At 45.8% G+C, this 288,358-nt stretch overlaps 2 protein-coding genes across 9 annotated transcripts; both read right to left on the bottom strand.

Annotated features, from left to right (window-relative positions):
- Positions 1-60,585: 60,585 nt before the first annotated feature.
- LOC119974380 (CTD small phosphatase-like protein 2) lies at positions 60,586-166,382 on the bottom strand. 6 transcript variants are annotated; one of them, XM_038813180.1, is made up of 14 exons: positions 166,282-166,382; positions 114,930-115,034; positions 112,908-113,114; positions 104,594-104,735; positions 97,753-97,887; positions 93,550-93,771; positions 90,527-90,647; positions 77,467-77,578; positions 76,578-76,664; positions 73,871-73,933; positions 72,815-72,894; positions 70,158-70,284; positions 66,186-66,281; positions 60,586-65,483 (listed from the first exon to the last, which is right to left on the bottom strand). In XM_038813180.1, exons 3-14 carry the CDS (start codon positions 113,088-113,090, stop codon positions 65,418-65,420), a joined length of 1,434 nt encoding a protein of 477 aa, XP_038669108.1. In that variant the 5' UTR covers positions 113,091-113,114; positions 114,930-115,034; positions 166,282-166,382; the 3' UTR covers positions 60,586-65,417. The 6 variants fall into 6 exon arrangements, with proteins under 6 accessions (XP_038669108.1, XP_038669107.1, XP_038669109.1 ...); XM_038813179.1 differs by lacking the exon at positions 166,282-166,382 and adding an exon at positions 154,157-154,304; XM_038813181.1 differs by lacking the exon at positions 166,282-166,382 and adding an exon at positions 116,489-116,510.
- A 4,380-nt stretch (positions 166,383-170,762) lies between these two features.
- Positions 170,763-284,432, bottom strand: golm2 (golgi membrane protein 2). Of its 3 annotated transcripts, none has more exons than XM_038813175.1 (11): positions 283,908-284,432; positions 265,644-265,814; positions 257,132-257,186; positions 251,057-251,159; positions 235,811-235,931; positions 229,953-230,127; positions 227,561-227,641; positions 222,902-223,207; positions 219,128-219,313; positions 198,516-198,683; positions 170,763-174,328 (listed from the first exon to the last, which is right to left on the bottom strand). In XM_038813175.1, the coding sequence occupies exons 1-11, from the start codon at positions 284,058-284,060 to the stop codon at positions 174,246-174,248; spliced, it is 1,602 nt and encodes a 533-aa protein (XP_038669103.1). In that variant the 5' UTR covers positions 284,061-284,432; the 3' UTR covers positions 170,763-174,245. The 3 variants fall into 3 exon arrangements, with proteins under 3 accessions (XP_038669103.1, XP_038669104.1, XP_038669106.1); XM_038813176.1 differs by having other exon boundaries at positions 283,914-284,432; XM_038813178.1 differs by lacking the exon at positions 198,516-198,683 and having other exon boundaries at positions 283,908-284,431.
- Between the last annotated feature and the right edge of the window lie 3,926 nt (positions 284,433-288,358).

Here is a 288,358-nt window from a genome sequence, read left to right as displayed (position 1 = left end):
ATGCCCCTGCCGGCTAGCTCCGCCCACAGGGAGCTTATGTATAAATATGCGTGTGAGTCACTCAGACCCTAATCTACAGTTGCAGATGGAGGAATAGCATCGCACAGCAATAAAGCCTCTATTGTACTAGTCTCTCGTCTTTGAGTATAATTGTTAGCGCCACAAAATGTGAGGTTTTAAGATTCCTTTGTGTGATTTTAATAGGCCTCTTGACTCGCTGGGGATTACCCTGCCTTTAAGCAATGTTTGCTGGGCCTCCTTTGCTGGATAACATAAGATGTTTTCTCAGTCAACACCCGAGACAAGCAGTCCATAAGAGAGTTGCCACAATACAAGGAGCAACAAGGATGCCAAGGGGTCACATGCACTGAAAAGTCAGGTCATCAATCGTGCTAAGTTTACCATTGCTTCAGAACATTCAGGACTAAACAACTACACAAATAACTTGGTTTCCCTTTAATGGGAGAAGGTTTCCATGGTTAATGAGATGGCTCAGACCAGATGGATGCACGTCAGTCAGAGTGGACATGATACCTCAAGCGGATCTGCTTATTTAATTGTATCACCCGGTTTATGTATCACCCAATGCCAATCAAAACATGTGTGTGCAGGTTTCATTCTCAATTAGCTGGGCAGTATTTAGTAATGTGTAGGGGTCCTTCGACTGAACCTTTGCACAAGGACCTGATCTCAGTGAAGCTGTTAGGCAAGAAGACAACAAGGGATTGTGCACAAGCCAGGGAAAGAAGGAAAGTGAGTGGGGGAATCATCTCAAAAGCACTCCGGGGTAAACTCTGGCTCAGTGGGTAACCCTCCCGCCTCTGAATCAGACTACAGAGACTTGACACTCCGAGTGCAATGCTGAGGAGCTGCTGTGTTGCAGGTGCCATCTTTCTGATTACATATTAAACCCTCAGGTGGAGGTGAAAGATCCCATGGCACTATTTTGAAGAAGAGGAAAGGAGTTATCCCGAGTGCCATGGCCAATATTTATCCTTCTCCCAACATCACTAAAACAGATTAGCCAGTCATTATCACATTGCTGTCTCTGGGAGCTGTTCATATATTGGCTACATAGAAACATAGAAAATAGGAGCAGGAAGAGGCCATTCAGCCCTTCGAACCTGCTCCACCATTCATTATGATCATAACTGATCATCCAACTCAATAGCCTAATCCCCCCCCACCACCCATATACTTTAAATCCCCTTCGCCCTAAGTGTTATATCTAAATGCTTCTTTACAATATACAATGTTTTGGCCTCAACTACTTCCTGTGGTAATGAATTCCACAGGCCGACCACTCTCTGGGTGAAGACATTTCTCCTCATCTCTGTCCTCAATGGTCCACCCCGCATCCTCAGGCTGTGACCCCTGGTTCTGAACACCCCCATCATCGAGAACATCCTCCCTCCATCTACCCGGTCCAGTCCTGTCAGAATTATGTAGGTTTCTATGAGATTCCCCCTCATTTTTCTGAACTCCAGAGAATACGATCCTAACCGATTCAATCTTTCCTCATACATCAGTCCCACCATCAAAGGGATCAGTCTGGTAAAAGTTTGATGCACTCCCTCTATATCAAGAACATCCTTCCTCAGATAAGGAGACCAAAACTGCACACAATATTCCAGGTGAGGCTTCACTAAGGCCCTGTATAATTGCAGCAAGACATCCCTGCTCCTGTACTCGAACCCTCTCGCTATGAATGCCAACATACCACTTGCCATCTTTTCTACCTGCTGCACCTGCATGCTTACCTTCAGTGACTGGTGTTTGAGGACACCCAGGTCGCGTTACACATTCTCCTCTTTTAATTTATGGCCTTTCAGTCTGCCTTCTTCCTTTTGCTACCAAAGTGGATAACCTCGCATTTATCCAAATTATATTACATCTGCCATGCATCTGCCCACTCACTCAGCCTGTCCAAATCACACTGAAGGATCTCTGCATCCTCCTCACAGCTCACCCTCCCACCCAACTTCATGTCATCTGCAAATTTAGAGATATTACATTTTGTTCTTTCATCTGAATCATTAATTCCTACATTACAAGAGTGGCTCCACTTCAAACCTCCATTGGCTATTACACAATTCAGGATGTCCTGAGGTTGTGAAAAGCATTGCAGAAAGGCACATTTTCCCAGTTTAGGATTATATTGCAACTTTGGCTAGACACAATGCTGCAAAATGGAGCCTAGAAGTGGAAACCACTAACTATATAAGTATATAAAATGGATTTTAAAAATCACTTACTGTATGATTCTCTTTCGCTGTTAGATTGCAGTAGGAGAGTTTGTTAGTTAATGGAATTCCAAAGTGTGTTAAGAGTTTAATGCTAAATGATATGAGACAGTTTACCTCCAAACCATTCCAGTTTGTATTTAAGAGCTGAAGTAGTTGTTTTGCAGTTTCAATGTCAATTGCAAACAGCAATCCTCGAAGATCGACTGCAGAAAGTTTCAGGTACTCCTGTTTTGGGAAAAAGAGTGGAGAAAGAGCTTTCTTAGGGAAACGTTTACCAAACGTTATGTCTGGATGGAGTTACTAGCTGAAAAAGAACACACAATTGTATCTCCCCATTGATGTGTTGGGTAAGCTGGGTCTGCGAGGACTGTGTTTACTGCAGCAGTGAGAGAGACAGGCTTCCAACACTTGGAGAAATGCAACTCTATTTTATTAAACTCTTAACGATTAAACATACTTTAACTGTGGGTTGACACTATGCTGAGTTGACTGGAGACCTGAGGCTAACCTGACCAGACTATCTTACTACCACATGGTGGATGTTCTAGTTGTTGCTCACGGGCTCTGACTGTCTCAGAGGCTGCATCCCAAGAGAGTGGGAAAACTGGTGCCCTCTGGCTTTATAGTGGTCGTGTCCTGTCTGGTGATTGGCTGCTGTGTTCTGTGTGTTCATTGGTCATCCTGTGTGTCAATCAATGCCTGTCTGTGCACCATATATACTTGTATGTATATTATGACACCCATCAATAGTCTATGACGGTGGAATTCTGGGTTTTAGTTTCATTGGGCTGTACGAGTGTGCAGCATAGAGGCCTGAAAGCTACTTAAATCAATGCCCCACTGCTAAACTTCTATGTAACACAAGTTGCCCATGCAGACAGATCTTAGCTTCTGATTTAGAATGTGTCCACTATTGAGACAACAACCCTTCCCAAACCTCTGGGTGCTCAAAAATACTAACAGGACAAAGCCAAAACAATGAGCAACTAGAACAGGCTACAGGGTTGGACTGGCAAGGCCCAGGAGCCAGTTCAGGAGCTGCTCGAGGGTGTCCCTTGTACAGACATGGAGTGAGTTATCCAATACAGGCTGCGGGTTAAAAAGACTGACAGTGCACACCGGAAACCCATAGGTACACTGCCCACCAATGGAAGGTGAAGCTCCTTGGCCTCCCCTGGTCTTGGGGGATCCACTCTCTGACCTCGGGCTGTTCCTTTGGCTTCAGGACGTACCCTTTTCAAACCAGGACTGAAACAATCACCTATGTACTGCAAACACTTGAGAAAACTCAACAGTTCACATATTTGCATCAATGGTTCACCTTCAGTCTCTTCTGCAATTTAATAGAAGTCCGGGTTTGCCTGAAGCCTGAATGAGTAAACGTACTGCTTGGTGTGGGATATACATCAAACAAACAGCACAGAAGCAGGCCATTCGGCCCTACTGACCCACAATGTTGATTCTGTCCCACACAAACATTCTCTCAAACTACAACATCTCACCATATTAATACTTGATATTCCTTTCTCCCTCATGTGTGCATCTAACTTCCCCATAAATATATCTATGCCTCTAAATGCAGGAGTCCCTCTTTCATCTGTATAACAGTGCTATCCCCGTGATAGAAATTATGTTATGTTTGTTTGATTCTGATGCAATACCTTTACTATGTCCAGTCCAGATGATCCTCCTTCCTTCTGCGCCAGGTCCAATAGGACAGACTAAGGAAATACACAAGAAATAAATGTGTGGTAGATATCAGACTGTCTATCGATATCACTGTCAGTTAGAGGTGGAGCGAGGTGGGGCATCACGTCAGGACTCACAGTAAAGAATTAATTTTAGTGCAGGCAGCATCTGGTGAAACAGCGTGTCACAGCAGTCTATGGAATTTATTAAAAGTGCCTCTACGAACTACGCAACACATATCACCTAACAATAATAATAATCTTTATTAATGTCACAAGTAGGCTTACATTAACACTGCAATGAAGTTACTGTGAAAAGCCCCTAGTCGCCACATTCCGGTGCCTGTTTGGGTACACTGACGGAGAATTCAGAATGTCCAATTCACCCAACAAGCACGTCTTTCGGGACTTGTGGGAGGAAACCGGAGCACCCGGAGGAAACCCACGCAGACACGGGGAGAACGTGCAGACTCCGCACAGACAGTGACCCAAGCCGGGAATCGAACCCAGGTCCCTGGCCCTGTGAAGCAACAGTGCTAACCACTGTCTAGATGTAACTATTCCTGCTTTTTTCTGTATTTCTCCAACAAAATACAGTGAGTGGAGGATAGTTACTTACTTTGTATACATGATGGGAGTAAAATCAGCCCCAATCACTTACAGCAGTGCCATCCCCAGGCGAGATTGATGGTGTAATTACCAAATCATCCCCATTCTGGCTGCAATAACAAGGTCACTATATGCAGCTAATAAATATTGGCCAGAACACTGCAGGGAACTCTCAAAACTTTCTTCAAATGGTTCCCTGGGGCCATTTACATCCAACGCAGGCCAGGTGGAGCCTCAATTTATCATCTCGCCTGAAAGATAGCACCTTCAACAGTGCAGCATTCCCTCCGTACTGCACTGGGAGGGTCATGTAACCGGACAGCAGCTTAAACTGCAACTAACTCAAAGGCAAAAACACTAGCCACTGTCCAAATTCCTTCATTTATTGTTTTAAAAGAGGTTCTAACCTGACAGACCAACAAAATAATTACTTGCGACTGCATTAATGCACTTGTTTGAATTGGGTTTGGGGTGCTTACACTAATATTAGATGAGCCCAGTTTCATGGCATATGACAATTTACCACAAGATGATATAAAAAGGGAGTTATCAGACAATCTGACACATGTGGAACAGTATAACTGAGTTCCCATAAATACAATTAGTATTAGTTATCAAGCCTTACCCCAAAACACTGGAGCAACTCTTTCCTGATGTTGTAGCTGCTCTGGTATTGCAGGTAGTTTATAATAGTGCGCAGGATACTACGTTTAGCATTCTCAACAACTGGCAGGGATGAGATTCGGTCATCTTCCAAGGTCAATAAGACCATGATGATCTTATTCATTGCTTCAGTAAGAGCCATTGTTAGGTCCTCCATGACTGTGTTGTGCAGCATCAGACCCATGTTTTCCAAACCGCACATAATTAGAGGAGGAACATCTCCCAGTTGAAATTCTTCATGCAGGCATACGTCTGATGCACCCAGACTGCATGTCCACCGGAGTTGTGAGATGAGCTCTTGCACCGGGCAGATCTTGTTGACCTCCGCAGAATTGGTAGAGATACTGATTGACATGCAGTCTGCCTCAACCCAAGTGTTCTCTGGGTCAGTGCTCAATGCATGAAGCACCACAGGATCTTGGCAGACATATTTATTGAAATTGCTCTGATCGTAGTCGAAGCAGAGTGCCACAGTGGTCGAATCCACTCGTTGCTCTGTCCATAAGTTGTAAATACACATGGTAGCAGGGTTTAGCCCTTCAGCTTGAACAGAAGAGCAGTAGCCAGAGAGCCAGGTACTATTCTTACTTCTAAGTAACCCCCACAATCGTGTTGAATTGTCACATGCAGCTTGTACAAAATTGTCCAGGTCGTACTGACTACAGAATTTAGCAGCAGCAAGATCTATGGAGGAGGAAGCTATCCACTCTTCATACAGGCAGGTTTGATTCTGATCATTTGCATGAGAATTGCCCTGGCTCTTGCAGCGAGATTTTAACCAAGCATTTTCAGGATACAGCAACAGCTCACTGACCAGTGACTCCGTGTGACAAACGAATTGCGTGAAATTTACCTGGTCATTCCTCCAACAAAAATCTACGAGGTAAGGATCAACTGGGCCGTCTGCCCACTGGGCGTACTGACAGAATGTGGCCACGTCAGCATCATTATTGTCCAAGGTGGAAGGACTATCGCAATTATCAATCAGCCAAAGGTTGAACTCATTTTTCAGTAGCTCCTCAAGAATGGCTGGGTTCTGGCAGATGCTGATGTCGAACTGCTGACTGTCGATATTGAAACACATTGCTAACACAGTGCCATCCACTGTAGCAGGGGATGTCCAAGTTTCATAGCGGCAATGATTCCCCACAGCAATCATTACATCCTCTGTTGGGTTGGCAATTGAAGGCAATGTCATGCTATCGCTGCTCTCCTCTGGAATTACAGTGGAGGCCACAGCGGAATCGGAATTGTCCACACAGAAGTCAATCAGCCAAGAATTCTCTGGATCATTCAGCAGACCCTGCAAGAGTGATACAGTGGTGCAGACGGTCCGGTTAAAAGCAGCTTGATCAGCCTCTTTGCAGAACACAACCGTATCAGAGGTTACAGAAAGAGCATCCAGCCACTTTTCGTAGCGGCACCCATTCTGAGTATTGCAGGCAGATGGTAGCCAAGCATTGTTAGGATCCTGCTGCAATTTATTAAGGAGAATTCCATCTTTGCAAACAGATTTATTGAAGTTTGTTATGTCACTGCTCCAACACAGTGAAACTATTGATGGATCTACCGGATCCTCTTTCCACCTGCTGTACATGCAGAATTGACCATTGCCGTTTAAGATGGAATAATCATTGCAAAAGCCAGCCAGCCAGAAATTGCCCTTTACAAACTGCTCCAGTGCAGAGGGATTGTTACAAATCACACTGGTGAAACGGTCACGGTCATGATCAGCACAGAAGGTGATTACTCCATCATCTATCAAGGAGAAGTCTGCCCACTCTTCGTAACGACAGTAGATGTCCACGCCATTGGCTGTCGGCTCAAGGCTGGCTGAGCTGATAGTGAAGCTATCGCCGACCACATCAGTCGTGAGCGTTGGGGTGTACATGGTATTGGGGTTGCTGGCGCAGAAGATTTTCAGCCAGAAGTGAGACGGGTTTTTCAAGATGGTTTCCAGCAGTGAGGTATTAGTGCAGAAAGTCTTTCTAAAGCCAACCTCATCTGTGATAGCACAGTAACCAAAATCTGTAGAGTTGTACAATCCTGTGGCAAACCAGGTGTCATACTTACAAGTCAGATCTTCAATTTGTCGGGTGTCACCTGAAGGAGAAAACGCCTTCACTTTTGGGCTTCTTTTCCCACAGTAATTGGCATAGCGGTTTAATCCTTCAGCGAGATAAGTGTGTATGAAATCCATTTTACTGCAAATATGATCAACCAGGGGTCCTGTCCCATTTCCCGCCAGGCCGCCTACGATACTGCAAAATACAGGAAGCCATACCAGGTCGAATTGCTGCTGCGAGTCTTTGCTGCAAAAGGTTGTGTTAAGTAAAAGGAAAACCTGCTGGTTGCAGCGAGTGGGAAATTGGGGCAAGTCCGAAATGATCTGGAAAGCTTCAGCAGTCCTGTGGAATTCAGTGGGAGAAGTTTCACCGAAGATTTGCGTAGTCTCTATTGTTACAGCTTCAAAACTCCAGGTCAAGTTGTGAAGGAGGCCCCTGCGAGGCACAAATAATTATTTAAGTAAATTATTCTGAGTGTCATCTGATTGTTTAGGCAGCCTTGACGTCATACCCGCGCATGCGCAGGGGAGGGGGTCACTTCCGCGTCCACCATCGTGAAGGCTATGGCGAACGCGGAAGGAAAAGAGTGCCCCCACGGCACAGGCCCGCCTGCCGATCGGTGGGCCCCGATCGCAGGCCAGACCACCATGGGGGCACCCCCCCGTGGCCAGATCGGCCCCCCCCCCAGGTCCCCGGAGACCGCTCGCGCCACCTGGTCCCGCTGGCAAGGTAGGTGGTTTGATTGCCGCCGGCAGGACCGGCCTGACAGCAGCAGAACTTCGGCCCATCACGGGCCGGAGAATCTCCCGGGGAGGGGGGGGGGGAGGCCCGCCGACAGGCGCGGCGCAATTCCCACCCCCGCCGAATCACTGGTGCCGGAGACTTCGGGAGACGGCGGGGGCGGGATTGACGCTGGCCCCCGGCCATTCTCCGACCCGGCGGGGGGGTCAGAGAATCCCGCCCCTTGTTCCTACCATTTGGGTGCCCATAACCCAAGAAAGAATGAAAGACAACCTCAGGAGGTCACAACATAGAACGTTCAGGTGGCCATTCAGCCCATCGAGTCTGCACCGACCCACTTAAGTTCTCACTTCCACCCTATCCCCATAACCCAATAACCCCTCCCAATCTTTTTGGTCACTAAGTGCAATTTATCATGGCCAATCCACCTAACCTGCATATCTTTGGACTGTGGGCACCTGGAGGAAACCCTCACAGACATGGGGAGAATGTTCAGATTCCGCACAGACAGTGGCCCAGCGGGGAATCGAACCTGGGACCCTGGCGCTGTGAAGTCACAGTGCTATCCACTTGTGCTACCGTGCTGCCCAAAGCCAATAAGGTATTGTCTGAAGTATAGTCACTGTTGTAATGTGAGACAAGCAGTAGTTAATTTGCACAGCAAGCTCCACGAATAGCAATAAGATTATCTGTTTATAGGGATATGGTTGAGGAATAAGGTTTTTTTTGTAGTTCATGGGATGTGGGATGAGTCACATGTAGGCCAGACCAGGTAAGAAAGGCAGATTTCCTTCCCTAAAGGATATTAATAAACCAGATAGGTTTTTACGACAATGGCTTATTGTTGATCATTAGACTTTTAATTCCAGATTTTTATTGAATTCAAATGTAACCATCTGCCAGAGCGAGATTTGAACCCAGGTTCGATTCCCGGCTGGGTCACTGTCTGTGTGGAGTCTGCACGTCCTCCCCCTGTGTGCGTGGGTTTCCTCCGGGTGCTCCGGTTTCCTCCCACAGTCCAAAGATGTGCGGGTTAGGTGGATTGGCCATGCTAAATTGCCCGTAGTGTCCTAATAAAAAAGTAAGGTTAAGGGGGGTTTGTTGGGTTACGGGTATAGGGTGGATACGTGGGTTTGAGTAGGGTGATCATGGCTCGGCACAACATTGAGGGCCGAAGGGCCTGTTCTGTGCTGTACTGTTCTATGTTCTATGTTCTATGTCCTCAGAGCATGATGCTGGGTCTCTGGATTACTAGTCCAGCGAGAAGCCCACTACACCACTGCCTCCTTAATGCCAAGACACCAGAACGTCACTACTCTTCTTCAAAACAGTGCTATGGGATCTTTTACTTTTTTTAAATTCAGAGAGCCCAATTCTTTTTTTCCAATTAAGGGGCAATTTAGCGTGGCCGATCCACCTACCCTGCTCACCTTCTTGGATTGTGGGGGTGAGACCCACGCAGACACGGGGAGAATGTGCAAACTCCACGCAGACCGTGACCCGGGGCTGAGATTGAACCCGGGTCCTCGGCGGCGTGAGACAGCAGTGCTAACCACTGCGCCACTGTGCCGCCGCGGTGGCGTCAGTCTAACATCTCATCTGACGATCAGCACTCCCTCAGTACAATGCTGCCAGCTGGACTACAGCTGACATCTGAAGGATACAAGACTCAGCAGACTGGATAAATCCTTGGAGGGTGAATAGTTTCAGGTCTGTGGGGAATGATGTGTGTTGGGTGGGGGGGGGGGGGGGGGGGGGGGGTGGGGGGGGGGGGGGGGGGGTGTTAAACTAGATAGCTCTATTAAACGGCTGATCAATAAGGGGATCAGGGGTTATGGGGAAAAGGCAGGAGAATGGGGATGAGAAAAATATCAGCCATGATTGAATGGCGTAGCAGACTCGATGGGCCGAGTGGCCTAATTCTGCTCTTATGGTCTGATAAAGGTGTGATGGGCTGAATGGCCTCCTTCTCCGCTTTATACAATTCTATAAATGGAAAAGAGCATGGAATTGACCTGAGTTGCCGCCCTTGACAATGTTCCTGAAATATTCTTACCAAAAGCCAGACAAACACTTTATTCACCTCAATTCTAACTGAGGGATCTTACAATCCAGAAAATGGCTGCTGTGTTTACTTAGAGCAACAGTAGCTTCACAATGCCAAGTGCTTGGGGATGTCTCTGAAATGTGATCAAGGGCTTATAAGTGCAAGATTGTTTGTTCTTTATTTACTCAGAATCAAGCAGAGTGTAGTCTGTCACTGAACACCCTGATCCATGTTCAAACATAATAGCATGCCTGCATGCTTATTTCGATTACAACCACTCAGATCTTCCTCATTCATTTTTCTGCTTAATGCAATCTTGCAACACTACCTTTGGTAATTCACCCAGCTCACATCGTGCCTGGGGAATAATGGGACTGAGCTTCTGTAATTTGACCGACTGCTTTGATCAATATCACAACTTGTAAGAGTGAAACTTGAACAGTTACTGATCATTAGGATTGTAGCTTCAATCTCACGCCAATGTATTTTTAAATAACATAGGAACAGTTTACATTGTCACACATTTACTCACACAGGAAAAAAAAATCTTTCTCCCACTCCCCAAGAATCTCCTATCCTCTCGCCCATTATTACTAGCGGCAGGAGGACTAGGAAAGCAAAAAAGTATTTAATTAGGGAGACAGCAAAGATTCTCTGGTACAAAAGATAGCCATGATGTGGAGATGCCGGCGTTGGACTGGGGTGAGCACAGTAAGAAGTCTTACAACACCAGGTTAAAGTCCAACAGGTTTGTTTCAAACACGAGCTTTCGGAGCACGGCTCCTTCTTCAGGTGAATGGAAAGGCTTGTTCCAGAAATGTTTATATAGACACAGTCAGAGATGCCCCGGAATGCGAGCACCTGCAGGCAATCAAATCATCAAAGATGCAGAGAGAGAGGTAACTCCAGGTTAAAGAGGTGTGAATTGTCCCAAGCCAGTTCAGTCGGTAGGCCTCTGCAAGTCCAGGCTTGTTGGTGGGGGCCGAATGTAATGCGACATGAATCCCAGATCCCGGTTGAGTCCGCATTCATGCGTGCGGAACTTAGCTATAAGTTTTTGCTCAGCAATTTTGCGTTGTCGCGTCTCCTGAAGGCCTCCTTGTAGAATGCTGACCCGGAGATCAGAGGCTGAATGTCCTTGACTGCTGAAGTGTTCCCCAACTGGAAGGGAACAGTCCTGCCTGTTGATAGTCGCACGATGCCCGTTTATTCGTTCTCGCAGTGTCTGCATGGTCTCGCCAATGTACCACGCTTCGGGACATCCTTTCCTGCAGCGTATGAGGTAGACTACATTGGTCGAGTCGCACGAGTATGCGCCGCGTATCCTCCGTATACACAGGATCTGCTCAGACAAGGAGGAGCGCAACAGACACCTACAGATGCTGAAAGATGCCCTCGTACGAACGGGATATGGCGCTCGACTCATTGATCGACAGTTCCACCGCGCCACAGCAAAAAACCGCACCGACCTCCTCAGAAGACAAACACGGGACACCACTGACAGAGTACCCTTCGTCGTCCAGTACTTTCCTGGGGCGGAGAAACTACGACATCTTCTTCGCAGCCTCCAACACATCATCAGCGAGGATGGACATCTTGCCAAGGTCATCCCCACACCCCCACTACTGGCCTTCAAACAACCGCGCAACCTCAAACAAACCATTGTTTGCAGCAAATTACCCAGCCTTCAGAACAGCAACCACAACACCACAAAACCCTGCCAGGGTAATCTCTGCAAGACATGCCAGATCATCGACATGGACACCACCATTACACGTGGAAACACCACCCACCAGGTACGCGGCGCATACTCGTGCGACTCGACCAATGTAGTCTACCTCATACGCTGCAGGAAAGGATGTCCCGAAGCGTGGTACATTGGCGAGACCATGCAGACACTGCGACAACGAATAAATGGGCATCGTGCGACTATCAACAGGCAGGACTGTTCCCTTCCAGTTGGGGAACACTTCAGCAGTCAAGGACATTCAGCCTCTGATCTCCGGGTCAGCATTCTACAAGGAGGCCTTCAGGAGACGCGACAACGCAAAATTGCTGAGCAAAAACTTATAGCTAAGTTCCGCACGCATGAATGCGGACTCAACCGGGATCTGGGATTCATGTCGCATTACATTCGGCCCCCACCAACAAGCCTGGACTTGCAGAGGCCTACCGACTGAACTGGCTTGGGACAATTCACACCTCTTTAACCTGGAGTTACCTCTCTCTCTGCATCTTTGATGATTTGATTGCCTGCAGGTGCTCGCATTCCGGGGCATCTCTGACTGTGTCTATATAAACATTTCTGGAACAAGCCTTTCCATTCACCTGAAGAAGGAGCCGTGCTCCGAAAGCTCGTGTTTGAAACAAACCTGTTGGACTTTAACCTGGTGTTGTAAGACTTCTTACTGGTACAAAAGGGTCTGGATGTCCTGATGTACGAGTCACAGAAAGTCAGCTTAAAGGTACAGCAAGTAATTAGGAAGGCAAAATGAATGTTGGCCTTTATTGCAGGGGGCTAGTGTATAAAAATAGAGAGTAGTATACTCTCAGCATTCTACAAGGAGGCCTTCATTCTACAAGGAGGCCTTCAGGAGACGCGACAACGCAAAATTGCTGAGCAAAAACTTATAGCTAAGTTCCGCACGCATGAATGCGGACTCAACCGGGATCTGGGATTCATGTCGCATTACATTCGGCCCCCACCAACAAGCCTGGACTTGCAGAGGCCTACCGACTGAACTGGCTTGGGACAATTCACACCTCTTTAACCTGGAGTTACCTCTCTCTCTGCATCTTTGATGATTTGATTGCCTGCAGGTGCTCGCATTCCGGGGCATCTCTGACTGTGTCTATATAAACATTTCTGGAACAAGCCTTTCCATTCACCTGAAGAAGGAGCCGTGCTCCGAAAGCTCATGTTTGAAACAAACCTGTTGGACTTTAACCTGGTGTTGTAAGACTTCTTACTGTGCTCACCCCAGTCCAACGCCGGCATCTCCACATCATAAAAATAGAGAGGTCTTGCGAAATGGTAAATGGCATTGGTGAGAACGAATCTAGAGAAGTGTACAGTTTTGTTCTTCTTATTTAAGAAAGGATATACTTGTATTAAAATCAGTTCAGAGAAGGTTCATGAGATTGATCCCTGGGAAGAAGGGGTTGTCTTATTGCCAGGCATATTCCTTTCTTGCGTCTTTCGCCTGTGGCTGGGTTATGGCGAGCTTTTTACTCCAAAATTCTCGATAGATTGCCTGTGTTGGATTTGTTTGGGAGGAGAGCCACCTGGTGTGCACCCGCTCAGCACATCGCCACCACCGGAAGTCCGAAGTGGTTGTCTTATGAGGAAAGATTAAACAGGTTCAGCCTATACTCATTGGAGATTAGAAGAACAGGAGATGCTATTATTGGAACATAAAAGGAGACTTGACAGAGTAGATGCTGATGTGGGGCGGCACGGTAGCACAGTGGTTAGCACTGTGGCTTCACAGCGCCAGAATCCCAGGTTCGATTCCCGGCTTGGGTCACTGTGCGGAGTCTGCACGTTCTCCGGGTGCTCCGGTTTCCTCCCACAAGTCCTGAAAGACCTTCTGTTAGATGAATTGGACATTCTGAATTCTCTCTCTGTGTACCCAACAGGCGCCGGAATGTGGCGACTAGGGGCTTTTCACAGTAACTTCATTGCAGTGTTAATGTAAGCCTACTTGTGAGAATAAATATTATTATTATATAAAGGATGCTTCTCCTTGTGGAAGAATCTAGAACTGGGGGTGACACAGTTAAAGGTCTCCTATTTAAGATGAAGATGAATTTCTTCTAACAGAAGGTCATTAATCTTCTGACTTATCTTCCGCAGAGAGCAGTGGAGGATGGTCACTGAACATATATTCAAGGCAGAATTAGATGATTTTGAGCTACCAGTGAGTAAAGGGTTATGAGGAAGGGAAGCTAGGAAAGTGGAGTTGAGGTCACAATCAGATCAGATCTTATTTTATCGGCTCAATAGGCTAAATGGTCTGCTCCTGCTCCTAGTGATTGTTTAACATAGATTGTCAGCAACAGAGGCTTAAGAAAGGCTACCCCATGTGCAGATCAAAGATACTGCCTGCTATTGCACCAAGGAACCTTCCGGAAGATTCAGGTTCTACTCAAACCACGCATCAATTGGTCTAGCACAATTAACTTTGGCAACCCTGGGCAGTGAAGCAGGAGGTACGGGTGGCAGGAATGGCAAAGTTCCGATGGAACTGCAACCCAGTGTGGACCAATGTTCACGGTGATCTGCACCCAAAGAAAATTCAAAAGGAAGGCTTTGGTGCCAGTGAAAATTCTTCACAAGCTTTGAGGTTAGATATTGGGCCAAAGAATATGAGGGGACAGATAGGACATGGTAATATCTATATTTATGGATACACAATGTATGAGGATCTGAAATCACAGAATTCCTAATTGGAAACTCTTACACTACAAAGTTCAAATAATTAATAGACTGTTCTGTAACTCACCAAATGAGGAGCTGGTTCAGATTCCCTGTAAAAACAGTGAATCAAGTGTTAAACGGAACACATAAAGTCAGCATAAATATCAAACTGTAAGGGAACTTCCACTTGTATAGAATAATATAAAGGTGCAGATTGGGTACAGAGAAGGTTCAGACCAAGGACAGAAGGAGTTGATTAAAGAAGCAGCCAAAGTAATGTGGTAGCATGGTAGAACAGTGGTTAGCACTGTTGCTTCACAGCTCCAGGATCCCAGGTTTGATTCCCGGCTTGGGTCACTGTCTGTGCAGAGTCTGCACGTTCTCCCTGTGTCTGCGTGGGTTTCCTCCGGGTGCTCCGATTTCCTCCCACAGTTCAAAGACGTGCTGTTAGGTGAATTGGACATTCTGAATTCTCCCTCTGTGTACCCGAACAGGTGCCGGAATGTGTCGACTAGGGGATTTTCACAGGAACTTCATTGCATTGTTAATGTAAGCTGACTTGTGACAATAATAAAGAGTATTATTATTAAAGTTTAATAAAGACATGGGCCAGGATTCTCCCCTACCCAGCGGGGCGGGGGGTTCCGGCGTGTCGGAGTGGCGTGACCCACTCCGTCGTCGGGTCGCCCCAAAGTGCGGATTTCTCCGCACCTTTAGGGGCCAAGCCCTCACATTGAGGGGATAGGCCCGCGTCGGAATGGTTCCCACTCTGTCGGCTGGCGTGAACGGCCTTTGGCGCCACACCAGCCAAGGCCGAAAGGACTTCGCCGGCCAGCGTAGGTCCGTGCATGCGCCGGAGCGTCAGCGGCTGCTGATGTCATACCGGCGCATGCGCTGGGGAGGTGGTTACTTCCGCCTCCGCCATGGCGAAGACCATGGTGAAGGCGGAAGAAAAAGAGTGCCCCCATTGCACAGGCCCGCCTGCCGATCGGTGGGCCCCGATCAGGGGCCAGGCCACCATGGGGGCACCCCCCGGGGTCAGATCGCCCCACGCCCCCCCCCCCCCCCCCCAAGGACCCCGGAGCCCGCCTGCTCCGCCAATCCCGCCGATCAGGTAGGTGGTTTAATCCACGCCGGCGGGAGAGGCCTGTCAGCGGCGGGTCTTCGGCCCATCATGGGCCGGAGAACCGCCGCGGGGGGCCCGCCGACCAGCGCGGCGAGATTCCTGCCCCCGCCGAATCCCAGGGGGGTCGGAAAATCCCGCCCATGATTACAATGCCAGGGCATAATGGGGGGGAGGGGGGGGATGTAATGTTATAATGGGGGAAAGAGGGGAAAATTATTCTGTGCCTGCTGCTATACATGGGTCAGAAGACAATCAAGCAGATAAAATGGGAAGAGCTGGCATTTCTATAGATCCTTTCATTAAAAATTTAAAAAAAAAATTTAGAGTACGCAAGTATTTGTCTTTTCCAATTAAGAGCCAATTTAGTGTGACCAATCCACTTAACCTGCACATCTTTGGGTTGTGGGGGTGAAACCCACGCAGACACATGGAGAAAGTGCAAATTCCACACAGACAGTGACCCAGAGCCAGGATCGAACCCTGGTCCTCAGCGCCGTAGTCACAGTGCTAACCACTGCACCACATGGCGTCCTATATCTCCTTTCATCTCCTTTGGGGCAGCGCGGTAGCATGGTAGTTAGCACAATTGCTTCACAGCTCCAGGGTCCCAGGTTCGATTCCCGGCTTGATTCACTGTCTGTGCAGAGTCTGCACATTCTCCCCGTGTGTGCGTGGGTTTCCTCTGGGTGCTCCGGTTTCCACCCATGGTCCAAAGACGTGCAGGTTAGGTGGATTGGCCATGCTAAATTACCCTTAGTGTTCAAAATTGCCCTTAGTGTTGGGTGGGGTTACTGGGTTATGGGGATAGGGTGGAGGTGTGAGCTTGGGTAGGGTGCTCTTTCCAAGAGCCGGTGCAGATTCAATGGGCCAAATGGCCTCCTTCTGCACTGTAAATTCTATGATTCATGGCCTGAGAATGTCCAAAGCAGTTCAGAACCAATGAAATATTTTGAGGCGTGCTCACTGTTGTAATGGAGGAGACACAACAGCCAAATTGTACGCAGCCAATCCTACAAACACCATCGTGATAATGACGAGATAACTTAGTTTTAGTGGTCCTGGTTGCAGAATAAATATTAGCCCAGACATTGGGGAAAACTGCGCTCTGCTCTGTTTACAATAGCGGCCATGGGATTTTGTTTACATCCACCCGAGAGGTCAGATAGGCCTCGGTTTGACGTCTCGCCTGAAAGGTGGAACTCTCCTCTAGCACTCTCTCAGTCCAGTGCTGCACTCTGGAATGTCAGCCCAGGATCTGTCCTTTTTTAAAAATATAAGTTTAGAACACTCAATTATTTTTTTTCCAATAAGGGGCGATTTAGAGTGGCCAATCCACCTACTCTGCACATCTTTGGGTTGTGGGGGGTGAGACCCACGCAGACACGGGGAGAATGTGCAAACTCCACACGGACAGTGACCCAGGGCCGGTATCGAACCCGGATCCTCGACGGCGTGAGGCAGCAGTGCTAACCATTGTGCCACCGTGCCTTCCTAACTCTCAATTCCTGGCAGTATCTGTGGAGAGAGAAACGGAGTTACCGTTTCAGGTCGAATCTGAAAAAGAATGATATTCGACTGAAAACATCACCTTTGCTTCCCTGCTGAGTATGTCCTCAGAGGCAGGAGTTCCCACGGAATCACAGCTAACACCTGTTAATCAGTTAATGTTAATCTTTATTATTGTCACAAGTAGGCTTACGTTAACATTGCAATGACTTAACTGTGAAAAGCCCCTAGTCGCCACATTCCGGCGCCTGTTCGGGCACACAGAATGTCCAATTCACCTAACAGATACTGCTGTCTTTCGGGGCTTGTGGGAGGAAACCGGAGGAAATCCATGCAGATATGGAGAGAACCTGCAGACTTTGCGCAGACAGTGACCCAAGCCAGGAATCGAACCTGGGACCCTGGTGCTGTGAAACAACAGTGATAACCACTGTGTCGTCCGTTCATTTACCCAGAGGGACCCATTCGGATTTTAATCCCTTGACTCATTGGGCAAAATAAAGTACCAGGATCAGCAAGTGCTCCTCCTTGCAAGATTTACTCTTCGGAACTGGGCCTAGTTTATCCAAAACTGACATGTTTAATGATGAGTGGAGGATGTGCACTTGGGCATGGCCCAAGTCAACCAATCAGGGAATTAGATTTTCTTCAGACCAGGACAAGACCACTCAATCCCCACTCATATGGGCTTGTTGCAGCCAACAGGGAGGAAAGAACATCATTCCGAAATGAAAGAAAACACAGTGGGTGCTGGAAATATGAAATAAAAACACAAGTGCGCTGGACATACTCAGCAGGGAAGTAAAGGTGATGTTTTCAGTCAAAGATCATTCTTTTTCATATTGGACCTGAAACGGTAACTCTGTTTCTCTCTCCACAGGTACTGCCAGACCTGCAGAGTAGTCCCAAAACTTTGTTTTCGTTTTAAAAACACCATTCCATTCTATCCCTGTTCTCGGGAGTCGGGTTAGGGTAGTGGTCGAGGATCATTATCAGATTCATTGCCCCAGGGTTAGTAGGGAATGGAAGCTCATCTGAAGTCACAACCCCGGGTTAATCTTCAGTTGTTCTTCAGAGCGAGAGAGAGAGAGAAAGCAGGGTGGGAGAGGAGAGAGGGAGAAAGCGAGCGAGCTGGGAGGGTGGAGAGTGAGAGAGTGCGTGAGAGAGAGGGTACAGGAGTGAGTGAAAGCGTGGGAGTGGGACAGAATGTGTGTGTCTGTATGGATACTAAGGGTACAAATCTGGGCTGAGCTTGATTGGTGCCCGTCGTGAAATATAATTTATTTGTTTATGCGATACGGGCAAAACTGGCATTTATTGCCCACCCCTAATTGCCCTTGAGATAGTGGTGGTGAGCTGCCTTCTCGAACCGCTAGTCAATGTGGTGTAGGTGCACCCACAGTGCTGTTTTGGAGAAGCCTTCCAGGATTTTGACCCAGTGACAGTAAAGGGAACAGCAATACAGTTCCAAATCGGGACGGTGTGTGGCTTGGAGGGGGGCTGCAGGTGGTGGTGTTTCCATGCATCTGCTGCCCTTGTCCCCTTAGCTGGTAGGTTTGGGAGCTGAGGTCAAGAATCACCCACCATTCACTGTCTTGGTTCACACGAAGAATCCCGAGAGAAGTCAATTTCAGCAGGGGAGAAAATTAGTGGGGGGAGAGAAAATAGAGTGAAATAAGATGTTACTCCTTACCTTGGGAGCACTGTCCTTTTTCATCCAGCTTAACTATATTGTTCGCCAATAACATTTGTTCTGAGACTAAATCTGTTATCTTTAAAATGGTCTGTTTCGAAACACGGCCAATATAAGATTCAAATAATGGAAAAACATTCTGACCAAAGAAATGCCAAATGGGCTTTAATCCATAGGAAAGGACCTGATTCACCTTCCCAATTAAACTCAACAGCAGATTTGGAATATTGAAGCCATCAGTCCCCATTATTGACCTATTTGACGTCATTCTGAGTGCAAGAAACACACGGACATAATCAGTGAGGGATCTTCCATTCATAATTGAAGCAACGTAACAAGCTTCATCTTGCATAGACTTCAGGAGAACTTTCCAGTTGACTCCCAATGGAGTCAGCAACTCTTCAACAAGCCCGAAGAAAGGTACAGAGCCTTCCGCTGTCTGAAAAAGTTTGAAAAGCAGTTGGAGCAGCTGTTGCTGCAGCTCTGGACTTGCGCCTCCAAACTGACCACTGGCCAGAGCTTGCAAGATGGTGTAATAAAATTCCCACTTGTTCTCTGCGGTAACGCCGGTCATCATTGCCATTCGAATGATCTCTAGTATACCACGATCGCCTTGGGATGTCCTCGCATTCAGAGCAGGATCGGAAAGGCTCCACAGCGACCTGCTGAACCGATGGTAACTGGAGTGACTGACTTCAGGAGGTAGCTGAGGGTGGTTTGAGGTCTCCCTCTCTGTTTCTCGCTGTGCCGCCTGAGTTGAAGTGTCTGTCTTGGTGAGTTTGCCGAGTGGCGAGTTCACAGATCGTGGCTGGGTTTCAGGGTGTTGTGGTTTACCAGCTCCTGAACACAATGAAGGGAAACTATTAACACTATAAAAGTCACATTAGTTTCTGAAAACCTGAATTATTGGTTTTCCATACACTTTCTCTATACAGAGGTGAATTAAACAATTTCCATCAATTACTATGCTTCCTATGCTTGAATATGGACTACCAGAGGTGATGTGTTCCCCATTCCCCCAAGATAGAGGCTGTGGATGGGGTGGGGTTGGGTGTCAGCTGAACATATGAAAATTGGCATTCAAACATTTTGTTAGGCAAGGGTTTTAAGCATAATGGAACCATGGTGTGAGTTAAGATACTGATCAGTCATGACCTAACCAAATTGTGGAACAAATTTAAAGGACTCAATGACCTTCTTTTGTTCCCATCATCCCATTGACCTTTGTCCCATTGTATTACAATACTTTTTACATTTGAGTGGCTATTTTATCATGACTTTTGGAATTTTTTCTCATTTTCAGATAAAGGTGGGCTAGTTTTCTCAAATATCTCACCCTCGAGGTCAGTTATCATCATAATAATAATAATCGCTTAGGGCACAAGTAGGCTTCAATGAAGTTACTGTGAAAAGCCCCGAGTCGCCACATTCCAGCGCCTGTTCGGGGAGGCTGGTACAGGAATTGAACCGTGCTGCTGGCCTGCCTTGGTCTGCTTTCAAACCCAGCTGTTTAGTCCACTGTGCTAAACCAAGTTCGAGCCTGGACAGCAAGTGTCTGCAGGATGGTCAACCATGGAGGTCCATTCTGGTCCTTTCCTTATCAGATGAGTATAACGCAATAATCTTTATTGTCACAAGTAGGCTTACTGTAATGAAGTTATTGTGAAAATCCCCTAGTCACCACATTCCGGCGCCTGTTCGGGTACACTGAGGGAGAATTCAGAATGTCCAAATGACCTAACAGCACATCCTTCGGGACTTGTGGCAGGAATCTAGAGGAAACCCGCGCAGACACGGGGAGAACGTGCAGACTCCGAACAGACAGTGACCCAAGCCGGGAATCGAACCTGGGACCCTGGCGCTGTGAAGTCACTGTGCTAACCACTGTGCTACCGTGCCACCAGCAACCCCTCTAATTAATGACCATGGAAGGGGCACAACTACTATCCTCCTCATCCACCCACCCCGGCCCAAGGCAAGGAGGCTCAGCTGAGGCCAGGAAAGACAGCATAGATCAGGAATCAAGGAATCAAAACGGGTCCATGTGGTACAGCATCACAACAGTAGTTTCAATTTCTACATGCAAAAAAACAAAAGCCAACACTGATGACAACCAAAAACACAAGAGGTAACGAAAGACCTGTGCACAAAACCTCGGCTCACATTCCCAGTACAGTACTGAAAGAGCTGGAGATACTGTCTTTCAGATGTGATGTTAAATCAAGGATGTTAAAGTATTCCAAGACACTATTTTGAACACAGGCAGGGGAGTCCACCCCAGTGTCCTGGGGCAATGTGTATCCTTCACCCAACATCACTAAAACACAGAGTATCTGCTCATTATCATGTTGTGGTTTTTGGGAGCTTGCTGTGCACAAATTGGCTGCAGTATTTGCTACATTATGTCACTTCAAAAGTAGTTCACTGGTTGTAAAGCGCGTGGGTACATCCTGATCTTGCGAATGGTGCTACAGAACTGCAAGTCCTTTCTTTACCTGTCAATATGCACAAAAGAAGAGCAGGAATAACTGTCTTCATTTTAGTGAATGCTCCCACTGCTCTCCGACTTGTGACTTGTGCCTCCTTCTGCTGCTACTGTTGTAGCAAGATGATTGGGTTAATGGTTCACGGGCTTGAGAAAAGACAGGAAACAATCATGAAGCATTCTTTCAAACTCATTAAGAAACCGACAGCAGTAAAGCACACCCGAATGCTCAGGCAACATTTGGTTGACATTTTTTTGTAATTTTTTATTTACCAGAATTCCCTCAATGTGGAATTGAGGCACACAGGACAACAGGCCACAATTTGATCCCCAATCTGTGCAAAGTTACGCAGCAAAGCAGCGACTGGCCCCAGTATTGGCTTCGACCCTCAGGAGTAGAGAAGGGAAATGGTCAGCTAACGTTCCCGTCCTTCATTGTGATATGGTGACCCTGTGAAGCATGCGCGCATTCTTGGATGGCAACCAAATGTAGTTCAGACTCAGCTGTGATGGGCCACACAAGTAAAGAATCTGTTAAGAGGCAAAGCGCAGACTAACACATGAAGAATGGGTTCGCAAATAACTCCAGCCCAGTCAGAGCCACACCTTCAGAAGGGAAAAATGAAAAAAAGAAGTTTGTTCTACTGTACATCGACCATATAGTTACATGTCAAAAGGAAAATAAATTGCACAACGTAATTACTAGAACCCTCTCAGCTGGAGGTAAGATCCCCTGCAATATTTCAGCAGGGGAGTTCTCCTCCGTGCTGTTCCCTCTGCCAACATCACATCATCTGTTCAATATCACATTACTGTTTGTGGGAGCTTGCTGTACACAAATTGGCTGCTGTGTTTCCTTCATGTTAATGTGAGGGTGTCCCAAAACTGCAAAGTGTAATTGGAACCCCAGTTCAAAGTGGTGTGCGTGTTTTTTCTAGTATAATGTGAGGAACGGTGTACGGCCCAGTGAGGAACAATCCAGTCAGTAGGAACAGTTAATAAAGAATATTTATTAACTTAAAAGACACACACACACAGAACAAAAACATGTCAAGGACGTGGCCTGTTTCCATGCGGTAAACATTTATGACTCTATGACTATAATACACTATGACACTTGATGGAACCATCAATTCAGCAAGCACGTGTAGTTGGATCTGAACAGAGGCTTTAATACACTTACAACAGAGCCAGCCTATTCGTCGTTGAACTCCAGATGAACTGGCAGGCTGGCTCTAAGGCTCTGATCTTTATACATTGGTCCCAGGGGGAGGAGTCCTGGGCGGAGCCAAGGGAGGAGCCCTGTACAAACTCTCGCGTACTTCCAGAGCGACTCCCCCTGGTGGTCGGATAGTGCAACTGCACTTACAATGGTGGATAGTGAACATATATACACGGAGTTATATTGGCAACTATATACAGCATTGATCTTACAACGGGTAGATAACAAACATATATACATGGAGTGATATTGGCAACTATATATAGTGTGAATCACATTCACCACAACACTTAAGTAGATTGATGACTATACTCAGAGCTTTACATGTGATATATCCCTTGGTTCCCAAGCCTACGTTACCTTAACTCGGAGACACCCCTTTTCCCAAACAACATTGAATATTAAGCAATTTAATATTGCTAAATCCAGCAAATAATCACCACAAGCAGGCTAAGGTGGCCACATCTGGGAAATAGTCTTCAGGTTCAGCGAGGTTGGAAAATGGCTGCTTATTTCAGGAGGTTATATCTGCAGCTTGCTACAGTTCTGATGTTAGCTGTCTCTCTCTGCCTTGCCTTAGTGACGGCTCTAATTTTACTGTTTCGGTTTTGATGTTATTCACCCTGTGGAGTTGGCTTTTGGCAGGTAAGAGTCCATTTTCTTATCTCTCCACTTTGAAGTTGTCACCTCTGTAGCCCCGTTGACTTTGAAGAAGGTGCAGAAGAGGTTTCTTTGCCCCATTGTTTTCTCTAATCACATATGTAAAATACATGTTTTCCACTGATGGGCAAATTCTTATCATCATTTCTCCAGACATCTGTCTCTCTTTTTTAATCTTAATTTTCCTAATTCTTAACATACAACATTATTTGCACTTCAAAGGTACTTCATTGGTTTGAGTGCTTTGAAACATCCAAGGTCCTGGAAGGTGGTATATAAATGCAAGTCTCTCTCATTGTCAGATACCGAGTAGGCGACATAGCAATGCATGATAATTGTCATGCCACGCATGCTTATAAATAAGGGTGCGGGCGTGTTCCTGATATTAACGTTTGGCGTGATTAGTTTCCAGCATTGGAAGGAGTTGCAATGTACTATTAAACCTCTTCTGCACCTTCTTCAAAGCCTTCAGATCCTTCTTATAGCAAGGTGCCAGAATTACACACGATATTCCAGCTGGGGCTGAACTACTGCTTCTTGTGAATCATAGAATTTACAGTGCAGAAGGAGGCCATTCGGCCCATCGAGTCTGCACCGGCCCTTGGACAGAGCACCCCACTTAAGCCCACACCTCCTCCTCCCCCCATCCCCGTAACCCAGTCACCCCACCTAACCTTTTTGGACACTAAGGGCAATTTATCACAGCCAATCCACCTAACCTGCTCTTCTTTGGAGTTAGGACTTAGTGAAGCACAACTTCCTGGCTTCTTATTCTATGCCTCTATTTATAAAGCCCAGATTCCGTATACTGTATTAACTGCTTTCTTAACCAGTCCTTGCACCCACAATGAATTGTAGGTGGAAGGACCAGGAAATCTCCAGGTGTCTTTGTTTTGCACCCCCTTCAAAATTAGCAAATTCCTTTCTCATTTTAAATCTTTTGATTAGATTACCTCTTAACATTCCATCAAAATGTGAGCAAAGTCTACAAACCCCGCCTTCATAATTAACCCTTTTAAAGCCTTGGTCTGCACTAATCAATACAGAGGTTGCCCACTCTATTGGAACAAACGCCTCTTTCAGATTCACAAATTTGTGAATTTTACACAATCAAAGGCAAGGAAAAATTAACTCGACTCACCCAAAGATTTAGCAGGCTGTGGACATTCGGGGGTGCAAATGGTGATTATCCTGGATGGAAGGTGATTCTGTTCAGTGTTACTCCTGATCAGCTGATCTGCTCCTGTCTGTCCCCTCTGCTTCTGTCCAGTTCCCTTCACATTCTCAAACTCTTTCACCAATTGCCATTGTCTGAGAATTATTTCTGTGAGCAGGTGATCCAGCATTAAGGATCAAGTCTTGCGACAGGCAGAAAGACACTCACCCCATTTAACACAGATGTAAAGTGGAAATTGGAAAAGGAAAGAAACAATGACTTTACACAGAAGTAATTTTATACATGGCGTAATTCTAACCTCAGCTAATTAAACCCAGAGGTGAGCTGTAAAGATTCTTTGAATGGGCAAGGCAGTTACAAAACGCGACATGTGAATAATACATAGACTTGCTTCTGACCCTGTTCTCAATAGCCTCTCTTCCAGGGCTAATGGGAAGGATATCACGTTAAACTGTAACCCAGTCGGTTTGCAGGATGATTAAAACATAAAAGGAGCCAAACATCAAGTCCAAGCCAAAGAGTCCCACCTTTGTGTTAAAAGATACAACACAGTCTAAATGTGAAGCACCATGAAGCATGCAATAATTAGTCTGTGGCAGTTTGAGGGATGATTAAGATACAACATCCCAACAAATACTATCTGCAGATGTTCAGAACATACTATCTCCCCATCAGAGGTCAAGTTTCAATCGTATTTAAATGCCATTCATTGTTTGTGTATAGGTGAATGTATATGCACAAGTATAAGGAAATTTGGCATGTCAGCTGCGACTCTCACCAACTTTTACAGATGCACCATTGAAAGCATTCTTTCTGATTGTATCACAGCTTGGTATGGATCCTGCTCTGCCCAAGACCGCAGGAAACTACAAACGGTCATGAATGTAGCCCAGTCCATCACGCAAACCAGCCAAACATTGACTGTATAATTCCCGCTGCCTCGGAAAGGCAGCCAGCATAATTAAGGACCCCACGCACCCCGGACATACTGTCTTCCACCTTCTTCCATCAGGAAAAAGATACAAATGGGCAGCACGGTGGCGCAGTATGTTAGCCCTGCAGCCTCACGGCGCCGAGGTCCCAGGTTTGATCCCGGCTCTGGGTCACTGTCCGTGTGGAGTTTGCACATTCTCCCCGTGTCTCCGTGGGTTTCGTCCTCACAACCCAAAAAATGTGCAGGGTAGGTGGATCGGCTATGCTAAATTGCCCCTTAACTGGAAAAAAGGAATTGGCTACTCTAAATTTATTTTAAAAAGGAAAAAGATACAAAAGTGGCCGGTCACGTACCAACCAACTCAAGAACAGCTTCTTCCCTGCTGCCATCGGGCTTTTGAATGGACTGCCTGTATTAAGTTGATCTTTTCTCTAGATCCTAGCTACGGCTGTAGCTTTACATTCTGCAGTCCCTCCTTCCTTCTCTATGCACGGCATGCGTTGTTTATACAGCATGCAAGAAACAATACTTTTCACTGCATACTAATACATGTGACAATAATAAATCAAATCAAATCAAATGGGCAGTATTTTATATATTTTATATCAGCGATATATTTTATGGGATTTTTAAAATCATACTTTGTGCTTGAGAGGGAAATGTAGAAAACGAGGTAGGGAAATGATTTGATGGATGGGGAGGGAGAAGAGAACTAACTTAAGATGCGGTAATACAATTTTTAGCAATATCACTGGACATAATAGATCGAGCATTTCGTATATAACCTTGGTTCAAGCACATTTGGAGTACTGTAGAGTTTCCAGTTTCTTGACGATAAAAAGGAAATAGAGACAAAGGGAGAAGGTGCAAAAAATATTTACCAGCACAACACCGGAACTGGGAAAGAATGAAAGGGTTAGAGCACTTTTCTCAATAAAGATGACCCGTCAGAGGACTTCAATGTTTGGAATGGGCTTGAAGAGGTAAATGTTGAGACGATGTTTCTGTGATGTTCCTTGTACAGTTCTCCAAGATAGCTAAAAGTCGTAGTGTTGACAAAGAACATCAAGCTGTGTATTTAAAACAAAGCTAGTTTTTTTGACACTACTTTAAATGGTTTGCACAGTCTACTAAATAATAGGTAATAAAACAGTATTAAATCTATGCTACAGTAATCTGTAATGTATTTCCAATACAACCAACACTCAATCTCAAACGCTCACTATCCTTTTCTTTAACCTTCTCCCAGAGGGGTGGCACGTGGTGCAGTGGTTAGCACTGGGACTACAGCGCTGAGAACCTGGATTCAAATCTCAGCCCCGGTCACTGTCCATGTGGAGTTTGCACATTCGCCCCGTGTCTGCGTGGGTCTCACCCCCACAACCCAAAGATGTGCAGGGTAGGTGGATTGGCCATGCTAAATTGCCCCTTAATTGGAAAAGAAAATAATTGGGTACTCTAAATATTTTTTTAAAATAATTTTTTTAACTTCTCCCAGAATGCTTGGAGACGCAGCCTTTTATAAGACTACTCAGTGATGCCATCTAGTGTTGAGATACATGAAATCATCTTGTTAACCCTTTACACTATTTACATTATACATATTGTTACAGTTTTTACTTGGGAGAGTGAGACAAGAATTAGGGGCTATAAATATACAAGAAAATTACCAATAAATTCAAAACGGAATTCAAGAGAAATGTCTTGACCCAAAGAGTGTTTATGATGTGGGACTTGTTACCACAGGGAATAGAACAGATGCATTTTTGGAACTGGCTAATTACGAGGGAGAAAGCAGTACAAGGATATGTGGATAGGTGGCGATGAAGAAACGTGGGTGATGGGTAGAACATAAAACAGATATAGACTAACTGGACCAAATATCTAGTTTATGTGTTGCAAATGCTTTTAAATATTTATTTGTAGCTAAATTATTAGGAAAATGCAATAAAATGGTCAGTGGCAGCTTCTAAACCTCTAAGAAATGGTTTTTCAAAGAGCGGGCTGCGACTCGCGGGCAGGTTTCGGAAGGGTCGGGGAAGAAGCGCTCCAGGCTGCAGCCAGCTTTAAATTGAGAATGTCAGGCCACAGCCAGCTTTTAAATGGAACAATGCAGTCTTCCGGCCAGAAGCGGCAGCAGAGAGCAGGCCATGCCCGCGCCACGTACACTGACGTCACATGACTTGTCCATCCATGCTTTCCCTTGACCTGTAAATCCTTTCGGCGCAAAATCAGGGAGGAGAGATTCCTCCATTTTGTAGCTGTGAGCAAGCAAGGCAAGGAAATGTGAAGAACTGAAGATGGATCGTTTTGTTCTAAGGAAGAGAGGGCCAGAGACACAAACAGGCAGTGTATCTCCTGGCCAGTAACTCACAACTGAATATGATGGAGTGAGCTGCTCAGTAGAATCCAAGGCAGGACAAAGCAGTGCTGGTGTTGGCTTTGTACAAAGCTTCAGGGCCTCTGGTGAACAGCCAACAAAAAAACTGAAATCGGGAACAGAACAGTATTAAGATGATTTCCTGATGTATGGCTTTGTTAATTGTGCAAATGCAAATCAAGATGCAACGCCCATGTGTGTTATATGCAGGGAAGTACTGACAAATGAGTGTTTAAAACCCTCAAAACATCAAAGGCATTTGAAGACTAAGCAGGACAAACCTCTTGATGTTTTGTAGCAAGGAGGCAGCGAGAACTTAAATCATCAGCTGAAGTCCTTAACAGGAATGTAACATTGAATGACAAAGCAAGTGCGATTGTGAGGACCAGGCAGGCTCACCTATCTCATTAAAGGTAAGCAAAAATGGTGTGTCATGAAGGTCGGCCAGCGTGGGTCGTTAAGTTTGGCTGGTTGGTAAAAGTGGGTCCAAGGAAAAAAATATTTGAAAAACACTGCTCTAAGGAATAGCAAGCATTGCGGTGAACATTGGGTTTTTGGACTGAAGGGGAGTATTTAGTGCAGTGCTCCAACTGTGAGGTGTGGCAGATCTGTGATGCTACCAGCGTTCTGGTCGACTACACCTGCAGCAAGTGTAACCAATGGCAGCTCCTCACAGACCGCGTGGTTTGGTTGGAGCAGCAATTCAATGCACTGAGGAGCATGCAGGTGGCGGAAAGTGCCATAGATAGCAGTTATAGAGATGTGGTCACACCCAAGGTTCAGGCAGAGAGATGGGTGACCACCAGAAGGGGCAGGCAGTCAGTGCAGGAATCCCCTGTGGTTGTCCCCCTCTTGAACAGGTCTACCACTTTGGATACTGTCGGGGGGGGAATAGTCTATCAGGGGAAAACAGCAGCAGCCAGAGCAGTGGCACCACGGCTGGCTCTGATGTTCAGCAGGAAGGGTCAAAGCGCAGAATAGCAATAGTCATAGGGGACTCTATAGTCAGGGGCACAGATAGGCGCTTCTGTGGACGTGAAAGAGACTCCAGGATGGTATGTTACCTCCCTGGTGCCAGGGTCCAGAATGTCTCAGAACGGGTAGCGGGCATCCTGAAGGGGGAGGGCAATCAGGCAGAGATTGTGGTACATATTGGTACTACCGACATAGGCAGGAAGGGGGATGAGGAGTTCAGGGAGCTAGGCAGAAAGTTAAAAGACAGGACCTCTAGGGTCGTCATCTCGAGATTACTCTCTGTGCCACGTGCCAGTGAGGCTAGAAATAGGAAGATAGAGCAGCTAAACACGTGGCTAAACAGCTGCTGTAGGAGGGAGGGTTTCCGTTATCTGGACCACTGGGAGCTCTTCCGAGGCAGGTGTGACCTGTATAAGAAGGACGGGTTGCATCTAAACTGGAGAGGCATAAATATCCTGGCCGCGAGGTTTGATAGTGTCACATGGGAGGGTTTAAACTAGTATGGCAGGGGGGGTGGGTACCGGAGCAATAGGTCAGAAGGTGAAAGCATTGAGGGACAACTAGGGAATAGGGCCAGTATGGCTCAGAAGAAGAGCAGACAGGGTGATGTTGCTGAATACAGCGGGACTGGGGCTGCAGTGCATATGTTTTAATGCAAGACGTATAACAGGTAAGGCAGATGAACTTCAAGCTTGGATTAGTACTTGGAACTATGATGTTGTTGCCATTACAGAGACCTGGTTGAGGGAAGGACAGGATTGGCAGCTAAACGTTCCAGGATTTAGATGTTTCAGGCGGGATAGAGGGGGATGTAAAAGGGGTGGAGGAGTTGCGCTCCTGGTTAGGGAGAATATCACAGCTGTACTATGGGAAGACACCTCAGAGGGCAGCGAGGCTATATGGGTAGAGATCAGGAATAAGAAGGGTGCAGTTACAATGTTGGGGGTTTACTACAAGCCTCCCAACAGCCAGCGGGAGATAGAGGAGCAGATAAGTAGACAGATTTTGGAAAGGAGTAAAAGCAACAGGGTTGTTGTGATGGGAGATTTTAACTTCCCCAATGTTGACTGGGACTCATTTAGTGCTGGGGGCTTGGACAGGGCAGAGTTTGTAAGGAGCATCCAGGAGGGCTTCTTAAAACAATATGTAGATAGTCCAACTAGGGAAGGGGCTGTACTGGAACTGGTGTGGGGGAATGAGCCCGGCCAGGTGGTAGAAGTTTCAGTAGGGGAGCATTTCGGGAATAGTGACCACAATTCAGTAGATTTTGAAGTGCTGGTGGACAAGGATAAGAGTGGTCCGAGGATGAATGTGCTAAACTGGGGGACGGCTAATTATAACAATATTAGGTGAGAACTGAAGAACCTAGATTGGGGGCGGATGTTTGAGGGTAAATCAACATCTGACATGTGGGAGGCTTTCAAATATCAGTTGAAAGGAATTCAGGACCGGCATGTTTCTGTGAGGAAGAAGGATAAATACGGCAAATTTCGGGAACCTTGGATAACGAAAGATATTGTAGGCCTCGTCAAAAAGAAAAAGGAGGCATTTGTCAGGGCTAGAAGGCAGGGAACAGACGAAGCCTGTGTGGAATATAAGGACAGTAGGATATAACTTAAGCAAGGAGTTAGGAGGGCTAGAAGGGGTCACAAAAAGTAATTGGCAAATAGGGTTAAGGAAAATCCCAAGGCTTTTTACACGTACGTAAAAAGCAAGAGGGTAGCCAAGGAAAGGGTTGGCCCACTGAAGGATAGGCAAGGGAATCTATGTGTGGAGCCAGAGGAAATGGGCGAGATACTAAATGGATACTTTACATCAGTATTCACCAAAAAGAAGGAATTGGTGGATGTTGAGTCTGGAGAAGGGTGTGTAGATAGCCTGGATCACATTGAGATCCAAAAGGACGAGGTGTTCGGCGTCTTGAAAAATATTAAGGTGGATAAGTCCCCAGGGCCTGATGGGATCCACCCCAGAATACGGAAGGAGGCAAGAGAGGAAATTGCTGAGGCCTTGACAGAAATCTTAGGATCCTCACTGTCTTCAGGTGATGTCACGGAGGACTGGAGAAGAGCCAATGTTATTCCTTTTTTTAAGAAGGGTCGCAAGGATAATCCAGTGAACTACAGGCCGGTGCGCCTTACGTCAATGGTAGGGAAGTTACTGGAGAGAATTCTTCGAGACAGGATCTACTCCCATTTGGAAGCAAATGGACGTATTAGCGAGAGGCAGCACGGTTTTGTGAAGGGGGGTCGTGTCTCACTAACTTGATAGAGTTTTCCGAGGAGATCACAAAGATGATTGATGGAGGTAGGGCATTGGATGTTGTCTATATGGACTTCAGTAAGGCCTTTGACAAGGTCCCTCATGGCAGACTGGTACAAAAGGTGAAGTCACACGAGATCAGAGGTGAGCTGGCAAGATGGATACAGAACTGGCTAGGTCATAGAAGGCAGACAGTAGCAATGGAAGGATGCTTTCTGATTGGAGGGCTGTGACTAGTGGTGTTCCGCAGGGATCAGTGCTGGGACCTTTTCTGTTCGTAGTATGTATCAATGATTTGGAGGAAAATGTAACTGGTCTGATTAGTAAGTTTGCGGATGACACAAAGGTTGGTGGAATTGCGGATAGCGATGAAGACTCCCAGAGGATACAGCAGGACTTAGATCGTTTGGAGACTTGGGTGGAGAGATGGCAGATGGAGTTTAATCCGGACAAATGTGAGGTAATGCATTTTGGAAGGTCTAATGCAGGTAGGGAATACACAGTGAATGGTAGAACCCTCAAGAGTATTGACAGTCAGAGAGAGATCTAGGTGTACAGGACCACAGGTCACTGAAAGGGGCAACACAGGTGGAGAAGGTAGTCAAGAAGGCATACGGCATGCTTGCCTTCATTGGCTGGTGCACTGAGTATAAAAATTGGCAAGTCATGTTGCAGCTGTATAGAACCTTAGTTAGGCCACACTTGGAGTATAGTGTTCAATTCTGGTCGCCACATTACCAGAAGGATGTGGAGGCTTTGGAGAGGGTGCAGAAGAGATTTACCAGGATGTTGCCTGGTATGGAGGGCATTAGCTATGAGGAGAGGTTGAATAAACTCGGTTTGTTCTCATTGGAACGATGGAGGTTGAGGGGCGACCTGATAGAGGTCTACAAAATTATGAGGGGCATAGACAGAGTGGATAGTCAGAGGCTTTTTTCCAGGGTAGAGGGGTCAATTACCCCGAAAAACATGCTCATCCTCGCCGCCGTCATATGTGAAATGCCAGGAAGTTATGCTGAGCCTGTATAAAACACTGGTTAGGTCTCAGTTGGAGTTTCGTGCTCAATTGTGGGCACCACATTTTATGAAGTAAACCCAGACCTTGAAGACAGAACAGAGAAGATTTACTGTAATGCTGCCAGGAATAAGAGCCATTGGCTATGTGGGGTCGGGAAAACCTGCGCCTGTTCTCTTTACAGCACAACAGTTAAGAGGAGGTTTCACCGAGGTGTTCAAAATAATGAATGGGTTTGGTAGAGTAAATAAGGAGAAACTGTTTCAATTAGCAGAAGGGCCAGAGGATACCAATTTAAGGTGGTTGGCAAAAAACAGGGGACACAAGAAACCATATTTTCATATGCGGTAAGTTGTGGTCTGCAATGTGCTGCCTGAAAGAGTGGCGGAAGCAGATTCAATAGCAACATTTAGAAGACAGTCCAAAGAGGGCAGCACAGTGGCAGAAGTGGTTAGCCCGGTTGCCTCATGGCGCTGAGGTTCCAGGTTCAATCCCGGCCCTGGGTCACTATCCGTGTGGAGTTTGCACATTCTCCCCGTGTTTGCGTGGGTTTCACCCCCACACCCCAAAAGAGATGTGCAGGGTAGGTGGATTGGCTGCGCTAAATTGCCCCTTAATTGGAAAAAATAAATTGGGTACTCTAAATTTAGAAAAAAAAAGAGAATCCAAAGGGAAAAAATGTCTTGGGCTACGGGGAAATGGGATTGATTGGATACCTCCACCAGATAGCCAGGACAGGCATGATGGGCCGAACAGCCTGCTTCATTGCTGTACGATTGTGCAATTCCATTTGTTGCACGTGATAAGCGATTAAACTTAGAAACTTTTAAAAAGTTATTACTCGACTAAAACTACATCTTATTATAAATCTTGCCTCGCGTGCACACTGAAAATCACAATGTGAACATGTCTCACGTGAATTACGCTAAGTGCCAATACTGATCTGTAACCATTCACTCACACCAGCTGGTGCTCTGTCACCTTTTCCAAATTATTTAATCAATCAAGTTATATAGCACCTGAAATGTCCCTGTTCAAATAAGGATTTAAACAGTAAAAATTTGACATAAGAAATAATATTACAAGAACATGGTTATGTTTATCCACTGAATTGTCTTTCATGATCTTTTTTTAATTAATGTCACAAGCAGGCTTACATTAACACTGCAATGAAGTTACTGTGAAAATCCCCTAGTTGCCACACTCCGGTGCCTGTTCGGGTACACAGAGGGAGAATTCAGAATGTCCAGCTCACCTAATGGCACGTCTTTCGGGGCTTGTGGGAGGAAACCGGAGCACCCGGAGGAAACCCGCGCAGACATGGGGAGAACGTGCAGACTCCACACAGTGACCCAAGCTGGGAATGGTACCTGGGACCCTGGAGCTGTGAAGCAACAGTGCTAACCACTGTGCCACCGTGCCGCCCATCTGTATCTACTTTGAAATTCTGTGAAGTGATAAAATGATTACAAACTTCAGTGCCTCTGGCCTTCCTGTGTCTTAATTGCAAGAGCTTTTACAAATAAAAAGGTATCGAGTGTCAGGACAAAAGGGACAGAGGAACTGCTTAAAATATTAAAGAGTGATTTTGCATATTTGGCATGTGATTCGATGGGCAGGAAGGAGGTTGAGAAACTGCATAATTAAAAAGATTCTTTGCGCTTTTAGTTTTTAAAAATCTAACTTCACATTTTTCTCTTATGAGCTGCTTCTGTCCCATAGTGAGCTACCTGAAACAGATATAAAAAACAAGCCACTCTGAAGCAACAAAGACCAAATGATGTCTGGGCTTAGCTGAGGGCATGTCAGAGAAACAGTCAAAGTGGAGGAGGATCAAGCAGAGCTTCTCCTCCTGATTGCTATCTAATGACCCAGCCTGCAATCCAATGATTCACCTGCAATATGCAGTGTCAGAAAGGGAGGGTGTGTGAGTTGAGATGCGATCTGATCAGTCAGCAGCTTATGAAAGAGAACTGCCATTTCTTTAACACTTTTCACAAACTCAGGATATGACAAAGCACATTATTACCAATAGAATACTTCTGAAGTTTGAGGAGCTTGGAGGAGAAATTTGGGCTGGTAAGGGGAAATGATTTTAGGTACCTACAGTTGCGAGACTTTGTTCGTAGACAGGTCCCATCTTTCCCACGCCTCCCGCCAATGGGGATCCAAGACAGAATAGTCTCTAGGGGGGAAGAAGGGGAGGGTAGAGTCTCTGATATTTATAAGGTGCTCATGAGGGACGAAGGGTTCCAGACGGAGGATCTGAAACTTAAATGGGAGGAGGAGCTAGGCGGGGAAATGGAGGAAGGGCTGTGGGTAGAGGCCCTGAGTAGGGTAAGTTCGACCGCAACATGTGCCAGGCTCGGGCTGATTCAATTTAAGGTCGTTCACCGGGCCCACATGACGGTGGCTCAGATGAGCAAATTCTTTGGGATAGCGGACAAATGCGCTAGGTGCGCGGGAGGACCAGTGAGCCACGTTCACATGTTTTGGGCATGCCCTAAGCTTAGGAGGTACTGGGAGGAATTTGCGGGCATCATGTCCCGGGTGCTAAAAACAAGGGTGGCGATGGGTCCAGAGGTGGCAATTTTTGGGGTTTCGGAAGACCCGGGAGTCCAGGGGGAGAAAGAGGCCGATGTTTTGGCCTTTGCTTCCCTGATAGCCCGGCGACAAATACTATTGGTGTGGAGGGACTCAAAGCCCCCGAAGACTGAGTTGTGGCTTGCGGACATGTCGAGTTTCCTGGGTATGGAAAAAATTAAGTTCGCCTTAAGGGGATCTGTACAGGGGTTCGCCCGGAGGTGGCAACCATTTATTGACTTCTTTGCGGGAGAGTGAGCGTCAGCGGGGGGGGGGTTAGAGTAGAGTAGAGTAGGAGGGATAAAATGGCGGGTAGTACCGGTGGGAGAGGAGCGGGCTTGTGCAGTCTGTTACGATTGAAGTATTGAATGTCCATGGATGTTTGCACATTTTTGCCGTTTTTGCTTTCTTTCTGTTGATGTCTGTAACTGTTTACAAAGCCAAAAACTACCTCAATAAAATTGTTTATTAAAAAAAAATACTTCTGAAGTGTAGTAACTATTTGGAATATAGGAGATACAGCAGCGAATTGGCAAACAGTGTAGTCCCACTAACACCAGTAATAACAAGGTAATCCGTTTTTCGCGATGTTGATCATTTGTTACATTTTAAATGTACTCAATGGCCCACTGGTTAAAGGTTAATGTTGAGGGATACAGCTGGTCAAGACAGCAAATCTTGATAAAGCGATATCCGCGATGTGAATGATCCTATTTTAACCTACTATCTATGGAAGCGTACTTGTTGGTAGGAATCACTTGCTTAGTGCTTCCATTCGATGCTTTGCTCCCTCTCTCTCTACTGGATATTGAGGCTTATTACAGCACCCCCCCCAACCACTGCCCCAGGTCAATGAGGAGAATACTTCTATCAAACCTGACATCCATTTCCACTATTTACTGCATTCATTATAAACCTCAATTTTCAGTACATGACGTACAGGCTTAATCCTCAATGACAGTCCCTAAAGATGTGCTTGTTAGATGAATTGGACATTCTGAATTCTCCCTCTGTGTACCCGAACAGGCACTGGAGTGTGGCGACGAGGAGATTTTCACAGTAACTTCATTGTAGTGTTAATGTAAGCCTACTTGTGACATTAATAAAGATTATTATGGATAAATTTTGGCCAGGTGGCCACAGAGATTTCTTCAAAGGTGTCATAGGTTTGCTATGTCCACTGAAGGAGCAATGAGGGCCTTAGTTAACAACTCATCGGAAGAACTGAAACTCTTGTCGGGATATCATGGTTGTGTTATAATTCGCCGACTGACCACTCGGGGTCTCACTAGTATATAAGTGAATGCTAGAGTCAGGTGACCCTCAAACTGGCTGGAGGAAGCTGGAGAGAGGTTCCTTGTGCTTGATCTTACTGTTATTCATCTGTTATTTTGTTTCTAGTTTACCCACAGTTAATGTTAATAATCATTTATAGCTTTAGCTATAAGTGTTCTTGTAATATAAATCAGGCCATCCGACAAGAACATTACATGGTACCAGGACTAAATGGTATTAAACACAGAGAGAAAACTATCAGCCTGCCACAAGGCACACAGAGATTTGAAGATTTTGCAGACTGCAAGGATGGAGTCCTTGAAGCCACCAATGTGTGGCAGATTTCATGGTAATGTGGACAGCAACTTGTGTGTGTTTAAACAATTTAATCTGTTTCTTACTGCAGTAAATTTAGAACATCAATCAGATTTGTGTAAGGTAGTGGTGCACCTAAAGCAACAGCACCCAAAACAATTGCTGTGTTTAATACGATTAAATTTGCAAACAATAAATGGTAGAATTTACACTGCAGAAAAGGCCCATCAAGTCTGCACCGGCCCTTGGAAAGAGCACCCTACCTACGCCCACACCGCCACCCTATTTGTACATCTCCACCCTATCCCCATACCCCACCTAACCTTTGAACACTAAGGGCAATTTAGCCTGGCCAACCGACCTAACCTGCACATCTTTGGACTGTGGGAGGAAACTGGAGCACCCGGAGGAAACCCACGCTGTCACAGGGAGAACGTGCAGACTCCGCACAGACAGTGACCCAAGCCGGGAATGGAACCTGGGTACCCTGGAGCGGTGAAGCAACAGTGCTAACCACTGTGCTACCGTGCTGCACTGACAATAGTAAAAATTTTAACCAAGTAATTTGAAGATTTGATGCACATTGCAGTCCCAGAAAGAATGAACTTAATGAGCACTACGTGGTTAGATCACGTTTGCCGAAGACAGGAGGGTCCGTGGATCATTTCACCACTGATTTGAAGTTAATAACTAAAACTGCAATTTTTCTGAGGTGGAATCTTCCATGATTCGGGACCAAATAGTGTTTGGTGTGAATGAAAATAAGCTGAGGGAAAGGTTGCTGAGGGAATCGGAGCTGTTTTGGAATAAACAGATGTGGTTTGTCAGGCTCACGAGCTAACAGCGCAGCAGTCTATAATGTTTCTCAGTAATGGCGGCATCTTCTTGGAAGAAAACACTCCGGTTGCTCCCCTTTTACCAAAAAGGTGGGAAACCTCAAAAAATAGGTGGGAAACTACAAAAAAAGGCGAGAAAATTCCTGCAGCTCCTCGCACACCAACAAACAGGTTAAAGACCAGGACAATGTATTTCTGTGTGAAGGATGTGGTCAAAGGCACAAATTAAGGCAATGTCCAGCGTTTGGAAAGTTTTGTTCCAGATGCAAAGGGAAAAAAAATCGCATTCCTCAGAATTGTTACTTTAAGCTCAACCCCAGATCAGTCAGCGTAGTGGAAGACACAGTCTCCAGTGATGAAACATAATTGTAATAACAGAAGAATAATTTTTTGGAGACATCAAAAATTCTCCAGCACTTAAAAAAATGCAAAACTGGAGAGACTTCCGGTGGCAGCCATGGAGGAGTAGGCCGCACATTTGATAGCTCCTGCTTGTGATGGAATTTTTGGACCTTTTCTCCCAGTTTTTTCAGAATTTTACTGGAAAAATCGGTGGAGAGCGAGATGGTGAGGAGAAATCCCCTTCTAGTGTATGGAGAATTGGACTAGGAGTGGCTGTGTAAGAAGACAAAGTTCAACAAGAAAGACGCAGGTAGAGCCGGCAATGCGGGAAAACATGGCGGAGAAGCAGGGCCGCGGGGAGATGGCACAGTGGTCAACGGAACAGCTGGTTAAGTGTTTTGAAGAAATTTTCGCCAAGCTTAAGAAAGACACGCTGGACCCGATTAAGGCATCGATTGATCAGGTGGTGCAGGGTCAAGGAACCCATGGGCGTGCGATTCAGGAGGTGGAGAAAAAGGTGTCTGAGTATGAGGAATATAGAACATAGAACATTACAGCGCAGTACGGGCCCTTCGGCCCTCGATGTTGCGCCGACCTGTGAAACCATCTGAAGCCTATCTGACCTACACTATTCCATTTTCATCCATATGTCTATCCAGTGACCACTTAAATGCCCTTAAATTTGGCGAGTCTACTACTATTGCAGGCAGGGCGTTCCACACCCCTACTACTCTCTGAGTAAAGAAACTGCCTCTGACATCTGTCCCTTAATTTAAAGCTATGTCCCCTCGTGTTGGTCATCACCATCCGAGGAAAGAGACTCTCACTGTCCACCCTATCTAACCCTCTGACTATCTTATATGTCTCTAATAAGTCACCTCTCAGCCTTCTCCTCTCTAACGAAAACAACCTCAAGTCCCTGAGCCTTTCCTCGTAAGACCTTCCCTCCATAGCAGGCAACATCCTAGTAAATCTCCTCTGAACCCTTTCCCAAGCTTCCACATCCTTCCTATAATGTGGTGACCAGAACTGCACGCAGTACTCCAAGTGCGGCTGCACCAAAGTTTTGTACAGATGCAGCATGACCTCGTGGCTCCGAAACTCAATCGCCCTACTGATAAAGGCTAGCACACCATATGCCTTCTTAACAGCCCTATTAACCTGGGTGGCAACTTTCAGGGATTTATGTACCTGGATGCTGAGATCTCTCTGTTCATCTACACTACCAAGAATCTTGCTATTAGCCCAGTACTCTGCACTCCCCTGTACTCAATATATAAGCGTGCTGGAGGCCAAGGTGGAGATGATGAATGACCGCCAGAAAATAATACAGGAGAAGCTGGAGGACTTGGAGAACAGGTCCAGGAGACAGAACTTGAGAATCGCCGACCTCCCTGAGGGCAGTGAGGGGTTGGACCCTAGTGCTTACGTGGCAAGTATGTTGGAAAGGTTGATGGGGGCTGCGACATTTCCACAGCCCCTGGAGCGAACACAGTTGAGGTTCCCGAGGGTGGAGGAGAAACTGGTGGAAGGGCTGGGAGGCCCAATTGAAATTGAGGAAATAATGGAGGGGTCGGAGGGCATGCAGTCAGGCAAGGCCCCAGGGCCGGATGGCTACCCGGCGGAATTATATAAGACGTTTTCGGAGATAATGAGCCCACTGCTGGTGAGGGCACTTAATGAAGCAAGAGAGAAGGGGCCCTTCCCCCAACAATGTCACAGGCCTCGATCTCATTGATTTTGAAATGGGAGAAGGATCCGGAGCAATGCGGGTCATACAGGCCAATCTCCCTACTGAATGTGGACGCCAAATTGTTGGCTAAGATTTTGGCCACAAGGATAGAGGATTGTGTCCCGGGGATGAAAGGGGAAGACCAGACGGGATTTGTAAAGGACAGGCAACTCATGGCCAATGTTAGAAGGCTCTTAAATGTTATTATGATGCCCTCAGAAGGAGGGGAGATGGAGGTGGTAGTCGTGATGGATGAGGAGGCTTTTGATCGGGTGGAGTGGAACTACCTGTGGGAGGTGCTAGGAAGGTTTGGGTTTGATGAGGGCTTCATTGACTGGGTGCGGTGGCTCTATCAGGCACCCGTAGCAAGTGTGCGAATGAACCGGTTGAGGTTGGGTTATTTTAAACTACACCGAGGGACATGACAAGGGTGTCCCCTCTCCCCGCTACTGTTTGCTCTGGCCATAGAGCCATTGGCTATGGCGTTAAGAGATTCTAGGAACTGGAAAGGGTGGTTTGGGGGTGGGGGGGGGGGGGGGAACGTTTTACACGGATGACTTGCTCCTGTACATCTCAGACCCGTTAGGGGGGATGGGGGAAATGATGCGGATCTTAGGGGAATTTTTCGGGGTATCAATTGAGCATGGGGAAAAGCGAGATGTTCGCGATCCAGGCAAGAGGGCAAGAGAAGGGACTGGGAGAGCTGCTGTTTAGAATGATAGGAAGGAGCTTTCAATATCTGGGAATCCAGGTGGCCCGGGAATGGGAGGCACTGCACAAGTTAAGCCTGTCCCGGCTCGTAGAACAAATGAAAGAGGACTTTAAGAGATGGGCCAACTCCCGCTATCACTGGCGGGGAGGGTACAGACCGTGAAAATGGCGGTCCTCCCCAGATTTTTTTTGTCTTTCAGTGCCTCCCCACCTTCATCCTGAGGGCCTTTATTAAACGAGTGAATAAGGTGATTTTGGGTCTGTGAATGAAGAAAGTGTTGCTGGAGTCCAGTTGGGAGGGGGGGTGGGGGGGGGGGGGGGGGGGGGGGTGTTGCCGCTGCCGAACTTCTGTAACTACTACTGGCTGGCTAATAGGTAGTGGGGGTGGGGGGCCGGTGTGGGAGCAAGTGGAGGTAGCATTGTGTAAAAACACAACTTTGGGGGCACTGATACTGAGTATCGCCAGCCCGATACGCCACAAGTCCGGACGTAGTGGCGGCTCTGAGAATCTGGGTGCAGTGGAGGAGATACGAGAGAGTGGAGGGAGCATTAGTTTTTACCTCGATCGATAATAACCATCAGTTTGTACCGGGTAGACTGGATGATGGGTTCCGGAGATGGCAGAGAGCAGGTATTAGGAGGGTGGGGGCTTCCCCAGCTTGAAAGCCTTGAAGGATAAATTTGAATTGCCAGCAGGGAATGGGGCTAGATATCTGCAGGTACGGGATTTGCTGAGAAGGCAGGTTCCGGCCTTCCCACTCCTGCCACCGGGGGGGGGGGTTACAGGACAGGGCAGTTTCCAGAACATGGGTGGGAGAGGGGAAGGTATCAGATATCTACCAAGAACCTACGGAGTCGGAGGAAACTCCGATAAAGGACCTAAAGGGCAAGTGGGAAGACGAGTTGGGGGAGAGATAGAGGCAGGTTTGTGGGCGGATACCTTAAGCAGGGTTAACACATACTCATCATGTGCCAGGCTTAGCCTGATACAGTTCAAGGTAGTCCTCCGGGCACACATGATGGTGGCCCGGGTGAACAAGTGTTTCGAGGTAGAGGACGAATTTGCGAGGTGCGCAGGAAGTCCGGCGAATCTGTTCACAATTTACATTGATGATTTGGAGTTGGGGACCAAGGGCAATGTGTCCAAGTTTGCAGATGACACTAAGATGAGTGGTAAAGCGAAAAGTGCAGAGGATACTGGAAGTCTGCAGAGGGATTTGGATAGGTTAAGTGAATGGGCTCGGGTCTGGCAGATGGAATACAATGTTGACAAATGTGAGGTTATCCATTTTGGTAGGAATAACAGCAAAAGGGATTATTATTTAAACGATAAAATATTAAAGCATGCCGCTGTTCAGAGAGACTTGGGTGTGCTAGTGCATGAGTCACAGAAGGTTGGTTTACAAGTGCAACAGGTGATTAAGAAGGCAAATGGAATTTTGTCCTTCATTGCTAGAGGGATGGAGTTTAAGACTAGGGAGGTTATGTTGCAATTGTATAAGGTGTTAGTGCGGCCACACCTGGAGTATTGTGTTCAGTTTTGGTCTCCTTACTTGAGAAAGGACGTACTGGCACTGGAGGGTGTGCAGAGGAGATTCACTAGGTTAATCCCAGAGCTGAAGGGGTTGGATTATGAGGAGAGGTTGAGTAGACTGGGACTGTACTCGTTGGAATTTAGAAGGATGAGGGGGGATCTTATAGAAACATTTAAAATTATGAAGGGAATAGATAGGATAGATGCGGGCAGGTTGTTTCCACTGTCGGGTGACAGCAGAACTAGGGGGCATAGCCTCAAAATAAGGGGAAGTAGATTTAGGACTGAGTTTAGGAGGAACTTCTTCACCCAAAGGGTTGTGAATCTATGGAATTCCTTGCCCAGTGAAGCAGTTGAGGCTCCTTCATTACATGTTTTTAAGGTAAAGATAGATAGTTTTTTTGAAGAATAAAGGGATTAAGGGTTATGGTGTTCGGGCCGGAAAGTGGAGCTGAGTCCACAAAAGATCAGCCATGATCTAATTGAATGGCGGAGCAGGCTCGAGGGGCCAGATGGCCTACTCCTGCTCCTAGTTCTTATGTTCTTATGAATCATGTCCACATGTTTTGGGCATTCTCGAAGCTTGGAGGGTTTTGGCAGAGGTTCGTTAAGGCTATGTCCACGATATTTAAAACACGGGTGGTGCCTAGTCCAGAGGTGGCGATCTTTGGAATGTTGGAAGAGCTGGGAGTTCAGGGGGTAAAAGAGACTGACGTCTTGGCCTTTGCCTCCCTGGTAATCCGGAGACGGATCCTACTAATGTGGAGGGACTCGAAGCCCCTGAAATTAGGGACCTGGGTCCAGGGCTGGCCCAAGGTACCGGCAACTCGGGCAGTCGCCCGGGGCGCCATGTGTTAGGGGGCTGTAGCCATGCTGGCCACGCAAAATGGACACTGAGCCAAACTAAAATGGAAGGCTGCTGAGAAACAGACAGTTCAGCCAGAACAGCAGTCTGCAAAGAGCAGTTTGCATTCTGCAGCAGCAGAAACCAGTTTGGGCTCAGGTGAAGAGACCTTAGCTAGGTGCAAATGGCAAAACGCTTTGCATGCTAATGAGGCCATCAGACTTGAACACCCACACAATAGATACATTTGGTTCTGAATGGACACATTCCAATCAAGACCCAGACATCGAGGCACCAGAAACCTCCGAACAAAAGGACATAAGAAACGCCCCCTCCATCACGGAGACCCCCTCGCATTGGGGAATTAATCCAGTATCGATAAGAAATTGATCCAATAGGTAGAGCCCGCCCGAGAAGAGGGAAGGACAACGGAACCCCTATAAAAGATAGGGACCTCGTGTTGTCCGGTCTGTTAAACCTGTGCTCCGGCCCCGACTGACACCTGGTATCCTGACTCCAGCCGTTGAGCACCAGCCGCCGAAACCGTAAGTTCAACGCTCGCTACGCGATCCAAGCCCGCTAGACTCCCAAGTGCCAGAACGCTTGCTGAAGGCTGCAGACAAAACCAGGACGAAGGCCTCGTTCTCTGACCTTGCCTGTTCCTGTTAGATAAGTATTCTGTTTGCTTATGTTTAGTTGTAGCTTAGTCTCTTAGTGTGTGTGCATGAGTATTTATTATTAACTGTATAATAAATATTGATCGTTTGAACTTGACTAATCGGTGTATCGTCTTTATTACTTTGAACTTGACCTTGGAATACTTGTGACGTTGCCTATACGGCAGCTGGCGACTCCAGAGCTTAAATAATTACATAGAACAGAGCCTAGCAGTGTTAAGCACACGTCGAACTCGGAGGCGTGTTAATACACTCCAATAAACGCGTTTTACGCCCATAGTAAAACGTGCAACATTTAGTGGCGACATCCGCCGGGACCCTGTTGTAAGTGGAAACACCACAGTGTTCAGGACCCTGAAATTTGAATTAGAACTCCAAATTGCAGAGAAAGAAAGAGATCACAAGTATTCAAGGTGTTCAAAATAATAAGCGAAATTCGGAAGTGTGTTTAGTGCATGCGTACTAACAGGGCTGTAAGGTAAAACTGGAAGCTTTTTGTTGCGACAAACTTTCGGTAGTTTTGTAATCGGAAAATAGCGTAAGCCGTACCCTTTTCACGAAACACCACCCCAGCAACCCCCTGTTCCAAATTATAAAAAGAGAGTCAGAGGAAATGGCCATGCAGGCAATGGAACGTCTGATGGATCCAGCAAAGTTTGTGGTCGCAGCGACCAGCAGCAGTAGCAGAGTAGGCCAGTGTCCCACGTGGGAGCTGGAACTCCGCAAATATCTGCAGGGAAAGGGATGGCCCCTTTGGAAAGAGTTTTGTGCAAATGAGGAGACAGGTCCCGGAAGTATAGGTCATACTTGGTGGGAGAACCTCTCTCAAATACACAAAAAGAGTTTAGGAAAAGCACGCAAGCCGATGGCGATTGTGTCCTGCTTGGCACAGTTGCGAGGCGCAGAGGAGGTCATCAGGACGCTCCGGGCAGATTTAGAGGAAAGGAACCGAATGAGTAAGGTCGATGTCAGGGACATCGAGAAAGAAAACCTGGATCTTAAAGGGAAGTTGGCAGAGAAGGGTAGAGAGGTGGATGATGCCAAGAGGGCTCACCAGTCTTGTCTAGCTCATCTGAACAGTTCCCAGACCCAGTATGAGAAAGCCTATCAGGACGTGCAACGTGCCGTTCTGATAAGACAGGAATCGGAAAAGCAGGTGGAGGCATTGCAGAGGCAATGTTCCGATCTCAAAGCAGCTTTGAGAGCACTCCATGCTGCAACGACCGAACAAAGACAAAGCACAGTTGACCACGCGAAATGCAGGAAACAGATTGCGGAACTGCAATCTCTGCTTTCGGTGCAGAATGGCTTCCAAAGCACCTTTGGAGCTCAGTTAGATGGGGAAAACGCCCCAGATTGGCAGGAATTAAGCGAGACAGCGCAGCGTTATGTTCAGGGAACATGTGCGCCCGCAGCTCAGCAGAAACGACAGGCACCCCAACCCCCCACAGCTCAGATCATAACCGCACCCATGAATCCCGTAACCACACAGAGGAAAGCCGAATCAGAAGGCGCCCCAGACATAACTTACACCACCCCTTTAACAGTAACCCAGCTAAGGGACGCTTGTGAAAAGATCACTCCGTTCCTCCCCACCGCAGACCCCCACCAGTTCTTCGCAAAAGTAAAACAGCAGGCTACCATGTACGGCCTGGATGAGAGAGAGCAGGTTAAGCTCACCGTGTTGAGCTTAGACCAGAGTGTAGTGGCAGCCCTCCCCGACCCACAGAACGTGGCAGGAGGCAGCCTAGAGGAGATGCACACTGCCATTTTAGATGCCATCGGGTACAATAGAGGTGACCCCGTAGAAGGATTGAATAAGTGCAGGCAGAAGAGATCCGAACACCCCACAGCATTCGCAGGAAGGCTGTGGATTCATTTCAGCGCAGTTTTCGGACAGCTAGATAGAGCGCATTTAACCCGCGAAAACATGGTTAAGTGGACGCGCACAATTATCTCACACGCAACAGAAGCAGGACAGAGCGCTTGCAATAGTTACGACCCCTCAGAAGAGGCCCATAACGAAAAATGGGTCCTGAAAAGATTGTCCCGCGCTTGGGAGCAATCGCTTCAGGCAAAAGGAAAGGTTAGATCCCCAGAAGAGGCTCAGGCTGCTGCAGATATCCAAGCAGTCAGAGAGCACCAGAAGCCCGCATGGGTAAATGAAGGCAAGAGCAGCCCTCAACAGAAAGGACAGGAATGCTATAACTGTGGACAGTTAGGGCATTGGGCAAAAGAGTGTAATGCACCCCAGCGATCTCAGAGAGGCCAGCAGACAGGCACTCTGAACCGCAACAAAGCAAAACCCATCCACAATGTAGCAGTACAGTCAGGACCCACCAATGTGGACGAGACGAACTGACGGTGTTCGGGCTCCCCCACTTGGGTCTGTGACACACTATGGGACTCATCAGGGAGACCCGTAGTCACGGCAAAAGTCAAAGGGAAGCCCATAGAGTTATTGTGGGACACAGGAGGATCCCGCACCACCATTAACTCCACAACCACGGCACACGCAGACACGTGGCCGACCACCTCCACCATCACACTTAGCGGGTTCACCGGACACTCGCAGCAGGGACATATCACAGCACCCGTAGCGATCCAGCTAGGGAACATTAGCACAAGGCACCCCGTAGTTTTAGTAAATCTTCCCCGGACAGCAGAACACATCCTGGGGATAGATTTTATGAACGCTCACAGCTTGTCGTTCGACCCAGTGAACCAGTGTGTCTGGCGAATGGCGAGATCAGACAGAGCCCCAGCCACCCTCACAGTAGGAGACTACGCTAATCGGATTAGCGCAGTGGGAGAGTACACATTCGACCTGACTACACTCCACACCGACAGACAAATTAAGGCCCTACTAAACAAACACAGGACAGCATTTGCAAGTCACCGTCATGACTGTGGCAGAATGACTGGACAAGTTCATGTTACCGGACAGGACCCCCGACCGCAAAAGCAGTATAGATTTCCCCTCGAGGCAGAGGTGGAAATAGAAAAGGTTATAGGCAGCTTGTTGGACCAAGGTGTACTGAGAACGGTAGCCTCCACCAACAATGCCCCTATTTGGCCAGTGAGGAAGCCCGATGGATCATGGCGTCTGACCATCGATTATCGGGAACTCAACAAAGTAACCCCCGCAGTAGCCCCAACGGTAGCTACTAGTCCCGAGACCATGCTCAAGCAGGGTCTCAACGCCAAGTACTTCACGGTATTGGACATCAGTAATGGATTCTGGTCAATACCATTGGCAAAAGCGTGCCAATACAAATTCGCATTCACTTTTAAAACGCAGCAGTACACGTGGACATGCCTCCCACAGGGATTCCACAATTCACCCTCCATTTTCCACCGACAGCTGGCAAGTGGATTAGAGAAATTTTCCCGACCCGATTGTCTGGTACAGTATGTAGACGACCTACTACTGCAGACAGACACAAAGGCAGAGCACATTTCGCTTCTGGCCGAACTCCTGGAACTCTTAACTGAAATTGGCTGTAAAGTTAACCCGAAAAAGGCCCAAATATTGGAAAGTAAAGTGATGTATTTGGGATCAGTCATCACGCACGGCAAACGCGAGATCGAATTCAAAAGAATTGATTCGATTGTCAAATTGCCCCTTCCCCAGAATGTATCAGCCCTCCGGTCGTTTTTAGGACTGGTTGGCTATTGTCGGAACCACATAGACGGATTCGCGACAAAAGCCGCCCCACTTTCAGACCTCCTTAAGAAAGGAGCCCCCTGGGAATGGCTTCCGCAGCATACAGGCGCTGTGGAAGAGTTGAAACGAGCCCTTAGTGCAGCACCCGCGCTGCTAGTCCCCGACCAACTTTCCCCGTACGCAATCGAGGTAGCTAGCACAGATCTAACCCTCTCGGCCGTGTTGCTTCAAGAACGGCACGAGCAGCTAAGACCAGTGGCTTATGCCTCCCGACTGTTAGACCCAGTAGAACAAGGATTTTCGGCCTGTGAGAGGCACCTCCTTGCTGTCTTCTGGGCAGTGCAGTATTTCTCATACATCACCGGACTCAACCCCATCACCATTCTAACCGAACATACACCCACACAGCTACTACTAGACGGTCGACTGAAGGACGGTTCAGTTAGCCAGATTAGGGCAGCTAGGTGGACCCTACTTTTACAAGGACGGGACATTACAGTGAAACGGACACGCACCCACACATACTTAGCAGACAACCTCCAATACCCCGGACAGCCCCATGACTGTGAAATTGTAGCTCCCCTGCATAACACAGGACCCTTTTTAGCAAAAACACCCCCCAGGAAGATAGGGAACCCGAAACAAAGCCCCCAGCCCACAGACACGTGTGGACCCTTGAGGATTTATGTAGACGGTTCCTCCACAGTTTTAAATGGTGAGCGTATCACAGGATGCGGCATCTATGTAGAGGACGCGCAGGGGCGCGCTCTCGAAGAAATCGCTCTTAAGTTACCAGGTCACTTAGGCGCGCAGGCAGCAGAGCTAGCAGCCATAGCGTACATAGTGGACCACCCCGATTCTTTCCCCAGCCCAGCAGACATATATTCAGACAGCTTATATGTCTGTAACAGTTTAACCGATTTTCTGCCCCTGTGGAGGACACGAGGTTTTGTCTCCGCAGACGGGAAACCCCTTCCATCAGCCCCTCTACTCCAGCATATTTTAGCGAAAGCGAAGGACAGGACCTTCGGCATAATAAAAGTAAGAAGCCACCATAGGTCATCACCCCCTGGGAACGTAAAGGCCGACGCATTGGCTAAGGCAGGTTCCAGGAGAGGACACTTATGGACCCCCCCAGCTAGCGCACCAGCTAGCGCCCCTGTGAGCGCAGTCCAAGTCTCACAGACTGATATTAAAGATCTCGTGGCAGCACAAAAACAGGACGGAGACCTCAGGGAGGTTTTCAAGGGAAACTTTGTGCCTGCTTACGAGCACTTTAAACACGCACTGACCACACATGAGGGTGTGATCATTAAGGACCGACTTTATGTGGTCCCACAGCAGGACAGGAATCAGATGATTGCCTTGTTCCATGACGGACACGGGCATCAGGGAATTGATGCAACAACGAGGCACCTCAGGCAACTCTGTTGGTGGCCTGATCTCAGGAATGATGTAACGCACTACATAGAGAATTGCCTGATTTGTGCTCAGAATAACCCGGAGAGGTATTCTAAGAAAGCACAACTTCGGCATACTCGCCCAGTTAACGGCCCTTGGACAAACCTCCAGATCGACTTTATAGGTCCATTGCCCCCTTGTCGGAATGGCTATAAATACGTTCTGGTGGTGATAGATACCTTTACCAAATGGGTAGAGGCATTTCCCTCACGAACAAATACAGCAAAGACAGCTGCAAAGATCCTGACCCACCACATCTTCACGAGATGGGGTTTACCCCGAAGTATCGATTCGGACCAGGGATCTCACTTTACAGGACGGGTCATGAGGAACGTCCTGACAATATTCGGAATCAAACAGAACTTCCACATTGCGTATCATCCACAGTCCAGCGGGATTGTGGAGCGCATGAATCGGACCCTAAAAACTACCCTTAGGAAAATGGTTCAACAGAATAATTCCACATGGGATTCAGTGCTCCCCTTTGCACTTATGTTCATAAGGAACACTGTCTCCACATCGACAGGATACACACCACACACACTCATGACCGGACGCCCTATGAAAGGTACAGAATTCCTTTTAGGACTGGACATGACAAGCCCCGAAGTGACGGCCCTCACACATGAAAAGGCAGTTAGAGATCTAGTTGAGACTGTGAGGTCTGCACAGCTCGCAGCCGCAGTCCAGCTAGGGAAACGCCGACAGCAACGGACTGCCTGTTTCAATAAGACCGTACACACCACAGAATTCCAGGTTGGGCAACAGGTAATGTTATCTGTTTATAACCCCAGCAGTTTTTTGGCTCCAAAATATTCCGGTCCCTACTCAATTTCGGACAAAATTAGCCCCTCCGTTTACAGGATCAAATATCCTAATGGGAAGACCGCGTGGTTCCATATAAACCAGTTAAAGGCATATGGAACACAGGCCAACCATGCTCACCATGTCCTGCTGGATGCAGCAGAACACTTCACCCCGCCCACCAGAGACACTTTTCCACCATCCCCCTCACAGACCAGTTCATCAACGGACTCGCCCACGACTCCGCCCACAGACCACCACAGACCACGCCCCGACACGCCCACAAGCTGCCACAGCAGAGACAGTAGGACAGACACTGACTCTGAAGACAGCGACAGCACACAGCCATACAGCCCACACTGCACCAACTACGACCCCGACTCCAGTGACCCCATGGAAGTCACTTACCTCAAAAACCCCGAACCACCACCCGACCCCGACTACCCCGACAACACACTCGACGCTACACAATGGCACAGGGACAATTCCTACAGACTTGTCCGCAATGATGAGAGTGACCCCCGGTCACACAACTCCAAAATAGCATGCCTGATCCACACAAGGGTGTGGGATCCGGGAGAGCAGGACGACACGGTGTCTGACTCCCGACACGGCAACCCCTTTGTGACCCTGTTCACAGAGGCAGAATCAAAGTGAGGTGTCCAGATGATGTAAGATAGGAATCGTTTGAGGGAAACGATGTCCTTTCTGATGGAACCTGCACGTATGTTTGTCTTCGTTTTATGTTTGTTTGTTTTCAGGAATGTAAATGTTTCAGCTGGAGGATGGACATCTTCTTTTCAGCTGAAAAGATTGTGACCACCTCACATACACGTTAGCTTGTCTGCCGAAACTTTTGAGAACTTCGGTTTGATTGGAGATCCTTTCCAAAGTTGTAAGGCCACACGCCAAATAGCTTGTCCGCAGATATCTCTGAGAACTTCAGGGATGTCCTCAGTTGGAGCATCTTGGCTCCCTTGGTTTTTTAGGTGCCCCTCTATTCGGCGAAATAGAGGCTGCAAGTCATGGTCAACACATTCGTACCCGTTTCCTCCAGGTTACTCAGGCAGTGGACAAACGGCACTGAGGACCCGCCCTGTCTGAGAACCAACCCTTGGTCAGCCAAGCTCGGGTATGGCACAGCACGCCCTACCCGGGGATCCCATCCAACTCATACCCGTAGCGGCCCATACGCAACTCATTCGGACGTTTCTTTCCAAATTTTGTTTTCATTTTACGTTAGGTAGCCCTTCGGCCACCATCCCACATGCTATTTACATCCGGGAACATTCGGATGGTAAATCAGCAAAGCCTGCGAGACGGCTCGCAGAAGGAAGGATTGTTAGGTGTATGCTGGTCTTTAAATTCGCTTTTTGAAAAAAAAAAATGAGGGGAGTCACAGGGTGTGACTTAGCCAGTCATTTTAAAGGGTCAATTGGGTTTTGAAAGACAGATGCACTAACAAGTAAAGGTCTTAAACTGTGTATTGACAGATACTGTGCTTGATCCCAAAGGTTTCAAAGGACGAGACAGAGGTCGAAGCCAGGATTGTCAATACCGGAGGAAGAAGGAAGAGAAAGAAGAAGAACAGCAAAATGATGGAAGCCCACTTATTACTATTTAATGTCATATGTATATGTGTGGAAACAAGACACGTTTCCCCCACAACCCCCACCGTAAATGCTTCAATTACAGCAAACCCCCAGTGCTCAGCTCTGATCAGCGAGGTTCAGACCTGGTGTACTAAATTCATGACGTGGTACTCCATGTCCTACATAATCGAATCACTGTTGGTGATTGCGATCCTCACCATCCTAGTGCAGACCCTCAGGTTGAGGAAATGGAAGAGGAGAGCCTCTCGTTCCAGCACCTCACCCATCTATAGAGTGCAATCCCCCATCTTCGGATTCCACCAAACCCCTCAACCCCTCACTGATTACAACACTCTGTAAATAAAATTCAGCCATGTATTATATTGTTCCATACTCGACTGCCGAGTTGGGAAGTGTGATGTTGTGGTGTGAATGGTTAAGGTTTAGAGTGATTAAATGTTTAAGTTAAGGCTAATAGTGATAGGTAGAGGTTCCCAATTGTAGTAATGCATGTCCCTTTGACATAGGGCCAAGTAGAAATGTTAGTTAAATTTTTTTTCTCTTCTTCCCATAGTTTAGAACAGAGTAGAACAGGAACCGGCAAGAGGTCAGAACACAAGGAGGCAAAGCACATAGGTGATCCTTCACAATAGTATGATTGTGAGGATCACAAGGAGGGAATGTAGCCATGCTGGCCACGCAAAATGGACACTGAGCCAAACTAAAATGGAAGGCTGCTGAGAAACAGACAGTTCAGCCAGAACAGCAGTCTGCAAAGAGCAGTTTGCATTCTGCAGCAGCAGAAACCAGTTTGGGCTCAGGTGAAGAGACCTTAGCTAGGTGCAAATGGCAAAACGCTTTGCATGCTAATGAGGCCATCAGACTTGAACACCCACACAATAGATACATTTGGTTCTGAATGGACACATTCCAATCAAGACCCAGACATCGAGGCACCAGAAACCTCCAAACAAAAGGACATAAGAAACGCCCCCTCCATCACGGAGACCCCCTCGCATTGGGGAATTAATCCAGTATCGATAAGAAATTGATCCAATAGGTAGAGCCCGCCCGAGAAGAGGGAAGGACAACGGAACCCCTATAAAAGATAGGGACCTCGTGTTGTCCGGTCTGTTAAACCTGTGCTCCGGCCCCGACTGACACCTGGTATCCTGACTCCAGCCGTTGAGCACCAGCCGCCGAAACCGTAAGTTCAACGCTCGCTACGCGATCCAAGCCCGCTAGACTCCCAAGTGCCAGAACGCTTGCTGAAGGCTGCAGACAAAACCAGGACGAAGGCCTCGTTCTCTGACCTTGCCTGTTCCTGTTAGATAAGTATTCTGTTTGCTTATGTTTAGTTGTAGCTTAGTCTCTTAGTGTGTGTGCATGAGTATTTATTATTAACTGTATAATAAATATTGATCGTTTGAACTTGACTAATCGGTGTATCGTCTTTATTACTTTGAACTTGACCTTGGAATACTTGTGACGTTGCCTATACGGCAGCTGGCGACTCCAGAGCTTAAATAATTACATAGAACAGAGCCTAGCAGTGTTAAGCACACGTCGAACTCGGAGGCGTGTTAATACACTCCAATAAACGCGTTTTACGCCCATAGTAAAACGTGCAACAGGGCGCCAGAGACTCGGGTCCCGTGCATGCGCAGTTGGGCCGGTGCCAACCAGCGCATGCGCGGTGGCCACCCTCTCCAAAGCGCCCCCCCCCGCCTCGGCCCCCCCCCGCCTTGGCCCCGCCTCGGCCTCCCCACCTCGGCCCCGCCCCCCCCGCCTCGGCCCCCCCCGCCTCTCGGCCCCCCCGCCTCTTGGCCCCGCCCCCCCGCCTCGGCCGCCCCCCCGCCTCGGCCCCGCCTCTCGGCCCCTCCCCCCGCCTCTCAGCCCCGCCCCGGCCCCCCCCGCCTCGGCCCCGCCCCCGCCTCGGCGCCCCCCCCACCTCTCGGCCCCGCCCCCGCCTCGGCGCCCCCCCCCCGTAGGGCACTGAAGTTCAGCCTGCCCGGGGCGCCAGCAACCCTAAGGCCATCGCTGCCTGGGTCAGTGACATGGCTGGGTTTCTCAGTCTCAAGAAAATAAAGTTCGCCCTAAGAGGATCAATGGTAGAGTTCACCCGGAGGTGGCAGCCGTTTGTCGACTTTCTCGGAGGTAATTAAAAGGTCAGCAGAAGCAGAAATCCAAAGGCGTGGGGGGGGGGGGGGGGGGGGGGCTAGACTATTGTTTTATTGGTGGGGGGGGGGGGTGAAGAATGTGACAGGGATGCAAATGTTTATTGTACCATGTTTATGTTGCTGTTATTGTTATTATTATGAAAATTACACATACACTAATAAAAATATTTTTAAAAAAGTGCAAACTGATACTCCATTGAAAATAAATGTAGTTGATGAGGACAAATGGCTACTACCATTTGAAGTGAATGGTATAGTGGCCCAATTGACGTTAGATACTGGTGCCAAAGCCAATTTAATCAGCAAGACTGATATTAAAAATCTTTTAGAAGAAATCACAAAATATCTCAAGAGGTTATAATGGTTCAAGCATTAAATGTTATGGTGTTTGTGACCAGAGTGTGGTGGTGAAGAACACAGTTTATTCGGTCCCATTCTATATTGTATCCGAGGGCTTGGATTCATTATTAGTTGATCAGCCCTGTGAAGAATTAGGTCTAGTGCAGTTGGTATATAGCATGCACAAAGGATTGGATCAACACTCAACGATTCTGAGAACATTATCAGCAAATTCAGCAATGTGTTCACAGATTTTGGTACACTACCATTCACCTACCAGATCCAGCTCAAAGAGGATGCAAAAGCTGTGTTACAGGCACCAAGAAGAGTACCTGTTCCTCTTCAGGATCACCTGAAAAAGGAGCTAAAAGAATGACAAAATGGAAATTAATCAGAAAGATAGAAGAACCTACCGATTGGGTAAACTCCATGGTTTGTGTAAAGGAAAAGAATGGCGATATTCACATACACATGGATCCTAAAGATCTGAATGAGGGTATCAAAATAGAACATTACCGAATACCAAAGCGTGAGGAAATCACATCCGAGATGGTTGGTGCAGAATTCTTTATGAAACTTGATGCATCTCCATGTTTCTGGCAACTAAAGCTAGAGGAACAAAGTACAAAATACTGTACTTTTAATGGGTCATTTGGATGGTACTGCTGTCTGAAAATGCCTTTTGCCATAATTTTAGCATCAGAGATTTTTCACCGTGCTATGGAGCACATAATCGAAGGCATCGAAGGTGTGTGTGTGTGTGTACGTGGATGATATCATCATTTGGGGCTCAACCACGGAAGAGCACAATACGAGGCTTCTATGTCTGCACTCCAAATTAATACAGTTTGTGAAGCACTTTGCAATGCTTCAAAATGAGGTACTATAAAAACATCTTATGAGGAAAGGTTGAGGGAGCTAGGGCTTTTTTCTTTGGAGCGGAGGAGGATGAGAGGCGACTTAATCGAGGTTTATAAGATGATGAGGAGGATAGATAGAGTGGACGTTCAGGGACTATTTCCTGGGGTGGATGTAGCTGTTACAAGGGGGTATAACTATAAGGTTCGGGGTGGGAGATATAGGAGGGATGCCCGAGGTAGGTTATTTACTCAGAGAGTAGTTAGGGTGTGGAATGGACTGCCTGCTGTGATAGTGGAGTCGGACACTTTAGGAATTTTAAAGAGGTTATTGGATAGGCACATGGAGCACACTAGAATGGAGCACAGGGCGCATATGACTGGGACAAGGCTGAGCCGGTTCTTGGGGGAAGAGGACAGATGTGTCAGGTGTTCGGGAAGCCCAGCAAACCACACCCACATGTTTTGAGCGTGCCCGGTGTTGGGAGGGCTTTTGGAGGGGCGTTGTGGGGACGTTGTCAAGGGTGGTTGGTTCCAGGGTGGAGCCGGGCGGGGGGCTCGCAATTTTCGGGGTAGCATCGGAGCCGGGAGTGCAGGAGGCGAAAGAGGCCGGTATTCTGGCCTTTGCATCCCTGGTAGCCCAGCGCAGGATTCTTTTGCAGTGGAGCGAAGCCCCCGAGCACGGAATCCTGGATCAACGATATGGCTGGGTTTATCAAACTGAAGAGGGTCAAATTTGCCCTAAGGGGGTCAGTGCAAGGGTTCTTCCGGCGGTGACAGCCGTTTCTAGACTTCCTGGCGGAGCATTAGGGGGTGGTCAACTTCAGCAGCAACCGGGAGGGGGGATGTTCTTTGTTCGCTGCAGGGGATGTGGATTTGGTTTCATGTTTATTATTTTTGTTAATATATTGCTTTTGTATTGGGGGGTTACTGTTTTTCTTCTGTTTTGTTGGTTAAAATTTGTTGAAAATTTGAATAAAAATTATTTAAAAAAATATATACATTATATATATTTATTTGTTAAACCAGTTGTAAACATTTAGTAAAAGAAATTAATGCTATTACTCATAGGCTTATGCTATCACATGTAAATATACTGATGATAATGTATTCATTTATTCGTTCAAAGAGGATGTGCTGATATCGATTTCTGGCTTGGTTCACTTGCAGAGTCTGCACGTGTTTCCTCCGGGTGCTCCGGTTTCCTTCCACAAGTTCCAAAAGACGTGCTGTTAGTTAATTTGGACATTCTGAATTCTCCCTCCGTGTACCCGGGCAGGCACCGGAATGCGGCAACTAGAGGCTTTTCACAGTAACTTCATTGCAGTGTTAATGTAAGTCTACTTGTGACAATTAAAGATTATTTTAAAAAATGGTTATGTTGTAATTCACCAACAGACCACTAGGGGTCTGACTAGTATATAAGTGATGGTTAGTCAGGTGACCCTTCAGACTGGCTGGAGGAAGCTGGAGAAAGTTTGCTTGTGCTTGATCTTACTGTTATTCACCTGTTATTTTGAACATAGTTTACTCACAGTTAATGTTAATAACTTGTTTATAGCTTTAGCTATGAGTGTTCTTGTAATATAAATCAGGTCGACCGACAACAATCTTACACCTCTGACATGGAGCACTCCCTTAATGGTGCACTGGGATGGTTAGACTGGGTTTTCTCAAGTGCTTAGACTAGACTTGAGTCCACAACACTCAGAATCCAAAGCCAGCATGCTACCCACTAAGCCATGACTGGTCCAATTGAATGCAAGCTTTAATCTAACACATTAGGTCGGAGCTGCAGTATGTCAGATTGTCATCCCTCAGATCCAAAGCATAGGTCTTCAGATATGATTTGAAACAAGCTTAAAAGCCTTTGAACTCTTTGATTGTACTGCATCACTGATAACTTGCTGGCAGCCACTCAGCACCCTCTTGTACTGTTAATAGACTAGCATTGAAGAGGACAGCATGTTGGTGCCGAGGTCCCAGGTTCGATCCCGGCTCTGGGTCACTGTCTGTGTGCAGTTTGCACATTCTCCCTGTGTTTGCATGGGTTTTGCCCCCACAACCCAAAGATGTGGAGGGTGGGTGGATTGGCCACGCTAAATTGTCCCTTAATTGGAAAATATGAATTGGATACTCTAAATTTATAAGAAAAAAAGCATTGAAAAAGGATGCAATTGGAGAGGCGGCATGGCAGCAGAGTGGTTAACACTGCTGCCACTCAGCAGTGAGGACCCAGGTTCGATCCCTGCTCCGGCTCACTGACTGCGTGGAGCTTGCATTCTCCATGTCTGCGTGGGTCTGACCCTCACAAGCCAAAGATGTGCAGGGTAGGTGGATTGGCCACGCTAAATTGTCCCTTAACTGGAAATAAGAATTGGGTACTTTAACTTTAAAGAAAAAGGATGGAATTGGAAACGATACAGTATTCCTAACAAATCAGAATTAACTTGACCATTGGTAAACCAACAGCAAATTGAGGGACGGCAAAGTGTAGCAAAGCTTATTCATAAAGTTTTGTGATGCTTTGATTAGGAACTGAAAGATGAGGCTGGACTTATTTCCATTCGAGTTGTTCAATATAGATTTTGTGCTATTTGGTTTCTTTTTTTGCACAAGTCATTCAGGATTAAGCCTGGTTTAGCTCACTGGGCTAAATCACTGGCTTTGAAAGCAGACCAAGGCAGGCCAGCAGCACGGTCCAATTCCCGTACCAGCCTCCCCGGACAGGAGCCGGAATGTGGCGAATGAGGCTATGACAGGTGAGGACCTTGAGAGGATTGTTATCACTAAGGAGTTAGTGATGGGCAAGCTACTGGGGCTAAAGGTAGACAAGTCTCCTGGCCCTGATGGAATGCATCCCAGAGTACCAAAAGAGATGGCTAGAGAAATTGCAGATGCACTAGAGATGATTTACCAAAATTCACTAGACTCTGGGGTGGTCCCGGTGGATTGGAAATGAGCAAACGTGACACCACTGTTTAAAAAAGGAGGTAGGCAGAGAGCAGGAAATTATAGGCCAGTGAGCTTAACATCGGTAGTAGGGAAGATGCTGGAATCTATCATCAAGGAAGAAATAGCGAGGCATCTGGATAGAAATTGTCCCATTGGGCAGACGCAGCATGGGTTCATAAAGGGCAGGTTGTGCCTAACTAATTTAGTTGAATTTTTTGAGGACATTACCAGTGCAGTAGATAACGGGGAGCCAATGGATGTGGTATATCTGGATTTCCAGAAAGCCTTTGACAAGGTGTCACACAAAAGGTTGCTGCACAAGATAAAGATGCATGGCATTAAGGGTAAAGTAGTAGCATGGCTAGAGGATTGGTTAATTAATAGAAAGCAAAGAGTGGGGCTTAATGGGTGTTTCTCTGGTTGGAAATCAGTAGCTAGTGGTGTCCCTCAGGGATCCGTGTTGGGCCCACAATTAACATAGATGATTTGGAGTTGGGGACCAAGGGCAATGTGTCCAAGTTTGCAGATGACACTAAGATGAGTGGTAAAGCGAAAAGTGCAGATCATACTGGAAGTCTGCAGAGGGATTTGGATAGGTTAAGTGAATGGGCTAGGGTCTGGCGGATGGAATACAATGTTGACAAATGTGAGATTATCCATTTTGGTAGGAATAACAGCAAACGGGATTATTTAAACGATAAAATATTAAAGCATGCCGCTGTGCAGAGACCTGGGTGTGCTAGTGCATGAGTCACAGAAAGTTGGTTTACAGGTGATTAAGGCGGCAAATGGAATTTTGTCCTTCATTGCTAGAGGGATGGAGATTAAGACTAGGGAGGTTATGTTGCAATTGTATAAGGTGTTAGTGAGGCCACACCTGGAGTATTGTGTTAAGTTATGGTCTCCTTACTTGAGAAAGGACGTACTAGCACTGGAGGGTGTGCAGAGGAGATTCACTAGGTTAATCCCAGAGCTGAGGGGGTTGGATTATGAGGAGCAGTTGAGTAGACTGGGACTGTATCGTTGGAATTTAGAAGGATGAGGGGGATCTTATAGAAACATTAAAAATTATGAAGGGAATAGATAGGAAAGATGCGGGCAGGTTGTTTCCACTGGCGGGTGAAAGCAGAACTAGGGGGCATGGCCTCAAAATAAGGGGAAGTAGATTTAGGACTGAGTTTAGGAGGAACTTCTTCATCCAAAGGGTTGTGAATCTATGGAATTCCTTGCCCAGTAAAGCAGTTGAGGCTCCTTCATTAAATGTTTTTAAGGTAAAGATAGATAGTTTTTTGAAGAATAAAGGGATTAAGGGTTATGGTGTTCGGGCCGGAAAGTGGAGCTGAGTCCACAAAAGATCAGCCATGATCTCATTGAATGGCGGAGCAGGCTCGAGGGGCCAGATGGCCTACTCCTGCTCCTAGTTCTTATGACTGGGGGCTTTTCACAGTAACTTCATTTGAAGCCTACTTGTGACAATGTGATTTTCATTTCATTTCATATTCTGAAAATTGAGGATTATAATGAAGGCAGGAATCAGTGGAAATGGATGTCAGGTTTGATAGAAGTATCCTCCTCATTGACCTGGGATAGTGGGGGGGGGGAGGGGGGGGGCGTAATACACCTCAGTATCCACTGGAGAGGGAGGGAAGCAAAGCATCCAATGGAAGCACTAAGCAAGTGATTCCTACCGACAAGTATGCTCCCATAGATACTAGGTGAAAGTAGGATCATTCCCATCTAGGATATCTCTTTATTGAGATTTGCTGTCTTGGACCAGCTGTATCCCTCAACATTAACCAGTGGGCCATCGAGTAAGCTTAAAATGCAACAAATGATCAAGATTTTGTAAAGAGGCTACAAACAGTATTTAAAAAAAAAATTTGAGTACCCTATTCATTTTTCCCCCCAATTAAGGGGCAATTTAGCGTGGTCAATCCACCTACCCTACACATCTTTGGGTTGTGGGGGCGAAACCCACAGAGACACGGGGAGAATGTGCAAACTCCACACGGACAGTGACCCAGAGCCGAGATCGAACCTGGGACCTCGGTGCTGTGAGGCAGCAGTGCTAACCCACTGCGCCACCGTGCTTGACAGGAATTTTTGTGTGTGGCTAGGAACAGTATTAAGAACTGACCAAACTTGTTTAAAATCAGATCTGTCTACCACCATGTCTGTGTGTGGCAGAAAACAAAGAGAAATTAATGTCACCATCAATAATTCTTTCAAACAAGTTCAATGGACCTCATAGGCTTTTATCCTTTTACTTTCCAATGCGTTTCCTTGTGGCAATGTAAGTACTTGAGACATTGACATGTCACCACTGAAGTATTCAATTTCTACCATTAGATGGCGCCACATCTCCAATGAAAGAATGTAAGTAAACAGAAAAATAAAGTTACCAGAAACCCAATAATAAATCACATGGGAAGGCGGCACTGCTGCCTCAGGGCACTGAGGTCCCAGGTTCGACCCCAGCTCTGGGTCACTGTCCGTGTGGAGTTTACACATTCTCATCATGTCTGCGTGGGTCTCACCCCCAAACACTGCCCCTTAATTGAAAATAAAATTGGATATAAATTTTTTAAAAAAGGAATAGCTTTTAACTTCAATTACACTTTTTAACTAGCCCCTCTGAGTCTCATTCATCTTAGATCTGAATTAAAAGGCAAAATATTGAATGCCTTTGACAAGGTACCGCATGGTAGGTTGTTGCATAAGGCTAAATCTCTCATGGGATCTGGGGTGAGGTAGCCAATTGACTAAACAGAAGACAAAGGGTGGTTGTAGAGGGTTGCTTTTCAAACTGGAGGCCTGTGACCAGCAGTGTGCCTCAAGGTTCAGTGTTGGGTCCACTGTTATTTGTTATTTATATTACTGATTTGGATGAGAATTTAGGCGGCATGGCAAGTTTGCAGATGACACCAAGATTGGTGGCATAGTGGACAATGACGGTTATCAAGGATTGCAACGGGATCTTGATGATTTGGACCAGTGGGCCGATGAATGGAGTGTAATTTAGATAAATGTGACGTGATGTATTCTGGTACACTCAATCGGGACAGGACCTACTCAGTTAATGGTAGGGAGTTGGGGAGAGTTATAGAATAAAGAGATCTCGGAGTACAGGTTCATAGTTCCTTGAAGGTGGAGTCACAGGTGGACAGGGCGGTGAAGAAGGCATTCAGCGTGTCTAGTTTCATTGGTCAGAATACAGGAGTTGGGACGTTTTGCTGAAGTTGTACAAGACATTAGTACGGCCACACTTGGAATACTGTGCACAGTTCGGGTAAGAGATACAATTGGGTCCAGAGGGGCAATGTTTTCACACAGACGGTGGCGAGTATCTGGAACTGCCAGAGGCAGTAGTAGAGGTGGGTACAATTTTGTCTTTTAAAAAGCATTTAGACAGTTATATGGGAAAGCTGGTTATAGAAGGTTATGGGCCAAATGTGGGCAATTGGGACTAGCTTAGTGTTGAAACTGGGCGGCATGGACAAGTTGGGCCGAAGGGCCTGTTTTCATGTTGTAAACCTCTTATGTTTTGTTTGTGTAGTCACTGTGGTGGTCTAGGAAATGCGACAGCTAATTTGCGCACAGCAAGGTTCCACAAATAGCAATGACATAACGATCAGATTATATGGTTTAGTGATGTTGGCTGAAGGATATTATTGCTCAGGACATTGGAAAATTCCAAAGTTTTCCTTCTTAACAATGTCAGTCATTTGTGTTCTGAGGGGACGGGGGTCTTGGTTTAATATCACACCCAAAATACAACAGTTCATTGCTGGCTTCAGCCTAGATTGTGTGTTCAAGATTCTGGAGTGGGACTTGAACCCAATACCTGCTGACTCAGAGGTGAGAGGGCTGTCCACGTAATCAAGGCTCTTCAAATCAGAGGACAACGTAATGCCAAAAATGGGTGAGAAGAAGAATAAAACAAAAGACAGAGACGGAGCAGGAATCTTTCATTAAAAAAATTTATTGATTGTATATACTTTCCAATAGTAACAAAAGCAAACATTGTTTATTATGGACTTTGTTCGATTACTCCATGGAGACAGCATTGTTTATAAAGCTTGGGGGGTTTGCTTGTGGTTATTCATCCAATGTTGGATAAAGTTGCAGAGTCCACATTGATGCAAAACACAGTTTCTTGGAAGGGTGAAATTGATAATCGTTTCCTTAATCCAGGTTTTATATTCAACCCTGCCAGTGTTGCAGACTCAAGTTATCCAAATAGTCCAGCGAAACAACCAGTACAAAGTATACAAGTGGCACCAAATAAGTTTGGAGATCCTAACAAAGTTTAGTGGATATGGAAAGTTAATGGGTTTCAATATTAATTAGATGCCAATTTGTAAGGATGGAACTGGAGAAATGGGGAGCAGTGAATAATTCGTAAAAGAAAGTAGCTAAAGCAAAGCATCAGAATCAGCAAACATAAAAGGACAAAAAGAGGTTAAAAATTTTCACAACTAGTCCAAGAGTGGCAAAGGAATGTGGTACAGTCTGAATGAAGGGTTTCATTCGCTTTTTTCTTTTAGTCTCAACGCCTTCTCGCCGACCCTCAAGATCTTAACTCAGTGATGAGCTACAGTCCCACAGCACCTTGCCCAAGTGAATATTAATGTGAGCTTGCAGGTCATTCAGCTATGGTCACCAGGCATCCACACAAGTATTTATACAGATTAGAGCAAGAATCCGAATCAGCTTTCCTCTAATGGCGAGCATCCCATACTCCACGCAAACGGAACACAAATTCCAAGTCTGTCTGGATATTCTGCTCACTGTCTAAACAATCAAGCTATGAGGAGAACTAGTTCCCCCCCAGTACATGTGCAGGTTTGACTGCTGCAAAGAGACCTGCAACAACCATTAAAGAGTTTCGAGGAGCAGGAGAAGCTCACGGATGAACTTTGCAGCTATCTATAACATTGGATCCAATTCCAGAACCGTGAATGTTTTGTTTCAGGTGAAGGAGGGGAGGAGAATCAGCACCACCATGATCAGTGCACCAAATCTTCTGTTTCTGCGTGGTTCATTCCATGTAATTCCATAATTCAATCAGAATTAGTGTCCAACTTCAAGTGACTGTCAGATGTGTGTGAGAAATTTTTATACCATGTATACACATACGCAGGCAGTAAGAGCAGGACAGATTCCTGGTCAGCCATATGATGGAAATAAATTGCAGCCTCTGGCTCCAGGCTGCAACATGCATGTAAAAATGTTTATTGCCACAGCAACTTGGGACTTCTTTGGAGGTCGATTGCCTCAGTTGGCTAGGCAGCCGGTGTGGATCACACTGGTGCCAACAGCAGGGGTTCAAACCTTATATCCTATGGGGTGGATTCAGGACCTGCCACCTTGCCCGACCAGTGATGGAGGTTTTGAGGCTGTAGGTCGGACCTGTCTTCAGGCACAGAATTCAAGATGATACGACACTGGTATGTGATCAGTATGCAGAACCTGGCAGAATTGAAATCACACTTCCCTCAACTGGATCGTACCATGTGACGCCCAGGGGTGATTTTTACGCTAATTAATGACGGCTCAAACATAAGCCAACTCGAGGCCTGGTTTCAGCAGGACAAGAGCACACAAATGATGCCTCTGCAAAGAGCCCATTACTCATAGTGGAGCCTTGAATTGAACGTTGACAACAGTTGGGCAAATTAGAGCCCTCAAACCTCAACATACATTCAACTCCAGCTTATCTTGCTGGATAATGGGGAACCCCTGGGTGATTCTGACACCTCCATATACAGCTGGAGAGCAGGACAAAACCAAGGTTGCATGCAGAACTACCATAGCCAAGATCATATAAATCAACATAAGAGGGACGGGTAAGCCACTGAATCTCCATATCCTATTCGACCTGCTTAACTACACACTGGATAAAGATTTTGGATCAACAAGGGAATCAAGGGTTATTGGGAAACAGACAGGAAAATGAAGTTAAGGCCACAATCAGATCAGCCATGATCTTATTGAATGGTGGAGCAAACTCAAGGGACTGAATAGCCTACTCCTTCTCCTATTTCTTCTGTTCTAATGTAAAGGATGCTTCACCACAAGAGCAGCAGCTTTGACATTTGAGTCCAGATTAATACCGATAACATCCAGAATTTCATCCATGCAGCTGAATTTCTTTTCAGACAAAGTGAGGAGGGTGAAGAGGAGCTAGATTTCCTGTTGCTCCCATCCACCCAAATGAGGGGTGGCTCACTAACTCATATTGACTCTTTGCCTCAACCCTAGTAAGGAAATCCAGCTTAAACTTCCTACTTTTGCTGCCTTCTTAAGGCATTAAATGCAAAACATAAAGTTAGAGCATGAAATGTTTTGTCACGGGGAGAAGTTGGGGCACAGACCGTTGCTCCTTTTGAAGAAAAATCAGATTATTTGAAGCAGAGCAAGGTACAGAGATAAGAGAGCGAGCAGGTGCCGCGGACTCAAGTTTGGGTTACTCTGACGCGGAGTTTGGAAAACTTCAAAACGTTTGTAACATTTGTAAAAGTAATGTTCTGTACATTTTTATTTCAATAAAGACAAAATGACAAACAGCATAAAGAAAGATGCCCAGATGCCCTAAAGGTACTTAAATACATCTCAAAGGTTATCATTAAAGTGAATCTGTAGTAAATAGATTCCTGCAAGCAAAATACCTTTCTTTAAATACAAAATCAGTATTTCTCTGAAATGCAAACGCTTTTCAAATTATTTTCTGCAGAAAAACCTGCCATGATTAAAATATTTTAATGAAGGATAAAAGGGTTTTCTTCCTCCCGACAAAAAACAGGCTTATTTCTACATGCTAGATTTTAACGTTTCAGTGTCACAATGTGCTAACTACATACACAATAGATAATAGTAAGAAAAACGCTCAACCTGATGAAAAGTTAAAATCTTCATTAATACACAGAAAAAGTAGACATAACTCATGCCTTTTGTAAAATCAAAAATACAAAAATTAAACCGCTTTCTTTAAAAAGATTTTTCCTTATTTTAAGGATTTTTTTTTTTAAAATGAAGCTGCATGTAGTTTTGTACAAGAAAGTTTTGTACAGGTAAATTGGTAATATACATAAAAAAATTTAACTGGCATCCTCATTCATGTGCTGCTCACCTTTTCTTTGCGACCACATACCTCGTCCTGAACAATCTTCTAGAGATTTAAACCAAAGAAAATGCATCTAGTTCCCTCTTCACAAAAAAAAGTGCCGCTTTCTCCAGCTTCCTTTTAGGAAATGAATCCATGGCGATGCCTGTGGCATATCGATGCAGTCTAGAGGCAATTCATGCTATGCTTCTGCGAGAAAACGATACTGTGGAAAAAGTAAGCCAGCAAATGGACCAGCAAATGGGGCAAAGTATTTTTACAAGGTGCCTGGGACCGGGTATCTTTTATTGTTGGGGATGGGGAGGGTGAAAATGAGTGGGGAGGGGGGGGGAAAAGAGGGGAAGGGAAGAACAACCAGAACACGGGCCCACAAATTTAGTTAGCACACTTTCATTCTCCTGCTGCGCCTGCCACCACTGCTCTCGCTTCCCTAAGGATTTCACACAGTAGGACAAATGTTTAGTGCAACAATAGATGCTTGAAAAGCAGACTGGACACTGAAAGGATCCTGAGCCTGTTGGATTTTGTTGCAATCTTTCTTACTTCTTCCCCGTCCCATGTCCTCTCTGACACCCCACACCTCCCACAAAAAAATTGAAGTCCAAGTTACAGCCAGGCAGAGACTGCAATTTACGAACGTCGGATCAAGACTAAAATCTCATCGCTATACTTTGAATTTTTGTATCAGTCTCTCCTCTTGTACCCTCATCCCTTCTTTTAAAAGGTTGTAGCTACTGTGGGCGAATGCTTCTGTTCTTTAATATAAATAAATTTGTCTGTTATGTATCCGATTTAATTTTGACTAATCTATAGATTCTTTATTTAATTTTAACAAATATACATTACTTCACAGGCAGACAAAGCAGGAAGGTGGTGGATCAAATTAGGAAAGATTCTCTCCTTTGTTTTGGAAGGGGGTAAAAAGGGAATCTACAATGCATTATAGTTAAAAGGAATGCTTTTATAATTGGATATAATTTCATACACTAGGGAAAACATAAAAGCCTAAAACCTGAACTGGTAAAATGTTTGTGTTTAATATACTGGCCATTCCTGTTGAAATGAGACCTACATTTTAAAAAGTGGGCACAGGCCCACTTTAAGAAGCACCAGAGGGGAAAACAGAATCAGTTTTCTCCTCTTATGTAAACCTGTGACAATACAGGTTAAACAAAATGCTGGTGGCAGAAACAGAAGTACTTTTAGAAAGTGTTGATTTTTTTTATGCAACAAAGAAAAGCGCTAACCATTTACAGCAGATACAGTCAAAAAGTGTCATCAACATGTATTGCAATAGACCACAGCATTTCATACTTGTTATCCAGCAGTCTTTAGAAGCACACCAACTGGGACAACAGTACATCTATTGCGTGCTATATATGTGCTATCAAGATCTGCGTGCTTGGATTTTTGACTGCATATACCGTTTCCTTTTTTGATTTAAAAAACCCTGCAATATCCTTTCCGGTTCAGACCCACCTAAACTTCAAGACTGTGTTCACTCTCTGCAACCCCTTGGTTAACTGTGGGTGCCCAAGACAAGAAAAGCAAGACGAGGTACAAAAATGCAAATTTCAACAGCAATGGCAATGTCTTGTAGTCCAAAGGGTCCTGCTTTTGTCTTCTCCGCCCCCCCCCCTCCCCCTTCAGAGATGGTGTTGGCAATGAGTTCTTAATCCGGAGGGAGCAAATCGTGCAAACGAAATTTCTCTCTGATATGAGGTCGAACATCTTCATTCTGAGAACAGCATATTAAAGGAGAAATAGGCACATTTAAATTTTGGATTTGATGGCAACACCTTTGCTTCATTACCAGATAACAGAATCTCCTGTATAATTGCCCCTGGGTTAGGGAGTGGTGAGAGTCAGGTCAAAGCCCTCAAAATGCCCTTGTGCTGCTTCTGCAGTAGGGTTGGGGAGCTTAAGAAGCTGTGTAGGTTCAGGCATCACAGAATGTGAGATGCTCAACGGCTAAGCATTGTGTAGCATGAACAGCAAGTTTAACATCTTAGTTAGGTACTTATGACCTTCAATACCTGATGGCTAACAATTATAACTTGAGAACCTTCTGTAAAGAGCACTCCTTTATTTCTACTGGTATTTGTTTGCTCTGCCATTTGAATCCATAGATCCCAGCAGAACTATTCAACCAGCAGGGCAGCAGAGTTAAATCCATGCCTGCCCTCAGACATCCCCATATGCATTTCCATCCGGAGCCCTTGAGCAGAAATTTGAGATCAGGGACGTTGGGTGATATGCCTGCCTTCCAAAGGCACGGAGACCAACTACAGCATTCAATCACTAGTTTGGATTCGCTAACTTGACCAAGACAAATTATCAAGCATTGGATCGTCCTCTCGTTAAGGAATATATCTATGAAAATAGGACTTTATTAAAAAATTTAAATCAAACTGATCTATTAACAGGCACCATAACTTACCAGTTCTACAAGTTTCTCTAAAAAGGGAATCAGTTTCAAAAGCTCGGTGTCATTCTTATCCATGAACCAGCTCTCAATTGGAATACCGTTGGACAGCTGTGAGAAAAAGAGTGAAAGAACATTTGAACATGGCAGTAATGTGTACAGAGTGTTAAACGTACTACTACAGCTAAAGCTGCAAGACAAAAACTCCCAACTTTCACACTAATTATACCTCCAACTGGACAAGCGGGCTCATTCAAGAGGTCACATGAAAAAGGGCAAATAAAAAATTCATAGTACTTTCAAACTTAAAGCCAGTGAATACTCACAGAATATCTCCTCCACACAATGGGCAAAATTCTCCCCTACCCGGCGGGGCGGGGCGGGGGGGGGGGGGGGGGGGGGTCTCGGCGTAGCGGAGTGGCGCCAACCACTCCGCCGCCGGGCCTCCCCGAAGGTGCGGAGAAGGGGCTAGGCCCGCGCCGGAGTGACTCCCGCTCCGCCGACTCGCGCCAACGGCCTTTGGCGCCGCCCGGCGTCGGGGCTGGCTGAAAGGCCTTCGCCGGTCAGCGTGAGTCCGCGCATGCGCCGGAGCGTCAGCGGCTGCCGACGTCACCACCGACACATGCGCGGTGGAGGGGGTCTCTTCCGCTTCTGCCATGGTGGAGGCCGTGGCGGCGGAAGTAAAAGAGTGCACCCGCGGCACAGGCCCACCCGCCGATCGGTGGGCCCCGATCGCCCCGCGTCCCCCCGAGGCCCGCTCCCGCCGGCACAGAGGTGGTTTAAACCACGTCGGCGGGAGAGGCCTGACAGCGGCGGGACTTTAGCCCATCGCGGGCCGGAGAATCGCCGCGCAGGGCCCGCTGACCGGCGGGGCGCAATTCCCGCCCCCGCCGATTCCCGGGTGGCGGAGAATTTCGGCCACGGCGGGGGCGGGATTTACGCCGGTCCCGGGTGATTCCCCGACCCTGCGGGGGGTCGGAGAATTCCGCCCAATATCACTCACAATCAGGAAGGCAGCCAGAAATTCCTGCAAAGTCAACACTAACTTCCCCAAAGACAAAGTGTGCGCATGAGGACCGATATATCGTCCATGTTACACAGACACACCACCACCCCTATCGAGAATATATTGGTATCACAGTGTATTTACAGCACTTAAACAGACCATTAGCCCCAACATATCCATGCCAGTGTTTATGCCCCACAAAAAGCTCCTCTCACCCCTTTTCAGTTACCCCCATCAACATATCCTTTTTCCCCTTTCCTCCCTTGAAGTGCATCGACCCTAGTCCCCGCAACTATTTTTGGTGGAACTGAGCCCCACATTCCAACCACTCTCTGGGTAAAGATATTTCTCCTTTTGCTGAATTCCCGCTTGAACTTATTGATGGTCAGCTTATACTTATGGCTCCTAGTTACGATCTCACCTGCAAGTTGAAACATCTGTATCTACCCTGCCAAACTCCTTCATTATCTTAAAGACCTCAGGAACGTAACAACAAAAGAAATAGGAGCAAGAGTAGATCACATTTCCCGTTGAGCCTGCTCTACCATTCAATACAATCATGGCTTATCTTGTGTTACATACTCCATTTCCCCTAAAATTCCTGATAAAAATCTACCTAACCCAGCCTTGAATGTGTTCAAAGCAGAGCATCCATAATATTCTCCTCATCTCAGTCCAAAATAATCAGACCCATATCCAGAGACTGTGCCCCCATATTTTTGACTGTCGGCAGCAGAAACTATCTCTCCACATCCACCCCATCAAAGAAACCACCCCCCTTCAGAACTTTGTGGATTTTGAGCTCACATCTCATTCAGGGGCTGGTTTAGCACTGGGCTAAATAGCTGGCTTTTAAAGCTGACCAAGGCAGGCCGGCAGCACGGTTCAATTCCCATACCAGCCTCCCCGAACAGGTGCCAGAATGTGACGACTAGGGGCTTTTCACAGTAACTTCATTTGAAGCCTACTTGTGACAATAAGCGATTTTCATTTCACTTCATTTTTCATTTCATTTCATTCAGTATATAAGCCAAATTTACTTAGACTCTTGTTATGTGACAACCACTTCATCCCAAGGACCAATTTAGTGAACCGTTGCTATACTGCCTCCAATATAAATGTTAAGTTCACATGAAAAACATAGGTCTTACGACAAATACACAATGTAAATACACAGACATAGGCATTGGGTGAAGCATACAGAGTGTAGTACTACTCAGTAGAGAGGATGTGGGATGTGTGAAAAGATCAGTTCAGTCCATTAAAGGGTAATTCAGGAGTCTGGTAACAGCGGGGAAGGAGATGTTTTTGAATCTGTTAGTCCGTGTTCTGAAACTTTTGTATCTCCTGTCCAATGGGAGGTTGGAAGAGAGAATAACCCGGGTTGGAGGGGTCTTTGATTATGCTTCCCGCTTTCCCCAGGCAGCGTGAGGTGTAGATGGAGTCAATGGATAGGAGGCGGGTTCGCGTGATGGACTGGACTGTGTTCACCACTCTGTAGTTTCTTACGGTCTTGGGCAGAGCAGTTGCCATACCAGGCTGTGAGGCAGCCAGATAGGATGCTTTCTATGGTGCATCTGTAAAAGTTGGTAAGAGTCAGTGTTGACATTCCGAATTTCCTTAAGTTTCCTGAGGCAGTATAGGCACTGTTGTGCTTTCTTGGTCGTAGTATTGACGTTGGTGGACCAGATTTTTGGTGATGTGCATACCGAGGAATTTGAAGCTGTCAAGCATCTTCACCTGATACAGACAGGGGTGTGCACCATACTTAACGTCCTGAAGTCAATGACCAGCTCATTAGTTTTGCTGACGTTGACGGAGAGATTGTTGCTGTTAGACCAGGCCACAAAGTTCTCTATCTCCCTCCTGTATTCTGACTCATCGCTGATCGAGATCCGACCCACTACCGTTGTGTCATCAATAAACGTACAGATAGAGTTGGAGCCGAATTTTGCCATGCAGTCGTGTGTGTACAGCGAGTATAGTAGGGGGCTACGTACTCTGCCTTGCGGGGCCCCGGTATTGAGGTCTATCATGGAGATGTTGTTGTTTATCCTCACTGATTGTGGTCTATGGGTCAGAAAGTCAAGGATCCAGTTGCAGAGGGAGGAGACAAGTCCGAGGTTTTAGCGTTTTGATATGAACTTGGCTGGATTATGGTGTTTAAGTTGGAGCTGTAGTCAACGAATAGGAGTCTGACTTAGGAATCCTTGTTATCGAGATGCTCCAGGGATGAGCGTAAGGCCATGGACATAGCGTCTGCTGTGGGATGGTTGCGGCGGTATGCAAATTGCAGTGGATTAAGACATTCTGGGAGTATGGAGTTGATGTGTCTGGTGACCAACCTCTCAAAGCACTTCATAATGATAGATGTCAAGGCCACCGGACGATAGTTATTGAGGTACGTTGCCTGGTTCTTCTTTGGCATTGCTATGCTGGTGGCCTTCTTGAAGCAGGTGGGAACCTCGGAACGGAGTAGGGAGATGCTAAGATGTCCATGAACACACCCGCCAGTTAGTCCGCGCAGGATCCGAGTGCACGACCAGGGATTCAGTCAGGACCCGTTACCTTCCAAGGGTTCACTTTCAAGAAAGCCGATCTGACTTCGGAGGCTGTGACGGTAGATTAGAGCAAAATTTAACCAGCTGTGTGATAGCAGTCTAGTGAAACTTATTGGGTGTATCTCATACGAGATGCCTGGTCACCCCACAGCAGCTTGGTTGGGATCAGCAGCCTGCACCACTAAGACTTACTTAAGTTGCCAGATAAATGCTTGCAAACGTTAAGAGGAGAAATAGGTCTGTGCCTCAGATACAACTTGCCACATCCAACCTCACTTGAACGCTCAGTTATTCATCCTGAAACAAATGATATTAATACTATTCCTACGAAGCAAGCACCAAAATAATGAGAACACAACTCGGAGCTCTCTAAGCACTCCACTCTGTATCTTGCCTCTATTCAATGATTATTGCACTGACCTGGTATGCAAAGGCTTGTGGAGAGTTGTCAATAATGATTGTTTTCGAAAGATCTCGTCCAAGGATATTCAAATCCTTTATGTAGTTTCCCTGCACACACACACAATGCTCACGGAACAACCTGTGCCTAGGTGACAAAATACATTGAAGAATAAGCACAACAATGGACATGAGTGAAGATTAAGAGGAGGATACAGTCAAAGAAAAATATCTTGAAGCCTGAATGAAATGAAATGAAAATCGCTTATTGTCACGAGTAGGCTTCAATGAAGTTACTGTGAAAAGCCCCTAGTCGCCACATTCCGGCGCCTGTCCGGGGAGGCTGGTACGGGAATCGAACCGTGCTGCTGGCCTGCTTGGTCTGCTTTAAAAGCCAGTGATTTAGCCTGGTGAGCTAAACCAGCCCCTTGGTTGCACAAGCATTTTAAAGATAGACATAAACTGATCAACCAAGGCATCAAATGTGACCTCTGGCAGGTTTGGTGACAGCGACCCTATCGGAAATGTACAACTGCAGTGAGCATAACTGCTATTTGTGCACAAACATTAGCTGGAGTTCGGGAAATCAGGTAGCAGATCATCACAGCCAGTCTTACATTGATAAGTAGTTTGAGCAGAAGAGAGAGAAACCTGGTCACTCAGTCAATGAATCACAATTGGGAGATCAGAGTAAAACATAAAGCCGTGTTGATTCCGGAGTCGAGAGGATTAGCTTACGAGGAGAGACTAAGTAGACTGGGACTATACCCATTGGAATTTCGAAGAATGAGGGGGGATCCTATAGTAACATATAAAATTATGAAGGAAATAGATAGGATAGAAGCAGGGAGGATGAGTGAAATGAGAACTAGGGGGCATAGCCTCAAAATAAGGGGGAGCAGATGAAATGAAAACTGCTTATTGTCACAGGTAGGCTTCAAATGAAGTTACTGTGAAAAGCCCCTAGTCACCACATTCTGGCACCTGTTTGGAGAGGCTGGTATGGGAATTGAACCCGCGTTGCTGGCCTGCATGGGTCTGCTTTAAAAGCCAGCTATTTAGCCCTGTGCTAAACCAGCCCATATGCATTATGACTGAGTTGAGGAGGGACTTCTTCACACAAAGGGTGGTGAATCTGTGGAATTCCCTACCCAGTGAAGCAGTTGAGGCTACCTCATTAAATCTTTTTAAGGCAAAGGTAGATAGATTTTTGAACAGTAAAGGAATGAAGGGTTACGGTGAGCGGACGGGTAGGTCGAGCTGAGTCCAGAGAAAGATCAGCCATGATCTCATTGAATGGCGGAGCAGGCTCGAGGGGCCACTCCTGCACCTAGTTCTTATATTTGATCATAATATGAGCAACGAGGCCTATAGGGCTTTAAATCAATTTGAAATCAGGCAGGTTTCTGCACCATATTGGTACCTCATTGACCTTCGGACAGCACACATTGGACAAGGGCAGGATTGTGTCCGCAAGGTGCTCTGTGACCAACTTTGCACTTTGGATTAATGCAAAGAATTATCACTTTGCCAAGGAGGAAGAAAAGAGTAATATTCAGCACTTAACAGAGGATAATTGAGGGGGGAAAAGAAAAAAAATACCTCAAGGTTCCTAACAGTTAACGTATTTGTCAGTTTGGCTAACTCCACAATCCTACTTTTAAAATAAAATATATCAGAGAAGGACCTTCTGTAAGCTGCTCTATTCTGGTGGCTCCACAGTGGAGTTGGGCAGGGTACTTCAAAAGCTGCTTTAATAAACTAAATTTAGTGCATCTCTACCACAAATCCCGAGCTTCATTCAAAACACTGTTTGTTGCTTAATGAACACAAATGTCAAGGCTCAAAATATTGGTCTTCAGATGGAACTTCATCACTCATTTACAGATGACTTGCTGTCTTCCAAATCATTAAGCTAGACAGCATTGACAGGAAGAAACGATCCCCATTGATGGAAGGGTTGCTAATCTGAGGACACCGATTTAAGGTGATTGGCAGAAAACCAAGGCCATAGCGAAGGCCTTTATTTTATACACAGCAGTGGTTAGAATCTGGAATGCGCTGCATGAGACAGCAGTGGCGGTACATTCAATCATGGTTTTCAATAGAGAATTGGTTAAGCACCGAGGGGGAAAATTTGCAGGGATACAGGGAAAGAGCAGGGGAGCGGGACAAGTAGAGTTACCCGTGCACAGCTGGCAGGTGAATGGCCTTCTGAGATTTCATACAGCACCTCTAATGTAAGTAAAATTTCCCCAAACCAATTCACAGGAGTGCAGACAAACAACATTTTACACCATTCAACATAGGAAGATATTAGGACTGATAGTATAATTCTTGGTCAAAGTGGTAGGTTTTAAGGATCATCTTAAAGGAAGATTTTGATGGGGTTAGGCCCAGGCAGCTTAAGGCATGAAGCCAACAATGGAACAATTGAAATCAAGAATATGCACAAGGGCAGAATTGGAGTGCAGCAATCTTGAAGGAGAGAGAGAGAGATTATAAAACAGAGGAATGCATCGTTCTAAATAAATCTCCAGTTCTCATAGATTTTGCTTGTGTGTGTTTGGGGGGGGCAAAGAGTGAGGAGGGTGAATTACAATGAGAAGGTTTTAAATGCTCCTTTTTCCCCTCAACATTCTTGTTCACTATACCACAATCACTCCACAGGCACTTACCTGACCAGTTGTTTTTTAGGGTCCAGAATATTCAGCAATTTGTCTGCATAGACTTTTTTGGAGGCAGTGAACAGAATAATCTGCAAGATGATCAGGGAAAGATTACAATGTTGCATCTGCTAATGTCTGATTTTTCAATTTCTCTGTACTTAATCACAGCAGCAGTATGTAGAGTACAAACAAATACATTATTTTTCAATGTTAGGTGCAAGGAACCTCATGCAGAAGTTACAAAAAAAAAAACAACTTAAGCCAAGAATGAGGCAAATATAGAGATTTTTTGAAGATGAAGAGACCACAGAGCAGCCTAGAGCCCCTTTTGCCATCAAATTGGAACTTCAAACTGGGCTTCTTGGGTCGGTCCGATTTTCAACTTGGCCTATACAGCACCCTTTTACTTCAACAAGGCCACATGTGCAACCTCTAACTGTTGCTGCACAGCTGTTGTGAACCAGCAATGTACCAGAGCAACACTTTGTGGTGGGCAGAAAAGACAGAACACAAACTCCAAAACAAACCCCACTTAACCCATAACGGGCGGAACGGTAGCACAGTGGTTAGCTCAGTTTCGTTACAGCGCCAGGGACCGGGGTTCAATTCCCAGCTTGGGTCACTGTCTATGCGGAGTCTGCACGCTCTCCCCATGCCTGCATGGGTTTCCTCCAGGTGCTCCGGTTTCCTCCCAAAAGACGTGCTGTTAGGTGAATTGGACATTCTGAATTCTCCCTCAGTGTACCCGAACAGATGCTGGAATGTGGTGATTAGGGGATTTTCGCAGCAACTTCATCGCAGTGTTAATGTAAGCCTACTTGTGACAATAAAGATTACAAAAAAATATGCAAGCTGTTGAAAAATTTATTGCGTAACATTTCTTAGTGCACTATTTTACGTCGAGCTGCGGAGATGTATTAGTCTTCTTAAAAAAAGGGTTGGGTAGTTTGGAAAATATTGAAGTGGTGATAAATTTTCGTTTTTCATTTCATGTCTACGGGAATGTAATAGTTATAAATGATCATACAGCACCTTTTTTTCTTTACAAATTCTTTTCAAACTTACCTCATAAATCTGAGACATCCGTTCCAGGAATTCCCGAAAGAAGGGTCTCAACCGTACGTATACCTACAGCAGGACATGTGGAAAACGTTATTGCATTTTGCAACAATGTAAATAAAAATACAATAAGGACTACATTAAGGGCGAAAGCAGCATGAGCATTCTAAACAATAAACAAGTAATTCCTCTAAAGGACAGAAAAATATAGGTCTTTAAGAATATGAGGGAGGAAGAGTCAGAGGAGGAAGGAGCATATCAGGTTGTTTGAAGTTTATTATTTTTCTATGAATATGCCCCAAATGAGTTGTGCTAAGAGTTCAAGGATTCCCCCTTACAACCAAGAAATGACTTGGATAAGAGTATTGAGAGCAGTTTTGGGCCCCGTATCTAAGGAAGGATGTGCTGGCCTTGGAAAGCGTCCAGAGGAGGTTCACAAGAATGATTCCTGGAATGAAGTGCCATATGAGGAATGGTTGAGTACTCTGGGTCTGTACTTGTTGGAGTTTAGAAGGATATGGGGGGATCTTATTGAAACTTACAGGATACTGCGAGGCCTGGATAGAGTGGACGTGGAGAGGATGTTTCCACTTGTCGGAAAAACTGGAACCAGAGGACGCAATCTCAGACTGAAGGGACGATCCTTTAAAACAGAGATGAGGAGGAATTTCTTCAGCCAGAGGGTGATGAATCTGTGGAACTCTTTGCCGCAGAAGGCTATGGAGGCCAATTCACTGTGTCTTTGAGACAGATAGATAGGTTCTTGATTAATAAGGGGATCAGGGGTTATAGGGAGAAGGCAGGAAAATGGAGATGAGAAAAATATCAGCCATGATTGAATGGCGGAGCAGACCCGATTGGCCTAATCCTGCTCCTACGTCTTATGATTTTTCTTTTCAAGTTGGAGTGTGTGACTCATCGGTGCTACTGGCAGGGACAAAGGAGGATGTCATAGTCTTTGCCTCGCTAATAGCCTGGAGGCGAGTTTTGTTTGGGTGGAGGTCCTGCTGCAACTGTCAGGCGAAGGGGAGGGGGTTTGTCTTCTTAGTTGGGTTAAGGGCTTGCTCCAGTTTTGTTCTCTTTATGGGAGGGATTGTAGGTTAATTAATAGAAAGCAAAGAGTTGGGATAAATGGGTGTTTCTCTGGTTGGCAATCAGTAGCTAGTGGTGTCCCTCAGGGATCCGTGTTGGGCCCACAATTGTTCACAATTTACATTGATGATTTGGAGTTGGGGACCAAGGGCAATGTGTCCAAGTTTGCAGATGACACTAAGATGAGTGGTAAAGTGAAAAGTGCAGAGGATACTGGAAGTCTGCAGAGGGATTTGGATAGGTTAAGTAAATGGGCTAGGGTCTGGCAGATGGAATACAATGTTGACAAATGTGAGGTTATCCATTTTGGTAGGAATAACAGCAAACGGGATTATTATTTAAATGATAAAATATTAAAGCATGCCGCTGTTCAGAGAGACTTGGGTGTGCTAGTGCATGAGTCACAGAAGGTTGGTTTACAAGTGCAACAGGTGATTAAGAAGGCAAATGGAATTTTGTCCTTCATTGCTAGAGGGATGGAGTTTAAGACTAGGGAGGTTATGTTGCAATTGTATAAGGTGTTAGTGCGACCACACCTGGAGTATTGTGTTCAGTTTTGGTCTCCTTACTTGAGAAAGGACGTACTGGCGCTGGAGGGTGTGCAGAGGAGATTCACTAGGTTAATCCCAGAGCTGAAGGGGTTGGATTATGAGGAGAGGTTGAGTAGACTGGGACTGTACTCGTTGGAATTTAGAAGGATGAGGGGGGATCTTATAGAAACATTTAAAATTATGAAGGGAATAGATAGGATAGATGCGGGCAGGTTGTTTCCACTGGCGGGTGACAGCAGAACTAGGGGGCATAGCCTCAAAATAAGGGGAAGTAGATTTAGGACTGAGTTTAGGAGGAACTTCTTCACCCAAAGGGTTGTGAATCTATGGAATTCCTTGCCCAGTGAAGCAGTTGAGGCTCCTTCATTACATGTTTTTAAGGTAAAGATAGATAGTTTTTTGAAGAATAAAGGGATTAAGGGTTATGGTGTTCGGGCCGGAAAGTGGAGCTGAGTCCACAAAAGATCAGCCATGATCTAATTGAATGGCGGAGCAGGCTCGAGGGGCCAGATGGCCTACTCCTGCTCCTAGTTCTTATGTTTGGGCTGGGTGTGGTTTAGGGATATGATGGGGTTGTATTGTTGGTGGGTTTGTGTGTCCTCATGAAACTTTTGCTGATTAAAAATATTTTTAAAAGCTGAATGTGTCCTTCTTGACCATCAAGTCCTGAAGAGGGGCTTGAACCCAGAGCTTCTGGCTCAGAGGGAGGGACGCTACCCACTGCGCTACAAGACCTCCTTATGAGGCACGATTACACCAGTACACATTAGGCAGCAACATCCTGACCATCATACTATTCAATTAAATACGTTCTTCCCTCTTCTCCCTTAAGACACAATCTCCTGTTGGATTACTGTCCAAGTAAGTCCAAGAGTACCTGGCCCATGTGGTCACTATTTGTGCAAATGCCTGCACATAGGACACCCCAATTAAACTTGCTAAGTTATCTATTGCCGAATCTTGACTTCAGAGATACGTTCCAAGACTGAATAGGCAAGGAACACAAAGGATCAAATGCAGCTCTGCATCTCCTAAATTTGGCAGATACACTCCAAATATGTTTATTTTACCTGGTAAATTACATCTTGGAAAAGGACAGGAAAGGTCAATGCCGCATCATCCAGTTCATTGAGACTGCAGTGCACCAATGTCTCATCCTGTCAGGGAAAAACATTTGGAAATATAAAACACCAGCAAACTTCAGGGAATGTGGAAATTAAATTGGGAGTTTAACAAATTGCAACTCAAGTCAGGATTTGGCATGAGAGGATCAAGCGAATAGATGGTAACTTTTTTAAAAAACCATTAAAGAAATGTAACCAGCCTCTAATTTTCCAGTCCAAATCAAGTATGGGAGAGGCAATAACTTGAGAACATTGGTTAGCACTGCTGCCTCACAGCGCCAGGGAACAGGGTTCAATTCCGGCCTTGGGCGACTGTATGTGTGGAGTTTGCGCGTTTTCCCCATGTCTGCATGGATTTCCTCCAGGTGCACTGGTTTCCTCCCTCAGTCCAGAGATATGTGGGTTAGGTGGATTGGCCATGCTAAGTTGCCCCTCAAGTGTCCAGATGTGCAGGTTAGGTTACAAGGATAGGGCAGGGGAATGGGACTAGGTTGGGTGCTCTTTCCGAGGGTCAGTGCAGACTTGACATGCCGAATGGCCTCCTTCTGCACTTTAGGGATTCTACGAACATATTTGAATCCAGAAATTCTGCCAGTTGAGGTCACAGATGCCTCTGTGGGCAGATGTTATCCCAATTCACTCTTTCAAAAACTAAAATCATTAATCTTACACATACAAAAACAAATATAACAGAGGTTAATTAGTATGTAGGTATCACATTCTATGATGTTAATTTTTTACATAATGAACTGTAACGTCTGTTTCACTACTTTTTCTTATTTTATAAGTCAAACCTGGTATGATTTTATTCATTGAAAAGTACACTGTCACTCACCAAGTCTAGGACCAAAGAGAATTCAGGTGTACTTCTGGTTTTAAGTGGCAGGGCTGGCTTCCGACTTAGCTGCTCCTCCGTTAGCGGTGGCACATGTTTGATGAAAAAATAACTATCAAGCAAACAGGAAAAAAACTATTAAAATGCATGGAAAAAAACCAAACATTCACAATGGAATTAAAGCCCAATAGGTTGCAAATCCTAAATGGCAACTTTAAAAATAACAGGCATCTCTGCTGAATAGAGTCATTACAACACAGGAGGCCATTCGACCCATCAAGTCCATGTCAGCTCTCAGTAGAGCAACTCGACCAGTGCCATTACCGCGTTCTTTGCCTGTAGCCCTAAAAGTTTATTTCCGTCAAGCGTCCATCTTATTTTCTTTAAAAATGGGATCTTCCCTTAGGGCTCATTTACACTCATTTATGGGTACTCATGTTTTCATGTGCAGCGAACGTTTCAAACCTCCTCGTGGGATTGCGGAGCTGACAATGTTTACACACCGACATGAGCATCACATCACCTGTGAGGTAGAAACTGCTGCTGGGGTACTAAAGTCATGCATTCGGTAAACCAACCTTTCATGATTAATTTTAAAAAGCCAGGAGGGGAAATAAAAGGACACTTGTCTTTTCTAGAATATTTAGTGATAATGTCAACACAAGGTTCTGACAATCATCAAACACTAATTTCAAAGATTTGTGCACGAGAATCTTAATTCTGATGATGCTGTTCTTTCTTACAGTGACTGAGATCAGACAAATGGTGCTTTAGTGAGCATGGAAGAACATCCACTATTCCATCTATACAAAATAATAATTTCAACCATCAGGAGCTGCTGTACAGCAGACAGTTGTTTTGCCACACAGTGGGGACATGTCAATCACTACAGGCAGCTTGTGTGAACTTCCAGACAGCGAGCAGCAATAGCAGCAATCTAGGAAGAAGCAACTCAGCCAGGGATGGTACAGCAACCACTGATGACATGGAAAGAAAATAAATTGAGGCGAGTTACAAAGAGGATTCTGTGTTTAAGCAAAATGCATGACGGCACAATGAAAATAAGCTATTGGAAAGTTTAGTCCAAAAACTGAAAGCAAAATATTGCAGTTGTGGGGAAAAAGAGGCAAGAAATGTTGGAATCATTCCACAGGTCAGGTAACGGATAGCAAGATGTTGGTAAATATTTTGGTTAATGGATATACAAGACAGTCAGTGCCACAACTCGACCCACGTGATTTGTTGCAATAAAAGGTTAAAAGTCAAAGTAGCAAAAGCAGTTAACAGATCAGAAAGAAATACTCACTAAAATATCAATTTAGTGTTTATCATTTGGAATGTGATATGAGACTGTGCACTTATACTCGGTCCTCTGTTGGCTAGATAACAACCTGACAAGTTACTTCTTTCAAAGTGTTAACTGCATGTTAGCTGGTACAATCTAATGCGATAAAGTCAGTGACTTTCATTATTTGCTAAAACCAATACGCTTGGCTAATTGCTAACACAATAAAAAAAAATAGTCAGAGGAATTTATCAGCTAGCTCTGTCATTTTCTTTACATCCCAAACTGTAGCATCAACAGATCACACACAGAACACTATTCCTATACTCCTGTGCCAGCCTTGGCTCAGGAAGTAGCATCCAAGTCAGAAGGTTTGAGTAAATGCCCCACTCAAGGAACTGGAGCATAAGAAAAATCAGGCCAATTCTTCCGAGCAGTATTGAAGGTATACAGGTGCCGTCTTTTGGATGAGAAGTTAAACCAATCTCCCGTCTGCTCTCTAAGGTGGTTATCAAAAATCCCATGGCAGTATTCCAAGAACAGGAAAATCATCACAGCAAATGCATTATCTGGTCCTTATCACAATATTGTTTGTGGGACCTTGCACAAAATTGGCTTCTGCGTTTCCTACAAGTGTCAACACTTCAGAACTATTTAATTAGCTGTCAGGTGCTTTGGGATGTATAGAGGTCATGAACATCCCTGTAGAAATGCAAGTCCTTTTTTAAGCACATGCGCCACTATATGTTAGTTACTTCACCGCTGCTGCACTGTGGTCAAAGCCCACAGCTGTAGATCAAAGCTAGATTTCAAAGTACAGTCTCTGGCAGGGAGTGGTCAACATCTCACTCTAATAAAAGCAGCAATACCAGCCCATCTTTAAATGGCATTATGTATTCCCACACATAAGAGTACCACAGAACTTAAATTTCACAATAGAAAATGAATAAATGCTGAAAGATACAAACAAGAAAAATCAACAGCATCCAAAAGGTCTTTTCTCTTCCAAATTTCTGCAAGAAATAGACACTTCAAGCATTTTGTTCTTATTTTGATCACCATTGTCTTTAGATTGTTCTTAACCTCAGCTGCCTGACAGTTAGAAACTCTCTTTTTAATTTTCTGCAGACTCTCACTATCAGCACTCAGCATAATTACAACTGAAATTATGACTTTGCCAGAATGAAGAGACATTGGCACCACATGATGCATTTTTGTCATAATCGTAACATTTTTCTTTCAGGATCCACTCCCTTTGCAACCGCTCCAAAACAAAATCAATGTAGGTTAGATGTGATTTTCTTTAAAGGGTTTAACACAGTCTAACTCAAGTTCAAAGTTCATGGCTTTTAATTCACGGTGCAAAATATGTATACTCATTGGCCACTAGATAGCACAACGCCAGTGTTCAATTCTTGCATTAGCACAAAGCCACACACCGATAGGCTTGTAGAGCTATGATTTTGCCTTAAAATCTACAGTAGAGGTTACAAGAAACAGAAGCAAGAGATGGCCATAGAGCTGTTTGAGCCTGCTCCACCGTTCAATAACGTAATGGCTGATCTCCACCTCAACTCCACTTTCCTGCCCCATCCTCATGTGAATCTCAGTAAAGGTAACTATGATGGACTGGGAAACATTACTGAAAGGAAGGACAGTGGACAGGCATTTAAGGAACGGATAGGTGAACTCCAAAAGTTGTTTATTCTTATTTGGAACAAGAGTAGAAAGGAAACTGTGGCCAAACCATGGCTTACAAGGGAAATCAGAGATAGTAATAGATTCAAAGATGAGGCATACAAGTTAGCAAGAAAAAGCAATAGACCTGAGGATTGGGAACAGTTTAAAATTTAGCAAAGGCGGAGCAAGGGATTGATTAAGAAGGAGAAAATACAATCTGAAAGTAAGCTATTGGGGAACATAAAAACTAACTGCAGAAGTCGGGGCAGCATGGTAGCATGGTGGTTAGCATCAATGCTTCACAGCTCCAGGGTCCCAGGTTCGATTCCCGGCTGGGTCACTGTCTGTGCGGAGTCTGCACGGTCTCCCCGTGTGTGCGTGGGTTTCCTCCGGGTGCTCCGGTTTCCTCCCACAGTCCAAAGATGTGCGGGTTAGGTGGATTGGCCAGGCTAAATTGCCCTTAGTGTCCTCAAAAATAAGGTTAATGGGGGTTGTTGGGTTACTGGTATAGGGTGGATACATGGGCTTGAGTAGGGTGATCATTGCTCGGCACAACATCGAGGGCCGAAGGGCCTGTTCTGTGCTGTACTGTTCTAATTCTAAGTGTCCAAAAGTATGTAAAGAGAAAAAGACTGATAAAAACAAATGTAGGCCCCTTACAGTCAGAAATGGGGGAATTCATAACGGGGAATAAAGAAATGGCTGAGGAACTAAATTCATACTTTTCTGTCTTCACAGAGGAAGACATGAATAATGTACCAGAAGTTCCTAAAAAAAAACACCCTCTAGTGAGGAGCTGAAGGAAATTGATATTAGTGAAGAAATGGTTTTGGGGAAATGAATGGGATTGAAGGTGGGTAAATCTCCAGGATCAAATAATCTTTATCCCAGAGTACTTAAGGAAATATCCCTAGAAATAGTAGATCTATTGTCGGTTATTTCCCAAAATTTTTTGGTCTCTGGAATGGCGCCTACAGATTGGAGGATAGCTAATATAACCCCACTATTGAAAAAGGGAGGTAGAGAGAAAACAGGGAGCTGTAGACCAGTGAGCCTAACGTCAGTCGTAGGGAAGTTGCCAGTCAATTATCAAGAATTTCATTGCACAGCATTTGGAAAGCAGTGGCGCAATCAGACAAAGTCAGCATGGATTTATGAAAGGGAAATCTACTGGAATTCTTTGAAGGTGTAACTTGTAGAGTTCATGAGGGTGAACCGGTGGATGTCAGAATTGACAGTGTAGAAGGAGGTTGTTCGGCCTATCGAGTCTGCACTGGCCCTTGGAAAGAACACCCTCCTTAAGCCCTCACCCCCACCCCATTCCTGTAACCCAGTAACCCCACCTAACCTTTTTGGACACTAAGGGGCAATTTAACATAGCCAATCCACCTAACCTGTACAGTTTAGGACTGTGGGAGGAAACCAGAGCACCCGGAGGAAACCCATGCAGACACGGAGAGAAAGTGCAAACTCCACAGTGGTATATTTAGACTTTTAGAAGGCTTTCGACAAGATCTCACGTAACAGATTAATATGCAAAGTTAAAGCACATGGGATTGCGGGTCGTGTCTTGAGATGGATAGAAAGTTGGTTAGCAGACAGGAAGCAAAAATTTGGAATAAATGAGTGTTTCTCCGATTGGCAGGCAGTGACTAGTGGGGTACCGCAGGGATCTGTTCTAGGATCCCAACTGTTCACATTATATATTAATGATTTGGACGAGCAAACTAAACGTAGTATCTCCAAATTTGTAGATGATACAAAGTTGGGTGGGAGGGTGAACTGTGAGGAGGATGCAGAGATACTTCAGCTGGATTTGGACAGGCTGAGTGTAGGCATATGCATGGCAGGTGCAGTATAATGTGAATAAATGTGAGGTTATCTGCTTCGGTAACAAAAATAGGACGGCAGATTATTATTTGAATGGGTGTAAATCGAGAGAGGTGGATACTCAACGAGATCTTGGTGTCCTTGTGAATCAGTCGCTGAAAGTCAGCATACTGGTAAAGAAGGCAAATGGTTTGTTGGCCTTCATAGCGAGAGGATTTGAATACAAGAGTAGGGCAATTGTATGGGGCATTGGTGAGGTCACACCTGAAGTATTGTGCGCGGTTTTGGTGTCCTTATCTGAGGAAGGATGTTCTTGCTATGGAGGGAGTGCAGCGAAGGTTTACCAGTCTGATTCCTGGGATGACGGGACTGTCATATGAAGAGAGACTACGTTGATTAAGTTTATATTCATTGGAGTTCAGAAGAGTGAGAGGGATCTCGTAGAAATTTATAAAATTCTACCAGGATTAGACTGGGTAGATTCAGAATGTTCCCGATGATGGGAGAGTCCAGAACTAGGGGTCATAGTTTGAGGCTAAGGGGTAAACCTTTCAGGACTGAGGTGAGGAGAGATTCATTCACCCAGAATGGTAAATCTGTGGAATTCACTACCACAAAAAGTAGTTGAGGCAAAAACGTTTTGTAATTTCAAGAAGGAATTAGATATAGCTCTTGGGGATAAAGGGATATGGGGGGGGAGGGGGGGGGGAGAGAAAGGAGGGATCAGGGTATTAAACTTGATGATAATCAGCCACGATCATACTGAATGGTTCAAAGGGCCGAATGGCCCTTCACCTGCGTCTATTTTCTATGTATGCTTCGATGAGTCTTAAACGAAACATCTCTCAACCCACAACTTCACCCAATTTTCTGTAGGCACAATTTTTTTTTGGCTACTCAGGATGAGGAAAGATAAGAACAGGAGAAAGCCATTCAGTGCCTCAGGCCTGTTTTACACCTAGATCCTGACTGAACTGACATCTGATTTTGGTTCTATCTTCACTATAGTGCCATGATAGGCAAGTGAGTAGGCCACATGAATGGCCCTCCTGCACCTCAGTGGGCTGCAAGATTGAAATTGGGCTCTCCACAAACCATGAGCACTTGAATAATATTGAAAACATTTTATACACGCTGAATATTTCATAGCGTGTTATAGAAAATGTTTAATCATTCATATGTTAATTAAGAGAAAGTAAAGTCGCCAGAGTCCCAGATGACCATAGACTGCTTTCCCCTTTGAGGGGGAGAGCTGACTGGTGGTGATTTAACCCGAGGATCACATCTCAGGTGAGGGGCAAGGTTGAGAAGGTGGGGCCTCCATGACTAACCTCAGCCGTACATGGATTGAACCAGCAGCATTGGCCTGACTCTGCTTCACATATCAGCTGTCGAGCCAACTGAGCCCGGTCTCTGGATTACTAGTCCAGTGACAATATTCTTGATTAATAAGGGGATCAGAGGTTATGTAGTTGATTAAATGGTGGAGCAGACTCTATGGGATGAATGGTCTAATTCTGCTCCTTCTTATGGCCTTAATACCACTATGCCACCGCCTTCTCCAAAATGAAAGTGGGCAAACTGCAGGTCAGATAGCTTAACATCTGTCATGGGGAAAACGTTTGCACTGTTATTGAAGAAGCTACAGCACGGCACTTGGATAAGACCATGGAAATCAGACAGTGTCAGTATGGTTCTGTGAAAGGGAAATCATGTTTAACCAACTTATTGGGAGTTTTTTTAAGGAGGTAACGGTTGTGGATAAAGGGGGAATAGTCGATGTATTGTAGTTAGATTTCCAGATGCATCGCATCAAAGGTTATTGTGGAAAATAAAAGCTTATGGTATGGGGAGAGGTAATATATTGACATGGATAAAAGATTAGCTGGCTAACAGGAATCAGAGAGTAGGCATAAATGGGTCTTTTTTGTCAATAGTGGTTCTCATGTGGAGCTGAGCCAATACTGAGATTAGCACTTTTGGGGAAGCCGATATGAGCAGGACAAATTACTGAGGTACAACTACTCTCTCTATGTTGAGAATCTGTCGTTTTATACTACCGAGGAACAGATGTACAAACTCTTCTCAAAGAACAGTGATGTTGAGCAACTCATCATAGGTTTGAACACGAGGGAGGTCATGTCTCACTAATTTAATTGAATTTTTTGAAGAGATGACAAAAATGATTGACAAGGGAGCGGCTGTGGATGTTGTCTACGTGGACTTTAGTAAAGCATTTGATAAGGTCCCTCATGGCAGGCTGGTGCAAAAGATTAGATCACATGGGGTCAGGGGTGAACTAGCTGGATGGATCCAGAACTGGCTTGGCCATAGAAGACAGAGGGTAGCAGTGGAAGGGTATTTTTTGAATGGAGGTCTGTAACTAGTGGTGTTCCGCAAGGATCAGTTCTGGGACCTCTGCTCTTTGTAATATATAGAAATAACTTGGAAGAAAACGTAGCAGGTCTGATTAGCAAGTTTGCGGATGATACTAAGATTGCAGGAAATTGGGCAGAGAAATGGCAGATAGAATTTAATCCGGACAAATGTGAGGTGATGCATTTTGGTAGATCCAATTCAGGTGGGAGCTATAAAATAAATGGCAGAGCCATCAGGAGCATAGAGACTGAGAGAGATCTGGGCGTGCAGGTCCACAGATCCTTAAAAGTGGCAGTAGAGGTGGAAATGGTGGTAAAGAAAGCATCTGGCATGCTTACCTTCATAGGACGGGGTATCGAGTATAAAAGCTTGAAAATTATGTTACAATTATATAGAATGTTGGTTAGGCCACATTTGGAATATTATGTCCAATTCTGGTCACCGCACTACTAGAAGGACGTGGAGGCTTTGGAGAGAATACAGACAAGGTTTACCAGGATGCTGCCTGGTATGGAGGGTATTAGCTACGAGGAGAGATTAAATAAACTGGGATTATTCTCCCCAGAGAGACAGAGGCCGAGGGGCGACATGATAGAAGTTTATAAAATTATTAGGGGTATAGATAGGGTGAATAGTTGGAGGCTTTTTCCCAGAGCGGAAATGACAATTACAAGGGGCACAAGTTCAAGGTGAGGGGGGGGGGGAGAAGGTTCAGTGGAGATGTGCGGGCAAGATTTTTACACAGATGGTGGTGGTGGCCTGCAATGCACTGCCAAGTGAGGTGGTTGAGGCAGATACGTTAGCGACCTTTATGACTGATCTAGATAGGCACATGAACAGATGGGGTATAGAAGGATACAGGTGGTTGGTTGGTCTAGATAGGACACACGATCGGCACAGGCTTGGAGGGCCGAAGGGCCTGTTCCTGTGCCGTACTGTTCTTTGTTCATGCGGATTAGTTTTGTAGAATATTACACACAGGGTCGCCGAACAGAACATGAGATTTATTAATGAAACATGCTTGGATGCTCGAATAATCAGAACGACTGAGATACTGGCCACAAAGAAGGCAGGCAGTTTGGGCGTGTGAAATCTGGTGGTCAGGTATGTGATGGATATAGGACAGATTATGATGCTGGCAGAGATGGATTTGGAAAACTGGTCCAGATGCAGAAAATCTCAGAACCGAGACAGAAATTCTCGACTTTCACCGACTGTACATTTGAGATCTGAAGTTAGAATCTTCATAGAAACCTGGTATTGAAGAATACAGCTGACACATTAATGCCTATAGCTTTGTGCTGTTCATTCTTTCATCAGCGCAATGAACTCTTTTTAACAATTTGAAAAAAGAAGCGCCCAATTTCTGAGGTGCAATTATTGTGTCCAATTTTGGTTCCTTCTAAAGTTGTAAATTTTTGTCACTCCTCATAAAAACCTGAAGAAAAAAGAGAATGCCAGAAGAGGCAGCAGAGAACAGGTCACGCGCCAGGGCGTGAAATCACAGCGGGGAGATTCTTTCATTTTTTAGCAAGCACATTCTCCCTGTCTGCATGGGTCTCACCCCCACAATCCAAAGATGAACAAGATAGGTGAACTGGCCACGCTAAATTGCCCCCTAATTGGCAAAAAGGATTGGGTACTCTAAATTTATTTTAAAAACAAGATCAGCCATGATCTTATTAAATGGCGGAGAAGGTTCGAGGGACTAAATGGCCTATTCCTGCTTCTTGTTTGTATGCTTCTTCGTATGACCATGGAACCAGAGGATGTACAATATCCTAAAAGCAAAGTCTTTTTCTTTTTAAATTTAGAGTACCCAATTATTTTTTCCAATTAAGGGGCAATTTAGTGCAGCCAATCCACCTACCCTGCACATCTTTTTGGGTTGTGGGAGGGGGGTGAGACCCACGCAGATACGAGGAGAATGTGCAAACTCCACACAGACAGTGACCCAGGGCTGGGATCAAACCTGGGTCCTGAGTGCCGTGAGGCAGCACGAAAAGCAAATCCAATTAAAATATTTCAAAAAAAGAGAATGTACAAAGATATGGGGTCCAAGTCCACCCTTTGCAGAATTCTGGCATTGGTGCAATGAGCTGAAGGCCTACTGCAAAATTTTACAATTAAAGGCAGCTTGTTCACAAGAATGATCCCTGGAACGAAGAACTTGTTGTATGAGGAATGTTTGAGGACTCTGGGTCTGTACTCGTTGGAGTTTAGAAGGATGAGAGGGGATCTTATTGAAACGTACAAGAAACTGCGAGGCCTGGATAGAGTGGACGTGGAGAGGATGTTTCCACTTGCAGGAAAAACTAGAACCAGAGGTCACAATCTCAGACTAAAGGGACGATCCTTTAAAACAGATGAGGAGGAATTTCTTCAGCCAGAGGGTGGCGAATCTGTGGAACTCTTTGCCGCAGAAGTGGTGTGGGCAGCACGGTAGCATAGTGGTTAACACAATTGCTTCACAGCCCCAGGGTCCCGGTTCGATTCCCGGCTTGGGTCACTGTCTGTGCGGAGTCTGCACGTTCTCCCCGTGTGTGCGTGGGTTTCCTCCGGGTGCAGGTTAGGTGGATTGGCCATGCTAAATTGCCCTTAGTGTCCAAAATTGCCCTCAATGTTGGGAGAGGTTACTGGGCTATGAGGATAGGGTGGAGGTGTGGGCTTGGGTAGCGTGTTCTTTCAAAGAGCCGGTGCAGACTTGATGGGCCGAATGGCCTCCTACTGCACTGTAAATTCTACGATTTCTATGAAGGCTGTGGAGGCCAATTCACTGAGTGTCTTTAAGACAGAGATAGATAGGTTCTTGATTAATAAGGGGATCAGGGGTTATGGGGAGAAGGCAGGAGAATGGGGATGAGAAAATATCAGCTATGATTGAATGGCGGAGCAGACTCGATGGGTCAAGTGGTCTAATTCTGCTCCTGTGTCTTATGGTTGTAGGTTACACTTCTACGCCTCAACCTCCTTTCGAATTAGCGAAATGAAAAACGTGTCAAAACTGATCTATATTTATGTTAAAAGAATTACGTTAATTTGTTTAGTGCCGTTCACAACATTAGTACACCCTAAAACAACTATCAGCCAATGCAGTGCTTTTGAAGTGCAGTCACTGTTGTAATGTCCAAAACACAGCAGCCAATTTACACACAAGTTCCCACAAATAACAAAGCGATAATGAACAGATAACCTTACCCAGAGCTAAAATTACACTAACAACCAATTTATCAGTCAGGCTCATATCGTGGCTCACCTATGCTTGCTAGAAGCGATATAAATGCAGGACCCTGTCCTCTGCCAACAGAAAAAAAATGTCCAGCCATTGCCCCCTTTTCAATTAGACAAAGCATGAGGATAAAGATTTATTAAGAGGGGAAACATAGAGGGAAAGATTAAACTTGCATGCAATATAAAAAGCTGACAGCAGGAGCTTCCAGTGGCGCCCTCGTGGAGACAGGTCGCAGGTCGAATCGCTCCCGCCCGCGATGGGAAAACGGACCTTTTTTAACGGACTTTTTTGGGACCTAGCAGCCTGAATCGGTGGAGGAGACAATAGGGAAGAGGCTTCCTTTCCGGGGTATGGGCAGCTGGACTAGAAGTGGTCGAGTGGAGCGGCAAGGATTGAAGCGGGAGCAGCGGGGACCCCAGACCGGGCGGCCAAGCATGGTGGACGGCAGGGACCGGGGAGCGGAGGCTCACTGGCCAAGGGAGGAACAGATGGAGTTCTTCAAGAACTGCTTCGCCGAGCTGAGGGGGGACACGCTGGACCCGATGAGAGCGGTGATGGACCGAATGGCCGAGACACAGGTGGTCCAAGGGAAGGTGCTCAGGGAGGTCGAGGCGAAGCTCTCCAGCCAGGCGAGCACGGTAATGGAGCTGGAGCACGAGGTGGAGGAGCTGAACGCCCGTCAGAGGAGGATGCAGGGGCAGCTTGAAGAGCTGGGGAACAGAGCCAGGAGGCAGAATTTAAGGATCATTGGCCTCCCCGAGGGCTGCGAGGGGTTGATGTGGGCACATGTGTGACGGGTATGCTTGAGGCGCTGATGGGACCGGAGGCCTTCCCTCAACCCCTGGAGTTGGATGGGGCACATAGAGCCCCCCCGCAAGGAAGCCCAGGACGGGCAACCGACCGAGGGCCTTGGTGGTCCAATTTCACCGGCTTGCTGACAGGGAACGTGTGCTGCGATGGGCCAAGGCGGAGAGGAGCAGAAGATGGGAGAACTGTGAGGTGCGCATTTACCAGGACTTGGGAACGGAGCTGGCCAAGAGGCGTGCAGGATTCATCAAGGTAAAGGCAGCCCTCTACAAAAAGGTGAGGTTTGGAATGCTGTATCCTGCAAAGCTCTGGGTTACGTTTGAGGAACTCCACTACTATTTTGAGACACCAGAACAGGTTTGGACCTTTATTAAAGATAAGAAACTGGACTTGAACGAGCGCCTGGACGGGAGACAGGTAGGCGCCAAGGGCAGGGGTCAGCATAGCTAGCGCAGGTCAGGGGGCACCAGGGAGAGTTGGAGGTGGGGCGGGGCGGGCTAGGGCCAAGCGCAGCGCTGACCTGGCAGGTCAGGCCTCGGGGGGGAGGAGAAGAGGGTTAGGGCCACGTTAGTTTAGTTGAACACGTGTGGCATGGGCAAACAGAGCTGGTAGGGGAAGTGCCTTATTAACATGTTTATTCTTTCCCACTGTTCGTTTTCACTATGTTAAGGCTCTTTGCACAGGGCCATTTTTCTCTCTGTAACTGTTACAAATTTGTGTTAAATAAAAAAAATTTAAAAAGCTGACAGCAAAACCTTCTGTAAGTACATAAAAAGAAAAAGATTAGTGAAGGCAAATGTAGGTGCATTACAGTCCGAAACAGAAGAATTTATAATAGAAAACAAGAAAACTGCAGAACAACTATTTTCATGGAACTGTCTTCATGGAGGAAGACACAAATAATTTCCCAGAAATGCTAGGAAACCAATGGTCCAGTGAGGAGGAGGAATTGAAGAAGTGCTGGAAAAATAGTGGAGAAATAAATGGGACTGAAAGCCAATAAATCCCCAGGGCCTGATAATCTACATCCCAGGATACTAAAGGAGGTGGCCATGAAAATAGTGGCTGCATTGGTCACCATCTTCCAAAATTCTGTAGATTCTGGAATAGTCCCAGCAGACTGTAGGGTGGCAAATGTATCCCCACTATTTAAAAAAATGAGATGATGGGGAGAAGGTAAACACCGTTCACCAGACTGTTTCCTGGGATGGCAGGATTGTCGTATGAGGAGAGATTAGGTCGACTAAGCCTGAATTCACTGGAGTGTGGCGACTTGGGGCTTTTCACAGTAACTTCATTGCAGTGTAAATGTAAGCCTACTTGTGACAATAAAGATTATTATTATACAAACTTAAATAAAAGTTGAGGGGATCACCGTTCCCTGGTGCACTCTCTGTGGCAACGCCTTGACCATCAGAGTTAATTCGCAGACCCTTCTCATGCAGTATAAATTATTGTTCCCTTCGGAATGTGGTATTCTTGCAACTGCCTGATAAATTCAAGACAAAATGTTTGGACAGCGTGTCTCTTTTTTCAGCAATATCTGTTTTTCGATATTGATTTGAGGCCAGGTCTGAAGAAAACCTCCCCTGCTCTTTAGAATAGTGCCATAGGACCTTTTATATCTACCCGTGGGGGCAAATGGGGCCTTGGTTTAATGTCTCGTCAAAAAAGACAGCACTTTAAATAGTGCAGCACTACCTCAGTACTGTAGTGCAATGAAGTGTCAACCTTGCCTTTTGTGCTCAATCCTGGAGTGGGACTTATGGAGGGAGTGAAGAACAGCTCACAGAATTCATACACGATGTGCCATTTTTACAAGCAACCATATATATGCAGACACTTACGGATCAAAAACTTCCCAGTCTTCTTCATAGCTTGCCTCCGGGTGAGCAGGTGGCTCTGGGTAAGAGTCCGGGGAAGATATCGTCTTGCACAGTTCTACATTTGACACATTCAATTCTGGTGCTGAAAATTAAGAAATGAACATCTCAAACTTTTTTCAATGCCATCAAAATTTTGAAAAGACAGCATACTGCCCGAAGTTATCCAATTTAAACGAGTACTCATAACATTGTTCTAACATTTGTTTAACCTCACAAGCTTTACAAAGAGCATACCTACCTACTCCCCTCTCAATTTCTTTCCCTCGCCAAAGGTACAATTAAACTAGGCTGATACAACTAAACCGGTCTGACCAGAGGTTCAACAAACAATATAGAGTACAAGCAACATAGGACATGATTGCTCTGCCAGTCAGATGACCAGAACAGAGATGTTTTGTCACTGCCTAGCACTTAGAACAAGACACCAGAGGAGCAACATCTTCTGCTCATGGCCATTAGTTTAAAGCCATGTAGTTATAGGCTCTGAAGAAATTTATTCCCCCACTGCCTGGTAGAGGTCAGTTCCATTCATCTACCAGCATGAAGCACATTTCAATGCCAACATATTGTGCTTGGATTTCACATGATACTATGGTTACAACTTAAAATAAACTAGGTGAACAAATAACTTACCAAAAGTCAACACAGCAGTTTGTTATACTAAAGGGACTCAGGCTTGGCTAAGAGCACTGTTTAGACTGGCAAAATGTATGGAAAAATCATTCACTTTATGGAAATTGTGTCTGCAGCCAAATGAAGAAGTTCAATCATCAAACTGGCTACATTTTACAGGGCTGTCTCCACTTAAATTAAAGCTGGTTCCTGGGCACTCTACTGGGCTTTTAAAAATAAAGCTACATTTAGTGTTGGACAGCAGTTATATCTCGCCTAATGTGGGCTGACTGCCTGGAGTTGTTCTCTCCCGCTTGGGCATAACATTTAGAGTGCAAACCACTTTGTAGCAATGCAAATCTGGTAGTATTGCTGGCTATCAATGCACACAAATGAGGATATTTGCTCATGTTGTCTCAGGTCATCAGTCAAGCTCCTAAGCCGTACTACTGAGCAGTCTTTGTTGATCAACATACAATTTGATATATTTATACAGCCACATACTATTCGTCAGCCAGGATGCACTCTGCATTAGGCAACATCATATTTTGAGTAGGAAAATATAGTTAAATCCTAATCATTCAACGTCAATTTCTACATTGACGTAATTTGAGTTGAGATAAAGAAAGCAAAGAATTTAGACAAAAAATTTGAATTGAACAACCATGAATTAAGAGGAAACTACACTGATTATAGGGCAATTATTTTGAAGTCAGTCTAAAGCCGAGAAGATACACTATCAGTATAAAAACATTCCAGGTGCCCAGGTGAAGTAGTGTCTGTTATTTTAATAGATACTAACCATTTTAAAATCCTTATTTAATTTAATGGGAAACTAATTAATCGCTAAAGCACTAATCAATCATTTAAAGTATCCTATTTTTATTTGTTAAATATAGATACATTTTTGTAAAATTTTGCTACTGAATGCACGATTTAATTCAGTGAATTGGAAACTTTGTTTAACGAAAAGAAACCGGTGCCAGCAGTACAAACAGGAAGCCTCTAGACTACTGCCAAGTTACGATGCAGCTTCACGGCTCATGACGAGTTTAGCTGCTCATCATACCCCTCTCAGCAGGTCTAACTGGCACCTGAAGATCACCAAGGAGCACTCAAATCTACGCTGGTCACTTGCCCAAAGACCAAAACAAACTTGTTTTGAGGTGTTCAAAATTGTGAGGGGTTTCAATATAATACATAGAGAAATTATTTTCATTGGCAAGAGGATCAGCAAGTAGAAGCTACAGAATTACAGTAACTGCCAAAAGAACCAGAGGGAACATAAGGAGTTTTTTAATGGATGGTGTTCTGATCTGGAATACATGACCTGAAGCAGATTTAACAGTGACTTTCAGGAAGGAACTGGATACGTGTAAAGGAAATAACTGCAGAAATCTGGAGAAAATAAAGGGCAGGAGAATGGGACTGACTGGACTGCCCTTTCAAAGAGCTGGCACAGGCATGAGAGGCCAAGTGACCTTTTGTGCTGTACCATTCCATTTTTCTTTCTAGGGCGGGTGATAGAAGGTAGGTAAAGTCTCTCTAGTTGAGCCGAATGAAATTTGGAGGGTCTCCATTCTGCAAGGCACACTTGGCAATCCAACACATAGGGTTGAAAGGTTCATGGTACTCCCAACGCACATTGGACACCTAACCAGCCAGCCTAGCTCATTATAACTAGAACAGCAGTTCACGGAAACCTGCAATTCTAACAGGTTAAACTCTAGCCCAAACTTTGCTCAGCATGCTTACAGGTCCTCAAATCGTAGCTCTTACCAACCTGTGGCTGTGGTCTCTAAGTTATGAGAAAGAGACTCTGGATCTATGGCGACAGGAGTGTGCATGACAGATCAGGCAAACAGCAGTTTGGGATTCTGAAGCATAATGATGAAGCATCATGTTTCAGTGGATTAAAGGAAAATCAAAAGGTATTGAACAATCTGCCAATTACTACAAAAATCTATTCTTGATGCTCTGCCAGTAATTCTTTAGTAACTATTACATAACATTCACATTGGCTCACTAATTCTATCTATGAAATTTAACATTTGATTAACTGGTGAAAGAAGTCAACAACTACTGACTAACTGTTAGTGCAACAAAATGGCTCATATGAACACTTTTGTGACAAAACACAGCGTGCATCTATGAAAAATTCACAATCACCCAGGAACCTGGTTGAACTCACCACAGATAAGAAGCTTGAAATCACATCCACGAGGTACTCTTGTGTGACATAAGTCTCTGTGGACAGGGGTAGTAGCATTATGTCCTATCCTTGTCGCGCTCCCTCGCCATCAGCACACAGGCCCATTTTCTACCAGAATTTACAAATGCGGAGAATTGCTCATTTAAAAGGTTTACCATACCTGGCATAGGATGAAGTTCATTAGTGACCTCATCCTCTCCATCATTTGAGCTGCTGTCAGGAGACAAAGGTGATTGTGCTGTCACTGCCTGTCCGCAGTACAGTCCTCCAGTGGCCGACGTTGCCGTGCTGGTAGTGATCTCGTCCACCTGCTCCAATTCCAGTTGTTTAACAATTTCTTCAGCCTCTACTGCCTGACCTGGAGAGTCAGAACCCGACGTTCCTGCAAACATAAGCGTCAAATCACATTACCTCAAATAACCCAAAAGGAGAGGTCACTCACCATAGTGTACCGGTCATCACTCTTCCAATGAAATTAAGATTTAAACTATACACATTCAACAAACAGTGCAGCCGCAAGAGACAAGAAGAGCAACATTATTACAAAAGTGTTGGTTCGTTAATAGTACTTTTTTCCCTGGGTCAGAAGGGATTCATGAATGATATAATTGACGAGATTTATGCAAAGAAAGTTTCTCAGGAACTGTTGAGGCGTGATGTAAGAATGTATTCCAGATTGACGTAGGAGTGCTTCAGATGAGCAGAGCCCATGACGGCATTGAAAGACGACCGTTTGCCCAAACATCTGAGCCGTCCAAAAGTCAAGCCGAGCACTATTTTTAAAAAAGATTCATTCATGGGAGGTGGGCATCGCTGGCTGGGGCGGCATTTATTGCCCATACCCAATTGCACTTGAACTCAGTGGCGTGCTAGGCCATTTAAGAGGGAGCTTAAGAGTAAAAGGGTTTTTACGAGAATCGACAATGGTTTCCAGATTTTTAAAAATTGAATTCAAATTCCACCATCTGCCATGGTGGGATTTGAACCCCACTCCCCAGAGCATTACCCATGGTCTCTGGAATACTATTCCAGTGACAATACCGCTATATTGCCACCTGTCTACTATTCCCTCAGTAGTTTGCTGGATCTTGTCACATGCAAAACAGCAGGCACATTTGGCAACATGAGTCAAGGCATGCTGAAACACCTTTAAGACATTACAGGCAACTGGCACTTTACTTTAAAAGCAAAATACTGCAAATGCTGGAAATCTGAAACAAAGTCAGAAAATTCTGGATAAACTCTGGCAGCACCTTTCCTTGTTCTCAAACACCCTCTTCAACATTTTTATTTACTTAAAACTTCTCTAACTTTAAATATCTCCAACTTTAACCAATTCTGGTGAAAGGTCATCGACCTGAAAAGTCAACTCCGGATGCTGCCAGATCTGCTGAGTACTTCCAGCATTTCCTCATTTTATATTTCATAAAATTAGAATTCAACGAATGGACAGGTATTTGTCGAAAGAATGGAAGAGGAGTTTCAATTTCAATCATCGTTATACAAATTTTTAAAGAATAAAATTACACATGAACATTATTTTATATGAAACAACCTGGTAATTACAAGTATAGAATTAATTCACACACATTTTGTGAAATGTGGAGGGATTTTCTCAAAAGCCTTTGTGCTTCAGCACAGAGGAATCTGAGTGTCATTGTGCATGAATCTCTAAAAACGTGTGCAGGTACAGCAGGTATTAAGGAAGGCAAATTTCGGCTATTATAGCTAAAGGAATAGAATATAATAGTAGCGTAATGTTGCAGCAACTGTACAAGGCATTGGTGAGCCCACATCTGGAGCACTGTGTATAGTTTTTGTCCCTTTATTTGAAGAAGGATGTAATTGCATTAGAGGCAGTTCAGAGGAGGCTCACTAGATTGATTCAAGAGATGAGAGGTTTGTTTGCCTTATGAAGAGAGTTTGAGCAGTTCAGGCCTGTACTCTGTTGCCGCACAGTGCTAGGACCTAGGTTCAATTCCGTCCAGAGGTAACTGATGGAGTTTGGACTTTCTCCCCGTTTCCTCCAGATGCTCCGGTTTACTCCCACAGTCCAAAGATGTGCAGGTTAGGTGGACTGACCATGCTAAAATTGCCCCTTTAAGTGTCCAGGAACATGCAGGTTAGGTGGGGTTATGGGGATAGGACAGGAGAGTGGGCACAGGTAGGGAGCTCTTTCAGAAGATCGGTGCAGATTTAATGGGCCGAAAGGCCTCCTTCAGTACTGTAGCGATTCTATGATAAAAGGTATTGACAAAATAGACGTAGACCAGATGCTTCCTCTTGTGGGGAAATCTAGTTGGAGAGGTCATAGTTTTAGGGTAAGTAGATTGAGGAGAAATTCAAGGAGTAAATTTAAGGAAGAGATAGACAGATTTAAATTAGCAATGGGTTGAAAGGTTATGGAGAAGTGGAGTTGAGGCCGAGAGAAGATCAGCTAATCTCGTATTGAAAGGCGGAGCGGGCTTGAGGGGCTGAATTGCCTGTTCCTAGTTCCTACGTTGTGCTTGCATTAAAGTTGCCTTCTTATATGGCAACTACTACTGGGTAATTCAGATGCAGGAAGTACTCCAACATTCTAAAAAGGAACGGTGAAATATACATTATCTTAATCTACTGTCTGTTGTATCACGTTTTTGGTGAACAGCACGAAGGAAGGGTAATCATTTTGATTTTGATGTGGAGATGCCGGCGTTGGACTGGGGTGAGCACAGTAAGAAGTCTTAAAACACCAGGTTAAAGTCCAACATGTTTGTTTCAAACACTAGCTTTCGGAGCACTGTGATTCACCTGAGGAAGGAGCAGTGCTCTGAAAGCTAGTGTTTGAAACAAACATGTTGGACTTTAACCTGGTGTTGTAAGACTTCTTACCATTTTGATTTTGTCACATAGATTGGTCAGGATAATTCAAAAGTAAAACAAAAAGCCATAAGAAACTGGTTCAGTGTTAGTCCCAGGATTGTACTGCTTGAACCAGTCAACCAATCCATCAATCTTAATAGCCATCAGGCTCAGAAGCAGTGATTGTGTTAACATGATCTTTCCTAGCTCTGGTTCAATTGCTATATTGCTATATATTCAATTGCTATATTGAATAAATAACGTGAATAAACGAGAAATAAAGTGTAAGGAGGAACGATTTATCCTATCTCCTTGTTAAAAAATTGTGTTACCCTCATCAGATTGTCCTCAATTACAACAGTATAAAGCAGTCTACTGACTTATTAACATAATTGTTTCAAAAAAGATGTTTGCCCTCCTCTCTTCCCTTGAGCATACGGACTCATGTCAAGTCGGCTGACAATTGACCCTCTCACAGACCGTTGCTATTGCTGCTGCTATAATTAAGCAGCGAAAATTTGCACCAGCAGCTTGCGCTCTCCAAATTCCTTTCCTTTTCCTCCAGGAAACACATGACATTCTCCTGCAACAATAAGGCCCAGAACTGGAACCCGCCACATGGAGATAATATCCCACCACGTCATCACTTCAGAATTTGCTATTTTATTTCTTCTGACTGGTTAGTTGGTATTACCAGAGGTCATGACTTGAAAATAATTTGCAAAACAAAAGGGGACATGAAGGAAAACGTTTTCACAAGGGGGTGGAACGAGAATGTACTGCCTGAAAGTCTGGCGGAATTAGATTCCTTATTTGGGCATGCACTGCTTGAAGTGGACAAAGTTCCAGGTTTATGAGGGAAAGGGCTGGGGAGTGGGATTAATTAGATTGCTCTTTCAAAGAGCCAGCACAAGCACGACAGGCCAAATGGCTGCCTTCAAAGTTGTATGATTCCACTGCACTTAAAGCTCACTGCAAAAGGAATATTATGCGTGCTGTTTCTTGACATTAGCAAGGCGCCCTACAACAAAATGCACAAATACACTGCATCATGTATAATTGCTGGACAAAGATTTTATAAGTATCCCATTACATTTAATTCCCCCCCCCCCCCCCCCAATCTTATCCACCTTTCCTGCACCTTCCTCCTCTTTGCTTCCCCCTTCCCCTCACATTTAGTTTCCCTGCTGTTTGACCGTTCACATCTTTTGTCCTCTTTGGGGACCGCCAATAGCACACTTTCCCCTTGGTTTCTGTAGCCATTAGCACCCGGTTTCCCTGGGTTTCTGTGGCTATGACGCATCTTTCATTCTCACTCCACAGTATAAATATTTCCCGCTTTCTCTGTCCGTTAGCTTTGACAAAGAGTCATCGGACTCGAAGCGTAAGCTCCTTTCTCTCCCTACAGATGCTGCCAGACCTGCTGAGATTTTCCAGCATTTTCTCTTTGGTTTCAGATTCCAGCATCCGCAGTAATTTGCTTTTATAAGTATCCCTTTTCCCCAATGACACAGGTACTTACCATTTTTGTTTGCTGGTGAGAAGAAACTGAAAACAGGAGAAAAGATAGTCCCCAGGAGGGCAGTTCGCGGAGGGCTGACCACATCATTAACGATTGGTAGTTTTCCATTTTGTTTACTGCTGTAGCCTCCAGTCTCTTAAAAAAAAATCACATAATAGACTTTAAAATTTGTCACAATTATTGCAGATAGGCAAATAATTCTGAGTGTGCAATGTTGCTTCAGTCTTCCACAAAACAAATTACAGCATTTTTGGGGGTCGGGAGAGAGGAGGAAAGAAAGATGGCATATATTAAATTATAAACTGCTACAACACTTTGGCATGTCCAGTGGTCACTATTACTTGAGAATGTAAGATTTGTTGCTCCATGTGCATCTATTTTACGACGTATCAGTCGAAACATAGCATTACGTTGCTCATCCGACCATAACAGCAATTTGGATTTATACAGCACCTTTATCCCAGTCAAATATCCCGTACTAGCCCCATGGTCAGACATCTATCACATCCTGGTAACAATATTCAGTATCATTTCTAATTAGACATGGTTGTTTGGAAAACTGAACGAATCACACATTCCACCATAAATCAATGCTTATGTGGCACCCAACCACAATGTCAGTACCCTGTATCTTGACCATTATTAAATGGATGCTATTTATTGACTGCATTTAATATAATTGTAAATTATATTGTCTTGCATGCTGTAAGCAATAAATCTTAACTTAGCTCACATCTCCAATCCAAATGTTATCTGCTGCCAAGCTCTCTCTGCTCCAATCCTTCACGCATGCACTGAGCATTCACACAATACACTGTGAACTAACTATCCGTGTCGGCCCTCAACTTTCCCCAGCCTATCCCCCATTCCAACGCAACTTGGCCTCCAGCACTAAGAGAGAGGTTGCCTGCTACAGAACAGCACAAAACTTGGAAATGCCTGGACCCAGATCTTTGTTGGAACAATGGCAAGCACTAGGAAAGGTTAATTATATATAATCCTACAATTCATTGCTGGACTGTGACAGATAGTAATCTGTCTCACCGGACATGCAGAATAATTTACTATCTGGCTGAGATCTACGCCAATAGAATAATCACAATGAAAGCTTAATCATCATCTGGAATCAATCACTCACAGATCAAATGCAAGGCAGTGAGGGGAGACAAAGAACCATACTATAGAACAATAGAATTTACAGTGCAGAAGGAGGCCATTCAGCCCATAGAGTCTGCACCAGCCCTTAAAAAGAGCACCCTACCTAAGCCCATACCTCCACCCTATCCCCACACTTCCACCCTATCCCTGTAACCCCACCTAACCTTTTTTGGACACTATGGGCAATTTAGCATAGCCAATCCACCTAACCTGCACATCTTTGGACTGTGGGAGGAAACTGGAGCACCCAGAGGAAACCCACGCAAACACGGAGAGAACGTGCAGACTCCACACAGACAGTGACCCAGGCCGGGAATCAAACCTGGGACCCTGGAGCTGTGAAGCAACTGTGATAACCACTGTGCTGCACAGAGGAGAGAAGATAGGACAGGCTTATGATACGAGGTAAAGAGGAAGAGTATAATCAGACAACTGGGGTAAAAAAGATGGAAACAAAAGGTGCAATATTTATTTTTAAACTTTGTTCATGTAAAATGCGACAGTACATCAACCAGTTTTATATCAAAGGATTCTATTTTACAGAAAATTCTAGAGAAGGCACGCAAGCACTCACTGATGACAAAGGTCCATTACAGTTGGTCAATTAAAAATTACTGTGGAAATTTAAAGTTCTGAATTTACTTGCACATTTTATTATCTGAAAACTTTCCTACTCAAACACTTCCAACCCTCATCATTAAGGTACAAACACAAATCAGGAATTGCCCTCTTAAGATTTTTCCTGTCCACATGGCATTAACCTGAGAGAAAACACAGAAACGTCCAAAAATATGGCAAAATCTGTTGAATTTAGTTAGATATTGCTCAAATTTATTTTTTTCATGTATTCACTCACAGGATGTGGGCATTGCTGACAAGGCCAGCATTTATTGCCCATCCTTAATTGCCCCTGAGAAGGTCGTGGTGAGTTGCCTTCTTGATCTGCTGCAGTCCATGTGGTAACAGGCTATGCAGTCCAATTGGGTACAAGCTTGCTTAGAACGCATATAGCTCACTTTTAACAGGACCTTAAGCATCGCTGAAATGAAAGAGAAAATATTTACACAGAACAAACTTGCTCGAGTCAAACATCCAGCAAATTTAAGTTCCAACGCTGGTGGGTTTACAAACAAGATTCGCAACCAAATACTGTAGGCTGCAAGTAGGGTAGGAAAACCTCTTTATCGATCAGACTAATCTTGGGGCAGTTATTCAGAGCGGTCAGCCGACAAATGCAGATCATCGGTTTGCTTACTACTTCCTTTCTCAAAGGTCAGCCTTTGGTTCAGATAGTGATTTCAGATAGAAATCCTGTCGGGTCATAAAGAAACCTGGCCCTCCTATGGATCTTAATTAAACACAGGATTTGTAGTATAGAATTCTGTGGAGTGCATGTTTTACTCCAAGGAAAATCATAGGTAGTTTGCTCAATAAGGAAGAGCGAGCTCAGGATAAAATTAGTCAAAATCACAATTGGGCAGCTACATAAATGGGAAGAGTACGAGAGAAAAGTCTTGTTGTAGCTATCAGCTGTTCCAACATTCTGGTTTCAATTATGCTGTCGATGTTCTTAATCCTTTTCCAACTGTAATTTGATTAAGGGGAATGCACAGACAGTGTGCAAAGTCCAACAGGTTGTTTCAAATCACTAGCTTTCGGAGCACTGCTCCTTCACCTGAGAAAGGAGCAGTGGTCCGAAAGCTAGTGATTTGAAACAAACCTGTTGGACTTTAACCTGGTGTTGTAAGACTTCTTATTGTGCCCTAAATGATGTAACAAAGTTATTTTAATAACTTCTTCCTTACGGGGTTGTAAGGATACCTTCATCAAGAACATCTTTAAAATATTAAAACCTACCAAGTGCCAAAGTACATATACCAAATATTATCCATATTCTCCCAATAGCAAAGCTCTTTCTTAGAGGCCTGTCACCAGCCTCTACTTACACCAAAACCTTTATATACCTTGCTAGTACAGGGTTTAAGAGGTGGATTTTGCCTTCTTAAATTGCCCATGCATTTTCCTCAGACTTTTTGACCTATACATTTGTGTTAATTTATAAATGGGATCATAATCAATGATCTTGATTCAGAGCTGTGCAAATATGTTAGTGGTATGCCATCAGAAGATGCCATCTGTTCATGGGGTTGGCACAATACTTTCAGATATTCTCAACCAACTTTTTCGACAGCCATACCAAGTTGCCTCCCAAAAACATTTGTAACAGGAGCAAAAATGCGTCACATTCAAATGTAATGCGTTAAATTTAACAAGGAAGATAGGATGACCAGAATACAGAACGGATGTGATTTAGCAACTGAAGGTCTTAAGTTAGAATTATGGCATATGTTTGCAATACGGCAAACTTTGTGCTCAGAGGAGCTTTACTCTATAAATATCTGGTGTTACAACTACCCTGGGGGTCCACACTTACATTCACATGCACACACACCCCTCCCAGGCATCCATCCTTCCCTCACAACCCCTCTCTCGTTTCTCCACCTTCACACCCTCACCCCAGGGCCTCTCAGCCATCTTCTCCATTACACCTGGTCCCTCTGCCGTAGTCTCCCTCATCCCTGGGACCCTGCAGCCAGCGTCTCTTTCACACCAGAGTTCCTGCAACCAGTGGCTCTCTCACTCTTGCCCTCCCCACCCCCAGGTTCTGCAGCCAGTTTCACTCTCACCCATGGGACCGCGCAACCAATGTCTCTCTCTCGCTCACACCCAAGGCTCCGCAGCCAGTGCCTCTCTCACCCCCAGGGTCCGCAGCCAGTGTCTCTCTCATCCCCATGAAAACTTTGTTTTGCCGCACCTCCAATATATCAATATGCTATATGCTGAATACAGGGATAAATGCAGGATTCTTGGAAGTGTGCAGGAACAGAGGTCCACGTACATAGATCCCTCAAAGTTGCTACCCAGGTTGATAGGGTTGTTAAGAAGGCGAATGGTGTGTTGGCTTTCATTAACAGGGGGATTGAGTTTAAGAGCCGCGAGGTTTTGCTGCAGCTTTATAAAACCCGAGTTCGACCACACCTGGAATATTGTGTCCAGTTCTGGTCGCCTCATTATAGGAAGGATGTGGATGCTTTGGAGAGGGTACAGAGGGGATTTACCAGGATGCTGCCTGGACTGGAGGGCATGTCTTATGAAGAAAGGTTGAAGGAGCTAGGCCTTTTCTCACTGGAGCGAAGAAGGCAGAGAGGTGACTTGATAGAGGTGTACAAGGTGATGAGGGGCATGGATAGAACATGGAACAGTACAATACAGAACAGGCGATTCGGCGCTCCATGTTCTGCCGAGCCTTGTCCAAAACCAAGATCAACCTATCCCACTCTCTGTCATTCTGGTGTGCTCCATGTGCCTATCTAATAACCGCTTGAAAGTTCCTAAAGTGTCCGACTCCACTATCACAGAAGGCAGTCCATTCCACACAACCACTCTCTGAGTAAAGAACCTACCTCGGACATCGCTCCTATATCTCCCACCCTGAACCTTATAGTTATGTCCTCTTGTAACAGCTACATCCACCCGACGAAATAGTCTGTGAACGTCCACTCTATCTATCCCCGTCATCATCTTATAAACCTCTATTAAGTCGCCTCTCATCCTCCTCCGCTCCAAAGAGAAAAGCCCTAGCTCCCTCAACCTTTCCTCATAAGACCTATCCTCCAAACTCGGCAGCATTCTGGTAAATCTCCTTTGCACGCTTTCCAATGCTTCCACATCCTTCCCATAGTGAGAACATTACAGCAGTTGGGCTGCATGTATTGCATCCAATCTCCTCTAATTGAGGAGAGGGGGGAAATTGTACAACATGATTGGCTGAGACAAGGAGTGGGGCAACATGGGGGGGGGGGGCGTAAAATGCAGATAGCAAAATTACACTTGCACCTGGAATAGCAGTTACAATTTCAAGATGGTCAGCAAGAGAACTAGGAGTCAGATGAGGAAAAAATTCTTTATTCAGAGAGTTGTTGGGAGTTTGGAATGCACTGCTGGGAGAGTGGTGGAGACAGATTCCATGGGAGGTTTCAAAAGATGGTTGGATATATATTTGAAAGTGATTAATTTAGAGGGCTAGGAGGATAGGAGGGCTGGAGTATGGGACTAGCTGAGTAACTCTTTTGGGAGCCGGTGCAGACACGATGGGCCAAATGGCCGCCTTCTGTGCTGCAAATAACAAAAAAACAAAAAGAAATGCACACAAATTCAGGGCCAGCAGGTTGATTATTCTGTACTCAGCACATATCAAATTAAAAACATTAATTTTCAAATTGCTGTTCCTGCAACTGAAACTATTTCAATTCTGTTTATCCCCAATTATGTTCTTTACAAGTGCAAAAAGTGCTCAAAGCTTTGTCAACAGCACTAAATTTCTTCATCAAAATTGAGTATATGCAACAAAGGAAAAATCTCCACTGATCTATGCAATCACTGAACATTCTGTGGACCAATATTTCTGGTTAACCTCCAGTCATGCCTCCATTAATCACATTATATAATCACACAACAATCTCAATCTCAACTAACAGTCTATGCTGGGGCACATGCTAAAAAAAAATCAAGACTTTAAAAAAATTATAAATAACCCCTCTATTTGTATACACCCCTCTCCCCCAACTCTGTTGTCTCTATGTCACAACTCCATCCATAACTAAAGGCAGCCAGAGACTTTTCTCCAGGGTGGAAATGGCTGTCACAAGGGGACATCATTTTAAGGTGATTGGTATACGGTATAAGGGTGATGTCAGAGGTAGGTTCTTTCCACAGAGAGTGGTGAGTGTGTGGAATGCACTGCCAGCGGAGGTGGTGGGGTCAAAGTCATTAAGGACATTTAAGCGACTCTTAGATAGACACATGGACAGCAGTAAATTGAAGGGGTGTAGGTTAGGTTGATCTTAGATTAGGATAAATGGTCGGCACAACATCATGGGCTGAAGGGCCTGTACTGTGCTGTACTGTTCTGTGAAAATCGCTTATTGTCACAAGTAAGCTTCAAATGAAGTTACTGTGAAAAGCCCCTTGTCACCACATTCCGCCGCCTGTTCAGGGAAGCTGGTATGTTCTATGTATGTTGATGGTTAGATGCGGCGCATTGGAACGCAAAGAAAGACATGCTCCTCTGGGGCCGAAAGACCGGTTTCTGTGCTGTATATACTTCGGAATACCGTGTAACTTTGCAAGTCATTCTTCTGAGAGATGTTTGGAGTGACATTCTAAAATACCCCTGCAAAACTCAGAGAAGTTATTTTGCCAAGAACTAGGAGAGGGAGAGCAGCTATAGACAGCAAGGCACTGTGGTTCATCATGCAGGCATTCAAGTGAGAGCTCGCCCTCAGACTTAAGAAAACAAATTCATTGGGAGTTAAACCGAGGCTGGAATGGTCGCCTATGTTCTACACCAGGAGAATCTCTGGGGGAAAATCCACACTGCAAAAGACAGATTCAAAGTTCCCAGGCCAGGAAAGAAAAAGAACAGGAGCTAAGAATCATCTTCGTCTTGTTCCTACAAAGATGGTATTTAGTCCATACTTGTTTTAGTAGTTTGTTACAGTAAGTCTTTTAAAACTTGATGTCATCCTTTAGCTATTAACTTTCAAAAAGAAATTCGAACTTCTGATTATTAGGCTCTACGGAGATCGTACCCCAACAAAAGAGAGAAATTGTCTCCACTAACCTCCATTCACCTGACTTTTCCGCCTTACTCTGGAAATTGGTTTGTTGGGTTTTGAGCCGGTATGAGGTGTTGATGTGATCATGTTATCATCTAGGTCACAGTCAAGTCTACATCTTTTTTTCGGAGGATTCTCTGCTTCTGCCTGTGGGTTAGACATGAAAATGATCCTCGATTTACTCCATTTCTGGCATCTCTTGCAATTCATTCAAAGACACATTTCTAACAAGAGTAAACCCAGCGCAACCACAAAAACATGGTCACACACAGTATTTAAATCACTCCAATTTCCAAAATTCTAACAATTCATTCTATTTGATCTAAATTACGGGTGACAGTTACAAAAGTGGTAATCTGAAAATTAATCAAAATTTTAAATTATTCTCCATCCCACCATTGGAGCAAGATGTAGTCTTTAAAGATATTTTCTGGATATCCAGATCACTTCCAGCAGAATGGCTGCATGCAGGCCACTGAGACTGGCACGTCTTTGAGTATAGTTCATGTTTACCTTTCTCCGAATTTCCCTTTCCTATTGGAAGAGAAAGATGAGCCAGAAGTCTAGGTTTTCTGCAAGAGCAGAGTTGAATGTAACAGGACTCACAATCACTAATCAATATGCTTCCATTCTATGTTGCAGTTTATATAAGTTTCTGCTGCACTTAAAGTTGTTAGACACACACTGAAATGAACAGCACTAACAATTCATGATACAAATAGCATTTCGTATTTTTTAAAAATAAATTTAGAGTGTCCAATTCATTTTTTTCCAATTAAGGGGCAATTTAGCATGGCTAATCCAACTAACCTGCACATTTTTGGATTGTGGGGCAAAATCCACGCAAACACAGGGAGAATGTGCAAACTCCACATGAACAGTGACCCAGAACCAGAATCGAACCTGGGACCTCGGCGCCGTGAGACAGCAGTGCTAACCACTGCGCCACTGTGCTGCCCTGCATTTCATGTTAACCATGAATTAAATCTTTCGTCTAAATAATGCATTAAAGCATTTGTGTATAAAATCTCATAAAAAAGCAGAGGCACTGATTTTAAACAGAGTATATAAGCAAGTCAATATCAAAGATGGTGAAGGTAGGGATTTCACTGTTTTGAGTCAAATATTTCCTCTTAAAGTTTTTTTTAAAAATAATTTTTATTGAAAAATTTTGTATTTATATAACAACGAACCGCAATAAAATACCAACAATAACAATAATGATAACAATCAAACATTCGCCCATCCTCAATGAACAAACACGTTAACAACTTAAATTAACACAATATTAAGTTAAATAACCATAGAAAAAATAGAAACAATAATAATAAAGAACACCCCCCCCTTTCTCCTCCCCTCCCCTTCCCCCCCCCTTTCTCCGTCTCCTCCTCCTCCCCCCCTCCCCTTTCTCCCCCCCCTTCTCCGTCTCCTCCCCCCCCCCCCCCCCCCCCCCCCCCCCCCCCCCGGTTGCTGCTGCTATTGACCAAGATACCTATCTTTGAGCCAGAAAGTCCAGAAAAGGCTGCTACCGTTTATAGAACCCTTGTACTGATCCTCTCAGGGCAAATTTGACCCTCTCCAATTTTATGAATCCCACCATGTCACTGATCCAGGTCTCCACGCTTGGGGGCCTCGCATCTTTCCACTGCATCAAGATCCTCTGCTGGGCTACTAGGGACGCAAAGGCCAAAACACCGGCCTCTTTCGCCTCCTGCACTCCCGGCTCCGCCGCAACTCCAAAAACCGCGAGTCCCCAACCTGGTTTGACCCTGGATCCAACCACCCTCGACACCGTCCCCGCCACCCCCTTCCAGAATTCTTCCAGTGCCGGGCATGCCCAGAACATATGGGCATGATTCGCTGGGCTCCCCGAACACCTGGTGCACCTGTCTTCACCCCCAAAGAACCTACTCATCCGAGTCAGAGACATATGGGCCCGATGCAGCACCTTAAATTGGATGATACTAAGCCTCGCACATGAAGAGGAAGAGTTGACCCTCTCCAAGGCATCCGCCCAAGTCCCATCCTCTATCTGCTCCCCTAGTTCTCCCTCCCATTTAGCCTTCAGCTCCTCCACTGACGACTCCTCCACCTCCTGCATTACCTTATAAATGTCAGACACCTTCCCCTCTCCGACCCACACCCCCAAAAGCACTCTGTCCATCGCCCCCCGCGAGGGCAGCAAAGGAAATTCCTCCACCTGTCGCTTAGCAAACGCCTTTACCTGCAAGTATCTGAACACGTTCCCTTGGGGGAGCCCAAATTTATCTTCCAGTTCCCCCAGGCCCGCAAACCTCCCGCCAATAAACAGGTCCCTCAATTTACTGATGCCCACCCTTTGCCACCCCCTAAATCCCCCATCAGTGTTCCCCGGGATGAACCGATGATTTCCACCTAATGGAGCCTCCATCGAGCCCCCTGTTTCCCCCCTATGCCGTCTCCACTGTCCCCAGATTCTCAGAGTCGCCGCCACCACCGGGCTCGTGGTATACCTCTTAGGAGAGAGCGGCAACGGCACCGTTACCAGGGCACCCAGGCTCGTACCTCTACAAGACGCCATCTCCATTCTTTTCCACGCCGCCCCCCCCCTCCCCCATTTACGCACCATTGACACATTGGCCGCCCAATAGTGCCCCAAAAGGTTGGGCAGCGCCAGCCCGCCTCTATCCCTCCCTCGCTCCAGGAAAACCCTCTTCACTCTCGGAGTCCCATGTGCCCACACAAAGCTCAAAATACTGCTAGTCACACTCCGAAAGAAGGCCCTGGGGATGAAGATGGGCAGGCACTGAAAGAGGAACAAGAACCTCGGAAGCACCATCATTTTGACGGACGGCACCCTCCCCGCCAACGACAATGGCAGCATGTCCCACCTCATGAACTCCTCCTCCATCTGATCCACAAGCCCGGTGAAATTATGCTTGTGAAGAGTCCCCCAGTCCCTGGCCACCTGCACCCCCAGGTACCTAAAACTCTCCCCTGCCCTCCTAAGCGGGAGCCTACCAATTCCCTCCTCCTGGTCCCCAGGGTGCACCACAAACACCTCACTCTTGCCTAGATTTAGATTATAGCCTGAAAAAGTCCCAAACTCAGCTAGCAGCTCCATCACCCCCGGCATCCCTCCCACCGGGTCCGCCACATACAGTAGCAGGTCATCGGCATACAACAACACCCTATGTTCCTCTCCACCCCGCACCAAACCCCTCCACCTCCCTGAATCCCTCAACGCCATCGCCAATGGTTTGATTGCCAATGCAAACAACAATGGGGACAGGGCGCAACCCTGCCTGGTCCCTCGGTAAAGCCGGAAGTACTCCGACCTCCTCCCATTCGTGGCCACACACGCCATCGGGGCCTCATATAGCAGCCTCACCCATCTAATAAACCCTTCACCAAATCCAAACCTCCCCAACACCTCCCATAAGTACCCCCACTGCACTCTATCGAAGGCCTTCTCCACATCCAGTGCCACCACTATCTCAGCCTCCCCCTCAATCGCCGGCATCATGATGACATTCAACAACCTCCGCACATTCGTGTTCAGCTGCCTTCCCTTAACAAAACCCGTCTGGTCCTCGTGTACAACCCCTGACACACAGTTCTCTATCCTGGTGGCCAGGTTCTTTGTCAGCACCTTGGCATCCACATTAAGGAGAGATATGGGCCTGTATAAACCACACTGCTGGGGGTCCTTGTCCCTCTTTAAGATTAACGAAATCAGCGCCCGCGACATCGTCGGGGGCAAAGTCCCCCCTTCCCACGCCTCATTAAGTGTCCGCACCAGCAAGGGGCCCACTAGGTCCACAAACTTTTTATAAAACTCCACCGGGAACCCATCCGGCCCCGGCATCTTCCCTGACTGCATCTGCCCGATCCCCTTAACCAGCTCCTCCAGCTCAATCGGTGCACCCAACCCCTCCACCTGCTCCTCCTGCACCTTCGGGAAAGATAGTCCGTCGAGAAAACTCTCCATTCCCCTCCTCTCCACCGTTGGCTCCGACCGGTACAGTTCCCCGTATAAGTCCTTGAAGACCTCATTCACCTCTACCCGCTTCCGCACCACATTCCCACTCTTATCTCTCACACCAGCAATTTCCCTAGCCGCATCCCGCTTGCAGAGCTGATGAGCCAGCATCCTACTCGCCTTTTCACCATGTTCATACACTGCCCCTTGTGCCTTCCTCCACTGTGCCTCCGCCTTTCTAGTGGTCAACAAATCAAATTTAGCCTGTAGGCTGCGTCTCTCCCCCAACAATCCCTCCTCTGGTGCCTCCGCGTACCTCCTATCTACCTCCAGCATCTTCCCCACCAGTCTATCCCTCTCACTCCTCTCGCTCCTCTTCCGGTGCCCGGATGGATATCAGCTCCCCACGAATTCAGGGCTTCCCAGACCATCCCCACCCGGACCTCCCCCGTATCATTCACCTCGAGGTACCCCTCAATACTTGCCCGGACCTTCCTGCACACCTCCTCCTTCGCCAACAACCCCACATCCAACCGCCACAATGGGCGCTGGTCCCGCACCTCCCCCATCTCCAACTCCATCCAATGCGGAGCGTGGTCGGAGATTGCAATGGCCGAATATTCGGCCTCCTCCACTCTCGGAATCAGTCCCCTACTCACCACGAAGAAGTCTATCCGAGAATAGACCCTATGTACATGGGAGAAGAAAGAGTACTCCCGTGCCCTCGGCCTCACAAACCTCCATGGGTCCACCCCTCCCATCTGGTCCATAAACCCCCTCAGCACCTTGGCCGCCGCCGGCCTCCTACCCGCCCTTGAACTGGACCGATCAAGTGAAGGATCCAACACCGTATTGAAGTCCCCCCCCCCATAATCAGACCTCCTGCCTCTAGACCTGGGACACGTTCCAGCAAACGCCTCATAAAGCCCGCATCATCCCAATTTGGGGCATACACACTAGCAAATACCACCTTCTCTCCCTGTAGCCTGCCCCTTACCATAACAAACCTACCCCCCTTATCCGTCACCACCTCAGATGCCTCAAACGACACATTTTTCCCCACCAGAATCGCCACTCCCCGGTTCTTCACATCCAACCCGGAGTGGAAAACCTGCCCCACCCACCCCTTCCTCAGACGGACCTGGTCCGCCACCTTCAAGTGGGTCTCCTGAAGCATTGCCACATCTGCCTTTAGCCCCCTCAGATGAGCAAGTACCCTAGACCGCTTCACCGGCCCATTCAGTCCTCTCGCATTCCAGGTGACCAACCGGATCAGAGGGCGTCCCGCCCCCCTCCCCGTCGACTAGCCATAGCCCGTCGACTGCCCGCCCCAGGCCAGCACCCCCCACCCAACCCAGTCCCCACAGCGACAACACCTCACCTCTGTCCCCCCGGCCCACACCAGCTCCTTCCTGACCCTGCCAGCAGCAACCCGGTATTCCCCTCTCCCCCCGTCCCTCCCCCCCCCAGGTTAGGAACCCTCCTAGCCGCGAACCGTCCTCCATTGTACTTCCGTGGGTCAGCTAACTTCTGCTGACCCCGGAAACTCCCGCCAAAAACCCGACCCCTCCCAAAGTGGGATCATCCCCCAACCTGTCACTCCTCAAGGCACCGCTCCTGCGCGGGGAGGAACCAGTTAAGGCCCCCCCCCCCCTCTCCCCCCCCCGTCATCATCTCCACCCCCCAGCCCCGCAACGTGGGAAATCAGAGGAAAGCCTGCGCTTTCGCACTGCCCCACCACACCCTTCTGACGCAGCTCCCAAATACCGGCCCCACTCCATACCCCCAACCCTATACAGAATACAACAAACCCCCACCCCCCCGCAAAATACAAAACCCAAACAATGCCCCCCAACAAAAAACAGAACACGCCAATAAATAACCATATCAAAATTACAAAAGTACAGAAAAAACACAGCAACAGTAGAAACCAGCAATAAAGCATTAAAACCGACCCCGCAACCCCCGACCCCTAGTTCGAGTCTAGCTTCTCCGTACGCACGAAGGCCCACGCCTCCTCCGGGGAATCAAAATAATAATGCCGCTCCAAATAAGTTACCCACAAGCGCGCAGGCTGCAACATTCCAAACTTTATTTTCTTCTTATAGAGCACCTCCTTCGTCCGATTAAACCCGGACCGTCGCTTAGCCACCTCCGCACTCCAATCCTGGTAGATCCGTACTACCCCATTCTCCCAATTGCTGCTCTTCACCCTCTTGGCCCGGTCAGCACACACTCCCGATCACTGAACCGGTGGAACCTCACCAGCACCGCACGCGGGGGTTTGTTCTCCTTAGGCCTCCTGGCCAGTACTCTGTGGGCTCCCTCCAGCTCCAGGGGCAGATGGAAAGATCCTGCCCCCACTAGCGAGTTCAGCATCGTGGCCACATAGGTTGTCAGATCCAACCCCTCCAGCCCCTCCACAAGGCCCAAGATCTTCAGATTCTTCTGCCTCATGCGGTGATCAAGCTCCTCGAAGCGGTCTTGCCACTTCTTATGGAGTGCCTCGTGCCCCTCCACCTTACTCACAAGGACCACGGCCTCCCTCCTCTCATTCAGCGGCCTGCGCCTGCAACGCCTGGATGGCAGCACCCTGGGTCGTCTGAATCTCCGAAAGCTTTTTATTCGTTTCCTGCAGAGAGCTCAACACCTCAGCCTTAAAATCTGCAAAACAGCGCAGGAGAGCAGCTTGCTGCTCTTGCGCCCACAGCCTCCACTCCTCTGGTGCTCCACCGGCCGCCATCTTGGAATCCTTCCCCTGTTTTTTCTGGGGAGCTGCTGCCATTTTTTTTCCCCCTTTCCACTCCGCGTTCGAGTCATGAAATGCGGAGAAAATCGATCACCATACCTTCTCCCACCGGGAGACGTCGAAAAAAATTCAGTTTTGGGCTCTAAAAAGAGCCGAAAAGTCCGTTTGAATCGGGAGCTCCCAAATGTGCGGCTTCCTACGTCATCGCCGCCACCGGAAGTGCTCCTCTTAAAGTTAATCTTTGTCTAGTGCCAACCTATGACAATTCTCCAAACAGATCTTTCCAATAGCTGGCTGTTAAAAATGACAAACTCAATTCAGATTCATTTGCGCAATGCTCAATTTCAATCAAAATCCTGCCAGAGAAATGGGTCAACTAAAGCTGACCAATAAGTGTCTGACATTCAGCAAACTTTAATCACAGGCTTTTTGCTTTAGAACTGCAAAATATGAGGCAACCAAAATCTGATATAATCACGTTGCATCATACAACACTCCCTTCTTGTAAGAACATCCAATTCATGTTATTTTTTAATCAAAATACTTTCTTCCCATTCTTTGCTAGAAGATGCCTCTTTAATTATCACGGCTCCCAGCCAAGAGGACAGGCAAACAACTTCTCCCAGCATACAAAGTGTTTCTGTAATGGGCTGCCAGGAACAGTAAGAGAGTAGGTTAAGTTGACAAATATTCTCAGTTTTCCCTCCTTCTTTCTGGGAAATGTGCTTGGCTTCTTCAATTGAATCCTAAAACTTGCAGACAGGGAACTGCAACATGAACCATCTTATTTATTGAAGACAGGTAAGTAATGATAGTCAATGAGGCAGGAGCAAGATTGAAAGCAAGGAGGGAAGTCCCCAAATTTTTAATTCTGCAAAGTTATCAGCATTGCTTAAAAAGTAACTTTACAGACTGGCGGCCTTAATTCTACCTCTCTTTAGTTTGAGCTTGGATACATTATTATTCTACTCAGGGCCGTCTGGTTAAATTCTTCTTTTCAATTCATGCACTGAATGAGATGAAAGAGTACGGTATACACTGGGCAGGAATCTATGACAGAACCTCAGCTAGTACCCCTGATGTGAGCGTTCTTCCTTTGAGACTCGGGTTCAAACCCACTTCAAGAGATGGAATTTTGCTCTGTATTCTGGCCATAAACATCTTATAGAAAATAAACAACTCCAACCAGGTTACTTTTGGATAAGAATCTACAGTTCAAAACATCAATTAATTTGCAATATCACTGAAAAGTCGCTTGATAAAAACACAATGTCTAGCACAGACATTTCCTCAGATGTCAGTAAAAGCATTTTTGATTGCCTCCAATTTATTTAATCTCCAAAGAGAGGTGAATAACCAAGGTAAGAACAGTCATGAACAGAAGAGTAAGCAACATCGTGAAGCAAAGGCAATTGAACACTAGCATATCACAAGCTATATTTATCTTATTACCGCTGCAAATATTTTCTTTTTCCAAGCTCTTACTTATATTCCGGCTGTCTACAGAGCTCTAGTTTGAAGTGGAGATAACTTTAAGTTATCAGTGTGTTTATAAAACATTAGGATTATGACATTCAGAACCGGTCCCGCAGTTACTTGAGCATCGTACCTTTTCTGCAGTTCCTCGGATAAGTCTTTTAATGGATGAGAGCAAACCGGTTTCTTTCTTCTGTGGTTTTGCCCCCATAACAGGTATCGAATCGTCTGCGTCAGAGCGCTTCCGCTTCTTTTCAGGTCGTGGTGCATGGCCAGGGTTTGTCTGCTGAGAAGCCTTTCGCATTCTCAGCCTCATTCTCAAAAGGTGTCACATGAACAACTGCAGGAATAGGGAAAAAGTATATATTAACTAAATTAGTTGTCAATGAATATGAAGGACAAAAAAGTAAGCAGCAAATCAACCCATGTGAAAATCAGCATGGAACCTGTAACAGTGAAAGTAAGGCCTGATGAATTGGACCGGTAAAATCATTCTTGCTTCTCACGTTAAACTCACACGTGCAGGAAGGTAACTCGCCTGACAACATAAAGATACTGTTCATTTTTTAAAATTTGTTTTTGCTGCATTGATGTTAAACAAAATTACTAGCTTTTAACATCTTTGTTTCTTTGACTACAGCAGCTACTACAACGCTTTCAAGTTAAGAGATACCAGGATCAAATTTTCTGTATAATGAGACAGATGGTCAAATTGTTGAAGCTGGTTAAGACATTAAAACATGCACCACTGTAATATTTATGGCAATTATTTAAACCAGGGGTTAACACCACATCACTAATGGAAGCTGTCTAACAAAACAGTCACGCCCCTTCATCATTTTCTGGTTAGCAACATTAGCCGTAAAACAAGAACAGAAAATAGAAGTATTAATGGTCTTGATGCAGAGATTCAGCCACATATGTGAATACGGTCATTCCCAAAATCCATACACCTTCCTGTAATAAAATGGTGCTATTCGACTCCATTAGCAAAATAGCTTATTTTACATTTACAAAACAGACACGCAAAAATAGTGTTCAAATTAACTACAATATTCAAAGGCAAATTAATAAGGATACAAAATATAAAAGTAATAGGTTTTAAATACTAGACCTGCTGAGAATTAAGTGCCTGAAAAATCACAGAATATGAAATAAGTTGAGAAGGGGAGAATTTAGAGGTAGCAGAGATACATTAGGAAACAATAGCTTGATGAGTACAGCAGCCAGATTGCATATTGATCAAGACCATGTGCCTAAAGTTGGCTCGTTTACAACTTTGTGGGTTTTTTGCGTATTATAGAGTACTCCTTACAAGTGGAGTACTTTATAATGTTCAACTTGTTAAATACTTACCACCCCATTGCAAAATGTGTTTCAGTAAATGCCCAGTTTTTTTGAGACCATGAATCATTACTTGCTAACGGTTCCTTTCTCCCCTTTGCCATGATTGTACCATCTGCAGCCAACCCATTCTTAAGCCACAGCTAATTTAAAGGAAGACCTAGAAGTTGGAAGTTGCTTTTTTGTAATGGGTTGTTATTATTATTTGTGAAGATTTTCTCTCCTTCCACCCTGAACAAAAGCATCAAGTGCAGCTTTGATTCATAGCAATGCTTCCTTTGCTTAACTTACCAGTGTTTCAATCTTAGTTCCTAAGAGCACTTAGCACATTCTCACTGCCCACACAAATCAAGCAAGAAGAAACTGTACCAATTACAAGTTATGGTAAGTTCTGCTGTAAATTCAACCCAGTAGTAATTGAATAGACAACGGTGTCAAATTCCTTTCACTTAGGACAAGTGGACATGTTTGTCCTATAAGCCGCGTGTGGAACATAGACATCAACAAAAACTAGATGAACCAAATGAACTTTGAAATTATACAATTCCATGTATATCAGTACAGATTTGAACTCAATGCCGGAGGGGTAAAAGACAATGCTAAAAATGGGCCAGTTCAGTGATTAAAATTGTATTAAACTAAATTAGACAAACATAGACCAAAGACATTTTTATTTCTTACCATGCAGCGTTAATTTGGTGAAATTATATAATAGACAATAGAAAAACTAGGTCGGACTACTTCTTCAGCTGTTGTAGCTTTGCTCCTTCAGAGTCATTCACATAAGTCAAAGGCCAGAGATTTTACTTACAATCTAAGCAAATAGTGCAGGACAGGATTGTTTCTTATTTTGACATTGGGAATGAGCAGTGGAACAGCACGGTACGGAAACAAGTCAAGTCACGTGGTGCAAAACCTGGAAACAGAAAGAATTAGAATAGAGTGAAGACTTCAGAGTACAATGAGTCACATGAGAAATTGCAACTGATCTTTGCAATGTTTTAGTGCACACCTACTCAAATTTTACTAATGACTCTCATTATCACAAAACTATAGGATACAATTTCATGTTTCAAGCTACATTAACAAGGGCAATTAGCAAAAACATGATTTGTGTGGTTCATGCAACAGATTAACAATATATCATTGTTCTGCACCAAAAATACAAGTTATAGTTTTCTATCTCTTCTATACGGGGAACCTGTAACATATACTGACATTCCTCCCAACCCTACTTGAACTTCAAATGTCTGCAGGCAAGCAGTGCGATCATTTAAGGAAACATTATTTCAAATAGTATACAACAAACATGTTACAAAATTACCAAATGCAGAGACCAGTATAAAATCAACACCAGAGGCAATTAGAATGAATTCAAAGGAAAATTATGGAGAAACATTACAGCAAATAAAAAGCAAAATTTCCAGATGTCTCACTGTTAATTTAGAGTAGATGGTTAATTATGACAAAGACAGCAACAATCAGGAAACAAACAGGCTGATGAAACAGCCAGTTCAAACTGAAATTATACAATGGCAGCCAGAAATTCCAAGGCCATTCTAGAAACCAGAGGTCCGAGAGGTGATCTGATAAAAGTATTTTTTGATGGTGAAAGGGTAGATGTAAAAAAAGATAAATTTCGATTCGGACGGGAGAACAAAACTAGGGTCCATAATATAAAGAAAGCCACCAACAAATCCAATGGGGAATCAAGAAGAAATTACTTCACCCGGATTATGATTAGCATGCTGGACACGCTACCACATGAAGATTGCAGAGCAGAGTCGCATTTTAGAGGAAGCTCAATAAACAAATGGGGGAGAAAGCGACAGAAGGAAATGTTGGTGGGTCGGCTGAAGAAGGGTAGGAGAAGGAGGTCTCTGTGAAGCATTAACATTGGCATGGAATTGCTGGGCTGAATGGCTTGTTTCTGTGCTCTAAATATGTACTGAATATGGTTATCACCAGGTATCCAAGTAAGATATCAGTAATTGCTACATTCACATTCTCCCATTCGAAAGAAAAATCTCTTCACTCAACTCCATCCCCACTGCTCTTGCTGAGCTGCTGCTCTATGGCTACACTGAATGTATAAATCTCTTTCCCCTTTTTATGACCATGGAAACAAGCACACCCATGTCCACCACCATCATCAAATGCATTTTTCCAGAAAGAACCACTGGATAATTCATTCAATACACTCAACCACCTTTAATCCCTTTGCCAGCCCAGTTAATTAACCATTAACATACAATCTGCTTAAAAGCTAAATTTGAAGGACATTATCAGGAACATTGTTTTACTCTGATGAATTTTCAGTTCTGCTACATTGGATTCTTTTAACACAGAATCCATTAATCCAACTGCAACCTGTGAGCTCCTGTGATGTGCTCCACGAAGCTCCGGACTGCTATCCTGACACTTGCATGTAAATCACATGGTAGCAGCTTTGGGCGTCAACTTTTTGAAGATGGTCAAATTCCAACAAGGGAAGAATGAGGAGCAAACGTAATGACGGGAGTGGGAAATTTTGCTTTAATGCATTAAAATATGCAACTGATTGTGACATGTGTATTGAGCCCTTAGCTCCAATTGATGGACATCCCCGGTCTCTCAAAGTATGGATCTTCACCCTAAGTCCTTAAATGTTAGGCTCAGATTCTGCATACTGAGTGAACCTGTCGACTTTTGACACAGAAGTATACACATTCAATTTGTGGTGGTCCAGTGTGCACGTTCAGTACTTGCAGATTCCTCGAAGTCTTAGCAACATTTCAAATTCCTGTACATCTGATTGAGTGGACTCCTCAGAATTCGGTGTATTAGGCCAATGTGCACTTTTCACAGAAACAAGAGCATAATCGTGCAATACATTCCTCACAACACCAGAAATCCTGTGTAATGAAAACAGAATTTGTCTGATTCAGTTACTGCGCAACAATGGCTCTTGTTTAAATATAGGGTATTACAAAAATGAACCCCCTTTTGTCAGTTAGATTTATTTATCAGATTCCTTGTGGCCACAAACACAAACAAAGCAAAACCTGCTTTAGCTGTTCCTGAAAGCATTGTTAGTCACACTCGGGACTCGGGTGTGACCTTCTGGGGTTTTTGTTTTAACTAATGCATGGGATGAAAACGTGGGTCTTTTCATGATAGGGTAGAATAGCGATTCTTTGTATGTCATCTGATTCACACCCAGGTCTGTGCACATGCATATTGAATGTCCCAGCTAAGATCACCAGTCAATGTGAAATTCACAGTAACAGTGAACTAGGTAGCGCTACAGGAATGTTCCACCATATAGCAAATGACTGACATGTTTCGAAAGTTAGCTCAGAAGATTTGTAAAATATGTAATTAACATAAACATACTTTTTGCGTTGAGTAATATTTCTTCACTTATTTAGGTTTTTCTGCTGGTTAAGAGGCTGGGCCACTGAATCAGTACACATTCAACCACCGAATGGATCACATGGTGGAACATGGATTTTTAAATTCATTTTTACGGGATGTGGGCTTCGCTAGCTAAGCCAGCATTTGTTGTCGATCCCTAATTGCCTTCAAGAAAGTGGTGGTGATCTGCCTTCTTGAATCGCTGCTGTCATGTGGTGCAGGTACACCCACAGTGCTGATAGGGAGGGAGTACCAGGAACCAAAAGAGAAAATGCTGGAAAATCTCAGCAGGTCTGGCAGCATCTGTAAGGAGAGAAAAGAGCTTACGTTTCGAGTACAGATGACCTTTTGTCAAAGCTGAGTGGGAAATTCCAGGAAGTGGGGAATCCCAGGATTTTGACCCAGCGACAGTGAAGGAACAGCGATATATTTCCAAGTCAGGATGGTGAGTTACTTGGAGGGGAGCCTCCAGCTAGTGGGGTTCACAGGTATCTGCTGTTCTTGTCCGTCTAGATGGCAGTGGCCATGGTTTTGGAAGGTGCTGCCCAAGGAACTCTGGTGAGTTCTTGCAGTGCATCCTGTCGATGATACACATGGTTGCCACTGTGCATTGGTGATAGTGGAGGGAACTAATGTTTCTGGAATGGGTGCCAATCAAGCGGGCTGCTTTGTCCTGGATAGTGTAGAGATTCCAGAGTGTAGGTGGAGCTGTACTCATCCAGGCAATTGGGGAGTATTCCATCACGCTCCTGACTTGTAGGTCGTGGACAGTCTTTGGGGAGTCAGGAGGATAGTTATTCACAGCAGGATTCCTAGCCTGACCTGCTCTTGTAGCCACAGTATTTACATGGCTAATCCAGTTCAGTTTCTGGTCAATAGTAACCTTTTGATAATGGGGGATCTATTGATGGTAATGTCACGAATGTCAAAGGGCGATGGTTCAATTTTCTCATATTGGAAATGGTCATGGTCTGACATTTGTATAGCAAGAATGTTACTTGAAGACTTGTCAGCCCAAGCCTGGATATTGAACAGATCTTGCTGCAGTTGCATGTGGATTGCTTTAGTTCTGAGTCACTGTGAATGGTGCTGAACATTGTACAATCATCAGCGAACATCTCCACATCTGATCTGATGTTGGAAGGAAGGTCATTGATGAAGCAGCTGAAGATGATTGGGCCTGGGACATGCCATTGTCCTAGGTATACTTCAGTGGGCAGGAATATAGCAGCAGAGTTAAACCCAAAGGCTTGCTGCATTTACCCAGACACTAGGCAAAAGCATAGCGGCTGCAAGGTCCAGATACAAGGAGACAATCTGGCACACAAATACAAAACGGAGAGGTGGAGGAGAAAACCATATATAACTGCTAAAAATCAGTTACCTCGCAGATGAAGATAACGGTTCCAGACACCACCACTCTTGGCCAGGTGGATGGCAGGTGAGTAACAGATAATATTTAAATCTTCAGTACAAAGTGAGACCTAATTTTGAACCAATATTCCCCACCCCACAGCTGCCGTGATCATAAGACTTTCTGAAATCCTATGAATTCTTGAAACTGAATTCACTGATTATGGCTCAGCTGGAGAGTTGAGTCCAATTCTGGGCAGCACACTTTAGGAATAATGCAAAAGCCGCAGAAAGGACAAAGAGTAGATTTACCAGGATGAGCACCCAGAGGAGACCCACGTAGACATTGGGAGAACATGCAAACTCCGATCAGACAGTGACCCAAGCTGGAAATCGAACCCGGGATCCTGGCGGTGAAGCAACAATGCTAACCACTGTGCTGCTGTGCCGCCCAACTGTGCTACTCTGCCGTCCGATTAGAGTAGCAGGAATTATCCTCCTTATAACAGAGAAGGGTAAAAGGAGATTTAATCAAGTGTTCAGAACTATGAAACATAGAACGATACAGCGCAGTACAGGCCCTTCGGCCCTCGCTGTTGCACCGACATGGAAAAAAAAACTAAAGGCCATCTAACCTACACTATGCCCTTATCATCCATATGCTTATCCAATAAATTTTTAAATGCCCTCAATGTTGGCGAGTTCACTACTGTTGCAGGTAGGGCATTCCACGGCCTCACCACTCTTTGCGTAAAAAACCCACCTCTGACCTCTGTCCTATATCTATCACCCCTCAATTTAAGGCTATGTCCCCTCGTGCTAGCCACCTCCATCCGCGGGAGAAGGCTCTCGCTGTCCACCCTATCTAACCCTCTGATCATTTTGTATGCCTCTATTAAGTCACCTCTTAACCTTCTTCTCTCTAACGAAAACAACCTCAAGTCCATCAGCCTTTCCTCATAAGATTTTCCCTCCATACCAGGCAACATCCTGGTAAATCTCCTCTGCACCCGTTCCAAAGCTTCCACGTCCTTCCTATAATGAGGCGACCAGAACTGTACGCAATACTCCAAATGCGGCCGTACTAGAGTTTTGTACAACTGCAACATGACCTCATGGCTCCGGAACTCAATCCCTCTACCAATAAAGGCCAACACACCGTAGGCCTTCTTCACAACCCTATCAACCTGGGTGGCAACTTTCAGGGATCTATGTACATGGACACCGAGATCCCTCTGCTCATCCACACTACCAAGACTTTTACCATTAGCCAAATATTCCGCATTCCTGTTATTCTTTCCAAAGTGAATCACCTCACACTTCTCCACATTAAACTCCATTTGCCACCTCTCAGCCCAGCTCTGCAGCTTATCTATGTCCCTCTGTAACCTGCAACATCCTTCCGCACTGTCTACAACTCCACCGACTTTAGTGTCGTCTGCAAATTTACTCACCCATCCTTCTGCGCCCTCCTCTAGGTCATTTATAAAAATGACAAACAGCAACGGCCCCAGAACAGATCCTTGTGGTACGCCGCTCGTAACTGAACTCCATTCTGAACATTTCCCATCAACTACCACTCTCTGTCTTCTTTCAACTAGCCAATTTCTGATCCACATCTCTAAATCACCCTCAATCCCCAGCCTCCGTATTTTCTGCAATAGACGACCGTGGGGAACCTTATCAAATGCTTTACTGAAATCCATATACACATCAACTGCTCTACCCTCGTCTACCTGTTCAGTCACCTTCTCAAAGAACTCGATGAGGTTTGTGAAGCATGACCTACCCTTCACAAAACCATGCTGACTATCCCTAATCATATTATTCCTATCTAGATGATTATAAATCGTATCTTTTATAATCCTCTCCAAGACTTTACCCACAACAGACGTTAGGCTCACCGGCCTATAGTTACCGGGGTTATCTCTACTCCCCTTCTTGAACAAAGGGACCACATTTGCTATCCTCCAGTCCTCTGGCACTATTCCTGTAGCCAATGATGACCTAAAAATCAAAGCCAAAGGCTCAGCAATCTCTTCCCTGGCTTCCCAGAGAATCCTAGGATAAATCCCATCAGGCCCCGGGGACTTATCTATTTTCAGTAACGTTTCAGTAAAGTAAATAAGGATTCGATGGCAGAAGGGTCAGTAACCAAATAATACAGATTCAAATAATTAGCAAAAGAACCAGAGATTCAAAGAGAATATTCTTTTTAATACAGCGACTTACAATCTGCAACTTGCGGCCTGAAAGGGCAACTGAAGCAGATTCAAAAGTAACTTTCAAAAAGGAATTGAATAAACACTGGCAATGGGAAAATCTGCAGGGAAATAGAGAAAGTCAATTAGGCAGCTCTTTCAAAGAGTTGGCACAAATACGAGAGGCTGAATGGTCTCCCACTGTGTTACAATCATCTTACAGATTTTTTTATTTGTACCGAAATTCAACATTTAAGCAAAAGCCTTCGGGTCAACTGCACATAAACGGGAACTCGCAGCTAAAGCACGAGATGTGTTTAAGTGATGCACCATACTCTGATCTCTCCCAGCTTTTGGTGCACAATGTACAAGATATATGCCAGCTAAACTAGAAGATCTCAAAAGCTGAAAAAAAGGTCATGGATGCCTGGAGGGGGCAGGCTAAAAGAATCAACATCTCAGGTGGTAGGTAAGCTGTAAGCTTTGTGAAAGTGCTTCACAGAAGGTGGATATAGATAGTATATTCTGATGCCAAGCGCCTCGTAAAAAATAAAAACAGACCCGTTTAAGTGGGCTGAGCAACTGTGGTATTTTTGGTGTTTGGAACAAGATTCATCATGCCGAGTGAGACAGGCACATTTTACTTCAGACAAAAGGAGCTGGAATTGTTATTGTTTGAAGCAAATCATCAGTGGACCCAATTTACAGCACGGTAGCACAGTGGTTAGCACTGTTGCTTCACAGCGCCAGGGTCCCAGGTTCGATTTCCGGCTTGGGTCACTGCGCAGAGTCTGCACATTCTCCCTGTGTCAGTCTGGGTTTCCTCCGAGTGCCTGATGAAGGAGCTGCGCTCCGAAAGCTCGTGATTCCAAACACACCTGTTGGACTTTAACCTGGTGCTGTAAGACTTCTTACTGTGCCCACCCCAGTCCAATGCCGGCATCTCCACATCATGGTTACCATCGACACATTTACCCAAGAAATGTAAAAATGTAACACCTAATAACTGGTGTTTATAGCTTTGTTCATTTACAGGTGGATTTTTCATAGACAGGACAGAATTAAACAGGGCAAAATTTTGTTAGTTTGTTGACTGATTCAGCACCTTAGAGACTATAGTCAATACAAAGCATTACATCACAGAAACCACTTGACAGTTTGATGCCAGTGTGTTTTTGTTATAGTGCATTCCTAGTATATTCCCAGAGATGCCCTTGTGTCAATATCCTATTATGACTTGTACAGTTTGGATGAAGTATTCAGCCTGCATGCCAGCATCACTTCTATGACAAAAGTGAGAGAGAAGTGTAACCATAAGATAAGTTTAATGCTAAATAAAAATGTTCTACACTCATAGGAGTTGTCTCACTTTCCAAAAATGCCATGCCCACAAAAAACACTGCAGATAGATCTGCGGCACTGAGGATAGTGTTGGAAGATACTGCAATCCAGAGGATTAAGATCAGTTGCTCTTAAGGCTCATATTGGACAGTGGAGTAAAACAGATATGGCAAAAAACATTTTTTTTCCCATTAATCAATCATATTTTACTAACTGTGGAGCTACAGTGCCACCACGTTATGCCAACACATCTGGTCTGTCTCTCTTGGTGCCTTGAAATCAAAGCCAATTACAGATGGCATAGGTTGGAAGATCATGTGTTTTTGATTGCAGTGAAGTCACTCACTACAAATGCACAGGCAGGAATTAAGTAGCCTGAAACAGTGGCTTTTGAGTACTTTATGTGAAACAGTGAAAATTATGGTTACAACATGCAGATTTCAGAATAGAGTAGAACTCATTCATAAAAATGGACGTTATAGAAATAAATCATAATCCAGGGTAGGATTTGAGTCATTTAATTCAGCTTTACAAGACAAGTGCAGGCAAGCTGAAAGGAACAGGCACTACTTCCATTTTCAGAAATAAACATTATATAACTTTCATACACATAGCATCATTCCCCTGCTATTTTGACAGATAGGATGATGAGTTGTAGGTATTAACAGTGACTGCTCAATTTAAACAGCTGTGTTTAAATGGTTTTGGACTTACTCCATCCATGCAGAAACTCAATCAATTAGTGTTCTTGAACACTGAGCATATATTTTGTCTTTTTTTGCTTTTTACTTCTTCCCAACTTGCATTCTTCCTTTAAGTACTAAAACCAAATTTTGAGAGCCTTGTGTTATGGTAGCCTCATAGCAGTGTCAGGCAGATTTCCAGGATGTCAGAATTCCTAAACGTTTTCAGTCATAACAAACATTTGGTGCAAAATACTTTCATAAACTCAGTAAAGCTTCTCAAAACTCTGGGACCTATCTCTTTCCTTCCCCGACCAACTTCATTCTACAATGTGCCAAAAGGTCAGGGGGATGGGAAACTGTGCAAAGAGTCTGAGGAGGGGGAATCAAGGACAAAAACAAAAGACAGAAAGGAGAATAAGAAAAGTGTCAGGCAGAGAAATCAAGGGCCAGATTCATATAGGACCAGAGTGAAAAATATTGGGAGCGGGACAAGTAATGTTAAAAATACACGGCTAAATAAAGGCTTTGTGCCTGAAGGCGCGGAGCATTTCCAATACAGCAGATGAACTAATTGTGCTAATAGATGTAAACGGCTAGGGGCTTAGGTAGGGTGCTCTTTCCCAGGGCCGGTGCAGCCTCAATGGGCCGAATGGCCTCCTTCTGCACTGTAAATTCTATGATAGTCTATGAACAGCTTTGGGAGCAGCTTAGAATTCAGCAAAGGAGGACCAAGGGATTGATTAAAAAGGGGAAAATAGGATACAAGAGTAAGCTTGAAGGGAACATAAAAACTGACTGTAAAGATTTTGAGCAGACTATAAGATATAGGAGCAGAATTAGGCCATTTGGCCCATCGGGTCTGCTCTGCCATTCAATCATGGCCGATACGTTTCTCACCCTCTTTCTCCTGCCAGCTCCCTGAAACCCCTGATCCTTTTATTAATCAAGAACCTATCTCGGTCTTAAAGACACTCAGTGATTTGACCTCCACAGGCTTTTGCGACAGTGAGTTCCACAGATTCACCACATTCTGGCTGAAGAAATTCCTCACTTCAGTTTTCAAGGATCACCCTTTCAGTCTGAGACTGTGCCCTCAGGTTCTAGTCTCTCGTACTGGTGGAAACATCTTCCCAACGTCACTCTATCTAGGCCTTTCAGTATTCTGTAAGTTTCAATGAGACCCCCCCCCCCCCCCCCCACCTCATCCTTCTGAACTCCATCGCGTACAGACCCAGAGTCCTCAACTGCTCATATGACAAGCCCTTCATTCCCAGGGTCATTCTTGTGAATCCCCACAAAGGCCAGCACATCCTCCTTCCTTAGATACGGGGCCCAAAACTGCTAACAATATTCCAAAAGGGGTCTGACCAGAGCTTTATACAGCCGTAGTACATCCCTGTCTTGTAGTCTAGACCTCCCGAAATGAATGGTTACATTGAATTTGCCTTCCCAACTGCAGTTGAACTTGCATGTTAATCTTATGAGAATCTTGAACCAGGACTCCCAAGCCCCTTTGTGTTTCAGATTTCTGAAGCCTTTCGCCATTTAAGAAAATATTCTATGCTTGTATTTTTCTGCCCAAATTGCATAACCTCACACTTTTCCAAATTGTATTCCATCTCCCACTTTGCTCATTCTCCTAGCGTGTCCAAGTCCCTCCAGAGCCTCCCCTTTTCCTCAACACTACCTGTCTCTACATATCTTTGTATCATCTGCAAACTTAGCAGCAATTCCCTCGGTTCCTTCCTCCAGGTCGTTAATGTATGTCATGAATAGTTGTGGTCCCAACACTGACCCCTGCGGAACACCACTAATCACTAGTAGCCATCCTGAAAAAGATCCCTTTTATCCCCACTCTGCCTTCTGCCATTCAACTAATCCTCTATCCATGCCAGTAGGTTACCCCTAACACCATGGGCTCTTATCTTATTGAGAAGCCTCTTGTACATTATCAAAGGCTTTCTGGAAATCCAAATACATCATGTCCACTGGCGCTCCCTTGTCTAACCTCCTTGTTACCTCCTCAAAGAACTCTTAACAGATTTTTCAGCCATGACCTCCCCTTGACGAAGCCGTGCTCACTCAATCCCATTTTATCATGCACTTCCAAGTACTCCACAATCTCATCCTTAATAACGGACTCTAAAATCTGACCAATGACCAAAGTCAGGCTAACCGGCCTACAATTTCCTGTCTTCTGCTTCCCTCCCTTCTTAAACAGGGGTCTTACATTAGCCATTTACCAGTCCTCCATGACCCTTCCTGTCTCCAGCGATCCTAAAAGATCACCACCAATGCCTCCACAATCTTCTCAGCTGTCTCCTTCAGAACCCTTCCTCAGAACCTTCACTTAGTGATGGCCACTATACTCACCTCTGCCCCGTCTCTCCTGAAGTTCTGGTATCCCACCGGTGTCTTCCACCGTGAAGACTGATGCAAAGTAACTATTCAGTTCCTCTGCCATTTCTTTGTTCCCCATTGCTACTTCTCCAGTCTCATTTTCCAGTGGTCCAATGTCCATCCTTCCCTCTCTCTTACCTTTTACATATCGAAAAAAACTTTGTAACCTTCTGTATGACAGTCATATTTTCATCTTCTCCCCCTTATTGCTTTTTAAGTTGTCCTCTGCTTGCTTTTAAAGGCTTCCCACTAATCCTCACCACATTGCATCCTTTTTCTGTTGCTTTTATGCTGTCCCCGACTTCCCTTGCCATCCATGGTTGCCTCGCCATCCCCTTGGCATGTTTCTGTTGTGCCTCCCGAATAACCCCACCAAAACACCTGCCATTGTTGTTCCACAGTCTTCCCTGCTAGCCCCTTTCTGGCACCACGGTGGTTAGCATTGCTGTCTCACAACTCCAGGGACCTGGGTTCAATTCTGGCCTTGGGTGACTGTCTGTTCTCCCAGTGTCTGCGTGGGTTTCCTCTGGGTGCTTCGGTTTCCTCCCACAGTCCAAAGATGTGCAGGTTAGGTTGATTGGCTATGCTAAATTGCCCATAGTGTCCAAAAAAAGGTTAGGTAGGGTTACTGGGATAGGGTGGAATCGTCGGCTTAGCTCTTTCCAAGGGCCTATGCAGACCCAATGGGCCAAATGGCCTCCTTCTGCACTGTAGAGATTCTATGAACTCTGGCCAGCTCCTCTCTCATGTCTTTACAGTTACAGCTACTCAATTGTCATACCGTTACATCTGATTCCAGCCTCTCCCACTCAAACTGCAGGGTAAATGTATCATATTGTTGTCATTGCCCCCCCCAAAAGGTTCCTTCACCGTAAGCTCCCAAATCTCATTACACATCACCAAATGCCTCATTACACATCACCAAATCCAAAATTGTCTGTTCCCTTGTGGTCTCTACCACAAGCTGTTCCAAAAAACCATCTCGTAGGCATTCCTTTTCATGAGATGTTACCAACTTGATATTCCCAGTCCATCTGCATATTGAATCCCATAACACTGACTTTCTTATGTGCCTTTTCTATCTCTTGATTTATTTTCTGCCCCACATCCTAACTACTGCAAGGGGGCCTGTACATAACTCCCATTGGGTCTTTTTTCCTTTTCAATTCCTCAAGTTTACCCACACAAGATTCAACACCTTCCAGCCCTAGAGGTACATGAAGAGAAAAAGATTGGTGAAAGCAAATGTGGGTCCTTTACAGTCACAAACCGGGGAATTTACAATGAGGGGGACAAACAAATGGCTGAGCAACTAAATATATACTTCGGTTCTGTTTTCACAAATGAAGATACAAATAAGATAACAGAAATGTTGGGGAATGCAGGGTTTAGTGAGGGAGGAACTGAGAGAGATTAATATTAGTAGAGAAATGGTGTTGGGGGAAATTGATGGGATTGAAAGTTGATAAATCCCCAGAGCCTGATCATTGACATCCCAGGGTACTTAACTGGCTCTAGAAACGGTGAATGAATAGGTGGTCATCTTCTAAGATTCTGTAGACTCTGGAACTGTTCCTACGGATTAGAAAATAGCCAATGTAACTCCACTATTTAAAAAGAAAGGTAGAGAGAAAACGGAATTATAGACCAGTAAGCCTTAAATCAGTAGTTGGGAAAATTCTAGAATCCATTTTATCCATTTGGGAAAAAGACCAGTTAATTTTTACTCTCTGTTTCCTTTCTGCCAACCAGTTTTCTATCCATCTCAATACACTATCCCTAATGCAACGATCCTTCAGTGTAATTTGGCCAGGCTGAGTGAGTGGGCAAATGAATGGCAGATGGAGTATAATGTGGATAAATGCGAGGCAATTCACTTTGGTAGCAAAAACAGGGAGTCAAACTATTAACAAAATAACCATAAATTAGGAGAGGGGAATGTGCAACAAAACCTGGGTGTCCTTGTACACCAGTCGCTGAAAGTAAACATGCAGGTGCAGCAGGCAGAAAAGAAGACAAATGGTATGTCGGCCCTCATAGCAAGAGGATTCAAGTACAGTAGCGATGTCTTGCTGCAATTATATAGGGCCTTGGTGAGGCCACACCAGGAATATCTGAGGAAGGATGTTCTTGCTGTAGAAGTGCAACAAAGGTTTATCAGTCTGATTCCTGAGATGGCAGGACTGACATGCAAGGAGAGATTGAGTCAGTTAGGATTGTATTCCCCAGAGTTACAAATGGGGGGAGGGAGGGAGAATCAAGAGCGGCAAGGCAGCACAGTGGTTAGCACAGCTGCCTAACAGCGCCAGAACCTAGGTTCAATTCCGGCCTTGGGTGACGACTATCTGTGTGGTGTTTGCACTTTCTCCCCATGTCTGTGTTGGTTTCCTCTGGGTGCTCCGGTTTTCCTCCACAGTCCAATGATGTGTAGCTTAGGTAGACTGCCTGTGCTAAATTATCCTTAATGTCCTACGGTTAAGTGGGGTTATAGGGATAAAGTGGAGGAGTGGGCCTAGGTACGGTGCCCTGTCAGAGGGTTGGTGCAAACAAGATGGGCACACTAGGAATTCTAATTCTATCACATAGACACCTATAAAATTTGAACCAGACTGAACAAGGTAGATGCAAGATGGATGTTCCCGGTGGTGGGGATTGTACAGAAGGGGTCACAGTCTGAGGATACGAGTCGTCCATTCAGGACAGAGACAAAGAGAAATTCCTTCACCCAGAGAGTGGTGAGCCTGTGGAATTGGTTATCACAGGAAGTAGTTGAGGCCAAAAGCATTGTATGCTTTCAAGAAGTAGTTAGATATAGCATTTGGGGCAAAAGAGATCAAAGGATAGTTGGGGGGGGGGGGGGCGTGGGGATTAGACTATTTAATTGGATGAGCAGCCATAATCAAAGTGAATGGAGGAGCAGGCTCGAAGGGCAAAATGGCCTACACCCACTCTGACTTTCTATGTTTCTATGTACCATATTTCTGCCTTACAGGTTTGACTGCCTTCCCTACATACTTTACCTAAATTAATAGTAAACCAACAGAACTTCAACTGACAGCTAAAAAGAAGTCTTAAGAATGAAAAGGTCAAACATTAATCTGTTAAATATGATACTTATAATAGCAATCTTTATTGTCACAAGTAGGCTTACATTAACACTGCAATGCAGTTACTGTGAAAAGCCCCTAGTCGCCACATTTCAGTACATGCTCAGGTACAGAGGGAGAATTCAGAATGTCCAAATTATCTAGCAGCATGTCTTTCGGGACTTGTGGGAGGAGTACCCAGAGGAAACCCACGCAAACACGGGGCGAACGTGCAGACTCCGCACAGACAGTGACCCAAACGGGAATCGAACTTGGGACCCTGGAGCTGTGAAACAACAGTGCTAACCACTGTGCTACCGTGCTGCCAACTTAATTATTTCCCAATTTTGTGGAACAAAAACAAAGAACTTGGAGCAGTGGAGGGCAGGAAGAAGTAATAACACTCAAGAACTATTAATCCACATTGGATCAGTGATTCAAAGAGTAGTTTATGACTATGGATGACAAATTGTAGTTTTGCACCGAACTATTAAATATAACAAACTTGATTTTTGGATTACTATTCATAATGGCCCAATTCTTCACTGGGCATTCCCCCTTCTCTGGTGATGGTGTCGGATTGGACAAACAATCCTGAGTGCATTCATGAATTATGCTGACAACCAATTCAAAATTATCAGTCAGGCTCACAGTGCAGGATAGATTGGTATTATTTAAAGGGAATTGGACTTAAAGTGGAAGATAAAAAAAAGAATTTAACCTGTTTAGGAACCTGGTTATCAATAGACATGCAGGCATTAATACACTGGGTATGCTCCACCATTGACTGAAAATATCCACTCAATGCAAGTGCTGTCAAAAAGGTGAATCAAGTGTAGCAACTGGTTTTATGAAAGTTATTTGATTACCACCTGGACACATAGATTGAACACTCTTCTACATTTCCATGCAGTTTCTGAAAGTGATGCTCAACAGAGACCTGCAGCCTCAGAGTGTCACTCACTCCTATTCACCTACCCAACTTCTGAAAGGAGTGGAAAAAACTGCGAGAGGGGCCCAGTTCATCACGCTCATATGTTTTGGTCTTGCCTGAAGTTGGAGAAATTTTGGGTGTCATTTTTAGCACCATGTCAGGGATCCTACACATAGATTTGGAGCCTGGTCCCCATGACGCCATAGTCGCGATGTCAGGCTGGACTTGCAACTGGAGTTGCAGATGGGTGCGGGGGCTGATGTTTAGCCTTTGTCGCGTTGATCGTTCACAGATGGTGCGGTTGGGATGGAGGTCAGCTCCCCCCCTCCTCTCCTGGTGTGGCTAGAGAATCTAATTGAGTTCCTCTACTTGGAGATGGTGAAATTTGCTCTGAGAGGGGCTCCACAACTGATGGAGATTGCTTATTTTACACTTTGGGGGTTGGGGGGCCAGGGGTTTGTGTTTATTCTTTGTAAAAATGTTCAAATATGAAATGAAATTAAATGAAAATCGCTTATTGTCACGAGTAGGCTTCAATGAAGTTACTGTGAAAAGCCCCTAGTCGCCACATTCCGGCGCCTGTCGAGGGAGGCTGGTATGGGAATCGAACCGTGCTTCTGGCCTGCATTGGTCTGCTTTAAAAGCCAGTGATTTAGCCCAGTGAGCTAAACCAGCCCCTATATTGAACATTAAAAAAAATGTTTTTTAAAAGAGTGGAAAAAGTAAAGTCAGCTCCAACAATCTCACCATCAAATGAACAGTATCAACCTCAATGGGAGGGGCAAATCGACAAAGCCGGTGACTGGATAAGAAAAGTTCCAAGACTTTTCTCCACAGCTACCTCCAACAATCAATCAAATGCCAGAACATCAAAGTTGTCCATGACTTACCTGAACCTCAGCTAATTAATTGACAATATTCATATGCTGCAAATGATCATGTGACATGATGGAGAGACAATAGAAACAGGCCTGTTTTTCCTATCTCCACTCTCAGCACTCAAGGATAGTTGGGGGTATTAGAAGATAGACTGTCTAATTTAAATTGCAGTAAGTTGATGGTAACAGGAGCAGCCTATTCCTGCCACCAAAACCACATGATCAGTCTTTAGCATAATTAAATTTAGCATAACGTGGAGTTATATTTGAAACAATCTGCAATTTATGCTATTTAACCTTCAAGAAGTACCGTCAGAGTATAACATTAACAAACTTCAATTGAGGTAGAGCAACTCATATCAGGGTACGCTGTTTGATGCTGTCCAAATTAACTCTTTAAAAGCACCTCTGCGAATGGCTCTTTTAAGATTAGTACACAGTTATGATTAGACAAGTTTAATGAATACTATGGTAGATCTGTTGGATACATCAGTGGAGTACAAATTGTGCAAAGGCATCTTGGATTATAATAGTGACATCCAGGTCAGAATTTTTTTTAGTTCAACTTTGTGCGTTTTACTTGCGAATATTTAATTAGGAGATGAAGTTGGGAAGTCAATGGCAGTGCAATCTCTTAACCGTCTATTGCAAAACAACAGCTTGATAAACCACAATGGTAGGATGCAAGCTGCTAGCTTCTATTCTTCCGCTCCTTCCTTCTCACCCACACAAAAATCATTCACAGATAGCCAGGCACTTTGCAAAAAACAGAAAATCAGAGAAGAGACATTCCCTGCAACTGTCACACATTATACATCAAGTAAAATGAACCGAGAGGCCTGGGTCGTTTACCCAGTCAGAGAAAAATGAGTGATGCAGGGAAACGGGAGGTAAATTATTTGGCGGGGGGGGGGGGGGGGGAGTGAGCCAAAGGCAGAGGAAGGGAAAAAAAGGCGGAGAAATAGAGAAACCATAATGTTTTTTAAAAGCCACCCAATTATTGCTGTAAGATTGTCAAGCAGGTGTAAATTGAGTGCGTGCAACATACATACTCAGTCTGATTTTTATTTAATTGTCATGTGGCTATGTAGTAAAAGGCTGCTGACAAACATGATTTGGTCTAACTCATAACGTAATGCTTTAAATCAAATGATGAAATCTTGCCATTTTCTACCTCCATGGGACAGCACAGACAAAGACCATTGTTAGAGCTTCACATCTACCATTCAATTTAATTCAAACTGACATAACAGCTGCTTATGATTAAATAACTCCTGCAAGGCCCAACTTGAATCCAGCTCCCTTTATGTTTGTGTGTTACAAACACACACACTTATTCAGACCCTGCCAACAATGTTACATAAGAGCACACAAAGCACAAAGTTTTAGTAAAACATGTAACAGAAAGTAAATATTAAAAAGGAAACAGCCACACCATTCTCGATAGGTCTGGTTCGGAATGTAGCAGTCTTTCTTAACAAAGCCCACGGTCGCAGCAGCCTATGCCTCGAGCGGTTTCTGTTCTCTCTTCCACCCCTCCCCCCTCCCTTTTTGTAGAATAATTTACTCGAGTGTTTTTTACACCAGTAAAATATACTTTCAGCCATGAACTATTGCAACTGATCCAAATGAAAATGTTGGCTATGACAGCTCAATACTAAAGTTTACATCATAACAATGAATTTTAAGAGGTAAAAATTGAAAACAAAAATTAATTGCAGAGCATTAATGCATTCGGGCACATTGTGAGCAATCGGCCACCAATATAATTAATGAGATTTAAATGAAGTGTCAGATTAAATATCTGCTGTGACGTGGAAAAAAATGAATCCTCAAAATATAAAGTAAAAACAGAAAATTCTGGAAATATGTAGCATGTCCATCAGCAATCAAAAAAAAACAAGTTAATGCTTTGGGTGGATGCCCTTTCATCAGAAGCAAAGCTGCCATGTTTACAGACACATTTTGTGTATTCTGCATATGAAAAGTAGTTGTGCGTAGTCACTACAGATGGGAAATACACAAGTCAACATGTTGTAATTGCATATAATTAAAGAGATAATCTATTATTTGTTTTGTTATGTTAATTGATCAGCAGACAGTGCTTGGCTTACACGCTTTTGTCAAGTTCATTTTCTATTGCTTCTTGGACTAGAATAACCTTTAATAACCCCAGTACTTCCATGTGTGAGAGAACAAAAATCAAAGCTGATCACTATGTAATGCTCCTGGCTCAAATATACTCAAGTGAATGCCAGGTGAGGGCAAGATTGATTACGTCTGTGGTGCACTCTCAAACTTGGTGACGTTCACACAAGAAAAAACAATTAGATTGGTGCCATCAAGACACAGGAAAAACTGGAGGGAAAATCTGAGTAGAGGAAGAATGATTTGCATATATATATTTAAATATAAATTTAGAGTACCCAATTCATTTTTTCCAATTAACAGGCAATTTAGTGTCGTCAATCCACCTATCCTGCACATCTTTGGGTAGTGGGGGTGAAACCCACGCAAACACGGGGAGAATGTGCAAACTCCACATGGACTGTGACCCGGGGCTAAGATTGACCCGGGTCCTCGGCGCCGTGAGGCAGCAGTGCTACCCACAGCGTCACCGTGCTGCCCAGAAGTGTGTATTTTGATGCGGAGTCCTGATGGCCTCAGCAGCCATTTTTGGTTGAGTTTTACAACCTGAAGGAGTTTGAACACACAAAAAACAAGACACACAACTCAAAGCTGACACTCCACTGATGATAAATGGTCTATCTGCCTTAAAAGGGAAATCTTTTTATTTAATTAACAAAACGGTTACCAAACAACGATGCAAGTGCATAATCCATATGAATACATATGGTTTACACCCCATCAAGGCAGAAACATACAGCAGACATTTCTCTCAGCTCCAAAATAGTTTTGTTGATGATTGATCACTAATACGATAATACAACTATCAAAATACATCTTTAAAACAATTTTATAAAGGCATGCTGCCCCCATATATTCATGAGTAAATACACTGCCCAATCTGGTACTAAGACCCATGATAGTTCTAATTCTATCCTCATGTTTGTCCCAAGTTGGTCCCAACAATAACAGGTGCAGTAGGACTAGGCTAGAACGGGTGGAAATTCAGCCAGTCTTTCCAATGACCATCTACTGCCGCCACCCCCCCCCCCCCCCCCCCCCCCCCATTGCAAAGTGCTATGGTGACATTTACTCAGCTGGTGTGAGTCATTGGGTGAGCGACCAGAGGTCAGCACCAATATGGCGCCAACTCCAATAATAAAATCAACAGATGTAATTTTTTTCATTTGTGGACATGACTGGCAAGGCCAACGTTTGTTACCGATCCAAACTGCCCTAGAGAAGGTGGCATGAACCGCATTCTTAAAGCATTGAAGTCCATGAGGTGCAGATAAGGCCACAGTTCTGTTAGGAAGGCAATTCCATGATTTCAAGCCAGTGACACTGAAGGAATGGAGAAACAGTAGTTCTGAGTCAAGATGGTGTGGAACTTGGAGGGGAAATTGCAGGTAGTGTTGTTCTCATGCACTGCTCCCCCTAGAGTGGTAAAACATGAGGATTAGAAGATGGAGTCGAAGGAGGCATGGCAAGTTAGAACCATAGAAAAATTACAGCACAGAAAGAAGCCATTCAGCCCATCTTGTCCATGTCAGCCCAAAGACACCAGATGTACGGAGTCTGCACGTTCTCCCGGTGTCTGCATGGGTTTCCTCCAGGTGCTCCTGTTTCCTCCCTCCCGCAAGTCCCAAAAGACGTGCTGTTAGGACAGTCTGAATTCTCCCTCTGTGAACCCGAACAGGCGCTGGAATGTGGCAACCAGGGGTTTTTCACAGTAACTTCATTGCAGTGTTAATGTAAGTCTACTTGTGACAATAAAGATTATTATTATGTCCTTTCTAATCCCACCTTCCTGCACCCTGCCAAGAGCCCTGTAGTTTACAGCACTAAAGGTGCAAATCTAGTACTTTAGAAGAGTTCAGGGTCTCTGCCTCTACCACCAACCCGGGCAGCGAATTCCAGACACCCTCTTGAGTAAAATGGTTCTTCCTCATGTCACCATGCAGGGGTGCTGCAGAAGGACTTTGACAGGCTAGGATAGTGGGCAAAGAAGTGGCAGATGGAATATAATGTGGAAAACTGAGGTGATGCACTTTGGAAGGAAGAATGGAGGCATAAGACTATTTTCTCAATGGGAAAATGCTTAGGAAATCAGAAGCACAAAGGGATTTAGTTCAAGATTCTCTGAAGGTTAATGTGCAGGTTCAGTCGGCAGTTAAAAAGCAAATGCAATGTTAGCATTCATGTCGAGAGGGCTAGAATACAAGAGCAGGGGTGTACCTCTGAGGCTGTATAAGGCTCTTGTCAGACCCTATTTGGAGTATTGTGAGCAGTTTTGGGCCCTGTATCTAAAGAAGGATGTGCTGGCATTGGAAAGGGTCCATAGGAAGCTCTCAAAATGCTCCCTGTAATGAGAAGCTTGTCATATGAAGAGTGGTTGAAGTCTCTGGGTCTGTACTCATTGGAGTTTATTACTAATAATTTTTATTAGTGTCACAAGTAGGCTTACATTAACACTGCAATGAAGTTACTGTGAAAATCCCCTAGTCGCTATACTCTGGTGCCTGTTCAGGCACACAGAGGGAGAATTTAGAATGTCCAATTCACCTAACAAGCATGTTTTTTGTGGGAAGAAACGGGAGCACCCAGAGGAAACCGATGCAGACACGGGGAGAACGTGCAGACTCCGCAGACAGTGACCCATGCGGGAATCGAACCCAGGTGCTTATTGAAACTTACAGGATACTGAGAGGCCTGGATAGATTGGATGTGCGCAGAAGATGATGTTTCCATTAGTAGGAAAAACTAGAACCAGAGGGCGCAATCTCAGACTACAGGAACGATCCTTTAAAACAGAGATGAGGAGAAATTTTTTCAGCAAAGAGTGGTGAATCTGTGTGACTTGTTGCTGCAGAAAGCTGTGGAGGACAAATCACGGAGTGTGTTTAAAACAGAGAAAGATAAGTTCTTGATTAATATGGGGATCAAAGGTTATGGGGAGAAGGCAAGAGAATGGGGATGAGAAAAATATCAGCCATGATTGAATGGCGGAGCAGGCTCGATGGGCCGAGTGGCCTAATTCGGCTCCTGTGCCTTATGGCCTTATGGTTCAAGAATTCACCGCAAGGGAAACAATTTTATACTGTCCACTTTATTTCTTCCCTTCAACTTTGTACACCTCAATCACGTCACCCTCCTTCTTCTTTGTTCAAAGGAAAATAACCCCAACCTATCCAATCTCACCTTGTAGCTATATTTTTCTAGCCCTGGCAACATTCTTGTAAATCTCCTCTGCACCCTGCAATTACGTCCTTCCTATAATACCCCGCTCCCTCTGCAACTAGATCGACTTCCTGACCCGTAGACCACAATCAGCGAGGATAAACAACGACACCTCCTCCACGAGTCCTCAATACCATGCAAGGCTGCATACTTAGCCCCCTACTATACTCCTTTTACACACATGACTGCGGGGCAAGATTTGGCTCCAACTTCATCTACAAATTTGCTGATGACACAACTGTAGTGGGTTGGATCTAAAACAACGAGTACAGGAGGTAGAGAACTTAGTGGCATAGAGCAATGACAACAATCTCTCCCTCCATGTCAGCAAAACTAAGGAGCTGGTGATTGACTTCAGGAAGCGAAGTGTAGTACACGCCCCTGTCTGCATCAATGGTGCCGAGGTGGAGATTGATTGATTTATTGTTACATGTACCGAACTACAGTGAAAACTATTTTTCTGCAGCCAAGGGAACGTACACAGTACTTCCATAGTAGACAACAAAGAATAATCGACAGAGTACATTGACAAATGACACATCGACAAACAGTGATTGTGTGCTGAAGAGTCATAGAATTTACAGTGGAGGAGGCCATTCGACCCATCGAGTCTGCACCGGCCCTTGGAAAGAGCACCCTACCTAAGCCCACACCTCCACCCTATCCCCGTAACCCCACACAATCTTTTTGGACACTAAGGGCAATTTAGCATGGCCAATCCACCTAACCTGCACATCTTTGGACTGTGGGAGGAAGCCAGAGCACCGGAGGGAACCCACGCAGACACGGGGAGAACGTGCAGACTCCGCACAGGGTGTGACCCAAGCCAGGAATCGAACCTGGGACCCCAGAGCTGTGAAGCATCTGTGCTACCGTGCCCCCTTCCCACAGCCTCTGCATTGGCACACAAATTCCCTTCATCTGTGATAGGTACTACTTTTTAAACTAAGGTTTTACTGTTAATATATTGGTAAAACATCTTTTGTTTTTCTTTAACTTTACCTGTTAATTTTTTTTGATAGGAAGGCATGGTGGCACAGTGATTAGCACTGCTGCATCACAGCTTCAGGATCCCAGATTCCTGGCTTGGGTGACTGAGTGGAGTCTGCACGTTCGCCCCGTGTCTGCGTGGGTTTCCTCCGGGTGCTCCAGTTTACTCCCGCAGTCCAAAGATGTGAGGGTTAGGTGCACTGGCCATGCTAAATTGCCCCTTAGTGTTCAAAAGGTTCGGTGGGGTTACTGGGTTACAGGGATAGGATGGATGTGTGGGCTTAAGTGGGGTGCTCTTTCCAATGGCCGGTGCGGACTCAATGGGCCGAATGGCCTCCTTCTGCATTGTAAATTCTATGATATCCTCTCTTTGATTTCCTTATTTACTTCATCCCTGCGCTTCTTATACTCACCTAGGCTATCTGCAGTGCTTACTTCTTTGTGCCTCTCGTCGCTTTCATTTTCTGTTTGATCTTCCCCTGTATTCCTCTATGGTAGCCATGATGTGGAGATGCCGGCGTTGGACTGGGGTGAGCACAGTAAGAAGTCTTACAACACCAGGTTAAAGTCCAACAGGTTTGTTTCAAACACGAGCTTTCGGAGCACGGCTCCTTCTTCAGGTGAATCTGAATCCTGAAGAAGGAGCCGTGCTCCGAAAGCTCGTGTTTGAAACAAACCTGTTGGACTTTAACCTGGTGTTGTAAGACTTCTTACTGTATTCCTCTAGACAGTAGGAAGGGGTCTAGATTTGACAGTATCACTCTTATTTTTGGAGGGGAGATGTCTACTTTGTACATTTAAGATCTTGCTTTTTAGAGCTTCCCACTGGTTTTCCACTGATTTATCCTCTAGCACTGCTGTCCAGTCAACTTCAGCCAATTTGCTGTAAAGAATCTTTCAGATGGTACAGAATGCTACACAAGCACCCTCACAACGTTCACTGTGGCACAGTCGACAACACTTCTATCTGAATCAGAAGGTTGTGTGTTCAAGTCTGACTCCAGAGTCTTCGGCACCAAATGCCAGGCTGATACTCCAGTGTAGTGCTGGGGGAGTGCGCTGCATTTCTAACATCCATCCTTTCGGATGAATGTTAAACCAAGTCTATCCTCTAAGGTGGATATAAAAGATTTCATAGCACAATTTTGAAGAGCAAGGGAATTATCACGGATGTTGCCCTATTCTGTATTTTCTTTTATTCCCTTTTCTTCCCATGTACTTAATGATCTGTTGAGCTGCTCACAGAAAAATATTTTTCACTGTACCTCGGTACACGTGACAATAAACAAATCCAATCCAAACGTCCGAGCAAATATTTATCCCTCAATCAACATTACAATTATCTAACCATTATCACAATGTTGCTGTGGTAAGCTTGCTGTACACAAATTGGCTAACAACAGTAATTATACTTAAATATTACTTAATTAGCTGCAAAGCACTTTCGGACATCCCATGTCAGAAAGACACAATAAGCCTTTCTTTCTTCCTTTTTATCCTCACCTTTCCTCTGCCCACACCCTCTACGCCCATTTCCCCATCTGTTCTTACTTAAAACCTTTAATATCTATAATCTTTTCCAGTTTCAATGAAAAGTTACTGGCCTGAAAGATTAACTCAATTTTTCTCTCCATGGATGATACCTGCACCACTAAGTAATTGGTGGTGGTGGTGGTGGGGGTGGGGGGGGGGGGGGGGGGGGGGGGGGGGGGGGGGGGGGAGGAGGAGGAGAGACGCGCGATACGGGACCAGAACAGATGGCTTCAACCTTAGTGAGAAAAAGATCCATGAGCTTCTCACACTTGTGGAGGTGAGCGCAGAGAGTTTGAGGGGATGGTTGGTCATGGATAAAGGAAGTTGGAGAGAGTTACCTTTGCTCTCCAGGCAGACCCTGGGATAGTAGGTGGGAAATGATGGCATATAGCTAAACAAATTGTGCACCTAATACACTCAAGTCTGAGCTTCTTAGCCTCAAGGATATAGACGTCATACAGGAGGAATGATCATGATGGGAGAAAGTCAAAGATTTGCGAAGTGTAAGGGCATCAAGGGTGGAGATGCCGAAATATTGTGGCAAATGTAGGGCTAAGCTAGGTGGTACAATTGATTATAATGTTAATATGTATTACATGTTATAAATCAGTAATAGAAATATGCGAGCATGACCAAGATGATAGCAGGATTAAGTGAACATAGCTACCTGCCAGCATAAGTTTTAACATAATTTGTAGGCTTGAGCCCAAAACAAACACATGGATCCAGGAAACTTTAGCCTTGACCCACTTCCAATTTTATCGGAAGCAGGCCACGGCACAAAACAAAAAGCTCAAATGATTTATTCAGAACCAACAGGTGCAGTACTAAAGAATCACAAAACATTTGGCAGCAGTAGTGCCACATTGACCTGAGTTACCAGAATGGAAGAGAAACATAAAATGCTCCGGGATTGCAGAGGCCAGGTAGAAGAGAAATTCAGCTGCAATGTTATCCATGGTTAGCAGTCTGCAACACTTTGAGTTACGGTTTGTAAGAATGGCTACTTAGGCATCAGGGTTGAATGTCAGTGACTTCAAGTGGGATTCAATTCACCAGGCTTCACCACTCAAGATTCTCCAAATACCAACATATTTGCAGTGAGCATGACCCAGAGGTTGGGGGTACACCATATAAGGAGATCTAGTTCACTCGGAGGGGTGGGAGAAGAGGGGTACAATCTACATTTGCTTCACTGCAGTACTACAAAGACTCAGTTACTGTCTATTGCAACAAATGTTACCATTGAGTGGCAAGAGGAGGTCGCCATGAAGCATGACTGCAAAATAAGATTGGGGCATCAATGCCACATTGTATGGTGAGGGGCAAAGTAACAACAATAACCAGACTCCAACAAAAAAAACATTGCCCCAAATAGCAGCACTGAGGTTGTGCCAGCTTTAGTATTTATTACCATTTCTAAGCAATCTGACAATCTAGATAGTAATTTTGATGTGAAAACTAATACTTTGGTCTACAAATCCTAAAGTAAAATGAGCTTCTCCTTACAACCGAAAAATGTGTTCTAGATTATGGAGTCTCCCAACTTTATAAATGGGGCACAATCCCAGTGGATCTTAGGTTTTATTTGCTGAGTCAGTATTTCCATTTTTGAACTCCCTCAAACTTTCTTCTACAGCTTCAGCAGGAGGCAAGGGTTGCCGAGAAGTCCATTCCATCACCAATTCTTTTTTTTTATAAATTTAGATTAGCCAATTATTTTTTCTAATCAAGGGGCAATTTAGCATGGCCAATCCACCTACTCTGCACATTTTTTTTGGGTTGTGGGGGCGAAACCCACGCAGACACGGGGAGAATGTGCAAACTCCACACGGGCAGTGACCCAGAGCCGGATCGAACCTGGGACCTCAGCGCCGTGAGGCGGTTGTGCTAACCACTAGGCCACCGTGCTGCCCTTTCCATCACCAATTCTGCCACACACTCAAAAACGCAGAACAAAGGCCAACAGGAACAATGTAGCTATCGCATTCTGAACGTCTAACCTTTGCAAAGAGTTTTAATTTCAAATCAGAACCAAAAACTGGAAAGATATTTACTTTCAACGTAACATTTACAATGTTCAAAGAGCACATACATTCTAAATTAACTCTAACTTATACAATACAGACACATCAAATACATAAACAGATTTCCCATGGGTTTGCATCACTGCTGCATCAGTCTATGAACTATCTAAAATTGCAGTTGTCCGCATGAAACCAAAGGTGGTGGCAAAAAAGTGGGTCACTAGAAATATGGTGAATTTTACTCATTAGGGTTTGGTCATTTGAATGCTCTTTTGTACAATGGATTAAGACTCTGGGAAGCTGTACAGGCGCAAGCAGCAAATTAATCAGAAAACCAATATTAGAAATATTTCAACAATTTGCAAAGCAGAACATTACAGCAGTTGGGCTGCATGATTAGCAGCAATAAAAGAGCTTCCATTTATATTGCACCCAATTGTAGAAACACATCGCGAGGCTTGCTGTAGAGGCTGAATGAAAATAGTTGCTGAGCCAAGGTAGGAAAATTGAGGGGGGTCCAGAGGGATGGTCAAAGTGATGAGGAGAGAGGGGGGAAATTGTTCAACATGATTGGCTGAGACAAAGAGTGGGGCAACATGGGGGGGGGGGTGAAAAATGCAGATAGCAAAATTACACTTGCACCTGGAATAGCAGTTACAATTTTAAGATGGTCAGCAAGAGAACTAGGAGTCAGACGAGTTAAAAATGTTTTATTCAGAGTTGTTGGGAGTTTGGAATGCACTGCTGGGAAAGTGGTGGAGACAGATTCTATGGGAGGTTTCAAAATATGGTTGGATATATATTTGAAAGTGATTAATTTAGAGGGCTACGAGGATAGGAGGGCTGGAGTATGGGACTAGCTGAGTAACTCTTTTGGGAGCCGGTGCAAACATGATGGGCCAAATGGCCGCCTTCTGTGCTGCAAATAACAAAAAACAAAAAGAAAATGCACACAAATTCAGGGCCAGCAGGTTGATTATTCTGTACTCATCACATATCAAATTAAAAACATGTAAAAACATTAATTTTCAAATTGCTGTTCCTGCAACTGAAACTATTTCAATTCTGTTTATCCCCAATTATGTTCTTTACAAGTGCAAAAAGTGCTCAAAGCTTTGTCAACAGCACTAAATGTCTTCATCAAAATTGAGTATATGCAACAAAGGAAAGATCTCCACTGATCTATGCAACCACTGAACATTCTGTGGATCAATATTTCTGGTTAACCTCCAGTCATGCCTCCATTAATCACACTATATAATCACACAACAATCTCAATCTCAACCCAACAGTCTATGCTGGGGCACATGCTAAAAAAAAATCAAGACTTTAAAAAAATTATAAATGACCCGTCTATTTGTATACACCCCCCCTCCCCCAACTGTTGTTTGTATGTCACAACTCCATCCATAACAAAAGCGAACATCTCATTTGCAAGCTTCGACCAAATTCTGAGTTGACACTCCATTACAGCGTGCACAAAGTCTCCCACCATATAAAACCTAAGAAAGTGATACCATATAGTGATTCCAGAACTAATCTAAAAACTCGGGGTTCAGATGATGGTTGTAAACCATGAAAAATGCACTTATCTGCCACTTTCATTCAGGACTTACTGCCTGATCACTTGAATATCTACCTCCAATAACTTTTCATTAAACCACATCCGGAAAAACAAATACTGAATGACATAGGTGATGACCCTTTACACCATCTAGCTTTATTTTCACACAACCCTTCTATCACATTGCAGATATAAAGTACAATTACTAGGAATAGTTGTGCTGTTGTTACTTTAATTCCAGTATAGTTGTGCTGTTGTTACTTTAATTCCAGTATCTGTGAATGCTTACAAACTTCTAATTTTGCTTTTGCAGTTTAATTAAGTCATGATTTTGTCTCCTCTTTCCACAGTTTACCAAGACAATGCAGAAGGACCAAGGAAAACGCCTTTTCATGGTAAAACAGCTGAGTCACTTCAGAGGGGTGATTTGACGGGTAGCACGGTGGCGCAAGTAGTTAGCACGGTTGCTAATACGGTGCTGAGGTCCCAGGTTCGATCTCGGCTCTGGGTCACTGCCCGGATGGAATTTGCACATTCTCCCCGTGTTTGCGTGGGTTTCACCCCCGCAACCCAAAGATGTGCAGGATAGGTGGATTGGCCATGGTAAATTGCACCTTAATTGGAAAAAATAAATTGGATACTCTAAATTTATAAAAAAAAGAAGGGTGATATGACAGCAGTCCACGAAAGGCGACATTCAGACAGATGATCAAAGATTTGGTCAAGGAAGTACATTTTAAGGAGCATCTTAAAGAAGGAGAGATGGGTAAGAGAGGTTTAGGGAGGGAGTTGTAGAGTTTGAAAGACAGTACTGGTCTAACAACACAAAACCAACCGTATCAGTTGGTGGTGGTGGGGCGAAGAATGACTGAAGTTGATGTAGGGATGAGTAACTATTGAAATCACTGGTGTGCTGCCGGTTGTTCTTAGCTTTAGTGATTCACTAATTGAATGGCAGAGTAGACTCGATGGACCATTTGGTCTACATCTGCCCTTACGTTGTATTATGGCAATCAGAAAAACAATCTTAGATTTTGAGCTCAGAGAGGCTCGTTACGCAAGATTTTACTCTGAACACAACAAATTTTAGCACAAAAAACTTTGATTTATTTTTAACCTTAGAATATAAATCTACATCCAATTTCACATCCCGCTTTACCTTCACCAGCAGCAAGTTGAACATAGTATGATCGAATCCTCAAACTACCTCAATTAATGTTTGCATTTTATAACAGTTCCTCTATAGAAAGTCTGAAAATTGAGACCCAAAAGGATGCAAACTCACAATTGCCAATAAAGAACTACATTACAACGGTTTTACTACCCTGTGTGACATTTAAGTACTTTTGCAATTAAAAACTTTCCCCAACAAAAATGCATCCTCTGAATGATCGGAAGTACTGGTCATAGTTCATTTTTAAAATCAAGTGCTCTCAACGGGCATTTCCATTTTAAAGTTAAATATCATGTGCACGGTTTCCTCATTTATGAAAGTAGAAGGTATCTATCTACATTGCTCAGAATATTAACTCCCAGTCACAGAAAGTACTGAAGACATTAAAAAAAATATACTAATCTTTATTATTGTCACAAATAGGCTTACATTAACACTGCAATGAAGTTACTTAAAAATCCCCTAGTCGCCACACTCCAGCGCCTGTTTGGGTACACAGAGGGAGAATTCAGAATGTCCAATTCACCTAACAAGCACGTCTTTTGGGACTTGTGGGAGGAAACCGGGCACCCGGAAGAAACCCACGCAGCATGGGGACTCCACACAGACAGTGACCCGTGTGGGGATCGAACCCGGGACCCTGGTGCTGTGAAGCAACAATGCTAACCACTGCTACCGTGCCACCCGTGTGATATAAGAACATAAGAACTAGGAGCAGGAGTAGGCCATCTGGCCCCTCGAGCCTGCTCCGCCATTCAATGAGATCATGGCTGATCTTTTGTGGACTCAGCTCCACTTTCCGGCCCGAACACCATAACCCTTAATTCTTCAAAAAAAACATCTATCTTTACCTTAAAACATGTAATGAAGGAGCCCTCAACTGCTTCACTGGGCAAGGAATTCCATAGATTCACAACCCTTTGGGTGAAGAAGTTCCTCCTAAACTCAGTCCTAAATCTACTTCGCCTTATTTTGAGGCTATGTCCCCTAGTTCTGCTTTCACCCGCCAGTGGAAACAACCTGCCCGCATCTATCCTATCTATTCCCTTCATAATTTTAAATGTTTCTATAAGTTCCCCCCTCATCCTTCTAAATTCCAACGAGTACAGTCCCAGTCTACTCAACCTCTCCTCATAATCCAACCCCTTCAGCTCTGGGATTAACCTAGTGAATCTCCTCTGCACACCCTCCAGTGCCAGTACGTCCTTTCTCAAGTAAGGAGCCCAAAACTGAACACAGTACTCCAGGAGTGGCCTCACTAACACCGTATACAATTGCAACATAACCTCCCTAGTCTTAAACTCCATCCCTCTAGCAATGAAGGACAAAATTCCATTCGCCTTCTTAATCACCCGTTGCACCTGTAAACCAACCTTGTGACTCATGCACTAGCACACCCAAGTCTCTCTGCACAGCGGCATGCTTTAATATTTTATCGTTTAAATAATAATCCCGTTTGCTGTTATTCCTACAAAAATGGATAACCTCACATTTGTCAACATTGTATTCCATCTGCCAGACCCTAGCCCATTCACTTAACCTATCCAAATCCCTCTGCAGACTTCCAGTATCCTCTGCACTTTTCGCTTTACCACTCACCTTAGTGTCATCTGCAAACTTGGACACATTGCCCTTGGTCCCCAACTCCAAATCATCTATGTAAATCTATATTAAGTATTCTGAAACAAAGCCTCCTTTTTTAAAGAAAAAAGTTCAAACTGTCATGAATCATAGGTCATGGGTTTCATAATGGTCCCATAAAGGAAAAAAAAGTGCAAGACACACTTTCACTATTTTGGCAACAGTATCTGATTTAAATGCCTAGTCAAAAGCCAAACCAATAAACTGAAAATTCTGAAAGTACTCGGTTAGATTTGAGTTTCAGACTGGTGAAGGGTCATTGATCTGAATCATTAACTATTTGTTTCACTGTCCACAAATACTACCTGAGCTCCTGAATATTTCCAAAAATATCTGTTTATTCCAGCATCTCTACTGTTTTGCCTTGATAACAGAATAAAGTATGATAAATAACAATAATGAATGACCGAGGAAAGGCTATTATTCTGTAAATCTGACCACAAAATTCTAATCTCAGCTCGGTCATTAGAGCTGGGAGAAAGAATTGAATGGCAAATTGATCAGAGTACTCCCAACAGCAATTTATGGGGAGACAAAGGTATAGAGGAAATGTCATGGGACTAGTAATCCAGAGAGCCAGGCTAATACTCTGGGAATACAGATTCAAATCCCACCATGGCTGGTGGTGGAATTTAAATTCAATTAATAAATCTGAAATAGAAAGCTAGCTTCAGTAATGGTGCTATCAATTTTCCTATGAAACTACCAGGTTGTCGTAAAAATACACCTGGTCTACTTATGTCCTGTAGGGAAGGAAATCTGCTGTCTTTACCTGACCTGGTCTGGCCTACACGTGACTCCTGATCCACGCCAACGTGGTTGACTGTGAACCGATCAAAGCAAGACACACAGTTCGAGGGCAATTAGGGATGGCTAACAAATGCTGGCATTGTCAGTGACACCACATACCATAAAATAATTTTAAAAACAGGAACAGCATTGAAAAATCATTTGCATGAGGAACAACATGTAGTGTAGAAATTAAACAACATTCTAATTTATATTAAGAAAACACATGTTTCCAGGTTTTAGGGGGAAACGTTGAGATACAGTGAATTAACAATATTGCCTGTGACTGAAACACAAATGCAAATGTAGCCCAAAATGATGGGATGAATGCTTCCTCCAAGAGCTGTAAATAATTTGAACAGGCTCTATCTAAATTCTTGTGTCACAAATCCAGAATACAACTCAGGCTGAAAGGGTGACAAAGTGGCACAATGATTCCAAGGCTGGTGACGGGTGTATTGAGTCTTTGCAGCATCCATTACTCACATTTGTACTGTGAAATGGAAATCAAATCAGATCTTAAATTTTAATTCTATCTATAATGAAAATCTAGTGAGCACAGCTATCACATCTGCCAAACCAGGTCTACCAGAGTTAATACGATTCAATACCTGGAGTATTGTGCACAGTTTTGGTCCCCTTATGAGGAAAGATGTAGTGGCAGAGGAGGTTCACTAGATTGATTCCAGAGATGAGTGGTTTGTCATATGAGGAGAGATTGAACAGTTTAGGCCTATATTCTCTAGAGTTTAGAAGAATAAGGGGAGATTAAATTGAGGTATACAAGATGTTAAAAGGAATGGGTAAAGTAGACGTGGAGCTGATGCCTCCCCTTGTGGGGCATTCTAAAACGAGGTCATAATCTTAGGATAAGAGGTAGCAAATTTCTAATAGATTTGAGGAGAAACTACTTCTTCCAAAGGGTTGTGAATCTGTGGAATGCGCTACCCTAGAGTGTGGTGGATGCAGGGACAGAGTAAATTTGAGGAGTTATACAGATTTTTAATTGGTAATGGGTTGAAGGGTTATGGAGAATGGGCAGGATGGTGGGGGCCAGGATGGGATCAGCCATGATCACACTGAAGTTGTTTAGGCTCGGGAGGTTAAATTGCCGACTCCTGCTCCTAGGTCATCTGTGCTAGGGAGGAGATGCTCTGGCTGATTTCGCAATCCAGTTCTTGGTCTGTAGCATTGTAGGTAACAGATGAGGAACATATCAGCCATGATAGAATGGCGGAGCAGACCTGGATGGGCCAAATGGCCTAACTCTGCTCCTATATCCTATGAACTTATGAATACTCTACTGCAACTATCAACAGGAATTAGCCAAATACTTGAAAGGAAAAAGAATTATAGGGCAATGGGAAAAACGCTCTGTAGTATGATTAATTATTTAATCCATCCATTCTTATCTAAAGAGCTAGCACAGGAAATAATGGGGTGAATGGCCTCCTTTTGTATTGGTTGATCTAGGGAAGGCGGTGGCGTAGTGGTATTGTCACTGAACAGGTAATCCAGAGATCAAAGTATCGATCTGGGGTCCCAGGTTCAAATGCCACCAGTGCAGATGGTGAAATTTGAATTCAATAAAAATCTGGAATTAAAGGTCTACCAATGAGCACAAACCCATTTTAGATTGTTGTGAAAGCCCATTTGGTTCACTAATGTCCTTTAGGGAAGGAAATCTGCCCTCCTTACCTGGTCTGGCCGACAGAAATGTGGTGGACTAACTGCCCCAAAAGGACAATTAGGGATGGGTAATAAATGCTGGCACAGCCTGCGACGCCCACATCCCATGAACGAATAAAAAAAATGTTTCCACTTGCATCGATTCCTTTTCTGTACAAACTAAGAATGATTCAACTAAACCTCCCAATTCACATTTATTTAGCATGTTATGCAGTTATATTTTTCAAGTCCAGGTCCACACAAGTGGCTGCATGCCAACAGTAAAATTCCTGTACCTCATTGGTACGGAAGTAGCATTGGTACTGGAGACAAGTCAAATCCCTCCATGGCATTTTGTGAAATTAAATTCAATAAATCTGGCTAGTGTTTGTTAAAAGTCCAGATGTTATTGACAGGAAAGGTAACCCTACTTTGTAACAGCAATCTCATGCTCTACGGTGAATTCTTTTATGGAACATGACAAAACCAATATTTGTTGCCCATCCCTAATTGCCCCTCAGACACAACCAATCAGCTTGACAGGCTGTTTCAGAGGGCAATGAGTCAACCACATTGTTGTGGGTTTGGAGTCACATGTAGGCCAGACAAGGGTGGAAAATTCCTTCCCTTTAAAGACATGTGAACTCGATGGGTTTTTACAACAATCCAGTGGCTTTACCATTACTGATGCTAACTTTAAAAAATAAAATAAAATTCCAGATTAATTTAGTTAAATCAATTTAAATTCCCAGCTGCAATGCTCGGATTTAAACTCATGTCTCGGGAACCAATATTCCAGGTCTCTGGATTACTGGTCAAGTAACATAACCTCAATGTTAAGGTACCTGCTCGAGGCCAACCAAACCACTCTCCGTATAAAGGTCAATCATTATATCTCCCTTGGGTAACAAGGGATAGGCAATAAAATGCCACCGGTGTCTCCTTTGCAGCTAATTTTGAGAGGTACAACAGTTTATCATTCGGCTTTGTCTTCAATGGCCTGATTTCCAACGCTTTGAATCTTCTCCCCCCCCCCCCCCCCCCCAAAGGAAGCCCAAAATCAGCTGTTTGATCAGACCAGGTGACTTTAAAATTAGAAGCTCTGCTGAGACGGGCATGATGGGGCTGCCAGCGTTACAGCCGGCCTGTTTGCCAGTCAGTGAGTAGAGGGAATGTAAAATATCAAATTTCTGTTTGACTTTGTGGGTACCTTGGGGATGCAGGGGGAACGGGAGACTTGCAGGCGTTTTATTTATGATATTTGAAATGATTTTATTTTTGAAATAATTCTCCGAAATTAGTTTTTCTGTTGTGGACACATCCGTTACAAGTGTAGCTGGGCTGCACAGTGGTCAGCATTGCTGCCTCATGGCGCCAAGGACCCAGGTTCGATCCCAGCCCCGGGTCACTGCCTGTGTGGAGTTTGCACATTCTCCCTGTGTCGGTGTGGATCTCACCCCCCACAACCCAAAGATGTGCAGGTTAGGTGGATTGGCCACTTAACTGGATATTTTTTTTTAAATGAAGTGTAGGTGATTGAAGCCTAATTTCTGAGAAAGTGATACCCTCTCCCCAACCCAGTACTTGTTCAGAGACCACTAACATACCACTCCAAATAAGACCGGCACATTTTTTTCTTTAAAAAAAACATATTGCTAAAATTCAGTGAAAATTGGAACAAACAATATAATTGAGGATTATCATTTGGACAGATTTTGTAGAGACTAATTCAGCTTTTTAAAACATCACATCTTCTGCCAAGGACCTCTGACGAAAGGTCTATGCTGAAAAGATTAACCATTTCCTTTTCTTCACAGATGCGAACAAGTCTGCAGCGCTTTGTCTGCAATTTCGTTTGATACAACTGCTATAAACTTTTGCTAAATTGCGAACATCACATCAGGTAGGAGTCTGAATATTATAAAAGCCCCAAACCGAGGGGCAGAGGGCAGGGGCGGCGGGGGGCAGAGAGAGGGCAGCAGGGGGAAGGAGGGCAGAGAGAGGGCAGCAGGGGGAAGGAGGGCAGAGAGAGGGCAGCCGGGGGGGGGGGGGGGCATGGGCGACACAGAGGGGAGAGATGGGGGGGCACAGAGGGGAGAGATGGGGGGAAACAGGAGGGGAGAGATGGGGGGGCACAGAGGGGAGAGATGGGGGGAAACAGGAGGGGAGAGATGGGGGGAAACAGGAGGGGAGAGATGGGGGGAAACAGGAGGGGAGAGATGGGGGGCACAGGAGGGGAGAGATGGGGGGAAACAGGAGGGGAGAGATGGGGGGGAACAGGAGGGGAGAGATGGGAGGGGAGAGATGGGGGGGCACAGAGGGGAGAGATGGGAGGGGAGAGATGGGGGGGCACAGAGGGGAGAGATGGGAGGGGAGAGGTGGGGGGGCGCGGAGGGGAGAGGTGGGGGGGCGCGGAGGGGAGAGGTGGGGGGGGCGGAGGGGAGAGGTGGGGGGGCGCGGAGGGAGAGGTGGGGGGGGCGCGGAGGGGAGAGGTGGGGGGCGCGGAGGGGAGAGGTGGGGGGGCGCGGAGGGAGAGGTGGGGGGGCGCGGAGGGGAGAGGTGGGGGGGCGCGGAGGGGAGAGGTGGGGGGGCGCGGAGGGGAGAGGTGGGGGGGCGCGGAGGGGAGAGGTGGGGGGGCGCGGAGGGGAGAGGTGGGGGGGCGCGGAGGGGAGAGGTGGGGGGGCGCGGAGGGGAGAGGTGGGGGGGCGCGGAGGGGAGAGGTGGGGGGGCGCGGAGGGGAGAGGTGGGGGGGCGCGGAGGGGAGAGGTGGGGGGGCGCGGAGGGGAGAGGTGGGGGGGCGCGGAGGGGAGAGGTGGGGGGGCGCGGAGGGGAGAGGTGGGGGGGGGGGGCGGAGGGGAGAGGGGGGGGGGCGCGGAGGGGAGAGGTGGGGGGGCGAGGAGGGGAGAGGTGGGGGGGCGCGGAGGGGAGAGGTGGGGGGGCGCGGAGGGAGAGGGGGGGGGCGAGGAGGGGAGAGTGGGGGGGCGCGGAGGGGAGAGGTGGGGGGGCGCGGAGGGGAGAGGTGGGGGGGCGGGGGGGAGGGGGGCGCGGAGGGGAGAGGGGGGGGCGCGGAGGGGAGAGGTGGGGGGGCGCGGAGGGGAGAGGTGGGGGGGCGCGGAGGGGAGAGGTGGGGGGGCGGGGAGGGGAGAGGGGGGGGGCGCGGAGGGGGAGGTGGGGGGGCGCGGAGGGGAGAGATGGGGGGGCGCGGAGGGGAGAGGTGGGGGGGCGCGGAGGGGAGAGGGGGGGGGCGCGGAGGGGAGAGGTGGGGGGGCGCGGAGGGGAGAGGTGGGGGGGCGCGGAGGGGAGAGGTGGGGGGGGCGCGGAGGGGAGAGGTGGGGGGCGCGGAGGGGAGAGGTGGGGGGGGCGCGGAGGGGAGAGGTGGGGGGGCGCGGAGGGGAGAGGTGGGGGGGCGCGGAGGGAGAGGTGGGGGGGGCGCGGAGGGGAGAGATGGGGGGATGGGGAGAGATGGGGGGGCGCGGAGGGGAGGAGATGGGGGGGGCGCGGAGGGGAGAGTGGGGGGCGCGGAGGAGAGAGATGGGGGGGCGCGGAGGAGAGATGGGGGGGCGCGGAGGGGAGAGATGGGGGCGCGGAGGGGCGAGATGGGGGGGCGCGGAGGGGCGAGATGGGGGGGGCGCGGAGGGGCGAGATGGGGGGGCGCGGAGGGGCGAGATGAGGGGGCGCGGAGGGGCGAGATGGGGGGGGCGCGGAGGGGAGAGATGGGGGGGCGCGGAGGGGAGAGATGGGGGGGCGCGGAGGGGAGAGATGGGGGGGCGCGGAGGGGAGAGATGGGGGGCGCGGAGGGAGAGATGGGGGGGGCGCGGAGGGGAGAGATGGGGGGGCGCGGAGGGGAGAGATGGGGGGGCGCGGAGGGGAGAGGATGGGGGGCGCGGAGGAGAGATGGGGGGGCGCGGAGGGGCGAGATGGGGGGCGCGGAGGGGCGAGATGGGGGGGGCGCGGAGGGGCGAGATGGAGGGGCGCGGAGGGGCGAGATGGGGGGCGCGGAGGGGCGAGATGGGGGGGCGCGGATGGGCGAGATGGGGGGGCGCGGAGGGGCGAGATGGGGGGGCGCGGAGGGGAGAGATGGGGGGGCGCGGAGGGGGAGAGATGGGGGGGCGCGGAGGGGAGAGATGGGGGGGCGCGGAGGGGAGAGATGGGGGCGCGGAGGGGAGAGATGGGGGGCGCGGAGGGGAGAGATGGGGGGGCGCGGAGGGGAGAGATGGGGGGGCGCGGAGGGGGAGAGATGGGGGGGCGCGGAGGGGAGAGATGGGGGGGCGCGGAGGGGAGAGATGGGGGGGGCGGAGGGGAGAGATGGGGGGGCGCGGAGGGGAGAGATGGGGGGGCGCGGAGGGGAGAGATGGGGGGGGCGCGGAGGGGAGAGATGGGGGGGCGCGGAGGGGAGAGATGGGGGGGCGCGGAGGGGAGAGATGGGGGGGCGCGGAGGGGGGGGATGGGGGGGCGCGGAGGGGAGAGATGGGGGGGCGCGGAGGGGAGAGATGGGGGGGCGCGGAGGGGAGAGATGGGGGGCGCGGAGGGGGAGAGATGGGGGGGCGCGGAGGGGAGAGATGGGGGGGCGCGGAGGGGAGAGATGGGGGGGCGCGGAGGGGAGAGACGGGGGGCGCGGAGGGGAGGGACGGGGGGCGCGGAGGGGAGGGACGGGGGGCGCGGAGGGGAGGGACGGGGGGTGCGGAGGGGAGGGACGGGGGGTGCGGAGGGGAGGGACGGGGGGTGCGGAGGGGAGGGACGGGGGGGTGCGGAGGGGAGGGACGGGGGTGCGGAGGGGAGGGACGGGGGTGCGGAGGGGAGGGACGGGGGGTGCGGAGGGGAGGGACGGGGGGTGCGGAGGGGAGGGACGGGGGGTGCGGAGGGGAGGGACGGGGGGGTGCGGAGGGGAGGGACGGGGGGGTGCGGAGGGGAGGGACGGGGGGAGCGGAGGGGAGGGACGGGGGGGAGGGATGGGGAAGAGGGGATGTTTGGGGGGGGGGGAAGAGGGGATGTTTGGGGGGGGAGAGGGGATGTTTGGGGGGGGAGAGGGGATGTTTGGGGGGGGAGAGGGGATGTTTGGGGGGGAGAGGGGATGTTTGGGGGGAGAGGGGATGTTTGGGGGGGGAGAGGGGATGTTTGGGGGGGGGGAGGGGATGTTTGGGGGGGGGAGAGGGGATGTTTGGGGGGAGAGGGGATGTTTGGGGGGGGAGAGGGGATGTTTGGGGGGGGAGAGCGGGGATGTTTGGGGGGAGAGAGGGGATGTTTGGGGGGAAGAGGGGATGTTTGGGGGGGAAGAGGGGATGTTTGGGGGGCAGAGGGGATGTTTGGGGGGGGGAAGAGGGATGTTTGGGGGGGAAGAGGGGATGTTTGGGGGGGAAGAGGGGATGTTTGGGGGGGGAAGAGGGGATGTTTGGGGGGGGAAGAGGGGATGTTTGGGGGGGGAAGAGGGGATGTTGGGGGGGGAAGAGGGGATGTTTGGAGGGGGGGGGAATAGGGGATGTTTGGAGGGGGGGGAAGAGGGGATGTTTGGAGGGGGGGGAAGAGGGGATGTTTGGAGGGGGGGGAAGAGGGGATGTTTGGAGGGGGGGGGAAGAGGGGATGTTTGGGGGGGTGGGAGGGGGGGTGAGAGGGGATGTTTGGGGGGGTGGGTGAGAGGGGATGTTTGGGGGGGTGGGTGAGAGGGGATGTTTGGGGGGGTGGGTGAGAGGGGATGTTTGGGGGGGTGGGTGAGAGGGGATGTTTGGGGGGGGGGGTGAGAGGGGGTGTTTGGGGGGGTGGGGTGAGAGGGGATGTTTGGGGGGGTGGGTGAGAGGGGATGTTTGGGGGGTGGGTGAGAGGGGATGTTTGGGGGGGGTGGGTGAGAGGGGATGTTTGGGGGGGTGAGAGGGGATGTTTGGGGGGGGGTGAGAGGGGATGTTTGGGGGGGGGGAAGAGGGGATGTTTGGGGGGGGTGAGAGGGGATGTTTGGGGGGGTGAGTGAGAGGGATGTTTGGGGGGGTGGGTGAGAGGGGATGTTGGGGGGGTGGGTGAGAGGGGATGGTTGGGGGGGTGGGTGAGAGGGGATGGTTGGGGGGGTGGGTGAGAGGGGATGTTTGGGGGGGTGGGTGAGAGGGATGTTTGGGGGGGTGGGGAGAGGGGATGTTTGGGGGGGTGGGTGAGAGGGGATGTTTGGGGGGGTGGGTGAGAGGGATGTTTGGGGGGGTGGGTGAGAGGGGATGTTTGGGGGGGGTGGGTGAGAGGGGATGTTTGGGGGGGGTGGGTGAGAGGGGATGTTTGGGGGGGGTGGGTGAGAGGGGATGTTTGGGGGGGGTGGGTGAGAGGGGATGTTTGGGGGGGGGTGGGTGGGGGGGGTGTTTGGGGGGGGGGGGGGGTGGGTGAGAGGGGATGTTTGGGGGGGGGGGGGGTGAGAGGGATGTTTGGGGGGGGGGTGGGTGAGAGGGGATGTTTGGGGGGGGGGTGGGTGAGAGGGGATGTTTGGGGGGGGGGGGGGTGAGAGGGGATGTTTGGGGGGGTGGGTGAGAGGGGATGTTTGGGGGGGTGGGTGAGAGGGGATGTTTGGGGGGGGTGGGTGAGAGGGGATGTTGGGGGGGGTGGGTGAGAGGGGATGTTTGGGGGGGGTGGGTGAGAGGGGATGTTTGGGGGGGTGGGTGAGAGGGGATGTTTGGGGGGGGGGTGTACGGGGGTGGGGTATCTGGTTTCCCCCCCGCCGGGCTGTGATGCCGCCGCAGGCAGCGCTCGGCCTGTTTGGGTTAAACCGCCACCCGGAGGCCCCTCCCCCGGCGCGGAGACATCCAGAGGCCTAAAGCAATCCCCGGTCTCGAGTGTGTGCGCGGCGGGAGTGAGGGGGGGGGGGTCCGGCGGGAGTGAGGGGGGGGGGGTGAGGTCCGGTCGGGGTGAGGGGGGGGTCCGGCCGGGCGGAGGCCCCTCTCCTCCCCCTCGGGCTCTCCTTTGTCAGTTACGGGGGGGGGGGGGAGGCCTGGGCGCGAAAGGGGAGGGGGGGGGTCCGCGTCCCGCACGCGAGGCCGGCTTACCGGGCTGCCGGCTGGGGCCGTGTGTGGGGGAGGCCCCGGTGCCGCTGCGTGTCGCTGGGCCGCCGCCGCTGCCGCTCTCTCGCTGTTTACAGCCGCCAGCATTCGGGCGCCATTTCCCGCCGCCGCGCGCGCACACACACAGGGAGAGACGGCGCCCGGGGAACCCGGATGCTGCGCGTGCCCGCGTGCGCGCCCCCCGCCGCCGCGCGTCACCCCGCCCGCGCGCTCCCGCCGCCGCCGCCCCGCGCGCGTCACCCCGCCCGCGCCAAGTCCAAACTGCAACATGAGAGCCCAGCCGGGCTGGACTGCTGCAGGTCAGACAGGGTTTCACTGTCTAACCAAACGTTTCTCTCTCTCCAGCTGCTGCCTGCCCGGCGAATCCTTCTTCCAGCGTTGCCCTGTTTTTATGTATTTATGATGTGGAGATGCCGGCGTTGGACTGGGGTGAGCACAGTAAGAGTTCTTACGGCACCAGGTTAAAGTCCAACAGGTTTGTTTCAAACACGAGCTTTCCGAGCGCAGCTCCTTCCTCAGGTGAATGGCGAGGTATGTTCCAGAAACATTTATATAGACAAAGTCAGAGATGCTGGACAATGCTTGGAGGCCTCCAACCTCGAGGCAGCATCGGATGCCCGAAAGATCGCACCGTTCCTGTTGACTCCGGGGATCACGCCATCCACATCTATAACTCGCTCACGTTTGCCGATGGCGAAGACAAGACGATTCTGCTGAAATTCGACAACCACTGCGACATTGAGGTGAATGAGAGCTTTGAACGGTACATCTTCCAACAGAGGCTTCAGGGTAAGGATGAACCTTTTCAGTCCTTCTTGACCCATCTCCGCATCCTAGCGCAGTCATAGAACACTATAGCGCAGTACGGGCCCTTCGGCCCTCGATGTTGCGCCGACCTGTGAAACCATCTGAAGCCTATCTGACCTACACTATTCCATTTTCATCCATATGTCTATCCAGTGACCACTTTAATGCCCTTAAAGTTGGCGAGTCTACTACTGTTGCAGGCAGGGCGTTCCACACCCCTACTACTCTCTGAGTAAAGAAACTGCCTCTGTCATCTGTCCTATATCTATCACCCCTCAATTTAAAGCTATGTCCCCTCGTGTTGGTCATCACCATCCGAGGAAAAAGACTCTCACTGTCCACCCTATCTAACCCTCTGACTATCTTATATGTCTCTATTAAGTCACCTCTCAGCCTTCTCCTCTCTAACGAAAACAACCTCAATTCCCTGAGCCTTTCCTCGTAAGACCTTCCCTCCATACCAGGCAACATCCTAGTAAATCTCCTCTGAACCCTTTCCAAAGCTTCCACATCCTTCCTATAATGTGGTGACCAGAAGTGCACGCAGTACTCCAGGTGCGGCCGCACCAGAGTTATGTACAGCTGCAGCATGACCTTGTGGTTCCGAAACTCAATCCCCCTGCTTATAAAGGCTAGCACACCATATGCCTTCTTAACAGCCCTATTAACCTGGGTGGCAACTTTCAGGGATTTATGTACCTGGATGCCGAGATCTCTCTGTTCATCTACACTACCAAGAATCTTGCCATTAGCCCAGTACTCTGCATTCCTGCTACTCCTTCCAAAGTGAACCACCTCACACTTTTCCGCATTAAACTCCATCTGCCACCTCTCAGCCCAGCTCTGCAGCTTATCTATGTCCCTCTGTATCCTATAACATCCTTCAGCACTATCCACAACTCCACCGACCTTCGTGTCATCTGCAAATTTACTAACCCATCCTTCTACACCCTCTTCCAGGTCATTTATAAAAATGACAAACAGCAGTGGCCCCAAAACAGATCCTTGCGGTACACCACTAGTAATTGAACTCCAGGATGAACATTTGCCATCAACCACCACCCTCTGTCTTCTTTCAGCTAGCCAATTACTGATCCAAACCGCTAAATCACCTTCAATTCCATACTTCCTTATTTTCTGCAATAGCCTACCATGGGGAACCTTATCAAACGCCTTACTGAAATCCATATACACCACATCAACAGCTTTACCCTGATCCACCTGTTTGGTCACCTTCTCAAAAAACTCAATAAGGTTTGTGAGGCATGACCTACCCTTCACAAAACCGTGTTGACTATCGCTAATCAACTTGTTCTTTTCAAGATGATTATAAACCCTATCTCTTATAACCTTTTCCAACATTTTACCCACAACCGAAGTAAGGCTCACAGGTCTATAATTACCAGGGTTGTCTCTACTCCCCTTCTTGAACAAGGGGACAACATTTGCTATCCTCCAATCTTCCGGCACTATTCCTGTCGACAAAGACGACATAAAAATCAAGGACAAAGGCTCTGCAATCTCCTCCCTGGCTTCCCAGAGAATCCTAGGATAAATCCCATCTGGCCCAGGGGACTTATCTATTTTGACATTTTCCAAAATTGCTAACACCTCCTCCTTTTGAACTTCAATTCCATCTAGCCTGGTCGACTGAACCTGAGTGTTCTCCTCGACAACATTGTCTTCCTCCAGTGTAAACACTGATGAAAAATATCCATTTAACGCTTCCCCTATCTCCTCTGATTCCACACACAACTTTCCACTACTATCCTTGATTGACCCTAATCTTACTCTAGTCATTCTTTTGTTCCTGATATACCTATAGAAAGCCTTAGGGTTTTCCTTGATCCTATCCGCCAACGACTTTTCGTGTCCTCTCCTCGCTCTTCTTAACTCTCCCTTTAGGTCCTTCCTGGCTAACTTGTAACTCTCAAGTGCCCTAACTGAGCCTTCATGTCTCATCCTAACATAAGCCTTCTTCTTCCTCTTGACAAGTGCTTCAACTTCCTTAGTAAACCACGGTTCCCTTGCTCGACAACTTCCTCCCTGGCTGACAGGTACATACTTATCAAGGACACGCAGTAGCTGTTCCTTGAAAAAGCTCCACATCTCGATTGTACCCATCCCCTGCAGTTTCCTTCCCCATCCTATACATCCTAAATCTTGCCGAATAGCATCATAATTGCCTTTCCCCCAGCTATAATTCTTGCCTTGCGGTATATACCTATCCCTGCCCATTGCTAAAGTAAACATAACCGAGTTGTGATCACTATCACCAAAGTGCTCACCTACATCTAAATCTAACACCTGGCCGGGTTCATTACCCAGTACCAAATCTAATGTGGCCTCGCCCCTTGTTGGCCTGGCTACATACTGTGTCAGAAAACCCTCCTGCACACACTGCACAAAAACTGACCCATCTATAGTACTCGAACTATAGTATTTCCAGTCAATATTTGGAAAGTTAAAGTCCCCCATAACAACTACCCTGTTACTCTCGCTCCTGTCGAGAATCATCTTTGCAATCCTTTCCTCTACACCTCTGGAACTATTCGGAGGTCTATAGACAACTCCCAACAAGGTGACCTCTCCTCTACTGTTCCTAACCTCGGCCCATACTACCTCAGTAGACGAGTCCTCAAGCGTCCTTTCTACCGCCGTAATACTTTCCTTGATTAACAATGCCACGCCCCCCCCCTCTTTTACCATCTTCTCTGTTCTTACAGAAACATCTAAATCCTGGAACCTGCAACAACCATTCCTGTCCCTGCTCTACCCATGTCTCCGAAATCGCCACAACATCGAGATCCCAGTTACCAACCCATGCTGCAAGCTCACCCACCTTATTCCGGATGCTCCTGGCGTTGAAGTAGACACACTTCAAACCAGCGTCCTGCTTGCCGGTGCCCTCTTTCGAACTTTTAACCCTATCCCTGACCTCACTATTCTCAACATCCTGTACACTGGGACTACAATTTAGGTTCCCATCCCCCTGCTGAATTAGTTTAAACCCCCCCCGAAGCGCACTAGCAAATCTCCCCCCCAGGATTTTGGTACCCCTCTGGTTCAGATGAAGACCATCCTGTTTGTAGAGGTCCCACCTACCCCAGAATGAGCCCCAGTTATCCAGGAAACCAAAACCCTCCCTCCTGCACCATCCCTGTAGCCACGTGTTCAACTCCTCTCTCTCCTTATTTCTCACTTCACTAGCACGTGGCACGGGTAACAATCCAGAGATAACAACTCTGTTTGTTCTAGCTCTCAGCTTCCACCCTAGCTCCCTGAATTTTTGTCTCAAATCCCCATCTCTCTTCCTACCTATGTCGTTGGTACCTATGTGGACCACGACTTGGGGCTGCTCCCCCTCCCCCTTAAGGATCCCAAAAAACACGATCAGAGACATCACGAACCCTGGCACCTGGGAGGCAACACACCAACCGTGAGTCTCTTTCGTTCCCACAGAACCTCCTGTCTGTTCCTCTAACTATGGAGTCCCCAATGACAAGTGCCCTGTTCCTCTTCTCCCTTCCCTTCTGAGCAACAGGGACAGACTCTGTGCCAGAGACCTGTGCCCTATTGCTTACCCCTGGTAATTTGTTCCCCGCAACAGTATCCAAAACGGTATACTTGTTATAGAGGGGAACGACCACAGGGGGTCCCTGCACTGCCTGCCGGTTCCCTCTCCCTCCCCTGACGGTAACCCATCTACCTTCTTCTTTTACCTGAGGTGTGACTACCTCCCTATAACTCCTCTCAATAACCTCCTCCGCCTCCCGAATGATCCGAAGTTCATCCAGCTCCAGCTCCAGGTCCCTAACGCGGCTCTCGAGGAGCTGGAGTTGGGTGCACTTCCCGCAGATGTAGTCAGAAGGGACACTAGAGGTGACCCTTTCCTCCCACATTCTGCAGGAGGAACATTCAACTGCCCTAGCCTCCATTACCACTGAACTAAATTCCCAACTACTGAAAAATAAAAATAAAAAACTTGTTAGTTTAGCAATCCAACGGACAGAACTTTTTTTTTTGGTTAGAGGAGGAGGATGGGTGGGAGACACTACGTAAGTAGTGTTTCAGGTAAAGCTGTCACTCGAAAACAGCCCCTTCACAAACCACCTTCAACTTACGCTGACCGCACTGCACGTATGCAAATCTCCCCGGAACAGCCAATCAGAAGCTCTGCTCTGCTGCCCCCTGCTGGATGCTTGACTTCCGTCAAACTCCTCGGGTCACTGATGCAGGTGCACCATCAACTTATGCTGACCGCACTGCACGTATGCAAATCTCCCCGGAACAGCCAATCAGAAGCTCTGCTCTGCTGCCCCCTGCTGGATGCTTGACTTCCGTCGAACTCCTCGGGTCACTGATGCAGGTGCACCTTCAACTTACGCTGACCGCACTGCACGTATGCAAATCTCCCCGGAACAGCCAATCAGAAGCTCTGCTCTGCTACCCCCTGCTGGATGATGAGTCATGTAATTATGACTCGACGGCTGATTCCATGATCCGGGATCAGATCGTTTTCGGGGTCCAGTCAGACTCCCTGCGGAAGCAGCTCTTCAAAATCAAACAGTTGACCCTCTCCGTCGCCATCGAAACGTGCGTTGTCCATGAGCATGCCAGGAATCGTTACTCCTGCATCAGGGCGCCAGAAAATGCGAAACTAGCCTCCCACGAGGCAGAAAGGGTGCAGACCATCGCAAAAATGCAAGGCCTGAGCATCGAGGAGAGTGGCCGTTTCGCGCACTTTTCCCGGGTCCCTATACATGCGCGCCACGACCGGGAGGATGAAGAAGCCGACGACAACGATGCGCATGTGCGAACGTCTGCCGACCGCGCTGTGAATGCGTGATGGCGCACAGAACGCGCTGACGTCAGCGTCATGACGTGTCCAAATTGTGGCTCCGCCCATTTAAAGCGGCAATGTCCAGCCAAAGGAAGGCGATGTCTACAGTGTGGAAAGCCTGGGCATTACGCGGCCGTATGCAGGTCCGCTCCACCAACCAACAGCCAGCGATCCCAGCTGCAGCGCAGACGTGTCCGCTGCGTACAACAAGGCATGCAGGATTCGGATCCCGACAGCCCAACGCACCCTGATGCTAACTGCCTCGAGTCTCCATACCTGGTGACCACGCGCGAGCTGGCCTCCACCGCACCTGCAAACCGCCTTTCTATCCTCACTATGGATCCTGACAACAAGTGGTGTGCTGTCATCACTGTTAACCAGTCTCGCATCCGATTTAAATTGGACACTGGCGCATCTGCAAACCTCATATCACAGTCGGACCTCGACAGCTTCCGAGACCAACCGAGCATTCTTCCACCAGCCTGCCAGCTCCTTGACTACAGTGGCAATGCCATAGCTGCCAGTGGATCGTGTCAGCTAGGTGTATCGCACAAGGCAATCAAAGCGACGTTACGATTAGAGATCGTCCAGCCTGACAAGGCATCCCTGCTCGGTGCTCGCGGATGCAAACTCCTAAATCTGGTCCAGCGCGTCCATGCCATGTCCTCGACACCGGAGACTGCCTCGCCCAATGTAAATCTCCAGGCTGAGAGAGACGACATTCTCACGCAATACCACAACGTGTTTGCTGGAATGGGCACGTTCCCATATCGTTACAAGATATTGCTCAAACCGAATGCCATCCCAGTCATCCATGCACCGCGCCGGGTGCCGGCCCCTCTCAAGGATCGTCTGAAAACGCAGCTACGAGAGCTCCAAGCCAGGGTATCATCTTAAAGGTCACGGAACCAACAGACTGGGTCAGCTCCATGGTCTGCGTCAAGAAGCCCTCTGGTGAACTCCGCATTTGCATTGATCCCAAAGACCTGAATCACAAATCATGCGCGAGCACTGCCCGATCCCAAAGCATGAAGAGTTAACCTGTGAGATGGCTCATGCCAAATTCTTTACCAAGCTGGATGCCTCCCGTGGGTTCTGGCAGATACAGCTGGACGAGTCCAATCGGAAGCTGTGCAGGTTTAACACTCCATTCAGCAGGTATTGCTACAACCGCATGCCTTTTGGTATCATATCAGCTTCCGAAGTATTTCATCGCATAATGGAGCAAATGATGGAGGGCATCGAGGGGGTGCGAGACTATGTAGACAACGTGATCATCTGGTCCACGACACCCGAGGATCACATCGCTCGCCTCAAACAAGTTTTCCAGAGGATACATGAAAACTGTCTCCAGCTCAACAGGGCCAAATGCTCATTTGGTCGATCCGCTTTCAAGTTTCTGGGTGACCACATTTCACAGCAGGGTGTGCAACCTGACGCTGACAAGGTATGGCAATCAATGCCATGAAGACCCCAGAGGACAAAAAGGCGGTCCTCCGTTTCCTCGGGATGGTGAATTTTCTCGGGAAATTCATTCCCAACATGGCATCCCACACCACAGCACTCCGGCATCTCGTAAAAAATCGACAGTGTTCCAATGGCTTCCCGCACATCAAGCAGAGTGGCTTGAGCTGAAGGCAAAGCTCACCACAGCCACAGTACTGGCATTCTTTGATCCAACCAAGGATACCAAGATATCCACAGACGCAAGCCAGGACGGCATTGTGGCGGTGCTCCTCCAGCGAGACGACTCCTCGTCCTGGGCTCCAGTGGCATACGCCTCCAGGGCCATGACTCCGACCGAACAATGGTATGCCCAGATCGAAAAGGTCTCTTTTGTCTCTTGGGTCTCCTGACAGGAATAGTCAAGTTTCATGACTACGTATATGGCCTGCCAAAGTTCACGGTGGAAACAGACCACATAATCCAAAAGGATTTAAATGACATGACACCTCGGCTGCAGCGCATTCTTCTTCGCCTCCGCCGATATGACTTCGAACTCGCCTACACACCGGATAAGGAGCTGATCGTCGCGGATGCCCTATCCCGCTCCGTCACCATGCAGTGTGAACAGGGCAACCTCATTCGCCACATTGAAGCACAAGTGCAGCTGTGTGCCAGCAACCTCCCAGCCACTGATGAACGAGTTATATAAATACTCAAAGAAACTGCAAAAGATCCCCTACTGCAGCACGTGATGAAGCACCTCGCCCATGGCTGGCAAAAGGGGCAGTGCCCCCAGTTCTTCAATGTTAAGAACAAGCTGACGGTTGTTGAGGGGATCCTTCTTAAACTTGACAGAATCGTCATTCCCCAAACCATGCAAACCATGGTGCTCAGACAGATCCATGAGGGTCACCTGGGGGTCGAGAAATGTCGATGCAGAGCTCGGCAGGCAGTTTACTGGCCTGGCATCAGCCAGGGCATTGCCAACATGGTCCTCAACTGCACAACATGCCAGAAGTTTCAACCAGCTCAGCCCAAGGAAACGGTGCAACAGCACAAGATCGTGACCTCTCGTGGTCCAAGGTGGGAAAAGACCTCTTTCACGCCAATGGGCGTGATTACGTGCTCCTGGTCGACTACTTCTCTAGCTACCCGGAAGTGGTGAAACTGTCGGACCTCACGCCCAAGTCCGTCATCAAAGCCTGCAGAGACGTTTGCCAGGCATGGGATACCACTCACGGTAATGAGTGACAACGGTCCATGTTTCTACAGCCAAGAGTGGTCCAACTTTGCACGATCCTACCACTTTAGTCACATCACATCCAGTCCCCATTACCCGCAATCAAACGGGAAGGCCGAGAAAGGGGTCCATGTTGTCAAGCGGTTGCTGTGCAAGGCTGCAGACTCAGCCTCGGATTTCAACCGGGCGCTATTGGCATACAGGGCAACCCCTCTGTCGACTGGTTTGTCTCCAGCGCAGTTGCTCATGAACCGCAACCTGAGGACGACTGTTCCAGCCATCCATGGTCCAGACCTTGACCACCTCACTGTGCTGCAAAAGGTGCAGCAATCCAGGGACCAGCAAAAGATCACGTATGATGCTCATGCCAGGGATCTGCCTGCGCTGGCTCCAGACGATGTTGTTCACGTTCCGCTGCCTGAGGGAGGTTGGTCAGCCCTAGCTGTTGTCGTCAGACAGGCTGCTCCCATGTCTTTCATTGTCCAAATGGCTGATGGCTCCATTTTACGGCGCAACAGGAGGGCGCTGCATAAGGTTCCCTGCCCATCACCCGACCGCACTTCTCCGCATGTCATCATGCTTCCTCCGGACGTCTTGCACTACGAGGCCACCGATCTGGCAGCGATTCCACCTGTCCATAAGGCCACCGAGATGGCAGCCATCCCACCTGTCCAGGTGCCGGCGTCCCCCCCTCCACCTCTGCGGCGATCGACGAGAATTCGTCGCCCACCACAAAGACTGAATCTATAGACTTAAATCTTGTAAATTTTGTTCAGTTTGCTCTGTATCTGCACGATAGACACCTTCCCGTGTACATATGTTAATTAATTCCCCACTTGTACATAGTTATGCATGCATATACAGCCACGTTCCAAAATTTATTTTAAAAGGGGGAGATGTCACAATATCCACTCATGTATATCATGAGATGCAGACAGGCAGTGATTGACACACTGAATAACCAATGAACACACATGACACAGAACAACCAATCACCAGACAGGACACCATCACTATAAAGCCCACAGGGCATTAAGGCTCTCCCTCTCTCACAGGACACGGCCAGGGAGATAGTCACAGTGCACAGGCCAATGAACATCATCACCATGTGGTAGAGAGCTAGTCTGGTCAAGCCAGTAGGAGGTTATCAGTTAGGTTAATAGAGTGTCAACCCATAGCAGATTATGTACAGCAATCAGCAGGTTCAATAAAACAGTGTTGGACCATCTCCTGTGTCAGAAGCCTGTTTCTCATTTTACTGCATCCAGTTGCAGTCGATGTTAGACCAACACAGATAACACATCAATGTTATTATTAGTCATTCTTGCAATATACACCCGAGCAGTAGAACCACCAGCAAACATTTTCAAATATCTCAAAACTAACTTGGCAGGGGCCTGGGATCCTCAGAGAAGATTCGTCAGGAATGCACAGAATGTTTAGACCAGTTAAGTCGCAAAGGAGTTGGGCAGCACGGTGGTGCAGTGGTTAGCTGCCTGGGGAATCGAAAACCCGGGTTCAATCCCACGCCCGGGTCACTGTACGTGTGGAGTTTGCACATTCTCCCCATGCCTACGTGGGGTTCACCCCCCCTCACAACCCAAAGATGAGCAGGTTAGGTGGATTGGCCACAATAAATTGGCCCTTCATTGGAAAAAAATAATTGGGTCCTCTAAACGTATAAAAAAAAGTCACAACTGAGTGACTTTTGATGATATTTATTTTAATGTGAGAAGTCTGACGAACAAGGCAGGTGAATTGATGGCACAAATTAAAACATGGGATATGAGTTGTCTCAGTGACTGCAATATGCACTCCTGGGAGGAAACCGGAGCACCCGGAGGAAACCCACGCAGACAAGGGGAGAACATACAGACTCCACACAGACAGTGACCCAAGCCGGGAATCAAACCTGGGGCCCTGGTGCTGTGAAGCAGCAATGCTAACCACTGTGCTACCGTGATGCCTAAAGCATTGGATAAGGAGAAAAAGGAGGCTTATGGCAGATATCAGGGGCTCAAAACAGCAGAAGCCCTCGGGGCATATGGAGTGTGGAAGGGGGAACAAAAAGGAAAAGAGGAGAGCATGAAAAGATACTGGCAGGTAAAATAAAGGAAAATCCTCAGTTGTTTACTTTTTAGCAAATCTACATATTAGAGCGAGACAGTAAGCCTCACTCTAATGAGCAGACTCCTGAAGCTTTGGGATTCAGCTCTCTTCATCTCAGAAACCTCGAGTGAGCACCGTTCAGCACCGGTCCCCACAAACGGGAACCCGACAGAATGGCACTCGTGGGGGTCTCCAAGGAGATTGAAGACCCCCAGCTGCATGCTCTTTGGGCAGGGCAGGATGGTGCCCTGGCACTGCTGGTGCCATCTAGGTACCCTGGTAATGCCAGTCTGTCACTGCCAAGGTGTCCACATGGCATTAACGGGACAGTGGCAGGGTGCCAGGTTGGCAGTGCCAAGCTGGCATTTTTGCACACGTGATTGAGCTGGGGTTGGCTGTTGGGGGGGGGGGGGGGTAAAGAAGGCATGGGAACCTTCTAAACTGTGTTTGGGCGGGGTGGAGCAGGGGTGTGTGTCGTTTTGGTGCCTCGGAGATTGTGACCTCGCTGCAAAGGCAGTTCCAGTGAGCGGAGCTCCCCACTGTACAAAGCGGGGCGATGTGCAGTCTGGGCTACGTGATCCCCTTTCAGGCTCCTTAGTCACTGGGAAACACCGGCTAAACGCACTCGCTAGAGGATGCGGTTCTCTTTGGGAGACTCGCGCCTATGACTCTACCAGTGGCAGGAGGCTGTTGGTGTGCTTTGCATTAGATCATAGCCCAGCAACGTTTGTTTCCCAATTCCCTAATTATCAAGCAGTGCAACTACAACAGTGACAATCAAATCAAGTAGAAAATTTACAACCACAAAGTGGACTCGTGTGCTATATAATTTAGCCGAAAGCTCTTTGAAAGAACTATTTTGGGTTATCCACGCCCTCTATTACCCAATGCCCTGGAAACATACCCACTTCAATAATTTATCCAATTCTCTTTTGTATGTTAATATTGGCTTCCACCAACTTTTTAGGTAGTGTATTCATTACAACTTGCTTAAAAAATAATGGTCCCTCGCGTCACCCATGGCTCTTTTGGCAATCATCTTAAATCTGTCCCGTAAGACATAGGAGCAGAATTAGGCCACTCGGCCCCTCGAGTCTTCTCCGCTATTCAAGCATGGCCGATATTTTTCTCATCCCCATTCTCCTGCCTTTTCCCCATAACCCCTGATTAATTAGTCCCCTCCAGGTAAGGCCAACAGGATCCAATAAAAGGTTTTTGGGGAAAAAACCTTCTCAAGTTGGCCTGCCAATTTCAAAACGGAGTACGAACATCCCCAGGTTTCTCTGTTCCTTGAAGATTACAATTTAGCTCGGATAGCCTCTCATCATTCTTCCTACCAAAATTTACTGCTTACATTTCTCTATGTTAAATATAATCTACATTGTGTCTGCCCATTTTACCAGTGACATCCTGAAGTCTGTTACTATTCCCCCGCTTTATAACATTTCAAATTATGCCCTATATACCCAAATCCACATTCTTAATATACATAATTAATAGCAAAGTTAATCAACCCTTTACATTACTACAAATAGTTCAATCATGGTAATGAAGCATTATATTCCTTTAACAAATCTGTGCTGACTTTCAAGAAAGCTGAGTTGACAGCAGGAGAATGTGCAATGTTAACAAGAAAATCTACATACCATTTGTGATAATACTCACCGACTGCCGTTGTTCTACATTATTTTCTCCACAGCAGCTGAACAAATTTGGAATGGAATCAGATTAAATTATGCTGTTGTGGGGAAAATTCGCAAGTGCTAATGGATATGTTACTACCTGACATTATGCAACATGTGGTTTAAATATAAACCACTCTCCAGAATCTAACCCCTCCCTCTGCCTTTCATCAGGAAGAACAATGCAAAGGTGAGTTATCCCCTTTTCACTACAAGCAGTCGTTAGCTGATTTCAGGAGATTGTGAGTAGTTATCTGTCACCAGATGATGTCACACTACCTGCTATTGCTAAATGAGCTACTTTGAGGAAATACCAGCAAAGTTAGCAGAAAATACAACTAAAGCATCTCGATCGATCATTGCGTCTTTTTCTGAGAGCTGAATGTGTCCTGCTCCTGTGGTGATGTTGCAGAACTGTGAGGGCACTTTTTTTGCATTCACCACCCCCACCCTATGCTAATATTGGGTGGCACAGTGGTTAGCACTGTTGTTTCACAGCACCAGGGTCCCAGGTTCAATTCCAAGCTTGGGTCACTGTCAGTGCGGAGTCTACACGTTCTCCCCGTGTCTGCGTGGGTTTCCTCCAGGTGCTCCGGTTTCCTCCCACAAGTCCCAAATATATTCTTGTTAGGTGAATTGGACATTCTGAATTTAACAACAATACCCTTCATTGTCACAGGTAGATTTACATTAACACTGTAATGACGTTACCGTGGAAAGTCCCGAGTTGCCACATTCCGACGCCTGGTCAGGTACACAGATACAGGTACAGGAGAATTCAGAATGTCCAAATTACCTAACAGCACATCTTTCAGGACTTCTGGACAATCCCTCTGTGTACCCGTACAGGTGCCGGAGTGTGGTGACTAGGGGCTTTTCACAGTAACTTCATTTGCAATGTTAATGTGAGCCTACTTGTGACAATTATAAAATATGATATTCTTTGCCTCCTATATTATTAAAATTGAGGAATGATTTGGATGTTGATCCCCAACCCTTCCTCCTGCTATCACAAACCCAATTTTGGTCTTGAAGGTGCAAAAGATAGAGTTTACATGAGGTCTGAGCCCAAGTGTTCATTCAGAGAACCATTTATTAGTGGCGACATTGGATGCATCAACTTTGCTAATTGGCTAATTTGTCCTGTGTTCCGAATGCAGCAACTCCCAGCAGACTTGGCCTTTTTCCATGCTGCAGACATTCCATGATTAGTGCCGAAGGACATTTTCGATAGCGTTTGACAAAAAATATTTTTTTTTTGCTAAGGACTGAAAATGTACGGGCGGTGTTTATTTTTGTTGTCCAGAAATAATTCCCATAAAAGGTATTACCTGGGCAGAAGCCCATCCAATTCTCTGACCTTTGTGAATTGCCAACTCGGACTGGATGTTATCCTGGACATTTCACCACATTAGTCTCTTGACTTCAACCACCCCAACACCATACTCCAATCATTGGTCAGCCCACATGTCCAATGTGGACATGTAAAGACTCATTACCCAACTGGATAATACTTGTCCATCCATTAAAACAACAATGACAGTATGCATTCTCAACTAACACGGGGTTGCATACTGGTTAGCACTGCTGCCTCAAAGCACCAGAGACCCAGGTTCAATACCCGCCTTGGGTCATCATTTGCGTGGAATTTGTACATTTGCCTCGTGTCTGCATGGGTTTCCTCCCAAAGTCCATAGACATGTGGGTTAGGTGGATTGTCTCTGCCAAATTGTGTGGGGTTACTGAGATAGGGCGGGGTGAAAGGAGGTAGAGTGCCCTTTCGAAGGGTCAGTAGAATTGATGGGTTGAATTACCTCCTTCCTCCCTGTAGGGATTATATGAACGGTAGACTCCCCACTATAACCAGAGCAGTCAATGCCCCTCAGGAAATTGTTAAAAATCCCAAAATGCAGCAAATCTATGCTTACCCAACCTCCAAAATTGGTTCCAGAGTGGTTTCCCAAATGCTTCTGATGCTATAGATATGTACAGGCAAGTTCAGAAAGCAATTAATATACCATAGGGGACCCTGGGCTTTGTAAGTATAACAGAGAATTGTTAGTGCACAGAAGATCATTTGGACCATCATGTCTTCACCAGCTCTCTGAATAAATGAGTCCCTTAGTGCCATTTCCGTCTTCGACCAGGAACCCTGCACACAATTCCTTTTCAGATAAGTTATGAACACTTGATTAAACTTGTCGCCATTACACGTGCATTAGAAGTTTCTCATATTGCTTTTGCTTCTTTTGCCAATTACCATAAATTTGTGCCCTCATGTTCTCAATCATTTTGCAAGTGGAGACAGCTCCCCATGCTCTCTGTCCAGACCTCTCCGGGTTTTGAACACCCGTAACAAATCTCTCCTCAGTCTTCTCCTCCATAGAAAACCTTCCTAACTTCTCCAATCTATCTTTCACTAACCTTCCTAACTTCTTTATAACTGAAGTCTCTCATCCCCAGAACCATTGTGAATCTTTTCTGCTCTCTCTTATGGTGTGGTGGCCAGAGCTGGACTCAATACTCCAGCTGAACTTCAGTCTTCTAAAAGCTCAACGTAACTTCCTTGCTTGCTCATGTGCCCCCATTAATAAAGCCAAGCACACGGTGCGCTTTATTAACTGCTCTCTTCATATGTCCAGCCACCTTCAATGATTTGTGCGTATATCCACTCTGGTCCCTCTGCTCCTGCAGTCTCTTTTGAATTGTACCCTTTATTTTATATTGCCTCTCCCAAGTTCTTCCTACCAAAATCAATCACTTCATATTTCTTTGCTCTGAATTTCATCTGCCATCTGTCCACCCATTCCAACTACGTCCCTTTGAAGTTCTACACGACCCTCCTCACAGTTCACAATGTTCCCAAGTTTCCGATCGTCTGGAAATTTTGAAATTGTGCCATGCCATGCACGCCAAGGTCCAGATCATTTGCAGATATCAAGAAAAGCACGGGTGCCAACACAGACCTGTAGGGAACTCCACTGCAAACCTTCCTCCAGCCTGGAAAACACCCATTCACCAATACCCACTCTTTCCCGTCACTCAGCCAATTTTGTACCCACGCTGCAACTGTCCCTTTTATCCTTTGAGTTACAGCTTTGCTCACAAGTCCGTTGTGTTGCACTGTATCAAATGCCTTTTGGAAGTCCATGTACATCACACCAACATCATTTCCCTCATCAACCCTCTGTTACCCACCCCTTCAACAGAATACAAAAGCAAGGAAATTATGTTAAACCTGTAGGAAACACAGAATCAGACTAAACTGCATATTGTGGAAGGATATGAAGGCATTAGAGAGGGTGCAGACAAGATTCACAGAAATGGTTCCAGAGACAGAAGCACCTGAATTACATGGATGGATTGGAGAAGCTTGGACAGTTCGCCTTGGAGAAGAGAAGGCGATGGGGAGATTTGATTGAGATATTCAAAATGGTGAGCGTTCATGACAGAGTAGAAAATGAGAAACTGGTCCAGTCAGTGGAAGGATTGAGAACCAGACAACACCAATTTAAGATGAATGGCGACACGAGGGAAACATTTTTTATGCAACAATGTATCATCCAGTTTGTGTGCGTGTGTGTGTGTGTGTGTGTGTGTGTGTGGGGGCGGGTGATTATTTGGAGCGCAAACATTTTCAACGCTGCTGGAAAAGTTGCGGGATTAGGACTAAGTGGGTGTTCTTGTTGAAAGCCACATGGCTTCTTCTATGCTGGATCTAGTCTATGATGACTTAAAAATTAAACATGGGGACCTATGGATTTAACAAACGTGAACTCTAGTTCGATCATCCCATCCATTTCAATCAGGCCCCCCTCCCCCAAGGACTGCATATTTATTTAAATTAAATCCTATTCCTCATTGCAGCTTGCTTTTCCAATTCTGAAGGCCTATCATTACACAAGCTCAAAGGGACATAAACTGGACACGGATGTGTCAAACGCAGAATTCCAAACCCTTATATAGTTGAAGTATTGTGATACTCTGTGAGCCTTGTAACATAACCTAAAACTACTGATTTCCCATATAGCAATTTCATGCTGCACCTTTAGGAGTGATTAGTTATTTTCTCTGATCTCTTTAATTGCTATCCCAGCATGTTGCATATATCGAGACTTCCTAATGCACAACCCTCCGGTCAACTGTATCAGCTACGCCGAGACTCTCAACCAGGTTGTGGAAACTTCCTTCACTCAATTTTTTCCGAATTACTAACTCCATAGGCATATTTGAGAATGGTACAGTTTTGAGCAATTTTGTGGGAGACAATTTAACATTAGTCTTTGGTAAAAGACAGAAATATAGATTATCAGAATTGGCCCGTCATTGGTTCCATAAGCTACAAAACTAGAGAACATCAACCAATGAACAAATTGTAATCATGAAAAATAGCAGGGTGTTCTTTGTTTTATTGAGTAAATCAATGCTAAAACCATTTAGAATATCAAGACAGACCCACACCCCTAGAGAAAAGAAAGTTTTTATTTTAGTTAGAATTTTTGCTGGAAAAAAAAAAACCATTCAAGCTGCAAATACTTTTGTGAAACCTCATTTCCAATTGCAACTCAAGGGAGAACAAGACTAGAACGGAAGGGCTGTTGGAGGATTAAAAAACAACAAGCACATGTCCAGTTCCAGATTACAAGTTATGGCTCTTGCAAAATGATCAGAAACAGAATGATGCTCCGAGTAACTATGATCAATTGTGCCACAGGGTAATCACCTTCGACGAGCGTCAGCCATGGCTTAGTTGGTGGCATTCTCAACTCAGTCAGAAAGTTCTGGCTTGACGTCCCACTTCAGGACTGGAGCACAAAAATCAAGGCCAACACACAGTGCTGCACTTTGCAGGTACCGCCCTGCAGATGAGACAGTAAACCAAGGGGCTGTCAATCCTTACAGGCGGATGTAAATATCCCGCAGCACAATGCAAAATGTTCACTCTTTCTTTCTCCATAGGTGCGATCAGACCTGCTGGGCATTTCCAGCAATTTTTGGCTGAGAAGTCAATGTTCGTAGACATTTAGAACTTTGATGTAGATGAAGCTGCCGGATCTCCAAATATTCTCTCTATTTCCCTTCCCAAAGTTTGAACTCCTCACCCTACTATTAAACGGTCTTGAAATTAATGCACAGTTTAGACCATTTCTGGTAGACAGTCCAAATGATGCCGGTATTAATCAACAGCATTTCACAGACACACACTCCACATCAACTCAAAGAAATTTATTCAAAGCATTGTAAACAAATCAGAGGAACATAAATCCATTTAACCATGCAGCATCTTCTTACAGTTTTACAATACAGGTGAAACATTTCAGAAGCACAAAAATCTGATGTAATTATTTAACTGGGCAAAAAGAACAATCCTAGCCCTCCCTAAAAAGTTGCACACAGAGGCGGAACTACCGATTTTTGTTTACATGACTAAATGTGTCAATTACAGAATAAGATATCCAAAAGCAAGTTAGAAATTGTGTAATTTAATCTAGTGCTTCAGATAAGGAACCATAAAATGAAGTAATTGATTGGCCAGAAGGTTCATTATGAGTTGTATTACTCATTCTCCATTATTATTAAATTGTTAATCGCCTACTTAAAAATGAATTTTTAAATTATTTTTTTTTACATATTGCATTCCACGGTGTCCACTCAATGACACTGATGGGATCCCACAATTCATGTGGGATGTATTATCACTCCGATTGAGGGCTACCTTACCAAACACGAGATTAGAAGGGCTGCAATAAGATCTGCAGTGACTTTTGAGTTATCCCACAGAGTATATACTGCAGCAATTTATGTTTTAAACTCATTATATTTAAAAAGAAAAAAATGCATTATTTTTCTCCACTTCAAAATTCCAATTTTTGCTCTGAACATAGTTATTTTTTGATGTATAAACTTTGCAATCAAATTTATCACACCTAATAATGAACATTCTAACTCAAATCAAGATTTCACATTCATGGAGATAGTATATTGCAATACACTTTTAGTCTGTCTATATTTTCCAAATTGTGCATTCACTGTATTTTTGCCTCATACTTCAACAGTAAATTAGAGGATTATACATTTTTGTACGATGTAGAAAATCGACAAAATTCACTTTAAAAGTGATAGTGCAACATTTTACTGCCTGGCTCACTCATGAGAGGATGATACAATATTGATGATTTTCAGTTCCACCTAAAACCACAATTAAGAGTCCTCTTCAATTTTGGTATCCTAATATAGGAAGGATATTAAAGCCATGGAAAAGATCCAACATAATTTCACTAGTTTATTGGATGGGAAGAGGAAGCTGGAGTGGCTGAGTGGGTAAGCTCTCCTATCTTGGAACCAGATGGTCCAGTTCAAGACCCACTCCAGGACTTGTTGGTCATGAAAGCACCAGCTATTTGTGCAGGCAGGCCAGCGTGCATCGCTGATGGCCCCATACCCTTTAAATGGGGAGTGTTAGTGGCTGGGAGGGCAACCCAGCTTAAAAACCATCTGCCAAATCCAAAAACATTATTGCTGATATCCCGTACCAGCCTCCCCGAACAGGTGCCGGAATGTGGCGACTAGGGAGTTTTCACAGTAACTTCCTTTGAAGCCTACTTGTGACAATAAGCAATTTTCATTTCAAGTGATATGAAGGAACAATAACTAGCATTCAGGCGATCCCATGTAACATAGGAAAAGCCGAAAAGAAGGAAGCGTGGTGAACCATATCTTGAGGAATGAAAACCATACCCAAAATACCATTGTGAGATGAGCTTATATTTTATGTTAGACATGGGAGCCTATGTTCATTTAATGGAAGTTTAAAAAAAAAAAATAATTAATTGGATGTGGGCGTCGCTGGCTAGGGCAACAATTATTGCCCATCCCAATTTCCCTCGAGAAGGTCTCTAACATTTAACTCATTAGGGAAGATAAATTAGTACTCTACTCACCAATAGTAATAACAACAACCTAAAGGAGGGTCACGCTGCACCACAATTTTCAAGATGGTGTTTTTTTTATTACATCATTTGATGTTCCACTGCGATACTGTTCTTTAAGTCAGCAACCTCTTCACAGAGTGCACACTCCATGTCTGACTGTAGGTAGCACTGTCCAAGTTTCATTGCTGTCCCTTTTTTTTTTATTTACATAGCAATAAACAAGTTGATGGAAGCAACAAAAGGAACGTGTGTGAAAATTAATATCCTAACTATGTTTCTATTGAATACTTTTCAGATGAATTTCCTCTGCTGCATTGGGTTCAATCAGTATGTTTCTATACATTCTTTTAGTGTTAAAAGTTAGAACCTGTTCAAATCACCAGAATAGATTCGCATCACTTCTCCCAAAAGAACCAAGAGATAATATTTACTGTTTTCACAGCACAATGCAAAAAAGTCACAAAGCAAAATTAAATCTTGGAGGTGGCTGTACAAAGCAAATGTTTTCAGCTATTTAATTGCTATGCTTGTTTTTAAATATGGTAAATTTAAACAGATAAGTTCTCAAATGCTACTTTGATTAACCTGAATATAGCAGATTACTGCTAGCCTGGACAGTCATTTCGCTGATTTTATTATATTTATGTAATGGTTTCGTGAACTCCAAACCTTTCTCAAAATGAAAACTAAATTTTGTTCATAAAATCTTCAAAAGTACAAAATATACAAAATAATGTACAGAGGTAAATGAAATACCCGTCCCCCCCATCCCCCCACCAAATGCTTGCAATTATAAATCAATTAAACAATTTGCTTATAATCTTTAAGAAATATTAGTCTGCATCACCTTCTATTTCACCGGACATCAACACCAGGAGTTCTCAAACTTGTCAAGTAATGCACTTGTCAAAAGAAAAAGGCCATGGCATACTGTACAACGATTTTGCATTATTGCGTCGAGAGTCAAGATTCCTTCCGCAGCCTATAAACATGGATTCCATTTCATGGCAAACCGTTACAAACCATCAGCTGCAAAACGGTGATTTTCATACACAGCAGGATTGTTCAGGTCCCCTTGAAGTTCTTGTTCCTCCTCATCTGAGATTGGAAATGAAACAATTAACAAAATTAAAATGGAGTTTCAGTAGTAGTATGTTAGGAATGGATTTACAATACATATTTTAAAAACAGGGGTGCGGCACGGTGGCTAGCACTTCTGCCTATGGCACTGAGGACCCAGGTTCAATCCCGGCCCCGGGTAACTGTCCGTGTGGAATTTTCACAACTGTCTACCTGAGTTTTGCCCCCACAACTCAAAGATGTGCAGGGTAGGTGGATTGACCATGCCAAATTGCATTTTAATTGGAAAAAACATAATTGGGCACTCTAAATTTATTTTAAAAACGTGTCCAAAATTCTAAATATTGGGTCAAACCTCATTCTTCATTGCTCCAAAGAAAATTATAAACTCAAAAAAGCAACTTCAAACTAGAATTTGAATTTTTTTCTTATAAATTTAGAGTACCCAATTCATTTTTTTCCCCCCCAATTAAGGGGTAATTTAGCGTGGCGAACCCATCTACCCTGCACATCTTTGGGTTGTGGGGGTGAGACCCATGCCGACACGGGAAGAATGTGCAAACTCCACACAGACCGTGACCCGGGGCTGGGATCGGACCCGGGTCTTCGGCACCGCGAGGCAGCAGTGCTAACCACTGCGTCGTGCCTTCAACTATATTTAGAATTGCTATTTTTCTCCACCTGTCCGCTTCTGAAGGCAGTGATTTGTGGTTCCGACACCTCACTCAAGCGGTTATCACTCATCAATGCAGGCACTGATATTTGACCATGAAGAGAATCAAAGCTGAGTCAGATTCTGTCTTTATCTCATCATTATTTGTTCTTCCATTCCAGGGGTAAACACTAGATCAAATTGAGGAGAACAAACCTCACAGATGTTTTCCTCCTCAATCCATGAACACTAAAGTCCATGGCAGTATACCTGAAGCTGTCCAGTTGGCATTCTCTAACTTGGCGCAGAGAGAGTAATCCTAAAGTCTTGGCTACTATAATCAAATACCAGGCCAGGATGTTTTTACCCCACCCATCCACAAAAGAACTCAATTAAATTGAAACCTTGTCTGTAGCTGGAGTTAAATAATACACTAACCATTGTTAGCAAAATAATTTATAACATTTTCTGTACAGTTATTTAATAATTGATTATTGCTCATAATAAATGTCCAGGAAAGCATTCATCAAGACAAGCTGCATAAATATAATGCTACACAGTGAATCAGCTCCGGCAATTGAATCCTACAAATGGTGATTCCCGATATTCTAAGGTGAATACATTCAAGTCCGAGGTGTAAGGCGTCCACTACAGAGGCAACATTTCATTTGTACTTCCAATTTGTGGAACACCTAGGAGGTAACAAGCACCCGTTTCAGTCACTGGTTATGTGAGTGGAGCCACGAAAGTGGGAGAGAAAGCACGCGACCTCACTTTCGACCAACTGAAGGGTTAATCCAAGCCATGTCCAAATAGGGTTTAAGCACTTTCAGAATTCAGGATAAATATCAAAAGTTTCAAGACATTGTGGGCACAGTCATCGCCATTGCTCCCATGGCATGGTGACAACTCTCTTGAAGAGGCAGCTGACAAGACTGTGCTGATAGCACTCTGAGGATTTGCAGCCTTCGAGGTCTTTATTGAATTTTGTTAAGTATATTTACATTCTTGCTTGATAAATTCCACTTTGTCTCCATCATTTGATTGTACCTTGGAGGTCAGCTCACTGAGACTCCGATAAATTCTAGATTTGGGATACAAAGTTAAATTAACTAAAGATACCACAGCCCAAAATTTTAATAAAATCAAAATTCTTGCAGTGTAGATGAGTGATCTCGTTTCCACGATACATACTTAAATTCTCCAGCCCACTTAATCCCTCAATTTTATGAAGTCCGTGTTGCTCGTTCGAAAATTATATGGCCATTTCCAGGAAGTGGAGTTTATGGCAAGACCAGGATTAATAATTCAGAGAACACGAATCCAAATCCCACCACCTCACCCAAGGAACCCAAACCAACCTAACCCCCCCCAAAAAAAGAGGAAAAATATCAAAAGTGATCAGCCCATCACAAAACCCAATTGATCGCCCTCCGGTGTTATCAAATGATGGATGTGTAATAATTTCGAATTATAATATGCAAGAGAAAACGGTTACCTGCTGTAAAATGCTTTTACACGGAACAGAATTACTCTTACACAGAACAGAATTACATTATGTTCACTGCATAAATAGACAATGCCCAATTCAACTCTATTGGCAATTGTGTTCCACGCGGGCCTTGTTCCAACACTTGTAACCTATCAACGGAAAGTGCAATCTCTTTTCAAGTAGCTATTTTAGATTTAGATTTAGAACAGTACAGCACAGAACAGGCCCTTCGGCCCTCGATGTTGTGCCAAGCAATGATCACCCTACTCAAACTCATGTATGCACCCTATACCCGTAACCCAACAACTCCCCCTTAACCTTACTTTTTAGGACACTACGGGCAATTTAGCATGGCCAATCCACCTAACCCGCACAGCTTTGGACTGTGGGAGGAAACCGGAGCACCCGGAGGAAACCCATGCACACACGGGGAGGACGTGCAGACTCCGCACAGACAGTGACCCAGCCGGGAACCGAACCTGGGACCCTGGAGCTGTGAAGCATTGATGCTAACCACTATGCTACCGTGCTGCCTTTGCATTTAAATTTCACTATCTGCTGTGGTGGGATTTGAACCCAGGACCCCAGAGCATTAAGCCTGGATTTCTGAATTATTAGTCCAGTGACAATACCACTAGGCCACCGCCTCTGCTCTAGGTTTTCTTGGTTTAAATTGTGTGATCTGCCCACTGCTGTTTTTAAACAAAAATCTTTTGAGGCACCATTTACCCTACGAAGCTTAGCATCAATTTCACTTCCAGGTACAAACTAAAAAGCGAACCATCTTGTTTTTAAGGAAAAGGATCTGATGTGGCTGTATCCAGTGAAAACGGTTTTCCATTTAAAGTGATGCAACCACCTAGTTTTTATTTATTTATTTAAAAAAAAAATGTTTTGTTTCAAAATCTCATTCCATAAGCCTAAACATCTGCCTTTAGATCAGGATGATCATGAACTCAGTGGAAATTATCTCTCCCCATTACAGATGCTGTAAACACAGGTTCACCGAAGAGGTGCAGACACAAGGGACTGCAACCTGACATAAACATTCCTGCAGCTCTGATACAAGGGAGAAGCCCATGCAGGAAGTCTGCACCCAGAGATCAAACACTTTTCCAAACCACAGGTTTGATCCACACAAGAAAATTCTCCTGTTGACACTTGGCAGCCAAAGGGTACATTTAAAACTCGGAAGTACATAGAATGAATGTTGCTTGTAAAACAGTAAACAACTGGCTAAAGTTACTGTTCTTATACGGTTTGTAAACATTCAAAAGAAAGCAGCCGCTCCCCGCTACTAGATGCACAAGAGCAGCAAAGCATCAGGGCTGAAAAAAAGATAATGTCTACATTACATTTACAAACTGTTGGGTTCCTACAACATAAAAAGAAATCCAACACGATGTTCAAAAGTCTATAAAATAGCAATAAGAATAAAGTTGATTTTCTGCTGGCCCAAAAAGATGGCTGCTACAAGTCACATGACCACAGGAGGTAGCTTTACTAGTTCCATATAAGGAACTCCCTTTGTTCTGGGAGCAACCAGGAGCTACAAGAACAAAATAATTCTTCACTTAGCATCTCACACCTCATTTGTACAGACCCCTTCTTGCCCAGTTTTGGGAAAATCAGGCAGGTTCGGAGGGATCATCAGCTCCACCAGTGCCAGCCCTATTGTGACATGCGATGTAGTCCTATAGTTGAAGAGGAATCTCACCAGTCGCATGTCCAGAGAACCCACGGTCTGTTTCCACGTACCTCACTTAAATGTTTGGACCATGTTTGGCCAGGCCACTGGGTGACGGGTGGTTCGGATGTTTCTGATTCCATTACTCCTCACTTGTGAATGGGGTCCCATTATCAGTGACCAGCACTTCAGGAATCCCGAGGATGCTGAATGAATACCTTCATTTCTTGAAAGTGGAGGCCGTCCTATACATGTTTGGCCAGTTAGAATGGATTTTCACACGGGTTAGAAACATGGATCCCAGGAAAGACCCAGCGAAGTCTGCATGTTACCGTACCCAGATCCTGGCCATTCCCAGGGTTGAAGAGAGGCCGAAGGGAGTAGCGTCTGGTGCTCCTGACACACCAGGCATCTTCACACAGCTGCCCAATGTCTCTATCGATTCCTGGCCACCAGACATAGTTTTGTGCTGGCATCTTTTTGCTTGACTAACCACAGTGCATCGTGCTGGATCAGTTGGTGACCTGGCTGCAGAATGACCATGTGTGCTCCCCACAAAAGGTTGCTGTCTTCGACGCTGAGTCTGCTGCTTTTAGACATAGGGCTGAGGGGGGTCCTGCAATCCGGGATTCCAGTAACATGTAGCAGAGCTTTGTCAATGGGGGATCTTTCTATGTCCATGCAGGTATCTCTACGACTGTTACTGGCGGAGTGTCCAATAAGTTCAAAGTCGCCACGACTTCCTCGACCACGGTGGAAACATGGGGCTCACAGGTAGCGGGAGATGGCCGAAGGCATAGGCATAGCTATCGAGACCCATGGACCATGTTGAAAAGTATATTTGTACGCCGCCAGCAAGAGTCCCCTTGTGGTCGGTGATTATAAAAAAGTGCTGGTCATAGGCATACTGATGACATGTTTTCAGGGCGCAGATCACCACGAAGACTCCCCTTCATGAACAGGTCTCTGAACCTCTCCAGGCCCTTCCCCTCCCAAAACTTAAATGTCGAGTCCAAACCCATTGGTAGAAAAAGATGGTTGTTGCGGATGGGGGCTAGAGAAGGCAGGGATCAGAGGTTGAAATGCTGCCTGAACTGCTTCCAAATTCTACAGCTGGAAACCACCACTGGATTCAAGGAAAATCTCACTGGAGAGAAAGGCAATGGCACCGTAACTGTTGCCTATTGCACGAATGCCAGAAACAATGCTGTCATTTGTCGCCATATGGGACCAGGATCATTGTCTTGGGTGCTGTCTTTTAGATGAGTTATTAATAATCTTTATTGTCACAAGTAGGCATACATTAACACTGCAATAAAGTTACCGTGAAAAGCTCCTAGTCGCCACACTCTGGCGCCTGTTTGGGTACACCGAGGAAGAATTCAGAATGTCCAAATTACCGAACAAGCACGTCTTTCGGGACTTGTGGGTGGAAACTGGAGCACCCAGAGGAAACCCATGCAGACATGGGGAAAACGCGCAGACTCCACACAGACAGTGATCCAAGCCGGTTCCCCGGTGCTGTGAAGCAACTCTGCTACCGTGCTGAAATGAGGCCCAGTTTTGGGCCACCTGGACCCCCAAATAGAAAACGCTAATGTTGGAAAGGCGAAGTTGGGCTCTCCTCCCTGGGGGTTTGACCAGGAAACCTTCACTTTCGTCCAATTTCAGTTTATAATCAGAGATGAAGCCAAAAACACGAAGCAGCTTCATAATCTCATCCATGCAGGGGTCCATGATATAAAGAAGTAGGTTGTCCATGTAAAGGGACACACAATGCTCCACCCCTCCCCGATTTATCCCCTTCACTTAATAGAAGCTATAGCGAGCAGTTCTATTGCCAAAGCAGAGACAGTGGACACCCTTGTCACTTGCCGCTAATCAATGGAAAATAACCAGAGTACGAAAAGTGGCAGTGTGGGCCTTATACAGTAGTCGAATCCAGGAAATAATCTTGTGGCCAAAACCCAACCTCCCAAGAATCACAAACAGATACCCCCACTCCACTGCCTTTTCGGCATCCAGGGACACAATTACCTCTGGTTCGGGCACCGAGGGGAAAAGGACAACATTTAGCAGGCAACATATATTTACATTTGCCGACAACCATCAAACCTTGACGAAGCCTGTCTGAACCTCAGAGATTACCTTTGGAAGGCAGGGCTCAAGCCGCAGCGCGAACACCTTGGCAAGTAACATGACATCCACAAACAAGAGTGAGATAGGTCGGTACAACCCACATTCTTATTAGGCCTTTGTCTTTCTTGAGAATCAAGGAGATAAAGGCCTGTGTGAGGGTGGAGGGCAACAAACCCCAGAATAATGAGTTAGAACATAGAATTTACAGTGCAAAAGGAGGCCATTCGGCCCATCGCGTCTGCACCGGCTCCTGGAAAAGCACCCTACCCAAGGTCAACACCTCCACCCTATCCCCATAACCCAGTAACCCCACCCAACACCAAGGGCAATTTTGGACACTAAGGGCAATTTATCATGGCCACTCCACCTAACCTGCACATCTTTGGACTGTGGGAGGAAACCCGAGCACCCTGAGGAAACCCACGCACACACGGGGAGGATGTGCAGACTCCGCACAGACAGTGACCCAAGCCGGGAATCGAACCTGGGACCCTGGAGCTGTGAAGCATTTGTGCTATCCACAATGCTACCATGCTGCCCTGAGTTATTAGACATGTCCAGAATCAAAGGCACCAGCTGCTTCAAGAACCTCTTATTTAATCAGAAAGCCATCCAGACCAGGGGCTTTGTCGGTCTGCAAAAAACCAATGCATTAACGGGGACTGACCAAAAAGTCAGACATGACAGATCCCTCCAACAGAGGCTCCAATCTATAAAGATCATGATAGAAGCACTCAACAGCCACATTAACCTGAGGGGGGGGCGGAAACCAGGCTACCGCTCAAATTGTGTATTTGTATGATTTGCTGGGAGGCCACCTGCTGCTTAAGCTGGTGAGCCAAAAGGCGACTGGTCTTCTCCCTGTATTCCTAAAACATGCCCCTTGAGCATCTAGCTTACCGCTCTGCCCGTTGATAATATCTCAAATTATGTTTGCAGCATTCTCCTACTTGTTAACAACTTCGGGGTATGGTCACGTACTGGTGGTGCCCCTCAAGAATGGAGTCCACCAGCTTCTGCTGCTCTACTCTTTGTCTTCACCAAATGCACTTCATAGGAGATCATTTCCCCCGAGGACCACCTTGAGGACCTCCACAGCATGGAAGGCGAGATTGGCTCGGTTTTATTAAATTTTGTGTAGTCCTCAATGGCAGTAGACACGCGCTGACAAAATGTCTTTTCCGCTAGTAACGTTGTGTTGTGTCAAACCTCCGTGCAGATGTTGGGAGGGGCCCGATACTAGCGCCAAATCAACAAAGTGCAGGGCATGGTCAGAAATAACAACACCAGGACGGGGAAACAATGGGAATGAGACAGGAAGGCGCCGGAGTGTTGAGTCACCGGGCTAGCAGATTGGCTAGTCAAGGGAGTCAGGTGGTGGTGGTGGGGGGGGAAGTTACAGCCAGTAGATGGTTGGGGGGGGGGGGGGGGGGGGGGTATCGGGGGGAGGGACTTGAAATAGGCACTGGAAAGGAGGTAGAGGGTGGAGGCAGCCAAAGGGCGGGCCAGGAATGGCGCGATGCACGGGCCAGGGGCCGGCCCGAGAAAGGCTATGGCTGACCGGCGGTGTGGGGGGGGGGGGGGGTGGGATGTGCCTCCCGACCAGGCTGATTACCTGGAACGTCAAGGGACTGAATGGGCCGGTTAAGAGGGCGCGGGTGTTCGCGCACTTGCGGGCCCGGAGGGCGGACGTAATTATGTTGCAGGAGAAACATCTGAAAGTGTCTGACCAGACCAGGCTAAGGAAGGGCTGGATTAGCCAGGTCTTCCACTCGGACTTGGACTCAGTGGTCGGGATGGGAACTATACTGGGAATGCTGAGGAAGTTCGGCCAGTTCTCAGGATACTAATTAAATACGGTCAAGAGTGAAATGTTTGTGGTCCAGGCAAGGGGCCAGGAGAACAGATTGAGAGGGCTACCGTTTAGGCTGGTTGAGGAAAATTTCTGGTATTTGGGAATCCAGGTGGCACGAGACTGGGGCAGGCTGCATAAGTTAAATTTGGCCAGGGTGGTGGAGCAAATGAAGGGAGAGTTTCGGAGATGGGATGCACTCCCGCTGTCGCTGGCAGGGAGGGTGCAGACTGTAAAGATGACAATCCTCCCTCGATTTTTGTTTATTTTTCAGTGCGTCCCGATCTTTATCCCACAGTCCTTCTTCAAAAGAGTTAACGGGCTGATCATGAGCTTTGTCTGAGCGGGAAAATCCCCGCGGGTGAAGAAGGCGATGTTGGAGAGGAACCGCAGCGAGGGAGGGCTGGCTTAGCCGAGTCTGATCAATTATTACTGGGCGGCCAACATCGCTATGATAAGGAAGTGGATGGTGGGTACGGGGTCTATTTGGGAGCGGGTGGAGGCGGCTTCGTGCAGGGGCTCCAGCTTGGCAGCCCTGGTCACGGCTCCTCTACTGCTGCCGCCGGCCAAGTACATCACCAGCCACTCTTGACCGTATTTAATTTGTATCCTGAGAGCTGGCCGAACTTCCTCAGCATTCCCAGTATAGTTCCCATCCCAGCCACTGGGTCCGACATATACAGGAGCAGGTCGTCTGCATAAAGAGAAACCCTATGTTCAACCCCGCCCCTCACCATCCCCTTCCAACCCTCTGCGGCTCTCAGCGCAATCGCCAGCGGCTCTATGGCCAGCGCAAACAGCAGCGGGGAGAGCGGGCAGCCCTGTCTGGTCCCTCGGTACAACCTAAAATACTCCGACACTTCTCTGTTGGTCCTGACGCTGGCCCTCGGGGCCTGATATAATAGTTTGATCCAATCCCTCCCCGAACCCAAACCGTCCGAGCACCTCCCATAGATAGTGGTGGATATGGGGCCAGTGGAGGAGGCATGTGGGGGAGATGGGGGCGTCTGTCTGGGTGCCAATCTGCGACAACCATCGGTTTGCCCCCCGGGAGTATGGATGGGGGGTTCAGAGTATGGCGGGGGCGGGAAGGGTGGGTGATATGTTCCTGGAAGGGAGCTTTGCGGAGGAGTTTGAGGAGCTTGGAGGAGAAATTTGGGTTGGTAAGGGGAAATGATTTTAGATACCTACAGTTGCGGGACTTTGTTCGTAGACAGGTCCCATCTTTCCCACGCCTCCCGCCAATGGGGATCCTCGACAGAATAGTCTCTAGGAGGGAAGAAGGGGAGGGTAGAGTCTCGGGTATATATAAACTTAAATGGGAGGAGGAGCTAGGTGGGGAAATGGAGGAGGGGCTGTGGGCAGAGGCCCTGAGTAGGGTAAATTCGACCGCGACATGTGCTAGGCTCGGGTTGATTCAATTTAAGGTCGTTCACCGGGCCCATATGACGGCGGCTTGGGTGAGCAAATTCTTTGGGATAGAGGACAAATGCGCTAGGTGCGTGGGAGGACCAGCGAACCACGTGCACATGTTTTGGGCATGCCCTAAGCTGAAGGGGTACTGGGAGGGATTTGCGGGGGTCATGTCCCAGGTGCTAAAAACAAGGGTGGTGATGAGTCCAGGGGTGGCAATTTTTGGGGTTTCGGAGGACCCGGGGGAGAAAGAGGCCAATGTTGTGGCCTTTGCTTCCCTGATAGCCCGGCGACGAATACTATTGGCGTGGAGGGACTCAAAGCCCCCGAAGATTGAGTGGTGGCTTGCGGACATGTCGAGTTTCCTGGGTATGGAGAAAATTAAGTTCGCCTTGAGGGGATCTGTGCAGGGGTTCGCCCGGAGGTGGCAACCATTTATTGACTTCTTTGCGGGAGAGTGAGCGTCAGCAGGGGGGGGGGGGGGAGGTAGAGCAGAGTAGGAGGGAAAATATGGCGGGTAGTACCGGTGGGAGAGGAGCGGGCTGGTGCAATATGTTACGATTGAAGTATTGAAAGTACATGGACGTTTGCACATTTTTGCCTTTTTTGCTTTCTTTCTGATGATGTCTGTAACTGTCTGTGTGGAGTCTGCACGTCCTCCCCCTGTGTGCGTGGGTTTCCTCCGGGTGCTCCGGTTTCCTCCCACAGTCCAAAGATGTGCGGGTTAGGTGGATTGGCCATGCTAAATTGCCCGTAGTTTCCTAATAAAAAAGGTTAAGGGGGGGTTGTTGGGTTACGGGTATAGGGTGGATACGTGGGTTTGAGTAGGGTGATCATGGCTCGGCACAACATCGAGGGCCGAAGGGCCTGTTCTGTGCTGTACTGTACTGTTCTATGTTTATAAAGCCAAAAATTACCTCAATAAAATTGTTTATTGAAAAAAAGAAATAACACCACTAACATTTTTTTTTATATATAAATAGTTCTGGTTTAGAAAAATGGTTACAAAACAACTAAAATCCCATAAACCTTGCACTCCAAAAAGGAAATGAAAAAATGAAAAATGAAAATTGCTTTATTGTCACGAGTAGGCTTCAATGAAGTTACTGTGAAAAGTAACTTCTGTCCGGGGAGGCTGGTACAGGAATTGAACCGTGCTGCTGGCCTGCTTTAAAAGCCAGCGATTTAGCTAAGTGAGCTAAACCAGCACTAAACCAGAGCTATATATTATCATAACAAACCCAGAACCCCACATAGACCTAAACTCTAAATCTACACCAGAAGTGTAAAAATTCAACCCCACCATGAACCAGAAAGTACAGGAACAAACACAAAATCCTAAGAATGCAATAATTCAACATGCCCTTCCCCAGAACCCAAAAACTCAATTGCAACACGCCCAACTTGTATTTTTTTTAACAAGAGTCCGCCTCTCCGGGTGGCCCAAATAAATAGTCCTTTCCATCGAAAGCTACTCTAAGCCGAGCCGGGAAGAGAACACAGACTTCACTTTTATACAGGGTGGCCTTCACTTGTAGAACCAGATATCGTGGCCTTCCCATTGAAGAGCCGATGTTCCTTCACCCATCTCAGAATTTGCTCTTTCTCCTTGAAACTATTACCATACATGATGGCTCCTCAGGACAGGGGTCAGAGTGCAAGGTAGTCCCGGTCCAACTCAGGATGTGAATCTACGCTCACCCACCATCTTGTCTGCGAAGTACTTCCGTGGGCATTGACCATCCATCCCCTCCAGCAGTCCCACAATTAAGAGTGTTTTGTCTCCTGGTCCGATTCTCTAGATCATTCACCTTGATCTTTAGCGACTTGTTCGCTTCGGCTATTGAAGATAGCTCTGATTAACAGTGAGGTAATTCGATCCCTGTGGTTCGAGAAGGTCACTTGCATCATGGCTCCATGGGCTTCCACACTTTCTTTGGGTTTTCTTTGGAGCCACTCAGATGGGGGTCAAGTCCTCCCCCATTGATTTCCAGAGGTTCTCCGACACAATCAGTCGATGATTTTCAAATTCCTTAGCCAAGGTACTAGAAAGCGCCTCTGCCGTTAATGGAGTGGCCGGAGCCCCAGAGACGGACTCCGCTACTTTGCCTGCCAATGAGGCCTCTATCTCAGTCGATGAACTTCTGCTGTCCACCATATTTCTCGTGCCTTTTCTAGGCGTTTCAATCAAATAGTATCCTTATTCCATTAACAATGTGGGTTTTCAAAAGAACAAAAGGGACAAGTAGTACACAGTGCTCTAGTGGGAGCCACCTCTTGTAAGTCTTCCTCCTACGTTTCTCCACCAGAAGATTCTTCCTCAACAAGATATGAAAGGGTGCCAACAAAGTTTGAAATAAACTTCCCGTAATAATTTGAGACTCAGAAATGATCTCAATTCTGTAGCATTTTGTGGAGTCGCAGCCCCTTTTATGGCCCGAACCTTCTCCTCCACAAGGTGCCGACCATCCTTATCCACTCTATTATCCAAGAATCTCACAGCCTTTGCTTGAAAAACACACTTGCCTCTCTTCACTTATCTGGGATATTTCAGAGGGCCTCCTCTAGATTATCCATGTGCTCCTTTTCAGTGGCCCCAGCCCCAGTGACGAGCACATTGTCGAAATACACCGTCACTTTGGGTAATCCACAGAGGATGAATTCCATCATCCTTTGAAAAATTGTACAGGCTGAAGAGACCTCGATGGGGAGGCAACTTTATTCGAACAGTCACCTGTGTGTGTTTATAGTCACATACTTCCACGATGTGGTGTCAGTGCTAACTGCAGATAAAAATGGCCCATTGAGTTTGGTGAATGAGCATCCTCTAGCCAGATTCACATACAAGTCCTCCACGCAAGGTATAGGGGAACGGTCTAGTTAATGTATAATCCCCGCAGAGGCAAACAGAATTATCTGGCTGTTCATCACCAGGACCACTCCGCAAATCACACTGGGCTTGTGATGCCCAAACTCCAGGAGCCCCAACTTGACACCCACCTTGGTGAGCAAGGGTTAAGTACCTAGGCTGAGCCTCTGAGTCCACGTAGATGCGTGCCTCGGCTCCCTTTATTTTTCCCAGGCCCTCCTGGAATATCTCTACGTATTTTTCTAAGGACCTCATATAGGTTTCCAATGCCCATCCAGAAGATCTGCTGCCAATTGAAGCAGAGTACTCATGCCCAATCAAGCCCCAGCAGCTTAGGTCCTGGCCCTTGCACCATGACCAAAGACAGCCTGACAGTTCATTGCATGCGGGTTACCAGGGTCACGCTGGTTCTTATGATGCTCAGTGGCCCCCCAATTAAGTTGTCAATCTAGCCATGGTGTTGCTGAATGGCAGGATTCCTGTGTGGAGTCGGCAGACAGTCTGCTGACGAATTATTAAGACGGCAGCCACTGTGGCCAGCTCCATCACCAGGGGATGTCCATTCACCTGCAGTTTGACCCGAATCAGTGCCACGTTCAGATAATGGTGCAGTTCAGTTGCATCATGTTGTCTCCCTCGGGTGAGGCCACGTGCAAGGCCCTAACCGAGGGCGACATCATCTGCCCAGGTCGGCACGCTCTGTGCTGATTCTGGCGGAATGGATTGCCGCAAAATCTACACCCACATGCCCAGCAATGTTGCCGAATTTCCCCTCGTACTTAGGGGAGGTGTACCGCTGGTCTACGGCGGTCCCGGAACATTGAGCCTAGATGCAGGGTTGTACCTTTGGAGGTAACCGGGCCATTTGGGCACTGCCCTGGGATGCCACTGGAGTCGGGTAAGGAGATCGGCACTATAATTCATGGAACCTCGAGTTTGCACGTGACAGCGCTAGCTCAATGGCCCTTTTGAAATCCAACGTTGGCTCCCTCAACAGCTTCCTGTGTGGCCATGTTGCTCTTTCCGCACACTATCTGATCCCTCAGCATCTCGGATAGGGATGGTCCGAATTTGCAATGTTCAGCCAGCAGTCCGAGTCGGGCTAAGAAATCTGTTACTGGCTCCCACGGAGTTCGTACAGCAGTATTGGACCAGTGGTGTTGCATAATTACTGACCGTTTCAGCTCATAACGTTTAGACACCAGTGCTGATTCAAACGATTTTGAATCCGGAGCATCTGGGTAAGTTAGTTTTTTTTAACAACATTGAAGGTTGGGCAAGTTGTCAGGAGTACCACCTTTTGACGGTCCTCTCCCCAAAATGCCACCGGCCTGGAAAAAAGTGCCTTTTCCACTCTGTGTACTGAGCCCAATCTGTGTCAAAGGCTCCAATGTCCCGAAAAGTGGCATTTTTGAAAGCTAGTTCGTACGGGGGTTGGGGTATCCAGAAGTAGAGATCAGATTTTCTTTTTACCTCGTCGCCAGTATTAAGACCCAGGTATTACACCACACAGCCGCGACAGAGTCCGACCTGTAGACTGGATTCGTACGAGCACCAGCTGGGTGAGCCTCCGCCCACCAGCGGGGAAGCTCGCATTCCACAAGCCCCAAAGGGAGTTCAATCCCAGTTTCCCAGTGGGAATTATTACACAAACCCACTGCAAGTTGTGACCATCCAAAAATTACATTTGAGATAAATGAGATTGCAAGGCCAATCCATCTAAATGGGGTCAAAACAAATAAATCCTGAGAAACAGGTGCTGATTTCTGCTCAAACTGTATAGGGCTCTTGTCAGAATATAGAGAAATGGGTCTGCCTCTACCCAACAGAACATGTTCAACCCCTAGGGAGGACCATCTGGAGAAGGACCACAAGATTGAATCCAATCAAATGATTCAGTTCCAAAGAAACAAATAAACTGAGGTTTTTCTGGCAAGGGTCAACCCAGAGGGAGCAGCTGAAGGGGTAAAACATTTATTGCCGGCATTCAACTAAAATAAAAGAAAGGAAAATAATGTAGCTGCTGAAAATTTAAATAGAAACAGAAAATGCTCAAAGATTCAGCATGCCATGCAGCTTCCGTAAAGAAAGAAATTGAGTTTGTCTGGTCAATTTTAACTAGTGTTGGGAAACTGGCAGGATCAGCTACGACAGTCTTTACATCCTACCCAATTTTATTCTCCAGCGAGAAGGATGTCCAAGGGTCTTTTGGGGAGGGGGGGGGGGGGGGGGGGAAGAGCACTCCAACCCACCAAGTGCAAGTTCCTCTCCAAGTCACACAATCCCAATTTGGAAATATATGGCTGTACCTTCATCGTCACTGGGTGAAAATCCTCCCTTCTTAACAGTAGTCAGGGTGTACTTACACTACATGGTTTGCAGCAGTCCAAGGAAGAGGCTCGTCACTATCTTCTCGCGAACAATTGGGGATGGGCAATAAATGCTGGTCCAGTCAGTGACACCCACATACATGAAAGAAAATATTTTAAAAAAAATATTTGGAAAGGAAGTCTGGAGTACTGAAGACAAACTCGGGAATTGGCCAGACAAAATCCCAGAATAGAACCTTGGCTCAAAATCCCCCTCGATAACCGTCACGAGAGTGTTTCCAAACTTTACTCCCAAAAACAAGCTTCATTATCTTCACTCTTATGCTTTCCCTTAGTGGTTTGCATTTTGAAATCTAGACCAGGCTTTCCAAATGACACATTAAAACACAGCTTCAGCACCACTTTTCACAGCAAATCCAGCCCAGTATCTTACACCAACCACTTTAGGATTTTTTTTGTCTTAACTGCTGTGCAAACTTCATAACTGTTCAACCTCTGGATTCCCAGACTGTATTAAAATGACATCAGACGTTTGATTTACCTTTGAAAGCTGCTGTCCCACTTTAAAGCTGGTTACTGCAATTGCCTCTCTTTAACTCAGAACACTTTGGGCACAATTTAACTAAATATGAACCATAGCGAGCGCCGCACATAGCCCCGTTTTCTGTACTGCTGGAATTCCACAGGTATAGCGAGAGATCAGGTAGCCATTGTCAAATGGCATCCCGATCTCTGGAGCCCCCGAAGTGACGACCCCCCCCCCCCAACTTACCATATATATGAGTGGGTATCCGGGTACTGAGGCGGTAATGAGTTTCCTTCTTGAAACGCTGTAGTCCCCAAGGTGTAGGTGCACCCACTAGGTTAGGGAGGAGTTGCAAGATTTTGACCCAGCGAAAGTGAAGGAACAGCGACATCTTTCAAGTCGAGGTGGTGAGTCTCTTGGAGGGGAATCTCCAGGTGGTGGAGTTCAAGAAAACCTTCTGCTCTTGTCCTTCTAAATGGTAGTGGTTGTGGGTTTGGAACCCAACGAACCTTGGTGAGTTCCTGCAATGCATCGTGTAGATTGTACACACAGCTGCCACTGTTTGTCAGTGGTGGAGGGATTAAATATTTGTGGAAGAGGTATCAAGTGGACTCCTTTGTCCTGGATGGTGTTGAGTTTCTTGAGTGATGTTGGAACTGCCCTCATCCAAGCAAGTGGAGAGTATTCCATTACATTTCTGAGTTGGGCCCTGTAGATGGACAGATTTTGGGGGTCAAGAGGCGAGTTACTTGTTGAGGATTCCTAGCCTTTCCTTTGACCTGCCCTTGTAGCCACAGTATTTATATGGCTGGTCCAGTTCAGTTTCTGGCAACCTGCAGGATGTTGATTGTGGGAGATTCAGCGATGGTCATGCCATCGAATGTAACAGGGTGGTTGTTAAATCCTCTCTCGTAGGAGATGTTCACTGTATGGCACGAATGTAACTCGACACTTGTCAGCCCAAGCCTGGATATTGTCCAGATCTTGCTGCATTTGGACATGGACTGCTTCAGTATCTGAGGAGCCACAAGCGATGCTGAACATTGTGCAGTCATCTGCGAACATCACCACTTCGAACATTTATCATGGAAGGGAGGTCTTTGATGAAGCAGCTGAAGATGGTTGGGCTTAGGACACTACCATGAGGAACCCTTCAGGGATGTCCTGGAGCGGAGATGATTGACATCCAACCACCACAAACACCTTGTTTGTGCCAGGTATGACTCCAACCAGCAGAGAGTTATCTCCCGATTAGAGTTGTGCTAAGGCTCCTTGATGCTATTCTCAAATCAAATAATGCCTTGATGCCAGGGGCACTCTGACCTTAACTCTATTGTCCATGTTTGAACCAAAGCTGCAATTAGATCAGGGAGTTGAGCGACTCTGGCAGAACCCAAACTAAGTGTTGCGAGTAACTTATTGCTGACCAAGTGCCGCTTGATAGCACTGTTGAGGACTCCTTCCAGATGATGGAGTAGACAGATAGGGTGGTAATTGGTTTGGATTTATCCCGTTTCTTCACTTTAGGACATCTGGTCAATTTTCCATATTGCCTGGTAGTTGTCAGTGTTGTAGCTGTACTGGAAGTTTGGCGAGGGGTGCGGCAAGTCCTGGAGCACAAATCTTCAGTACTAATGCCAGAATATTGTCAGGGCCCATAGCTGTAGCAATATCCAGTGCCTTCAGCTGTTTCTTAATGTCACATGGAATAAACCGAATTAGCTGATGCTGGGGATCTCAGAGGCCAAGATGGATCATCCACTCGGCACTTCTGGCTGAAGATTGTTGCGACTGCTTCAGCCTCGTCTTTTGCACGGATGTGCTAGGCTCCCCGTCATTGAGGATGGGGTTTTGTGGAGCCTCTTCATCCAGTGAGTTGGTTAATTGTCCACAACCATCCATGGCTGGATGTGGCAGGACTGCAGAGCTTAGATCTATGCATTAGTTGCGGAATCACGCAGCTCTATTACTTGCTGCTTATACTGTTTGGCACACTAGTCCGGTGTCGCAACTTCACCAGGTTGTGACACCTCATTTTTGATGTTGCTCCTGGCATGCCCGCCTGCACTTCATTGAACAAGGGTTGATCCCCTGGCTTGGTGGTAATGGTAGAGTGGGGGATATGCCGGGACATGATGTTGCAGATTGTGCATCTCATGAATGCCCAGTCTAGAGTTGCTAGATTTGTTCGAAGTCTATCCCATTTAGCGCGGTGGTAGTGCCACACAACACAATGGAGGGTATCCTCAATGTGAAGTCGGGACTTTGTCTCCAAAAGGACTGTACCATGGTCACTCCTACCAATACGATCATGGACAGATGCATCTGCAGCAGGCAGGTTGGGGAGGATGAGGTCAAGTATGTTTTTCCCTCTTGTTGGTTCCTGCTGCAGTCTAGCAGCTGTCTTTAGCAACTGGCCAGGTTGGTCTGTGGTGGCACGACAGGGCCACTATTGGTGATGGACAAAGTCCCTCACCCAGAGTATATTCTGCACCCTTGCCACCTTCTGTGCTTCCTCCAAGTGCTGTTCAACATGGTGGACAGTATGTGGTAATCTGTAGAGGTTTCCTTGCCCATGTTTAACCTGAAGCCATGAGACTTCATGAAGTCCAGAGTTGGTGTTGAGAACTCCCAGGGAAACTCCTTCCCAACTGTATACCACTGTGCCTCCACCTCTGCTGGGTCAGTTTTGCCAGTGAATTAGGACATGCTGTAACGACAACAATCTCTACCTCAACGTCAGCAAAACTTAGAGCTGGTCAATGACTTCAGGAAGCAAAGTATCGTACACGTCAAAACTACGACCAAGAAAGCACAAAAGTGCCTATACTTTCTCTGGAAACTAAGGAAATTCAGCATGTCCGTATTGACTCTTACCCCAGATGCACCATAGAAAACATCCTGTCTGGTATGGCAACTGCTCGGCCCAAGGCTATACGAAACTACAGAGGGGTGAACACAGCCCAGTCCATCACTGGAGCCCGCATCCCATCTATTAGCTCTGTCTATACCTTCCCTTCCCGCTGCCTTGGGAAAGCGGGCAGCATAAGCAAAGACCCCTCCCCATCTGGGTTATTCACTCTTCCAACTTCTTCCATTGGGCAGGAGATACAAATGTCTGAGAACACACACTAACATATTCAAAAACAGCTTCTTCCCCACTATTTCCAAACTTCTAAACGACCCTCTTATGGACCGATCTGATCTCTTCACTCATCTTCTCTACTGAGTAGTACGACACACCTGTATACTTCACTGATGCTGGTGTCTATGTATTTACATAGTGTATTTTATGTTTGCCCTATTTTATATTTTCTTTTCATGTACGGAATGATCTGTCTGAACTGTATGCAGAACAATACTTTTCACTGTACCTCGGCACACGTGACAGTAAACAAATCCAACCCCAGGAATGGTGATAGTGGTGTCTGGGACATTGTCTGTAAGGTGCAATTCTGTGAGTATGACTATGTCAGACTGAGAGACAGCTCCCTGGAGGACCTTGCAGGGTTGACAGGGCTGGGTTTGCCGTTGTTGTCTCCAATGCCTGGGTCGATGCCGGATGGTCCATCTGGTTTCATTCCTTTTCGGTGTTTTTGTTGGTTGAATTTGGGTCCTCTGGGTCTCTTACTTATCCAGCGACAATACTACTACATCACCGCCTTCTCAGGCAGTGTCTTAAACATTCTTTCTGTTCCAATTCCCTGGTTATCTGGACTGTAACTTGTACTTTAGGAAGCTTCTCTCTTCGCAGCTCCTGTCCTTGCCACTCTTTCTTCTGGCAGAGTTGGGAGATGCTCACTCCCCGAGATCTGGTCTCCAACCACTCTGGCTTCCAGCTAAAACTAAGAACAAAGGAAAGCCCATCCCTCTGGAACGTGGAGTCTTGTTGCTGAGCAACAATTGCTGGTTTATTTATTCTTTACGCTGTTGACCAATCTAAACACAGTTGGAACTTAACCAACCCCCCACACATGCAAACTCCTTCGTCCACGTGAATCTAACTATAGATTTTATCCTTCTGGAAACATTAAATTAAATCCACTCAAAACTACACCTTATTTCTAACATTTACCAATATAAATCCCTTAAAAATACCTTTCTTTTCCCATCAAGAATAATTTAAAGTCAACAGTTGCATGTAATAATGGGGAGGAGTGAGGAACTGTACTCCCAATATAAATTACTTTCCCCTGTACCTAACCTGCGATTCTAGAGACAAACTTAAAAAGCATTATAACATTCAAAAGGAATGAATAATAACATTTTAGTCAGATCCACAAGATATAGCACATTTGAATGTGACAAATGGTCCCAATTTCAACATATCAACGTCTATAAATCTACCCCTCATACTTTCTCATGAAAAAATGATCAGCCATGGGATGGAAATTTACTTGTTAAAACATTGCTTTTCAAGATATTGCAATAAAAGAATGCACGCATAAAATTAAAATTCAGATTTACTCAATATACCAGCCTAAAAAAGAGGCAGCTTCAAGGGAAAATAAAATTATGATTCAAGAAAAACACCAATGGAATTAGGATTGGGTTCAACCTGGCACTGTGCCCTATTGACATTGTTGTTTTTGAATATTAAAAGACCGAACAAACATAATGACATTCAATGAGAAGATATGAACGGTGCTATGTCTTTTCGTCCGACGTCATTTCGTCCAACGACAATTCGTCCACGTCTTTTGGTCCAACGTCTTTTTGTCCGCTCGCCTTTTGGTCCAACGTCATTTTGTCCGGTGATTTTTTTCGTCAAAGAATTTTTGTGACTTTTTACGTGTTTTTGTCGGATGATTTTCTTGGTCAAATAATTTTTGTGACTTTTTGAGTGTTTTTGTCGAATGATTTTTTTTGTCAAAGAATGTTTGTGACTTTTTACGTGTTTTTGTCGGATGATTTTTTTTGTCAAAGACTTTTTTAGTAGCATAGTAATTTAGCATGACCAAACTTGCTTAGTAGCACTCCACTCCACTTTAACTTTTGTAAATAGAAATCTTCTCAAATGCACATAATATACAATAAAGGATCTTTATTACCAGCCTCTTTCCTTTAACGAGCCTTGTTAAAGGATAGTTATTATCGTTCTCTCCCCTTTAACGAGCCTCGTTAAAGGATAGATATTATCGGTCTCTTTCCTAATCCCGAATTCGCCCATCCAGAAATGGCAAAGTTCAGGGAAGGGCTAATAATAGGCAAAAAGGCTCAAATTCTTCGGGGAGATCAGTCGACGTCATGTACGCGACACAAGAAAATAACTGAACGCCTCAAAAGATTGGTCGTTGAATATGTTCCTACAGCGAAAATTGATTTCTTGAGGAATGTTGCTCACAATTTACATCAATTTTAAGTAATTTCGGGAATTCATCCTTAGTAAACTTTTAGATCTTTTTAAATGCATTTTTAGATTTTTTACCTTTTTAACTGCATTTTTCAGCTTGCATTTCATCAATTACTTGCATTTTAGCAATTAAATTCACTTGCTGTATTGTACCTGCTTTCTATCAATTAAATGCTTTTATACGGAGTTGATTTGTAATTGGTTAATTGGACGAAGTGACGTTGGACCAAAAGACGGGCGGACAAAAAGACGTTGGACCAAAAGACGTGGACGAAGTGTCGTTGGACGAAATGACGTTGGACGAAAAGACGCGACACGGATATGAACAATAGAACCCAGCTACAGTAATTGGTCAGTGTTAATAAATATTATGATTGAATGTACAGCAATTATACTGCTCAGCACAATTCTGCTTCGTGTTCACCTATTTTTAAAGATTAAAACAGAAACAAAACATTGCCAATACTAAAAGCATGAAAATTCCTCAGGAGAACCTGAGCTGTGCACCAGACTGAGCAAATTATTAATCATTTGTTTATTGTTCCAACTGTTCGCACCAAAGAACTCTAACATGCTACAGTTAGAGTAATCCCAGGATTCCTTTTTACCCATTCAACAGAATACCAACCTGAAGGGTTTATTCATGTGCAAAGTCTATGATCAACATCAAATTCTGACTACAATCAGCATATCATGGTTGCATGCTATGGGACAGAATTTGGTGCAATGCCATTTGTCAAGTGACAAAGAAATCTTGAAACAATTCATTCTTTGAGAAGCAGCAATTAAGCCAATGGTGGGGCTGAAATAATTTTGTAGTAAGCACAAATCTAAAGTGCTTAAGATTATCAAAATTTGTCTCTTCCACCTTCTCCCCATCTATTTTACTTAATTGACCTTCATCTTTTAACTAAATAACTGGCAGGACAAAACAGCTAGTAAAACTAATGAGCTAAACATTCAAGATGCAAAGACATAATAACCAGAACATTTAGAATGAGTTATAATTAATGTAATTATAATCACATTGAAACTAGTTGCACTAGGAGATGAAAAGATGGTAGAATGATGCCACATTTTTGAGGGCATGAGGTTTGCATGCAGGATTCAGCAGGGAAACTAGCCAGCGTCAAGCTTACATACGTAGAGAGACAGGTGACATCATGCAGACGAAACTGAAACTAAATAGAAATGTGTTATCTGCATAATTATTTACTTTGAGTAAAAATAAACCATTTTAAATTTGCTAGACTTGCAAATTCATATACAATGCTGCCAATTTAGCTAGGCGAGAAATACAATGCGTTACAAGTAAATTTCTCTAAGTAGTTGGACATACTTTCATTAATTTTTTTCATTTCTTTTCCAAAACATTTTTGTCATTTATCCTTAGATGACCCATGTGCAGGTTCCAGTTGGGAGATTAGGCAGGCAATTTGCTCATTTGGCTATCAGAAGGTATTAAGAGAAGGCCTGAGCAACTCTCTTCCTTTTCAGTCTAACTGCAACGAAGTCCTTAATTGACTCTTGTGCCCTATGCCTTTCCCTGCTCACTAACAATAATAATAATCATCATCATCTTTAATGTCGCAAATAGGCTTACATCAACACCGCAATGAACTTACTGTGAAAATCCCCTAGTCGCCACACTCGTGCGCCTGTTCGGGTACACGGTGGGGGAATTCAGAATGTCCAAATGACCTAACAGCACTTCTTTTGGGATTTGAGAGAGGAAACCGGAGCACCCGGAGGAAACCCACGCAGACACGGAGAACGTGCAGACTCCACACAGACACTGACCCAAGCTGGGATTCGAACCTGGGACCCTGGTGCTATGAAGCAACAGTGCTAACCACCGTGCCACCCTCTACTGGAATGAAGAGCTTGCAGATGGGCTTGTTGCTGGGACAAACCTCATGGCTTCCCTCCATTCACTGGAAGACCAATGTGGAGTACTGGACCATTTCACTGCCTTCCCCATCCCTACATCACTGCAGACTCCTATTTTGATAGACATTATTTATGCCCTGCCATGGCAAAAATATTTCAGGTTCAGCAAACACTAGGTGTGCTCACTGCACTACAAGATGAAAAGGCCAATTCCTTCCAAGGTAGGACACAGTACACAAGGGTCCTGCTGAGTCGCTCTCCCATTCACAGCAAGATTTTTATACCTATCTTATTCCTAAAATGAGGAAACTAGAAAATCAGATGGACAAATTACATTATTCAATTTTTAAACATATTTTCTAAAAAGTACAAAGCTGTGCAATCATTTTAGTTTGTTTGGTTTAGTTTTTTTAAAATAAATTTAGAGTAGCCAATTATTTTTCTTTTCCAAATAAGGGGCAATCCACCTAACCAGCACATCTGGGTTGTGGGGGTGAAACCCACTCAGACACGGGGAGAATGTGCAAACTCCACACGGACAGTGACCCAGGGCCGGGAATTGAACCCGGGTCCTTGGCGCCGTGAGGCAGCAGTGCTAACCACTGCACCGCATGCCGTCCTTGGTTTAATTTTTTAAATCAAAATGACCAGGCATAAAAGTGATTTGTAGAGTGTCTCAGTGGATGTAATTCTTGATGTCCCAAAAGTTAGTTGATTTAAATATAAAACGAGGGCTTCGCAAGAGATCCTAAGTAATAAACACCCACCCAATCATGTTTCCAGTCAGTCCCAAAATGAGAAATATATGGAGGGAGGGAGGGATTTTCTTCCACAGGTCCTTGAAAGCCAGTTACACTACACAATTGACAAAAGCCTGGGAGCATTACACTGCCAACCCACTCAGACAAGGAAACAGCACAGAGATAATAAAAAGGGAAAAAGCAAATACAAAATTGGGGCAGCACGGTAGCATTATGGATAGCACAATCGCTTCACAGCTCCAGGGTCCCAGGTTCGATTCCAGCTTGGGTCACTGACTGTGCGGAGTCTGCACATCCACCCAGTGTGTGCGTGGGTTTCCTCCGGGTGCTCCTGTTTCCTCCCACAGTCCAAAGATGTGCAGGTTAGGTGGATTGGCCATGATAAATTGCCCTTAGTGTTGGGTGGGGTTACTGGGTTATGGGGATGGGGTGGAGGTGTTGACCTTGGGTGGGATGCTCTTTCCAAGAGCCGGTGCAGACTCGATGGGCCGAGTGGCCTCTTTCTGTACTGTAAATCCTATGATAAAATATTGAAATGTTCCTTAAATTAATGTCACAAAGTAAGCTAAGAATCAAGCTGAAGTTGTATCTCGATCTAATACATGCGAGATGACAATATTTCACTTCTTGAAGCCTGTCATGACTATGTTAACTCAAACTAGCAAGATGAACAGGCATGTCTGATAGTTTGATCAACCCTATTCTGAAATAGGTTACAGGCCGTCAGTCATGCAAGGGAGACCAATCTGCCAGGTTGCTCACTTCCAAGGAATTGTGAAAGCAGACAGCACCTATAAATAAAAACACATTTTACTGCCTCTTCAATATAAGCTCCGAGTGTGCTCTGTCTTTTCACTCATTAGAAATTGGCTGAAATTGCTCATTGCAGAAAGAAAGAGGAAAAGAAGGAATTTAACAAGTATGTCAAAATTAGCAGAAAAATTAAAAGGCGGGGGGGGGGGGGGGGGGGAGATGATATCGCCTCGGAGGACTGACCTGGTCACCTGATGGCAGGTTGCACTAAGTTTGTAGATGTTTGAGATTGTGGATAATAAAAGAGTCATGGTGTGATAAAATATGCAGATGGTTGAAGAACATAAACAAAGCAACAGACTGGAAAAAGTACTCCAGTCTGAATGACAATAAACATGTCCTTTGGAGCCGTAAAGTAGATATTCAGCAGATAACACACTCAGGTTTAGCACAGCTCTCAGTTTCAAGGAAATAAGGCCCAAGCTCACCTTGGACGTCTTCTTCCCCACCATCACCATCCTCTTCCTCATTGTAAGCCAATTCGGCCTGCTTGTCTGCCTCGTACTCACCCACATTACCATCATCCCCATTATAGTCCGCCACTTTAGAGTCATGCTGCGGATCAGCTGGGGATTCATTTTCATCAAAGAACTGGCCTGAGGAATCCAAGTGAGAAGCGAGAGAAAGCAGAGGGAGGGGGAGGGGGGAGAAGAGAGACAGAAATCCATGTTGAAAATGGAGAACAAGAGAACTTTAATTGTTGCTTTTTTTAAAAAAGATGCCAACAGAAGATGGACCATTAAATCTTTCCTTTTGCAATTCCAATCCTCCTTCGTCACCTTTGCTCGTTTGGGCTCGAGTATGTGATGCAGCACATGAAAAATCGAAAGCAGAGTTGGACTAAAACGGAAGCAAGTTGTCAGGTTCAATTTCTGGCAGCCACTTAAAGGTTATCACCTTTCAATCAATAACATTTTAGAACACTGGCATTCTGTTGTCATCAGCCTACTAAAGGGTGAAGGCATTTTCTAGCTGGTTAATGTAGTTGTTTCTGGTACAGCCGGGTGTTATTCAAAGTTAGAACTGAACTGAAGTGCTAGTGAGTAGAGTGGAGCCAAACAGAATGCACAGCAAACTGTACAAGCAACTGGAAATTTCCTTCAATCTGAGCCATGCTGATGAAAACACAACACCAGTATTTAAAAAGGCCCGATTAAAATGGAACTATTTACAACACAAATAGGCCTTTTGACCCAACTGGTCTATGCTGTATGTGAGGCTTCCTCCGCCCTACTATATGCAACCCTAAACTGAAGAGAAGATAAAGTCAAAAGACAATGCTGTTCAAAAAGCATACCATAATAATGGCTCATATACTAAATACTTTTGATGGTTTGGTGACATGAGGAAAAGGTTTCCAAACCTAAAGCTCAATGAGATCATGGCTGATCTTTTGTGGACTCAGCTCCACTTTCCAGCCCGAACACCATAACCCTTAATCCCTTTATTCTTCAAAAAACTATCTATCTTTACCTTAAAAACATGTAATGAAGGAGCCTCAACTGCTTCACTGGGCAAGGAATTCCATAGATTCACAACCCTTTGGGTGAAGAAGTTCCTCCTAAACTCAGTCCTAAATCTACTTCCCCTTATTTTGAGGCTATGTCTCCTTTAATAAGTGCTTGCTTTATTCCAAAGAAGAGAACATTGTGCTCCAGATCATGGATATTGTTTAAACCAAATATACAACTGCAGCTCAGGGGGAACATAAACACATTTTCATCTGCTTACTTAATTGCTCATCATTCGTTCTGGAGGAAGTACAGATAGCGTTAATGAAAACTGCTAAAAAGAAACTACTGCTATTGCAAACAAACGTGTTTGTATTCCAACGCCCAATATTCATACAAATAGTAACTCACAGATGCGTGTACATATAGATAGCCAATTCCATATGGCATTGTACACATTATGAGGTTATTGTTATACATACCCACCTCTATCTTCGGGTTGTTTTCCTCTCTCATTCATGTTCTCTCTCCTGAACCTTTTTCACTTTTGAATTTCTCTTGCTTTGGATGGTGGGCAGTGTGGCAGGGGAAAGAAATACAGTCTGCATTTGGGGTTGAAGGCTGCAGGAAAAATGTGGCCTTAAGAGACACCCGTTTCACTCTTTCACTAGTCATTTCCCATCACTTCCCACCACACCTTCATGCTCAGTGAACCCCTTTAACCTCCCCTTCTTGCCCCACTATCATCCATTCCAACCTTCTCGATTACCCTTTGCCAGGACAAGCATCTCATCGTCAAATAATAATAATCTTTATTGTCACAAGTAGGCTTACATTAACACTGCAATGAAGTTACTGTGAATAGCCCCTAGTCACCACACTCCGGCGCCTGTTCGGGTACACAGAGGGAGAATTCAGAAGGTCCAAATTACCCAACAAGCACGTCTTTCGGGACTTGTGGGAGGAAACCGGAGCGCCCGGAGGAAACCCACGCAGACACGGGGAGAACGTGCAGATTCAGCACAGAGTGAACCAAGCCAGGAATCAAACCTGGGACCCATGCGCAGTGAAGAAACAGTGCTACCCACTGTGCTACCGTGAAATATCGTCAAGCCATCCTCTTGACTTGCCTTCCTAACTGTTCCCCACAGGTTCGTACACTTGCAAAACACAATTCAAATAGATATAAATTAGAGTGATTTAAATAGAAAATCAAATTATAACAAAGGAAAGAAGCTGTTTGCCGTTCTCTCCAATTGCCATTCCAATACTTTAGGTGTCTGAAGGCAGAATCTCTGCCTGATGGGTAGAATTTGTTAACGTTGACCTAGTTAAAACACAGGTGAGCTAATTAGATTATTTCAAAATGTAACTGTTTGAGAACCGAGGTCACATTATATGAACACACACTTGCTTCCTCTCCTTTACCCCATATCTTGCCCACTCCTCTTACTTTGATTACACATGCTTTGCACTTAAGCCGACAGAAGATGTGCTATTAGAAAATTCTTTCCAACACACAAACGTTTTAAGATCATACTCCATGTGCTTCATCTCAGTAAAGCTTTTGAAGTTTATTCTGTAACTTTTCCTCAATTTTGAGGAAGCTATCGGAATATTGCAAGAAATGGTTCTGAAGAATCCAATCAGGGATAGACAATCAATGCTGGTCTTGCCACGTCCCATCAATAAATAAAATATCTAGAAACAGTTTCGTACACTGCAGGTGCGCAGATTAAATAACCCAAATTCAAGTTCTGGGCAACATTGTCAAAAAGTCCAGGAATTTGAAATAGACCCAAAAAAATGTGAAAAGCATGAAGAGAATGATGGGAATTCAGTGGCCAAATTACAGGACTAGTTTATTTAGACCTTTCCTATTATAAATATCAGAATCTATAATGGAAAAGTTAATACCAAGTGATGAAAGCCCGAGAAGTCAAGTGGCCGAGAGGAAAGAATATTTGTATTTTTATTCATATACAGGCACAGGCACCATATAGTGCCGTGCACAACGTGCTATGCAGCCAGGAAATGGTGGGAATTTCAGCAAGACCACCAGGTGTTCGCACAAGGCTGATCTTTATTTGAATGTAATGCATTTTCCTTATCAAGCTATTTAATGTTGAATCTTGGGACAATTAAGATTAATTTCTTTAATTGCATTTATGGAAAATGTCTGTTGTTCTTCCCACTTAGTGAAATCACACAACTTTTAGAGATGATAGTCATTTAAGAATCATCATCTTCACTCAGCTGATTCTACACAGAAGTAACACGTTAAAATGGCAACCAAAATTGTGGCAGGAGAGGAACGGTATTTTCATGATCGATGAAGAGATAACAGCTTCTAAGGCGTACAGCAGACAACAAATTAACTGACTCGGACATCGTCATGACAGAATTGCCAGCTCTGATTGACAAATTCCTAGGTATTCCCGCTTCAACTTCTGTGAAGAAAGTCACATCCCCCCCATTTCCAAGATTTTTAACTAATAAGCATGTTCAAAGTTTAATTTTTTATTGTCCTTCTGATTTTCATTCTTGGTTGTTCAAAATTAAATTAATTCCTGGATCAGGCATTCTCTGAAAATGCTGTCCATTTTTTTTTGTTGTTTTACACAGTTTAAATATCAACAGGATATTCTTGAATAAGAAAGAATGATTGCTATACTGACTTTAAAACCAAGTGAGGCCACACAATGAGTCACCGATTAATCATTGGAGTTAGACTAGAATAGCTTTCAATGCCAAACTCGATAAGGAGAGCTCTTTATCCAGATCCATTAAAGTCTTAGGTCTGTGCACATTTTTTGGCTAACTAAATTGTTTCATCCACATTTTGGACCCCGCCAGACACAACCACTTACCTTCCACAAGGTCATACTTCTCCCATCGGATCCTGGGGCCAGCCAGGAGCAGCCGCCAACCGAGGAAGCGAGTGAAACGTGGCAGGCTGCAGGGGAGACTAAAGCAACGTGGTTTCAAGGCTCCTGTCCCCAGCATACTCCTGGCACAGTCCAAGCGATCGAAAACAAGCTGGACGAACTTATCGCCAGACTTGCCTCTCAGAGGGCATCACGGTAGCATGGTGGTTAGCATCAATGCTTCACAGCTCCAGGGTCCCAGGTTCGATTCCCAGCTGGGTCACTGTCTGTGTGGAGTCTGCACGTCCTCCCCGTGTGTGCGTGGGTTTCCTCCGGGTGCTCCGGTTTCCTCCCACAGTCCAAAGATGTGCAGGTTAGGTGGATTGGCCATGCTAAAATTGCCCGTAGTGTAAGGTTAATGGGAGGATTATTGGGTTACGGGTATACGGGTTACGTGGGTTTAAGTAGGGTGATCATTGCTCGGCACAACAGGCCGAAGGGCCTGTTCTGTGCTGTACTGTTCTATGTTCTAGAGGGAAGAGACTGCTGTGTGCTCTGTTTCCCAGGGCAGAGTAGAATCTCCAGCAACAGTGCACCCCTCCCCGATGAACTCAATGAAAAATGAAATGAAATGAAAAGAATGATTGAAATGAAAGAAATGAAAATCGCTAGTCACAAGTAGGCTTCAAATGAAGTTACTGTGAAAAGCCCCTAGTCGGCACATCCCGGCGCCTGTTCGGGGAGGCTGGTACGGGAATCGAACCGTGCTGTTGGCCTGCTTACAAAGCCAGCGATTTAGCCCTGTGCTAAACCAGCCCCAATGCATTCTTTGCTCGTTTCAAGCAGAAAACCGTGGTCAACTGCCCCAGCAGCCTCGGACACACCAATACCCACTGTCACAGCTTCCAAAGTCAGATCGGCCTTCTTGAAAGTGAACCCCCGGAAGGTAAAGGGTCCTGACGGAGTCCCTGGTCATACATTCAGATCCTAAACGGACCAACTGGCAGGTGTGTTCGCGGATCTCTTCAACCTCGCCCTACTTGTTCCGAGATTACCACCTGCTTCAAGACGACCATCATACCAGTGCCAAAGAAGAGCCAGGGAACTTGCCTCAACGACTACTGTCAAGTGGCCTTGACATCGATCATTATGAAGTGCTTCGAGAGGTTGGTCATGAGACACATCAACTCCATACTCCCAGAATGCCTAGATCCTCTGCAATTCGCATATTGCCACAACCGGTCCACAGCTGACGCCATCTCCCTGGCCCTACACTCAGCCCTGGACTATCTCAACAACAAAGACCCCTACGTCAGACTCCCTATTGACTACAGCTCTGCCTTCATTATCTCAGCCAAGCTCACATCAAATCTCCAAACCTAGGACTTGGCTCCTCCCTCTGCAACTGGATCTTCAACTTCCTGATCCATAGACCACAAGCAGCAAGGATGAACACCACCTCCTCCACAATAGTCCTCAATACCGGGGCCCCGCAAGGTTGAGTACTTCACCCCCTACTATACTTCATATACACACACGACTGTGGGGCAAAATTTGGCTCCAACTCCATCAACAAGTTTCCGACGACACAACCCTACTGGGTCAGATCTCAAACAACAATGAGTGAGAATGCAGGAGGGAGATAGAAAATCTAATGGAGTGATGTAACAAAAATCTCTCCCTCAAAGTCAGCAAAACTAAAGAGCTGATCAATGACTTCAGGAAGCAAAGTATCGCACACACCCCTGTCTGAATCAAAGATGCTAAGGTGGAGATGGTCGACAGCTTCAAATTCCTAGGTGTGCACGTTACCAACAATCTGTCCTGGTCCACCCATGTCGCGCTACGAGCAAGAAAGCACAACAGTGCCTATACTTCCTCAGGAAACTAAGGAAATTCAGCATGTCCACACTGACACTTACCAACTTTTACAGATGCATCATAGAAAGCATCCTATCTGGCTGCATCAGAGCCTGGTATGGCAACTGCTCGGACCAAGACCGTAAGAAACTCCAGACAGTCGTGAACACAGCCCAGTCCATCACGCGAACCCGCCTCCCATCCATCGACTCCATAGACACCTCCCGCTGTCTGGGGAAAGTGGGCAGCATAATCAAAGACCTCTCTCACTCGGGTTATTCTCTCTTCCATCGGGCAGGAGATACAAAAGTCCGAGAACACGCACTAACAGATTCAAAAACAGCTTCTTCCCCGCTGTTACCAGATTCCTGAATCACCTTCTTATGGACTGAACTGATCTCCCCACACATTTTCTCTATCTAGTACTACACTCAAGTGTGCTTCACCCAATGTCTATTTCTATGTATTTACTTTGTGTAATTTATCATATGTCCTATGTTTTTCATGCATGGTACGACCTGTCTGGGCTGTACGCAGAACAATACTTTTTCGCTGTACCTCAGTACACGTGACAAAAACCCAAATCCTCATCAGTGTTTGAGACTAGGACCTCTTATTCTAGAATGCCTCACGAGAGGAAGCATCCACTCCATGTCTACTTTATCCATCTTATATCCCTCAATTTGATCTCCCCTCATTCTTCTAAACTCAGGAGTATCGGCCTAAACTGCTTAATCTCTGAAGGCAAACCCCTCATCGCTGGAATCAATCTAGTGAACATCCTCTGAACTGCCTCCAATGCCACTACATCTTTCCTCAAATAAGACGACCAAAACTGTGCACAATACCCCAGGTGCGATCTTCTTAATGCCTTGTACAGTTGTAACACTTCTATTCCTTCAGCTATAAATGCCAACTTAATAATAATAATCGCTTATTGTCACAAGTAGACTTCAATTAAGTTACTGTGAATAGCCCCTAGTCGCCACATTCCGGCGCCTGTTCAGGAAGACCGGTACGGGAATTGAACCAGCGCTGCTGGCATTGTTCTGCATTGCAAGTCAGCTATTTATTCCATTCACTTTCTTTATTTTGGTGATGCTAAATTGCCTCTTCGTGTCCCTTAGGTTAGGTGGGGGTTATGGGGATAGGACAGGGGAGTGGGCCTGGGTAGGATGTTCTTTCAGAGGGTCGATGCAGATGTGATGGGCCAAATGGCCTCCTTCTGCACTGTAGGGATTCTCCATGCTAACGGTAACTTTAACTCTAACTGTGATCAACTTCTCACTTCACAGCTGAAGGCTACTGCTAATAAGGAATTGGCCTTGGTATTTGTGAGAGCACTTCACACCTGCAGGCTGTGTTTGCTGCTTGTTCCTGCTGGTGGTTGCAAATGCCTGGAGACTGCTGTCACTGTTCCCCTCCTTTTCTGTAACCGGAAAGGACAATTCTTTCTCTGGGTCCTGAAACACAGGCTACGGGACATACGAGTCCAGAAGGCAATCAGGTATGAAGTAAGACGCGGGTCTGGTGCGCGACATTGATCCGAATGGGCCACCTGATGAGGCCGTTGAAGAAATGCTTTTGCAGATTGCTGATGCTTTTGTTGCTGGTGTGGAGAGTGCTGCATGTTACTGGCAACGTCACCGCAGGTTAAACACACTGGAAATCACGGATGTTCAACTGCACCTTGAGCACCGGTGGAAACCACGATTTGGTTCCGGTAAGATTGGGCCGTGTGGGAGGGGCCTGCACAGCGCGGCTCCTGGGCGGAGAATGGCACTGATAACGTGGAATAAGTCACACATTGATGGACATATTGGGCGGGATTCTCCCGTACCCGGCGGGGGATCCCGGCGGGACGGAGTGGCGTGAACCACTCCGGCGTCAGCCCACCCCAAAGGTGCAGAATCTTCCGCACCTTCAGGGGCTAGGCCGGCGCCGGATTTGCGCCCTGCCAGCTCGCGTGGGAGGCCTTTGGCGCCACGCCAGCGGTGGCCGAAGGGACTCCGTCGGCCGGCGAGAGCCCGCGCATGCGTGAGCGCATCAGCGGCTGCTGACATCATCCCCGCGCATGCGCCAGGGGGAGGGGTCACCTACACGTCGGCCATCGCGGAGGCTGACACGGCCGACGCGTAGGAAAAGAGTGCCCCCACGGCACAGGCCGGCCTGCGGATCGGTGGGCCCCGATCGCGGGCCATGCCACCGTGGGGGCACCTCCCGGGGCCAGATTCCCCCCAGGAACCCCGGAGGCCACCAGGTCCCGCCGGTAAGGGACCTACTCCAATCCACGCTGGCAGGACTGGCAAAAAACGGGCGGGACTTTGGCCCATTGTGGGCCGGAGAACTCGGGCAGCCCTGGGGCCCATTGAGTCGGGCTGGTTCCCGCCATTCTCCGAGGCGGGCGGCGCGATTCACGCCTCGCCGACTTTTGGGGGTTCGGAGAATTCAGAGGACGGCGGGGGCGGGCATCATGCCGACCCTGGCGATTCTCCAACCCGGCGGGGGCATTGGAGAATCTCACCCATCATTTCGACAACAAAGTTCTGGACAGGATAAGACATTATCAGGATGATGGCACAGCAAGCGGGTTAATATACAAGGCAGGAGGAGAGTGATGATCACTTGGTGGTTGTCAGTTTTTGCCAAAGTCTGATCTCGCCAACGCAGCCATCGAGAAGCACCCCACTAACCACGCCCAAAATTACTCTTTTAAATACCGCCGTTAACTTCACCATTAAAATTTGTTGTAATTAAAAGGGCATGTGCGTTTGCGGGCTCTGAAGGCAGACGTAATTATGTTGCAGGAGACACATCTGAAAGCGTCTGACCAGACTAGGCTAAGGAAGGGCTGGATTAGCCAGGTCTTCCACTCGGACTTGGATTCGAAGTCCAGGGGGGTAGCAATTTTCATCAATAAGCGGGTTCAATTTGAGGCGGAAGGCGTAGTCGCAGACCGGGGGGGGGGGGGCAGATTTCTTATGGTAATAGGCAAACTGGAGGGGAGAAGAGTGGTGAACATATATGCTCCGAACTGGGACGACGTGGACTTTATCAAAAGAGTGCTGGGGAAGATCCCAGACCTAGACTCACGTAGGTTGATAATGGATTGGGGGGGGGGGGGGAAACGACTTTAATACGGTCCTTGACCTGGACCGGCCGTGTCCCAGAACGGGTAGACTCCCAGCAATGGCAAGGGAGCTGAAAGGGTTCATGGAGCAAATGGGGGCAGTGCACCCAAGGAGAGCCAGACAGTCGACTGGAAGGGGTTACTCACATGTTCATAAAGTATACTCCTGGATTGATTTCTTTATCTTGAGCAGGGACTGTGTAGGAGAGGTAAAGATTACGGAATATTCGGCAATCACTATCTCGGACTATGCCCCGCACTGGGTGGACCTGCAGGTCGGGTCCGGGGGGGGGGGGGGGGGGGGGGGGGGGAATTACCAACACCCGCAATGGAGGTTAGACGTGGGATTGTTGTCGGAGGAGGGGATATATGTGAGACACTTCGGAAGTGTATGCAAAACTACTTGCAGGTGAACGATACGGGGGAGGTTTCAGCAGCGACCCTGTGGGAGGCATTGAAGGCAGTAGTGAGGGGGAGGTGATCTCAATTCGGGCTCACAGGGTCAGGGAGGACAGAGGAGAAATGGATAGATTGGTTAGGGAAATGTATCGGATAGACGAGGAGCATGCGGGGTCCCCGGGGGAGGACCTACTCAGGGAGAGACGGAGATTACAGGCGGAACTGGGGGTGCTACCCACGAGTAGGGCCGTGAAACAACTTAGGAAGGCGAAGGGAGTGGTGTACGAGTATGGGGAGAAGGCTAGCAGATTGCTAGCGCAGCAACTCAGGAAGAGGGAGGCGGCCAGGGAAATAAGTAGAGTGGTTGATGGGGAGGGGAGCAGAGTGGAGGACCGGCAGGACTGAATAAGGTATTGCGGGACTTCTATAGTAAGCTGTATACTTCAGAACCCCCGGAAGAGCCGGAGGAGATGAAAAGGTTCCTGGACGGGCTAACATTCCCAAAGGTAGGTGGGGGAAATAGCGGACAGGCTGGGGGGCCATGCAGCCGGGGAAAGCCCCGGAGCCGGATGGATACCCAGTAGAGTTTTACAAGAAGTTCTCGGAGATAGTGGGACCGGTCTTGACTAGGGTTTTTAAATGAGGCACCAGGTGGAGTGGGGCTATTTGTGAGAGGTGCTTGGACAGTTTGGGTTCGGGGAGGGACTGGCTAATTGGGTCAGACTATTGTACCAGGCCCCAAAAGCTAACGTTAGGACGAACAGGGTAATGTCAGATTATTTCAGACTACATCGCGGGACCAGATAGGGATGCCCACTCTCCCCGTTGCTGTTCGCGCTGGCCATAGACAGGCAAGGGGCCAGGAGAATAGACTGAAGGAGCTGCCATTTAGGCTGGTTGAGGAAAGTTTCCGGTACTTGAGGATACAGGTGGCACGAGACTGGGGCGGGTTGCACAAGTGGTGGAACAAATAAAGAGGGAATTTCAGAGATGGGATGCAGTCCCACTGTCACTGGCGGGGCCGGTGCAGACTGTAAAGATGACAATCCTCCCTAGATTCCTGTTCATCTTCCAGTGCCTCCCGATCTTTATCCCACGGTCCTTCTTCAAATGGACTGACAAAATCATCATGAACTTTGCTGGGTGGGAAAATCCCCGCGGGTGAAGGCGGCGATGCTTGAAAGGAGGCACAGCGAGGGAGGGCTGGCATTGCAGAGTCAAATCAACTACTACTGGGCGGCTAACATAGCCATGATAAGGAAGTGGATGGTGGGTACGGGGTCTAACTGGGAGCGGGTGGAGGCAGCTTCATGCAGGGGCACCAGTTTGGCAGCCCTGGTCACGGCTCCCGTACCGCTGCCGCCAGCCAGGTACTCCACCAGCCCGGTAGTGGGGGCGGCCCTGCGGATATGGGGCCAGTGGAGGAGGCATGTAGGGGAGGTGGGTGCGTCTGTCTGGTCTCCAATATATGTGATAATCATCAATTTGCCCCCGGGAACATGGATGGAGGGTTTCGAACATGGCAGCGGCGGGGTTGAGGAGGGTGGCCGATATGTTCCTGGAGGGGAGCTTTGCGAGTTTGAGGGGCTTGGAGGAGAAATTTGGGCTGGTATGGGGTAATGACTTTAGGTACTTGCAGATGCTGGACTTTGTCCGCAGACAGGTCCCATCCTTCCCACGCCTCCCGCCAATAGGGATCCAAGACAGAATAGTCTCTAGAGGAAAAGGAGGAGAGGGTAGAGTCTCGGATATTTACAAGGTGCTCATGAAGGGGGAAGAGTCCCAGACGGAGGAACTGAAACTCAAATGGGAGGAGGAGCTTGGCGGGGAGATGGAGGATGGCTCTGGGCAGAAGCCCTGAGTAGGGTAAATTCAACCGCAACATGTGCCAGGCTCGGCCTGATTCAATTCAAGGTCGTTCACCGGGCCCACATGACGGTAGCTCGGATGAGCAAAATCTTTGGGGTAGAGGATAAGTGCGCTAGGTGCGTGGGAGGACCAGCAAACCACGTTCACATGTTTTGGGCATGTCCTAGGCTTAGGGGGTACTGGGAGGGATTTGCAGGGATCATGTCCCGGGTGCTAAAAACAAGGGTGGCGATGGGTCGAGGGGTGGCAATCTTTGGGATTTCGGAAGACCCGGGAGTCCAGGGCAAGAAAGAGGCCGATGTTCTGGCCTTTGCTTCCCTAATAGCCCGTGGCAAATATCGCTGGCATGGAGGGACTCAAACCCCCGCCCCCCCCGTAACTATGGCTTTCGGACATGTGAAGTTTCCTGGGTATGGAAAAAATTAAGTTCGCCTCGAGGGGATCTGTACTGGGGTTCGCCCGAAGGTGGCAACCATTCATCGACTTCTTCGCGGGAGAGTAAACGTCAGCAGGGGGTGGGGATTGGAGTACAGTAGGAGGGATAAATAGGCAGGTATTGTCTATGGGAGAGGATCGGGCTTGTGCAGTATGGTTTGATTGAAGTATTGATTTTATGTTGATGTTTGCACATTTTTGCCTTTTTTTTTACTGTTTACAATGCCGGAAAATACCTCAATGAAATTGTTTGTTTAAAAAAATTTGTTGTAATTACACCCTCGCACTGTATTTAGCAGTTAAGCTGTTGCAGAACAGGGGGTTGGAATTGTTCAACAAGATTACACAGGCAGCATTATAAATCAGCATAGAAATTTACAACAGAAATAGGAAATATATTTAAACAAGGATGGAATGCATATGTTAATTTATAAAAATAGATCACATTTTTATGTCTGGTTCATTAGTGGGTGGCACGGTAGCACAGTGGCTAGGACAGCTCCAGGGTCCCAGGTTCGACTCCCGGCTTGGGTCACTGTCTGTGCGGAGTCTGCCCGTTCTCCCCGTGTCTGCACGAGTTTCCTCCGGGTGCTCCAGTTTCCTCCCAAATTCCAAAGATGTGCAGGTTAGGTGGATTGGCCATGATAAATTTCCCTTGGGTGTCCAAAAAAGTTGGGGGGTGATTACTGGGTTACAGGGATAGGGTGGACATGTGGGCTTCAATGGAGTGCTCTTCCAGGGGCCGGTGCAGACTCGATGGGCCAAATGGCCTCCTTCTGCACTGTAAATGCTATGATGACCCCAAATCCCTCTAACCCTGCATTACCTGAGGGCTATATCTGATCAGTCCCCAGTGTACAATGCCAAAGAGATCGACTTCTATACATCAATCAATTCATATCATACTCATTTCCTGTAACATTTTCTTGTCATATCAGTCATGATTTAACAGAAATTTGTTGCCTAAATACAGTGGCACTGCATACTTATCTTTTAGACTTCCTTGCTACCTACACACGAGGTTACAGCTGAAATGCATAAAAATCCCAAGTTCTATTATGAAACTGCATATGTTAATTTACCATTTACACAAATATCCAGAAACTAAAAACTGCCAGGCAACATGAAGCACTCAGAAATAGGTCATTGAGCCCCTCAGCCTGCAAGATTGAATTAAGCTGTAGCTGATCAGTATCTCAACTCCAGCTACACCCTCGCAACTAATTTCCTGACCCATTTCAACATAGTACCTGTGATGCCTGATGCCACCAGAGGCAATGAATTAACCTGAAAAAATGTTGTACTCAGTTCTAACAGTAAGTTCAGCAGCTTTTGAGGAGATAAGCCCAAACTGATTGTGTGGGGGGGGGGGGGGGGGGGGGGGGGGGGCTTCTGTTCCACAGCAGCTGCTGGTGCTCCACATTGCATCACATCAATGTAAAATTCTGAGATGCTGCAGTTGGGTTTTAACATAAAGGTGAAGGAGTTGTGTAAAACAGCACTGGCTCTTGCTATGATGGTTGGGTTATGGTGTTTTACAGGAATAGTGATCCAGCATAAACCGATTGTGGGATTTATTGTGCCCCATTATAACTGGAATCGTGGCTCTCCAACGCGCTGGTTTCGCAAGGAGCCAAATGCAACCTGGTTGATGGTTGCCCCAGGATTCTGTCTAAACAAGGCTGCTGAAATTATTCTTTCCCAAGGGAGAAGTTCCCAATGAAAACAGCATTGTGCCAATATACACTGAAACCCTAATGGGAATGGTGCACCTGGTGCTGCTTTCTTGGGTTAGGGTTTGAAATTGCCAATTGGCTCTTAGGAAGATATGCCGATGCAGAGTTTGTTTTAACCAGTCCTCAGTAAGTACAAAGCTCAAGGCTATTTACTGGTGACCAGCAGAGATTTCTTACAGGCCTCCCCTCCACATTCCCACAATACAGACTTTGGGGTGATAGGCATAACAGGAGCATAGGAACAGAAGTAGGCCCCACAGCTTCTCAATTCTGTTCTGCCATTCAGTGGGATTATTGCCGATTTGTACTTCCATGTACCTTGGTTCTACCCTTGGTCTAGTAAACATTTTGTGATTCTACCACCATGGTGGGAGATGATTCCATACTGGAGAAAAAATGGTTTCTCAATTCTCTCCCGAATTATCTAGCTTGAATTAAAGCTTTTTGCCTCAGCGTGGACTCATCCACAAGCTGACACGTTATTTTATTTACCTACCCGTACCTCAATCAAATCACCCTTTAATCTTTTTTTTTTTTTAAAAACAGAATACTAGCCAAGTTATTTCTCTTTAATATCCAATCATTAAGAGCCCTGGTAACATACTGTTGAGTCATAAGAAATTTGCAGGCAGCTAATGCCACAGATATTTGACATGTTTAATAATTCCACATCCCGGGGGCATTGCCCATTACATTGGTACAGGCCTCTATGTCCCCAATTTTGAAGAAGGACAAGGACCCTCCAGAATGTGGGTCGTATCGGCCTATCTTGTTGTTGAATGTTAATACGAAGTTACTGGCTAAAGTGCTGGCATGGTGATTGGAGCCCTGCCTTCCGGAGGTGGTCCTCGGAAGAACAGGAAGGTTTTATCAAGGGTCGGAGCTGTCGGACTTGTATACGTTGATTATTAAACTTAGTCCTTTCCCCTCTCCAGTACTTGAACAGGAGGCGATGGACTCTGTGGACACTGAAAAGGTATTTGATAGGGTGGAATCAGGGTCTGAGAGATTCTGGGGAGGTTTGGTTTTGGGGCGAAAGTTTATATCTTGGATTCATCGTCTGTACAGGACCCTCACCGCAATTCGCACAAATGCCTCGAGTTCGGGTTACTTCCAGTTGAATAGGGGTACGAAGCAAGATTGTCCATTGTCTCCACTTTTGTTTGCTCTGGCTATCAAACCATTGGCCATAGAAAATCTCCCACTGATTGGAGGGCATAAAGTGGGGAGGGAGAGACAGTGGTTCCCAACCTTTTTTTGGCCATGTCCCACCTAATCACCTCTAAAATCCTGATGCGCACGCGCCCCCCCCCCCCCCCCAATTGTGGTGATATATAATTCTTATCATTTAAAATGTGAACTCCGTTTCAGCTGAAGAAGCTTAAAACGCCAATACCTTGGTTTAAACAAGCTTCAAAAGAACATGGCATCCATGAAAAAGAAAAATGAAATAAACAAAAGACAGTTAAAGTTCTGAGCAAGAAATTACTAAAAAATTGTAAAAAAAAAGAAAACACATTAGGTGGTATTAAAATAATAATAATGATAAATATGATAATAAAAGAGTATTCACAGGTAATAAAGAGAGAGAAAATTTCTATATTAGAATATTGAAATATCTGTGGATTGTCTCATACGAAAACAGCAAATAAAGTTTCAAAACATATAATAGAGAACTGAAATATTATACGGGTAACTTAGCAAAAGCTCTTTGAATCGCATTTCTAAATCCAATTCAATAAATAAGGTTTTCCCATGACCTCGCGCGCTTCGTGCGACGTGCATGAAGAGCGATGGCGCAGTGATTATGTAATAACTACACAATAAAGACCTTTTTTACCTCAAAAAAATTATTTACTCAAAATAACATCTGAAACATAAACTACATAAACTACCTGATGGAAAATCCAAAAAAATAAAAATCAAAAATTTGGACCCAGACCTCCTTAGTCGCGCTCAATTGCCCCCCTTAAAAATCAAATTGCCCCCCTGTGGGGCGTACGCCCCACGTTGGGAACCACTGCCATAGAGTGTCCTTGCATGCAGTTAATCATCATCTTTATATCACAGACCTCTGCCATGGATGAGACAATGATGTTATCTAGGAGCTTTGGCTCCTTCTCTGGGTACAAGTTGAATTTGGACAAGAGCGAATACTTTCCCGTGAATCTCCAGGGAGGGAAGCCAATCTGGAATTCTTGCCTTTCTGTCGTGTCAGATCTAGCTTTCGTTATCGGGTGGCCCACGATTGGACCTCGCTTCATAAACTAAATTATGCTAGTCTGGTAAATGGGGTTAAATCTGACTTGCAGAAGTGGGATAACTTCCCTCGGTCCTTGGCAGCAGGGTTCAGATTGTTAAAACGAAATGTACTCCCAAGCTTTTATTTCTTTTTCAGTGTCTCCCATTTTCTGCCCAAATCTTTCATTATCAGATATTCATTCATTTGGGCGTTAAAGACACCAAGGATTCGCAGGGTGTTTCTTCAGAGTGTTAGAGCCGCACAATCAGGTGGCTTAGCGTTAACTAATTTGTCATTTATTACTGGGCAGCTAATATTGAAAACAGACTGGGGTGGCTCAAGGAGCCAAAGTCCATATGGGGGCAGATAGAGGCGAGCACTTGTAGTAGTTCTAGCCTGGGAGCTCTGGCAACTGCCTTGCTTCACTTTTCCCCTGCAAAATATATCCCGAGTCCAGTTGTGGTGTCCACCCAGAGGATTTGGAGGCAGTTTAGGCAACATTTTAAGCTTAACTCCATCTCGTTGTTAGACCCTATTTGTAGTAATCATCTCTTTGTATCAGTGGGTTTAGATTCAACTTTCAGGTCTGGAGAGTGTGGTCTAGAGAGGTTTGGGGGCCTGTGTGGAGGGTAGGTTTGCCGGATTTGAAGAGCTGTTGGACAAATTTCAACTCCTGAGGACCAATTTATTTAGGTACTTCCAGGTTTGTGATTAGAGTACCCAATTATTTTCTTTTCCCAATTAAGGGGCAATTTAGCATGGCCAATCCACCTTCCCTGTACATCTTATTGGGTTGTGAGGATGAAACCCACGCAGACACAGGGAGAATGTGCAAACTCCACACGGACAGTGACCCAGAGCCAGGATTCGAACTCGCTCCCTCAGCGCCAGAGTCCCAGTGCTAACCACTGCGCAGGTGCGTGATTTCTTGTGGGAGGAGTTTTCTTGATTTCCTGTGGCACCTTTGCCCTCTCTCTTAAATAGGATTTATTTCTAGCCGATGCGGGTGAGGGGAAGATTTTGGACATTTATGTCCGTTGGATGAGGTGAAGGGGAAGTGTGAGGGTGAACTTGTTCCAATTTTGAATGGGGTGGTGGGGTGGAGTAAGGCTCTTCACAGGGTCTCCACACTCTACCTCATGTGCTGGGCTCAACCTTGATACAGTTCAAGGTGGTACATCTGATGAAGGCGAGGATGAGTGTTTTTTTTCTCTGGGGTAGAGGATAGATGTGAGCATTGTTCTGAGGGGGGCCTGTGAATCATACCCACATTTTATGATCATGTATTAAACTTGAAACCTTTTGGGCCCCCTTCTTTAACACAATGTTATAGATTCTGGATACCGATCTGGAGCCTAGCTGGGTGGTGGCCATTTTTAGGGTTTCGGACTCGCCGGCACTGCAGACAGGGGTGAAGGCGGATGTCTTAGTCTTTGCTTCATTGATAGCGAGGAGGCGGGTTCTGCTTGGGTGGAGATTTCCTACTCCGCCCAGTGCCTCGGCCTGGTTGAGTGACCTAATAGAGTTCATATATCTGGAGGAAGTTAAATACATCATTAGGGGGTCGGTGGAAGGGCTCCAGTCGAGATGGCAGCCGTTCATTTCCTTTTTCAAATTTAGTCACCGTCAGCTGTTAGGGGGGTTTAGTTATATGCTTTTAAGAGTTGAGTTTAGTGGGGTTGTTGAGTATGGAGTGTTATTTTTGAGTTGTACCTTTATGTATTGGTGGTATAGTGTGTATTATTTTGTTATACAGAAAAATGTCAACAAAAATATTTTGAAGAAAACATACTGCTGGTGAGTCTGCATTGCACCCTTCAAAATGAATAAACACTTTCTCGGATGCATTGCCCAAAACAGTACAACAAACTGATGTGGTCCAACTAGGGATTTATTTAGCTGCAGCAAAACATCCTCTTTATATTCTGGTCCTTTAGTTATAAAAGTTAACATTCTATTAACTTTTGATCATCTTTTTTTCCCCAGATAACATTAGTGATCAGTCTGCATGGAAGCATAAAAGTGTTTGGAGCTCCACCGTTCCTTAGATTTAAAATTTCAAAATACAATTTGCATAATATTCAGATTTGACCTCTCGTTTAGCCATTTTGAAATCCATCATCCACAGTTTTGCTTACTTAATCCATCAGTGTCTCTTTCTAATTTGATACTCCTGTTTACACAACTTACAATACCATTAATCTTTGTATTCGGTTCTTAATTTATGTAGAATTGGATACTTGTCAGTACTTACAATGTCAGACGCAGTTCACTGTTAATTAGTGCCAGAGTTCTCAGCGCCAGCAAACTCTGGCACTGTGACATAAAAGGGATCACACTCCCAATTGCAGCCTGCAATATGTTGCCGTCATATTACAGGGAGCTCTCCAGTAAAAAAAAAGTAAATTCGCCATGGTCCCAGATGACCATAGGCTGCTTTCCCCTTGACTGGTAGTGATTTAACCTGAGCATCACCACACCTCAGGCGATGGACAAGGTTGAGAAGACAGAGTCTTTGTGAATAACCTCAGCCATAACGGGAATTGAACCCGGCCAGTTGGCCTTGCTGTGCATCATGAACCAGCTGGCCAGCCAACTGAGCTAAACCAGTTTTTCAAATTACACTTAGAAACAAAGCCTCCACTCCAGTCCAGGATTTTACACCAATCCCTTTGGGATTTTTCTCTTGAATGCTGTGCAAACTTCTCAATTGCTTCAACTCTCAATTCCCAGACTTTATTAAACTGGTATCAGACGTTTAATTTACCTTTGAAGGTTGCTGTCCCACTTTAAATCTGGTTACTGCAATTGTTTCCAACTCAAAAAACAGTTTACTCTTACTTGAACTCTTCGGAACCATACCTTGGTCCCTGTTCACTTAACTCCAGACTTCCTGGGTGTAAATTTAGAGTTTTTCAATTCATGTTTTCCAATTAAGGGGCAATTTAGTGTGGCCAATCCACTGGATTCGCTGTTAAAAGTTTTCACCCCCACAACCTTGAACATCTTTGGGTTGTGGGGGTGAAACCCACGCAAACACAGGGAGAATGTGCAAACTCCACACGGACAGTGACCCAGAGCCGGGATCGAACCTGGGACCTCAGTGCCTTGAGGCAGCAGTGCTAGCCACTGCCCCACCATGCTGCCTTGGCATCTGTTTTCTTAACCATTACTCCATAGTCTAGCAAGACAAAGAGAAGAGAGAAGTTCCCTCTTTAGCCCTCGAAAACAAACTGCTTCTAGCAGAGCTGTGAAACCTGCCTGCTCACTCACTACCGATCTCCAACTGCAATCAAATTAGCTAAACTAAAACTTAAAAGCTTCAGTTGGTAAGCAACCACTGCTGGTTTATTCACCACAACCCTCTCTAAGCACAACAGAAATACAATTGGAACTTAACCAACCCCCCCAGACACAGACATCTTTGACAAGCAGGAGTCTAATGATAGGTTTCCAGCCACACATTAAATACACTTAAAACTATGCCTTATTTCTCACATTTTGCAGTACAAATCCCTTAAAACTACCTAAGTTTTCTGAATAGATGCAAGCACCATATTACATGGATCAATGCCATAAGACACTGTTCTGGATTCTTCAGTCGCAAAGAATCCCGCCCACAGTGAATAACCACATATTCCATATGAAGTGCAAACTCATTTATTTAGTAGTACAGACCTGGAGTATTGCTGAAAGAGATATGCTGACAGTTAACTGTTCCCTGGTGCATTCTTCATGGCAACATCTTTACTAGTCAGAGTCCACGTGCCAATCAATCAGCACTCTCTTCGCATGCAGCATAAATTGTTCCCCTTATAATTAACATTCTTGCGAATTTGTCCTAATCAGCCCAAGATCAAAAGCTTCAACACCATGTCTATTATTTCAGCAATGCTAATTTATTTGTTTCCCCACCTGCCTTAAACATCATTTGTCCAAGGGTAGAAACATCACTGCTGTTGCCACAGGACCTAAACAGCATGGATTCCATTTATTCTATATGCTGATCCTGTAAAGAACAGGCTAATGTGAGAATTAGAGGGAGACAATGGTTTAATGGTGTTGTTCTAGTTTTCTGGAAGCACGGTTCAAATTCCACCGCGGCAGCTGGTGGAACAAAACTGAATTAACAAATCTAGAATTAAAAACCAATCTTAATAATGGCGAACATGAAACTATCATACCTGTTGTAAAAACTAATCTGGCTCACTAAGGTTCATCAGGGAAGGAAATCTCCCATCCTTACCTGGCCTACATGTGACTCCAGACCCACAGCAATGAGAGTGACTCTTAACTGCCCTATGAAATAGCTGATCAAGCCACTCAGTTGTACAAATCTGTTACTTGGACTGCAGCGGTCCAAGGAAGAGGCTCACCACCACGTTATATAGTCAGGTCATAAATGCGGGTACAATTTTTAAGTTCATTCAAGGGATACGGGTTTCGCTGGTGATGCAAGCATTTACTGTCCATCCCCAATTGCCCTCAGGGAAATGGCACGAGCATTTGATGAAAAGAATTGAAAAAAAAAACATTTGGAAGCCCATCTTTTGATGGTGATCAGCGCCCATAGCAAAGTTTAAGAAAGCTGAGAAACAGAAAATCCCAGGCGGTTAATACGAGTTTTGATATCCTTGTCCACACATACTGTGCGTAGTTTCCCAGAAGCTATCAAATGGATTATACTTGCGTCATGTGTAGAGCACACAGAATGAAAAAGAATCGTAGTCCAGTATAAACACTGTAAACATCAAAGCCAACAGATCCTTAAAACGGATTTCCTGCAATCTTGGTATTCATGACAAACTTTTTTTTTTATAAACTATACGTCCCAACATTCAAATTCAAAATGAATGTAATTAAATAATTGACCATATGTGTAGTGACATGTGTATTAACATGGCAATTGACCCGTTAAATAAAGAGTGCCACTATACAGCAGCAAGAGGAACAAAACATGATGAAAGACTGGCTCTCCATTAAATGCAGGGAACCATGAAATAATTGCACAGATGACATGATTTGGGGGAAGGGATTAAAGTAGTACCTACCCTGTTGATTTTTAGGATGCTCTCCTGCTTCATTTACTTTCTCATGTCCTTTCCCACCATGACGATCAAAAGGATTGGGAAAGGCTTGACCAGCAGGGAAGTGTAAAGCTTGATTAGGTGGCGGCTGCATAGCAGGTTCCTTGGCTAAATGATGCATCGGTTTTCCTTGATGTGGTCTATCCTGACCTATGTTGGTACAGTTCAGAGAGAAGAGAAAAATCATAATCAGGAGGAACTTATTTATTGTGAAGGGTTATGGTGAACAATTTCCACTCCAAAATTGGAACACACGTTCTAGTCAGAGTTTAATTACAGACTCATTTTGGTCCCAGCTCCTATTCCTGTGCTTATGTTCCCTATTGCACCTGGACACAAAGGAAAGGCAAGTGGTATTTACTACCCTTGCTATCCCTAAATTCACCATTACTTCACAGAGAGCTCAATTCTTATTAGTACTTTCTCAGTTTCTAATGAAGTTTGTTTTAGTGATTGGTCACTGAGAACAGATTTTCAACCAGTGACTGAATTGAAGTCTGCAGTCTTTACAATCAAGGGAATCCCATATACCATAAACAGCGTGCATAAAGCTCGATTGCTTTATTAAAGCAATCAAGTCTCCAAAGTCCACCCAAAAGTCAATACTACCTATCCATAATTTGCACAAACAACAGATTTATTTTCAGTGCGATGTCACAGTAGCCCGAGACAAAATGCTTTGTGCAGCTAATGCTGGAGGATGCCCTCATTGAAAGATTAGCAAACGTAACATGAACATTGTGTAATTCATAACCAGATAAACTCAATTAGTATATATATATTGGAGAATAATGAAAAGCCCGAGGTGATGGGATTGTAATCTACTCAAAAGATTCAAACGATCTCATGAACACAACACTCCAACATTTGGAACAAATTTTGCTTACGGCCCCGATTTAGATATTAGGATTGCTGGTAACCTACTTATTATTTATAATATTGTAGTTTTCACATTATTTCTCACTTGGGCCAATTTTTGAGACGGCAACAACTGCCAATGAAGCTGGCAACCGTCAGTATGGTCTTCGGCATGGAGGCATTACAGATAGTTTGACACACTTCCACAAGCTAGCTCGACAATCAAGCCATTTCTCAAATGAGCCCAATATTCCAGCCTCGACTACCTTTTCCTAATAACCTATTTCAGTTGTTGGGTCACCTGCCATAGAGAACCTGCCTGGCACATATCCATGGGATTATTTCCATCAATAAGTATTGTAGGAGAAATTCATATTCCCACAATTCATACAAGAATGTTTACATAATAGGGCAACTGACAACAATTATGGAGGCAATTTCTGTGACTATTTGGTCACAAAATATAAAGCCAAGTTCCACTCATGCAAAATTGGACTGGTTGATATTGGAAAATCCCAAGGACTGCAATAACACTTAAAACACAAAATTCCCAAAACACATTCAGAATCTCATTTTCCACAGGCTGAACTTTCCCCCATTATTTTATGTGGGCAAAATATAAAAGGGGACAGTTAGCTCATTTGGTTAGATGGCTAGCATGCAGTTCCGAACATCGCCAAAAAGGACACGTCCAATTCCTGTTCTGGCCGAGGTAGACTTAGCACCTGCCTCCTTTCCCTGCGCCCAAGAGTGAAAGGCAGTGGCGAAGCACCACTGACAAAAACTGCCAAGAAAAACAGCTCCGGATGAAGCATCAGCAGACAATGAACCAAGTACCTGCCTTCAGGAACAGCATTCATGATAACAATTATGAAAACATAAACGCCCAGGTTTTCCAATTGGGGTATATTTGAAACAGGATGGGATTTCTGAGTCCCGTGCATGGCAATTGTTAGACAGCTACAGCACATGAACTGGAGGCTGGTACCAGCAGCTTTTGTCCCTCCAACCAGGGTGGCAGGCTGGCTTTGGGTCCAGTTCTCTACTGATGCCAATGCAAAACCATTTTTGACAGAGGGTACTCATTTTATGTTGCTGGGCACGCCAGCTCCGAAAGTGGAGCTGGTGACTGGGGGTGATGTAGGTGGTGGAGTGGTTGATTGAAATGTTGTGTTGCAGGTTCTACTGCAGGGCAGTGGAACACAGGAGCACTGGGTAGTGTCAGACTGAGGAGGTATTGGAAGTTTTGACAGGCTTAAAAGGTGGACAATCCCCAGGTCTGGACGAGGTGCTTCCCAGGCTGCTGTTGGAAGCAAGGGACAGAATTACAAGGGTCAGACTCCAATTTTTAATTCCTTTCTGGCCACAGGGGAGATGCCAGAGGATTGGAGGACTGCTAACATGGTTCCACCTTTCAAGAAGGGTGATATAAACCAGGGAATTACAGACCAATGAGTCTCACATCAGTGGTAGGGAAATTATTGGAGAAAATTCTGAAAGAGAAAGTTAATCTCCACTGGAGAGGCGAGGTTTGATCAGGGATAGTCAGCATGGCTTTGTCAGAGGGAGGTCATGCCTCACAAACGTGAATGGACTTTGAGGAAGTGATTGGGTGGTAGAGGAGGGTAGTGCAGTTGATGTAGTTCATATGCATTTCAGCAAAGCCTTCGACAAGGCCCCACATGGGAACAGGAGTAGGTAATTCAGCCCCTCGAGCCTGCTCCACTGTTCAATGAGATCATGGCTAATCTGTGGCCTAATCCATATACCTGCCCTTTAATATTTTTGCTTGACAGAAATTGACTGATAAAGGTGGTAAGAACACAGAAGTTAAGAGTAACTTGGTAAGTTGGATCCAACACTGGCTCAGGTGGTAGGAGACAGAGGGTGATGGGGGAAATGTTGTATTACTAGAGAAGAGGTTTTCGATTGTAGGAATATATAGATGGAATAATCTGATGGGTAGATCAGGGACAAATGGAATTTAACCCTGAAACATGTGAGGTGATGCATTTTGGAAGTACCAAGACAAGGGAGTACTCAATGAATGGCAGGACACTAGGAAGCTCAGGTGAAGAGAGGGACCTTGCAGTGCTTGTCCATAGATCCTGGAAAGCAGCAGGACAGGTTAATGGGGTAGTTAAGAAGGCATACGGTACACTTATCAGTCGTGTCAAAGATTATTAGAGCAGGGAGGATACGTTGGAGCGGTACAGGACTTTGGATGGGTCACAGCTGGAGTACGGTGTGCAGTTCTGGTCGCCTCACCATAAGGAGGTGATTGCACTGGAGAGGATGCAGAGCAGGTTCACCAAGATGTTGCATTTGAGCTATGAAGAGAGGCTGGATAGGCTCGGGTTGCTTTCTTTAGAGCAGAGACGGCCGAGGGGCGACCTGATTGAGGTGTACAAGATTGAGGGGTATGAACAAGGTGGATATTTAAAGCGAGGGATAGGAGGTTTAGAGGGGATTTGAGGAAAATGTTTTTAGCCAGAGGGTGGTGGGAGTCTAAAACACACTGCCTGGAAGGGTAGTAGAGGCAAGAAACCTCACATGAATGAGCATTTGAAATGTCATAACATTCAAGGCTACGGGCCAAGTGCTGGAAAGTGGGATTAATGTAGATTTAGTGCAGTTGTGTCAGTGCAGACTCGATGGGCTGAAGGGCCTTTCTGCACTGTATGGCATCTGAATTTTGCAGCTCTCAAAATAGGTATTATTGCAAACCACTCCCACACTGGAGTGTCTTCTTGTTCAAGTAGACTCCATGAACTGAGACAACCAAATTCTTTGAGTGATTTATAAGAAAGTGCATGTAAATTCTAAAGTAACTTCATCGCCTGACGGAGACAAAACACTCCTAAAGGTTTGCATGCCTACCTGGTTGGCGATTCGGAGATTCTCCAATTTCATCTGCTCTGACAGGGAGCTCTTCGTCTTCTCTGTTCTCCTGGGCTGCAGGATTTGGCATTTTTACAACCAATGATTTCCCAGGTTTTGCAATGTTTTGCTGCTTATCATACGACATGACTTGGTTTTGAGGGGGGGCTTGCATAGCTGGGCCCCTCTCAAAATGATGGGCAGGCATCATTTCAGCATCCGCATTCAATTTGTCTCCAGGAATCCCACCACCCCGAGATATACTTTTCTCAATTTCTTCAACAACCAGTTTGTTTTTCTTGTGATCTAAGGAAAGAATTTATTTAGTACAATAATTTTCTGCCTTGCCCATCTTATCCTGTACATCTGTTTAGGACTTTAACAGGGAATGAGGTTTGGGGGGCACAAGAACAGCGTTGGAGAGTTGGTCTGAAGTCCCAGCAACCGAAGCAGACCTTGTAATTGTGGGGGCAGCACAGTGGTTAGCACTATGGCTTCACAGCGCAAGCTCCTAGGTTAGATCCCCAGCTTGGGTCACTGTCTGTGTGGAGTCTGCACTTCCTCCCTGTGTCTTTGTGGGTTTCCTCCCGGTGCTCCGGTTTCCTCCCACAAGTCCCAAAACACATGCTTGTTAGGTAATTTGGACATTCTGAATTCACCCTTGGTGTACCCAAACAGGCACCGGAATGTGGCGACAAGGGGATTTTCACAGTAATTCAATGCAGTGTTACTGTAAGCCAGCATAATAATAATAATAATAATAATAATAATAATAAGCTTATTGTCACAAGTAGGCTTTACTGTGGAAAAAGCCCCGAGTCGCCACATTCCGGCGCCTGTTCGGGGAGGCCGGCGAACTGAACCCGCGCAGCTGGCATTGTTCTGCATTACAAGCCAGCTGTTTAGCCCACTGTGCTAAACCAACCCCTACTTGAAATGAAATGAAAATTGCTTATTGGATTGGTTTATTGTCACGTGTACCGAGGTACAGTGAAAAGTATTTTTCTGCAAGCAGCTCAACAGATCATTAGAAAAGGGAATTAAACAAAATTCAAGAAATACATGAGAATACATAATAGGGCAACACAAGATATATAATGTAACTACATAAGCATTGGCATCGGTTGAAGCATACAGGGTGTAGTGTTAATGAGGTCAGTAAATAAGAGGGTCATTTAGGAGTCTGGTGACAGTGGGGAAGAAGCTGTTTTTGAGTCTGTTCGTGCGTGTTCTCAGACTTCTGAATCTCCTGCCCGATGGAAGAAGTTGGAAAAGTGAGTAAGCCGGGTGGGAGGGATCCTTGATTATGCTGCCTGCTTTCCCCCGGCAGCGGGAGGTGTAGATGGAATCAATGGATGGGAGGCAGGTTCGTGTGATGGACTGGGCGGTATTCACGACTCTCTGAAGTTCCTTGCGGTCCTGGGCCAAGCAGTTGCCATACCAGGCTGTGATGCAGCCCGATAGGATGCTTTGTGTAGTGCATCTGTAAAAGTTGGTAAGAGTTAATGTGGACATGCCGAATTTCCTTAGTTTCCTGAGGAAGTATAGGCGCTGTTGTGCTTTCTTGGTGATAGCATCGACGTGAGTGGACCAGGATAGATTTTTGGTGATGTGCACCCCTAGGAATTTGAAACTGCTAACCATCTCCACCTCGGCCCTGTTGATGCTGACAGGGGTGTGTACAGTACTTCTTCCTGAAGTCGATGACCAGCTCTTTAGTTTTGCTGGCATCGAGGGAGAGATTGTTGTCGTTACACCACTCCACTAGGTTCTCTATCTCCCTCCTGTATTCGGACTCGTCGTTATTCGAGATCCGGCCCACTATGGTCGTATCGTCAGCAGACTTGTAGATGGAGTTGGAACCAAGTTTTGCCATGCAGTCGTGCGTGTACAGGGAGTAGAGTAGGGGGCTAAGTACGCAGCCTTGCGGGGCACCGGTATTGAGGACTATTGTGGAGGAGGTGTTGGTGTTCATTCTTACTGACTGTGGTCTGTTGGTCAGAAAGTCAAGGATCCAGTTGCAGAGTGGAGAACCAAGTCCTAGGTTTTGGAGCTTTGATATGAGCTTGGCTGGGATTATGGTGTTGAAGGCGGAGCTGTAGTCAATAAATAGGAGTCTGATGTAGGAGTCCTTGTTTTCAAGATGCTCTAGGGCCATGGAAATGGCGTCTGATGTGGACCGGTTGCGACGGTATGCGAATTGAAGTGGGTCAAGAGTATCCGTTCCGGGAGTATGGAGGTGATGCGCTTCATGATCAGCCTCTCGAAGCACTTCATTACAACTGACGTCAGGGCCACCGGGCGGTAGTCATTGAGGCATATTGCCTGGTTCTTCTTTGGTGCCGGTATGATGGTGGTCTTCTTGAAGCAGGTGGGGACCTCGGAGTGGAGTAGGGATAGGTTAAAGATGTCTGTGAATACCTCTGCCAGCTGGTATGCGCAGGCTCTGAGTGTACGACCAGGGATCCCGTCCGGGCCCATCGCCTTCCGTGGGTTCACTTTCAGGAAGGCCGATCTGACTTCGGAAACTGTGATGGTGGGTATGGGTGAATTATGGGCTGCTGGGGCACTCAACAGCGGACTGTTGGTTACCTGCTCAAACCGAGCATAGAATGCATCAAGTTCATCGGGGAGGGGTGCGCTGCTGCCAGAGATGCTGCTCGGCTTCGCTTTGTAGCCCATTATGTTGTTTAGTCCTTGCCACAACCGCCGAGAGTCTGTCTGTGACTCTAGCTTAGTTTGATATTCTCTCTTGGCATCTCGGATGGCTTTGCGGTGGTCGTACCTGGATTTCTTGTATAGGACAGGGTCGTCTGCCTTGAACGCCTCAGATCTGTCCTTCAGTAGAGAGTCAATCTCGCAGTTGAGCCATGGTTTCCGGTTGGGGAACGTACGTACTGCTTTCTTTGGCACGCAGTTGTCCACACATTTGCTGATGAAGTCTGTGACGGTGGTGGCATACTCATTTAAGTTAGTCGCTGAGTTCTTAAATATGGACCAATCCACTGTCACTAAGCAGTCACGCAAGAGCTCTTCCATTTCCTCGGACCAGCACTGCACAACCTTCTTAGCTGGATTCTCCCGCTTGAGTTTCTGCTTGTAAGCCGGGAGAAGGAGCATCGTCATAAATATGCTTCAAATGAAGTTACTGTGAAAAGCCCCTAGTCACCACATTCCGGCACCTGTTCGGGGAGGCTGGTACGGGAATTGAACCGGGCTGCTGGCCTGCCTTGGTCTGCTTCCAAAGCCAGAAATTTAGCCCTGTGCTAAACCAGCCCCCTGTGACAATAAAGATTCTTAATACGCCCCAAGCTCTACTAATGCTGCCTCAGGACTTGGAAAACCCATATCCTGTCTGTCCAAGTCTCCAGGAGACGAAAATATGACAGAGGTGAGGGCCAAGGTTTCCTAACTTGGGAAATGGCCAGACCCACGTTTGCCAAGCCCAACTCGATCCAGCCCATTATCACTGAACAAAGAGAGTGAAAAACCAACAAGATACATGGAATGTCATAAAAGTTTTCTGAATGGACAGATCAGATGTGCTGAACAGCCTCCTTTACATATATATGATGTGATCTTATAAAATCCACTTGAATTTCATCATTGTTTTTAACAAATTTCCCTGGATCCAGGCTATTACCACCAGGTGGCACTCCAACTCCAGTCTTTTGCAGCAATGGTTTATATCCCAGTCCCACGCCCTGGACGTCCAATGTGGTGAACTGCACACAACACACTCAATGTGCACCATTGTGGTTCACTGCATCCAGAATCATGAAGATATTTCTCCTGAATTACCTGTTCAGTTATAACTTTACAATTAGTTTGAACCACTCGGGTAGGAGGCAGAAATAAAAGCTGCCACTTCATTTCATAAAAAGTACATTTAGTTTTTTTCTTTTTGGCAATGATTCAGCTGGTCAATGGCTCCATCATTAGCCTTACTGCTCTCATCTTGAATGTTTCAGACAGATGGGCAATGCGATGCAGGTTTAGAGGTATCGCAAACCACACCTTGATCAATAAGTAGCAGAGATCGAAGGAAACATGAATCTGACCTACTGCTCCGCAGGAATAGAGAAAACCAAATCAAAGCAAAAATCTGTACATATTTAAGTAAAGGATAGGAAAAATAATGTAACTTTTATTTGTGAAGGGATTTAAAAGATAATATTGGATGGTCTAACCTACTGCCCAGTTTCAGCTGCTAGAACCAAAGGGCAGAAAACCACTGACTCCACCAGCTGTAGTCACGGGGTTAGCTTCCTAGTGTCTCGGAGAATGGTGACATGAGATCGTAATAATAATAATCTTTATTATTGCCACAAGTAGGCTGACATTAACACTGCAATGAAGTTACTGTGAAAATCCCCTAGTCGCCACATTCCGGCACCTTTTCGGGTACACAGAGGGAGAATTCTGAATGTCCAATTCACCCAACAAGCATGTCTTCCGGGATAGTGGAGCTGGTTCAGCACAGGGAGGAGACAGTAAATCCACTTCCCAACGTGAAATTCTTTGCACTGATGTTAAACAGTCCGGGAAAAATCCAGCTCATTTTATCATTCAATTCAGGATGTAACTACATAAAATAGATATTTTTACATATACTCAATATAATAATCTAAACATACTTCTTTTTCTCTTTGTACGTACCATTCAAAAGGTCTACAGGTTTTGACTGCTCATTTTCTTCTATCCCAGGCATGCCAGCATCATCATCTGCTTTGCCCAGATCTGTAAAGGCAATACTGAAATTTTAGCAGTATATTAAAAAAACATATTACACATCCTCGCTTTCCCTCCCCCTCCTCCCGACATGGCCACATTTATTCTTCATCCATAGATGTCCTGCTGGGGTGATATTGAATAATCATTGAGGTGATGTTGCTAGGTAGGGAATTCCAAAAGACTGGCCTAGCAACGAAGGAGGAATGATTGGTGATATATGGCAGAGTCAGGACATTGTGCAACATGGAGTGGAACTTGGGCAAAGATGGCGTTCGCTCATGATTATTGTCCTGCTTGGTGACAAATGGCACAGGGGAACGTAGAGCGATCAAAGCTACCTTGGTGGACAGCTGCAGTGCATGCTGTAATTTGCACATACTGCAGGCAGAGCAGGAGTAAGATGCCACGGTTGAAAACAGCAAGAAAGAAGAGACAAAAAGGAAAAATTGAAGAGAAGCAGTCCCACTAAGGAAGGAATTCCACAATTTATAAGCCCTGGGGAAAGTCCCCATTAGAGCATAAAACATAGATTCCAACACAGCAAGAAAAGCATAGAAATGTGTTTGTAGTTTAGGAAGGGAAAAGAATTAAGTTCACGGAGTGTGGTTAGACATGATTAATTTTCTTGTATTTAGACATGTTGAAAGCATCTTCAAGTTAAGAAGCCGAGTGCAATTTTGGACAGACACATGGAAGAAGTCCGCCCCACAGCACTACTGGCAGGCTAGGTGAGTGGGACTTCCTCCGCCTCAGTGGGAGGAAGTGCTACCCTGGAGAGCAGAGCTGCTGGCCATTCTGACTGGCTTAATAATGGGCGCAGATTGGATGACAATTTGGAGTTGCCCCCGCTCCTACCCCATGCGCACACCCCCAACTGAACAATGTGCCCCCTCTTCCTTCCCTTAATTCTTCAATTCAGTGTTTATAAAACAGCCACCACTCCCTCCCACATGGCGGCAGTAGCATAATATCCAGTCAACCGGCCTGGTAACAAGCTCAACTGACCTTTAATTCATCATTTAAAAATGGCGGGTAGACTGCTGATTTCAGCATCCACCCAACTAATATATATGAGCACAACTCAGGTGATGGGCAGGTGGTGGGGTGGGCACCCCTCATATAGGTTGTATGAAACCAAATGCACTGAGTGAGACTTAGATATTTGCTAATTCAAAGTTCAACGGATTAATATTAGTTCGACTCTTTCTCCCCACCGCCAATCAGCAAGTTGAGTCAAGCTGTACATCATTCAGCAAAGACAGCTATACATAGGGTAACAGCAGATACAAGAGACAAACAATTACCCAAAAAAAATCAAAATTCTTTTTAGCTAATAACAAATATGCAAGTTCTAAAAGACATTCAGTACTGATTAATCTATGTTGTTTCATTTCAGAGATGTTTGCCAGTCACAAAACACTTGCTTGGGTATGTTCTTTTTAAAATTGTGCCTGGTGTACTTTGAACAGGCTTCCTTTTGTGATTAATCTGATCGCACATGAACAAATCCAGTCGAACTGACATAGCCTTTCCCCTTTTGCAATACCATCCATTCTAGTCAAAAGATTAGGATGTGGCAAGATAGTAATGAAACTTGTTTTTCACTGAAGGAAGAGGGGTCATAGTCTTAGGGTAAGAGGTAGCAAATTTAAAATGGAGTGATAGGGTAACTACTTCTCCCGAAGGGTGGTGAATCTGTGGAATTCGCTACCCCAGAGTGGGTTGGATGCTGGAGCACGAGTAAATTGCAGTAGTTAGACAAATTTTTAACTGGTAATGGGTCGAAGGGTTATGTAGAACTGGCAGGAAGGTGGAGTTAAGGCCAGGATGAGATCAGCCATGATTGAATGGCGGAGCAGACTCGATGGGCCAAATGGCCTAATTCTGCTCCTACATCTTGTGAACTTCACAGCCATTTTTGATTTGTAGGAAATAAGGCAAACATAATTTGGCTCGGCCTTTCAGCATTTGTTTCCAAGAACCCAGACTGCAACATGTCTAACATTTCATTTCAAAGCTATCAGAATTGGATTCCTACTTCATAGCTGAAATGTTGTTTATGCTTTGTATATTACTTTTACGTTAATACAATACCAATGGAGCAATAATAGGCCCAAAGATTCAATTTGTTTTTCCAAAGCTCAGTGATGCAAACACCGAAAATGAATCGTACCTCAAGAGGCAAATTGGACTGCATCTATCAAATCAGGAGTTTTCAGTATCTGCACACAAACAACTATTCGAATATGCGTATCTGAAGGGCAGTATTTCAGTTGCTAGGTTACATAATGACAATTTATTGACAAGCCTTTCTTACTTGGTAATTTCTTGTCATCATCTTGGTGATGCTGCAGTTTGTTTCCTTCATGAAGATTGATACTGGGTTTATTGCTCTCTGCCATCTGCTTCTCAATCGGAGGATTTACTTTGGCTTTGCTGTAATCCCAGTCGGATTTTTGAGGATTAACCACTTTCTCATCCTCGTCTCTAGCCTGTGAAATCAAAGCAAGAGAAATAGGAGATGGGATTAAAGTCAGACTAAAGGCAACGTTGGCAGGCTTCAACAGTGCGCAAGACTTCTACTCAGATTTCCACTGCCTGCAACATCTGGTTATCAGAGATTTAAGTGACCTCATGTCCTGTACCTTCTGCTCAGGCTCCCAGGCAATTTAGGAAATGCTACTGAAAGATGGTTTTATAACCCGCACTGGTGTTACGGGGCAGGGATGATTAACTACCCCGTGGATCTTGCAGAATAGGAGTTTGCCCGATAGGGGAGTGGGGGATCCTTAATAATATTTGGCGTGTATAAATAGAGTCAGCGAGGGCAGCACGGTGGCAGTGGTTAGCATTGCTGCCTACGGCGCTGAGGATCCGGGTTCGAATCCCGGCCCTGGGTCACTGTCCGTGAGGAGTTTGCACATTCTCCCCGTGTCTGCGTGGGTTTCACTCCCACAACCCAAAGATGTGTAGGATAGATGGATTGGCCACGCTAAATTGCCCCTTAATTGGAAAAAATAATTGGTACTCTAAAATGTATTTATTTAAATAAATAAATAAATAAATAAATAAAATAGTCAGCCAGTGATGCATCGACTAGAGGAGACCCAGTGGGGATCTACTGGAGCTGAACATAATAGTTAACGTAATTTGGACATTCTGAATTCTCCCTGTGTACCCGAACAGGTGCTGGAATGTGGCGACTAGGGGCTTTTCACAGTAACTTCATTGCAGTGTTAATGCAAGCCTACTTGTGACAATAAAGATTATTATTAGCACTCCTTTCACGAGTGATTTCTCCGAGTTTTTGAAGGCAAATGGGATGTGGCATATTCACACTACCACATATCACCCGGCATCTAATTGTTTAGTGCATTTAAACGGGGCCTCAATAAGCAATCTTCAGGATTGATGGACACTAGACTGGCTGGCTTCTCGTTTTGCTACAGGAGTACTGTGCACACAAGTGACTGGGGTAGCCACTGTGGAACTACTGATGGGCAGAAGACTTTGTAGCTGCCTTAGCATGATTTTTCCCGACATGGGTGCGAAAGTGCTCCACAGCCAGGAGCAGCAAGGGCATTGGTCCATTCAACGTCGTCCTTCCAGTCACTTTGTACCAGGTGACTTGGATGTTTGTTCATAACTTCACCAACAGTCCAATGGATTTACGGCGTGATCCTTCGCCAGACGGGGCCAGTTTCTTACCAGGTGCCAGCCCAGGGTCGTACAATGTGAAAGCACCTCGGCCATCTTCGGTGCAGGCAACAGCTTCTTCGGCAAGTTCCTCGTCCTCGGAAAAGTCTTCTCAAACCGCATCAGTTGCCTGACCTGGCCACAGCAGATCCCAAAGGGGATCAAGACGCCGAGATGATTGATGCTGTTGACTTGGACTCCGAGATGGAGGCTTAGGAGGTCTCCGATGGGGAACCTTCCGATCCACAGCCTTGTAAATGGCAGTCGTCACGTCCTTCATGTCAGAAGCGGAGTTCACCTTGGGAGATACACACGGCCCAATCCAGTACCTCGGGTGCATTACACTCAGCCAGGCTGCTTAAGGGTCCAGCGCCCTCCTTTGCCATGTCTTAACAATTACTTGGCTTGTATAGAGTCAGCCAATCAGGCACCAACTAGAGAAGACCCAGGGGTGATCTACTGGAGCTGTACATAATTAGTTTGTAAAAATAAAGTAAGTTTGGTTTCGACCAAACTCATGTGGACTCTTTGTTGCCCATTACTAAAGGAGGGATGACTTTAGAAACTGGTTTGGTCATAATCATGGCAGTGGTGTGCTGAGTAAGAGGCACTGGAAATACCGACTTCTAAGAGCATTCACGCAATTTTTCTTTACAGGACACAGGAATGCACAAGGACTCATATGAGGAAGAGTAAATGGAGGGTCAGGAGCACAAGAGGACATCAATGAAACATCAGAATCAGACACATAATTTGGAGAAAATGCAAGATCTGGACAATAACCAGGCTTGGGCTGACAAGTAACAGTCGTGCCACACAAGTGTCAGGCAATGATTATCTTAAATAGGTGAGTCTAACCATCACCAAATCTCCCATCATCAACATCCTGCGGCTAGGTATTTGCTAGAAACTGAACTGGATTAGCCACATAAATATCGTGGCTTCAAGTGCAGGTCAGAGGCTAGGAATTCTGCGGCAAGTAACTCACCTTCTGTCTCCCCAAAATGTCCACCATCTCCAAAGACAAGTCAGGAGCGTGATGGAATACTCCCCATTTGGCTGGATGAGTGCAGCTCCAACAGCACTACGAAACTTGACGCCATCCTGGACAAAGCAACCGGCTTGATTGGCACCCCACCCACAAACATTCCCTCCCTCCACCACCAACACACAGTAGCAACATCAACAAGCAGCACTGCAGGAACTCACCAAGGTTCCTTAAACAGCACCTCCCAAACCTACAAACACTATTATCTAGAAGGGCAAGAGCAGCAGATACCTGGGAACCCCACCACCTGAAAGTTTTTTTTAATATAAATTTAGATTACCCAATTATTTTTTCTATTACGGGGCAATTTAGCGTGGCCAATCCACCTACTCTGCACATTTTTGGGTTGTGGGGGCGAAACCCACGCAGACACGGGGAGAATGTGCAAACTCCACACGGACAGTGACCCAGAGCCGGGATCGAACCTGCGACCTCAGCGCCGTGAGGCGGTTGTGCTAAGCACTAGGCCACCGTGCTGCCCTCCACCACCTGAAAGTTACCCTCCATGTCACTCACCATCATGATTTGGAATTATATCATAGCTCCTTCACAATGGCTGGGTCAAAATCCTCCCCAACAGCACTGTGGGTATACCTACATCACATGGACTACAGAGGTTCACGAATGCAGCTCACTGCCACCTTCTCAAAGGCAATTAGGGATGAGCAATGAATGCAGACCAAGCCAGCAATGCCCACATCCCATGAATGATTAGTAAAACAAATATAGTTTCTCTACTCTCCAGGAGACAGTTGCATAAGTGCAAAAGTGTATTTGTTCCGTTATCTTAATTGCATTACCACCATGCCACAACTCCCCCATAAGATAGCTCAATTTTGTTGGCCGAATTCGGAAACTACCTCATTGACAGCAATGTGAGCCAACTCCAAGATAACTCTGTTAACTCTCAACTGTACTATGAAATGAAAAGTCGTGAACACAGCCCAGCCCATCACACAAATCCCACCTCCCATCCATTGACTCTGTCTACACCTCCCACTACCTTGGGAAAGCAGGCAGCATAATCAAAGACCCCTCCCATCCACTTATTCTCTCTCGCTTCCAACCTCTTCCATCAGGTAAGAGATACAAAAACCTGAGAACATGCACCAACAGACTCAAAAACAGCTTCTTCCCCATTATTACCAGACTCCAGACTCTTACTCCAGACTCTTATGGACTGAACTGATCTCTTCACACATCTTTGACAAAGAGTCATCGGGCTCGAAACGTTAGCTCTTCTCTCCCTACAGATGCTGCCAGACTTGCTGAGATTTTCCAGCGTTTTCTCTTTTGTTTCAGATTCCAGCATCCACGGTAATTTGCTTTTATCTCTTCACACATCTTCTCTACCGAGTAGTACTACACTCCCTATGCTTCACCTGTGTCTATGTATTTACATTGTGTATTTATGTTTGTCCTGTTTTTTTCCACGTATGGAACGATCTTTACGGACTGTATGCAGAATACTTTTCACTATACCTTGGTACACAAGACAATAAACCAAATCAACCAATCAAATTGTCGAGTAGGCCAATCAGTTCAAGGGCAATTAAAGATGGGTCAACATCATTCACCAGCATCACCCACATCCTATTAAGGAATACATTTTTAAAATCTTTCTCTATTTGGGAAGTACTATAGAATTGCAGGTGCTGTTTTGCGAGTAATTGTTTACTGTTCTTGGAGGCTGTCTTGCAGCCTGCATGTGGTCAGTAGGTCAACACACTCGAGGAACAACACAAGTTCAAGACTTTAGAGAAAGTGCATGACCAGCCTGCAAAACCCACATTGCATTTACAAAACCAGGTAATAATAACAGCTTATTGTCACAAGTGGGCTTCAATGAAGTTACTGTGAAAAGCCCCTAGTCGCCACATTCCAGCGCCTGTTTGGGGAGGCTGGTACGGAAAGGTAAGGTAGGTAAGCTGCATGAAGCAGCTTAAAGGAAGATGGTGAAGGTTCCTCAATGCTCACCTTGTCTATTAGATTACTCACCTTATCTTTTGTTTTAAATATTTTTTATTCTCCTCATTCACATTTTCTCCCAAATTTACACCCAACAATAAACAGTAACAAATGTAATGTCAATCCTCATATCAATAACAACGATCCCATCTTCCCACCAAACCTCAGACATTAGCCCACATGTTAACATAAAACGAATGACAAAAAGGAATCAGGAATCACCCATAAATCACCATTAACACATACAGTCCCTCTCCCCCAACCCTCCCAGCACCGCCCCCCCCCCCCAACTAATTGTCGATGTGATCCAATTCTCGAAAGTGCATAGTGAATAAGGCCCATGAATTGTAGAACCCCTCCATCCTTCCCCTCAGTTCAAATTTGACCTTTTCAAGCGTCAAGAATTCCAGCAGATCCCCCCACCACGCCAGGGCACAGAGTGGAGAGGTCGCTCCTCACCCCAACAGGATCAGCCTTCGGGTGATCAACGAGGTGAAGGCTACAACATCTGCCTCCGTGCCCGTTTCCAACCCCAGCTGAACCGACACCCCGGATATGGCCTCCCAAGGGCCCGGGTCCAGTTTCACGTGCACAACGTCAGAGATTACCCTAAACACCTCCTTCCAGTAATCCTCCAGCTTTGGACAGGACCAAAACATATGAACGTGGTTTCCGTGTGCCCCCCCCGCTGCCACATTCACGCACATCTTCTACCCCCTCAAAGAGCCGGCTCATCCTCGCCCTTGTAAGGTGTGCTCTATACACCACCACCTTCAGCTGTATCAGCCCCAACTTCGCATAAGAGGTGGAGATGTTCACCCTCCGGAGCACCTCACATCAGAACCCCTCCGCCATACCCTCTCCCAATTCTTCCTCCCACTTTGCCTTGATCCCATCTAGTGGCGCCTTCTCCTCCTCCAAAGATCGCTCACCTTATCTATGAGATCACAAAGTACCAGCCTCCCCACCTGGTGCTAAAGTAATGCTAACCCGTGGGGGAAAGAAAAGACTGTAAAGTTCTTCCAACTCCAAAAGTCAACCAAGCTTGCTGGAGAGGGACTACCAAAAATCTATACTGTCCTCTCATTAATTTTGGTTGGTAGGAAAGGAATTGCGGCCTGTAAAACGTGTTGACGTCTTACGTAAGCATCAAATTCTCCAATTTCCCCAATCTCTCTCTAGGGAGAAAGTGGCTAGATTTTACCGAGCACAACTTTACAAAAGATCCTGGTCAGATCTGGAAATCGAGAGAGAAATGGTGTCTGAACATTTGTCTTTTTGGACAGTGCAAAGCAAGTTCCATAATTCAGGATTTTTCAATCTGAGCATACATACATATATACTCGTGGATTTGCCTGCAATTTATCCAGTTTTCAACAACTGAAATTTAATACTAAACTGCAACATGAAACAAAGTTTTACCAATACTGAAAAAATAGCTCCAAAGATTCCACACTGCTCACCTGCTTTTGTTTAATGGAATCATCTTGATGTTTTGATGGCTGGTCATGCACTTTATCTAAAGTCTTCAACTTCTCTTCACATTGTTCCTTGAGTGCACTGATCTGCTGACCACATTGGAGGCTGCAAAACAACATATCCAAGAACAGTAAGCCCACAAAACAGCAACTTCCCAGATCCAGGAAGATACAACCAATGCGAGCCAACTCAAACCAAACCTTTTTCCTATTTATTTATTCATGGGGTGTGGGCATTGCTAGATGGGTCAGCATTTATTGGCCATTCGCAATCCGAATTGCGAATTTGGATTAATGGCTTGCCATGCAGCCAACTACATTGCTTTGGATCTGGAGTTACATGTAGGCCAGAGGAGGCAAGGATGGCAGGGTACGAGGGGAAGCTAATTAAGAATGTAAGAACAGATAGCAAGAGTTTCTACAGGTATCTCGATAGGAGACAAGTAAAATTAGTGTTGGTCCCTTGGAGAGTGAGAAAGGGGAGTTAATAGTAGACAATAAGGAAATGGCAGGCAAAATGAACTGATATTTTATTTCATAGAATGTACGGTGCAGAAGGACACCATTCGGCCCATCGAGTCTGCACCGGCTCTTGGAAAGAGCACCCTACCCAAGCCCATACCTCCACCCTATCCGCATAACCCAGTAACCCCACCTAACACCAAGGGCAATTTGGACCCAGAGGGCAATTTAGCCTGGCCAATTCACCTAACCTGCACATCTTTGGACTGAATTTTGCTTATATATTCACTATAGAACATACAAGAAACATTCCAGTAACAGCTGTAAATCAAGACGTGGAGGGAGAGAAAGGTACTTGGTGAAATTACAATTATTAAAGAAGCAGTAGTGAGCAAACTGGCAGAGCTGTAGGTTGACAAGTCTCCAGATCCTAATAGACTTCATCCTAGGGTCTTAAAAGAGATGGTAGATACATCGGTGTTCATTTTCTAAGATTAGTTAGAATATAGAAAGGTTCCATCGGATGCAAAGTAGCAAATATAACCCTTCTATTCAAGGGAGGAAGGCAGAAAATAAGAAATTATAGGCCAGTTAGCTTGACATCTGTTATGGGGAAGGTGTTAGAATCGATGATTAAATAGGTTATAGCTGGGCACTTCGAGAGGTGGCAGCCCGGAGGGTGCGAGAGCAGTGGCGGAAGCACCTGCTGGAGAGGGGGGCTCGGTTTGGGTACCAATTTGTGGGAATTCACAGACACCACGATAGGAGAAGTTAAGTGGAAGTGGAAGAAGAGCTGGGGAGGATGTTGGAGGCTGGGTTATGGGAGGAGGAAGTTGCATCTTCTTCATGTGCTAGGCTTAGCCTCATTCAATTTGAAGTAGTCCACAGGGCGCATATGATGGTGGCCAGAATGAGATTTTCTGAGGGAGTGAAGGATATGTGTGGGCGGTGCGCGGGGCAGAGGGGGACACCCACAAACTATGTCCACATGTTTTGAGCCTGTCCGAAGCTGGAGGGATTTTGGCAGGGGTTCGCTGATGTGATGTCTGAAGTGCTGAGGGTGAAGGTGGTCCCTAGTCCAGAAGTGGCAATTTTTGGAGTGTTGGACGACCCGGGGGTCCAGCGGGTGAGAAGTGCCGACGTTTTGGCCTTTGCCTCTTTGGTAGCCCGGAGATGGATCCTGTTGGAATGGAGGGACTCGGAGCTGCCAAAACCGGGGGGTGCGGGTGAGCACCCTCGCGGAATTATAGCTGCAATTGTACAAGAAAATGGATATTGCATTTATTTGATAAATATTCCCAGGTTGTAGTCTTCAGAGAACTACTCCTTCACAGTTATCAGAATGCAATTAATGCTTTCCACTGCCTTCAACAGATATGCTGCTTTGCTCCACTGTCTGAGATTATAGCATCAGTTGCTATGCAACCATTGGAATGGGAATAAACTAAAAAGATGCCAGCAACACCAAGAGCCATTGCAGCAGTTGGCAACGTATTCAGCCTCAGACAATGACAGGTAATCAAGATTAAGAGTAATTCAAAATCAAAGTGCTGTGTTGCAGATGTTGAGAGTAATGCAAATCGACTAACCCGAAACCAAATGAAGCAGATAGAGGATGGAATTTCAAAGCATTACATTTATAGTAAAATGGGTTATTTGATGCCTGCATCAGCAAGTTTGCCACAAAAATAGAACCAATATAACATTTGTTTTTTTTGTTAAATGTATTTACCCCCCTCCCGTAGCTCCTGGTATATCTCCGAGATCTTACCCTCTCCGACTCATACGCCCGAGATCACCCTGTCCTGTATCCTTTGGGCAGCCAGCAACGGGAATTCTCCTACTTGCTTCCTGACAAACGCCCGAACCTGCATGTACCAAAGGCTTTTCCCGGGGGTAACCCAAATTTCTCCTCCAGTGCCCTCAAATGGCAAAAGTTACGTCAATTAATAAATCCCCCAGACTTCAAATACCCGCCCGGTGCCAACTTTGGAACCCACCGTCTATCCTGCCCGGAGCAAACCTATGGTTCCCATAACATACGCCCCAGCATCCGACCCCTCCACACCTTCAGGGAGATCCAGAATCCGCAAATTCTTCCTTCTCGACCGGTTCTTCAGATCCTCGAATTTCTCCTGCCACTTTTTATGGAGCGCCTCGTGCGCCTCCACTTTCACCGCCAGGCCCAGGATCTCATCCTCGTTATCAGAGGCCTTCTGCTGCACCTCTTTAATGGCTGTCCCCTGCATCCTCTGGGTCTCTACCAGCCTTTCGATCGACACCTTCATAGGGGCCAACATCTCTGCCTTCAATTCCGCTAAGCAGCTTCTCAGAAACCCTTGCTGCTCCCACGACTCAACTGAGCTCACGCTGCCTGATCTCCGCCAGCCGCCATCTTGCTTTTTCGTGCCCGTTCTCTTCTCTAATGCCACTGTTTGACCGTGCCGCTCCTGGTCCATTCCATACAGTGCTGGGGGAACCTCACTGCTGTCTTCCCACACCGGGAATCGTTGACCAAGTGCCGCTGGGGCTCCTTAAAAAGGGCCCAAAAGTCCGTTCACGGCAGGAGCTGCCGAACGTGCGACCTACCCGGGCATAGCCGCAACAGGAAGTGCCCAATATAACATTTGTATAGAAAACATTAGTGATTAGAGTCACACTGCTGGTGTAATATATATCTACAAATGATCTGCAGGAAATGTAGACACAGAGTCTGATTAGCAAGTTTGCAGATAACACCAAGAAAAATGGGGTTGCAGATAGTGAAGGGGACTGTCAAGAGAATACTGCGGATTATAGATAGATTGGAGAGCTGGGCAGAGAAATGGCAGACGGAGTTCAATCCAGACAAATGAGAGGTGGTGCATTTTGGAAGATCAAATTCAGGTGTGAATTGTACAGTAAATAGCATTTACTGTAGGAGTATTGACATAGAGGGATCTGAGCATTCAGGTCCATAGTTCCATGAATGCGGCAATGCAGGTGGATCACGACAGGAAAAATCAGCGCGAACCCCCACCAATTCCGGTACCTGCGAGGGGCTAGCACTAACGCTGCGTGAACCATCCAAGTATCGCAAGGAAAATGGGCGGGTTCCGGGACGTGCATGCACGGGGCTGACGCCTGCAAACGTAGCACCAGCCATGCTGGAATCCTAACTCAGCAACCCCGAACCTACAGCCCAACCCCTGACCCCCCCGGCACAGATCCCGGATGGGCATGGCAACGCTGGACACAAGTCATCGCGTGGCCCGTGCCGTCGGGAACTTGGCCCATCTGGGATGGAGCATCCCGGGTGGGTCGGCCGATGTCGCGCAACGGCCTTGCAACTGCACCAGGTGCGCGTCCTGATAACACCGGTTTGCAGAGGGCGGAGTATCGCAAACCGGCATCAAACCAGCTTCTGGTCCAGAACGTCATCTGAATCCATTCTCCGCTCGATCGCCGATGCGGATTTCGGCGTCAGGCTACGGAGAATCTAGCTCAAGAGTCTTTGCTTCAAATGGTGGTTCTTTAGTGCACTTTCCACAACACCCTGGTTGATCAAAGCCTCTGGTTTACAGCTGGTAATAGTTATTTTTGTAGTCATTCATTCAGGGTCCCCACAGGTTAGAAAATGCAGTACTTACAGGCAGCAGGCTTTCTGGAGAGACACTATTTCTTTTTCTCTTGTCCTTCAGGTTCACATTCAGGCCTATACTGTATAGACACTTGATTCCACATCAAACCTTGCTTTCAGCTTGTGGCTTGACTTCAGGCCTCTGCAGTCTCAAGAGAACGACATCCAGACTTGCTGGAGAGAACGTCAGCCCCCACAGTAGCCCTCTCAATAGGATTAGTTAGATCTCTTTGGAGAGAGTTAGTTAGATCCCCCATCCAGGCAGCAGAATCAAAAGTAAAATCAAACTGGAACCTCCTCGACTCAAAATAAATTCCAGTGGGATCAGATCCAATCACAACCCGTTATTGGCCACCAGCCAAATCAATCAAACAGAGTTATCACTGATGCAGCCCAGTCTGTAAACACCTGGTCCAAACCAGGTGCCATCTGTGCCATCTTCAAGTTCATCTGGCGATCCAAGATCGATAATGTCTGAAGGGATACCGTGCAGAAAGCTCTGAATAACGCCACCCTCATCCTGATGATCACCTTGTGCAGCTGCATCACAACTGTGTGTAGCTCCATGTTACACAACACCAAGTGTCACTATTTAGAGGCTCGACCTGTCCCTGGTGTTGCAAAGGATGAGGTTGACTATGTCGTCGCAGAACACTCCAGGTAGTTGGCCTATGCCATATCACCTCTCCCAGTGGAAAAATTAGTTTGGAAAAACGCTTTTGACCAGAAGGCAATCAAGCCGTGATCTGCAGGTAATGTCCTCAAGGCCCTTAGGGAAAAGATTTTGGATCCTGTCAGATAGTCCCCCTGAGCAGACTGTCAGAATCATCTCGCAGAACGACTCAACAGAACTTTTAAACAAGCACCAAGGACCAACTTGGCAAAAAGTGCCTCCCGTCAGCACTCCCGAAGTCTGTGTCCCCACACAATGCCCTCAAAGCGGCTGATTTGGGAGGGTGGGGTGTCAAGTGAGACGCCCGCATACCTTGTGGCATGTGCCTTTGTAATGAAGGTGGCTGTTTAGCACAGGGCTAAATCGCTGGCTTTGAAAGCAGACCAAGCAGGCCAGCAGCACGTTTCGATTCCCGTAACAGCCTCCCCGAACAGGCGCCGGAATGTGGCGACTAGGGGCTTTTCACAGTAACTTTATTGAAACATATTCGTGACAATAAGCGATTTTCATTTCATTTTCAAGGTTTGGAGATGCAGTGGCACTTGTCGAGGTCCATCCCGAGCACCTCTCTGAGAGAAGTGTGGTACTGGGAACAAGCTGACAAAACCCACAGGCCCAGATCAGAAACTGCCAAATGAGGTCCTGGCTGGAATCAATACTGGCCATCAGCAAAGAGCACTCAAGTCAACAAATAAACTTATAATCGCTAAATGGACTTTATGATTACCCACTCATGTTGTTTATACAAAAGAACAAAATTAATATGTAACGAACTTCCGGACACAGGTAATCAACTGTGTAGCAGGACAAATAAAGAAGGCCATCAGACTCCATAAACACGAGTGTTTGAGGACAATGAATCACCTTGGCTGAACAGGAGTATCCTGTTTAATCCCAGTAACAAGTTGAAGTTTGGATGGGACAATAGAACTCAGGTGAGGTGTGTGGGAACATACCTACGACTCAGTGCTTGCAGAACCGGTATAAAAGGAACATCGGAACAGATCTTCAATGATAACTGGGGGTCCCCCAAGCACAACCAATCACAAGAAGGGACCCTGGGTTCCCAGCCCAGAGATTTCCACGTTGAATGATGGCAGCCTGGCCAGCCTCCTTCACTACGTGCGGCAGGTAATACCTAGAGCTCAGCTGCGAGTCTGAATCACACATTGTGAGGGTGAGAATATTGTGAATAAAAGTGTGTTAAATCATCAACCTGTCTTCGTCCTTTGTTCATCTCACAAATAAGGGCACCTGGGTAAAACATTTTATTAGTAAACTGGTTGACCTGCCTGATAATTTACATACAAGAATCCTGCCTCAACGGGCTGGAGGGACACACACCAAGACAAACATAGACTGCTGCTGGAGAATCATCAACCCTGTGAAAGATGCTCTTTGGTCTGTCTGAAACAGGTTGACAAAGTGTTGCAGACTGGCATATTCTGAAGGCTGTGTTAATGGAGGCATTCAAACTTGGGGCAGCCACTGCCAAGGCACAATGGGGAAAGGCCAGTGTGAAAGGCCTTGCAGTCAATGTACACAGGAGGGGCTGGTAACCATGTAAAACCCCTCAGACCTTGTGCTTATGTAACTATAATCGAAGCACTGCAAAGTGCAACATGACCGATGTGTATAGTTTAAACAGAATTGAACTCTAAAATGTATGTAATGTTCACAACTGAATTGAAGCACCTCAAGAGTGCATCTTGACCTTCAAGAAAGTACAATGATGTTCACATTTTCTCCAGTTAGGACAATTTGGCATGTTTCTTTCAGTGATTAAATGAAGGTATATTTTTGTAACAAAAAAAAATCTCTAATAAAATATTGACCTGTATAAATTACACAGTTGTCATACATTGAGAAGGTTATTTTGCATTATCAGTTTTCACTAATAATTTCAATTGACCCAGGTTCCTTTTCCTGTTTAGATCCATTCCAATCTACATCCCCAAGGCCTTTTTCAAAGCGCTGGACAAACATATCATGGCGTTCGTATGGGGGGGTAAAAATGCTAGGATCCCAAAGAAGGTCATACAAAAAACAAAATCCAGGGGGGGGCTAGCCCTCCCGAATCTACAATTCTACCACTGGGCGGCAACAGCCGAGCGAGTAAGGGGATGGATCCAGGAGCCAGAAGCCGAGTGGGTGCGTGCGGAGGAGGCCTCCTGCATGGGAACCTCCCTCCGGGCCCTCGCCACGGCAGCACTCCCATCCCCACCCAAAAAACACTCCACCAGCCCAGTGGTGACAGCCACCCTCCAATCCTGGAACCAACTGCGGCAGCAATTTGGCCTGTACAAAATGTCGGACAAGGCTCCCATCTGCAACAACCATAGGTTCAAACCAGCACTGACCGACGCCACCTTCAAAAGGTGGAGGCAGGACGGGGGGACACTGACAGTCAGGGACCTATACACGGACGACAGGATCGCAACACTGGATGAACTGACAGAGAAATTTCAGCTAGCTGGGGGGAACGAGCTACGGTACCTGCAGCTCAAAAACTTCCTACGAAAGGAGACAAGGACGTACCCACAACCGCCACGACAGACACTATTGGAAGACCTACTGGACGCAAGTATCCTAGAGAAAGGGAACTGTAGTGACATGTATGACCGACTGGTAGATAGGGACGACACCGTACTGGACGCAACAAGAAGGAAATGGGAGGACGACCTGGGGATGGAGATAGGGTGGGGACTCTGGAGCGAAGCACTGCATAGGGGCAACTCCACCTCCACGTGCGCAAGGCTCAGCCTGACGCAACTAAAAGTGGTACATAGAGCCCACTTAACGAGAAACCGTATGAGTAGGTTCTTCCCGGAGGTGGAGGACAAATGTGAGCGGTGCCAGAGAGGCCCGGCCAACCACGCCCACATGTTCTGGTCTTGCCCCAGACTTGTGGAGTACTGGATAGCCTTCTTCGAGGCTATGTCCAAAGTGGTGGGAGTGAGGGTGGAGCCATGCCCGATAGTGGCGGTCTTCTGGGTTTCAGACCAGCCAGATCTATTCCTGGGGAGGAGGGCGGACGCCCTTGCCTTCGCCTCCCTGATTGCCCGCCGTAGAATCCTGTTTGGCTGGCAGTCAGCAGCACCACCCAGAGCTGCAGACTGGCTGTCCGACCTCTCGGAATCTCTCCAAATGGAGAAAATCAAATTCGCCATCCGAGGGTCGGACGACGGCTTCCACAGAACGTGGGAGCCATTCATGCAACTGTTCTGGGACCTGTTTGTGGCCAACGTACATGAGGAAGAATAGTCGGGTGGCCAAGAACCAGGGGAAAATGGACGGGAATCGGGGGAAGGTAGCCGGGGGGGGGGGGGGGGGGGGGGGATACGGGCTCGGTATGGGGGTTTGATGGCAAGCCAAGGCCCAAAACCAAACTATAAATAAATGCCTATAAACATGTGCCTCGGCCATATTGGGGAATGTAAAATATGTATGCTGGCTAAAGGGGGCGGCCACAATTATTGTTATGAAGATGCTTACCTGTAAATATTCATGTTCAATTTTTGTGTTTTCCTTTTTTTTTCTCTCTCTCTCTAATAACTTGTAATTTGTCATATATAAAATATGAAAACTCAATAAAAAAACATTTATAAAAAAAATAATTTCAATTGAGTGTTAACCACATGGCAATACAGGGTTCTTCAAACTGCAAGTCGTAATCCGCAGGCGGGTGTCGGGTAGGTCACGGAGCAATTGGTCGTGGCCCTCCCAATTGTGGGAGAAGCGCCCAATGGCCGCGGCCGGCGTTTAAATTGAGAATGCAAGCAGCTCCCAGTGTTTTAAATAGAACTATCCAGCCTTCCAGCCAGAAGCAGCGGCAGCGAGCAGGTCACGCGCCTGGTACCTACACTGACGTCACTCGCCCTGTACATCGGTGTTTCAGGCGAGATATCACAGAGGAGTGATTCTTCATTTTGTAGCTGCAACGAAGCAAGGCAACAAGACTGAAGAACTGAAGATGGGTAGTTTTAAACAAAGAAAAAATGAAAATTGGGAACAAAGCAGTGTGAAGATGATTTTTTGAGGCTTGGCTTTGTTAATTTGCCAATGCAAAGCCCATGTGTGTTATGTATAAGGAAGTACTGACGAAAGTTTAAACCATCAAAACTTCAAAGGCATTTGAAGAGTAAACTTGGAGAGTTAGAGAACAAAAATCTTTTTTTTCCAAAGGATGCGGTGAGAACTTAATCATTTGCTGAAGTCCTTAGCAGGAATGTAACATTGAATGACAAAGCAATTTAAACTGTGAGGACCAAGCAGGCTCACCTGTCACATTAAAGGTAAGCAATAATGGTGTGTCACGAAGGTTGGCTGGTGTGGGTCCTGAGAAAAAAAAGTTTGAAACACTGCACTAATCACTTAGTTCTGAAGTGTCTGGCTGGACTCAAATGATAACCACAAATGTTGCCAGTACAGCGGAGTACTTCAGTGGTTTTTTTCATTGCATAATCATTTCCTTCTTTTGCGATACATTTTCAGAATCATTCACACAGACTTTGGAAAAGCTCAATTTGTATAATTGACAACAATTTACTACATTTTATTCCTTTGCTGCTAAATAACCAACTCTATCTCATTGAATGCACCTTCATTAAATGTTTTTAAGATAAAGATAGATAGTTTTTTGAAGAATAAAGGGATTAAGGGTTATGGTGTTCGGGTCGGAAAGTGGAGCTGAGTCCACAAAAGATTGGCCATGTTCTCATTGAATGGCGGAGCAGGCTCGAGGGGCCAGATGGCCTACTCCTGATCCTAGTTCTTATGTTCTCATGTTCATCTTTTAAAAAAGACAAATTGATGCATTTCTTTTGAAAAATTAAAAATGCATTTTTATTGAAAGCTGAATCCAATTTAATCTATTGTTTTCTAAAAGAACCTTTTTGTAAGTCACGTATCAAATGTGGTTAGTCAATTAAACTAGTCTTTCAGTGGCATGGCTATATTTAGTGGACATTTTTCCGAAATAGCAAGTTATTGAGCCGGTGCCAACCAGAGGAAGGACATTTTTTCCCCACATACAGGGAGGGTGGAAATCAAGAGTTAATTATCACACAAACAGATTTGCTGGCTCAAGCATTCCCAGCCAACATTTATCCTTCACACAAGCAAACAAAACAATTCTAAGCACTTTGCCCACCCTGTTCCCATGCGCATGTGTGTGTTGGAATAAATGTACGTTTTTGTACTAGTCAAAATGGAAGAGTAATAAAAGAACAAAAATGTACAGCACAGGAACAGGCTCTTCGGCCCTCCAAGCCTGGGCCGACCATGCTGCCCATCTAAACTAAAACCTTCTACACTTCCGGGGTCCGTATCCCACTATTCCCATCCTATTCATGTATTTGTCAAGATGCCCCTTAAACGTCACTATCGTCCCTGCTTCCATCACCTCCTCCGGCAGCGGGTTCCAGGCACCCACTGCCCTCGGTGTAAAAAACTCGCCTTGTACATCAACTCTAAACCTTGCCCCTCACACCCAAACCTATGCCCCTAGTAATTGACCCTCTACCCTGGGAAAAAAAGTCTCCTACTATCCACTGTCTATGTCCCTCATAATTTTGTAGACCTCTATCAGGTCGCCCCTCAACCTCCGTCATTCCAGTGAGAACAAACCGAGTTTATTCAACCGCTCCTCATAGCTAATGCCCTCCATACCAGGGAACATTCTGGTAAATCTCTTCTGCACCCTCTCTAAAGCCTCCACATCCTTCTGGTAGTGTGGCGACCAGAATTGAACACTATACTCCAAGTGTGGCCTAACTACGGTTCTATACAGCTGCAACATGACTGGCCAATTTTTATACTCAATGCCCCGGCCAGTAAAGGCAAGCATGCCGGATGCCTTCTTGACTACCTTCTCCACCTGTGTTGCCACTTAGTGACCTGTGGACCTGTACACGAAGATCTCTCTGACGGTCAATACTCTCGAGGGTTCTACCATTCACTGTATATTCCCTTCCTGCATTAGACCTTCCAAAATGTATTACCACCTCACATTTGTCAGGATTAAACTCCATCTGCCATCTCTCCACCCAAGTTTCCAAACGATCTAGTTCAGGTTGTAGATGGCAGTATATTCATTGCATTCGGCTTTAGCACATAGCCCGAGGTTGAAATTATGAAACTCATTTTTGTTTATATCGCTGTAGCCAACAGAGAAAGGGCTTTCACCTCACTTTCAGAACTGAATTTAAATTTAAGACCCGACTGGTAAAGGTTGGCTTTCTAATGGAAGATATTAACTTTAATTATTTTATGACCTTCATTATTTTATCTACATTTATTTTATTTACAAGGGACTATATAAATGACAAGAGTTCAGTCAACTCTCAATTAGTGTACCAGTTAATGTCCAGATGCAAGGTAAGCTGATTAAGATGATTCCTGGTCATTAACTGAACCCATTTCGGATTATATTTTGATCAAGCATCTGTAAATTGCAAAGATTAGACAAACTAAGTGATTAAAACATTTTTTACATGAAAACACCAATGCACAAGATAAATAACATGCCAGCCCAAAGATGACGATCTAGATCTACCATACAACAAAAAATAATAAATACATTGGGACCACATGTATGAGAAAGAATATGAAGTGCAATTGGACACTTCAGCTACCAACTAATGCAATTTATTGGTCACGTTAATCTTGAAATGATCCTAGTTTTGACCAAGTTGGTCGTGGGCAGGTTTAGGTTGCGTTTTTCCAGCATGGTTCTGTTTAATTATGAACCATTACCCAGGGCAAACTACCTCTCCCATAGGCTTGTGAATCTTTGGAATTCGCTACCCCAGAGTGCGGTGGATGCTGGGGCAGTGAGTAAATTTAAGGGGTGTGAGACAGATTTTTAATTGGTAATGAGTTGAAGGGTTATGGAGAACGGGCAGGACGGTGGAGTTTGAGGCCAGGTTGAGATTAGCCCGAGATCAGCCATGATCGAATGGCGTAGCAAACTCAAATAGGCCAAATGGCTTACTTCTGCTCCCATATCTTATAAGAACATAAGAAGTAGAAGCAGGGGTAGGCCATCTGGCCCTTCATAGCTGATCTTTTGTGGACTCAGCTCTACTTTCCCACCTGAGCACCATCCCCCTTTATTCCTTTATTTTCAAAACAAAAACTATCTTTATCTTGAAAACATTTAATGAAGGAGCCTCAACTGCTTCACTGGGCAGGGAATTCCATAGATTCACAACCCTTTGGGTGAAGAAGTTCCTCCTAAGGTCAGTCCTAAATCTACTTCCCCTTATTTTGAGGCTATGCCCCCTACTTCTGCTTTCACCCACCAGTGGAAACAACTTGCCTGCATCTATCCTATCTATTCTCTTCATAATGTTATATGTTTCTAAAAGATCCCCCGCATCCTTCCAAATTCCAACGAGTACAGTCCCAGTCTACTCAACCTCTCCTCGTAATCCAACCCCTCAGCTCTGGGATTAACCTAGTGAATCTCCTCTGCACACCCTCCAGTGCCAGTACGTACTTTCTCAAGGAAGGAGACCAGAAACACAATACTCCAGGTGTGGCCTCACTAACACCTTATACAATTGCAGCATAACCTCCCTAGTCTTAAACTCCATCCCTCTAGCAATGAAGGACAAAACTCCATTCGCCTTCTTAATCACCTGTAAACCAACTTTTTGCAACACATGCACGAGCACACCCAGGTCCCTCTGCACAGCAGCATGTTTTAATATTTTATCCCTGTTATTCCTACCAAAATAGATAACTTCACATTTGTCAACACTGTATTCCAACTGCCAGACCCTAGCCCATATGAACTTATAATTCTTGTTAACAAGATATATACACAAAAGCTAAGAAAAATGTTTTTCCCCTTCAAAGCAGGAAAGAGCTCCAGAAATAATTCTGAACCTTAAAATTGTTAATACATGAAACCATGCAATCCTGAAACAAGATTCTTCGACAGAGTTTAATCACTAATTAAACATATACTTATGCCAGTGGTGGGCAACCTGCAATCCAGGGGACACATGCAGCCTATGAGACATTCTGCTGTCCACGCACAGGGTTGCCACATTCCTCGGATTTCCATCCGCGCAGTTTTTTCCGACCGTTATGACTGAAATGAAGTGAGGTACGTGCAGATTGCTCACAACATTGACTGAGAGAACCGTGCAATCGCTCTATGTCCAAACGGCAAATATTTATTTTGTGCTTACCACTTGAAGTTGATTGCAGTTCTGATATCTAAGTGATTAAGCATTTTCTATAACTTATGAAATATTCAGGGTGTATTAACTGTATTTAACCTTATTCATGGGGTCATGGTTAGTAAACGTGCCAGATTTCAATCTCGTAGCCCGAAGATGAAGGAGGTCCCACTCATTGCCCACTCACCAGCCTAGGTTGCCCATCAGCAACTTCTGCTAACACCAGGTTTTCAAACCAGTGTAATATATGTGATAGTTCTCAATTAAATTACATTTCATTCATAACGCAATTTGCAGAATCATTAATAATTAGGCTAATAGAAAGAACAAGCATTGCAAGATGCGTAACTACACAATGGACTCAACTTGTACTCCAAGGCAGAACAAACTAAAGTGCCGTTTAGACAATCTCCTATTTGACTTGCGCTTTAGGTACTGTATCAGACAATAATAAAACACCTTTATAGCTGAGGTACAGCTGACACCACTTTGTGCCATTGGGAGAGAGTAAAAAAACTATAACTTTTCAATTCAGTATTCAATTATAACCTCTTGCATTCCATAGTTGGTATTTTCATGGTTCTGTCTTGACAGATCATAGTATTCTATGTACTATGCAGGGTACTTGATAACATCTTTGTCTATTTATCATGATAATTTAGAAAAAAAATGAATTTTAAGTTTGGATTTCTTTCAGAATGTCGATCAATGCAGCTTTCAACCATTTAAGAATTCAGTCCTGAGCTCACTTCAAGCTTTAAAATGTTGCCACTTTACTCAAGATCGTACCCGAAGTCTAAAGTAACTTTGTTTGCATCAACATTCCATATTCCTTATATTTCAAAGACCTGAGCCACGTCCCCTCCTAATCTACTCCCCTACCTCAAGTGAAAACACAACTACTTTTTTCTTAAGTATATATTGCACTTGTTTAAAATTAAACAAACCGATTTTTTAAATAAACATGTTCTCCAATGGTTACAAGGTCTTTAATCAACTCCCACCACAAATATTCAATAAACTAACCTGCCCCATAGCATTTAAGATATAGTTACCAGTCTTGAAAATAAACTGTTGCTGACACTTGCAATTCCATTAAACGGATATTATTTTTTTTTTACGCCATTCTTTTAATGTATACAATTCAGATAGAATGGAGAGCCAGAGAAATATTTTCAACCTTCCCCCTTACATCCCAGTACTTTGGGTTAAGAGGCCAATAATTAGAAATAACCTCTTGTTGACTAAAGAGTTGTATTGGCATTCTCACATCAATCCATTTTCACTTGGACCATATCAATGGTACTGTAGAATTCAGCAACATAAATATGCTCTGCCACAACCACAGCAAAGAAAATGGAAGAAATGAAATGAAATGAAAATCGCTTATTGTCACGAGTAGGCTTCAATGAAGTTACCGTGACAAGCCCCTAGTGGCCACATTCCGGAGCCTGTCCGGGGAGGCTGGTACGGGAAATGGAGGAAACAAAGAAGCCTGACAATGGCCAAAAGGGAAAAATGGTTCAAAACACCAAAACCAAATACTGACTTAAACTTTAAATATAAATGAATATTTACTTTATGTGTAATGACTAGCTCATGACTGATGAGGTGATCGATGTCAAAAAGGGAAGAATCACAGTAGTCAATAAGTACAGCAAAATCATAAGAATATATTTACAATGTCACAGTGGATTGGAAGCAGAAACCACTCATCTTAAACCACAAGTAAATTAAACTCAATGTTCTCTATTGGTAAATTCTGTTTATACATTCAGCCACACTAATTTTAATTTTTTTTTTCAAAAAGCAACTTCAGAATTTGACAATAAAAACTGGAGTTCTTTAAAACCAGTCAATACCAGGGCAGCACGGTTTGCGCAGTGGGTTAGCACTGCAGCCTCACGGCGCCAGGGTCCCAGGTTCGATCCCGGCTCTGGGTCACTGTCCGTGTGGCTTTTGCACATTCTCCCCGTGTTTGCATGGGTTTCGCCCCCACAACCCAAAGAAGTGCAGGGTAGGTGGATTGGCCACGCTAAATTGCCCCTTAATGGGAAAAATGAATTGGGTACACTAAATGGGTTTTTTTTTTTAAAAAAGTCAATACCAAACTGCACAGAACAGGCAAAGCAAGGTTTACAGGATTAGATGTTGGTGACTATTTGCAAGGTTCAAAGTTGACTTTAGGGGCACCTTCATGAAGTTGCAGCCAGTACCAAAAGGGCGGAGAAAGAGAAATGTTAACGGTTGCACTGTACAGAATCTGTGTAGAATAGGTACTTCACCTCTCATATTCTAGTTTCTTCTCCAAGGACGTGGAATTCTTCCGGTACTCCTGCAGCTGATCATCCTGCCTGATGTATTCATGTCGCAACTCAGTGAGCTGTTCTGTGCAAGAGAAAAACACTTCAGCTGGACCAAATGTTATTGGGGCAGCAATGCCACAAAACATAGGGGAACCCCTGCCACAGAATGAAGCCCAGAATGCACTTAGGGTCACTTTCACAGGAACCCGAGTGGTTATGGTGTGTAAGAAGGCAAAAGAATGGCTCAGGATTATGTGCTGGAAGTATTTGGAATGAAAGAGGCCCAAATCTCCCATTGGCTTCAGTGTACATTCAGTCTCATTGGCCACTAAAAATACATTTGTTTCAGTGTCTTGCCTTCAAATGGAATGCATGTGGAGCACCTGTGTTGGGATGGCAGGTTGTATGTGACACATCATTTTAATGAATGGGATGTGGGTGTCACTGGCTGGGCCAGCGTTTATTGCCCTAATTGCCTTTGAACAGAGTGGTTTGCTAGCCATTTAAGAGTCATATACATTGCTGTGGCTCTGAAGTCACATGGGCCAGACCAGGCAAGATGGCAATTGTGAACCAGATGGGTTTTTGTGCGACAATCAACAATGATTTCATGGGCATTGTGATGATATGCATCACCGTATATATACACAAGGGGTTAAATGTTAACACTACAACTAAGTAAAAACTAGAGGGAGCACCGGAGATGTCATGATATGCAAACATGCAGCTAATGAACACTTAGAATAGGACACAACCAATGAGCAGTCAAGACACCCAGAGGTGGCATTACCACAAGGGGGCATTACACAACCCATATACAAGGACAGGGCCCACAGGCTCTGTCTCTTTCCACAGACAGACGTCTAGAGAGATTACATCAGGGTTGATCAGAAGCATCACACCCAGCACGTAGCTTAGAGCAGACTGGTTTAGTTAGACTGAGTTACTACAGTTAGATTAGCAGGAGAGTCAAACTCATTTAAGAACTGTGTTAATAGTTCAATAAACATATTGAACTCATTACAAAGTCTGGACCTTCCTTTGTCAAAGCATACATAAAGGAAGCAGCTTATGCTACAAGAAGCATAACATAACGATACCAGGAGTGCCTGTTACATCTATTTACCTCAACTCCGCAAGATCCGTTACAACCAGCAACAGCACCCAGGCAAGATGATGGAGATTCCGGTTCCTCAGCAACTCGGGTACCACGACAATCTTAGTGCCAACTGGCGTGCATTCAAGCAGAGATTTCAGCTTTACCTGGAAGCAGCCGACCTAAATAGCATGGCCGATGCTAAAAAGATAGCTCTTCTACTCACCATTGCGGGCGAGCATGCAACAGAGATCTGCAACTCCTTCAAATACTCCAACGGGCAGGACAAAAAAGACAGTCCTGGGCATGTTTGAAAACTACTGCGAGGTGAACACAAAAGAAATCGGTAAAAACTGGCACCTATACTCACCACGAGGCAGAGATGCAACAGAAGCAAACGGTATTTTTGATTGGCAGCCATCTTGCGCGTATCCAGCCGGCCCAGTCCACACGAGCAGTTCCCCAGAAGACTTGAACCGGCAAATGTCTTTTGCACATGCGCGAGAAGCCGCGCATACGCAGTTGCGAAAAGAGCGCACAGTAAAGGAAAAGCGATTTACGCATGCGCAATCCATTCCTTCGCGTTACGGCATGAGCGTCATGACGTCAGAGGCCCCGGAACACGCCCACTTAAAGGGGAAATGTCCGAAAATAGTGAAGAAGAGTTTTAAAGCCAGAAAGCAACTCTTTCACCACGAAAGACGGCACAATGCCTGAACTTCAACCAGCAGCTGAAAGTAACCTCCGCAGAACCCTGCAGCAAGCAGTTAGCACTGCCCAAAGAGATGTTTTGGTCCTTGAAGACTACGACTCAGAAGATGATTTCATCATTGGACGTAGCGAGCACCGTAACAAATCCGAACTACAACAAAATGATTTGTACATTGAAGCATCCTACACAAACATGGATGAGTTCTTTGGATTTGCGGATCCTCAGTCCAGTATAGACGACATCCCGACCCATGATTCTGCTGCGGCCTGACGCCAAAAGAAGAGAGTGGTCCCCAACTCTACAGCGAGACCACTGCACGATTCCACACAGGGAACAATGCCAGACTCCACAGAGAGAGCGATACAAGCCTCCACAGTGAGCTCGTTGACAGACTCCACAATGGAAGCAACTCAAGACTCCATAGCGCAGTCCATGCATGAACAAGACCATAAAGGTCTATCCACCTTATCTAAGCAACGAGCAGCAGACGACGTAAGTCTGCCTCGCTCACGTGAACGGCAGAAAGACTATGACAGTCTACCCAGATTATTTGAGCCACCAGAAGAAGACTAACAGTCTACCCAGCTCACCTAACCAACAAGACGACACTGCAGGTCTACCCACTATGTGAGACAAGTGACGAAGGCATAACAATTCCCATACAAGATGTGCAACATCACAGTGAGACTGACAGATCTCAGCTCGTAGCACAGAGGCACACGACAATCCAAATAAAACTACTCGCGAGTCCAGTGCGACCACATCAATTGAAACCTCATCCACTCGAGCCTCTCCACAAGAAAATGAAATCTTGAACATTTTGACTCCAGACGAGGACCATCAAGAAACCAAAGATGATTCAGGTGAACCAGAACAGACTCCAGACGGGGAGCATCAACAAGCCAAAGATGATTCAAGTGAACCGGATGACTCCAGAAGGGGAGCACCGAGGAATCAAAGACGAAACGCTCAGTGAAACAGCAGATGCCACAAAGGACACTGACACAAGTGAAGGACTCGAATTCTCCACTCGGAATGGTCATTGAGCGCCACAAACATGACTACAAAACCTACAAAAACACAGACAACAAGAAGCATACCAAAGGCACCAACATCAACAACAAGCACGGCAAAACCAACAACACTGGAACGTCGACTGGTACGACATGGTACAATTCTGCAAATGCAGAACACTGAAAGCACAGCTCAAGACAATGGCAGGTGTGCAGACATGCCATGGCATGATAACTCATCTTACAAATTCACGTTTGCGACACTACAAACAAGCAGACCAGCTTTCAAGGCAGTTGACATACGGCATCAATACCGCAAACACAGACACCAGTCTCCACAGGTCAGACAGGAAGGATGACATCAAGAATCGCTACCACAAGCATCGGAAAAAAAAAAGAGTCCAAATCAGACAACAAAGTGATTTGACCATTTGAACACCTCCCGATGACTTTTTGGTTCCTTAAGCACAGGGACACCGACGGCGTTCACAAGGAAATGGCAACATCAACATTGACACTTCAATAACAAAACAAGAAAGCCACTCGACCATATAAATTCATGAACTTTGGACTCAAATATTACTTGATACTATATCAACATCACTTGTACATGTCATCACTTATCTGTGATAAGTGCCGAGAACAAATGCCCACTGTCTGAAAGCAAAAGTAAAATGGAATCATACAAAGTACGGAACTAAAATGGGGGGAAAATAGAGTTTACAGAATGAAATTGTTGAACTGTGTGGGGTGTCTGGAAGGCTGCAAAGTCCCCAACCTCCTGCTCCCCAAACCTTTTACTGATGGTACCCCATTTTAATGCCTCAAACTTTGTGAGCCCCAGATTGAGCAGAGGGAGAGGGCGGTGTCGAGCGGGAGGGGGACGGGGACGGCCGGCGGGGGGGGGGGAAGGGGGCGGCCGCCGAGCGGGGGGAGACGGGGAGGGTTGAGCAGGGTGATGGGGAGACAGGTGCGTTGAGCAGCGGCACGAGGCTGCTGAGAGTTAACTGTGGTGGTGGAGTTCGCCCAGAAATAGGGACAGTCCATCTTGGTTTTATAAAAAAAAGGTGGTAGCAGCAATCAGGCCACACCAAGAATAGATAATTAAGCTACACTCACCTGAAGAAAAATCGCAAACATTTAAAGGGGCCTGGCAGGGATCAAAACTCAGTACAAGCTCCATGGCCAGAGTTATGGTTCTGGAGTTTGAGACTCCAGAATCTCATCCTCCGACCTCATTGGTGGTCACAAGCCACATTTTCAGAACCTCTGGCCTAACAAAGATGAGGTGCTATTCCTCAAGCTTACTTTGAACTTCATGGGAGCATGTGGGCAGCACGGTGGCACACTGGCTAGCATTGCTGCCTGGGGCGCCGAGGACCCGGGTTCGATCCCGGCTTTGGGTCACTGTCCGTGTGGAGTTTGCACATTCTCCCCGTGTCTGTGTGGGTTTCGCCCCCACAACCCAAAGATGTGCAGGATAGGTAGATTGGCCACTCTAAATTGCCCCTTAATTGGAAAAAATAATTGGGTATTCTAAATTTATATTAAAAAAAAGATACTGGCGAAGGTACTGACGGCAAGGTTGGAGGAATGCCTCCTAAAGGTGATAGGGGAGGACCAGACGGGGTTTGTGAATGGCAGGCAGCAATTTTTAGGGCAGCACGGTAGCATTGTGGATAGCACAATTGTTTCACAGCTCCAGGGTCCCAGGTTCGATTCCGGCTTGGGTCACTGTCTGTGCCGAGTCTGCACATTCTCCCTGTGCGCACGTGGGTTTCCTCCGGGTGCTCCGGTTTCCTCCCACAGTCCAAAGACGTGCAGGTTAGGTGGATTGGCCATGATAAATTGCCCTCAGTGTCCAAAATTGCCCTTAGTGTTGGGTGGGGTTACTGGGTTATGGGGATAGGGTGGAGGTGTTGACCTTGGGTAAGGTGCTCTTTCCAGGAGCCGGTGCAGACGCGAAGGGCCGAATGGCCTCCTTCTGCACTGTAAATTCTATGATAATCAGTGCTCTAGGCCAAGGACAGAAATATCAGCACGAGAGTGAGGCAGTGAATTAAGTGACCAGTCATCAAAAGCTCGTGTCAGGCGGGCAAGCTGAACAGAAGTGCTCCACCCAATTTTGTGTTTAATCTCTCCAATATAGAGGAGAATGCATTGAGAGCAATGAATACTGTCTATGTTAGCTGACAGAAGTACATGAAAATTGCTGCTTCGCCTGGAAAGAGTGTATGTGGCCTTGGATGGTCAGGAGAGGAGGTAGTAAAAGGGCAGCTGGCACATTGCTTTCATTTGCATGGAAAGGTGCTGCGGTAAGGGGGCAGGGGCGATTGAAGAGCTGACCACTGGTTGGTATGACAGAGGGAATGGTCCCTCCAGAATGCTACAAGGGTGTGTTTGGGGTGGCATTATGCTGGAAATGCAACTGAGGCACAAACTGGAGGGGTGGAATGGAGCAGTTAGAATGCAAGGTGTGAGGAAGTGTAATCAAGGTAGCTGTGGTAGTCAGTGAGTTTATAATGAATTATTTGATGACGTAATTCCAGAAAGGGAGAGAAAGGAAGGAATGGAAGAAAAGAGTTGGAACAGAGTTGGAACAACGCAGTATAGCCAAGTGCCCTATTTTTGCACTGGTTTTACACCACGCAATAGCAATAAAAATCACCAAAGATTTGTTTTTTCTTTGAAAAAGATGTCTTCCACCCTAAACAATACTATTGATTTTCCCTCGACTCCTCAAAGGCCTCCCCGACTCCTTTTGAGGCTGTGAAAGGGCAAAATCGAGTTGCTTTATAGTAAAGTTAGAAATTGCATAGTGCACTGCTCCAACTACTTTTTGCCTCAAGTCGTGGACATCGCTGGAAAGGCTGGCATTAATTGCCCAATGGAAAGGTGAGAGGTCAGCTACATTACTGTGGATTTGGAGTCAGATAATAGGGCAGACTGGCTCAGGACAGGTATCCTTCCCCAAAATAATTTGTGAATAAACAGCTTTTACAGCAACCTGTTCACTATTACAGCCTTTAAAAATTAGATTTGTATGAAAAACTTCATGGTACTGGTATACAAACCTATGAACATACCCAGTGCACTACTGTGCTATAGAGTAATGCTAAGAATACTGTTAGGATAGCATAGGTGTCAAGAATAATGTTTAAGGCTGGCAAACTTTATTTGTAGCCAAAACATGAACACAGTTGGTCAAAAACGATCAATCTCTTCATTCTTACCTTGTAACCGATGAATCAAAGACAGCTGATCTGTTATATTATTCTGAAATTTAACCTAGAGGAAAAAGAAAAAAATAATTGTGAAAACCGGTTTCATGGTAGATAATTTACAGTGTGCCTATCCTTTGTGAATTTTTCATAGTTTAAATTATTTCAGGATAGCAACTAATATCAAAGCAATCTCTGATAATTCCAACAGCTCAAAGTTCACTTAAAGCTTCAACTATACTAACCCAACCATCCCTCTTTAATTTCCCTAATGACTCAGCTAGTTTATCCAATATTTCAGGGTTTACAGACCAGGAAATTCTTGCATTTTATCCTTAATCTTTGCCAATTTAGACAGTCTCTTTAACGATGAAAAAAACTCAGCGTCATAGAACAAAAATGAACCAGAGAGAATGTAATCATCTCCCCTGACATTAATACTATTACCATCATCAGCATCCTGGAGTTACCACTGACCAGAAACTGAACTAGTCATAGAATTTACAGTGCAGAAGGAGGCAATTCGGCCCATCGAGTCTGCACCGGCTCTTGGAAAGAGCACCCTACCCAAGGTCAACACCTCCACCCCATCCCCATAACCCAGTAACCCCACCCAACACCAAGGGCAATTTTGGACACCAAGGGCAATTTATCATGGCCAATCCACCTAACCTGCACATCTTTGGGCTGCAGGAGGAAACCGGAGCACCCGGAGTAAACCCACGCACACACGGGGAGGATGTGCAGACTCCACACAGACAGTGACCCAAGCCGGAATCGAACCTGGGACCCTGGAGCTGTGAAGCCATTGCTACCGAGCCGCCCTCATATAAATACTGTAGCTACAAGTGCAGGTCATAAGCAGGGACAACTGCCGAATAACCCATTTCCTGACTCACAAAGCTTGTCCACCATCTGCAGGGCACATTATGAATGATGATAGCAAACTCTCCACTTGCCTGATTGAGTGCAGCTCCAACACTGCTGAACGCCATCCAGGACAAAGCAGCCTGCTTGATTGGCACCCCATCCACCACCTTCAACCTTTACACCCATCACCACTGGCACACAGTGGCAGCAGTGTGTACCATCTACAAGTTGCTCTGCAGGAACTCACCAAGGCTCCTCCGACAGCAGCTTTCAAACCAGTGAGCTCTACCACCTAGGATGATAAGGGCTACAGATGCATGGGAACACCACCATCCAAAATTTCTCCTTCAAGGAACACACCATCTTGTGCCTTTACTGTCGCTGGCTCAATATCTTTCGAACGACACTGTGGATGCCCCTGCACCACGAGCAGCAATAGTTCAAGAAGTCAGCTCACCATCACTTTCAAGGGAAAGTAAAGTAGAGATGGGCAATAAATGCTAGCCTAGCCAGTGACACCTGCACCCATGAACAATTAAAAATCCTTAGACGTAGCTGTTGGGCATTTGAACTGGAGAAAAAGTAATTTTATTCCTGCTTCTTTGCCTCAGGATAGGCCCCTCGTCTGTGGGTTTCCAGAGGAATAGCATGGTGTTAAAATTCCTACAAAATCTCCCACCCCCAAATCGCAATATTGTCAGCAGGTAGAATTTTTCCCCCCCCATTATAAAAATGCTCTACATGATCTTTATTTTAATATTAGAACCTGCTACCAATTACTTCAGGGAGAGAAATACTGGAATGCATTTACTCCATCATGCAGCAAATCCTACCTCAGATTATTCAGATTTCAAACATCTGCTTCTAAATCACTTATGCCAACTATTTCCAAGCCTTGCCTTTGTTGTTGTAAGAAATTGATAATATATAGTATGTATATCTGTTACAGTAATGTTTTTAAAAGCCTGGGTTAGGGTGTGTACGGATCTCCTGCAGCAATTTTTTTGTTTTAAATCCTGGTTCAAAAGACAGACAGACTTTGTGGCTGCAAAATGTGCAATTAAGATGTCAGGAAAGTGAGATCAAGTTGACAAGGAGGGGTCTAATGTGATTTTGTTATGATTTCTGGGTACTTCCTGGGGAGTAAAGAAGTTCAAACCCAATGTCTCGATTTAAGCAAGCAGGTCATGGGATTGGAGTGAAATAAAGCTGCAAGTAATGGGAGGAGCCAGGTTCATAACGGGCAGTTTTAGGTTTAGTTTCTGCAAGCTGAGAGCTGAACAACAGCTTTTGCTAAAGGTCGTCAGATTCAGCATTAATCTGGCAGACAGGGATCTGCAGGCCGTTTATTAAAAGTATCGCTCCTCAGGCAGTCTTTCAAATAACTCTATCCAGAGAGCAGCAAGTAATCCTGCGTTTGCTAACTTTATTTAAGTGGTTTTTGACCTGTGATGGGTTTTGCTGGATTGGAAATAAATGAGGTATCAGTTCGGAGTTAGTGTTTTGTTTTATTGTTAAGCATTGTTTAACTAGTAATTGTAAGCTATATTTCTGTGATGTTAAGACAATTCAACACTGTGTTAATAATAGTTTTAATATATTATATCCCTATTTGTGCATGAAGTCACTCCTGAATAAAGTATCCTTTCCTCACAGTTCTACAAATTAAGTGATTGGGGTTCCTGTCCGGTATCTCAGCAAATTTTGGGGTCTGGTCCAAAATCTGAATATTGTTCATTGCAATAGCAATATCTTAAAACCTAGATACTGGGAGTGTCAAACTCAGTGTAAGCAAATGTACATCAGGACCACATGAGCACATGTACAGTCCTTATGCAAAACACCGAAAATTCAGACTGTCAGTTTACCACTGCCCAGAATGCTCTGCAATTCCCTTCAATAGTGGGATGGGAAGGCCATGAGCATGCAGCTTTGGATGGTCACCCTGCACCGATTCTGATTTTTACACGCACATCTTCAGTTCATGACAAGAAGAGGGAGGCATGGCTTCCTGCAGTTGCTTTTGTCACCAGGCCTTACACCTCCCCTTGTCACAGGATGCCTGCTGAGGTTGGCACTGTACAGGTCCCACAGGTTCAGCAAAAAAAAAAAAAACAAATAACAGTAGTTTGAATTGGGGGGGTACAAGCAAATTAATCTCCACCCTCAGGACACAGGGAAGACGTGAAAATGCCATTAACTTGAGAACAAACATAAAGAGCTCCACTGTGCAGTAGGTAGGTTACACATCCGAAAAGGTTTGACCTGAAATTTACCAGTTGATAAAAATAAAAAATGATTTAAACCTTCTGAAGTTTAAAGATAAATTATTTACATTTATCTATCACTGAATCTTCTAATTTGCATTTAACCATGATTCTGATCGTGTATGTATGTGCGTGTGTATATATTTGTGTAATATGCAAAGAGAAACTTGTTGACAGATTCTACATGCTAGACTTAATATTAACATTGAATATTCATAGTTGCATTTAAGTCTAGCATGTAGAATCTCTCAACAAGTTTCTCTTTGCATATTATACAAATATATACACACACAAAATCAGTATCTTTTAGCTAAACCTTGGTAACTTTGTAGTATTCAAGGCTGGATAAGAGTAAATGAGAATTGAAACATAAGCTGTCGCGTGCTTCAGATCCCTCTGAAACCATTGGAGATTGAAAGAGGTTCTGATGGTGTAGGCCTTACAGTGCCACTGCCAGAAGAAACCAACTTCAACAGATCTAGGCATGACTGCAGTAAATGCTACTCGCACTCTCTCACCCAAGGTAATGGGGATTTAAAGGAAGAGATTAAAAAGCAATAGGAAATATAAATTTACCACAGATACCAAGGGAGTACCCATTAACATGCCAACTCTCATCTCAAATGTGCAGCTATAACATCAATCGCAGTGCAGATCAATATGGTTTTCAGCCAAACTGGATGCAAGGAGGACATATTTCAACACAGAGAAGCAAAATAATGGTCAGTTTTTGCCAAAATTCTCTTTGTCACTTTGACAAATTTCAAAAATATTTGTACCTTAGTTTACAGAATTGACTATTGTTATATTCCAGCAGTTAAGTGCAAACAAAATAGGAACAATGAGACGTTATTGAGTTCAACTACAGAGAAACATTGCCCAAGTGACAACAACACATACTGGTGATCTGAGAGGACTAGGAAGGATTGCGGGGACTCCTTTTTTAAAAAAAATATAAATTTAGAGTACCCAATTCATTTTTCCAATTAAGGGGCAATTTAGCCTGTTCAATCCAACTATCCTGCACATCTTTGGGTTGTGGGGGAGAAACCCACGCGAATGTGCAAACTCCACACAGACAGTGATCCAGAGCCGGGATCGAACCTGGGACCTCGTGCCATGCTATCACTGCGCCACTGTGCTGCCCTCAGTGACTTCTTTTTGCCCAGGCCCTAGGATTTCTACTCTTGAATTGCACCATTGACCCACAAAGCCTCATTTAGATTTGCTCTCAACCACGTTCGATGCTATTTAGTATAGGAATTTCAGCACTAATAAACCAGGAGTATAGGAGGCTGTAATTTAAGAGATGCAGTTTAATTCAATCATGGTGCCATCAATTAAAACCCACTGAAACATGTTAATCAAATCCAAAAAACACAGTTTTTGCCTTTATTTCAGTTCCCTCTGTCACCCTTCCAATATACACCTACTATTGCTAGGATACAGAGTGCAAATGTAGACATCTCACCCAATTGGCTAGTTGCTACAAGGCTGGGGAGTTAGCTATTTAAACATTCTTGCTGAGCTGAATATTATTCTCCCCCAACACAGATTCTGGTAGAAAGCAGAAGCAACACAAGTTTGGTTACAATTTCTGCTCCCCAAGCCCCAAGACAGAAACCGGTCCACCAGCCTTAATTGCGATTCTAGGCAACATAGCACCAGCTGACACCAGATCAGGGGACAAACTTGGTACCACCTTGTTTGATTATCGCACAAAATGCTGGGCACTTGGGTTTCCCATAAATCGCTCGTCACGAGGGCTGCGATTCCTCATTATAAATGTTGACTGTTCTTCAAAACTCCCAACAAGGAATGAAGTAGATTTCTGTATTTAAATCAGCTATGATTTAAATTGCTCAATGCCAGACAATAGCAGAGTAACAGTGGATCACAAAAGGACAGCTTTAACTGAACGATTAATATCCGGGGTGGGGGGGGGGGATCTTTCAATGGTCTACAGCTATCATTTTGACCAATGGCAAAAACGTGATAAAAAAAACAGCTCCGATCTGTACTCCATCCTATCAGAGCAGTTTATTTTTAATCGTCAATTCTGCCCAACACAAAGTTATAAAAAAATTATTTTAAAATCCAGGCTACTGGTCATGTGTTTTCTTTGCTTCTCCAAGGAAAATAGTGGCACCACCATATTGTGCAGGGCAAGACCAGAGTTCACAGCAGCATGTTCCTTAAATCCATATAATTTGGATAAATGGTATCTGTGGGGCGTAAAGTTAGAGGCAGCAGTTTAAAAGGTTAGCTTTCAAATGGATATAAATTTGTCCCTACATTTTCTGGTGAAGCGTTTTTCTTCTCTAACATGTAGTGCTACAGCAGCAGGCTTTCAAGTCAAACCATTGCCTCCAGGTCTATTAGGATAGACTAAACACTACTTTACCAAAAGGCAGCGTGGACTACGAAGTCAGGAATAGCAAGCTTAATTAAAACAGAAAATTCTGGGTCTACATAGCCGACTTAAAATAGGGGCCCAGGTAAAGTGTCACTTCCAAATATTACGTAGTCTTCTCTGCCACAAAGCATTTCCCACATTCCCCAATTTTATTTCAGATAAGGGTAGTTTGGGATTTTTTTTAATTTTTTTTTTTAAGGACAGAAAACCCTTCAGCTCTGTAGAAGATCAAAGCGACTGGCTGTTATACCTCAGCAAATAACCCCTAATTCTCCCAAGTATCAAGTCGATTTTCAATTTTGGTATTGGCTACACTGTTGCCGTTTTCTCCAGAAATGTAACATCAAAAGGTATAAAGTAATAAACATAGCAACCTCACAATTACAAGCCCTTACAATATGATTTTATCACGAGAGGTTAAAAGCATGTGCTCTCTTACATTCACTTAAACAATTGGGACAACTTAAAAATCATTCATGGCACACAATTACATTTTAAATGTGTTTTTAAATGCAGATTGCTAAAAATTAATAAACTGCTTCTTTCACTCAATAGCTCTTTCCAACTTGAATTAGGATGTACCCTTCTAATTAACTCAGTGCCACCTTTAATCTGACAACTGCTACTTGGGACGGCAAGTTGGCGCAGTGGTTAGCACTACTGCCTCACGGCGCCGAGGCCCCAGGTTCGATCCCGGCCCATGTCCGTGTGGAGTTTGCACATTCTCCCTGTGTGCGCGTTGGGTCTCACCCTGTAGCCACGTCCCGATTTCAAAATGGACACTTGCAAAGAGTAAAGAGAAAATTGGACAATGCTAAGAAAACAAGCAGGTGCAAGGTTTGCCTGTGGATTGGAGTTTGCAGCTCCTAGACAAAACCGACACTACAAGCCATTAGCATAGGAATGAGCTATCTCCGGGGACAAAAGAGACACATTTAAGAAATCGGTACCAGAGCAGACTCCCCGGCGCCAGTTGAGACCAAAACAAAGGCAGGCCAACGGTCACCTAGGACCCGCCCAGTGATCAAGCAACGACCCCTTTATTGGAGAAAATCAATACGATTAGGACATGGTCCAATTAATTGGGGCCAAGTTCAAGGCCCGCCCAGAAGGGCGCGAAGCCCCTTTGGAGTATAAAGAGGAGCCCCCAAGACAGATCGTCCTCTTCGTCTTCACCTTCATCTTGGCCTTGGCTCTCAGCGACGAGAGACCCGCCAAGCACCAGACAAGCAAGTCTAAAGTCAATGCACGCTATGAGATAGGTGCTCCTAGCTACTATTCTATACCAGTTCGATGCCAGCAGCCTCAGAACCGGCAAACGGCCATTGTTCCTCTGACTGAGTGGGCACCCGAAGCTAAGTATAGGCTTTTAGTAGTAGTTGTAGTTTAGTGAGTAGAGTTTGTGCACGAGTATAATTGACGTGTGTAAATAAATGTGTATTGATTTCAAACTTACTAACTGGTGTATCGAGTCTTTGATCAGTATTCGGTTTTGAACCTTGTGGCGGTATCAAAAAGATACCGGGCAACTCTTGAGCAAACGTAATTAAAACAGAGCAAATTAAGGAGAGGATAACAAGCAACAGCCCCCACAACACAAAGATGTGCAGGGTAGGTGGACTGGCCATGTTATATTGCCCCTCAATTGTAAAAAATGAATTGAGTATTCTTAAATTTATCTTTTTAAAAAAAGAGAAAAAAACAACATTTTTTGGCATAGAGTACGAATCTGAATGCCGCAGAATAGGATAACACGTGACCTCAACATGCAGTCAACAATTCGACAAGGGGCTTCTGAAGCAGAAATCTGAGGGTATCCGTGTTCTTTTTAATTCAGGGTGTGTTTAGTTCCTTCTCAAGCTAATTTTTTTGTTTCTCTTCCTGAAACATTGGTTCTATGTTCTAGCAATGAGTCATAGAAATGACAGCACAGTACAGGTCCTTCGACCCTCGATGTTGAAACCAATCGAAAGCCCATCCACACTATTCCATTATCATCCACATGTTTATCCAATGACCATTTAAATGCCCTTAAATGCCCACTACTGTTGCAGGCAGGGCATTCCATGCCCTTACTACTCTCGGAGTAAAGAACTTGCCCCATTAGCTAGGATGTGGTTAATGACCACTGGGCCTCAACAAGTATTGGCAGGCTATTGAACCTGGGAGTTCAATTTAAGACACTTTTATTATTCAAAGCACATGTTCGAAATGTTGATCCTGATTAGCTTTGAGAGTGAAACAGAACATTTGCTAGTGGCCGTGCTACAAGTAAAAAATGCAAGACAAAACTAAAAAAGGTTAAATAACAACCCTAGCAGTCCTGAATTATGCATGACAGTAATTTGATAGCTGGAAAGGAAATTTAGTGCTGAGGAATTTAAATCAAAATCAATTTATTTTCTCATTCTGCAGAGCTTAGCAATTATATTTTGAAATTATTTAAACTAGCCAGTTTGCATTTTACTTGCTCTGAATTACCAAGCGACAGGCACATCATAACATTCATTTCACTGTAGCCTGTGAAACTGACCCATTAACAAAATAATCATCACTTCCCAATCTTCAAAAACAAACAGGACACATTGCACTGTGCTGCACAAATATTCTTAATTTACTGATAGTGTTCCTTAGCAATTTAAAATTTCATAGCAAGAGATGACTGTGTAAGATGTAATTAAAAATGCAATAGGGGAGCTTGTTCAATTTTCTGTTCTCCACGGAACATTTAGCCGTGTTACAAGAAACAACTATTTTCATTCTTCCAGAACGAACACAATGTGGTTAATGAAATGATATGGCTATTACTCAATTCGCAAAATCAAACTATACAGAGAAACAAGCAACAATTTGTAAACGTCATTATTAGTGTCAAATATCACAAATAAATTAGAGCAGCAATCCTTAATGGGTGCATATCTGATTGATGATTATCAATCTTGGTATGCACATTATGACTTAACATACTTACTTTCTCCTCAAAGCATTTCTTCATCAAATTCTCTTTATTTTGGAGCTGGTTACCCAGATTGCTACATTCATCCTCTTTTTCGTCAAGCTGCCGCCTGTGAGTGTCCACTTGCCCCATTAGCTCGGAATTCCTCTTCTCCAAACGACTTTTAGCTGTATCGGTCTTCTTCACCTAGGTGGATGAGAAACACATTCAAATGAATTACTTAAATTTGATAGAGAACCATGAGAAACAGAATTGTTTGAAACTTATCCCAACCCTACTTACATAAACCCATTGGCTGCAGGATTTTATATATGTATAAACAGCTTCAAAGTATCTCTGATAGAATCCCAGAATCCCTACAGTGCAAAAGATGGTCGTTTGGCCAATCAAGTCTGCACCGACTCTCTGAAAGAGGACTATACCCACACCCCTGCCATATCCCCACGCGTTGATCATGGCCAACCCACGCAGACTGTGGGAGAAAGTGCAGACTCCACAAAGACATACCAAGGCCGGAATTGAACCTGGGACCCTGGTGCTGTGAGGCAGCAGCACTAACCACTCTGCCACCATGCCATCCAGTCTGATCCCATTCTCCCGTTTTCGTCCCACTCTGAAAATAGTCCTTTTCACGCAACTAACTCCCTTTTAATGAGACCCTACTTCAATGCTTTGAAGCAAAGAACTCTGCATTCTAATCACAGCCAGCATCAAATGTTTTTTTAAACTTGCTCTTTTGCTTCATGGAAACATTCAGCTTGTGCTCGTTACTGTCTCACAGACCAATGGAAATCATCAATATTTAACCTATAATAATTCTTCCCAAGACCCTATCAGGTTACCCAAGGCTCATTCAGCTCCTCAACTTTGTCTCCCTTGTGATTGTAACACTTCACGCTTAGAACAGCCTATTAAATCCACATCTTCCTAGAGCGATTAAATGTATACATGACAATTCAATTCCAGCTGAAGACATCAGACAAATCCAACATTACCACCTTATCTTTGTAGTTTTCTATGAACTCGAAATTTAATACCAAGGGTTCCAATTACCTTTCATACACCCTTATTCGACCTGCACTGGCACCTTTAAGTAATTGGAATATCGGCACACCACTGTATCTTGGTCCTCTACTGCAAACATGTACACAATTCCCTATTTTTTTTAAAATATTTTTATTAGGGTATTTGCAAGTTTTGAAAATAACCATAACAGCGACATAAACATGGTACAATAAACATTTCAACCCCCATCACAATCTTCACACACCCCAACCCGAAAGCAACAGTCCGGTTCTCCCCCCGGAATTCTGCTTACATTTTCATTTTCCCTGAGAAAGTCAACGAACGGCTGCCACCTCCAGGTGAACCCAATCATTGACGCTTTAAAGCCAAAACCCTCCAAGCTTCGGGCATGCCCAAAACACGTGGACATGATTTGTTAGGCTTCCCGGGCACCTTGCACACCTGTCCTCTACCCCCAAAAAGCATACTCACCCAGGCCACCACATGTGGGCCCAGTGGACTACCTTGAACTGTATCAGGCTAAGCCTGGCACATGGTGAGGATGTATTAACCCTGCTTAGGGCCTCTGCCCACAGACCCGCCTCTATCTCTCCTCCTAGCTCACCTTCCTATGGTGACGTGCATCACTATAAATGAAAAATGAAATGAAATGAAAATGAAAATCGCTTATTGTCACGAGTAGGCTTCAATGAAGTTACCGTGAAAAGGCCCTAGTCGCCACATTCCAGCGCCTGTCCGGGGAGGCTGGTACGGGAATCGAACCGTGCTGCTGGCCTGCTTTAAAAGCCAGCGATTTAGCTCAGTGAGCTAAACCAGCCCCTAAATACACAAGGGGTTAATGTAAATACATGTGTCTAGCTAGACACTAGAGGAAGCACCAGAGACATGACACACAGACACTCAACCAACAGAACAGTTAGATAGGACACGACCAATGGGCATTCACAATACACAGAGGTGACACCATCACAGGAGGGCATTACACCAACCCATATATAAAAGGACACAACACACATGATCTTCCTCTTTCCAGTGGAGACAGTCAGTGAGTACAGACACAGGGTTGATTCAATATCACTCCCACCACGTTGACTGTAACAGACTGGTTCGTCAGTCTGAGTAGCTATAGAAGGATTAACAGTAGTGTTGAAACCGGGTAATAGAAGTGTAAAAGGTTTAATAAACGTGTTGAAGTTATCTCCACGTCTGAACCATCCTTTGTCAAGTGCACCACAAGGAAGCCGCTTATGCTACACCTAGAACAAGACACTTCCCACTTGCCCTTAAGCTCCTCCACCAGAGTTTCCTCCAATTCCAAAAGTTCCTGGTAAATATCTGATACCTTCCCCTCTCCCACCCAGGTACTGGAGACCACTCTGTCCTGTATCCCCCGTGGCAGCAGCAGCGGGAAGGCCGGAACCTGCCTTCTCAATAAGTCTCACACCTGCAGATACCTAAACCCATTCCCTACTGGCAATTCAAATTTATCCTCCAAGGCTTTCAAGCTGGGGAAGCTCCCGTCTATAAATAGATCCCCTATCCTCCAAATTCCTGCCTTTTGCCATCTCCGGAACCCACCATCCAGCCTACCCGGTACAAACCGATGATTATTATAAATCGGAGTCCAAACCGATGCTCCCTCCACTCTCTATCTCCTCCACTGCCCCCAGATTCTCAGAGCCCCCACCACCACCGGACGTGTGGAGTATCGGGCCGGCGAGAATGGAAGAGGTGCCATTATCAGTGCTCCCAAATTTGTGTCTCTACATGACACCGCCTCCATCCACTCCCACACCGACCCCTCCCCCACTACCCACTTCCTAATCATGGCTGTATTAGCCACCCAGTAGTAATTGCAAAGGTTCTGCAAAATTAAAAAATTGCCATCATATTTAGTGACGAGCAGCAATGAAATGCAGTGAAGGGGTAATTCTTCTAACTTTACTGGAAAACGGTTTTTAAACTTTCAAAGTTTTCAATAGCTCATCACAAGTTTTTTTTTCATTATTTTACAGCAGAATCTTAACTGCTCTGCAGTGTAATTATCCACAAGGATTCAACTGGGTGTTGGGGCATGATTTTGTAAATATCCACTGTAAATAAACTGCTTAAATCATTTTTATCTCCACAGGCATCAACCAGAGTCAGCAGCATCAGTCACATGTTATCTTGATGCTCAATGAAGAACATCTGATCCTTTAGCTTGTACTTTGAGATTTTACTTTGTAGTCCCCGACGGTTGATTCAGAGACTTTTTGGGGGGGGGGGGGGGGGGGGGGGGGGGGGGGGCTGGTCACCTAGAACGTAAAAGGGGTTAGGTGACCCAGTGAAGAGGTCAAGAGTTTTTGCTCAACTGAGGAATCCAAATGCTGATGTGGTGTTTTTGCAGTAGACTCACTTGTGGGTAAGAGATCAGATCAGAGCAGACTGCCGAAGCAGTGGGTAGGGTGTGTGTGTTTCATTCGGAAGTGCCCTAGCTGCAGCAATTTTGGTTACTAAGCGGGTCCCCTTGTCGGTCACCAGGATAGTGTCGGATAGATACGTGGTGGTCAGTGGGTCTCTGGTGGGTACATTGGTGGTTCTGGCAAATGACAATGCCCCTACTGGCATTTAGGGGCTGGGTTTAGCACAGTGGGCTAAATATCTGGCTTGTAATGCAGAACAAGGGAGTAGCGCGGGTTCAAATCCCATACCGGCCTCCCCGAACAGGCGCCGGAATGTGGTGACTAGGGGCTTTTCACAGTAACTTCATTGAAGTCTATTTGTGACAATAAGCGATTATTATTATTAAGAAGTTGTTCGCTTCCATTTCCAATCTAGATACACACAAGCTGGTTCTGGGAGGGGACTTAATTCTGTACGGAATCCTAAAGTGGACCGTTTCAGGCCTAAATCGTTGGCTCTAGCAGGAGTATGGAAGTTACTTCTGGCCTTTAAGAGCAGAAGGGGGGGGGGGGGTTGGAAAGAGAGAACCGTATACATTTCTGCACCCAAGCGATAAGTAGTTTTTGGTTTTTTCCCTCACGTGCATGAGATCTATTCCAGGGTTGACTCTTTCTACTGGGTAGGTCCCTGTTCCCATGGACTAACGGGCGGAATATTCGGTAATAGTAATCTCCGATCATGCTCCACACTTTGTGGACCTGGTGCTGAAGATGAATCCCATTCAGCACTCACCATGGACTTTAGATCTGGTTTTATTAGCAGAGAAGGGGTTTTGTGAGCGCATGTCTGCAACCATCGAAGGGTATATTAGATTTAACAAGAACGACTGTCTCCCCCCCCCACACTGTGGGAGGCCCTTAAGCCAGTTGCAAGAGGGTAGATAATCTACAAGGCGCATTTAGATAGGACTGAGAGGGCAGAAAGCAGTGACTGGTGGGTGCCATTTTGGAGGCGGATTGCCGCTATTCGGAAGACCCTACTCTGGAGTTGCTGGCAACTAGGAAGCAGCTGCAAATGCAGAAGGCGGTGGGCCAGCTGCAGCGCTCAAGGGGGATGGTTTGAGTACGGGGAGAAGGCAGGTCGTCTTTTGGCTCTCTGACGCAGCATGCAGCTTCCCGGGAGATCGTAGAGATCAGGGACTTTTTTTTAAAAATACATATTTTTATTGGCTTTTCTCATTTATTTACAGTTGTTTATATGCACATTACACTTTTCTTGCCCGCGCTAATTTACTTTATTTTAGAGGTTTATTTTGCCCTTCATTTAACTAACTATGTACATTTTGTTGCCCTCTGGATCGGTCTATGATTCTCTCCTCTTCCCCCACTGGCTTCAGCACCCATCCTCATCTCTTGTAGTTTCCCCACCTTCCTTACGCTCCCCCCCCCCCCCCGGTTGCACAGTCCTTTGGTTCCTCATCTATTTTTTTTTCTTAGCTTACTCCTCGTTATTGGCCTCGAACAGGCCGACGAACTACTCCAAGTATCCAGGAAGCTTTCCTCTGGCCCTCGGATGGCATACTTAATATTCTCCAGGTGGAGAAATTCAGAGAAGTCAGCGAGCCAGTCTGCAGCTTTGGGTGGTGCTGCCGATCGCCAGCCGGGCAGGATTCTCCAGTGCGCGATTAGGGAAGCGAAAGCAAGGGCGTCGGCCCCATTCCCCATGTGTAACTCTGGCTGCTCAGATACTCCAAAGATTGCCACTATCGGGCATGGCTTCACCCTCACAGCCTTGGAGAAGGCTGTCCAGAACCCAGCAAGCCCAAAACATGCGGGTGTGGTTGGCCAGGCCCCTCTGGCACCTCTCACATTTGTCCTCCACCGCCAGGCAGAACCTGCTCATTCGGATTCTAGACAGGTGCGCTCTGTGCATCACATTGAGCTGCATTAGGCTTAGCCTTGCGCAGGAGGAAGAGTTCCCCTGCTCAGTGCTTCGCTCCAGAGTCCCCATCCTACCTCTGTCCCCAGTTCGTCCTCCCATTTTTGTCTGGTCTCGTCCTGTGGTGCAGATTAGGGTCTTGGGCAGCAGATTGGTTCCACCCCAAGGGAAGCAAATGCAGCGTTTGAGGTTATGTTCAGGGATCTCTATAGATCAGGGCCCGGGGCCTGGATCGGACATGTTGGCGTTCCTAGATGGGTTGTCTGTTCCAATGGTTGACGGAGAGAGCGAGAGAGCGAGAGAGCGAGAGAGCGAGAGAGCGAGAGAGCGAGAGAGCGAGAGAGCGAGAGAGCGAGAGAGCGAGAGAGCGAGAGAGCGAGAGAGCGAGAGAGCGAGAGAGCGAGAGAGCGAGAGAGCGAGAGAGCGAGAGAGCGAGAGAGCGAGAGAGCGAGAGAGCGAGAGAGCGAGAGGTGCCATTGATGCTGGTACGTTCAATGATTCTTTGGCTTGGGATTCATTGCCTGACAGGCCTCTATCCCCCTCATCTTGAAGATAAGGACCCCACAGCATATGAATCATATAGGTCCATCTCTGATTTGAAAGTTGGCCAACTACTGGCCAACATGCTGGTGCAGCAATGGGATGCTGTATCCCAGGCATAATTGCAAAGGACCAGACAAGCTTTAAAGGGGCCGCAGTCGATGGCTAATATACAGCGTGTGCTGAATGTCCTCTCCAGAGATGATTATATCTATGGATGAGAGGGCAGCATGGTGGCACAGTGGTTAGCATTGCTGCCTCATGGCACCGAGATCCCAGGTTCGATCCTGGTTCACTGTCCGTGTGGAATTTGCACATTCTCCCCATGTTTGCGTGGGTGTCACCCCCACAACCCAAAGATGTGCTGGGTAGGTGGATTAGCCATGCTAAATTGCCCCTTAATTGGAAAAAATGAATTGGGTATCCTAAATTTTTTTTTTTAAATTTTAAATATCTATGGATCCGGAGAAAGATTTAGATAGGGTAGAGGGCTTGGGAGATTTGGATTTGGGCAGAAGTTCATTTCATGGATTCGGCTACTGTGTAGGGCCCCTAGTGCCAGTGTACGTACGAATGAGAGGAGCCTGGATATTTTCAATTGAGTCGGGGTAAGAGGCAGGGGTGCCCTTTTGTCACTGCTCCTGTTCACGTTAGCGATAAGGTCTTCGGGGGAAAAATGCTGATGACCTGCTCTTGCATGTTACGGATCCAGCCTCCTCTATGGACCAAATAACAAAACTAAGGAGGAGCTTTGCCTCCTTTTCAGGGTATAAATTGAACCTGGAGAGGAGTGATGTTATACGTTCTTGCCTTTGCCTCACTGATAGCCCAGAGGAGAGTTCTGCTGGGATGGTCATCGTCCGCTCCGCCCAGTACCTCGGCCTGGTTGGGGGAACCTCGTGGGATTTCACGAAAAAGGTCAAGTACACCATTAGGGGGTCGATGGAGGGATTCTCCCGGAGCTGGCAGCCATTAATTTCCTACTTTGGAAAAAGAGTTAATCACCATCAGCTGTTAATGGGAAGGTTGGAGAGGTTATTTTTCTCTTTCTTTAGGTGGAATTTATATGTTGGTGGTGTGGGTTTTTTGTGATATTATACTACGTAATATTTGTTGTCTGGGCTGTTTGATGTGGATGGTTAAAAATGAAAATTTTCAATAAAAATATGTTTTTTTTTAAAAAGAAAGAACCTCTGATATTTAGCTTCCAATGACAATGGGTCTGGAATAAGACAATGGTTTAAAAGAAACAAACAAAAAAAAATCTTTGTATGTATTGACCCAGAGAATAAAATGCTTCCTATCCAATATGAACCACCTCTCAGCTACTATAATTTAAAAAAATAAACCCACTCATCAGAAACCACAGCTGCAGAAGAGCATATAATATTTGAAAATATTGATGCTAATGCAATATTTTGAGAAGTCAGGGCTAAAAAATTTTTAACTTAACGAGGCAGGAAGGTCTCTCTTTTAATGAAAGGCAGCTTACTTTATTTTTTTCTTACTTAAACTGTGATCACACTGCACTACCACAGCCATGCAAAATGAGCCACAGCCTGCAGCCCCAGATCTTCAGAGCTACCGAGCGCTTTTGGCCAGCTGCATAATAGCAACATTTGGACTTTCTGAAGACAGTTTGATCATTTTAAAAATTGACAATAATGCCAAAATTAACCTAGCACAATGCTGCGAGGCAGCATTAATTAGCTATGCCTTGTACAGATTGACTGAATCATTACAGCACAGGAGCAGGCCTGTGGTCCATCATGACTGTACTGGCTCTCTGAATGAGGAACTCACCTGGTGCCATTTCCCCCGTTTTCTCACAATAATCTTGCACCTTCCTCCTTCTCAGTTATCAGTTTAATTTTCTTCTGAATGCTTCAATCAAACCTGCCTTCACAATACTCAGGCAATGCATCCAGAGCCTCGCCAATTGTTTCTTTTACCAACTACTTTAATTCTGTGCCCCCTCATTCTCAATCCTTTCACAAGTGGAAACAGTTTATCACTGTCTATTTTGTCCAGACCCCTCATCATTTTGACCTGCCTGGGTGGCCACAGTTTTAATGTGGCCAGTCCAGTTCAGTTTCTAGAATTTAGATTTAGAACAGTACAGCACAGAACAGGCCCTTCGGCCCTCGATGTTGTGCCGAGCAATGATCACCCTACTCAAAAACTCACATATCCACCCTATACCCGCAACCCAACAACTTCCTCCTTAACCCTACTTTTTTTTTTAGGACACTACGGGCAATTTAGCATGGCCAATCCACCTAACCCGCACATCTTTGGACTGTGGGAGGAAACCGGAGCACCCGGAGGAAACCCACGCACACACGGGGAGGACGTGCAGACTCCGCACAGACAGTGACCCAGCCGGGAATCGAACCTGGGACCCTGGAGCTGTGAAGCATTGATGCTAACCACTATGCTACCGTGATCAATGGTAACCTCCAGGATGTTGTTTGTGGGGGATTCAGCGATGGTAATGCCATTGAATGTCAGGGGCAATGGCTAGATCCTCTCTTGTAGGAGATGGTCATTGCCTGGCACTTGTGTGGCATGAATGCAACTGGTCACCCCAAGCCTGAATATTGTCCAGGTCTTGATAGATTTGGGCATGGATTGCTTCAATATCAGAGGAGTTACAAATGTGCTGATCAGTACAGTCATCCACAAACATCCCCACTTCTGACCTTGTATGGGAGGTCATTGATGAAGCAGCTGAAGATGGTTGGACCTGGGACACGAGCCTGAGGAACTCCTGCAGTGATGTCCTGGACTGGAGACGATTGACCTCCAACCACCACAACCATCTTCCTTTGTGCCAGGTATGACTCCAACCAGTGGAGACCCCCTCACACACCCACCTCTCCCCATCGATTCCCATTGACTCCAGTTTAGCTAGGGCTCCTTGATTCCATTCCCTAACTGGTCCGTGTCCTTTTGAAGTTCTATACCACCCTCCTCACAGTTGACAGAACATCTCCAGATGTTACTTAATTTTAGGGCGCAGTAGAGCCTTCAACCCATTATATTTGGGCTGGCTAATTGCAAGAGGAATCCATAACAATTCTATTATCCTGTTCTCTTAGCTTTGTACTTTTATTTGCAGGTCAGAAACTGGCATAAGCGATCATAAACCACATAATACATCCACAGGGTTTCATTAATTTCTTCATCGTGTTCTAAATTTTAGTCAACTCCCGCCAATCACCGGAGTTTAAAATGTTTTATCATAAGACAAATTTCTAAGTACAAAATAATGCATAGAATTTCCATAAAGCAAATAAAACCTTTTGGTTTTCTCCAGAATTGTTTTGAACCAAGATTTGGGGGGCGGGGGGGGGGGGGGGGTTAAGGATCCAGATGCACAGAGAGGGTCAAGTCCAAGATTACAGAGTTTGGTTACAACTCTTGTCGGGATAATGGTGTTGAAGGCAGTGCTGTAGTCCATGATTAACAGTCCTTGTTGTAGAGGTGTTGTGGGGTTGATTGTAGAGCCAGGGGGATAGCATCTGCTGTGGACCGGTTGCGGTGATACGCAACTGCAGTGGGTCGAGACCATCTGGGAGGCTGGCAGTGATCCATCTCATGACTAGCCGCACAAAGCATTCCATGATAACGGATGTCAAGGCCACCGATCGGTAGTCGTTGAGGCAGGCTGCCTTGCTCTTCTTTGGTACTGGTATTATGGTGGCCTTCTTGAAGGAACTGGGGACCTCGGAGAAAGGAGTGAGGTGGTGAAGATGTCTGCGAATACACTTGCTAGCTAATCTGCACAGGCTCGGAGTGCTCGCCCAGGGACTCCGTCAGGGCCCGTCGCTTTTCGCGGATTCACTTTCAAGAAGGCAACTCTTACCTCCAAGGCTGTAATAGTGGGTATGGGTGTGTCCAGGGCTGTTGGGGCAGGTTGCACTGATACATTGGCTGACTGGTTGACTGCTCAAAGCGGGCATAGGCCTTGTTCAGTTCATTGGGGAGGGATGCTCTAGCCAATGGGTTGAGACTCAATGCTGTGACATCAAGGGAACATTGCTCTGCACCCAATCATTGCTTGGGGAACACTGCAGATACTGGAAATGGAAATTATTCACTTAAATAGATATAAAAAAAGTAAAAATATTTTCCCTTGCTTAAGGCATTCCAATTTAACACAGGGTAAAGTTTATCCACAAACCCAATTTTAATTTTTCCTTCTTGCATTTGAAGGTTTCAGATTCAAACCAGATGCTGTCTTGTGACAAGAATGTGATATCTTCCGTGAAGATTACTTACTTATATTTCACAAGTCTAGCTCCCGATTCAGCATGAACAGAAAACAGATACTAAAGCCATTAAAACAAAGACAAATATGATACTACAATTTGCTGATTTTCCATTGTATCAGGAAGCATTTCTTTCAGATAACACTGATATTAGAGTGAAGAAAAGCTTGATTCAATGGATATAAAAGCCAGGGGTTTTCAACTGCTGCAGCGGAATGTTATATTACAGGGTGTGCATATAAAATGCAAACAGCTTAATCTGATAGTAAAGACATTTTCTAACCTTCATTATTTCTGATCAGTCAACATTTGCTAGAGGGGTTCAGGCTGTGGCAATGATGACTGCACAATGTTCAGCACCATTTGCAACTCTCAGATATTGTAGCAGTTCATGTCCAATTGCACCAAGAACTGGACAATATCCAAGATTGTGCTGACAAGTAACATTCGCACCAGGCAATGACTATCTCCAACAAGAGAGGATCTAACCATCGGCCTTGACGCATCGCTGAATTCCCCACCATCACCATCCCGAGGGTTACCAATGACCAGAAACTGAACTAGACTAGCAGTCCCAAGAGCAGGTCAACAGCTAGGAGTCCTGCGGTGAGTAACTCCACAGCCTGCCCATCCATCTACAAGGCACAAGTCAGGAGTGTAATGGAATACGCTCCACATGCCTGGAAATGGGCAGCTCCAACAACACTCGTGATGAGCGACACCATCCAAGACAAACCAGCCTGCTTGATTACTACTCTTTTCCACAAACATTCAAACCCTACACCACCGATGCACAGTGGCAGCCATGTACACGATCTACAAGATGCACTGCATTAATTCACTAACGTTCCTTCAGCAGCACCTGCTAAATCCACGGCCATCTAGAAAGACAAGAGCAGCGGATACCTGGGAACCCCACTACCTGGAGGTTCCCCTCCAAGCCACTCGCTATCGGACTTGGAAATATATCACTGTTCCTTTACTGTTGCGGAGTAAAAATCCTGGCATTCACTTCCCAATAGCAGCGCAGGTGTACCGACACACACCTCAGGGACTGCTGCAGTTTAAGGAGGAAGCTCACCACCACTCACTGAAGGACAACTAGGGATGGGCAATAAATGCTGGCCGAGCTAGTAACGCCAACATCCTGTAAATGAATAAAAAAACATATCTGGGCCAGAGGCCAACAGGCACAAGTTGAACACCAGCATTTGTTTCTGTAACAAATGCCAATCTTTTCTCAGAGCTGCACTCTTCACAAAGTCTTACTTTAATAAAGACCAATTTATATTGGGGAAAACACAATCCATATAGCCTTTAAACAGGGCAGGGAATAATTATTTGGCAGACATTTGAAAAACTACAGGGAAAGAGTCATGGGTTAGGTGGAGAGATCTTTCAAGAACCGGCACAAACAAGACATGCCAAACGGCCACCTTCTGCACTGTAAATTTCTATCACAGTAACAGTTAGAAGTTGAAACAAACAGAACCCTTCAAACCCAATCCACAGAATGTTTTTTGATTTGATTTATTATTGTCACATGTATTAGTATACAGTGAAAAGTATTGTTTCTTGCATGCTGTACAAACAATGCATACCGTACATAGGGAAGGAAGGAGAGACTGCAGAATATAATGTTACAGTTATAGCAAGGTGTACAGAAAAGATCAACTTATCATCTTGTGACCTCATTGTACCGATATTCTACATCTGCATTTTACAGCCTTGTGGTTATATGGAGCTTTTTTTGGAATAGGCAATTAAATGCAAAAATATAAACACAGTCTGTGAAAGGATCATATTTGAAACAACCTCAAGGAAATTTCCATTTCAGAAGTGGAATATTTTGGTAGCATAAAGAGAGAGGCAGGCCACTTAGTTTTGGATAGAGAGTCAAAATGGTATGGACAATCAAATAAATGTAAGGACACATTAAGTAGGGTGCTCTTTCCAAGGACTGGTGCAGATTTGATGAGCCGAATGGCCTCCTTCTGCACTGTAAATTCTGAAAAGAGAATTATGTTTTTTGCCTTGAATTGTTCCGGAGAACTTGGATACATTAATGAAATGAGCAAACTGCTGGCGGCATCCATAGAAAGGGAACAGTTGTGTACATTCAATGGTAAAATACTGAAGGGTATGGAGGAAGACAGCAACCTACAGATGCAAATAAACAAAATCTTTTGGCTATTCGAATGCAGTTGAAGACACTGTAAAACAGGCCAACATTATATGTATTTTTTTAAAATTGAAAACGAGAATGTTTTGAGCACTCCCCAATAGTAGGCAAAGTAATGCATAGAACATAGAACGATACAGCGCAGTACAGGCCCTTCGGCCCACGATGTTGCACCGACATGGGAAGTCAAAAACTAAAGGCCATCTAACCTACACTATGCCATTATCATCCATATGCTTATCCAATAAACTTTTAAATGCCCTCAATGTTGGCGAGTTCACTACTGTTGCAGGTAGGGCATTCCACGGCCTCACCACTCTTTGCGTCTGACATCTATCCTATATCTATTACCCCTCAATTTAAGGCTATGTCCCCTCGTGCTAGCCACCTCCATCCGTGGGAGAAGGCTCTCACTGTCCACCCTATCTAACCCTCTGATCATTTTGTATGCCTCTATTAAGTCACCTCTTAAGGTTGTTCTCGTTAGAGAAAAGAAGGTTAAGTCCATCAGCCTTTCCTCAGAAGATCTTCCCTCCATACCAGGCAACATCCTGGTAAATCTCCTCTGCACTCGTTCCAAAGCTTCCACGTCCTTCCTATAATGAGGCGACCAGAACTGTACGCAATACTCCAAATGCGGCCGTACCAGAGTTTTGTACCGCTGCAACATGACCTCATGGCTCCGGTACTCAATCCCTCTACCAATAAAGGCCAACACACCATAGGCCTTCTTCACAACCCTATCAACCTGGGTGGCAACTTTCAGGGATCTATGTACATGGGCACCGAGATCCCTCTGCTCATCCACACTGCCCAAGAATTTTACCATTAGCCAAATATTCCGCATTCCTGTTTTTCTTTCCAAAGTGAATCACCTCACACTTCTCCACATTAAACTCCATTTGCCACCTCTCAGCCCAGCTCTGCAGCTTATCTATGTCCCTCTGTAACCTGCAACATCCTTCCACACTGTCTACAACTCCACCGACTTTAGTGTCGTCTGCAAATTTACTCACCCAACCTTCTGTGCCCTCCTCATTTATAAAAATGACAAACAGCAACGGCCCCAGAACAGATCCTTGTGGTACGCCACTCGTAACTGAACTCCATTCTGAACATTTCCCATCAACTATCACTCTCTGTCTTCTTTCAACTAGCCAATTTCTGATCCACATCTCTAAATCACCCTCAATCCCCAGCCTCCGTATTTTCTGCAATAGCCGACCGTGGGGAACCTTATCAAACGCTTTACTGAAATCCATATAGACCACATCAACTGCTCTACCCTCGTCTACCTGTTCAGTCACCTTCTCAAAGAACTCAATAAGGTTTGTGAGGCATGACCTACCCTTCACAAAAACATGCATAACATACGTTCACCTGAAAATGTAATTATGAAGATGATTAAAATGCTGAGATGGTTTTCAGTGGAGCAGAGAATAAGGAAACTTACAACTTTTATGTATATAGTGCCACTAACATAATAAAATGTCCAGTATAGAACATTATGTAACAAAATATGGCACCAATCCACATAAGGAAATGGTAGGTCAGATGATCAAAAGTTTCCAAGATATCTGTCCTCTGCTGTTGGCTTTCCCACAGTGAATATCAAGCTAGTGCTCCCGATACTGCAATGTGCACCATCTACTTTCATCCATGTTCAGCAACAACAGAAGAGTTTCACAAACTACATCTAATTAAATGTCAAGAGTGGATTAAAGGAGGAGATTTAAAAAACATAACCATAGCTCCCATTATTGATTAACCATGCATTCTGGATGAGATCAGAATCAGGCTAGACATCCCATAGCACCATACCACTCCAAAATGAATAAAAAGGCTCGAGGCGAGCTAGAAGAGTTGAACACGCACAGAAAGGGGGAAAACTCTTAAAATAGCTCATCAGAAATCCACAATTCATGTTAATTTCACTGGCGATAGGGTTAGCTGACAGGAAATCCTGCCCACTGGCTTTTAGAAGAATGAGAGTTGATTTTATTGAAATGTAACATTGAGGGGGATTGACAGGGTAGATGCCGAGAGAGTGTTTCTTCTTGCCCGACATTTAATTGCTAAACAATAATTCCAACAAATGCAAGCTCCTATTCTTTTCATCACAATAAAACTTTGCTGATGTTCCATCCACAATATACTCTGCCAACCTTTATTATAGATATCTGTCTTGGGCTGCCACAATCAACTTCAAAGTGCACTTCCCTGGATACCAGAGATACATTGCTCAGGGAAAGAGCTTGCAAGTCTTTCTTTTTTTTTTAAAATTTAGCGTACCCAATTATTTTTTCAATTAAGGGGCAATTTAGCGTAGCCAATCCACCTACTCTGCACATCTTTGGGTTGTGGGGGCGAAACCCACGCGGACACGGGGAGAATGTGCAAACTCCTCACGGACAGTGACCCAGGGCCGGGATTCGAACCCGGGTCCTCAGCGCCGTAGGCAGCAATGCTAACCACTGTGCCACCTAACCACTGTGCCACGCAAGTCTTTCTTAACTGATGTCACTAACAGTGTGTTGAGTGCATGACTAAAGTTCATGGTTACATAGATCACAGAATTCAGTGCAGAAGGCCACCCTGCCCACCGAGTCCACACTGTCCCCTGGAACGAGCCACACCCTATCCCCGCAACCCCACCCAACCTTTCTGGACACAAAGGGCAATTTATCATGGCCAATCCACCCAACCTGCTCATCTTTGGACTGTGGGAGAAAACCAGAGCCCCCAGAGGAAACCTACGCACACATGGGGAGAGCGTGCAGACTCCACACAGACAGTGACCCAAGCCGGGAATCGAACATGGGATCCTGGAGCTGTGAAGCTAACCACTGTGCGACCGTGCCGCCTATGGATTGGATTTTGTTTATTGTCACGTGTACCGAGGTACAGTGAAAAGTATTTTTCTGCCAGCAGCTCAACAGATCATTAAGTACATGGGAAGAAAAGAAATACATAATAGGGCAACACAAGGTACACAATGCACAATGATTTCCCCTTTGATCCTGTAATTATCAGGTGACTCCTAGGCTTCCCTTTCTCTCGAGCAACAATGGGAACTTCAATCTGAGATACATGGTGGATAGCAACCTATAATGCTAAAGTACTAGATTGAACCACAATAATCATGCATTATACACAAGACAGCTTGTGCTGCTGAGGTAATATTACATAATGCAGGATCTGAAACATAATGATCTATTAACATTTATTTCATATTCTGTAACTAATGCCGTTACAAGAATTAAGAAATTTCAATCACTAGCTGCGTTCATTAGAAACATTAATATTTAAATCAAAAAATATTGTGCAACTTTAATTTTGCAATTGTATATTAGGGAAAAAAATAATTCAATTTGCAGAATCAGGAAGTGCATAAAGCACTTGGCCTTTGGGTTTGAGCTCCATCTTCCTCGTTTTCATGACACCAATCCCCGACCTATACCAAAATATTTTATTCACTTCTCTAATGCCAATTCTACTGCAGCAAGCACTGCAAAAGATCGGCAGGGAACTTGTTCCTATACCATTTGCTATGCTCAAGGAGAACAGATTACAATATGATGTAAATGTTGCTCGATGACTTTTTCATGCACGCCATGACCCTGTTCCTATGGGCATCACTACCTTCCACATTTGGAATTTGAAACTTACCACACAAATACAAATGCCAACCATGGAAACCTCAACAGCTATGCTAGAAGAGTCTAATGAACCAAATATTACCTCGATCATCTTCAAATTAGACCTCAGGTTCCAGGCCTTCAACAATTCCACACCCCAGCCACAGAGGTGAAGCCAGACACATCACAAAGTCAGCATTCTATTTGATCCCAAGTTTTCAATATCAGGACCACCGTTTCAGCAAGTCATGCCTGGTTTAGCTAGTTCTACGTTGGTGGAATATGGATATCAGTCGGAGTGCCAACACAACCAAATCGGAAACAGAAGTCAAGCTTCCAGCACCACGTCACAAAGACCGCCACAGCCCAACTGCAGCTGAAATCCTCATTCATGCCTTTGTCAACTCTAGACTAACTAACCCACTGCTCTCCAGACCTGCCCCCACCCCCAAACTATAGCAGTAGTTAGTAGCAAAACGCAAACACCCAGATGCAAAGCAGAGCTCGCAGATAAGGAAGCTTTTGTGCAGAAAAATAAGTATCAGATGTCTGCCCATAAATTCTACTCTAAACTAAAAAGAAATTATTTGCTGGATTTGGCTTAGTGTTAAAACCTATTGGATGTTGTTTGGGGTAGGTGTTTAGAGTGGGTGAGGAGGGCAATTTAAGCATACTGCCTGTGCTTGTTGTGTTTTAAAGTTTAATAAATATTGTTAATTGAATAATAACCTTTATTAGTGTCACAAAAAGACTTACTGCAATGAAGTTACTGTGAAAATTTGTGAAAAATTTACAAGACAGCCCCCTTTCCTCACATTTTTTTCCCAAATCACAAAAATAATAGTTTAGAACTGGTGTGCGAAGTTTGAGATGCCTTCACATTGAACATCAGCAGGGTTCATAACAATAGCAAGAACTCTACATGGTATTGCCATAAAGTCAATTCACCAGTGATGATGCACATGTCCGAATTAGAACTTTTCCACATTCCACTAATTCCAAGGTACAGGAGCAATTTACTGGCACCACACAGTAGCACAGCAGTCAGCACTATTGCTTCACAGAGCAAGGGTCCCAGGTTCAATTCCCACTTGGGTCACTGTCTGTGCAGAGTCTGCATGTTCCCTTCATGTCTGTGTGGTGTGCAGTATCCAAGGTGCGGCGTGCGCAGCCCCCACGCATGCAGTGCCCCCCATCACCCCCCTCCAGGTGTGCAGCGCGCTCCTTCCCCCCTCCAGGTGTGCAGCACACTCCCCCCCCCCCCTCCAGGTGTGCAGCACGCTCCCCCCCCTCCAAGTGTGCAGCGCACTCCCCCCCCCCCCCCCCCCCCCCCAAGTGTGCAGCGCGCTCCCCCCCCCCTCCAAGTGTGCAGCGCGCTCCCCCCCCCTCCAGTGTGCAGCACGCCCCCCCCTCCAGGTGTGCAGCACGCCCCCCCCCTCCAGGTGTGCAGCACGCCCCCCCCCTCCAGGTGTGCAGCACGCCCCCCCCTCCAGGTGTGCAGCACGCCCCCCCCTCCAGGTGTGCAGCGTGCTCCCCCCCTTCCAGGTGTGCAGCGTGCTCCCCCCCACCCCGGTGCCCCCCCATCCCCCGCCCAGGTGCCCCCCCCCCATCCCCCGCCCAGGTGCCCCCCCCCCCAGGTCCCCCCCCCCCCATCCCCCGCCCAGGTGCCCCCCCCCAGGTGCCCCCCCCATCCCCCACCCAGGTGCCCCCCCCATCCCCCGCCCAGGTGCCCCCCCCCCCATCCCCCGCCCAGGTGCCCCCCCCCCATCCCCCGCCCAGGTGCCCCCCCCCATCCCCCGCCCAGGTGCCCCCCCCATCCCCCGCCCAGGTGCCCCCCCCCATCCCCCGCCCAGGCGCCCCCCCCCCACCCCCCGCCCAGGTGCCCCCCCCCCATCCCCCGCCCAGGTGCCCCCCCCCATCCCCCGCCCAGGTGCGCCCCCCCCCCATCCCCCGCCCAGGTGCGCCCCCCCCCCCCATCCCCCGCCCAGGTGCGCCCCCCCCCCCATCCCCCGCCCAGGTGCGCCCCCCCCCCATCCCCCGCCCAGGTGCGCCCCCCCCCATCCCCCGCCCAGGTGCGCCCCCCCCCCATCCCCCGCCCAGGTGCGCCCCCCCCCCCATCCCCCGCCCAGGTGCGCCCCCCCCCCATCCCCCGCCCAGGTGCGCCCCCCCCCCATCCCCCGCCCAGGTGCGCCCCCCCCCCCATCCCCCGCCCAGGTGCGCCCCCCCCCCCATCCCCCGCCCAGGTGCCCCCATCCCATCCCCCGCCCAGGTGCCCCCCCCCCATCCCCCGCCCTACCTGCACCTGTAGCTCGGTCACCTCCAGCTGGAGGCGGGAGTGGCGGCCGGACAGCGCCCAGTAGTTGAAGGCCAGGCCGGCCAGGAGCAGCAGCAGGGCGACCGACAGCAGCGAGGGCAGGCGGCCCCCCCGGCGGCTGTTTCCGAACATCATGGCGGAGCGGGCCGGGCGGAGAGACAGGCAGGCGGGCCCGGGGAGCGGGGGCCCGGGGAGCTGGGGCCCGCGGAGCGGGGAGGAGGGAGCGGGGCCCCGCCGCCCGCCGCTAACCCGGCCCGGGCGATGACAACCCGCCGCCCCGAACTCACTGCATCCCGGTCAGGGGGAGCAGCCAGTGGCCGGGGCCGCCGACCATCGCCCTCCAAACGGCCGCTTCTCGAACAATCCCCTCAGCACCCGAACGGTTAGCGGCTCAGATCCGCCCTCAATACTGATTTTAAAAAATAACCGCCCGCCCGCTGCTCTCCGGAGCCACTCCGCTGCGCCCTCCCACCCGCTGCTCTCCGGAGCCGCTCGGCTGTGCCCGCCCGCTCAGCCGGCCGCCTCCTTATAAACAGGGTGCAACCTAACCCTACGGCGCCAGCCATTGTGACGTCGCCCATCCACCTGCCCGAGGGGGCGGGGCTGGAAGCGGAGGCTCCACCAATCGATTGGCTCCCCCCCCGCTGCGGTAGCAAGTTAGTGTGAGAGGGCAGGCAGCACTTCCGCATTCGTTGAGCCTGGTTCGCTGGGGAGGCTGCTCCTGGGGGAGGTATACAGGCTCCAGCATCCACATCCCGCTCCATACGGATGTAGTGTCTCACCCAACCCTTTGCATTTTTTTCCGTGCTTCCTTAAAGGCTGTTTGGCATAGCAACAGCAAATGCTTGCCATAAACAAATGGAAATTAGCTGCTGCCATTTATATATTCACATTTCCCATTACCTTCTTCACTGAACTCTCAGTCCTTAAGGTAGTGAGTGGGCAGGGAGTTCAGACGCGGTTTGAGGGAAAACATTTTCCATAGAAAGCATTCTTTCTACCATAGAAAGCTTCTTTCTGGTTGTATCACAGCTTGGTATGGATCCTGCTCTGCCCAAGACCGCAGGAAACTACAAAAGGTTGTGAATGTAGCCAATCCATCACGCAAACCAGCCTCCCATCCATTGACTCGATCTATAATTCCCGCTGCCTCAGAAAGGCAGCCAGCATAATTAAGGGCCCCACGCATCCCAGACATACTCTCTACCACCTTCTTCCGTCAGGAAAAAGATACCAAAGTTTGAGGTCACGTACCAACCGACTCAAGAACAGCTTCTTCCCAACTGCCATCAGACTTTTGAATGGACCTACCTCGTATTAAGTTGATCTTAAAAATAAAAAAAAATAAAAATCACTTATTGTCACGAGTAGGCTTCAATGAAGTTACTGTGAAAAGCCCCTAGTCACCACATTCCAGCGCCTGTCTGGGGAGGCTGATACAGGAATTGAACCGTGCTGTTGGCCTGCTTGGTAAGCCAGCGATTTAGCCTAGTGAGCTAAACCAGCCCCTCTTTTCTCTTTTCTCTACACCTTGCTATAATTGTAACATTATATTCTGCAGTCTCTCCTTCCCTATGTACGGTATGCATTGTTTGGACAGCATGAAAGAAACAATACTTTTCACAGTATACTGATACATGTGACAATAATAAATCAAATCAAAGGGTGGTGGGAATCTCAAACTCGCTGCCTGCGAGGGTGGTAGAGGCAGGGACTCTCACAACATTTAAGAATCATTTAGATGAGCATCTGAAACACCATGGCATGCAACAGTACGGACCGAGTGCTGGAAAACGGGATTAGAATAGTTGGGTGTTTTACGGCTGGCACAGACATGATGGGCCGAAAGGCCTCTTTCTGTGCAACAATACTCTATGACTGTATATCTTCAAAATTTGCTTTGCAATGGGCGACATGGTGGCACAGTGGTTAGCGCTGCTGCCTCACAGCACCAGGGACCCAGGTTCAATCCTGGCCTTGGGCGACTGTGTGGAGTTTGCACGTTCTCCCTGTGTCTGAGTGGGTTTCCTCTGGGTGCTCCGGTTTCCTCCCACAAGTCCCGAAAGATGTACTCTTAGGTGATTTGGACATTCTGAATTCTCCCTCTGTGTACCTGAACAGGCGCCGGAGTGTGGTGACTAGGAGATTTTCACAGTAACGTCATTGCAGTGTTAATGTAAGCTTACATGTGACCCTAATAAAGATGATTATTATTTGACTTGTTTTTAAAATCAGAACTTTATCTCCTTCTTGAAACCAAAAGGGGCTGGTTTAGCACAGGGCTAAATTGCTGGCTTTGAAAGCAGACCAAGGCAGGCCAGCAGCACGGTTCGATTCCCGTACCAGCCTCCCCGAAAAAACACCGGAATGTGGCGACTAGGGGCTTCATTTGAAGCCTACTTGTGACAATGAGCAATTTTTATTTTTGAATTAATAGTTCCTAAATCTGTATACTGGAGAGAGAGAGAGAGACAAAGAGAGGGTGTATAGATGAAAGTAGAGCAGTTGATGTCGTATACATGGATTTTAGTAAGGCGTTTGATGAGGTTCCCCATGGTCGGCTCATGAAGAAAGTAAGGAGGTGTGGGATAGAGGGAAATTTGGCCAATTGGATAAGTAACTGGCTATCACATAGAAGACAGAGGGAGATGGTGGATGGAAAATTTTCAGACTGGAGACCAGTCACCAGCGGTGTACCACAGGGATCAGTACTGGGTCCTCTGCTATTTGTGATTTTTATCAATGACTTGGAGGAGGGGGCTGAAGGGTGGGTCAGTAAATTTGCTGATGACACCAAGATTGGTGGAGTAGTGGATGAGGTGGAGGGCTGTTGTAGGCTGCAAAGAGACATTGATAGGATGCAGAGCTGGGCCGAAAAATGGCAGATGGAGTTTAACCCTGATAAGTGCGAGGTGATTCATTTTGGTAGAAAAAATTTGAATGCGGATTATTACAGGGTCATTGGCAGGGTTCTGAGGAATGTGGAGGAACAGAGAGATCTTGGGGTTTATGTCCAAAGATCTCTGAAGGTTGCCACTCAAGTGGATAGAGCCGTGAAGAAGGCTTATCATGTGTTAGCGTTTATTAACAGGGGGCTTGAGTTTAAGAGCCGCGGGGTTATGCTGCAACTATACATGACCCTGGTGAGACCACGTTTGGAGTATTGTGTGCAGTTCTGGTCACCTCATTATAGGAAGGATAGAACATAGAACATTACAGTGCAGTACAGGCCCTTCGGCCCTCGATGTTGCGCCGTCCTGTGAAACCCCTCTAAAGTCCCTCTACACTATTCCCTTATCGTCCATATGCCTATCCAATGACCATTTGAATGCGTTTAGTGTTGGCGAGTCCACTACTGTTGTAGGCAGGGCATTCCATGCCCTTACTACTCTCTGAGTAAAGAACCTACCTCTGACAGCTGTCCTATATCTATCTCCCCTCAATTTAAAGCTATGTCCCCTCGTGCTAGACATCACCATCCGAGGAAAAAGGCTCTCACTGTCCACCCTATCTAATCCTCTGATCATCTGATCTGATCATCAGGGGCTGTTTAGCACAGGGCTCAATCGCTGGCTTTGAAAGCAGACCAAGCAAGCCAGCAGCACGGTTCGATTCCCGTAACAGCCTCCCCAAACAGGCGCCGGAATGTGCCGACTAGGGGCTTTTCACAGTAACTTCATTTGAAGCCTACTCGTGACAATAAGCAATTTTCATTTCATTTTCATTTCTTGTATGCCTCAATTAAGTCACCTCTTAACCTTCTTCTCTCTAACGAAAATAGCCTCAAGTCCCTCAGCCTTTCCTCATAAGATCTTCCCTCCATACCAGGCAACATCCTGGTAAATCTCCTCTGTACCCTTTCCAATGCTTCCACATCCTTCCTATAATGCGGCGACCAGAACTGCATGCAATACTCCAAATGCGGCCGCACCAGAGTTTTGTACAACTGCAACATGACCTCATGGCTCCGAAACTCAATTCCTCTACCAATAAAAGCTAACACACCGTACGCCTTCTTAACAACCCTCTCAACCTGGGTGGCAACTTTCAGGGATCTATGGATATGGACACCGAGATCTCTGCTCATCCACACTACCAAGAATCTTCCCATTAGCCCAGTACTCTGTCTTCCTGTTATTCCTTCCAAAATGAATCACCTCACACTGTTCTGCATTAAACTCCATTTTCCACCTGTCAGCCCAGCTCTGCAGCTTATCTATGTCCCTCTGTAACTTGTAACATCCTTTGCACTGTCCACAACTTCACCGACTTTAATGTCATCTGCAAATTTACTCACCCATGCTTCTATGCCCTCCTCCAGGTCATTTATAAAAATGACAAACAGCAACGGCCCCAAAACAGATCCTTGTGGTACACCACTAGTAACTGGACACCAGTCTGAACATTTCCCATCAACCACCATCCTTTGTCTT

The sequence above is a fragment of the Scyliorhinus canicula genome, chromosome 12 (genome assembly GCF_902713615.1).
Source record: "Scyliorhinus canicula chromosome 12, sScyCan1.1, whole genome shotgun sequence".
In the NCBI taxonomy this organism is placed as follows: Eukaryota; Metazoa; Chordata; class Chondrichthyes; order Carcharhiniformes; family Scyliorhinidae; genus Scyliorhinus; species Scyliorhinus canicula.
Note: the sequence above shows the minus strand (reverse complement) of the source record. Positions and strands in the feature narration are given on the sequence as shown.

Excerpts from the sequence above, each read along its gene's own strand:
- LOC119974380 (XM_038813180.1), bottom strand. The coding sequence starts at position 113,090 with ATGAGGCTGAGAATGCGAAAGGCTTCTCAGCAGACAAACCCTGGCCAT. Across the intron at positions 104,736-112,907 it reads TCCGAGGAACTGCAGAAAAG|GCAGAAGCAGAGAATCCTCC; the intron begins GTACGATGCTCA and ends TCTAACCCACAG. Across the intron at positions 97,888-104,593 it reads GAAAAGTCAGGTGAATGGAG|AGACTGGAGGCTACAGCAGT; the intron begins GTTAGTGGAGAC and ends TTTTTTTTTAAG.
- golm2 (XM_038813175.1), bottom strand. The coding sequence starts at position 284,060 with ATGATGTTCGGAAACAGCCGCCGGGGGGGCCGCCTGCCCTCGCTGCTG. Across the intron at positions 235,932-251,056 it reads AAGAAACTAGAATATGAGAG|CCTCCAATGTGGTCAGCAGA; the intron begins GTGAAGTACCTA and ends GTTGTTTTGCAG. Across the intron at positions 198,684-219,127 it reads GCATCCTAAAAATCAACAGG|GCCAGTTCTTTGATGAAAAT; the intron begins GTAGGTACTACT and ends TGGATTCCTCAG.